The sequence below is a fragment of the Podarcis gaigeae genome (genome assembly GCF_964106915.1).
Source record: "Podarcis gaigeae genome assembly, chromosome: Z".
NCBI lineage: Eukaryota > Metazoa > Chordata > Lepidosauria > Squamata > Lacertidae > Podarcis > Podarcis gaigeae.
This window is the reverse complement of record NC_139691.1, coordinates 26289765-26495247: the sequence shown is the minus strand read 5'-3', so window position 1 is coordinate 26495247 and position 205483 is coordinate 26289765. Positions and strand designations below refer to the sequence as shown.

At 42.1% G+C, this 205483-nt stretch overlaps 4 protein-coding genes and 3 long non-coding RNA genes across 16 annotated transcripts; 4 read left to right on the top strand and 3 right to left on the bottom strand.

Annotated features, from left to right (window-relative positions):
• Positions 1-8785: 8785 nt before the first annotated feature.
• Positions 8786-24240, top strand: RAB39B (RAB39B, member RAS oncogene family). The gene is made up of 2 exons (XM_083722569.1): positions 8786-10379; positions 17467-24240. The coding sequence occupies exons 1-2, from the start codon at positions 10165-10167 to the stop codon at positions 17891-17893; spliced, it is 642 nt and encodes a 213-aa protein (XP_083578695.1). The 5' UTR covers positions 8786-10164; the 3' UTR covers positions 17894-24240.
• Positions 24241-27449: 3209 nt separating this feature from the next.
• VBP1 (VHL binding protein 1) lies at positions 27450-37556 on the bottom strand. Of its 3 annotated transcripts, none has more exons than XM_083722565.1 (6): positions 37375-37556; positions 35421-35545; positions 32364-32430; positions 32103-32201; positions 30421-30559; positions 27450-28368 (listed from the first exon to the last, which is right to left on the bottom strand). In XM_083722565.1, exons 1-6 carry the CDS (start codon positions 37552-37554, stop codon positions 28298-28300), a joined length of 681 nt encoding a protein of 226 aa, XP_083578691.1. In that variant the 5' UTR covers positions 37555-37556; the 3' UTR covers positions 27450-28297. The 3 variants fall into 3 exon arrangements, with proteins under 3 accessions (XP_083578691.1, XP_083578692.1, XP_083578693.1); XM_083722566.1 differs by lacking the exon at positions 37375-37556 and adding an exon at positions 37020-37240; XM_083722567.1 differs by lacking the exon at positions 37375-37556 and adding an exon at positions 35863-36211.
• A 2364-nt stretch (positions 37557-39920) lies between these two features.
• On the top strand, positions 39921-44050 carry LOC310836867. The gene is made up of 2 exons (XR_014560281.1): positions 39921-40831; positions 41750-44050. It is a non-coding gene; the product is annotated as an uncharacterized lncRNA (long non-coding RNA).
• Positions 43283-98888, bottom strand: LOC310836646 (phosphatidylinositol-binding clathrin assembly protein-like). Of its 3 annotated transcripts, XR_014560172.1 has the most exons (21): positions 98231-98888; positions 81730-81872; positions 80226-80301; positions 79283-79385; positions 78724-78817; positions 78490-78601; positions 77021-77127; positions 76485-76526; positions 73510-73595; positions 72395-72518; positions 70457-70596; positions 69286-69389; positions 67642-67788; positions 67080-67190; positions 63462-63578; positions 63331-63361; positions 55423-55543; positions 54163-54219; positions 52906-53013; positions 48397-51678; positions 43283-48356 (listed from the first exon to the last, which is right to left on the bottom strand). XR_014560172.1 is itself a non-coding variant. In XM_083722268.1 (20 exons), the coding sequence occupies exons 1-20, from the start codon at positions 98358-98360 to the stop codon at positions 51664-51666; spliced, it is 1968 nt and encodes a 655-aa protein (XP_083578394.1). In that variant the 5' UTR covers positions 98361-98888; the 3' UTR covers positions 43283-51663. The 3 variants fall into 3 exon arrangements, 2 of the variants coding, with proteins under 2 accessions (XP_083578394.1, XP_083578395.1); XM_083722268.1 differs by having other exon boundaries at positions 43283-51678; XM_083722269.1 differs by lacking the exon at positions 67642-67788 and having other exon boundaries at positions 43283-51678; positions 98231-98858.
• A 586-nt stretch (positions 98889-99474) lies between these two features.
• LOC310836837 lies at positions 99475-111988 on the top strand. Its single transcript, XR_014560252.1, has 2 exons — positions 99475-99963; positions 109741-111988. It is a non-coding gene; the product is annotated as an uncharacterized lncRNA (long non-coding RNA).
• A 3090-nt stretch (positions 111989-115078) lies between these two features.
• On the bottom strand, positions 115079-202174 carry GAB3 (GRB2 associated binding protein 3). 6 transcript variants are annotated; one of them, XM_083722280.1, is made up of 11 exons: positions 201168-202174; positions 146996-147299; positions 138632-138848; positions 134343-134815; positions 130120-130175; positions 128445-128564; positions 127311-127566; positions 125661-125742; positions 119792-119894; positions 117860-117967; positions 115079-117046 (listed from the first exon to the last, which is right to left on the bottom strand). In XM_083722280.1, the coding sequence occupies exons 1-11, from the start codon at positions 201237-201239 to the stop codon at positions 116930-116932; spliced, it is 1908 nt and encodes a 635-aa protein (XP_083578406.1). In that variant the 5' UTR covers positions 201240-202174; the 3' UTR covers positions 115079-116929. The 6 variants fall into 6 exon arrangements, with proteins under 6 accessions (XP_083578406.1, XP_083578407.1, XP_083578408.1 ...); XM_083722281.1 differs by lacking the exon at positions 201168-202174 and adding an exon at positions 176956-177196; XM_083722282.1 differs by lacking the exon at positions 201168-202174 and adding an exon at positions 174132-174221.
• Positions 176121-184220, top strand: LOC310836833. Its single transcript, XR_014560248.1, has 3 exons — positions 176121-176844; positions 182669-182837; positions 184066-184220. It is a non-coding gene; the product is annotated as an uncharacterized lncRNA (long non-coding RNA).
• Positions 202175-205483: the final 3309 nt, after the last annotated feature.

Here is a 205483-nt window from a genome sequence, read left to right as displayed (position 1 = left end):
TCCCAGCTATGGGTGGTATATCCATATCTGCCCAATGGCACTTCCTCCTTCATTCACCAAGGGAATGTGCAGAGAGGGGAAAGCATGGGTAGCCTAATCAAATGCATATCAAGTAACTGCTCCCTCCATTGTGGATGGCAGGGTTTAGAATCAATTTAGACTGAAAGTAGCACATTGAGGAAGAACACAAACAATTTCGGGTTGAGAAAGCTACTTTGTGCTACAAATGAATGAGTGTGTACACACAGCCATAGTACTGAACACCTTCAGCTCATGATTCTTGAATATGATGGTTACAGCCTTTTCCAAGATGTTCTGGGAACAGAGGGGCTGCTGTTGCAAAGTGACATCTGAAAAAGAAAACGCATGTTGCAGTTCAATTGATTTATTGTTTCTGTCTCCCAGGTAATGCAGATGCAAGCACTGTTGCATGCATGGTGTCCTACAGCGCTTGTTGTTGTAGTCTTCTTTTCAGCCAGGAGATTGCTAAAATCTCCAGCTGCTCATTAAAACAATGAATTTTGCATCCTTTTACTCCTCTCAGGTTAAAATGCATCCGCTGCTCTCAGTGTAGGCAAGCACTGCGCTGCAGCAGGCAAAACCCACCTGGAACTGACCCCAGACAGACATCTTATGATTTTTCCTCTTTGGAGTTCATGATATGACTGCAACTTTTAAAATTTTGAGGTCCATTTTATTTTATTCTATACTATATTTATTTTTCTATTTTGCCCTACTTTATTTTTTTAAAAGATATTTATTAAAGTTTTACAAAAAGCAAGAAGTTACCGAATAAAAAGAAGAAAAAATAACAATAATAAAAAGGTACAAAAATACGAAGAAAGAATACAAAATAGAAAACAGTTAAAAACAGATCAATCTTTTCATATCTTATATTTCATTTACTTGTTTCCCTGACCTCCTCACACCTCCCTTTTTTGTATTCCAGTTCACATGGTTAATTCAGCAAATCGTTTCCCTCTTTGTTTTTGTCTTAATTCTATATCTTAACATATTATAGCTTTATATATTCATCTGTTATCAATCCATTTTTACATATTCTTTTTAACCTTGTTGCTAAAGCCGCTTGATTTCAATCCAACATCATTTTAACATTCATTAATTTTACAATGTTTCTGCAAATAGTCTTTAAATTTCTTCCAATCTTCTTCCACCAACTCTTCTCCCTGGTCTTGGATTCTGCCAGTCATTTCCGTCAATTCCATATAGTCTATCACTTTCATCTGCCATTCTTCCAGAGTGGGTAGATCTTGTGTCTTCCAATACTTTGCGATGAGTATTCTTGCTGCTGTTGTGGCGTACATAAAGAAAGTTCTATCCTTCTTTGGCACCAATTGGCCGACTATGCCCAGGAGAAAGGCCTCTGGTTTCTTCAAGAAGGTATATTTAAATACCTTTTTCATTTCATTATAGATCATCTCCCAGAAAGCCTTAATCCTTGGGCACGTCCACCAAAGATGAAAAAATGTACCTTCATTTTCTTTACATTTCCAACACATTATCGGGCAAATGATATATTTTTGCAAGCTTGACTGGTGTCATGTACCACCTGCATATCATTTTCATAATATTCTCTCCTAATATTTTGCCCTACTTTAGACCTCAGGAAAATGTGTTCCACGTGCTTCTTATTTTGCTTCTTTAATGTTGGTCATTGACTGCAACAATAAAGTTTTGGGACAATACGAAAGACATTTCCCTTCTATGGATGCATATAGAAGTAATGGTAAAACAGGAATTGGGAGAGGGTTTTGCACCATCAAATAAAGCTAGCTTCCTTCATCACTCAGAATCATGGCAAGTGAACATATCAACTGTTCAAATATTATTCTAGGCTAAGATGTCAATGATTCAAAGGGGGTTTGAATGCTGTTTCTTCAGCATTCACCTTTATCTTTATGCAGGGTAAGATTAGATATTTCTGGTTGTTTAATGAGTATTCATTCTTATTTGTTTACAAATGATACTGCATCAAAGCAATTGTTACCCACACTTCCCAGTGAATTTTCCCATCACTTTCCTTATCGCAAAAAAGCCTGAACTTTTAGGGAAGCAGTATTGTTACACAAGGTCTCCCAATCAACTACAATTGAATTGATAGCATGTGATTGAATCTTGCCTGAAAGTAGTGATAGACTGGAATTTTCCAAACGCAGGCATTGACAGTCCAAAGGCTGATTCACTGCCCTCCTCCTCTCTCTTCCTGTGCCCCCACCCCAACGCTTATATGTGTTCTCTGCTTTTTAGTTTGTTATTTTAGCAAGTCCATTTATTCATTTCAACATTCATTCATTCCCTAGATTTTTATAATGATTATTCAGGGATAAAGGAGAGAGGGGTTTTTGATGGCACCAATGCTAGCCAATCTGTACTGTACATAGTTTGCTCCTGCTGCAAACTCAAACTTTTTTTTGTTTTGCCTGAGCTCAAGCTTGAGAAGTGAAATTTTGCTTCTGAGCAAAATGCAGCAAATTAACTTTCAAAGCACCCCTGCCACCCAGTTACTGTATGCTTTCCATGTCTCATAAATTGCACAGAAATCACCATAGAGATCACCATCAATCACACTGAAATGGGAAACTTTGTGTACCTCATAACCCAGCATAACTCAAGCTGGTTGTTCTAAGAAACAGCTTTTTCTACTTAAGGTGATTTTGCTTAGCTGTACGGTTACAATTTGTTAACAGAATTAGACCCAAAGTGCCCGGTTCCTTTCCAGCTGGCAGTTCCTCTCTCAAATGATAAATACTTTAATACAACAGGTATGCCTTTGAAACAAGGATTGTTTATAAAGATGTATGACAAAGACTTCCAAGAAACTAGGGTTTCAAGCTGTGTGCACATTACCATTTACTCTGACTCTAATGTGCTTCCACCACAGGTGTGTGGAGACAATTGCACATGACATTAGCAACCATCCACAAGCACCCTTTGGTTTATTGGCAAATACTGCTGTTAGGTGTGTTTTTTCCCCACAGACCAGCTGTCAAGTGATTTGAAAGTGTTGACTGTGGTTCAGCTGAGGTGGTGTGCATTTGAGACATTTGTTGCACATGTGCAAACGACAGCTTCATTAAGGGCTTTTCGCCACAGAGCTTTCCTCGCAGAAACCTGGTCTTAAAAGCTGAAGTGCAACAAATGGCAATTCGGGTTTTCTGCAGATTCAGGGGTAAAGAGCAGGTTTTCACAGAGAAAGCTCCAGAGCAGAGAGAGAGAGAGTGCTCAGACACAGAGCTCTAAAATGTGGACCATGTCTGGAAATCGCAGAGGAAAGATAAATGCAGATAAGCCCTGAATAGGAGTTTAGGGGGTTGCAGGCACAGGGGAATCAAACTGGTGATATGCATTGACTGAAGACATCTTCACCTCCTCTCTGGTGTGTACAGCAAAGTATATATGAGACTTGAATCAGGGTGGGGAAACAACCTCCCTGTGTTTTAAGCCTCTAATGCGTACAGGCATGCCCACTTGAGCTGATCATAGCTTTTATTACACCATGTGGTGGTTTTCATAAAATGCCAAGGATCAGCTTTCACGATTGCTTGCTTGCTTAATTAAATTTCTGGCACTCAGAGAACAAAGGAAGGCTGGGGGGTGGGGTGGGGTGGGAACTGCAGTTTCTAAGTGATCAGAAAACATGGGAGGATGCATAGTGTTTCAATGCGTGAAATAAATGCAAAGTATTATTTAAATCGGAAACAACTTATTTGTAATACAATTAGCAAAGTGTTAGGATGCACACACTGAATTCAGACCCCAAAGTTTTGCCTCTATATAAAGGTAAAGGGACCCCTGACCATTGGGTCCAGTCGTGGCCGACTCTGGGGTTGCGGCGCTCATCTCGCTTTATTGGCCGAGGGAGCTGGCGTACAGCTTCTGGATCACATGGCCAGCATGACTAAGCCACTTCTGGCGAACCAGAGCAGAGCACGGAAACACCGTTTACCTTCCCGCCGGAGTGGTACCTATTTATCTACTTGCACTTTGACATGCTTTCAAACTGCTAGGTTGGCAGGAGTAGGGACCAAGCAACGGGAGCTCACCCTGTCGCGGGGATTCGAACCGCCAACCTTCTGATTGGCAAGTCCTAGGCTCTGTGGGTTACCATAGCGCCACCTGCATCCCTTTGCCTCTATATAAGCCTGTGTAATTTATAAACCTATGTACTCCCATTTTCTTGGGTTCCCCATGAGCGGCTGCTGTTCTGACCAAATAAAGTCACCTCAGACATCACAATTGGTGTATATATTGAAGGAATTCACCACCTGCCCACTCCTGACATCACATGACATCAGGTACAGAGGAGGTGCAAACACAACCACAAAGCTATGATTGGGAGCCTCTGGGCAAGATCCAGTGAAGCAGCTCCAGCAGCATCAGGACTTTTGATTGTGCAATGGAACTTGCCCCCTCTTTCCTCTGCCTGCACAAGCCATGCCTTCCTAAATCTGTTCTAGGTTTCCCCCCACAGCCCTCAAGAGCAGATCTGGGGACAGCATGGGGGCAAAAGGAGGTGAGGGAGAGGAAGTTATACTATGTAAGTACGCACAAAGATTATCATTAGTTGGATACCACAGTTTAAAAAAACCTCTGTATAGTCCTTGGCAAGTGAGGCACATAGCAAGCCCTGCTGGGATCTGCTGCATTATAGAGTTCCTGGTCAAAAGCTAAACCCTGCTAAAAGCCAGGCTGACCAATAGGCAGGGCCGGCCTGGGACATTTTGCCACTGAGAGTTAATGGGTGGCCAAATTTCACCCAATGGACTCTAAGGCTCAGTCCTGGCATGGTACTCTAACCTAGGAATAGCCAATATGGTGCCCTTCAGGTGAATACTAGACCACAAATCCCATCATCCCTGACCATGCTGGCTGATGGGAGTTGGAGTGCAGCAATATACCATGTGGGTTACCACTGTCCTAACCACTACACAACATGGAAGGTCTTCTTACTCAGGCAGCTGAGAATGCAGCTATGGGGATAGTACTCCTGGATCTGCATTCATTTTGAAGTATGTAGAACTTTCCAAGGTCATTGTTGGCCTGTAAACACTCATCTCAAATCCTGATGGCCTGTAATTGTTGGTCTGTAAATATTCAGCTCAAATCATCTCTTACATTGTCTTTTACTGTAGATCTTATCAAGGGGTAGATAATGCATTATTTATTCCTTTATGAGGTGTTGTCCTAGTCGAGCCTTAAAGCCCCTATGAGTATCTTCTTTGAGGGGCTTAAGATATTTGTGACCAACCAGGTGGCAAGATATCTAAATGCTGTAATATCTTTTAGACCTGCTATGACTCCTTAGCTTGTCAACTTTAATATAATGATCAGTTCTATTCAGGCCATGATTTCTGCCTGCTTCATAATTTGTACTTTGCTTAATGGTTAGTTGAATGTAATCCACATTTGACATACTGACCAACTGATTGATTGATTGATTGATTGATTGAAGTATGCAGAAATGCAACATATCCTTGGTTTTCCCCCCATTATGCAAAAATCCTTCTGCCCCAGCCCAGAAGAGGTAACTGCTAAATCTCCCAGTGCCTTAGATAGCAAAATCCATAATGAGATCATGTAATGAGATTTAACTATTGCCACTTAATCTTTGGATCTCTAATTCATGTAAGAGTGAGCTGCTGAACTCTGTCTTATCAATTCTATAATCATGGTTAAATGCTGACACGTAAATTTACAGGACATGGCACTGAATGAACCTTCCTGGATATAGTTCAGAGGGTACTTTTTACCTTTGTGTAAATGTTTTTAAATGTGTAGTGTTTTAAAATGATAATTTCTTACGTATAAGTGTTCTCGGGATCATATGTAGAAACAACAACAAGTGGCGTACGATTTAAATAAAGTCAAATTCCTAATAGTTCTTAAGGACTAGGTTCTTGAATTTAAAATGAAATGCTTGTTTGTGTTCCCAAATGGCCACAGAAGACCTAAGCAGCTTTGGGTTTGGGGCGGGTTGGTGTGTTTACTCTTTCTTCCTTACAGTTTTCATTGGGCCAAACCGCTGTTATAATTACCCTGTAGCATCAGCTGCTGCTTCTTTAAGTGGACAGAAGTATAAATCAACATGTGAACATTATTCCGCCATGGAGATGTGATGATGGGGGAAATTAGCATTTTATTTTATTTTTCATTTCTGCCTGTGACCGTAAAAATGCTGGCAATCCCTAGGGAGTTAAATCCCAGCCTGCATCAGCATGAAGACATGCTCACTTTGGGGCATTTGGCAAAAATATGTTGATATTATGGTGTCACAAAAAAGGGGGGAGGGCAGTGCTTAGAATCAAGAACACCCAGGCTTCTCAAAAGGGGGTTGAAGGGGCTTGCTTTGCACACAGGTGTCATCTTGGGCATCTACTGTCAGCACAGCCTTCCTGGTCTAGATTGGCCAATAGTCTGACTCTGTGTAAGGCAGGTTCCTATGCTTCATTAGATCAAAGGCTGCATTCAGTGCCTACAGATGCACCAGGAGGTAGACAATATATATAATATTGCTTGATTTCAAAAACGAACAAGCAGCAAATCTCCAAGCAGATAAAACATCTCTAAGGAGATAAAAACATCAGAATTAAAATTTAAAAACAGGTATTAAAAAGAGTAAAAATCAATTTAATTTTAAAACCAATTTAATTTAATTTAATTAATTAAACCAACACAAATTTTTCAAGCATGAGTCAAAACATGGCTTATAAGGAGCCTTATAGTCGCGCTGGTTGATGATCTCCGGCGGGCTAGGGACAAAGGTGAGAGATGTTTCCTAGTTCTGCTGGATCTCTCAGCGGCCTTTGACACCATCGACCATAACATCCTTCTGGACCGTCTAGAGGGGCTGGGAGCTGGGGGCACTGTCATACAGTGGTTCCGCTCCTTCCTCCTGGGCCGTGTCCAGAAAGTGGGGGGGGTGAGTGTTCAGACCCCTGGGCTCTCACTTGTGGGGTGCCTCAGGGTTCTGTCCTCTCCCCCATGCTTTTTAATATCTATATGAAGCCGCTGGGAGAGATCATCAGGGGGTTTGGACTGGGTGTTCATCAGTATGCAGATGACACCCAGCTCTACCTCTCCTTTAAATCAGAACCAGTGAAGGCGGTGAAGGTCCTGTGTGAGTGCCTGGAGGCGGTTGGAGGTTGGATGGCGGCTAACAGATTGAGGTTGAATCCTGACAAGACAGAAGTACTGTTTTTGGGGGACAGGAGGCAGGCAGGTGTGGAGGATTCCCTGGTCCTGAATGGGGTAACTGTGCCCCTGAAGGACCAGGTGCGCAGCCTGGGAGTCATTTTGGACTCACAGCTGTCCATGGAGGCGCAGGTTAACTCTGTGTCCAGGGCAGCTGTCTACCAGCTCCACCTGGTACGCAGGCTAAGACCCTACCTCCCCGCGGACTGTCTCGCCAGAGTGGTGCATGCTCTAGTTATCTCACGCTTGGACTACTGCAACGCGCTCTACGTGGGGCTACCTTTGAAGGTGACCCGGAAACTGCAATTAATCCAGAATGCGGCAGCTAGACTGGTGACTGGGAGTGGCCGCCGGGACCACATAACACCGGTTCTGAGAGATCTGCATTGGCTCCCAGTACGTTTCCGAGCACGATTCAAAGTGTTGGTGCTGACCTTTAAAGCCCTAAACGGCCTCGGTCCTGTATACCTGAAGGAGCGTCTCCACCCCCATCGTTCAGCCCGGACACTGAGATCCAGCACCGAGGGCCTTCTGGCGGTTCCCTCATTGCGAGAAGTGAGGCTACAGGGAACCAGACAGAGGGCTTTCTCGGTAGTGGCGCCCGCCCTGTGGAACGCCCTCCCATCAGATGTCAAAGAGATAAAGAATTACCTGACGTTCAGAAGACATCTTAAGGCAGCGCTGTTCAGGGAAGTTTTTAATATGTAATGCTGTACTGTTTTTAACACTGATTGGGAGCCGCCCAGAGTGGCTGGGGAAACTCAGCCAGATGGGCGGGGTATAAATAATAAATTATTATTATTATTATTATTATTATAGGGAATCTGACCACTGATCCATCTATCTCAGCATTGCTTAGTACTGGATAACGGTTTCCAAACAAAATGGTAACACAGTCCTTTGCCTACAGGATTACAATCTATATTTTTATTTACCAGCCATTTTTAATGGCTATGTTTAATCTGCATTAAAGTTCTAGTCTGCAATCCTATGCCCATTTACTTGGGAGTGAATTGAATGGGACCAATTTATTGGGGGTGGGGAAGTACAGAGGCTGTGCTGTTGAGGGCTTATTGCTCGTTTTGCTAATTTGTTGTGGACATTGGTTTTTGTTGTTTTATTTGTATCTGGTATGGATTTTTTTTTAGTATTATTCTTACCTATCTCGCAGTGCAACGTGCAGCACAGCCCTCTCAAGTAAATTCAGCCATAAAAGTGGCCGGCAGAATGGTTTGTGTCTTACAGCCCAGCGCCATTGAACTGCATACTATTCCTATCTTGAGCGGGCAGTGCGTGGTTTAGTCACTCAATTATTATTAATTCTACACCGGGCATAGTTGCCAGTCTCAACCTCTGCTTTGCTCTCCGTGACTCTTGATTCTCCGGAGCTGATCTGCTAGCAAATTGGGGGGGGGGGGTGTTTTGTTTTTATAGAGATCTTATTCTTTGTTGGGAGAGGTTGTCTGAGTTTTATTATTTTAAGGGCGCTTCACTTCTAAGCAATGTGGTAACCAACAATATCCTGCAGGCTCCTCTCTTCTGGGCAGTACAGTAAGCTGCTGATGCCAATGATGAGTCAGACTGTTTGGTGCTGATGCTGCTGCCATTTCATCAGTTCTGTGATCTCGCCTGCATCTCTCCCCTTCGCTGCCCCTCCATCTTTGAAGCGCTGGGTATCTTTTTTTTCCGGGGGGGGGGGGGCATAACGCAAACAGGAAGGTGGATGTTCTCTATTCTCTTGGAGGCAAACGAAACCCACCTGGTGCTAACCAGATGTCCTTGAGAAGCATCCCTCCTTCCTCCTGACATATTTCCGACGGAAAGCTTCAAGGTAACTCCCCTGCCAGGTCCTTCGCTCCCCTCTGCCTCGTAAGAAGGCCCGGACGGGCTTGGAGCATCCGGCCTTCCTTAGGTGGAGAATGGAGCCTTGTTTGAGGACAATATTCCTAAGAGCCTTCCTCCTGCAGCTCTCCAAGGACCGGTTGCCTGGTGGATCCCTGGGGGAGCGCTGAGACAGCAGCCGGGAGGTCGTCTTGCTGACAGCCTTTTGTGGGGGCTTGGGGTAAAAACAAAAAAACCAAGAACTAAACAAGAACAGCAACCCACCACCGCCGAAGCCAGGGGCTTGAAAAAGAGGAGGGGCGCGCGCGCGCGCGTTTTCTGTCCTTGCAAACGGCAAGACCCCTTCCTTGGCAAAAATGAGAGGGGCGGCTCTTCGGCTGAGCGGTGTGACGGGCTGACGGTCAGAAAGGATGCGTTGTTATTGTCTTGCTTTAAAAAGAAATGTGCTGCTTTGGCTCGAGGGAAGGGGAGAGAAGGCGCTTAGGTGAGGAGTCTCAGACCCCCTGACCTTTCCGTCCACTTTCAGCGGGAACATTTGTGAAGTGTGTGTGTGTGTGTGTGTGTGTGTGTGTGTGTAGAACACCGGCAGCACCAGCCTAGGAGTCTACTCCCACGCGGCCACGTTCTGTAGGACCTGCCCCTCTTCCTCCTCCTCCTCCTCCTCCTCCTCCAGAGAAGACCTCCTGCGACAAGGACCGCGTCGCTTCCCCCTTTTTCTCCCCTGCTCGCTCGCTCTCCCAGGAGACGAGAAGAAGCCGCAAAAGGGGACGGAAGAGGAACGCCGCCCAGTGGCCGGTGCGTGCGCGCCGGCGCGCTCCCCAACCAGTCCTCGCTCTCCAACGCGGCGCCCCATCCGCCTTGCGGGCCGCCGGGAGCGCAGCCTCGAGTTGCTAGAGGTGGCGGGGGACCCTCCTGGGTCGGGCATGAAAGGCTTGTATTAGGCTCGCTCCTGCTTCCCTGCGCCAGGCTTGTGCGCCTCGACGGAAGACGCTGCGCCTCCGGCATCCGCGTGGTTGGTCTCTCCGAGGGCGAAGACGCAGCGGCGGCGGCACCGACACCACCACCACCAAGCGCCGGCTCCGGAGCTACCCCGCCTGGGGAAGGTGGAGCATGGAGGCCATTTGGCTCTACCAGTTCCGCCTGATCGTCATCGGGGACTCCACCGTGGGCAAATCCTGCCTCATCCGCCGCTTCACCGAAGGGCGCTTCGCCCAAGTCTCCGACCCCACCGTGGGTGTGGATTTCTTCTCCCGCTTGGTGGAAATCGAACCAGGCAAAAGGATCAAGCTGCAGATCTGGGACACCGCCGGACAGGAGAGATTCAGGTGAGGAGGAGCCACTTTTGAGGATGGGGCTTGGGGGCTGGGGGGGGGGGTGTCGTGTACGGATGGAGGGCGAGTGGCAGGTCGGCTGCAACTGCGTCCCGAGTTCTGCCCCTTTTACTCGGCGCCACCATCATAAACATCTTTGCTCTTCTGCAGAACAGCCTTCATTGTGAAGGATGGTGGAAGACCCGGACGGCTGGGTGGCGGTTTGATTTTGCTTTGTCGTTGAAGATGGAGGAGCCAGAGTAGGAGGGAAGAAGAGACACCTTGCTGCGGGTGGGGGGCCTTGGGGTGGGTGGGGTCCGGGTTCCAAGTGGGATCTCACAGCAGGTCACACAACAACACCCAGCTTCCTCCCCTCCCTCACCCCTATCCTCCTAACAGCTGTTCATTGAATCCTGAAGGGAGCCAGAAGCACAACAAAGGCTGCTGAGGAGCGCCCCTCCTCTCAAAGAATATTGGTCCATTTGGCTCCATGTTCTCCACACTGACTGGCAGTGGTTCTCCAAGGTTTCAGGCAGGGGTCTCCCCAGCCCTACCTGCAGAGCCTGGGGTTTTCTGGTAGCTCTGCTGCTGAGCTTCCCACCCAGCCCTTCCCTTCCCTCTCCATCCTCCATGTCTGGGCTGATACTGCAGAGGTTTTGTACTAGATTTATTCAAGAAAACTTTCCCACAGTGCAGATTTGTAGGCCACAAACAACCATCTTGGACAGGAAGAAAGAGACTCTGGCCTTAACAATTTCTCAGGGTCGGGCTTCCCTGTCCCACCTGCCCAAGTAAGGGTCTCCTAATGTAAAGAGAGAAGAAAACCAGGCCACTGGGGATCTCATATGCAGGCTTTCCACATGCGTCAAGGAGCTTTGATGCAGTGGTGCCTTCAAATAGAAGATTTCCTTCTCCGTATCTTCCCAAGTGGTACAGCCCCCTCCCTTGAGAGTACTGTACCACATGCCTGTAAAAACATCTAGGTCCATTCTTAATAGACACCAGGTGTGAGGAACATTTGGCTTTCCAGCTGTCACTGAACTACAGCTCCCATCAGCCAGTGGAGGGGGGTGATGGGACTTGTCGTTCAGCAAGTTCTGGAGGGCCAAAGGTTTCCTGCACCTGATATGCACATACATGAGCTACTCATTGAACAAGGCCTTGAGGATATAACGACTTCAGAAATTGTGTCACCATGAGGACTTTGTGGATTGTGGTCGCTTTCCTCCCCACAACACCCTTGCTAAACTATTTGGCCAACACATTTCCAAATCTTTCTCCATAACTAACCACAAGAACTATAAAATGTTAAGCTATGTTCCTGGATGCTGAATCTCAGAGCTATGTCAAGAGCAGGCAGCCAAACACCAAACTGGCTTGAGGGAGCAACATGTGATTTGCAGACTAAATGTTGCCCAGTCAGCAGATGCCCCTCCTGTCCTTTATCCTGCCCCATGATTGAAAAATGTGTTTATGAGGGACAAAGCAACCCTCTCTCACTAAAATAGCACTTCTCCACCCATTTCTGACCCTACATAAAGGAAGGAAGGAAACTGTGCACCATCTCATTCTTCCACGCCCCCTCCCCAATAAACCTGGGTGTGGATGTATAATTGCTTCTGTATACTTGGTGTCTCCATTCTCTTAGGTGAAAGCAAGCTACTGTATTTTTCCATGTATAACACGCCCCCGTGTATAAGATGCCCCCTATTTTTGGGGACACAAAATTAAGAAAATGGGGGGAGATTGCCCTTGTGTCTAGGACTACCCCCCTTTTTAACATTAGTTTTTTAGTAAAAAAAAACAAAAAACACCTAGTCTTATATGCGGAAAAGTTCCGTAATTCTTTATTACATTTGTATCCCACATTTCCTCCAAGGAGTTCTAAGCCAGTTCTGTCCGCTCATCCATTTTATTCACCCATCAACCCAACAAGGTAGGCTAGCCTGAGAGAATGATTAGCCCAAAGTTACGCAATGAGTTTCATGGCTGTGTGGGGATTTGAACAGCACATTGGCCTCCAGTGTCGAGTTTTTAGTGCCCACAAAACTAATAAACCTTCAGCTTAATAAATCTTGTGACTTTGTAACGCTGCTGTATTCAGACATTGTGATAAGCTATTTATTATGCTGGGAACAAACCTTTCACAGGCTTGCATGCTTCCCCTCCATTTCTGGCATGGCCTAGAGGAGGAATTTAGGAATTTTGCTTGCCCTCTACACATGAGCTACATTTGGACAAGGATGAAGCCAATCTCCAGTTGCTACATGAGAAAGAATGGTTTTGTTTCACTAGCGATTACGCTGCAGGATGCTTAATTAGACTGTTTCCATTTAGGATCACCAAGGGTTGAATTCTTTTTTTTTTAATGAAAAAACAAGTCCCATTCTTCCAATTCACTTTAGTTATGGAAACAGATGGAAATTCAAGAAAATGAGTTCAGAAACATATTTTTATTTATTTTGTTTGGTTCATTCGTCATTCATTTCTGTTGGGATCATAGGATAGGAGCTAACTCCTAGGGGCCAAGGTCCCTTCACACACCCACCCAATGAAATATTTAAGGGTGCTGGCACTTCACAAAGATGGTGGGCATTGCCATTCAAATGGGAGGTGCCGTGTCATGTGATCAATTATGTGGGTTGGCACTTACCTGCCCCCTATATTTTATTCAAGTTGCCCCCCCCCCCCCCCGGTTGGGATGAAATATAGAAAACAGCCTGGGGGAGAAATAGTACAGGTCAGAGAAAGCTTATAAAGAAGAATGGGGACAGAGAGCGGGGAAACTGACAGATATATATATATATATATATATATATATATATATATATATATATATAAAAATCTATAAAATAGATAACCTGTCCAATCTGTCTGAAGATTAGCAAGTCTGATGCTTAGAGTGGGTGAGGTGAAGAGGTGGCAGAATGCCTGAAAATTGCTTCTCATGCTTTTTGGAACACCCTCCATTGTAGAGTGTCCCCTCAGCCTCCTCTTCTCTCCCATCTCATTGGGAGTCCCCCGGGAAGCTGCTGCTGCCCCTCCCTGTCCCAAAGAGAGGTGCCTCCTCACACTGCCCCACAGGGGCCTGGGACGTACCTGTCCATTCCCAACAGCAAGGGTTGGTGGACTGGCTGCCTGGGCTCCCTCACCCACTCGCTTGCTTACTCCGAGGCCACCTCAGCTCCTGGCAACCAGCATCCCCTGGCCAGCCTCAGAGGCACTGTTCACCTGGGGAGCTTGTAGCCAGGGCTGCTGCGACAAACAGCTGTGCAAGCCTTGGGGAGGCAGAGACACGAGAGGGTATTATTATTATTATTATTTGAATTTATATACTGCCCTATGCCCAGAGGTCTCAGGGTGGTTAACAGAACAAGATCAACATAAAATGCATAATATATATAATCAAAATAAAACCAACACCCCCCCCAAAAAAGAGCCACATTTTAAAAGGGCATAGGATGTCAATCAGATCAACCAAAGGCCTGGTTAAAAAGGAATGTTTTTGCCTGGCACCTAAAGGTGTATAACGAAGGTGAACTTCCCAGGGGAGAGCATTCTACAGATGGGGAGCCACTGCAGAGAAGGCCTCTGCTCATATTGCCACCCTCCGGGCCTCTCGAGGAGGGGGCACACAAAGGAGGGTCTCAGAAGATGATCTCAGGGTCCAGGTAGGTTCATATGGAAAGAGGCAGTCCTTGAGGTATTGCAGTCCTGAGTCATTTAAGGCTTTATAGGTCAAAACCAGCACTTTTAATTGGGCCCATGAAACTAATTGGTAGCCAGTGCAGTTGGACCAGGATCGGCATAATATGTTCAAACCGTCTGAATTCTGTACTAGCTGAAGTTTCCGAACTATCTTCAGAGGCAGCCCTACATATAACACATTGCAATAATCTAACCCTGAGGTTACCAGAGCATAGACAACAGTAGTTAGACTATCCCTGCCCAGATAGGGGTGTAACTGAGCCACCAGATGAAGCTGATGGAAGGCACTCCGGTCTACTGAGGCCACTTGAGCCTTGAGTGACAGCAAAGGATCTAGGAGGACCCCAAAGCTACGAACCTGTTCCTTCAGAGGAAGTGTAACCCCATCAAGAGCAGGCAAATTCCCACCCATCTGGTCTAGGAAACCACTCACTAGCAGTGCCTCAGTCTTATCTGGATTGAGCTTCAGTTTGTTGGATCTCATCCAGTCCATTACCGAGGCAAGCACTTCTGCTGCCTCACCTGAAGATGTAAAGAAGTAATAGAGCTGAGTGTCATCAGCATACTGTTGACAACATACTCCGAACCTCCAGATAACCCCACCCAGCAGTTTCATCCTCAACAATGTTGAGGATAGGACTGAGCCCTGAGGAACCCCACATTGATGGTTCCACTGGGTTGAAAAGCATTCCCCAAGCAACACCCTCTGGGAACGACCATCCAAGTAGGACTGGAACCACCGCAAAGCGGTGCCACCCACCCCTAGTTCAGATAGTCACTCCAGAAGGATACCATTTTCAATGGTATCGAAAGCCACTGAGAGGTCAAGAAGAGACATGTTTCCCTTCTCTCTCTCTCTCTCAACAGAGGTCATCATACAAGGCGACCAAAGCAGTTTCTGTGCCAAAACCAGGCCTAAACACCGATTGAAATGGATCCAGAAAATCATCTTATTCCAAAAGCATCTGGATCTGGTCTGTGATCATTCACTCCAGAACCTTGCCCAGGAAAGGGAGATTAGCAACTGGCTGGTAGTTAGTTAGGCATCAGAGGGAAGGAAAGAGGCCAGTTTTGCCTGGGGCATCCCTGACCATCATTCAAGGCACCCCACGGCACACTGGTTGAAAACCATTGCTTTGCTTAAAGCCATCACCCCGTCATTCGGCAGCAGGTTTCACAAACTATTTGCGTACTAAATGAAAAAATAAGAACATAAGGAGCTTTCTGCTCCATTCCCCCCTCACCCCCCGGTGCCCTTCAAGCACTGTTGAGACTACAGCTCCCATCATCACTCACCATTGGCCATGATGGCTGGGGCTATTGGGAGCTGAAGTGTAGTAACATCCAGAAAGCTCTAGGTTATGGAAGGCTCATGAAAAGCAATGCTTCCCTGACCAGAATACAATTTCTGCATGCAAAAGGGCACCTTTGGACATCTCCTTAGATTCATAGAGATGTGTGGAACCTAGGAGTCTATTGAGTGTTCTATATACACCATTCACTTGCCAATTCCTAAAACCTAGCCAACCTCTGTATACCACCTGCAGTGAGGCGGGTGGAGGGGTATGCATTGTCAAGAGTTTTGCTTTACAAATACCTCCAAATGACTCTAGTCTCTCCATATATTTTGAGGATGACTTGAACGAGCAGACTCTTGGCCCATCAGTTTAGTGGAAGCACAACCTGTTGGGAGAAACACCGAGACTTCATTGTCCTGTTTAGGCCTATGGTGGAATCTAGTGACAAAGGTATCTGCATCTCATGCAGAAGGTCCCCGGTTCAATGTCTAGGTAGGGCTGGAGAAAGACTCTTGCTTGAAACCTTGAAGAGGAACTGCCACTCAGTGTGAACTATACTAAGGCAGGTGGACCGGTGGTCAGCCATGATATAAGGCAGCAGCTTCTTATGTCCCTAAATTTTTGCTGGGCTGCACCATTTCAGATTGCATGTGGGGGTTGGCATGTTTGAACATGGGGCCAACATGAGGTAGTGGGCTTAGGTTTTGGAGCACCAGGCTTCACATCTCCACTCCCTGGGTCACCTTGAGTCTGTCACAGTCTCCTAGCCTAACTTACCTCACAAGGTTGTTAATGAGGATAAAGCAGAGGGCAAGATTCATTTTTATTTTTTTCTGCTCCTTGGAGGGTGGGTGGAATGTAGTTAACAATATTGCACCCCCAACACAAGTAAATAAAAGCCAGAAGTTCCCTCACATGTAGAAATCTAGTATATCAGGGAAAAGGGAAATATAACGGTATATGGAGTGGGCATTGAGTAATTAGACCTTTCGCTAGTTAATGTGGCCTTTTAAACCACAACAGGGGGTTTATTGTTTGTTACTATGGTGTGAATATTTGTGTTTGTCTACTGTAAACCAATCTCTGATCCTTGGATGAAGGGAGGTATAGAAGTTCAATTAATAATAAAATAAAACAACAGCAACAACAGAGCAGCATTAAGATATACAGCTTCATACCTGCAACTTGGAGCGGTATAGCCCAAGACAGAGTTACCGTGTGATTCTTCAAACACATATAAATTGCTTCCATACATCCATTTCTTCTCTTTCCTCCAGCCCAACATACATTGTATGTTACAGCCCACATGGTACCCAAGCAAATGGTCCTATTTCTGTAGTGAGGGTATACCCCCCAATTGTACACCTTATTTGGGGCGTTGCTGGTTTGAAATTGATCAGCGATTACTGGTCCTTTTTCTCATCACCTGTTTAGCTGAGATTTTATAAATGAGGAAACTGCTACTTAGGAAAATCTGGGATATTTTTTACTTTGCAAAATAGTAGATGTGGCCTGTGCAGAGCAGGCTTGGGACAGATGAAAAGTAAAACAAAAAAAGTGTTTATAGAGGGAATGAAACAGTCACATTTTCCAATGTCTTATGGCAACAGTGACATTGGAGTGGAATCCAGCCACTTTCTAGAATCAATTTCTAGACTGTCCATTGAAAGATAGAAGTACTAGCCACCGCAAACCCTGTGTTGCTCTTAAATTATTATTTTTTAAATCAGTACAGTTCTGAAAGGTTCAGTAAGTCTTCTTGATTCTATATTGTATTCAAACATAGAAAACCTGCTCCTTGGTCTTAGCAACCACCATGCAACTTTGGGACATAATATCTTAAGAGGTGTCCAGATTCATAATGCACAGACAAACAACTTTGCAGACTGTGTAAGAGAAAAAGATGGTGGGGTAGAGAATCTTTGTGTTGTCTTGTACAAACCCCCTTATTTTGCTGTGTAGCACAAAAGGGCTGTGTTCTGGGTGGATTTGCACCTAACTGGCTATTTCAGGTGCACGAAACCAGCCTTTGCCACCAGTGTTTTCCTCTTGAAAATGATTCTCATTTCCTTCCTTGGGCTGCTGCTCTCTTCCAGATCAATTACCAAAGCCTACTACAGGAACTCAGTTGGCGGTCTGCTCCTCTTTGACATTACAAACCGCAGGTCCTTCCAGAATGTTCACGAGTGGCTAGAAGAGACCAAAGCGCACGTCCAGCCTTACCAGATCGTGTTCGTTTTGGTGGGCCACAAATGCGACCTAGACACTCAGCGGCAAGTCACCCGGCACGAGGCTGAAAAACTGGCCCTTGCTTATGGCATGAAGTACATTGAAACCTCCGCCCGGGATGCCATTAATGTGGAGAAAGCTTTCACCGACCTGACTCGAGACATATATGAGCTTGTTAAGAGAGGCGAAATTACTATCCAGGAGGGCTGGGAAGGGGTGAAGAGTGGGTTTGTCCCAAACGTAGTCCACTCCTCGGAAGAGGTGGTGAAATCAGACAGGAGATGTCTGTGCTAATTGCTTAATGAAAGCAAGGAGAGATTATTGCTGAACTTTACTAACCAAAACATACCCTGCTATACAAACTTGTCGTGTGACAGAAGAGAATGTGACAGTAGTATGGCAAGTACCAATGCCTGGTGCTTTGAACCTCTGAAGAATAGAATCGTGAAGGGCTGTAACCCCCTGTTATGTAGGAATGAACCCAGATGCATGCTTATATTGTAGGAGATGGGGTAACGTTAAGAGCAGAAAAGATCCGATAGGGGTAGTAAATATCAGGGAATTTTACAAACCCTGTTTTAAATAAATCTGTCATTCAGTGCTTTGTGTTGAAGCCTATTAATATGAAACATATTCAGAGGAGGAGGAGAGATAGAAATCTTGGCTTATTATTATATATTTTTAGGAAGATTAAAACATAACATAGTTGCCATTCTTTTTATGAGAACTTGATGGTTAACACAAAGAGGAAAGCATATTTTGCAGAAGGGGCGAAGGCTTTCATGCCTACAATATTGCTGCAGTATAATCCAACTCTCTTTAAAAGGAAAGGGGGAAGTGTTAGATCACTCTTGTTAAAATGCAGTGCAATGAATAGAACTGTTAAAATGTGGTGCAATGAATAGAACACAGACTGGTGTTTTCCTGATCAAGCCAGACTTGGTGGTTCCAATTCCAGTAATTTGACAGACCAAACGTTTGTGCTACTTCTTCAGTTATTGAACTGGAAATGCTCCCCACTTCTGAATTTGCTGTAAAATCTGTTATCAGCAATGGTGAAATTCTCAGCCATATGCAGTCATACTGTATTTCTTAAATGGGAAATTATTTTATCCTAATTCAGAGAGGGATGCAGCCTTCTCACCAGTAGCAAGCTGCAGTGGGCAATTTTGGGTCATTTAAAATACAAACTTCTTGCAAATAAGGCTGGGGACGGAAGCAGGACTCATCAAAATGGAGAGCACAGACTTTTCCCAAAGAGCGGGAAGTGGGGTGTTCTTTGTTTTGTTTTGTGGGGTGAATTTTTTTTGAAAACAAGTTCAAAAGGACTATCTGAAGGTGAAGCTGAACAGCAGGAGAGAGAGAACTAAGGACGAGGGTGTATGGTTAGGAAACCCACAGGAAAGCGGTCAGAAGCACAAGAAGGAACGCTTTTACTTTGAAAGTAGAACTGGATAAAATGCTGGCCTACAAAGCTTCAAGTGGGCCTTTGTTTCAGGGTAAACTTGTTGAGTTCTGAATTAAGAAAGCAAGCAGTCCAAATGAATTAAGGTAAGCAATAACAGCCACCCTGAATACCTAGGAAGAAACTAATGTGTTGGCAAGATACACAGTGATATACATATGTGCAAAGAAAGGAAGCTTAATGTGTGTAATGGTCTAGATAGATATTAAGATGGAATAAGCCTGGAAGCAGGAAGGGGGAGGGGAGAGAGAGAGAGAGAGAGAGAGAGAGAGAGAGAGAGAGAGAGAGAACATCTGGAGAGCACCAGGTTGGGGAAGAACGTTGTATTATTATTTTGAATGAAATTAATCTATACCTTCACATGCGTTTCCACACTTTATACTTACAGAAGATCCTTTTAAGAGAACCGCCCACATCATTACTTTGTAAAGATGCAGGTGAGTTTGAACTGGAAACAGAATTTTAAGTTTGGCACAACAAAGGTCATATTAGGGGTAATGCTAATACCGATGTCTTTATTTTCAATAATTAATTGGGTAACTAGCTTTGTAATAAACACCACTAATATCCACCTTGAGACAGGGAGAAAAAGTGGACGAGGGGCAGTTTGAAAAAGCCCTCCCCATCAAGTGTGTGTGTGTGCACACACACAGGCACACATTTTTGGAGGGGTGACGTTTTTCAAACTAGCCCTCATCTACTTTTATATACATTAGCCCATATAATATTTTGCTTCTCGTCATGTGATGATAATAATTACACAAATAGTCACATGACATTCACTGCCAGCCAGGCTTTTGCAGACTTGCAACAGCAAAGGGATATGAACAGCATTTAATCTTGAGTCAAAAAATAGCTAAAAACAATCCCCAATTAATCTAGTTCATCCTGACTTCCACTTCCATTGGAGTTAAGGAGAAATGTTTGGCCCAACCCATACAGATATTACAAAGCAAGAATGCAATCAGTGAGGGAAGGGAGCCACAGACAAAATCAAAGGAAAATTATTATATTTTTCTGGGCTTGACATTAGGGTTGAACCCAGATATCAAAAGAGTTTTGAAGTTAATACCCTAGCAAACTCTAGGGTGGAAGAAAACTGGGGTTGTCACCCAAATAAAGTTGTTTTAGTCAATTTTATGAATTTTTATTGCATGGATTTCTAGAGATGCCTTGCTTAAATGCTGTTACTGCAAAAACAGCAGTGTATCTTGTGACACCTTAAAGAATGAATGAAAGAATGTCACTTTTTAAAGTGTCGCAGAACTCTGTGCTGTTTCAATTACAAGTTTCTAAAGTTTTCTAAAGAAAAAAGCATACATTCTTTTTAGTTCGGGGTGGGGTAACCTGTGGCTCTCTACATGCTGTTGGACCCCAAATTTCATTGGATCAGCCAGCATGGCCAATGATCACAGTTGATGATCTAAACTTAGAACTGACCCTGATAGTGAATGGGAGAAACTTAGCTCAGTGAATATGCCATAAATGTTTTAGACTAGAGCAGGGATGAGGGACCTGTGGCCCTCCATATGTTGGTCAGGGATGGTGGAAGTTGTGGTCCAACAACATGTGGAAGCCCAAAGATGTCCATATCCTTGTTTTAGATATAATGTATAGCAGTTTTAGAGAATGGACAGCAGGCATCATGGTTCTTCTGAAATGGCACTTTCCATCTATAGAAGAGCTTGCATTAGAAATTATTGTAAGATTAAATGACTACCCAATTAATTAGGGGCTCCTTTTTAGTTGATCAAAAAGCTTTCATAATCAATTAATCTAAGCAATTGACTTATGTTGCAGCCCTCTAGAAAAAACCAGTATCAGTTAATACTGAAGTTATATCATAAACATTGTAACCAAGTCTAATTTAAAACTTCCCATTTTCTGTCCTACCATAACTGAATTGAATTGAATATATATTTTATTTTAGATTGCTAAATTGCCATGTTCATTTCATTCCAGGCAGGTTCATTTTCAAACTTTTCATCTTAGAACACAAGTTTCCCTTTTTTGTATGATAATATTGTGGTCTTTCATACTATTTATAACCCAAATAAGATGGTGTTGCTGTTTCTTCTTCTTTAACCAAAGTCTTGGTGGTTCCTATTTTCAATTCTAAAAAACCCAGATATGCCTAGCATCTTAAGTGTGCAGCTCCTTGCAACTTTTATCACTTACCTTGACTTTATCTTTGTGATTTATTTATTTTTAGTACAGCAAAATAATTTATCCTTTTTAACTTCATAAATATGCTGCACAGGACTAATTCATATGCTAGCTGTTAAAATCTTGGAAGAATCAGGAAAGGGAAAAGATAGTACATCTTCAACCCGCGCATAGTTAAAACTATGGAATTCGTTCTCACAAGACATTGTAGTGGCCACTCTTTGGATGGCTTCTAAAGGGGAGAAGACTTATCAATGGAGGATAAGGCAATCAATGACTAGATTGGGCCTTTGGCCTGATCCAACAGGGCTCTCCTTACATTCTTATGTAAATTCTACACAACATACTTAATGCAAATGTATTGGCTCAAATCCAAAGAAAGTTAGCCATGATATTCAAGGACCGGCATAAATTAACAAGGCATAAATAAGTCACAACGGCACTTGTCCTGGAAAATTTGAAAAGGCAGGTGCCAGCATAGTTTGAATATTGGTCCTTAGATAGCCTCAGGATCTCGTGGTCTTCTGGGCTAGACGTCTTGGGAAACCCGATTTTGCACCTGTATTTGGTTGCTAAACTGAAGTCATCTGGCCCTAGCCTTGTGTTTAGATCACCCACCGGCAGGACCTTGGCCCTGGATAATCCGAAATCAGCAACTTAACAAAGGTTTCTAATCTTTTCCACTTGCTATCGATGTCATTATTTAAGCTAGTTGGAGGAATATAAACATTTATAAATAACACTTCTTCCCCATGATATAAGTAAGGCCATTGCTAGTTGGTCTAGGGAGGGCAGCTCTTTACAGATGGCATTTAGACACTGAGAAATCAAGATGTGAAGCCCCCCTTTTAGACTTCCTGGGCTTCTGCCCAGGATAGCCCTAATTGCATAAGCATAAAAACCTTCCAGAACTGGAGTTTCTGCCACCCATGTCTCTTGAAGGACGATGATGTTAAAGTTTTGGCAATAGAATGGAATATCTGTAGATTGAGAAGGAAACTCGGAGCGTTGTAATTAGCCTCAAATAGTTTTAGATAACCTCAATGAGTTTTGGATGGCTTCAGCAAGATTTCAAAGGGGCTTTAGAAGAGCCTCAAAGGAAGGGAGGATGTTTAAAATGCTGTCCGGCAACTCCCGGAGTCTTTATCTGGCTGGGATATAAGCTTGTTTTCCGGGAGTGTGTCTTTTCCCCTTATTATTTTTTAAAAGCTCCTACTCACTTTGCTAAGGCTCACAGGAGAGCCTCTTCAGAAACCTATCGTCCTATTGAGTTCAGAGCAGCACATTTAACTTACTCTGGATTTGGGTCATTCCACTGAATCCATTATGTTGACAACATGTTTATTTGGATTGGTACCAGCTTTCTGAAGTCGTAGAAAGGGGGCTCTCCTAAAATCCCTTTAACCAGAGACAGTAAAAGCATAAGGGCTTCTGTATGCCAAGAATGACCTCTCTCCTTCACGTACTGATGGTACAAACCTTAGTGTGGCTACTAAGAAGCAAGGCCAATTGCATTCTTCGCGACTCTCTCCCTGGTGTGTTTAGGACTGCAACCTTAATGTATTAAAATTTAGGTTCCATGAGCAAATCAGCATTGGATACATTTCAGTTCTACCCAACCCTCAAAAAGCACTCAAATACTATTTCCCTTCATGGCTTCAAACCTTTTAAGACATTTTTTATCTCTGTAAGGGTCATGATAAAAAAATCTTACTAATCAATTAATTTTCTAATTAATCTTACTCTTTATTTATCCAAAGTCATTCTAGTGTAGTGAGAAAACATTTTTAACAGCAAATAAATACACCAGGAAAAGTTATAGATTTATTTCTGCATTGTCATTAATTTGCCAAGTATTGATTTTTACCTCAGATTCAGGTATGTTTCAAGTTGGCTTTAAAAATGAATTCAGAATTAAACATTCTGCATAATAAACAATATTACTCACAATGGACCCATGTAAATTAAGGGACCTGCTCTGAGTAGGACCAACATTTGCTACAATTCTCTATTTATAAAACATTTATATGCTGATTTTTGGCTCTAAATTTTTTTGGACTGCCCTCCCTCTTAGCTGCAAAAATACAGTTGAATCCAAAAGAAAGCAACTAGCATGAAGAATTCCAGCATCGTTTTACGTCAGGATCCATAGACTAGCATACTGGCAAATTTCATTTTCCCCCAGTGCATTTGCTGTTTTTTTTTACCATAATAGATATAGTTCAACTGCTGCCTGCCTCAATAAATACATTTTAAATACATAGAGGGAATAAAGTTTGGTCATGTTTGGACTCTTTGATTTATAATGTATACTGCATTAGAGTTACAAAAGAAAGTAAAATGTATAGGAAATTTGATTGAAGACCTTTAAACGTACAATAATTCTGATCGAAATTCATGATGTAATCTCTTTCTAATGCCTTATATTTTTAGGCAACTTATATAAATGATCATCTGGGGAGGGGGACTTCCTCCTGTACAAATAGAAGTAGGGTTTGACTTTGTAAAATGAAAAACCTCATCTTTTTCTTGACTTGTTTTAGCATTTTGACTACTGCAAGATACACTGGAGGCTAATACTTTAAAAAAAGGCATTTTCTTTCATTTTCACTCTCTGGCAAAGACAGACAAAATAAAAGTAAGCCTGTTGGTAAACTCACAATCTCAGTCTGCATGCTGGATTAAAAAATAAATAAAAATCTCTCAGTACCTCCAGATTAAAATTATACTGTACACTTTCCCTAGCTTTCTGTTATATGCACTGTAATGAAATGTGACAAAAAAACCTCCCGCTGTATTTAGCTGTGTGTGAATGAAAACTATGCTTGTATCTAGCAAAATGGTTAATGTGATTATGTGACATTCAAAACTTGTAAAGGAAAATTCGTGTTTTTATTTCCTCTGCTGTTCCCCACCCCACCCCATTAAACATCTGTATACAGCAACCATGGTGGTAAAAAACCCAGTACAGAGTAGATTAATAATAAACATATGCACTGTTTTAACAGAATCCACTGGTGTTTTTAAGGTGCAGATATGAACAAGGTCTGTCTCCCACTATCCTGGGCATTTTCAAACTGGTATTCTTGTACAAATCCACAATGAACAAATTATTCTATAGAGCCAGGATGGGAAACAGTCCATTTGAATCACTGCCAAGGCAATGCATTGTGAACTACAGGAAAGTTGCTAATTCCTGTATTGCACACAGCTGACATTTTAACTGAAATCAAGCAAATTATGACCTAGGAATTGCTGGTAGATTAGACTGCTGCACTTCTGCAATGTCATTTCTGCAAGCTGCAGTTAAACTTTTGAAAATCTAGCCATGGAAAACATTTGCTGACAAATGTACATCCTATCAGAAATGTTGGGAGTCAACATCCTTGCAGTGCATCCTTGTAGTGCCTGTTGCCACACTCTAGCTGCCCCCCTCTCATTAAAAAAAGGCTTCTTGCTTTTAACACCCAACTGACACAGGAACACTAATGGGCCTTGTGGGAAATAAAGCTAGGGTATGCGGTGGCAGGATCTCCCTAGCTTTCCACAATGTCTCAGAGCAATGCTGTATTGGAAGAACCGCAGGACAGACAAATGGTGGTTAGACTCAGTAGGCCTGGTACAGCTCAGAGCAGAAACACAATTGGATAAAAGGAACCAGAAGGCACTTTGTACACAGACCCCTTAATCCTGGCCCTGGTCACAGCTGGTGAAGGTGAGGATTAAAGAGGACGTCCTATAGCATGGTATTCTTAGGAACCAAAAAAGTGTCCATCTGTGCAGCAATGCTACCAAGTGGATGATGGATGGTGGACAGACATTGGACATGTTCCAGTCTTAGCCAGATACATCCCTGCAAGATCATGGGTTTAAAACAGGCAGTCAACTATGGTGCTCTTCAGATGTTGCTTGACTCAAACTTCCAGCAACCCCAGCTAGTAAGGGCATTGGCCAGGGGTGATGAGAGTTGTAGTTTGGTGTTACAGCAACTTGCTGAAGCACAGTCTTAGAAAAGGAATTACTCTAGACTATCGTCGTTCTCTAGACTATCGTCGCCTAAGAGGGTGCTTGCCACACACATATACATACACAAATATACTATATATCCCAACTTTATTTTGTGGAGCTCAAGATAGGGTATGTGAGGAGATTTCCCATCCAGGAAGTGACCAGCTCTCAGACCGTCTTTACTCAGACCCATTCTGAAGCATTTTTACAGTGGGCTTTCAACTGGCTGAGCTGTATAATGAGGTGGGATTATTGCTACCATACAGCAGTTCTGGCTACAAATCATGCCTAGGATAGTAAAGGGCTCTCAGCTCTTTCAAAGGCACCACAGCTCTTCTCAGTCCTTCATGCTGCATCATGGCTAGACACAATCAAGAGTTATTGGGTATACTGAGTAGCAGTGTTAGGCCACTGTGGAATAACCAGAAACATTTGGGAAATAAAGGGAGACATTCACAGGCAGAGATCCATAGAATTACTTTAAGTCATTCCCAAGTTGTGCACATGCTTAGGAAGCACACTTTTAAAACTCTCCTAGAATCATAGAATTGTATTTGGAAGGGGTTTCATTGGTCATCTAGCCCAATCATCTGCAATGCAAAGCCAAAACAATCTGACAGACGGCCACCTGGCCTATTTAAAAGCCTCCAATGAAAGTGTGCCACAAAACAACAGGACAGGGACTGCTCAAGCAAGTCCAAACACCCTTGTAATTCTTTTGATTGCTCCCATTGCAACCAAGAGGCACCAATGCTCTGTCGCAACGTGACGATTCAAGATGCTTGGATAGCCATTTCACCCATCTTTTAGAAGTGTGGGAGGCATGCAAAACATGATTTTAGGGCTGCAAGATTAGCTGCCCTCATTTGTGCAGCAGTAGAACCATTTCAGGATCTACTATCCTTTGTTATTATTTCTGCACTGTGTTCAGAAAGTTCCATAAGAAGTTTTAGTGTTTGCTCATGCCTTTTTCATTTATGTTGCCATGTACACTAGCAGATATGGACACACTGATTAAAGCACAGTGCAACAAGGCACGACTAAATGAAAAGTGTGAATGTGCTAACTCGTGAACTGTAGCAATTCTCTAAGTTAAGATAGGTGAGCAACAAACACAAGAGAAACATGCTCATCCCTAAAGTTTTAAGATGCCAACCTACATCCACCCTAACACTCTCAGGCTAGACGTGCCTTACATATCTAGGAGATCCAGTGTCCATATGGAACTTTTAGCTGAAGCACTATTAGCCTTACTCAGCATCTATAATAAACACTACAGCTTGAACCCAAATAATTTTATTCAACCATCAACTCAAACTCTCACAAGAGCACCATCTTGTCTCTTAGTAAGGCAAAAACTAACTTCTTGGAGGAGTGGGAAATCTATAGCTTGAAGAGATGAAACTATATACAAAAATTCTGTAATCCAAAAGGAAAAATGAGAAAGAAACATTTTGTTTCATAATCAATGTTTTTTGCATTATTTGAATGTTAAGTTCTGTATTCTTATTCACCAGAAATATTGCTGTCTTCTGTTTCTTCTAAATCTAAATAAAATAATGTCCTTTTATTTTACCATAGTATCTTAGATTTGTCTTTTAAACATGCATTTATTTTCTACAGGTTCAAAAATATGCTTTGGGATCTTAAGATATATAGTACATGGGTAGGCAAACTAAGGCCCGGGGGCTGGATCAGGCCCAATTGCCTTCTCAATCTGGCCTGCGAACGGTCTGGGAATCAGCGTGTTTTTACATGAGTAGAATATGTCCTTTTATTTAAAATGCACCTCTGGGTTATTTGTGGGGCATAGGAATTTGTTCATTTTTTCCTTCAAAATATAGTCCGGCACCCCACAAGGTCTGAGGGACAGTGGACCGGCCCCCTGCTGAAAAGGTTTGCTGACCCCTGGTATAGCACTTGGGGATGCCACCTCCAACACTGGGTAAACTTGAAATCTCTATTTACCATTCCACCATCATCGTCAACATTTACATTAACAATTATTTCAAAAGTTTTGGTACCCATCTGCTGAAAGGAACAGGCGCTAGAGGTTTCTGCTATAAGTCTTTCAAGTTTCAGAGAAGAAGAAGAAGAAGAAGAAGCAGAAGAAGAAGAAGAAGCAGAAGAAGTAGTAGTAGTAGTAGTAGTGGTGTTGGGTGGCTTCCCAAAAATATAAAAATACATATAATGAAATAAAAGTACAAAAACTTTAGAAGTGTTGTTTATTAGAAGAAATTAAAACACAGTTAACATTTGCTTTTCATTTTAAAATAAAACCTGCACTGCCACCTATTCGGCAGTGTAAGTACAGCACTTTTTTGACCTTAAAATGTGCATCATGGTTTCAAATAAAAAGGAAGATGCCAAGGCAAGACTTTAGCAAAGCTTCATATGAAATAAAAAGGGAATAACACTAAGTCTGTTAACCAACTGAAGCTGGGCTCAAATACACCATCCATGTTTAAATGCAGGTTCCACCAAGTATCTTTGCAATCATCTGAATTAGAACAGATGGCAAATGCACTGATTGTGTATAGTAGGCCATTTGCTCCTGGATCCCTCCAGTTTTACAGACTTGGGATGAGATATTTATGTGAATACAGTACTGAGTAAGATCACATACAGATTGCATTGTGCATTAAATTATTTGTTTCCTCAAGAGCTAAACATGAGCTCGTGTGTGTGAAGTGTTTAGAGGACAGCTAAAACAGCTAGAGGCAGGATTACAACGGACTGTTCCCCATATTGCTGCCATACCTTCCCCACACCAAATTTTGATATACCTCAATACTCAGATATACAAACAACCCTTTGCAAAAGACAATTCCTATAATGAACTTCAGATTTTCAGTCAAGTCTTGTAGCCAGCATTTTCCTATGACAGATTATGTTGGAAGAACCAAAATCCTTTATGGCTCATGTTCCAAAGCAGCAATAATAGAACATGCACAGAACCAAACTGGGCTTGCAAACCAATTTTTAAAAAGATGTATGCTAACGAAGATTAAAGTTGAGAACACATTTAATATAACAGAACTAATGAATCCTATTAATAACTATGCTTTGCTTTTGGAAGGGTCATCCTTGTTTCTTCGCTTTACGTCCCAATTATAAACCCTAGCCATATCTGAAAACACAGTTAAGGAAATTATTGTGCTGTAAGGTGAAAGCAGATGCTCCTCTCCCTGGATTTTATCTGCTTCCCATAATTAGCACAAGCAGTTTGATTCCTGAATACTAGACAGTGCTGTTCTCATAACCAATTTCTAATCTGTTCATCTGAAATATGTAAGTCTGTGCTCTGAAAACAGATCACAAATAACACTGTGATCAGCAAGAAAAAGCCCTACAGTTTCCTTAGGATGAGCTTGATCATAAAGGTTTTTATTCCCGAATACCTGCAACAATACTAGCTTTCTCAAATTGCCAATAACTTGCCCTGCACACACTCTTGTGACACCTGGCTGGACATGGGAAATGACTGCAGCCAGCACATTAACAGCACATCTTCACTTGGTTAAGCACCTGAGCACATGCTTGTGGAAAGAATAAGATGGCTCTCAATGACTAGACTGTATTTACCTGCAGATAACCAGAACACTTGTAATTTTGGAAAGGCTGGCAAATAACCACTTGCCTATGTTTTTAGAAGTGGTTAAAAAAAATCTTACTCTCTGCTTCTCTGGTTTTTCTGACTGGATGCAGATGTGTGGTTAAAACTCTCTCTGCTGCATGGTAGACAACCAGCTTATCACAATTTGAATGAGAACTATCCTGTCCTCAGTTCGAAGCTAGATAAACCTTTCGTTTTAACAACAGTGCAATAAGATTAAGGGAGAACAAAGGCAGGAAAAGGTGCTAACAAATGTACTGAATAATCCAGTGCATTTTAGACTTCCAGAAATCGTCTATGAAAACCTTTGCATAAAAATCTTAAGAAAGTTTGTTCTTTTTTGAGGTTTTCTTTTCCAAAGAAGAGCCTAAACGAACTTGATTACTCAGGAGTATTATCGCTTCTCGGCCTTTTGGCTAAGATCAAGTGTAGATTACTCAGGAGTATTGCTCACCTCTAGCTCCTTCTCTGCTCTTCCTCTGGAGGAGCCTTGAGTCAAAATTCAGCCCCCAAAGTCACACCCCAAAATTTGATTTATTTTCCCTCCAAAACATTTTTTAGACAGGGCAAATCTTTTTTCTACTACTCTATGTCTCCCACTGTGATGTTTTTGAGCCCTCCAAAGTCTCCTCACAAATGTTTACTGTATTTTTCGCTCTATAAGATGCACTTTTCCCTTCCTAAAAAGTAAGGGGAAATGTGTGTGCATCTTATGGAACAAATGTAGGCTGCGCAGCTTTCGCTGAAGCTAGGACAGCAAGAGGGATCGGTGCGCACCGATCCCTCTTGCTCTCCTGGCTTTGCTTCACTGGATAGGCACTGCGCAGCTTTCCCTCTCTGCGCAGCGCCCCTTCAGCGAAGTGGGAGAAGAAACGGAGCCCCTTCCATTTCTCCTCCCACTTTGCTAGAGAGGCACTGAGCAGAGAGGGAGAGAATTTTTTTTTCTTGTTCTCCTCCTCTAAAACTAGGTGTGTCTTATGGTCGGGTATGTCTTATAGAGAGAAAAATACGGTATATTTTGCTCTAACCGGTTCCTCACTGTGATGCTAAACGATTTTCTTTTGTGACCCTCCAAGATCACCTTCTTTTGAAGAAAGTGATGAAAATTATTTCCACAATTATTTTTATTTATTGACCACTGCCATGGGTGGTTCCTGTGATCCTAAAAGTCTTTTATAACCCTAACTGCCCCGCTTTGTCCTTTTAAAAAGTCCACTTTTTGGACACCAGAGGGGACAATGTGGCCCTCAGCATGAAAATAGTTTTGTACTGGAGGGAAGAACCTTGAACCTCATCAACTGTCCTGGAGTCACTGCTCACAGCGACTGTTGTATATCAGTGATAACTGAGGATATTGTATCTTTTCACAGCAAGTGGTACCTAGACTGAACAAACTGGGGAAATGCAATAAACACCTGCATCTGCTACTTGATTCACTATTCCTTGACCTGAATTGTTTCCACAAGCAGATTCGTTCAAAGAAAGTGGATGAATACTAAGAAATAGAGGACATAACATTGTGAAACATTGTGAAACAGGAATTCAATTCTCTTTTTAAAAGGATACTGACTTCTGTAGTAGTGAACTGATCCCTAAGAAAATCCAGATCTTCCTCGAGAGACTCAAGGTTTCTTGTGGCTGTGAAGAGATTCTTTTCTAGCAATGCCTGGGCTTCATCAATGTCATATTCCAGCATTACGTTGGCCTAAGAACAACATTTATGTTGAGGAACCTTCAATGGCTTTTGAAATTAAGTAGTGTTAAAATGAATGAATGAATGACTACAAATTCACCTTCAAGAGCCTAAGTTGGTTTTACCCTTTCTGATAGAGACCATTATCTTAAAACACATTTAAAACAGCAAATTAAGCAGAACCCTTGACACATTATAGTTAAAAGACTGATCTTGGACACTGAATATGGAAGTTGAATACAGAAGCAATAGCATAAGCATAGCATAGCTAGATGATAGATAGATAGATAGATAGATAGATAGATAGATAGATAGATAGATAGATAGGCAGGCAGACAGGCAGGCAGGCAGGCAGGCAGGCAGGCAGGCATATGTAGCTATAAATATTGCAGGTGGTAATGTTTGCAACTAGTTCAAAAACAGTATGTGAAGCTCATGTGCCATTTTTTACACTTATTTACACTGTAGCTATCTGCTGCATTTGTTGCCCATTTAAGAGGTTTGGAGAGACACTTTTGGATCTCCTGAAAAGCCTGGTGTCATTCAAAAATTTTGCTCGCTCGCTGCTCACCTCCAACTGCAGATAATTTAAAGCAACTTAAATAGTACTGGTCTGGGAAAAGATCGTTGTGGGAACTCAATTTTACAAAAAGCAGATAAAATTAACCAATCAGAAACTGTTGCGATTTAAACATATTTTGTAAATATTCTGCTGCAGGAGTGCCAGACATTCCCTGCCAATTTCATCTGGGATTATGTGCTCCTTTGTTGGATGTTTCAGATTTGGGGTAAAGCAAGGTGTTTAGCAGACTCCATGTTTCTTATTTAATCCAGGCAAGCAATTCATCACTTGTTATTTTACTGTTAAGTACAGTTCAGAAAACCATTTAAATGATTGTTTAGGTCAGAAATGAGGAGCCTCTGGCTCTGCAGATGTTGTTGGTACTCCCATCAGACCCAACCAACATGGTCAATGGTTAGAGATACTGGGAACACTGTAGTCCAATAACAGGTTTTCCAGACCCAGTTTGGGTTATTGAGAATAACTCATGTGGAGCCTTAGGCTCACATGCTAACTTTAAGCACATGCAACTTAAAGCACCACCTGAAACAATGCACAATGACTGAATTCAGAGGAGCCTCCAATTCATGCATGTATAAGCCAAAGCCTATATTTGGACAGCACAGTAAACGATGGCTAATACTGAACAGAAAAGATGAAATGGATCATTAGGGCAAAGGAAGAGGAGAACCCAGTTCATTTCCATAGTCTGAAGGATCAGCTGAACTGTGCCCATTGTTGCACCTTTCAAGATCTGGGCTGAAATGTATTCTTTTGCAATGTTGCTAAGAGGCTTTTGTCCCTGCTGTTCCAAAAAATTCCAGAGATTGGAAATGGGTAATGATTTCCATTGGGGGGGGGAGGTTCATACCAAGCTGCGTGGCCAAATAACATCATGAAATGTTAACGTAATATTCAGAATTCATGTTGCCTTTCAGCCATGTTTGTGGCTGAAAATAGATGCTTAGTAAGTGTGAACATGTTTTTACTTACCCCCAACCAAAGACAAACTTTATCTGTAGGAGGAACAGAAGCTTTACAGTAGAGGTTATCTGCCAATAAAAATCTGGTTTCCATCAGTTTTGTGGATTCCTACCGAAAGCAGAGATGACAAATGAACATGGCTAGAGCACTTGTGTTAAAATTAGTCATAATCAATAATTTTCTACAGCCAAATAAAGATTGATTTGTGATAACTATTGATGTAGCATTGTAGATAAGATAAATACCCACCACATTGTAAAAGGTATTTACCTTTTTCTTCTGCATGTGTTTTAAGATTTCTAATGTCTGCTTAATTTCAGGAATTTGATTTTTTAACCTGTGAATAAAACAGATATAAAATATTATTTCTGCTACACTTACTAACCAATCTAATCTGCTTTATATATAATTGGGGTTTGGAGGTAGGGCAGAAACACTCAGTCCAGCATGTGAGGTTGTTCTACAGATATTTCCATATAAGGGACCCTTGCCTTATTGGGAGTCAGCCTACATTTGAACTTACACCTCAGTTGTGATGCTGGAAATATTGAATTAAAATCAACCAAGGGGTTCTTTAACGATGGATGTTGCAAGATAACACTTCTAACTTTCAGCACCCATAGAATTCCAGCTATAATCATGAAAAAGAAGGCTCATTTAGCCAGGAAAGGAGTCTTCCCTTATCAGCATTTTGAAGACACATCACGTAAGCTATTTTTGTACCTAAAAGGGCGATCAGGAGGAACAAAGTCACCTCAACTAAAGCTGACATTTGTCCTATTGCTGAAGAAGATCACAGTCAATGTGAAGAATTATTATCAGAAACTCCAGAGATTATACAAGGAAAATTCAAGAGGTCTAATCAATCTACAGCAGTTCTGAATAAAAATTACCCTCCAGATTTAGCAGACTGGATAGTCCCAGAAAAAGAGGATTTGCTAAGTAATTTTATTAGCCTACCAGATAAAGAGCAAAGTGGCATTCTCACCAAACTAGCTAAGTTTCAGTCCAGATTGACCCAAATACAACAGCATGGACAACAAAACGTTGGTGAAACAACTGACAATCAAACCTTTTGCCCACAAACTGTTTCTCCAAAATGTATAGTTAAAAAGAGGACTACCAGAGAAACTTTTAAATGTATAGATGCAAACTGCAAACTCAACCCCCCCTTGGAATATGATATGGTTAGGGACAATCCTGATGGTGTGACTACAAATTCCTGGCTGAGCTACTGGAAATTAGTTCCAAATGAAATAGGTAGTCCTCTCCCGAGAATCAAAAAGTATACCAACACCGCTGAATGGGTTCCCACTGATAAGAAGAATGGAAGCATTTTTAAAGATGAAATTGGGTACCTGGACAAAGTAGAACCAAAAGGCCAGAGCCTTAAAAAGTTTGGGCTAAAACTGATGTCATGGAACATAGCAGGCTGTCATTCAAAGCAGAGTAATAGACAACTGATGAACTATTTTGTGCAATTTGATATTATTCTGCTTCAAGAAACATGGCACAATGACTCCATAATGATTAACGGAAACAAATGTCACTCATTGACAACCACTCCCTCAATGAAAGGTGGTAGGGTCAGTGGGGGTCTAGCATGTTTCATCTCCACAAAGTTGAATGCAACTACAACAGCCATGATTCCATGTAACCCATTTGCAACTGCTGACTTGGTTGTAGTTTTGAAAGTATGTTTAATGCTGATTAATGTCTACATACCACCTTGTCAAAAAACAAAACAAACAAAAAAACTACTGTAAATACTATCTGGACAGACGTAGAGAATTATATAGAATCCATGGAATCCCTATATCCTACCGCAGTGTTTATCATTGCAGGGGGTTTTAACATCCATATGGGAGTTAACAATGTAAATTTGTACACCCATTACAATCAGATTCTGAAACCAGGTATTTACTTAGCCAGAGGTACCTCCTGCCTGTCTAATTACATCATAAATGTAATTATTCAGAGCTTTGTTTAGTCCAAGTTGTAAGGCAGAGGGACTTGCTAATATTGAACAGCATGATAGAGGGAGATCAACCCAGAGAATATACCCACTTTACAAAGCATGGAGGCAGTGTGATAGATTATATTGTGATCTTGTGATTTGCATATAAGTTTGTCATGGAGTTAGAACTGGGCAATAATATTGAAAGCGATCATTTACCTCTAACAATGGTACTAGTATCCCCAGTATTTAACAATTCTTTCCCCAAAACTCAATTTATCTCTAATGCAAACTTAGGTGGGACTGAAGGCAATAGAATTAGGTGGACACCAGTACACTTAATACTTAACTCGTTCTGAGGGTCCTTAAAGGTAAAGGTACCCCTGCCCGTACGGGCCAGTCTTGACAGACTCTGGGGTTGTGCGCCCATCTCACTTAAGAGGCCAGGGGCCAGCGCTGTCCGGAGACACTTCCGGGTCACGTGGCCAGCGTGACAAAGCTGCATCTGGCGAGCTAGAGCCGCACACGGAAACGCCGTTTACCTTCCCGCTGGTAAGCGGTCCCTATTTATCTACTTGCACCCGGAGGTGCTTTCGAACTGCTAGGTTGGCAGGCGCTGGGACCGAGCAACGGGAGCGCACCCCACCGCAGGGATTCGAACCGCCGACCTTTCGATCGGCAAGTCCTAGGTGCTGAGGCTTTAACCCACAGCGCCACCTGCGTCCCCTCTGAGGGTCCTTACGTACCCCGAAAAGTCCACAACATGAGGCGCCGTTTCTGTGCATGCGCGGCGAAACCCGGAAGTATACAATGTGATTGTACATGCAATAGCATATGGAAACTTGACCCTATTCTTTTGAATGTACACTTCTCTTGATTAATGCAAACATGTGATTACTTTTTTTCTATTCCAGTAATAATTATTGCCATCAAAATTTGTTCAATGGTATGGCCAGGCTCATTGTCTAATTTTTCACCTGGGTTTACTTTAACTCCTAGTCAAGCAAAATAATGCATGACAAAAAGCAACAGTGGGTGCAGATACCTAATTATTTAATACAGTGGCCCCATCATTACTGTAAAAACCAGCTCATTTACGTCATGATATAAAGCAGAAAAATATTAACTGCAAACATGTCAAATACTCTTATGTGCCTTTCAGACATTCCTCACAAGTTGGACCACAGTCCTAGCATTGCAAGTTGTTTTAGTATCCTACCAGTGCATCAGCTTGTAGCAACAACTGTCTAGCTTCTTAAAGAGTAGTAGCTTATTAAATTTTAGCCAAAGAACAGTCTGCATGATGACATGGGGAGTAGCATTATAACTTTAGAATAATCCTTATAAAGGACACCACAGAAAATACCTACCTTCTTTTCTTCTGGGCAAGGTTAAGCTCCATAAATTTATATTTCTGATACTGTTCATCCAATTTCTTGAGTACGGTGTCTGCCGTCTCGTTTCCTGGCTGTTTCATAAAGGAATCTACATCTTCCTTCGAGTAGAAACATATTATACATAAGTAACTCCCAAAGCTTCAATTCATACAACCATGTGAAGAGTTGGTTGGTCAAAGCCTGGCCTGTTCTGACTTCTTCCAAGGCTGACATTGGGGACAGGAATGGCCAAGCACCAGCCAAAGACCCTCCTCCAGTATGAGACCCACTACTGAGAGTCCCCTGGCCCTCCTCACCATTTCTAACCACTTGCTTGCCTACCCTTTTTTTGCTTTTAAATTTCCTAAGTCACTTAGAGACTTAGTAGTAGTCAGCTGGCTACTAAAATTGAACAAATAACAATAATTCTGCTTACTCTTCTACATTCAAAAGCATAAACAGCATAGTCAAGCGGTAAAATGTTTGGGAAGCGAGTCCAAGGTTAGTTTCTCCTTTTAGTATCAATCCCACATAAACAGGTTGCCTGAAAGGAATGGCAGCTATGCAGCCAGCCCCCTCCTCCCTGGGAATATGCAGAGGTATCTAGCTGGCCACTCAAAGCAAACAAATGCCTGTCTAGAGAAATGTTCAATCTGATCCAGCAGGGCTCTTATTCTTCATAATGAATTAGATTCATAAGATAGGCAAACTTAAAGACTACAAGGGTTTTTTTGGGGGGGAGGAGCCAATAGCAAGGGAAGATTACTGCTTTCCGTGTATAATTGGCTACTCAACTACTGGTAGCAAAATGTTAGCATATGGCCTAATAAACCAGTCTCTGTTGCTTCACACTGGCGCTCATAGAAGCATAAGGAGCAGCCTTACATTGAGCCAGACCATTAGTCCATGGTGCTCAGAACTGACTACACTATTTCATTCCCTCTCCTTGTTTACAGTATAAAAGCCCCCACTTCCTGGTCACTTGGAAGCAATTCTTACTTGATCTGAGCCACCTCGGCTCTTCTTACAGAAGACAAATCCATGGTACACAGACCTATTAAACCATGACATTATAGCAGTTATAGTTCGCAAGACTAGCACAACCGTGAAGCTTGTTGGGACCTGACAGTATCTCTTCAGCTAGCTTCCCTTGCAGTGTTGCTATAAGAATAGGGATGAGGGGGGAAGAGCAACGGGCAGTGTCTTAGGCTGAGAGGAAAGGCGGGATGCAGTAAGTACCTGTATATTACAGACCACGGAACCTTCGCATTAAAAGGCAATCACTCTTGAAATCCGAAGTGGGTGGGGCGCAAAAAGCAGAAGAGGCTGCCCCCCCCACACATTCTTGCCCCCATCTTTCCCTGCTGGATTTATTTCCCCAGAGGCGTGACACCCAACCTGCTCTGAGGAGTCCTCACATTCGTGCCTCGCCTGCTGGCAATCTTTTCCTAAACTAAAAACAGGCTGCTGTCTTCGGCTGACCTGGCAGGGCTTCCTGCGCGTTCCTTATAATAATAATAATAATAATAATAATAATAATAATAATAATAATAATAATAAATAATAATAATAATAACAATAACAATAGGCTACCTTTAAACGCCAGTTACTGCAGGGAAGGCCGCCGCCGCCACGTGAAGGGATCAGGGCCTCCTTACTAACAGGCAGTCTACCCCCTAAATGCCAGGTGCCGCAGAGCCTCCTGCCCTGCGGGGAGGGCGCCGGTCGGAAAAGAGGGTATTTGGGGCTGACGGCCTCCAGGACATCATTCTTGAGCAGGCCCCCACCCCACCCCCCGCTCCCTGTCAAAAGTGAAGCGCATGCGCAACCAGCACACCACGCAGGACACCCCCCCCACACACGTTCACATCAGTACTCGAGGTCCATTCTCGCCCCCTCCGCGTGGCTCCCCATTTCCCACCCACCCCGCGCCCACATTTTTGCTTACTACGAAGATGGCCTCGGGGATGCCCAGGTGCGCCCGTTTCCCGCCCGTTGGTCCGTCGCCGCAAACTGCCTCGCCGACGTTGACCGCCGCCATCTTCATGAAGGGAGCAAAAGAATGGGGAGGGAGGGGGGGGAACAGAGCCCGACGTGCTTTTCCTCCCTCGCGCATGCGGACTGGCATCGAAACTGAGCTAACCGTAGCCCAGACGTCGCGCGCGCGGGATCTGAGGAGGGGGAGTGGTGGGTCTCACTGTTGCCTGATAGGTCTTGATTGACTGGCCGAGGGTAAGGGAGGAGCGTGCCCTGCCATTCTCGTTTTGGGTGTGAAGGTTGTATTGTTGGTGTTAGATGGTGGTGATAATGTGCAGCTACCCCCCCCCCCTAAGAAAGCGAAAGCCCCTTCGTGATTTACCATATAAATAAGATTGGATATCGTTATTATTATTGCATAGAAGCAAGGCTGTTTACACACTGGGTCATTAAAGCACATTGCTTAACCCCCTCAAAGAATCCTGGGAACTGCAGTTACAGGATCGCCATGAAGGATGCTCGAATATTTTATATCAGACGTTTCCTTCCAAGAGCTCAGTATGATGTATGTATCATTATAGAGTCCTAGAATAGTTGGAAGGGATCAAATAACCTCATCCCCTGCGCTGCCACTGCAGGAATCTTTCGCCCAAAGGGGGGTTTAAACCCACGACGCCAAGGGTCTCATCCTCTTCGGTTTTCCCACTCCCCGTTTTATCCGCGCAATAACCCTGTGTGGTAGGTTAGGTTGGCTGTCAGAGGCGCAGTGAGCTGGTGGGGATTTGAATCCTAGTTTCCACTACATCACATTTGTTTGTTGTTTAGTCGTTTAGTCGTGTCCGACTCTTCGTGACCCCATGGACCAGAGCACGCCAGGCACTTCTGTCTTCCACTGCCTCCCGCAGTTTGGTCAAACTCATAATATCACTACATCACATTAGCGGTGGCAAATGCCCCTTGATTATGGTAGGGAGGAAAGGGACGCAGGGCAACAAGAGGTGGAGCCAGAGTCAAAGACAGTAGAGCCGATTGATTCTGGTTTTGCCCCATCCACCTCCCTACTGAATTCTACAAGGGCAGCGCTGAAACTGAAAAAGAGGAAGGTAACAACTATGTAGTTCCACCACCTCCTGGGTTAGTTGTAAGAAGGAAAGGAACTGAGGTTGGCGGAGCAGTGCCGCCTTAGCCCTTATGAACCAACCTCTGATATATCACACTGGTGGCTTTCATAGAAAAGCTTCCTTATACCAAGTCAGACCATTGGTCCGTTTACATAGCTGTCAACTTTCAGATTTGAAAGTAAGGGATCAGCAGCCTCGAAAATAAGGGATCAGCAGCCTCACCTGTCCCAGGGACAGTCTATGGGATATCTAACAATCCAGGATAGCAGCGGGAAACGGTGCTGGAATAAGGGAATTTCCCACCAAAAAAGGGAAGGTTGACAGCTATGCTGTCCACACTGACTGGCAGCAGCTCTCCAAGTTTCTAGCTGGTGACATTGCTAGCCCTGCCTGGAGATGCCATGATTTGAACCTGAGAACCTGGTGCTCTACCACTGAACCATGGCCCTTCCCTTTTAAACATAGATGTAGAATATATTTTTATACAGCTTTTCAGGTGACTCTGAAAATTTATATTAAACTATATTAAAATTTATATTAAACTATAAATGTAAAAATAGCAAATACAAGCTACAAGAGGGGGAGCATTTTGATAAACAGATCTCAACTCTATTTTTAATAGATATGTCTAGTCAGAAGTAAGTTTGATTGAGTTCAATGGGACTTAGGTTCAGGTAAGTGCATATGGAGTTTCAACCTAAGGCTTCTTATTCTTAATCCTCTGCTATGCATTTAACTCAGGCATAGAAGAAGAAGAAGAATTTGGATTTGATGTCCCGCTTTATCACTACCCTAGGGAGTCTCAAAGCGGCTAACATTCTCCTTTCCCTTCCTCCCCCACAACAAACACTCTGTGAGGTGAGTGGGGCTGAGAGACTTCAGAGAAGTGTGACTGGCCCAAGGTCACCCAGCAGCTGCATGTGGAGGAGTGGAGACGTGAACCCAGTTTACCAGATTACAAGACTACCACTCTTAACCATTACACACTACAACTCCCATCATCCCTAGCTAACAGGACAGGTGGTCAGGGATGATGGGAATTGTACTGTAGTCCCAAAACATCTACAGGGCAGAATTTGCCTATGCCTTGTTCAACTCTTTATCATGTGTCCCCTTTTGTTACATTGAAGTTACTTAGTTACTTTTTATCATGTGTTATCATATGACATCCTATGCCCTTTTAAAATATGGGTTGGGGAGGTTATTGGGTTGTTGTTTTTATTTTGATTGTATTTTGTGGTTTATATTTTGATTTTATTCTGTGAACTGCCCTGAGACCGCTGGGTATAGAACTGTACAGTGGTACCTCGGATTACATAAGCTTCAGATTACATAGCTTCAGGTTACAGACTCCGCTAACCCAGAAATAGTACCTATTTCAGGATGATAACAGAAATCGTGCGGTGGCGGTGTGGCAGCAGCGGGAGGCCCCATTAGCTAAAGTGGTGCTTCAGGTTAAGAACAGTTTCAGGTTAAGAACAGACCTCTGGAATGAATTAAGTACTTAACCCGAGGTACCACTGTATATAAATTCAATAAATAATAATATCAGTTGTCTCATTCTACATTATTTACTATATAAATGAAAGGAAAAATAGTATCAAACATTGTGATACACGGTTGTTAGGTGGTTTAGTGACATATTATACAAATTCCAGCAAGCAAACCTTAGCCTGAGATCATAAGCCACTGCCAACTCCAGGCTTAGATGGAGCATTGGTCTGAAGACTCCTCAGAGACTCAGAGAGTGGTCTCTGGCCAACAAAAGCTTATACAGTATGTAAAATAGCCCTGTATCAGTGATTCCCAAACTTGAAAATTGCTGTGTTGGTGGACCACTTAAAATAGTTTTTCTGCCCATTGCAGCAATTGTAACACATTTGTGTTAGATGCCATATGCGTTTTAATTTTAATTTTATTGCTTCTATTTTGATATGTTTCCTTCCTTTCACTTGTTTTCCTGGTTCCTAATCTTCTCCACTCCTTTTAAATCTCTCCCTCCTGCTCTTCTGTATTCTTAATCCTCCCCACTCCTTTTAAATCACTTCCTCTTGCTTAAGATCCTAATCCTCTTCATTTCTTTCAAGTCCCCTTCCCTTGCCAGAGGATTGCTGGGTTCTCAGAATGAGCAGCTGCTGCACCCACTGTTCTTCACAGCCATGCTGTGGACCACCTGAGTGATGCTCATAGAACTCTTGCACTCAACTCTATTGTTTATGATGTCCTCTTGGAATACTCTGGGCCACTGTGAGAATATGTCTCCCAGCCCCAGCTGCCCAGGACTGATAAGGGCCCTGCTACTCTGATGCAAGACTGCCAGAGCTCTCATGAACATGGAATTAGGGCCATGAGATTATTTCATTGAGGGCCTCCCTCAAATCTAGAACCAGCCCTGCTAAGATCAGCCAGAGTTTGCACCAGAGTCCACTTCCTCTTTTTAGCACCTCAATGCCCAGCAGTCTCCTCGCCCGAGCTCAGAGCTGGCATTGAGAACTCCCAGACTGCTGTTTCTGGACAACTTCAGCATCCATGCCAAGGCAATTTGCTCCCCATTTGTGAATGCTCTTTATACAGAGTATCACCTGGCACCTTCATTACATATCTTTAGATGCCAGGAACGTATATCTCAACTACCGTAGGTATTTTCTCTTCAACCATGGCTTTTTAAATGTTTTTTTTGGGGGGGCTATTGGTTTGTTTTTCATGTATTATGTATTTTGAATTCTAATTTTGTATTTTTATGTTGTGAACCGCCCTGTGACCTTTGGATGAAAGGCAGTATACTGACTAAATAAATAAGACAAGGAGGAAGTAGAAGATGGGGATTGTATCATGTTCAAGAACATGTACTATTCATAACCAGTTACAGATAGGTAGCTGTGTTGGTCTGCCATAGTCAAAACAAAACAAAAATTCCTTCCAGTAGCACCTTAAAGACCAACTAAGTCAGTTCTTGGTATGAGCTTTCGTGGTATCTGAAGAAGTGTGCATGCACACGAAAGCTCATACCAAGAACTGACTTAGTTGGTCTTTAAGGTGCTACTGGAAGGATTTTTTTTTTATTCATAACCAGCTACCCACCCACATATGTGGTTTGCAAGCTGGCTACCTCTCCTCTCTCACACATCCATTCTTGTTCCATAGGAATTTCAAGTCTATATACATTTGATGTACACAATTTGCTTACCATATCATTGATGCTAATACATACTACTAACTTCATAGCTTGGGCCCTGCTTTGGGTGTTTCACGAAACCAAGTGAAGTGAGAGATGGCATTTTCAGCAGTGACAGCACCCTAGTTATGAACTAGCCTTTACAGAGAGATTTACTTCGCACCATCACTGTGGTCTTTTCAGATACAGGTGAAGATCTTTCCAATAGCCTAAATTATCTAAAAGCCCTAGGTAATCTGGGCATATTACACACACAGAGAGCTTTTTTTCTGGGGATACGCAGGGGTACACATACCCCTAAACGTTTTGTGAATCTTTGTACTTTTGTCCATTTAATGTATTTATTTTTCCTGATTTGAACTATAAAATGGTGATTTTCTTGAGTCAAAATGAGAGTACTATTTCAATTGTTTTTTGACATTTATTGTTAAGTTGCCCAGAGAACTATGTTGTTGGGCTACACACAAACACAATAAAAATAGTTTCTGTACTGTGAAACCGATTCCAGTAGGAATGCAATTATGAATGGGGCATAATTTGAGGCTTTTAATGGCAAAATAAATGAGTGATGAGATAGTTAAAACCCTAGGTCTTTGTTTATATGCATTTTTCTGCCTAGGTCCTCATTTCATATATGGATATGTGGTATGAGAATGAATGTATTTTGTATATGGGAATAGCTTCCAGTAGACAAAGCTAAACTTAGAAAGCAACTCTAATATAGTACAAATTTCCAGTTGGTTCCAAGGCAAACAATGCAGGTATAAGCTCTAAATTTTACTTTAACATAAAATTAGAATACACGACCAAGGTGTTATAGGCCAAGAAAATAAGAAGTTAGGCAATGTGGTGGGGAAGGTGTGTACACTCACCTGCTTGCATTGAGAGATGATGTACTTTGGTTTTTGATAGCTAGGTTCATTATATGTATGCAAAACTTGAAGACAACTTCCTAGCTTTCATGTCATTCTGTAACAGCCTGTAAATATGCAGATATACCTGAAACAACCATGTAGTGCATCCTTTTTTACTGCCTATGCTATTTCTGCTGTAACAAATTTTGGATTGGGTCAGGGACCTGTCCTATTGTGATCTGTAAGACACTAGTCACTGGTGGAGCTATATAAATAATAATTAAAAGGGTAATACAGTTCTTAAGTTGAAGAAAAATGTAAGTAATTTACCAGAATCGCCAACCATAAACATTGACACAAATACTTAATTCCAAAAGTGACAGTACAATAATAGATTTGATAGGTTCAACTGAAAGGTCACACAGACTTTCAGCCCATTCACTTCTTGGTAGCTTCTTAGCTGGTCCTACTCAAGAGGATTAAATCTACTGATTTTGGGGAACATATTATTCTACTGGTTTGACATGGCTACCTGAACCATTAATGAAAAAGTGTATCCCTTTTGGAAAAGTCCTTTGGTTCATTAGCCATAGCTGATCATCCTTAAACACCCAGTGTCAATGGCATCAAATAAAGCAATAAATGCTTTTAAGTGTTGCTGGTTGACCCGCACCATAGGCTGAAATGAAACACTGCTTTAAAAAAAGATATGAAAACACACACCCAAGACACTTTGTGCCAGTTTATTTTCCAAAACCTGTTTCATTAACAAAATGGAGGACTCTCAACCACCTCCTGTTTTACATACTGTCAAGGATCATTAAAATGTTAACATAGCAAGCCCTGTGCTTCAGCAAAGTAAGTGCTGGGGGTGGGGAGAAGAGGCAGGAATTTATTTACTTTTTTTGATGGCTAGATGCACCATGTTCTCACACTGCAACTTTGTAAAGGGAAAGCATATCAAAATCAATCTAAGTAAGAACAAGCAGAGCTGGGCAAAATACATTTTTGAGTAGTTTAAATAAAAAACACAATACACTCCATTAAGCTATATTTCAAATATGAAATAAACTGAGAAACGTTTGAAATACAAAATATGAGAACATTTGCAGAAACCCTGTTTTCAAAATAAATTGCTAAATGCATTTATTCAGTAATGTCTTACCAATGCTTGCACAACCTGCAATTTTTAATTGTACTTGTGTTTGTAATTCTTTTACAGATAATTAAATATGCTATTTGTTATATCAGTTGAGGGGAAATTATTGAATCTGCTTTGATAAACTGAAGTCTAGAATCATTTTGGTGTTTAGTGGCCTTCACCACAACAGAATCATAATGGTACATTAAAAGAAATTTCCTGCAGGTGCAAATGGCTATAAACTTGTATTTTATTAGCTAAACAAAATTTGGGTTGCTAGATATTCATGCAGCATTCAAACATTTTGTTGTTTGTCATTCAATTAATGTGGCAGGTATTACTATAATCTGTTCTCAAAACAAAACAAAAATTCACAAGACGACTTCCTCTTTTTCTAATATAAGAAGTCAACTCTGCAGCTGCATTCAACATTATTTTTCTGAATATAGTCTGTCTCTATCATAGCCAGGCAACAGGAACCACAGCTTCACATCTAGCCTTTAAGCTGTGGTTCCTGCTGCCTAGCTGTGATAAGAGACGGATGAAGCAAAGAGGTCACTGAATTAAGGATTCGGCTCATAATGCTCACCAATACCATTTCTCAGAGAATAAGGTGTAGTAGACTTTTAAAAACTGACTCACAGGGGAAAATACCACAGTGACAATCAAATGCTTTGTCTCAGAAACTTTTTTCCTGTTGCTTCCACCAATAGCTGGTAAATGACACTAGTGTGTCATGAACTTCCCATGTTTGCTGAGACTCTCCTTGCCTGCACTAGCACTATTGATGTAAGTTGCTTTCCGAACTGCAAAGACCGTAAGACTCACTAAGCAGCTCCTTCCCTTCAACTGACCTCTTGGGACCATGTTAGACAGTGCAAGAAATGAGTAACCCGATTTCATGTGTCTTAATAAGGAAAAGAGAGGAAATAGTGAGAATCAGGTGTCTGGGTTATAATATGCAAGAAGCAGGGTTTAAGCCTTTCCCCTACACTCTAGTAATCTTGACACCCACTCACCCCCAATCTGCTATTTGTTCTGTGAAGGAAATAGTTAATGGAGTTAGTGGCATATGCTCTTGATTGCAAGGAGGATTGTTCAACAAACTCAACACCATAGGTTGATCCCAGACTAAGGCAGTTATATCAGACTAAGGCAGTAATCAAGTTACTACTAACTTGTCCCATTAATTACAATGGGAGCTATGTGCTACTAACTATCTGGAACCAACGCTGCATGTTGTTTAGTGAGCACATGGGACCTAAAACCTGCTTGAAAACCCAACTAAACTTCCAACCTTCTCCAACAACGAGGTTTTCCTTGCTTGTTCTACCTACAGAATAGAAAATGATCAAATACTACAGAAAAAAAACCCCAAATACATTTTCTATATCAGATACAATATGCAATTTAAATCATATTTGAAATACAAATATATGGATTATCAATACTGCCCTGCTGTGACAAAAATTATACAAGAATTTTAAAGAGTCATCCTGCAAACAGGAAGCACCTGTCAAATTAATATATATATATAAAGGCACATACCTATTGCATTGGGGTGGGGCAAGGAAGAGAATATTGGGAACAATGAATTGAAATGATCAATTAGAAAACCAAACCCAGAACAACATACACATTTAACACCTTTCCCCCCTGCTTCCAATATTTCAAGAAAATTCCAGCCAAGTATTTTATAAAGGAATACAATTGCATCAAATTATTTACCAAACTGGTAGGGTAGGGGGAGAAGAAGAATAAAGACTGCATTGGTTATTACAATATTTTAAAATAAATGCTATCAGAAAGCTGGGGGTATGAGGTACACAATACATACTAAAGCAGTACATGGGACAGCCAAGAAGTCAAATTACATATTCAAAAGCAACATTTCTAAGTAATTTCTAGAAACTGTAGAGATAGCACGTACAGTTCCCCATTACTCAAAAATATAATCTTTAAAATGGAAATAAATGACTGGTACACAGCGCATGTCAATATTATTCTCAAAATGCAGGCTACTTAAAAAGAAAAGAAGTTTTCCCTTTTATGTACAAATAAAAGCACTGATCCACAGTGCATTCTACTCTAAAATTGGATTCCACCCTTACCACACATCAATAAACCCCAAACAGATCCAGGTACACCCTGTATTTAATTTTAAAGTCAAAGACAACATTTTACAAAAAAAAAACCCAAAAAGTATACTTGCTTTCTTTTTAAGCTCTACACATTCTTATCAGAGACTGAAAATGTCTTTATTACATTTTTAAAAAATGAATGTATATCTAGGAAAAGGAGCAACAGCTTTAGAAGAGACATTTTCAAGTATGACAATATTACCCATTAATATCACATTTCTATTCTTATGGCCAACCAATGTGACCATAGCAGCCATGTTTATTTATTCCTGGGTCTCATATAAAGTGGGGTAAGGTGGAGGCTGGCTTTAACTGCAACAGGTTTGCAACAATAAAGGGGACTGACTCTTCCCAGTCCATGGCATAACTACATGGGGCTCATTGCCCATTATTTACTCCCAGCTCATTTCATTTCCAGTGTAGAAGCAGAGCTGGAGGGGCACATGTGGGCAATGGACTACGGGAGGGAACGGGCTCTGGTTTCCATGCCTGTCCATGCTTTCTAATATTAAGCTCAGACGCCACCTTCCATTCTATATGAAAACGAGGCAGAGACGTGAACAAAAAAAGTACAGCCACTATCATCATGTCTAATCCGACCCTTAGAGAGAGCACTCTCTGTACAAGGGCACCTATCACCCTTCAGATTCTCACACACTCTCCTAGAAGCCACATGATGAAACTGCCATCACTCTCATCCTGTTTTAAGAATGTACGAAATCATAATATTATAATCGAACTGTCTATGCTTCCCAAAGCTTTTAAGACAGAATTCTTGCCATTTTAATAACCTATATGTATTTTTTAAAGCAAAAATAAATCTCTAATCAGAGTTGAATATGGGAAATGCAGAAAATGGTGTTGACACAGAAATCCATGTGTGGGGGGGGGGGGAGTGTGTATATTTCTTTCTCCTCAGCTTCATGCATTTTTCTCTGAATACCTGCGGGAATTACAACCCTGACCTACCAGTCTAATTATCAAACTATAAAAGTATCAAACACAACTAAAGCCAGGACACACCAATCTTAAGATTTAGGCTGTGACCCTAAATACAATGGAAGCAATGGAACAAAAACAGATGAAATAAATCTGCCTTGGTTTTGTAGCTTTTAAAATGGCAGCCTTGTAAGCACTGCTTTAAGGATAGCACTGCCTTAAGGATAATCTTGTGACAAGACCACCACCACATTGCTTCACCTGCAAATATTTCAGGACCACAAACACATATTTGCAGTCAACCCGTTAATGGCCAAAACACTATGGCAACCTTCCACAGCTTGGCGCCCTCCAGATGTTTTGGACTACAACAACCATCAGCCCCATCAGCATGGGAAGGTTGCCCTAAAATAATGAATAATAGAAATGATACCAATATATTCATAAGGCAGGAGTTATTCTCTAAAGTCAGTATCTTTGAGAAGGCAGTAGGTTGCTCAGTATCTTACTCTCATAATAAATTTACACAACGATGTCATATGCAGTGCAATCCTGTCCTGAGTTTAGTTGAGTTGCTATTTTTATAGTTAGCTTTAGCCTGCTAATATATCTAATAGGGAAGCAGCAAATGTCAAGTATGTATGATGGACATCTTATTGGCTTTTAAAAACCTTTAAATACATATAATCTAACATTATTCAGACAGTTCAATTATAAACACCACTAATACCACTGTAAACAACCTTTCGCCAACTGGAAGTTGAAAATAGTACAGCTACCTGTACTTTTAGCATTTCTGGCAAGACAAATAAAAGTGTAATTCTGGCCACAGCAACCCCAAATGCAGTTTCAATAATGTTAACAGTGACCACCATCTAACTGCTAGGGTCAGCTATAAAAAAAAAGATGCCCTGCAATCTTTCAGCAAGGAAGAGTGATAAACCCACCTCCACAGAGATAGGAGAGTTCTAATTCTCCAGATTTGGCACAGAAAGTGGTGCTAGCTGTTGTGACCAAACTGTTATTTTGGTTTTCCATAAGGACAGACAATTCCCTAAAGACCCAGTGTGGCTGCAGGGATGACTAGCCCAGGTACAAAGGGGAGGGGGAGGGGGCGGGCTGCCCTGGGTGCCACCCTGACATGGGGTGACAAAATGGCGGGTGGCACTCGTCACCGCGGGGCTTGCAGCACGCACAAGCCAGGCATCTCAGCGCCCGCACGCTCTGCGCTGTCCGCCTGCCTCCCCCCCAGCTGTAGGGTGGCTGAGGCCCCGGTGTGCGCCCTGTCCCTATGGGCACCACACACCCTGTTTCATCCCTAAGGGCGCGGTCTTGTCCCTATGGGCACTGCGCGCCCCATGGCGCTTGGTGCCCACAGGAATGGCACAGGGTGCGCGGCAGTGCCCACAGGGACGCAGCGCGTTGCAGTGCCCATGGGGATGGCATGGGACGCTGAGCACCCCGTTCTGTCCCTATGAGCGCCGAGCGTCCCACCCCTATGAGCAGTTTGCCCCACCGCTATGGGCAGTTCACTCCACCCCACATGCCTGAAAGGCTTCCTCCACCACTGAACTAGCCATGGCTGTATTCTGCTCTTCCCCCAATTAATTTTGATCTCACACCTTGCCACTGTTCTCAATTGCGGCAACCTAAATATGAAGCAAAGACAGCACTCTAATCATACTCAAGAACCACCCCACCAATTGCACATTAAAGATCTGATAAGGAGGGAGGTTTTTATATATAAGTTAAAGAACTACAGACTATTACCTACAAAGGTTCAGTACTAATATTGACAGCCAAAATACAGCTACTGACATTTATTTACTTTTTTGGACAAGATGCCATTGGTTTATTGAACAAATAGATAATCACTTATTGTCTAGAAAGCTCATTTATTATAAAAGCACAACCTCCAAGTTTAGGGTTATTGGAGACAGAATGTAAAACTGAATCTCACAAAAATTACACCAGTATAGTGGGCAACAATTCTTAAAAAGAATTCCTCAAATAATCATTACAGGTTAAGAGTAATGCCGTTACTAGGGTTTACAGGTTACCTTCATGTATGAGCATGGGGGAATCCCCACACATTTGTTGTAGGGAAAAGGTTAAATTAGGTTGTGCAAGTATCACACTGCTTACAAAGATTGCAAGCATGAGAAGATGCACATACTCAGTAACATTTTGAGTTCAGGTCACTGAGCTGGCAAGTTAGATACGAAAAGAGAAATTACAAAATCCAGTCTTCCTTAATGAATTAAATTGCATATGAATAGAAGCAAGAATGTGTAAGTATTGGGGGCTTATGCTACCATGGGACTATTGTGACTATTATTATGCTTTGAATCTGATTTTAATGGATACATCAATGATTACTGTATAATGTTGTAGAAAGCACATAAACGACATACATAAACCCATTCATTTGGAGAGTTGAAGCTGCCCTCTCTCTGAGGAGGTGGGTATTGCATGAAGTTCCCTGCTGTAAGACTGCAGCCAGTAAATGCAATAAATTAAGCACAGTTGAACTGAATTATTAGAAAATAATATCTGGGGGATAAAAAAGGTTGCTGCCTATTTTACAACCCCAAACTTTACATGGTCACAGCCTCTGAGATCAAACATTTTAGCTAGTTATTATAAAATCTGTGTAATTTAAATACATGTACTGATCCAAACTGGATTAAAAGACAGAAAATTGGTTAGAAGCATGATTTAAAATCCTAAATGAGGATCATTTGAATTAACTCACTAGAATATCAACTAAAACAAGGCCTTTAAGTAAGCTGCTCCAGCTTGTATAGGGCTACAATAAATATTGGTTTTGGAAAACCAGGAGAGAACATTAAAGCCCAAAGCCCTTGAAAATTCACTTTCCACATTTAATTACTGTACATGCATCCAGTTTATGTCTTTGCCAGTACATGTCCAAGATTTGGTCTGAAACGTTTTTTCCAACTTGCAACATTTAATCCATACAAAGTTAGTGGTTACAAATTGCAAACACATATGTAAAAAAACGATTTGATTTTTTTAAAAAATCATGTTTAGTTTGACAAAACAAGTATATCTTTCTTGAAGCAAGCATATATATATATATTTACATTCTTGGCACAATATTAACAAACACAAAAGACACTTACAGGGAAAAGACTGGTTTTCTAGAATTTGACACAGCCTGAGCCACAAAAGTACTTTTTGTTTCTGCAAATCCCTTCCCACGGATCAAGGGCCAATAACTTGGCAAAAACACTTGGAAGATCAAGCTCAAGTGCTGCAAAAAGTTTTAAATGATAAAAAGGGGCAAGCTTAATGAAAGAAAGCCACATTGACATTTAAGAGAGAGGCTTTTTGCTGTTATTGCTACCGCAATGAGCTCAAGACAAGAAAATCATCACAGCAGTGATAGAAAGGAAAGAACCAGTTTGCACGCTTTCTTCAGTTAAAATGTTCTTTTAAAAAATAAATAATCATCATTTTTTGCTTCCCATCTCCCCTCATAGGTATGTCCTGGACTCCATCTGACAAATTTAAAAATAATGTTTAAGGTAATCCTTTCATTATTTTGGGGCATTGTGTTTGAAAATCACGGACCATCTTACATTCTCCTACACTGCAATAATATCTTAAGTATCTTGAAGGATAATGGTCTGAACTTTTCAATACAAAAGAAATTTGAGCTAAATGTCTTAAAGCAGTACAATATCTGCATTTTGAATGTGTTACAAAGAAGAAGAAAAGATTATGCAGCACTAGATTTTTTTTGTATTTCAGGGTTTACAAATATTTACACTCCCTCCCCCCCAAAAAAAGTTTGTTTTATGTAGTGACTGGCCCTTTTAAAATTTTATTTTGCTCCTTTATCCACAACATGGGTCGCAAGCTATAGAGGGATAGAGGAGCTCAGGAACACAATTTTCCAGTTTTTAAAGTGCAGCACTGTAAATGATGAATGACTAAGAAAATGCTGGTGCCCTACATCTTAAATTAAGGGCAAAAAGCTTCCCAGACTCACTGCTGCTGGCCACCTGCAGACTTTTTTCTGGGACATGAAGGCAACTCTAGCTAAAGTATGAAATGATGCTGCTATCTGTATATAAGAGGCTGCATAAGGAAGTGCAGCTATTGCCATCCATGCCAGGACTTTTACACACTCTACTTTGTAACATACTATTTTCTTCAGAATAGGTCAGGTGCCCCAGTCTCTGCCAAAGCATAGCTCTATCACTTGGCAAGGCAACGCTCTGCTGAAATGCCAATTGACTATAGTTTTCTGTTAATGGCCTACATTTAGTTAAAAGTTGATTCACAGCATTTAAAACTCACAGTACAAAATTTGTGAATTAGAAGAAGCTAGTCTAGCATGAGAAAAAGCAGTCAATATTGGCATTTCTGATAATGCAAGATTCTTCTCAGAGTCTTATTGTATCAGGTACTGCTTAAGAGTATCTGAAAGGTTTATTGCTCAACTTCATTATGTGGTGCCATGGTAACAACGGCCACAGAATTCTGGGAGAAAATAAATAGAATAATTATACCCTCCACTAGCTTACTAGAGGCTAGCTGTTGCATGGAAATGCTGCAAAGAGTTTCCGAGTAAGCTCTTATTTAAAAAGGGAAAGTCAGGATTCTCCTTACATATTTTGCTGACCTTCAGCTTCAGAATACTTCAACTTTCCACTGAAAACAGTCTTATGCTATCCAAAACCAAACATGATTTCATACCATAGTGACTGTTATAACAATAATCTCTAAAGCACAGCAATTCAAAGTAATTGATATTGTATGGGAAGCAGGTATGTGCCCTAGTGAGGACCGCAGTTCAAAAGTTCTGTCTTCTTTCTACCAATATTTGGTTGTCAAAGTGTCTTGCTGCTTTGGCGGGTCTACATAAATTGTATCTGCAACATATATAAAGAAAAACAAGCTGAATAAAAGTCATTAAGGTTACATATTTTTATTCACAAAATACTTGTAAACTGCTTTTTCATATATTTTTTAAAACAAAATTCTGGTGCACAACAATTATTTTGTACATACACACACTAGTAAAGGTAAAGGGACCCCTGACCATTAGGTCCAGTCGTGACCGACTCTGGGTTTGCAGCGCTCATCTCGCTTTATTGGCAGAGGGAGCCGGTGTACAGCTTCCGGGTCATGTGGCCAGCATGACTAAGCCGCTTCTGGCGAACCAGAGCAGCGCACGGAAACGCCATTTACCTTCCCGCCGAAGCGGTACCTATTTATCTACTTGCACTTTGACGTGCTTTCGAACAGCTAGGTTGGCAGGAGCAGGGACCAAGAAAAGGGAGCTCACCCCGTTGTGGGGGTTCAAACCACTGACCTTCTGATTGGCAAGCCCAAGAGGCTCAGTGGTTTAACCCACAGCGTCACCCGCGTCCCACATACACACACTAAAACCATGTAAAAAATTAAAATCACAGATCACCTTCCATCTGCTTAATAATATCCCAGGAATATCTCTAAAATGTTGTGCTGATCAATCAGAGGCTTGGGTGAAGCCCTGCTTCTTAAAGTTGAACTACAAGGTATCAAGTCTTAACTTTTGAACGTTCATCACAATAAAAGTCCAACTACTCTACTAACTACAATAAAATACATCTTAATTGCAAATTAGGCAAACATTTTTTTTGTCTGTTTTCAACAAAAAAACAAAATAAGAAACAAGAACTGGTTTGTTTCCTGCTAGCAACATCCAGGCACAATCAGTTGCTGACAGACCCATTGCTGAAGGGCCCATAACTGCTTTTTTTATAAAAAAAAAACACACATTTTAAATAAATGTATATTTGATTCATTCTGTAACTCTTTTAGTGGAGCTGATCAAGCTCTATCTGAAAGTCTTAGCCTGCCTAACTTTCATTAGGAGGGGGTCTCAGTGCTGTGAGGCAAGTACTTTAGGAACTGAGACGGTAAAAGAACATACCAGTATCCTTTCAAACTCACAGATAGTTGAATATAAATAGTGATGGTGATGATGTTTTGCAGCCTAAGGAGCAGATTTGACCAATCAGGGGCAGTATATAAATATTTTAAAGTAGCTCGTGCTGTTAACAGTCTACAGAAATCATGAAGAGTTTCAACTTTATGCTAAGGAATACACTAACCTGTGTTCCAGAGATAGGTGCAAAAGGATTTGTTGGCCTTAGGCTGGTTTGGGTATATATCATAGGCTGGGGTGCCATAATAGGAGTAGCTCCAATCTGAGCAGGTACCTAAATGTCAGACAGAAACAGGAATGTATAAAGTTTGAACATGGTTGCTCTATCTATATATTTTGAAAGCTAAACAAATTCTAGTTCTCTTTCAGCAACTTAGCGCCAAAGCTCTCGAGGCTAGTTGCAGAAGCCACTTATGCATGAACACAGTACTCCTACTGCTGAAGCGGCCAGTTTCTGCACTCTTCAGACAGGGTTTCATGTGGTCTTCAACAGAGTCAGACCACTAATCCATCTAGCCCAGTGACATCTATTCTTACGGGAAGCAGCTTTCCAATGAGTCTGGCAGAGAAGATAATTTTCCCTGCCTGAAATCTGAGAGAGATGGAGGGCTGAATTTGCTTGCAAGGAACTGAAATGCCTCAGAAGTGTGTTGACCGGTTAATTCCACCCACCTGTAATGGCCAGCTTCTATAATAAATTGTCATAGAGCAACATGAGCATAATTATAAATGCAGAAGTTCAGATACAGCCAAGGTATTTCACCTCTTTGGAATTTGTACATAAATGGTGGGGTGGATTAAGTTACAACTTGAATGCACTTTTAAACACCACCAAATGAATGGGCACCAAATAATAAACACCACCAAACGAATGGAATCAGTTACATAAAATATGACTAAAATTCTGTTTTAGCCTCAGATTTCCATACCTAAGCTATTGTGGTCATCATTAAAAAAACATGGTGGAGACAGAATATTTGTGTCTGTTTCAAGAAAGAGATGAGGAGGCTAAGATAACTTCCTTGGGGAGGGACAAACTAGTGAAAAGGTCTTGGTCTAAGGGGATGCTAAAATTGCATCCATTAAAAGATGTTAAGACCACACTGGCAAATCTTAAAACATGGTGTGGGGATAATATAAAAGACATTTCTTAGGACATCCAAGTAAAGCAGTGGGGAAAAACTTTATACCGCACTTTGATTAAAATGTTGGTAAGTACTGGGAAGCTAGATAAAAAATACTTCAGTAACTTCCCTTGAGCATGCAGAAGCTTTTCAAACTACTTTACAATGCAACAGAATAACAAAAGAATTAGTACTTGAGATTTCAGGCTCATTAGACTGCTGCAAATTACGATGTATGACATTCAAAATAGAACATCTTCTTAATGTATTATATAAATATAAAGAGTGAATATTCTTACCATTCCATACACAGGCACTTGAGGTGTATTCAGTGGGTAGGTTACTGGAGCAGGTACCTTTGACAGTGGGGGGGGGGGAGAGATTGCATATAAAATTTGGCTACAAATTCCACTGCTAACACTGAAGAAATTGTATAAAATGCATCTTATTTTGCAGGATAGGAACTCGCATATCCAAGATAAGGTACTCCATTCTAGCATAGCAAAAAGGAGGAGGGACAGAAAATTATTGGGAGTAGCAGGATACCAAAACTAGAATGACTTTAGCTAGAAACAAGACAAGCTAGTTATGAAGTTAATTATCCTCAGTCTCGCACACCATGTAACTGTACATTCAAAAAGAATTAAAGCAATGGCTGAATGAAATTACGGGGCAGCTATATTATTTGACTGCTCTTTTGTACAGAGAAAGTTCTCTTTCCATATAAGGAAGGAAAAGCTAGGGAGAATATTTTCATTAATTTGATTCATGCTTTTCAGCCCAGATTTGAAGCAACCAGGAAGCATAATAGATATCTAAGAAAGAGCTACCATTTATACACATAAGAGCAATTCACACCGAAACAGTAAAGCTGCAATCTGTGCTACTACAAACAAGTTAGAAGGCATCAAGCACCTGTTACTGGGAGCTGGAATACAAGGCTATGAATTTTTGCCATATCTGCCAGGATCCTATCAAAAATAAAACACCAATCCACAAAGAGCTGGAGACCAAAAGTGTACATGTACCAGGGTTTATAGGGCTGTTTCTCTTCAGCTGCTTCTCCAAAGCCCTTTAATTTCAATTTAGTACACATTAGCTACCTTCAGAATACAGTATTTTCCTTCTGCAGCTTACAACATTAAAATCATTTAAAGTAATAAAATATAAACATCTTGAAGGGGAGTCTCAAAGCCAGTTTATGATGGCTGTAAAGTGCTCAGAGAAAAACAAGGCAACAATTCCACTAGGGTAGCACCAGCCCCTAGTGTGCAATTAAGTAGTTCTTTGGATTCTGGCCAATATTTTTATCACAAAAATACTTTAAAAAATACAGAGAATCACATCTAGAAGGTACTAAAGTATTTACATGTTATACAAGATGCACTGTAACCTCCAATTTATTTTATGTCCAAATCCTCTCCCTTGGGATTCTAAAATTTCATGCCAAAGCCTTATTGGTAAATTCCTCTCAAAATTTTGACAAGAATGCTTTGTGAAATACAGGGGAAAGGCAAATACACAAACAATTTAAAGGCTGAAAATACTGTAAGTATTACCATCTGTGGAGCAGGAGGAATAGGGACAGTATTCCATGTAGTTGAGGTGCTTGTTTTCGCTTGCCAGTTGGTTCCACCAGTAAGTTTCTTCTCTGTAGGCTGATTCCACTGCATATCAGATCTAAAAACGAATTGAAAGCTGAGCAGTTACATATGGAGGACAGCTGAAATGATACTGCAATATATGGAACTGTTCTGTTAATCACTAATTTCTTTTAGCTGCCACTATAATTACACCTCACAGACTTCCGGAGGCGGCGCGAACGGCAATGGCTGCCCTCTGCTAACAGCGGAGAGGGAGCTCCGGTGAGAACGGGTCGTCTGCTACGGCGAAGCGGAGACCCACATCGAAAACCCACATGCAGCGAAAGCCTGTGGCCTCGGGACCCGGCGGGCGCCAGGAGCAACCCCCGAAACGTGGAAGGAACCCCGTAAGGGGCTCCGGAACGGGGAGGGGGTAGCGGCGCTGTGGGTCGTTTCGCAACCATTGGAGCGAAGCCGCGCTGCTGCTGCCGGTGAGCGCTGACCTTTCTTCCTGAGAAAATTTTGGATTCGGAAAGTAACAACCCGTGAGTAATAAATTGACTCTATATAACTTCGGGACTTTAAAGCTTTGAAATTGGCTGAAAGCAGAGTGACGAAAAACAGGAAGTCCGTCTTCCGCTCTCATTGAACATCAAACAAAGAGCTGGAGGAGTGGAGGCAAAGAGAGAATTTTTAACCTAACTGATCTGAGCACCCATTGAATTTTATAGTAAGCGGAATAAGGACTTTAAGTGCTGGACTTTATGCTTATTAGCTGCATGGTGATACCTTTCTTCTATTGGAATTACAACTTAAGCAAGAAACCCAGGTGCTGGAGCTGCCTGAGTAACTGAGCTGTCAGTTTGCAGACTTGGATACTTTGAATTTGAACTTTGAAACAATCTGAGGGAGTTTGAACTTGTTATTTTGAAGCATTTGGATTACCAGTATGCACCATCTGAAACATTGTGGTTGTTAAATACTAAATACTAACTCTGCCAAAACTTTTTACTGAAGGTTCCTGGACTTTGAATTTGACTTTATTAATTTTATGGAATTGATCTCTTCCCTAAAAATATTCTAAACTCCCCCTAGAGGATTTGGGACTTACAGCAGTGACTTTTATTTTACTTTCCTTTTCCCGGCCTCCTGTTTGACTGTTACCATCTGGGCCGTTGCTTTCTCATGGGAACAACTCAGCTTGACCTTGACTTTGAGATAACTTTGGAATGAGTGGCGCAAGAAAGAGGGGAAGAGCAAGACAAACAACTTTAACAACTTTAACCGCAGCCTCACAGACACGTAGATCATCTGTGCCTACCCTGCCTTCTGAGGAAGAAACTGCTTCTCTGCCACGGGCAGGGGAGGGTGAAACTGAGGAATTACAATTGGAAGATATGGCCTCAGGAGCAAGTACTTCTATTTTAGAGAAAATCTTTGAAAAATTGGAATCTTTGGACAAGAGAGTGGAATCTTTGGATAAAAAGGCGGATGAGCAAACATATAAAATTGACCAAAATACAGAATGTTTAAATAGACTAACTGGACAAGTAGCACAGAATGTACAAGCAATTGGAGAATTGAAGGGGGCTACAGGTGAAAATCGGAAATTGGCTGAGGATACCAGCCAAAAACTTGGAAAATTAGAACAAGAGGTAAGGCCACTCTGCAAACAAGTAGGGGAACACCAGAACTATCTCTCTATGTTAGAATTGCGGAATAGGGAGAATAACTTAAGGATAAGGTCAGTACCAGAAGTGGAAGAAGGCAACTTGGCTGAGTTTTTGACTAAGGAATTTTCCAAGTATTGGAAACTAGAGGAAAAGGACTTTAAAATTGTATCAGCTTTTAGGCTTGGAAGACTTATAAAGAAAGAGAAGCCCAGAGACTGCTTGATAATATTGAGGTCAAAGGAGGAAAGGGACAAGATTCTGGGCCTACACTACGGAAAGTCACTGGACATTTCGGACAAAAGAATTGAAATTTACAAGGACATTCCTAAACAACTGTTGGACCTTAGATCTGACTATTTGGAGCTGGCAAGACTGCTAAGGAGCAACTCAATTATCTTCAGGTGGGAATTTCCCCAAGGATTATCTTTCACTTTTAGAGGGAAGAAGGTTAAAATCAGAACATTGGAAGATAGAGATAAATTTCTGATTGCATACGGAGAGGAACTTCAAAAAGGAATTGGACTACCTTCAGGGCCTGAAACACCAGAGGAACCTGCACCCTTGGATCCTGAAGATCCAGCGAATAAGGTACCACCCCCAGATAAATAACCAGATTCATTCAGGATGTCTCTGCAACTTTTGAGTTGGAACATAAATGGCTGTAACATCCCGGAAAAAAGGAGGAAAATTTTTCATATATTAAAAAAAGAACAATTGGACATTATTTGCTTACAAGAAACACACGTGACTAGGCTCCACAGAAAAGTGTTAATAAATAAAAGACTTGGCCAAGAATTTATATCTTCGGACAGAGTAAAGAAGAGAGGGGTGGTGATATATGCAAAAGAGAGCCTGTCACCTAAATTTTTATTTAAAGATGAACATGGAAGAATCTTAGCAATTGAGATTCAACACCAAGGAGAGAAGATTTTGATATTAGGAATTTATGCACCAAACGACGGGAAATCGGAATTTTACAAGAAGTTGCACGAGATCATGCTGGATTATCTGGACTATAACAACATCATCATGATGGGAGATATGAATGGGGTCGTATCAACTAACATGGATAAGTCACAAAGCCAAAATGTTACAAAAGACGGCAGACTACCAAAGACTTTCTTTGAAATGACAGACAATATGGATTGGATTGACATTTGGAGAACCAAGAACCCCCTGGGAAGAGAAGGAACATTCTTCTCTGAAGCCCAGCTGACTTGGACAAGAATCGACCAAATATGGATATCTAGAAGTCTGGCACCCAAGGTCAGAAAGGTGGAAATCTGCCCAAAGACCTGCTCCGACCATAACGCACTGAAGATGGACATGACACTACTACCAACCGGTTCCTTTAGATGGAAGATGAATGACAATTTGTTTAGAGATCAGGAGATTATTAAGAAGGCCCAAAAAGCTTTGAAGGATTATTTTGAGATAAACATGAACACTATGGTGGAAAAAAGAACTATCTGGGACGCAAGCAAAGCTGTGATGAGGGGGTTCTTGATACAACAGAATGCTGTAAAGAAAAGAACACAAAATGAGAGGAAAGATAAGATCTTGGAGAAAATTAAAGAATTAGAGAAGAAATTAAGATCAAATCCGAAGTCACAGCCGATTCTGAGAGAAATCAAACTTCACCAAGCACAATATTCTAAACTGATAAATCAGGAAATAGAGTGGAAGATTAAATTAATGAAAGAAAAAACTTTTGAATCGGCAAACAAATGTGGGAAACTGCTAGCTTGGCAGTTGAAGAGGAGACAAAAATTAAACACAGTTACAAATTTAGAAATTGAAGGAAGAAATATTCAGAACCCCGCGGAGATCAGAAAGTGCTTCCAGAGATATTTTAAAAAACTATATACCCAAGGGCCGCAAGATGAGGTTGAGATTAAACAATTTCTAGAAAAAAATGGACTTACAAAATTGTCACAAGAAAACAGATCAATCCTGAATAACAAAATAACACGACAAGAGATTGAACAAGCCATTCAGAACATGCAACTGGGCAAATCTCCAGGGCCAGACGGCTTGACCGCCAAGTATTATAAGACATTAAAAGACTATTTGATTCAACCAATGATGGAGGTCAGCAATGAAATCATGGAGGGGAAGAAGGCGCCGGAATCGTGGAAGGAAGCTTTCATCACATTGATACCAAAATCGGAAACTGAGAAGACACAACTCAAGAACTATCGTCCCATCTCCCTTTTAAATGTGGATTACAAAATATTTGCAGATGTCTTGGCAAGCAGACTTAAAAGAGTTCTAAATGAAGTAATTCATAAAGACCAGGCAGGCTTTCTCCCAGGTAGACACATGTTTGCTAACACAAGGAACATCATTGACATCTTGGAACTTTTGCAAACAAACATAAATACAAAAGCAGTGATAATTTTTATAGATGCGGAGAAGGCCTTTGATAATATCTCTTGGAAATTCATGAAGGGAAATTTAAAAGAAATGGGAGTGGGACGGGGTTTTGAGAATGGGATTGATGCAATATATTCAGAACAAAAGGCTAAATTGATAGTTAACAATGTGGTTACAGAAGAGTTTAAAATTGAAAAAGGAACACGACAAGGCTGCCCGATTTCCCCTCTGCTATTTATATCGGTTCTGGAGGTGCTCTTGAATATGATTAGAGGGGACCGGTTGGTGGAAGGGATTCAGGTCGGAGCGAAACAATATAAACTTAAAGCTTTTGCAGATGACCTAGCTTTGACTTTGCAGGAGCCAGAATCTAGTGATACAAGACTTTGGTCGGGTAGCGGGATTTAAATTAAATAAACAGAAAACCAAGGTGTTGGGGAAAAATTTGACAGATACAGAGTCAGAACGGTTTCAGAGAGAAACAGAACTAACTGTCGTTAAAAAAGTAAAGTACCTAGGGGTAAACATTACAGTAAAAAATCTGAGTCTATTTAAGGATAACTATGAAAAATGTTGGTCTGAAATTAAGAGAGATTTGGACAGTTGGACAAAATTGAAGCTTTCTTTGCTAGGCCGAATTGCTGCTATTAAGATGAATGTATTGCCAAAAATGTTGTTTTTGTTTCAAACACTACAGATTGTGGACAAAACGGAGTGCTTCCGGAAGTGGCAGAGAGATATCTCTAAATTTGTCTGGCAGGGCAAAAAGCCCAGAATTAAGTTTAAGATATTAACTGATGCGAAAGAAAGAGGGGGCTTTGCCCTGCCAGACTTAAAGTTGTACTATGAAGCCGCAGCTTTCTGCTGGCTAAAAGACTGGCTACTTCTCGAAGACACTGATGTACTGGACTTGGAAGGTTTTAATAATGCTTTTGGTTGGCATGCATACTTACAGTATGATAAGGTTAAGAGCAATAAGGCCTTTAAGAACCATATTGTCAGGAAAGCAGTGTTTAATGTCTGGACAAAATACAAAGACTTATTGGAAAACAAAACTCCAATGTGGCTTTCACCTCTGGAAGCTAAGGCCCGAAAAAGACCCAATATGGAGGCCAAATGGCCAAAATATTGGGAAATATTAGAAAAAGATGGAGACAATTGGAAATTGCAGAGTTTGGAGAAAATGAAGGATAAAGTGCGAGACTGGTTACATTATGCTCAGATTAAAGAAGTCTTTAAAAACGACAAAAAGCTAGGGTTCCAGGTGGAGAAATCGAAGTTGGAAACAGAACTGTTAGAACCAAAGACTAAGGTACTCTCAAGAATGTATAACTTGCTGTTAAAATGGAACACACAAGATGAAATGGTTAAATCAGCTATGATAAAGTGGGCACAGGACATTGGGTATAATATTATGTTTGAGGACTGGGAAAGGTTGTGGACCACTGGGTTGAACTTCACTGCATGTAATGCTTTGAAGGAAAATGTAATGAAAATGATATATAGATGGTACATGACCCCAGTTAAACTTGCCAAGATATACCATTTGTCTGATAATAAATGTTGGAAATGTAAAGAAAACGAAGGAACATTCTTTCACCTCTGGTGGACCTGCCCTAGGGTGAAGGCCTTCTGGGAAATGATATATAATGAGCTGAAAAAGGTATTTAAGTATACCTTCACTAAGAAACCAGAGGCCTTCCTTTTGGGCATTGTCGGCCAGAAGGTGTTAAAGAGGGACCGAACATTTTTCATGTACGCAACAACGGCAGCAAGGATACTTATCGCTAAGAATTGGAAAACTCAAGATCTACCCACGCTGGAAGAATGGCAGATGCAACTGATGGACTATATGGAACTAGCTGAGATGACTGGCAGAATCCGAGACCTGGGAGAGGAGAGGGTCGAAGAAGATTGGAAGAAATTCAAGACTTATTTAAAAAAACATTGTAATTTGGTTGAATGTTAAGAAAGGATGCTAGATCATAAATAATTGTGCACCACTAAATTAGATGGAATTAAGATGATAAGTAAGTTTGAGGAAAAATTATAAATCTATTGGAGAACTAACAGATTATATTTAAATGAATCTGACACAAGAGTGTAAACAAGATGATAAATTGCAGGCAAGAATTGACAACGATGCAAATGGGAGCGGGAGGTGTGAGGGAGTCCAAAGATGTTAAGAAAGTATGTTATGATATATGTTATTCTGTTTCTTTATCTTTGCATTTTTATTCAAAAATCTTAATAAAATATTTATTTAAAAAAATATAATTACACCTCACAGCCGCTGGATCATAGCATTTGGTATATGTGACTTTTTAAATACCACATCTACTTTTTATTAAATTCATAACTGCAAAATAAATTACTTCCTCCATTTGTTTCAAGGTGTGCTTACTTCAGAAAGAGCCTGGCAAGTAAGAGAGCCAAATTTCCATAAAACTTTGTGAGTTACACTGGTAAGGTAGAAGATAACTCAGCTGGCTTTATACATCGGAAACTGCTCTCACAAAGCAGTTCCCAGAGGTTTAGGCAAATTTTAAATCATACCAACCAGCCCACCACCTGGTCAAAGCAATATTTTTATTCACCTGCGCCAGGTGAATAAAGCAGTTCCCAGAGGTTTAGGCAAATTTTAAATCATACCAACCAGCCCACCACCTGGTCAAAGCAATTTTTTTATTCACCTGCGCCAGGAACATCCCACACCCTGTGCCTTATTGATGGCATCCCTACACCCAAGGTGTGAAGCACGACTCAGAGCACATGGTGGCAAGTTTGATGTCACTGCACTTACAGGCAAATTCTATTTGTGATTTGTTTTATAGTCAATTAAATTAGACTTTTAACATCTTTTACTCTGGGACGACTTCTTTACCTGTTTTAGTTATTGATTTTAGCAAGATATATATGTTAATTTTTGAATGTTTAGAATTAAAACATTTGGATTTCCCCCCCTCTAGTCAGAAGAGACTGGCAGGATGGTGAAAGTTTTACAAACCTTTCTTTTCCAATACTTGAACAATAGTGCTATTCATGAAATCAGTTGCGTCACATGTTTTTGGAGTGGGATTTGTGCCCCAATCCTGGCCCGAAAATGACTACCAGAACAGCCAGGTGTTACATGGGGAGATTGAGTTTGTTTTTAATATTTGCTTAATTTTGTATTTTTAGCTGGATGTTAAAACTGGATGTTTTCATAAATTACATGGAAAAAAGAGGTTCCCAAGACTTCGCTTGGCTTAGTGTAGATTAAACTCCCACTAGCAATTAGAATGCTCTCCACAGACTTATCAACTGAATACAGATAATAAGAAATAATGAATTATTAGGAGTCGTTTAAGGGAGGCGGGAAGTTACAAATAAGGGAGATGAGCCAGAAGTTGTAAAAAGATGGCTTGTAAATACAAAGATGTATAACTGAAAATGTTCAGGCTTTTTAAAACTTTCTTTTTCTTATGTTTTTTATTTATTCTTCTTCTCTATTTTTTTAAATTCTTTTTCTATTTTTCTGTATGTATATGTATTTGTAATATGTAACCAAAATAAACAAAAAAAATGCACTACCTTGAACCCCTGGGCTTGTACGAAGGCAGGCTATAAATCTTCTTAATAACTCAAAACAATCTTGAAAAGCTATTGCTGAATGTCTCCTTATGAAGGTTAAGGTCTGTTCCGTTAGGCAATATTTGCTCTCACAGAATGATTGTATTGGCACAACACTGAATATTAGAAAATTCTGTGATAGCTCAGCAATGCAAACACAAGTCAAGGACATTTTTATCAATATATAATTAGAAATTATGAAATTAAGGAATATATGTCTCACTTTTTCGATGGTGTTCCTCCAAAGCCAAGATCTGTAATAAAACACCAAAAAAACATTTAATTAAGATTTAGAATTCCTTTCATAATAAACATAGGGAAACCTTTCTTTAAAAATGAAAGTGTTAAACTTACTTCCAACCAGATTAGCAAGTGAAGAATCAAGGTCATTGGCCAAAATCTTCCCACTGTGCTGACCAATTAAAGCTACTCTCTGATTTTGAGCTTGTACTGTTGGTTGCAATACATCATCTGTAAATTAAAGACTGGGTACAAAGGAAATAACCTTTTTAAAAAAGAGTATTATTGGTTTGCAGCTATCATTTCAACTGGTAACAGAAGGCAAAAAAGGGTACCACCACCCAGAAATCCCCTTCTCCCAATAAAATGCCACAACCCTTTTCTCCTAGTTAAATTCGTTGTATATGCGATAGTCTGCTTACATCCACAGATGTAGGAATAAGAGTTACATCTATACTGTGATACTCACTGAAATGTCAGAATGTATGTTTTGGCGAAGCTGGGATGTGCAAACCCACCTAAGCACACTATTTACCGAGAGTAATGGAAACTGAATTCTAGCCAGCATTAGCTTTTATGTACAGTTTCCATTTCAAAAGAGCTTAAGGATTAGACAAGATATAGGTTAAACCCCACATTATTCCTGGAAAAAATGATTCTAGACAAAATTCTAATAAGCTGCTGGAATGTAAGATTTACACTTCAAAGATTTAAAAAGGAATTCTTAAACCCTGGATTTTCAAGTAGTCTTGAAAGTGTACAAAATATTTTATTGCACACAAAGATAACCGCAGTTTCTCCTATGTATATGTGGTTTGACAATTGTACTTTCTTAGAGATGTAAAATTAGAAAGCACAAACCAAAACCCACACACAACCATCAGTGCAGGAAATGGACTTGCCCAAGCAGCACCAAAAAGAGGAAATTTACAAAACTGGGGTGGGCGTAGATGGGGAGGTCATAATGTTTATTTTATCAGAATAATCAGTTAAAAGAAATTAGACAGCAATGTTTCAATTATAGCCTTCAGGTGTCTTAAGTACTTTAAAGCCAGCATGTGTGGTAGTTTGAATGCTGGAATTAGGTACAGCAACCTAATCGGTACACCCACTATGCTTCCTGGGTGATCTTAAGCCACTCATCATCTCTTAGACTAGCCAAGCCAACCTCAAAGGGTTGGTGTGAAGAAAAGGGGGGAGTGCCATGTACATTGGCCTGAGTTTTCCAGAAAAGGGGAATGATAAAGATCAATAAAAGTTTTTTAATGCAAGGATCATGTTCTTAGTGTTAGGCAAATATAACAGCTAAGAACTGTAGGCATGTTAAAACACCATGATGTAATGGTCCTTAGAGACCCGCTGTTCGCCTTCCCCTGGCAATGTTTGTCTTGGAAGTGGTGGTTCCTATAGAGAAGCATTCAGTGTTGGAGGCAGTTGCTGGGGAGTGAGAATGGGGAGAGTGTTCTTGCACTTTGGTCAGCCACTGTGAGAACAGGATGCTAGACTATTGTTATTACCCATCCTTTACCCTCAAGGCAGATTTCAACAATTAAAGCACAATGTTAAAAACAAGCAACTTAAAATAACAGAAATAAGTTGGGAACTAAATATATATTTAACTTAGGTGTCAAAAGCCAGGTTAAAGAGATGTATGCCTTCAACGTTTTCTGAAAGCTGTATAATGAAGATACCAGACACATTTCTATGGGGAGAGAGTTCCACAATTTAGGGTCTGTCGCAGAGAATGCACTCTCCCAGGCACCCCACCCCAAGCTTCTGGGGGCAATGAAATAATCAACAGGGTCCCCTCTGCCAATCTTAACACCTGACAGGGCTTGTAGGGAAGAATGCAGTCTTTCAATTATTCAGGGCCTGGATGTTTTAGGGCTTTACTCGCTAATTGTAAGCATGTGGGAACAAACTAGCAACCAGTGCAGCTGTTTTAAAACAGGAGTTATATGAGATCTAAACAGAATCTGGCTGCTGCATTTGGGACCAGTTGAAGTTTTAGAGTTGCCTTCAAGGCTAGCCCCACATGGACCACATCACAGTAATTGGATCTGGAAGTTACAAGAGCATAAAGTGTGGTGGCCAAGTCATTTCTATCCAAACGGGGCCATTGCTGGTGGAACACCCAGAGTTGGAAAAAGGGGTTCTGGTCACAGAAGTCACCTGAGCTTCCAGTGACAGTGTTGAATCCAGGAACAGGCCAAAGCTGTGGATGTGCTTCTTCCGAGGAAGTGCAACCCCATCCTGGATGCCTGCCTCAGTTTTCTGATCTGGGTCTCTAAATAGGCCCTGATCAAACAGGGCTCATGTTCCAGTATGTTTTAAGATAATGCATTCCTATGGTCTCAGGAGTTGAGTTTTGTCCTCTGCAATCTAAGATAGTTCCACATTCATTTCAATTGAGGGCTCTGATCTGGGCATGTATTCTTTTACAATCATATTCATTCCCTCCCTTGCAGTTGAACACAATATTGAGTGCCCAGGAAACTCTAGAAGCATGTGCATTTGAGGAGGGTAAGAGAAGCATTTTTGTTCTGTACACCAATCAGACTAATCTCTGCACATACACCTTTACAAGTGCTCATTGAGGTGCAGTTTCCTGCTCACAACCTATAAATGCCCAGGTGGCCTTTCTATGTAAAATCATTGCTATGAGTAAGAAGAATGCTGCCTTTCAGAGGAGAACCCTAAAGCCCTTGATTTTACTTCCTGGGTTACACTTAAGGGCAGAGACCGGGGTAGCACAAACTTATTTATGTTCACAGAGAACAGAATTCTGTGCTATTCAGTGGCGCTCACTCCCAGGTTAAGCATGCATAGGATTGCAGCCTTAAGCTTACAATCACTTTATTAACTTACCCATTGAAATCCATGATCCGGAACGCCACATTGAAATATACCAAAAATAAAGAAAAGGACAATCACAATGGGTATTAGATTAGCAGGAAACTAAGCACTTGTACTTTGGGGCAGGTAACTTTTTTCTAAAAGACAATTCAATCAGAAACATTCTAAGGAGCTTAGAATTTCTAAATTTAAATTATTTAAGTCCATCAGTTTAAAAAGACAGGCACCCTCCAGCGAATAAAACCATTTGATACACCATTTAAGCAAAATTAAAGTATGACTTCACATCCCCATGATTAGGCAGCATGGTGAGTCAGCAAGTGACTAACTAGCAAGTAGAAAAAGAGCAAAGACTATTCTCCCCTCCTCTTGTGGCTGAGCTTTAATGTCTGCTGCCCTCCAATTGTTTTGGGATTCCAATGCCCATCAACCCCAGCCAGAATGGCCAACGGTCAGGGATGATGGAAGATGTAGATCAGCAATATCTTGAGGGCCACAGGTCTCTCCAGCCTAATGGAAATGCCAACAACAACATTTAGCAGCCCAGGACTCTGAGGGAAGGCTACTCATGCATGTTCAAGGAAAGAAAACATACAGAGAAAAGTTATGGCTGAGCAATAAATGGCAAGAAGGAAATTTGCCAGGTTTATTCATTTGTTTCCCACTCCTTAGCCACTAGCTGTCCATACATGTGAAGTATTGGTGCTCTGTCTTCCATGCATTCTGGAAAGCAGTGTTTTACAGATTGACATTATATAAAATAATTATCTGATAAAAAGGCAAATACTGAATCCAATGACCTATATAACTAGACAAATAAAAGTAGCTGCTGGCTTTATAAAATGCAGAAATTTGAAACACATTCAATAGCTTTACCTGTCGCTGTTCTAAATTCTTGTACTGCTGATTTGCCACCAAATACAGCATCAAAATCCACATTGACTGTTGAAGAGGCAGTATTCTGTGGTACCGAATTAAGGGGATATCCTATAAATGATAATAAAAATTATTGGTACTGTTGTCATTAAATAGGTCTGCAATTCTAAGAGGCTGATGTTATGTAAACATTTATAAGAAAAGTACAGGGTAGTGTAGAGAAAGAAAGGAACAAAGCAGATGCCAGATTTAAGAAGGGGCATCTAGTGAATTATAGAACTTTGGAAACCCAATCATTCATACACACACACACACTTTTTTTTAAAAAAAGTTATGGTCATGAACATGTCAAAAGTAACACATGCAATTTTGCATATTTAAAGTGCACAATTTTGATTCTTAATTAAAATTGTCACAGTTATCTGACCAACAATTAGCAGTTGTAATGTGGTTTTGAGTTGAAACTGAGAAAATTAATGCAGAAACTGAGAATTAATACAATTAGAAATATTAGAATCACTATAATAATGTATATTTAGAAAGAAATTAGAGGATGTTTTACCACTAAACAGTTCCACTGTTTGTTTGGAGGTAAAGGTGGATGTCACAAAAGGGGTGGTACTTTTTACAGCTTCTTCAACTGGCTTCATATCAAAGAGGTCCAGGTGGGGTGGAGACCCAACACAACCATTTGTGGATGAGAAAGTTCCTTTCAGATACAGCATTAGGTTGAAAGAAAGGGAAAGAAGTAAAACTAGAACACAAGTAGTACTCAAGAGAGAAGACACACTGAACAACATGGGGAGTTCACAGAAGCAGGATGGTAAGGACTTAATACAGTTTTGTGTAAGGCTGTTTCTCATTGGTCTGCTCACCCAAACATTACTGAATGAAATTCATACCAGTTTTGTCTTTCATACAAAAATGCACAACCCTTTAGGAGCGGGAAACATATATTACACCAGAACACACTTCCAGGTCTTTAGACCAAGCAGTTGCTATTTCTACTTGAGCCTCACTGACTTGCTCACAAAATACACCTTGCATTCAACCAACAGATTCATCCTTGGCTGTCAATCTAAGTCTGCTTTAGGTATAAAGTAGAGATGGAATTCTCACAACCTGTCTCTGCATTACATCTGAACCTTTGCTTGCTCTGCACTGGAATGCTAGCCACTGTTTCCTGGTAGACATATTTCTAACTTCTGGGGGCAGGTGGTTAAGCTGTCCACTTGTTAACTTTTCTCATAAGTAGAGTGACCTGTAGGGTTTTCTGGCACTACATTTTCCTTCCCCAAACCTCTGACTCAGAGGTGTATGATGCACAAGAGAGGATATCTGTAAGTACGAGTTTGTGACATGATCTTACTGTGCCTATAGTTGAAGCTGGGAAGCCGCATCTCAACATCCAGTTTGGACTGTATCTGTACTATAACCGAATTTTCTATGTGTTGAGGACATAACTATTTTTACTCCTGTACATATCTGTTCTATATAGCAGGCTTATTTAATTCCATCACTAACTAGAATCCTAATGAGAGGAAGACATTCAAGTTATAATTATGGGCAGAGGCAACTCCGTGTAGACCAAACTTCCTACCTCAAGTTGTTCTGATAGCAGCTAAGCATTTGGATGTAGAACTCAGAAATGCAAAATGGGACAGTTACAAATATCCACAAACCACAAACATTCTGTTATGTTCTCCGCTCCTGTTACATGTTTCATTTACTATGGAAAACTGGTTCACAATGACCTAACAGTTCAGAACACACACCAGGAGATGAATAGAAGATGTTACACCAGGGCCATGTGGCAGCAGGGGGGGGGGGGAGCAGCCGGGTGCACCTGCCCTAGGCCTCGGGGGGCTTTGCCAGGGACTAGCTGCTTTTTTTTTGTTTGACTTTAAAACTTTATTCTAACAAGGCCTGTGTTACACCCTATGTAATGTACCCTCAGCAGACAAAATTTGCAGATGTCTATGTATCTAATAAAACTAGGAAGAAAAACAGCAATAATTTTGGGGTACAATAATAGCTGCTGTTATCAATTACATGTTTCTCTGCCACAGCTATTAATAAAGGCAACTGGATTACATGACAACATAAGATTAGCTGTGCATTCAGGAATGTATGACAATCTGAAAGGGTAAAGACAATTAATTCCTAGGACTGTAAATGTTTTGTTTAACCACAGCAGTAAACTTACCTCCCCAGGCACTGCCTGCTGATGTTGCTATGGCTGGAGTACTCTGTACCGTTGGAACAAATGCAGGTTGGAGATCAAAGAGATCAGTAGAAAGGTTGGGCATGCTGAAAGTTCCAAGAAGGTTGTCAGCTATAAATGGCATACTTAAGCAAGAGGAAGTTTATTATGCTGTTTGAACATCTGAACATTAGACAACTTCAAGAAATGCCTGCATATACATCCACCGACATGAGAGAAATAACTTGAAATTTCACTTTACAACACAAATTTGATTTGATGAGATCCTCCAAGAATCCTCCTCTCCAAGGTAGATTTTGTTCACAACAATAAAGCAAGTATTAAACCCACTGTCACCCCAACAATACTGTCAATGCCAGGCTTGTGCTGCAGAAGATTCTGTAGCCTTGTTTGGACTCCTCTTTATAGGCCTTCCAATAAATGGTGAAGGAAGGCTTTCAGCATCTGACCTTTTTAGTAACTGGTTTTATTTGACCGTTTTAATCTTCAATTGGTTTTAATATTTGTTCTGCTGCTGGTGGTTTGTAACATTTTAAGGTGGAATTTTTATGCGGCTTTTATATTGGTTTTATTTATTGTTCTTGTGGCTGTTGATTTTCAACTGCAGGATAAGCAGGATATAACTGCTAAATTGGAAAAAGTCTACAATCCAGTTGTTGACTGGGTGAGGTCATTATTAATGCATGGAGGAATGCCATATTAATTTAAGGCTGGAAGTTTGGACAGCACTATGTACAACCTTTGGTGCCTGATCTCATACATTCATTTCTCATTGCAAAGTCAGATTTGAGCAACTTCTTTTACATTTTTTTCTTGCTGGTATCACTTCTATGTTATATACGTTATGTAAAAATGACTGTATATGTCTTGACGTTCAGTATTCAATCCTAATTTTTCAATTAATTGATTACAAAGATTATTGTAAAAGGGAAGGAGAAAGGTTACAATTGCTTTTTTAACCAAGGAACTTAGTCAAGTTTCTCTTCAGTAAAACAATGAATGAGAGTCTAAAACCTTTATGCAAATGAAGTGCCTGTTCTCTTCAATTCCCACAAAGCATTCTGAGTTTCCACTTGGGAATGCTTTCCAATACCATAATATGAAGAAGTTCTGACTCTAGATTATTTGTACCCGATATTGAAATATTCCTCACCTATTGGTGGTTGGAGCAGGTGTTGCAAATAGGTCAACAGCTGCAGCATTGGTGTTTACACTCTTCCCTGATAAAGTGCTTGGAGAGGCAGATGTAGAAGTTGAATTTGACACCACAGAAATCTCTCTCAATCGCTGTTCCTAAAAGAGTTGTGCAAGATAATTCAAATTTTACATTATGTGAGTTTTTCAGAATGCAAGTACAGTGGTGCCCCGCAAGACGAATGCCTTGCTAAACGAAAAACCCGCAAGACGAAAGGTTTTTCCGATTTTTAGCGGCTTCGCAAGACGAATTTCCCTATGGGCTTGGCTTCACAAGACGAAAGCCCATAGGGAAATCTCCGGGGACAGCAGGGAAGCGCAGCGCGCCTTCTCCTCTGTTCCCGGACCTGTCCTGAAGGCTTGCGGTGGGAGGTCCGGGAACAGAGGAGAAGGCACGCAGCGCTTCTCCTCTGTTCCCGGGGTTTGCGGTGGGAAGAGGGTTTTTCCTCCCCACCGCCAACATTCAGAACAGCATTCTGAATGTTGGCGGTGGGGAGGAAAGCCCTCCTCCCACCGCAAGCCTTCAGGACAGGTCTGGGAACAGAGGGGAAGGCGCGCAGCGCTTCTCCTCTGTTCCCGGACATGTCTTGAAGACTTGCGGTGGGAGGAATGTTTTCCTCCCCACCGCCAACATTCAGAAGGCTGTTCTGAAGGCTGGCGGTGGGAAGAAAAGCCCTTCTCCCCCGCCAGCCTTCAGAAGAGTTCCCCGCAGGGCTCTCCAAGCTGCGGATAGCAGCCTTCTGCCCCTATCCGCAGCTTGGAGAGCCCTGCGGGGAAGTCCTGCAGGGCTCCCCAAGCTGCGAATGTCTGCCCCGTGCAAGGGGCGCTCTTCTTCAGAGTGCCCCTCTTGCGGGGCAGCAGGCTGCTATCCGCAGCTTGGAGAGCCCTGCGGGGAAGTCCTGCAGGGCTCCCCAAGCTGCAGATGTCTGCCCTGCGCGAGGGGCGCTCTGAAGAAGAGCGCCCCTCTTGCGGGGCAGCAGGCTGCTATCCGCAGCTTGGAGAGCCCTGCGGGGAAGTCCTGCAGGGCTCCCCAAGCTGCGAATGTCTGCCCCGCGCGAGGGGCAGCAGGCTGCTATCCGCAGCCTAGGCAGCCCTGCGGGAACTCTTCTGAAGGCTGGTGGCGGGAGAAGGGCTTTTCTTCCCACCGCCAGCCTTCAGAAGGCTGTTCTGAAGGCTGGCGGTGGGGAGAAAAGTCCTTCTCCCCCTGTCAGCCTTCCCCGGACCTGGTCTGAAGGCGGTCTCCCTAGGAACGCATTAATTGATTTTCAATGCATTCCTATGGGAAACCGTGCTTCGCAAGACGAAAAACTCGCAAGAAGAAAGAACTTGCGGAACGAATTAATTTCATCTTGCGAGGCACCACTGTACACCAACAATGAAACTTAACTATCTTGCGAAGTTAACCCACATCTCCATTCTACAGAGTGTCATGATGTAATCCAGCCATATTCCACTGTCATGAAAATCAGTGAGACTGTCCTGTTCATGAGTTAAGGCCATGATCCAGCCAAAGCTAATCACTTTCAAATCACATTGATTTCATGAAGAATTTGGTTGGCTCTTTCCACACCAAGCTCAGTGAGATGTGGAAATGCTCAGCTTTGGCTTGATCTGTGAATCCAAGATTTTTAAAATCGATCAGAGACTTGAAGCTGTGATCAAAATGAAAACTAAGGCTGCAGCATATGGTCAGTTCCCAAACACTCAAAGCACTCTTTCTCTCTCTCTCTCTCTCTCTCTCTCTCTCTCTCTCTCTCACACACACACACACACACACCCTCTCACTTTAACAAGACACAGAGCCAAGTTACTTTTTACAAGGGTATATGAAGTGCAACTGCCAAACTAGCTTACACATTTTCTGACTCTGCATGTCCAACAAAACCAGAAGCAGTACCTTCAGTGCTTGAAGTCTAGCTTGCTCCTCCTCCAATGCCTGCTGTTTCTCTCTTTCGTCCATTTTAGTGAAGGACATTCCTGTGTTGGCAAGTGTAGAAACTGCACTGGATAGGGTGCTTGCTCTGAAATTTTAAAGGAAAAGGACCACATATTTAAGATCTTTGAACTCGAAGGAAGCTTCAAGCATCACCTAGATAGTTCACGAGTAAGGGGGAAACAGGACAGAATTCAGAACACTACAATGTTAGTCTTCTCCAAATTAACCTGGCAAAGAATGATAGAAGGGCATAGCATCTGGGATCCTATGTACACTTACCTGGGAAGAAAGCTCACTTAACTGAGAGGGACTTAAATCCAAGTAAATGAGTGGGAAACATGATATCTCAAAGTATCCATGTTTACCATGCTTTTTATGCACTTAAACTGGATTACAAAATACAAATTACAATAAAATAAGCACAACATATTACAGTTGTTACAACAGGCAGAAAAAATATTAGATAATCCACTGAGACCATCAGCATTCTCAAGTGGTCCATGGTCGTTTGGGAACCACTGGTTTAGAGTATACTTCGCAATGAAAAATGATCTGGTTTGTCTGCAAATCCAAAGTAAATCCAAATAAAGATTTTTAGAGTGCTTACAAGAGATAAGACAGATCTCAAAGGGAGGGTAATTCCACACGTATGAGGCAGCTACCAAGATGGCCATATGCATGTAGACAGTACTAAGTCATTTAGGTGGAGAACTGAGGAATTCACCGGGTTCTTTTTGTGTTTTTTTCAGGGAGTGTGGGGGAAAAAGAATTATTTTTCCCATTTCAGCCCATAATTCCACCCACCCACTCTTCAAGGCAGATGATAGCAGCAGATGCTTTGGGCTAATTATACAATTCAATAAATCTTCTGTGCAACTGTAACAGCCTGCTTTGCATTATTGCTTTGGTGTTATCACACACTTATGCCCTTACTATTTGAGAAGAAACAATTCTGCTACATTACATTGAAGTCATAAAAAATAAGACTATAAAAGAGATGGGAACATCCTATACTTCAACACTCCAATATGCCAATAATCAATACTCTGGTTGCAGTCTACCTGCCTATTTATTACCTGCTAGCAGCTGAAACTTCCTTTGTCTTCTTCCCTTCCAGTGAAGCCAGATGCTGCTCCAAAGCTTCAAGCAGACTGCTGGGAGCCTAAAGTGAAAATTCTTATCAAATGTATGCAGGACTGCAAACTACTACTACTACTTCTTTACATTTTTCCACTCCAAATACAAAAGAAATCACTTTTATGTAAGGTACATTCATAGAGAGGAAAGACAATGGCCTCAAAGCCTCCACATCTACTTTCCACCATAATCTCATAACTGAGTGAAATGAACAGTGGCTGCCTTACATCAGGTCAGACAATTTGCCAATAGGACCCAGCATTGCTGATTCTGACGGGCAACAGCTTGCCAGGACCAAAGGCAGAAATCTTTTCCATTATCTCCTACACGGTCCTTTTTATTTTGAGCTTCCAGTGACTAAATCTGGGTCCTTCTGCAGGCAAAACATTGCTCTCTCTGTGAGCAAGGAACCCTCTCCTGGTTTTGTTTTGTTTTGTTTTTACATTTAGGCAGGAGGCTTGTTACAACATTTCTGTCACCATCTTCCAGATGAGTTGTTTTCAGGAACTATCCCAGAGAACCGTAGGAGCACCTCAGCAATACCAGTTCTTGAAGTGAAATTGGTTAGCCCTGACAATTCCACAGTGAATTTTTCAGTTTATTATGTTGGTATGCTGGAGTCTACACTGGAGTGAAACGTTCCTTACATTTACTTATAAAAAAGATTCATCAGCACACAGCTCATTAACTTCTACAGTAGACAAAATGATCAGAAACAAGAGCACATGATGTGCACAACTGAAGAATGCTTAATTCATTTTAAAATGGCTCAGCTCCATAAGCTACCTGAGTGTCATTTTGTTTTACTAGATGCTCACACACAGGTAAATGGAGCGGATTGCATTTCTCCAAAACATGGCACATATAGTATTTACAGAAAAAATTGGCTGTTCTGCAAGGGCTCAAACTAAGCCTCCCAAAGTAAAAGAAAACAACTATTATGCCACAGTAATAGTTCTAAAGAGCTAACTTGCAAAAGTTGTTCCAAAGGCATTAGACAATGTATTAACGAAGATTCCTGTATTGTGCACCACTGTAGCTTTGATTCACAGGGGGTGGCATGTTAACTGCTTGAAAGAGAGTAGGTAAATCAATTCAACATCTCCTGGATGCATACTAAGGCTGGATGCACACCAAGGTGGTTGCACTTCATTCCCACTGAAATAAATCACTAAAGCTTACCCAAAGACTGGGGTGATCTGCATTGATTTCACGGTGTCTGCTCTTAACATTGGATATCACCTATTGTTTTTCTTTGCCCATGTTTGCATTAAAAACAAAAAACCTCCCCACGCTTCTATAGCCTGCATTATTCAGCAGGGCTCCACACAAACACAATAGTCCTAGTTTTGCTCCCAGTTTGTCAGATTAAGATTCAACATGTACAGAAGTCTGAAGCCATTCAGTGGGGTATTAATGGTGTGACCCCCAAAAATGTGGGGACACACACACAACATTTTAAAGAAGGGACCCACTTCAGGGGCATGCAGTCAAAAGGAGTACCTTGCCTTTACTAGGCACCCGAGTCATTAGAACAGTCAAGAAGCCAGAAGGGCTGACAAAGCAATTGACACATTGTGGGGGCTGTCTCATTGGACTGGTAAGACAGAAACAGACAGGAGTTAAGCAACTGTAGAGGCAACAATAAAAATAAGGGGACAGAGGGATGACATACGCAAGTAGGTACAAAAGGCAATGCCTATCTGGGACAAGAAAAGAAACAGAAGAGCATGGCATGGTGCCAGCAAATGGAAAGATCCACGAAGATTAAGAGGGAGCTACGGAACCATTTGATGCAATGTTGTAACATCGGCAGCATGTGAACTACTGTATCAGATTCTGAGCTGGCTAGCAAGAATTTTTCACTCTGTAGAGCTGTCCTACAGGAATTAATTCTGTACACCCCCCATTATGTGAACACGTGGGGCTATTTTACATTGAATCAGACTGTTGTTGGTTTAGCCCAGTGTTTAGCTCTCTAACCTCTTTAAGTTAAATTCTTGCCTAACTTTGCTAACTGTATCCTATAACTAGATATCCTGGAGATTGAATCTTGAGCCATTTTCAGATAAAGTTTGCTCTGGCACTGAGCTATAGGCCTCATCAAGTCTTTGTAGCTGTGGCTGCAACTTCTGAATAATATGCCTGGTGTATGAGCACCAGCAAACCTCATAGAAGAAACTGTATAGTTTCCATAACCAGGAGTTTATACCTATGTCAGCACCCAAAGGACAACTTTAGAGGCCTCCATTTTCTACTTTTTATTTGAGCAGCCAACTCCCTCCCTGGCTTTCAATTACATTTTTAAAAAAATCTCTGAAACACACAGGAACATTAGAAGCTGCTTTATACCAAGTCAGACTATTTGACTATGTTGCCCAATAATGTCTACTCTGATGAGCACAGGCTCTCCAGGTTCCCAGACAGAGAGATTTTACTGATTTTTTTAAAGGATATTGAGCCAAGCATATGCTCTTCCATTGTGCTATGGTCCCCCCTCCTGAGCAAGGTTCCCCTCCTGAGCGAGGGGAGGGGAATGCTGTTCAGCAAGTGAAGTAGTTGTACTGCCCCGTTTGCTCTATTTGTGGAAATTGCTGATTAAAACAAAGCACCAGGTTTAGGTATCCTACCCCATGTGTTTTAAGGGTGGTGGTGTTGTTTTTAAATAAACCCCAAAAATTTCTAGTAATAATATTCTCCAAAACAGCACAGGAAAAACAAAAGCATTACTTGTTACTGAGCACATTACCTATATGAAGCAAAAACAGGTTACAGGAAAAATGGCATGTATTTCCATATATAGCATATATGGAAGAAAATGATTTCTCAGAATGTATAGAATGGAACACTAACTATTAAAATCACAAAAGGACACAGGACTTGGGGGTTAAATTAATATGAAATGTACACTGACCTGAGTAAGATCTGGAATGTCACCCTGATCAATTCCAACTTGCTGGGTTCACAAAAAAGGGAAAAAAATGTACATTACTACATGCAGTGGCAATGAAAAGAAAGAACTGTGGATCTGAATGTCTACATAAAAGCTAAGGGAACAGGGAGGACATGGAGAGCTTTCTGAACTGGTACAACTCTAAATGCAACTTCTAAGCTAAATTTTATATGAAGATCCTGAAAGGTATTTCTTAAGACTTTATGTATTTCAGTTACCAGAAATAGTAATAAATAGCTTGTCAGAACTTTGGAGAAAAAATATATTCAATAGATAGTTTTTAAAAAACCACAACCTTTGTTCAACAGGCATTTCTTAGTTGATAAAAATGAATAGAAACAGAGCTTTCAAAATATACCCTTAAATGTACATAGTTTAAGTGATGTTTACATTCAGCAACATACATAACTTGCATGAAATTGTGATCATAAGCACTTATTACTGTACCAGTCCAGAGAGCTAAATGAAATACTACTAATGCTACTGGATTTATTTACCTCTGCCACTTTGAGGAATTCTGACAATTTGGTCATTCTGGCTAAGAATTTTTTGTAAATATCCAGACCTTCTTTGCACTGGTTCTTCTTCATATCAAAATACTTTTCTGAAGCATGAAATTCAAAGAAAAAATTGTGTGTAAATAAAAGAACAGTAACATAATATTATTATTAATGAAGTGGTATGTCAGACTTTAAAAGGCTAGGTTTGATACTTTACTATGTGAAGATGTCACTAACTGATTTTAACTTTATTTAACAGCAGTTTTAGCCAAGACCATAAAATGAATCCAGCAATAACAGTTAACTTTATTCAACAAGTGCCCTTCACAGGAACTTCACTGACAGAAGCAGGGATTGCAAAGCCTGAAGAAGAACTGAAGGTCAGCTGAAAAGATATATCTGCAGCTGAGGATGAATACACTGATCAAAATCTATTGCTATTGCGCGTCTCAGAAGAGGCCTACAATCTTCTGGTTTACTGCACACACATTAAATTTGTTTGAGTTTAGAATACTGTAGGAACCTAATTAGTAAGCCAATCATATGCAAACACTGACAAACAAGCTTCCATATCTACCCCACAATCAGAACATCAATCAAAGCCTTAACTACACTGAAAATAATAAAAAAAAATATATAAAGCACTTTCTGAGCATAAGCATGCACTCTTGCTGTCATCACACCCAAGAACTTTTACATATTACCATGGCCATCACTGGAGCATAAAATGAGAGCACACACACACACACAAGCTTTAAGTGTTTTTGCCAAGTTACTCCAGCCACCACTACCCTTTAAAATCAGATAAACACAACAAAAGAAAAGACAATAGAGACCAGCTATTGAATTCTGCAGGGTGAAATGAGTCTTCCCTAGACATTGGCTTAGCACTGAAGTGTTAAGCTATATCTATGAACACTTCAGCTGCCTAGTAGTTTAAAAATAAAATAAGTTTCTGGCACACTAAAATTATGTGTACTGTTATGAGAAGGAGTGCAACAGAAGAGATAATAGGCAGGACTATTAAGGTGTTGGTCATCCGTTAGCTATGTGCACAAGTTTAAGAGAAACTATTTGAACATGGTGTAAGTATAAAAGTAGTGAATGGGCTGGCTTGCATGTCTTGGTAAGCCAAAGCAAGAAATTAACCGTGGACTGCTGCAAATGAGCAACATTGCTCAATTGCTCTCACTTCACTCTGCCCTGCCTTGAGCCAGGAGAAACAAACGAGGAGACTTGGCTTACTATGATGTGTGAATCAGCAAAATTTAGGATTATTATGTGCAAGTTCAATGAGGGGGGAAGGAAAGAGGGAGAGAAGGGAGAGAGAAACACATGGGAAAGAACACAAGGGAGTGAAGGGAGAAATGAACATGGAAGATATTACAAACAAAACCACATCTGCATATTTATACAGGTCTCCACTGGTAAATGTTTAAACAATTGTTGTGTGTTGTTTCACATACCTAACAAGTTAATGATCCCCTCATTATAGGCTGCAAAAAGTCTAATGGAATCTTTAAAGAGGAGCATGAAAGCAGCATTTATTACACCATTCGTTAGTTCATTTGGGTTTGCCTGCGTAAAAAGCAAAGAGATTTTTTAAGTCAAATCACCAGAAAGTGGAATCACAGCACATTTTTCACCCTCCATAAAGCTTATCACGGATTGCAGTAATAAATAACAGCTACATTGCTTACATCAAAATCGAGAAGTGCATCTAGTTGATTCTGAATAATTGGGAGTGTTTTCAAAAGTTTTTCAGTATTCATTGTTCTCATCACACCATCAATCCTTCAAAATAAAATAGAAAATAAACCAAACAGATACAATCATTAAACACACTATTATGGTATCTGATGTCAGCACTACAGATTACATCAAACAAAGAGGACTCTACTGCTGCCCATTGAAATCAGTGGGACTTTTGAATAACATACATAGAATAGTATTTTCCAAAGTTCTGCATCAAATTATTCCATATAAAATACTTTAAAGAATATTCTGATCTCCCAAAAGGTTCAAACTTATACCCAAAAGTTTATGCAGGCTGTTGCAACAGTGCCACTGAATATTTTATGTACTGTCAAATTCAATGCTCCAAAAGTTGCATTTTTCTATCACTGCATACTTCAAATTTCACATCAGAACATGTTTTTTGCCCAAATTTCCAAACTCTGTTTTGACAATTTTGTTTTCTCAAACACTTTGATGCCCATCCACTCACTAGAAGAGCATAAAAATAAATGGAATTCTTACCCTCTTTTCATTTTGGTGAAATCAACTGCTACAAGTCTGTAAGAAAGTGCTTTTTCATTCAAGTATCTGCTGTATCGTCTGATGAAGGTAGACATATCATAGCCTGGAAATGAAATGCTATTCAATTAGACTTTTCATTCTTCTAGTACTCTTATCACTATAAGTGAGGCTTATAAGTGAGTGATATAGTGAGGCTGTAACACTTTATAGCACCATGTGGGATATCAAGCTGCATTGGCTGCAATACAAATCCTGGCTAATGCAACAAACCATGGTTTAGTGGTACATGCAAACAAGGCCAATATTTTACCCAGTAAGTATCAACCCATGCTTTCTGGAAAATCCTGGATACTTACAAAACTGATCCTATCCATGTTTACTTGGAAGTAAGTCCAACTTTCCTCCAACAAGACTTAGATAAATAAATATACTTGGATAATAGTCTCAGCCTTCAGATAAGTTATCTTACTTAGTAACCATGAAGATATACAGAGAGCCAGTCAGAAATATGCATCTTATCCCTAAGCAAATATAATTCTGAGGTGAATGTCAGGTTCATGATGAAATCTTATGCAATTATAGCTAGTATAAATGCTCATATTAATTTGATTTATTTGTTTCCCAATACAAAATATATCACAAATATTCTAAGGCTACACTCCTAGATACTTACTTTGTTGTGAAGTTTACTACTGTAAAGTCAGTGGGACTTCCATACTTACAAATCCTGGACTGCCTACTGGTCTACTAGAGCCAATGAATGAAAATGAGGAATACACCTGGATGCAAACTTCAATAAATAAAAGAGCATGCCTCTCCAATACGATTTGGATACATTAACGGGTTTATTTAAGATGACTGAATTTCTAACATTCCTTTAGCCCATAGAAGTTATTGTGCAAATTGCAATCTGCCTCAGAATATAAAAGTAAAAAAATCTTACCCTGCATGGCACTTTTATCCAGATAGTTGTTGAGATTAAACAGGGTATTTCGAGATGCCAAGTATTGGATAAAACGCTGTTTGAGAAAGAATTAGATTCCAGATTACTTCATTTATTTTTTCCCCATAGACATAACCATGTTAGAGAAACTAGCTTCTACGCAGCTGAATAAGGCATATCTAAAAGCAGGAGGGGAATCTAATACTAAGACAAGCAAATTAGATCTACCATCAAGCCTGATTTTTTCAATCACTGCTCAGGAGAGCCAGAATTGGAACTGAGTTATGCAACAAGGGCCAATGTGTAACACAATTGACAGCCACCATGTTGTGCAAACTCTGATGTGAAGAAAGGATAACGGCAGCAGAACTTGTTACACATTACACCTTTGCATAAAATTCATTTATGTGTGGCCCACATCACAGCAGGGTTATGAAAAGATACAAACATGGTTCTGAGGCTATTCTTTAGCGACACACATGCAAACTCTCCACCTACATGGAATAAGGAAATGAAGCTAGTATAAACTACAGACAAATACATTCTCCTCCTCCCCCATTGCCAACACCTTCAACGTTCATCACATTTACAGCAAGATGACATGACTAAGGAACTATTCACTCATTCACTCATTGTCCCTTGGGATTGTTCCAGCCGTGAGATAGAGAATGCACCCTGCTCCCTCTTACCACTGACAGGAGTTATCAACCATACTTGGGAGGTCTGTGCTTATTTGATTGCTGCATCTCCCCAATCCCATGAGACTGAATCCACTAGAAAGCAAGTTATACCCTGTAATTTCAAGGAAATTCAGTTTTTCAAATTGAAGTGGGATCTACTCAAGCACTTCTTATTTTATTGCGAGAAGAAATTTAGGGGAGTTGATTGGAGCAAATGAGACCAAGGCCTGCTCCTGATTCCACCATGAATAGAATTTCAAGGGCTAAGTAATGAATGAAAAAATTCTCCCAAAACAGTTCCTATACAATTCTGTGAAGAGTGAGATTCGTTGTAGAAAAGCTTATTGTTCAAATTCACCCCAATGTGTGTAGGTATATATGTGTTATAATGAGATGTGTATTAAATTCATTTCCGATTCAGACTTCTGTAGGAATATTTCTAATCTAGCCAAATGCAACCTGACACATAGTTTCCACAACTGCTAGATACAGAACAGAGTTCCTGCACCTTTGAGTATATGTATAAATTTTTCCTACAGCAATGAAAAGCTATACCAGCAGTGCAATGCTGACAATTCATTCATTTAATACAGTCACTAATTTAGTCATTTGAGTATTTTAAAGGCGGCGGCAGGGGGGGTATTGCTAAGCTCAGGCTTTCATTACTTGCTTACTAATAGGTGAGGCAACAGGATAGACAATTCAGATTGGTATTTTTTAATTGTTCTCTCTCACCATCATTTCAGAGATCACCAGCACTTCACATCTGAATGTTTTCCTACCATTAAACACAATGTTCTATGGCAAATTGACTACTGTCTTACCTCATTTCCATACATCATGAGGTGGTGTGTTGTAATTAGAGCTTTGAACACTACTACCCAGCTACTGTTTGCTGTCCTCTCAAAAAGTGTGTCTGCCAGCTGTGGAATATTCACATTCATCTCATTTGTGCACTGAATAAGATCTAAAATATAAGAAAACAAGATAATTTACTTAAAACAAATATGGGGAAATGTGACAAAAACAGCAGGGCAAATGTTTTTATTTAGTGCCTTAAGTATTTTGCAGGTGTTATACGTAAATGGGAAATACACTTATGAAGCCTCTCATTAGGAATCTGGCCTGCAAGCAATCTGGTTGCCAGTCCGTTCTTTCCTCATTCCCTAACCTCACCTTCTCCAGGTTTCTGCCATTTCTTCTTTAACAATAACTATGCACTCCAGGGGTACGGGGTGGGGGGGTGGGGAGAGAAACAGCCTTAAACAAATCCCAAATGCTGCTTTCCTTTTGCATATCTTTCAGTATCAAGTTGCTCTCTTTTCTCTTTTTCATTAATTCCTTGCACTGGTAAAGACAATACAGTACTTCAAGCTTTCCAAAACCAGTCTCTAAATTAAGCTCTGTGCCTTTCTGACACCCAACCTTTGGTTAAAAATAGTCTCACAGAGCCACAGCATGCAAGCAGGTGCTGAAAAGAGTGTGCTACCAACTCAATAAAGAAAAATAAAGTGTATTATCTTGAAATAAATAAGTGTTCTCTCTTCCCAAGAGGAGGAATAAGAGATGTGAGCATTGACTATAAGCAATTATTATTATTATTATTAAATTTCTATACTATCATTCATCAGAAGATCACAGGGTATTTTAGGAAAATGGTAAATGACCCCTGGATGGTTAAGTCCAGTCAAAGGTAACTATGGGGTACGGTGCTCATTTTGCTTCAGGCGGAGGGATCAGCTGTTTGTCCACGGCCAGCTTTCTGGGTCATGTGCCCAGCGTGACTAAACTGCTTCTGGTGTAACAAAGCACCGTGACAGAAACCAGAGTGCACAGAAGCGCTGTTTACCTTCCCTCCACAGCGGTACCTACTTATCTACAGTGGTACCTTGGGTTACAAACATCTCAGGTTACAAACACTTCGGGTTACAGACTCTGCTAACCCGGAAGTAGTACCTCGGGTTCAGAACTTTGCCCCAGGATGAGAACAGAAATCGTGTGCTGGTGGCACAGTGGCAGTGGTAGGCCGCATTAACTAAAGTGGTACCTCAGGTTAGGAACGGACCTCCGGAACGAATTAAGATCGTAACCAGAAGTACCAATGTACTTGCACTGGTGTGCTTTCGAACTGCTAGGTTGGCAGAAGCTGGGACAGAGGAATGGGCGCACACCCCATTGCATGGATTTGAACCACCGACCTTACGATCAGCGAGCCCAAGAGCCTCGGTGATTTAGACCACAGCGCCACCCACTCCCATTCTACAGGGTAGTTTACAATATAAAAATACAAAAATACACAAGATTGCAACAAACAAAAATAGTAACTCCCCACATTACAGTGGTACCTTGGTTTTTGAACGTCTCCATTGATGAACATTTCGGTTTTCAAACACTGTAAACCCAGAAGTAAATGGTTTGGTTTTCGGACAAGCCTTGGAAATTGAACATGCCACGTGGCTCCCGTATTGAGTTTTCCATACTGAGGCTTCCGTTTTGAGTTTTCGGTTTTTGAACATTCCAGAACTCGAACAGTCTTCTGGAACGGATTACATTTGAAAACCCAGGTACCACTGTATTATTATTATTTATTACATTTCTATTAGAAGAAGCCATCTAAACCAAAGCAGGAATCTAAGACCAATACATCTGGCAAAGAGCCAGTTCAAAAGAGGTTTGCCCCTTCCAACATTTCAAAGCAAGGATAAAAGCTTTATAGTTTCTCTGGAGACCTTACAACACACAGCGGGCAAGGGGAGGGTCAGATGTGGGAAGCATTTGCACAGGCTGGAAAGAATTGTACAGTGAAATCGCACTACCCCAATGCTTTGGCAATAAGCAAAGCTAAACTGTCTATATTCACTGAGATTATTTTCACTTTACAATGGAACATTTATGCTTAGAAATGTGAAGGCCTGGGAAAAACTGGAGCCCCCCATTTGGGGGGGGGGGCTTCACATCTCCATTTATGATGCAATTAATCATTTACTCTGGAGTAATCCAAGCTTCCTTCAGTAGAGTACCTTACAGCAAAACAGGAGATGGCTAGTTTAAGTCCTCCAACAGAGAACGAGTAGGGGAAAGAGTTTCTGCAAGCACCAGGTGGCCAACTGAGAAAAACCATAGAAAATGAGTTAAGGGCAATTCCCAGGGCCAGGCTACACTTGTGCTGCACTACAGGGATCCCCACCCTGCAAATATCAACCAATGAAGCAAGGAAGGGAACTTATAGCAGGGTGGCAATAATGGAAAAGAACTATTACTGTGTATCTAGCCTGTTTTCTACTTAGTCTCGGAGCAGCTAGCAGCACAAGTAAAACTGTAATCATGAAATACAAATAAGCAAAACAAGCTATTTACTAAAAGCAATGAGAGATAGCAATTTGCCTATCACAATGAAAGAACATGCATTTTTTATAGAAACAGGAGGGCATGCAATACTTGGTTCTCTGTAAAATTTACACACACACACACACACACACACGGCCCCAAACTGGACAAAGTTCTTTTTTTAAAAAAACCTTTAAAAATGCCACACCTTAAATTCATAGGAAGCTGCCTGATTTCCCCAATGCCTACCTGCTCATTCAGATTATCCAGGTTTTTATTATTATTTCCAAATACATGGTATTAATTGCCTAGTTACATATTAGCCTTCAAATGATCTCCTGCCTAAGCTTAAGAGTTATGAAATGTGAGTAAACCTCCATGGGTAGGTGGAAGAAAACTTCTTACAACTACAGTATTCTTGCTCTTTTAGAGTAGTTTTTCAAAAGGGCTAAGTCCCCAAAGATGACCGTCATCCCAGCCACAGCTCACACAAAGTACTGAACTATCTTCAGAACTTGCAAGGCAACTATGGACTTAGAAGGGCAAAGGGCAATTCCCCAAGGACTGCTACAGCTTGCCATAGTATCAGGCTCTCCTTTTGCTTGCCTTCTTTTAACTCATGCATTCCAAACAGCAGGGATCAATTTATAAATGTGAACATGTGCCAAAAAATCCTGCAATGCTCCACCGCCCAGTGTTCTTCGCATTTTTTTGAACTCAGGCCCCTTTTAAAAACCTATTTTACCCTTCTGGGGCCTCTAACCCAGCACAAATAGTCTGTGAATCTGCAGTGATCTTCACATGCAGTGGTATGCAGTTACTACCACTACTAAAGGTAAAGGATAAAGGTTAGTAGCTACAGACAGAAGAACTTATCCCAATGCCAGCACTAAAACAGAAAATGAGCGGGACATCTCTGATCTCCTTTCCCAAAAGCAGCAATTCTATCCGAACCCCGTTCTCAAATCTCAAGAAGATGGGAGAGTGAGGGTGCAGCTGCTATCACCCTCAGGAACACAGTGCGGATGAACAAGGGTCCTCTGCCAGGTCAGCATGCAAGTTTCCATTCAGCATATTTGCAAAATATTGTGGAAAATTGGAGTGCATACATTATTGCAGTGCACTCTGTGTGTGGCTACCCTTGAGATTGATCCAGAGGCTTCTGCTAGTACAGAATTCAGAGGCTAGGTTGCTTGTGGGAGCAAAGTATCACCAACACATTCTGCAAATTGTCTGCAGGATTTACACTGACTGGCAATCTGCTGCTGGGCCAAGTTCAAGGTTTTAGTATGAATATATAAGACCCTATACAGCTCTGGACCACTTTACTTGAGAGACCATCTCATCCCTTATATACCTGGTAGGCCACTGCGTTCTGAAGGAGAGTTTTTCCTCTAAGCCCCTAAAATATCAGACGCCTGTTCACAGCAACTGGGCTTTCAGAGTGGATGCTCCTGTTTCATGGAACAACATTCCTACTGAGATATGACTATTTCCATAAATAACTGAAGATGCTGTGCATTAGCTTTCCACCACTGTGTGGCAGGTGCTGCTGTCTAGAAGAGCTGAGCCTTTAATGAGGGGATACACAAGATCAATTAACTGCTGCTCGTCTTGACAATCAGAAGAAAAGCATTAGACCTGGAAGACTAAGAACCAACCTCAGGGAATAATATCTAATTTACTCCACCAATACCTTGTTTCTCACAACTACTGGATCTCTGTTGTCAGGGAAATGCTTTCTGCCACACCCATTATTCCAATTGTGCACACATAATGATCCACATCTGAGGTCTGTTTGTACTGCTACAATTGCATTTTGTACCTGGTGTAAACCCAATTGCTATATTATACATATTCTTTTCAAAAAATGTAGTAGGATTATTATTGTTCGTAGCCTTGAACAATATTGGAGGGAAAGGAGAGAAATGAATGTAAATAATATAAGGAGAGAGAGAGAGAGAAAGAAAGAAAGAAAGAAAGAACCAGCTCCTGGCGAGGGGAATGAAAAAGGCATCTATTGCTTGTCATTTCCTAGAATTCTGAGCCCTCTACCAGGTGCCCCCCCCCCAAGGCAGAAGAGCTGCCCCATAGCTTGAGAACTAAGGATTTATTTAAAATGGACACCCCAAATTGGAGGACAAAGCTATACAACCTTAACTGCAAATACTTTTTCAATTTATGAAAACCAAAGATAGTAATGCTGGCTTGTAAGAAAAATACTTCCAAATCCAGAGTTGAGCAAATAACTGGAACCAACCCAAAATGTAACAAAATTGTGGCAAAGTTTTTCAGAACTCTTAATCAGGAAACTTGTTACATTAAGCAGTAGGGGGGGACGGGGGGGACAAGGAAAAATAGGTTAAATGTTATTAAGACTTACAGTCCTATTTTTCTTCAAATTTTCCCGTGAATTATGGAACCAACCATCCACTATATGAATATGTGAAAGATCCAGTTATTTAAAGGTATCTATGGATTTCCTATCAGGGATGCGGGTGGCGCTGTGGGTTAAACCACAGAGCCTAGGACTTGCCGATCAGTAGGTTGGCGGTTCGAATCCCCGTGAAGGAGTGAACTCCTGTTGCTCGGTCCCTGCTCCTGCTAACCTAGCAGTTCGAAAGCACATCAAAGTGCAAGTAGATAAATAGGCGGGAAGGTAAACGGTGTTTCTGTGTGCTGCTCTGGATTGCCAGAAGCGGCTTAGTCATGCTGGCCACATGACCCGGAAGCTGTACGCCGGCTCCCTCGGCCAATAAAGCGAGATGAGCGCCGCAACCCCAGAGTCGGTCACGACTGGACCTAATGGTCAGGGGTCCCTTTACCTATTTATGGATTTCCTAGTAAATCACATTGATTTGTACATAAGCTTCTTGAATTTATCAAGAGATATAAACAGCGCAAGTTGCAGTTCAGAAGAAAATATAGTGTTTCTATTGTAATAATGACCAGAACAATTCAGTGTGTTTGCCTCAGATTTTAATCATCATAGTTTTTTCCTAGGATCACAATGATCATATCCAGCCTCATGCAAGTTGCATCAAAACATTATTCTCCAAGAAATGTCTATTGCTAACAGTTTTAAACACACTGAAAAGGAACCCCAAGTTTTCTTAGAAAGCAGACTACTGCTGCTTGTGAGGAGTATGCCTTAATTTCTAGTTTGGTTTCCCTGCATGCTTCCCACACACAAAACTCCTGCAACCACATAATCTCTAGTCTTGGGAAGGCTCACAATAAAAAGAATCCACATTTTGGACTAAAATGAAAGCAACCTTATTTACTACTAGCTAAGGCAAGATGCAACAGTGCATGTTTAGTGAAGAATGAAATCTATGTATTGTGATCTGTGAATGTGCTTGCTGGATGACTCTCAATAAAAATGAACAAATATATTTTCACATTTCATTACTCTGACAAGCTGCTCTGAGGAATGTAAATGTACTGGAAGGGTAGGTTCTAAATCTCTTGAACAAACAAATGCATACATAGACCTATTGCTGGGCGGTGACATTAATATAATTGCAATATGGTGTATATATAAATCTGTATCAGAAGTTAATGTCAGCATCCCTTCCACTAATAGATCACATAAGCCACCTCTTGGGCTAGTTCAGATAAAGATTTTCTCTTCCTGGCCATTTCCAAACACCCCTGGGTATAAAATGCAATATGAGATGTGCATCAATCCCTTCAGCAAGCAATTTAAATGATTGTGGCAGTACCTTATGGCGCCCCCACCACTGCTTGCTTATTCAGATGTTGCGTTTCTCCATATGATCATATGCACAAGAGAATAGCCAAGAGCAATTATGTGGAGAAAAGCACCAAGGAAGGTGCATGCATGAAGCAAGTGAAGACCCATTATCCAGCTGGGGAAAATCTGTCAGATCAAAAGTATATTAAATTGTTTCCAAAAAGTGCAGGTAGTGGGCACCTGTCACATCTCAACAGGAATGCTTTTCCACAGAGTGGGCTTCTGAGATCTTTGTAACTTGCATCAGAAACTCTCCCACAGACTGCAACAATCTACTGGGTGTATAAAAGGTAAGGCAGTCTCTTATAACTTGGTCCTAAGCTTCATAGAGATTTATATGTCAGTAATAACATTTTGGGGATGCGGGTAGCACTGTGGTCTAAACCACTGAGCCTCTTGGGCTCGGCAGTTCGAATCCCCGCAACAGAGTGAGGTCCCGTTGCTTGGTCCCAGCTGCCAGCCTAGCAGTTCAAAAGCACACCAGAAAGTGCAAGTAGATAATTAGTCACTGCTTCGGTGGGAAGGTAAACGGTGTTTCCATGCGCTGCTCTGGTTTCGCCATGCTGGCCACATGACCCGGAAAAACTGTCTGTGGACAAACACCGGCTCTCTCGGCCTGTAAAGCGAGATGAGCGCTGCAACTGGACTTAACTGTCAGGGGTCCTTTACCTTTAACTTTTTAATAACACTTTGAATTTTGCCCAGTAGCAAACTGGCAGTCAGTGCAAATCCTGAAAGCAAGGTGTTATAAGCCAACAGAAATAAAGATTATGAAGTACTAAAACCACAATGGGCACCTGTAACATTCGCAATTTCAAATGCATCATTTCCCCATCAGTGCTGCTTAACTACATATTGTTGTTGAAATCCATCTGCCTCAAGAGACAATGGAGGAGTGCACACTTGGGGGTGAAGCCAAACTGCTGGAAGTTTGACCAATATTAGAGAGATGTTTTGTTACAGCTGGGTCAGATTAAGGCATCCAGTTGTGCTACTACAGATGTACCAAGGCGTTTCTTCTTTCTGTGCTCTTCCCGGTGGTTATTCCTCCTCTGGTAACTGCTGTGGATACACAACCTGACTGTCCGTCTCTAGGCACTGTGTTTGTCTGCAAGGGTTTTCCACATGGCAGGGTTAATGTTGCCAGCCTTCATGTTCGCAGACATCTTTGCAAACCAGAATTAGTCTGCCAACAGGCCTAGTGCCTGAAGCCAGGCTCCCCATAGAGCATGTCCTTGGGGGTCCTGTTATCTTCCATTGTGTGGGCATGACCAAGCTCCTGGCAGGTGCAAGTTGCCCATGTCTCACTATCACAAAGCAGTGTGCTCATCTTGGTATTGGACGTTAGCATCACATTCTCCCATATCCTTTTGGAGAGGCAAGCCATTGCCGTAGATATTTTGCCAATACACTTATCCAGCTCAGCATCAATGGAAAGGTTGTTGGTTATGGTGGAACCCGGGTAAACAAAAATGTCTACCACCTCTACTACATAGAAATTATTGCTATAAACTGTGTAGATGGATGATTTGATTAAACCTTCAGATCTACATGAGACCACATAGACTGAAGCTAGTGCACATTAACACAACACAGAGTTTTAGTGAATGAAGTGAAGGAAAAATTGTGTTTCAATATCACACATTATGATGAAATCTCATTAAAATTCAATAGTAACAAAATCCAAGATAACAATTCACTACACATATGAACATCTGGCTTAATGAAGGTTAATTTACCGATTCTGAGAATTCTGAAACAATGACCAAGATAGAGTTGTGTACTGGTCTTTTATAACAAAACTTCAGAATTTCAGTGGCACACACCTTCCACGGGGAGAAAGCATTATGATACTGAATACTGCCTTTTCTTCTCCTGACATGTTCCTACTCTTCTCTTTGCATATATGAAGACCATGTGCACAGAAAGCAGCACAGGAATTGTTTACCAACATTTATACCCAATGGCAACTATGGAGGCAACGTTCAACTCTTCCTTGATGCCTCCCTCTTTCACTTGCAGCTGTTTAAAAAGCTCTGCTGTTGCTGCTTCACAGAAATGACCAGGAGAAAAAGGATGGAAATAGCAGCCCTGTTCCATTTCTGTGGATCAAGGAAGACTGAAGCTCATTGAAGATTGAAGATCACTGAAGCTAAATGGCCTCGATCCTCAGAAATGGGGCAGGGCTGCTCTGAAGAGGAATAAGCCTTTACATTACACTAGAAAGAAATGGAGACTATAGGTGATGGCTCACAGGATGAGGTACAAAAAACCAGATCCATCCCCACTAATGCCAGCAAATGATTATCTGAAAAGCTGCTAGTTCATATGCTTGTTTTGGAAATTTTATTCATCTGAGTTCTATTATAATTATTACTACTACTACTACAACAACAACACCATCATCACTGTGCATGGGGTTTTAAGAGTAACTTAACCAAAGTACAGATCCCTGCCTTGAAGATCTTATGGTCTATAAATTTCCACAGTTGGGAGACCAACACAGAGGAGAAAAGGGAAAGGTGCAGGTAACAAGAAGCAAACATGAGGACTCGTGGTTATAGAGGCCCCCAGTCTTTTTAACATTTACATGAAACCACTGGAAGCTAACCCAATTTGGTTTCTATTGTATTGCACTCATGAGCTCTGCATAATTATTCTCCAGCTTTATTACTACAAGGAGTACTGTACTTCTTCCAGCCTACATCTTCCTTACAAAAGAACTTTGTATAACAGTATCTGCTAGAGATCATCATAAACTTACAACTGTTTTCTGTATTTCCAAAAAAAAAAAGGAGCTCCTTAGGGTGTTTCTTGTCACAGCATGCCTCTGAGACTAACAAGTTCTGATTTCCTCCATTACCATACAAGGATCCAATTCAGAACTCTGTTGTGCCATGTAGTGCTGTAGGCTACTGTATTCTAAATCCCTGGCATTCTTTACCCTGGCAAACCCCAGGCATATCTTGTGTTCAGACTGCATGGTTCAGCTGCTGTGCAGCAGCCAAAGAGGTGTTATTGTAACTAATCCTCAGAACAGTACCTACTAAGAGCTACAACTCCCCTGAGCCCGATCCACAATGGCTGGGAAGTGCTGCAGCTGTGCCAACTAGCTGCAGAAGTCTGATGGGTGTTCTACAGCTGACTGCCTATGTCATCTCCAACCCCTGGTTTGCCTAGGATTTGATAGTCCGCCCGCCCCGCCCGCCCCCCGTTTTCTCTCAGAAACCCCTAAATTGGAGCAAACATCAACCTCTATCAGTTTTTCTGTGGATTGACATTTGTTCTGATTCAGTGGTAAACAGTGGGTTTTCCTGGGGAAATGGGTGGGATAAATGAAATACCGCTTGGACCTGTGTCTAGAAAACATGGGGCAAGTGGAAAACCTCTCAGGCCCGTGTTTTCTGAAGTTCATGGTTATGGGCAGCTGAGCAATGAAATATTGAATGTGTTAACTTAAGAAAGTAAGAGACAGGAAGTGACCTGTTGAGCCCTTAACAGTTTATAGTAATCTGGAAATAAGCATTAGGAGGAGGGGAGAGAAAGAATATTTATGCCATAAAGTTGAAGAAAACCACAAACCGTTATCCCTAAGCAACCCTCCACCTCATCCCCACCTCCCTGCAGTAATAAAACTGGTTCAGGCTGACAGCTAGTTCCAGTTCTGAACCAGTGGTTTCCATAGCTAAGTAATATGGAACCCCTGTTTTTCAAAAGCCAGGCCCCCTACTTCTGAAAATTCTGACCATCAGTTGGGAATCACTGGTATACAAAATAATGGGAAAGAAAAGAGGTGTTTTCTGTGAGCCCCAAGCAGCAATCCAAGGCTCCAGTTCCATGCTGGGTGGAGCCTAGAACTTAGGTTGGTTTTATTTTTATTTATAAATTTTCACAAATAAAATACAATTGATCAAACATTTTCCAGTATACATTCACTTAAAAAGTTGACTTCCCTCCCACTCTTCCATGGTTTTCTCACGATTATCTTTTGCTGCTGCATACTTAACTAATCTATACCTCTTTTCCTCAGCTTTATTCTCAAAGTAACTTTTAGTGTAGATTTACTCCAAACCTGATAGTGTGCTAACATATTTACAATAATTTTCTAGAATTTAGGTTCTGAGGCAACATTGCAATATTTTGTTATTGGTTGCCATTTATAGCTTCCTTTAGCCAAGTCAGTAGAAAAACTGGAGCTCTCCTAGTAGAATTATTATGAAAGGATACACTAAAATGGCAGTACAAGTCAATGCATAGAAACCTCCCTCCTCAAAAGATAACAAAAAAGAAGTGGAATAGAAAGGGGGCTCTCAAGTTTCTCCAATATCAGTACAGTGGCCATCTCTGGACAATGAAGATGAAAACACATAAACAGGCTAAAGATTCAGGTGTAAAATGTATAAATCTGAATGTATACAAACTGCCTTACCTTTAATATCTGTGCAGCGCTTAGGACATGTTATGCACTTTATAAGTGTTAAATACACTATTATATCTTTGCAGGATATAATTTCTTGCAGACATATGGCTTGTAGGGCCCCTCAGATCACCCAGTTTTAAGTTAATTCTCCTTATCTTCACATTGAAATGCCTATTATATGGGCACACGTTTTTAAACTACATCTGCATCCCTCGACTGGTTCCTCCAAAACACTCAAGGCAGCATGCATGCTATTATTTAATTCTTATAACAACCTTAGGCTGAGACAAAGTGGCCTCATTTGCCTGCCACTTTAAGCCACAATTAAGGTTAACTATGATTTGTGCTGGTAAACAGGGCTAAATCGCGGCTGCTTTGCTTCTTCTCTGCCATGCCAGCAAGATCTAAGCCATGATTTGTTTTAGAGTCACAACTAAACCTGGCTCCAAACAAACAATAACCAAGGTTTGTTGGTCCCATGCATCAGCACAATGCACTTTCACCTTTAAACCATAGTTAAGATTAAGTGTGCAAACCAGCTCAGTGACTGGGCCCAAACTTCCAAAATTGCCTTTAATTCAGGTTCAATGTTCTGTCCATTGCATAGGCAAACAATACCTTGGTGTCCTTACTATCTCTCTACTACATCTGCAAAGTACCACCACTGCCAGTGCTCTTTGCTCAGCAAGATACAAATACAAGATTGTATCAGAATGAATTATTCTCTCAAGTGTGTCCAGCAGTGGGAAAAATAAATAAATCACAGTGCCAGGATAACCCACTCACAATCAGAAACCAGACTGCTATCAGATACCATGTTTGGACAGAGAGGGCAGACTGAGAGAACGATTACTATAGTTATCCTAAAGCAGGGATAGGGATGCTGTTGGCCTACATTATCCCTGACTACTGGCCATGCTAGCTAGGGCTGATGAAGGATGGATTCCAACAATATCTGGAGGGCCATAGGCTTCCCATCCATGTTTCAAAGTTTTCAAAACCAAAACAAATATCCATTCAACTATGAAGGGATAAACAGTTGGGAAACAAAGTATACCAAGCTGCCACAAAAAGGGGGTTCATGAATAAACAAACAAAAGCATCTTTTATATTATTTGATACGCAGGTGATCTGTTCTGATGTACAAATTTTGTAACCAGAGGCTATGAATGTCAATGGATCATCTCTCCTTCTGTGTAGAGTAACTTACAAAAACAATCCTTTAAAAACATGAAGTGCAGGAATCTTGGCATGTTTGAAGTATCAATTATGATGCATGGTGTGAAAGTTTTATGATATGCCAAATGGCAGTCTAAGCTGGAGAGCATTCACAGTTTGTGAAAGACCACATCAGTTTTGCTGGGCTTCTGATCAACCCTCTCTCTGGACCCAAATTTTCACTTATTGCCTAAGATACCGTTCTAGTTTCATTTTTACTGCAACTGGTATACTTCTTCTTTGAAAGTGTTAAAGAGATGATCATACATTCTTGTAAGTGCTATGTGAAGAAGGAAGACAAGAGGAAAGCTTTGAGTAAGGGCATACCATTTATCTACCTTACATATCTTTTCTTACCCACATCCACCCTGTATTAACAATCCTAAAAAACAGATTATTCCGCTTCTATAAAGAAAACCAGCACAGCAGTGCTTGATAACCTCTTCAATACAAACACCCCAATGGCTCCCAGCTTCAGATAATTCCAAACCATCAACCTTTCCTTACACAGTCAGCATTAAATAAAAACCGTTTTTCAAACAAAGGAAACTAGTGGATTAAGCAGAACCATTTTTTCCACAACCTAAAAAAACAATGCTTCATGTACAAGAAATCGCATAAGCACTTCACAGCTCTTCTTGAACTTCATGATAATGGCATGTTGTATAAAGAATTATTAGCACTTAATTATTCCAGTGGAGTGAGATTCGCATTATAGACTCATTTTAACAAATGGGCAAAAAGTACAGATAGATAAATAGATAGATGATAGATGATAGATAGATAGATAGATGATAGATAGATATTGCTTTTAAAACTCTTCAATAACATAATGTGAACACCTCTTAATTTCCTGATGCAAAATAGTACAAAAATACATAGTTACATATAAAAATAAAATATTACATTAATACAATGTTACTAATATATATAAATCAATATCAATTATTCCTCAATTATTGATTTCAACTTTGCATCTGAACTTCAACCTTTCACAGGAAACAGAAACCACAAGAAAGTATTCTTCTGATTTTATAGACAGTATATTGGAGCTATGGTTACTAAGATTTGATGCTTAAATACACAAGCATCAATAAGTAAGTTTAAACTGCCAAAACACTCTTTGTAAACTACTCTTAAATACACAAGCATCAATAAATAAGTTTAGTCCTTAAAGTGCCAAAGCACTCTTTGTTGTTTGCTGCAACAGCTGCATATACTAACCTTCTGGGATCAAGAACTTCGGATGTTACAATTAATTTATACTTCCTTTCATTCTGAAGACTATCATTCTTCAAAAGCACATATGAAGGTTACATTATGACCTAGGCCTTGGGTGACTTCACAACCGCAGAAGATAGAGAAATGATCAAGACAACAAAATGTTGTGTTATACTTAAAAGACTCTAAGATGCTAGCATACCAATGATGACAACAGGGACTACATAATTATTCAGACTTCAGAATATTATTGCTTTCGAAAGATCCAGCTTTTGAGCACAAGAAGTCCCAATAATCTTTTGGAATCGAATGGGATTAAACACACAATGGGCTTGTAGGCAGAAATACTGCTGCAGGAGGTGGAGGACACCAAGGATACCTGATGGGGGCTATCACAAGTCAAGTTAAACATTAAAATAAACGCTTAAATTCTTATCAGTCACCACAGTGCCTTTGCAATCACTGGTCAGAACACTGTAAGCAACTAATGCTTCTTATTGAACTAAGTAAAATAGTGCCTGCCTCTTATGTATTGCTTTGTAAAGAGTGTCTAGATACTGGCTTTTTTTAAAAAAATGAAAATACAAGAAGGGCTCAAAAGGGGGTGGCTTTTGCCATGCAAAACAGTTTATATATTTGCAGAAACAGGATCGAAGAGTACATCATAAACAAATCAGTATTCACAAAGAAATATTTAATCACAGAGTAAGACGTGGGAAATGCACATTGTTACTGCACCACATAGTAGCTGGAGCCCCTGGTAAGTCAGAGGGAGTTGTCCCTGAAAGTAATAGGAAACACACTCACACCAAGCAACAATCAGATTCAATATATGTTTTGCAATATGCAGCAGAGTAACTACATTTCATGTCAACACAGTTTCTCCACATCAAAGGGTAGCAAGTAGATTTCTAGGTAGACAGTGTTTTATGCACTGTTGAATACATTATGAAACATACAGCACTAATGAAACAGCATTACTGAACATGTATAAAACACTTTAGAGTGTTCAAAGTACTTCAGATACATTATCTCAGAAATCCTTGCAACATCCACATAAGATAGCCTAGTATTAGTCCCATACTGCAGATAAAGATTGAGGCCAAGAGATAGTGACTTTTCCCAGCAAACTTATGACTGAGGTGAGACAAACTGGCCAATTTCTCAACTAGCTTGCTACTCTAATTTCAGGATGAAAACTTTCATCTTCCAGGACTGCAGTTTTTAACCATACATGTAAAACAAGACTGCTAAACTCTAAGTAAACAGACTACAATATCTTATCTGGTCAAAGTGTTAACAGAAGACTTCAGACCTTTGAGGCATCAGGTTAAGAATGTTCTTTATTTGGAGGCAGATTCCATTATGATGAGAGTCACTTGACAATATTCATTCACTGACTTCTTAGGGAACAGATATTTTAATTTCAGTTATTTGGAAGTTGCAATGTAAATTCACAAGATGGGGGGGGGAATCTAAAAGCTACTGACCTTACTAATGAAAGCAACAGCATTCCTTTGCTTTTGGGGGGAGGGGGGGCACAGCAACAGGTAAATACTATTCAAGGATAGCCAAGTATACTGATATTGTTTCATAAAAGCATTTTATCCACCACACCTTTCCTTTTAGCCCATTTTAAAACATCTGCCTTAAACTTCCCACTTTGCCAGGACTCACAAGTGGGTGAAAACCTGACGTGGTTTGATCAGTAGGAGACAAAACGTGCAGAAAAGGACAGGGCTCCCAGTTTTACACCAAAGGTGGTTTCTGCAGGCCCAGCTTCAATTACCCCACATCACCTGAAATTCTCTTTTCTACACAAACTGTAAGAAGCCCTGCTGTCCTCCTCTGCACCTGCTCTTCCTAGAAAGAAAAAAATCAAAGCACTAGAAGCTGACTTATACCACAGAATTTCTACTCTGACTAGCAATGATCTTCTAGGGTCAAAGACAGGGGTCTTTCTCATCTCTTGATAACTGATTCCACCCAGCACCACCTTTCTATTTTAACAAGAAATGCTGGTAATTGAAACTAGGACTTTCTATGAGCAAATAAGCACTACTACTGAACTTTGGATCTCTCCCCAAGCCCAAGTCACGAACACATATACAAGACCTGGGTATAGGTTGTAATAAAAAAGTGGGTCCTCAGTCTAGTAAGAGGCTCTGAAAAAGCAAGTCTTCAGTCTGCAAAAGAAAGGGGCTGTCAACATTTCACTCCAAGTCCCCAGCCCCACTAATTTTTGACAACTGTTGCAATACTGGCAGGATCTCATTCCTACTGCAAATGTCGCATACACGACCAACTACCAAAGTAATCACAACCAGAAAGTCTGGTACTGTAATATCAATTGATGGAGTGATGGAGAAAGCCAGATACCCCCAAGAGTACAATTGGTAATTAAGCTCAACAATCAAGGAGTCAATGTGCCACTGGAAATGAACTGCCATCATTATCAAGTCCTGGAATTAAGAGGGGGAAATAAAACTAAGAAAAAACAAAACTTTCCTGCTTTAATATCCTTCCCCTGCACCCTGCCAAGAATCTATCTTGTCCAATTTCAACCACAAAACAACCCTATTCTGCCCAGCTGGTAATGTCTCTTTCAAGCCTCCTAAATGAATTTCTCCTGTCTGTCTTGACAACCCTGAACTCGTACTAGTAGTTTAACACACCCACCACTGCCAATTTGAGAGTTATGTTTTAACACCGAAAGTTAAACATACATTGCACTCAGCAAGCCATTTGTGTTTGAACAGCCCAATCCTAAAACCCTACCTCCTCAAAAATAAAGTTAAACGGGGCTTCCTTCCAGGTATGCAAGCACAAAACTGCAACCTTAACCTCCAGAAACAAACCCTATCAATCCTAGTTTGTTAGTCGTGCTGCATCCTCCCCCCCCACCCGCCCCACAGCTTTGCTTGCTTTCCTTCCAGTAGTGGCATTGCGCTCAGCCCTTTCAAAACTAAACCTATACCCACCAAGTCTGACGGTTTCGCTCTGACCCGCAAACGGGGCGAGGTTGGAAAGTCAGCCAGCCCCACTCCTCGTGTGATTTTTTGCATTGAAATCCTAAAACACACGCACACACATATACACACACCCCAACTAGCAGAGAGCGTTTCCCCTTTGAACGCGTAGCGGGGCTTGACATCTGAACAGCCATGCTCAGGGCTGCGCTGTCAATCCCCGCGGCGGCGGCGACCCTTACCTCCTCGGCAGGTCATTCCCCCGGGGGGCTGGAAAGGCCGGCAGGGAGAGCCCTATCCGAGGAGTTCCCCAGCTGGGGCTAGCCGCCACCATCACCATCACCACCAGCCCACCCACCCAGGCTCCTTCAAGCCCTTCGCCTGGCGGGCCCGGCTACGGCTGCGCTACTCACAGTCGAGGTGCTTCTTCTTGGGGCCCATGACTTCGTGAGTCGTGGCCTTGCAGACGGCTTTGGCGACGGCCGAGCCGGTGACACTGTGCTGCGCCGCCGTGATCCGGTCCGTGATCGACTGGCCCGACATGTCGACGACAAGGAGGAGGAGGAGGAAGGTGGTGGTGGTCGCGCGGCCTTGAGGCTCTTTTCTTCCTTTGGACCCCAAAATGAAGCGGCGGCAAGGCGAGGAATTCCCCGGCGCCCAAATCCCCTCAGCAGCAGCGGCGGCAGCCCAGAGAGTAGAAGGAGGAGGGCCGAGAGGGCAACGGGGCGGCAGGGAGGAGGAGGAGGAGGGCCGGCCACCGCCCCACCAAGGAGAAGCCCAGCCCAGTGCACCGGCCTTGTTGGAGCCTCCTCCTCCTGCTGCCGCTGAGGGGTTCAACCGAGGCCAGGCGGACAGAGGCTCCCTCCTTCCCTCAGAGGACTCCGGCTCGCTCTGGCGGGCGCCTCTGCCTCAGACAGATCCTCTCCTTCTCGCCCTTCCGCCTGCCTTCTTGCTTGTCCGCCCTCTCAGCTGGGACCCCGTCCCCTTTCTACCTCCTCCTCCTACACCACGCCTCCCTCCTCCTCCTCCTCCTCCTCCTCGCCGATCTCTTTTCCCCTTTCGCGTTCCCACTCCCAGACAAAATGGCGGCGGAGCTGCGGCGGCGTCAGGTGACGGCCACCATGGTTCGCCCGCCTGTCGCGCTTCCCTCCACGCCTCAGCCCTCTCGCTGGCCCTGGGGGGATTCCGCCCGCCAGAATGTGTGCCGGCGGGCGGGCGAGCTGGTGGTGCACACACACACACGCTCCTTGTCTTACAAGCACAAGCACGTACACTCGCAAGTGCACACACGCGCCAGGCTCGCTTCACCATCCATGCCTTACCCTGTCATACACACTCACTCGTCCCATCCCTCACTGTCGCTCCATCTCTCTCACACACACCTGCACACATTCGGTCCATTTCTCCCTCCTAACAGAAGCTCACTCCAGCCCTCTTTTTCTGTCTCTCTCATACACATTAGCTCCATCACTCTCTATCTCTCTCTCACACACACACATTCACTCCAACTCTCACCCAAGCTCATTTCTCTCACACACATAACACATATAGCACACATTCCCTAGACTGGATGGATGGGAGGTTGCCTGCTCTTGATTGGGTTACATTCCCTCTGAAGGAACAGGTATGTCACTTGGAGTTTCTTCTAGATCCTTTCTTGAGGCTCAGGTGGCCTCAGCAGCCCTGAGTGCCTCCCATCCACTTTGGCTGGTGGCCCAGTTGTACACCTATTTGGACTTCTGTCATCTTATGCTCTGGTAACCTCCAGGTCAATTACTGCAATGTGTTGTAGGTGGGGCTGCCTGTGAAGATAGTTCAGAAACTTCAGCTGGTGCAGGATTTGGCTACCTGGTTGTACACTGGGGCAAGAGTTTGAGCATATTACACCGATCCTGGCCCAATTACACTGGCTGCCAATTAGTTTCCGGACCCAATTTGAAGTGCTGGCTTCAACCTATAAAGCCTTAAACAGCTCAGGACTGCAATACCTCAAGGATCACCTCATCCCATATGAACCAACCTGGATCCTGCCATCGTCATGTGAGACCCATCATTGTGTGCTTCCTTCATGAGAGGTCTGGAGGGTGGCAACATGAAAACGGGCCTTCTCAGCAGTGGCATCCTGTTTGTGGAATGCTCTCCACAGGTAGGCTGTCTTGGTGCCTTTGTTATACACTTCTTTTTTACCAGACGAAAAGGTTTCTCTTCAACCAGGTGTTTGGCTGATTAACATTCTATGGCCTTTTCAATGTGTTGGGGGTGGAGTTATTGGTCTCTTTGTTTTATTATGCATTTTGTGTTCTCATTTTGCATTTTATGCTGTGAACTTCCCTGTGATAGTTGGATGAAGGGCAGTCTACAAATTTAATAAATCATCATCATCATTCTATTAATACACACACCCCATCACTATCTCCCACACACACACTTGCATTCCTCTCTCACACAGGCTCCCTGCTCACTCTATCTCACACATGAAAACATTTTCTATCCATCTCTCACTGTCCGCCCACCTCTCTCTCGCACACAAACACAAACACTCCCATCTCTCTCACATGCATGCCCTCCATATCTCACTCATGCTTGCATACATACTGTTTCTCTCACACACATGTCTCTCTCACGTAGACATGTGCACATACCGTCTCTCTAACAGACATACAGTCATTACATCTCTCTGTCTCACACACTCGTTTTATCCATCTCTTTCACACTCCAACTCTCCATCTCACACACATACACGTATCCCTGATGGGTCAGACCAAAGATCCTGTGCCTAGCATACTTCAGCATCCTGTTTCCCACAGTGGCAAGCCAGATGTCTCTGAGAAGCTCACAAGCACATCATCATAATTACAGATATATTGCTTCCCCTCTCATTGGGACTCATGAGGGCAATAGCAACACTTTCCTGCTATTTTTTTCCCTCTCCCCAACCAAGCAACTGCTATTCATAATACCTCTAAACATGGAGGATTTGACTGAACAAACATTAAGCTAACCAGCCTGTAGTTTCCTGGATCTCTTCAGAAAGTGTTAAAAAAAAATGTCATTACACGGGCCACTTTCCAGTTCTTGGGTGCAGAAGCCATTCTTGGGGATGTTACATAATTTTGTTAGAAGATCAACAATTTCCTATTTGAGTTCTTTAAAAATTCTTATCTGGATATTTTCTGGATCCAGTGGCTTGATTTCATTTAATTTGCCCATATGCCCTAGAGGTATTACCATTATTTGTCTTCATTCCTCTGACTCCTTTCTTTAGAAAGTTTAGGCACAAAGATCTAACCTACGTCTTCTGTAGTAAATATAGATGCAAATAAATCATTCAGCGTCTCTGAAATCTCCTTTTCCTCCCTTATGCAGCCTCCCTTTCCTCCAAAGGTCCAACCACTACCATAGCCTGTTTCCTGCTTATAATCTATTTTAATAAGTCGTTGATTATGATGATTTTAAATTGTTTTTTTTGGGGGGGCAATATGCCTTTTTGCCTCCAATAGATTAACCATGTGTGTTAACCATGCTGGCAGCTTCTTGGCCTTGGTGGTACCTTTGCTGAACTGGGGTATATTCCAACTCAGCTTCTGGCAAGAGTGTCCCTTCAGATGGCAGTAATGTAGCAGCACTGGAGAAGCATTGCAGAACAACTAATAAAGCAGAGTGATGTTTGGATGGTCCAGTACAAATCCACTATTAATATGCTATTATTGCGTTAATGGCATGTTGCAGAATACACCTGCAAAAATCTCCCACTGTTCTGGAGGGCTCCTTGATCATTTTCCATGTACAAAGCGACACCACCTTCAGTATGCCCTTCTCCAAAGCAGTGCCCTCAGAAGCTGAAAATGTGTTGTTGTTTTAAAAAAGACTAAATCCAACACGGGTTGAAAAGTCACTGGGAAAGGGGGAGGATATGTTCAATCATGAAATCGGGTTGTGAATCTGCAGGTGGCGTCAGTCGCTGTAAAATTCTGTACCCTGTTTGAGGTCTCATAGGTAACTGGGCAGGAGGTTTAATTCAGTCCCTAACTGTGTTCCTAGCAGATAAAATATTGGAGGAGGAGGATTGAGACGCACAAAAGAAGCATTAAAGTGCCAAATTATGCAATGCTCCTATAGGAGTTCATCTGCATGACATTCATTCAGAGCAACCATTTGCACACTTCAGTTCCCTTTTTGACAGGAAATTTTGTAATTTTCACAAAACATAGCCTTGAAATTGAGACTGTTGCCAAAGACAGGGTTTGCTCCCATTTAACCATGTTTGTTGTAATTACTAGCTAATGTAAATGCAAGCATGCTGATTTCAGAATTCTTCTCAACTAGAGGAGTGGCATAAATTTAGCAACTGCACTCCTCTGAGAGTGTTAAAATCATAGCGCATTTCACATATCCTATAACCACAGTACACTATGAAAATGAAAATTTGTATGTTAAAACATGAAAAATTGAAAACCCTGGTGGTTTCCATTGTTACTACTCTAATGAATGAAATGTTGTAAATAAATAAAGTAAATGGACCTTCAACAAAATATTGTATTGTTCCGGTTCAGAGACTGTACACACTAACCCATTTGCAGAACAAAAGCAGTTTTTCTCAATCCAGAATTATCCATGCTCATCCTCGACATGCTGCCTTCAATCTAGATTGAGTCTGCAAAGGTGGGCGTGGTTACTTGATAATGTATTTTAAAACCCTCTCCTTGGTTAGCTTATCAATGTCTTTTCCTCCCTGCACATGTCCCAGGTGAATGAAGGAAGTGGTGTTTCATTCTTGGTGTATATATATATATATTTATTTCATAAAATTTACACACTGCTTGAATGTAACAAAAACAATCTTAAAGCTGTTTACAAAAAGATAAAACAAGAAAATCAAGAAAAAAATTTAAGTAATAGTTTTAGAACATATAAAAAGTTAAACCACTAAAACAAGCTAAAATTCACATCAACTTTCTAAGCACTTATATAGGCTTGTCTAAAAAGAGTGTAGCATTGCCAAAAAGAATTCAGTGAATATACATCCTTGATATCGATATGCAGGGAGTTCCAAAGTGTAAGTGCTTGCACACTAAACAATCACCCAGAATGCTGTTGGGCAAGTGTGGATACACACACCCCATATCTGGTTTTGTCTACATCTGCTTTCAAATGAACAAATTGGGGTAATGCAGAATCAATCTGCAATAAACTATTTTCTGAATGAAACTGGTGTTAGACTGTGTGCTGACTGTGTAGAAAAAACAAGTAGACAGTCTCCATTGATTCTGGGATATATCATGTACAGAGCCACAGTTGTAGCCAGACTGTCAAGCACTTTTCCAGGATACTCCATCTCTCCTCCCCCCAAGTAAGTCAGCATTATATAACCACTGAGCATATTCAGGGTGTCTCCAAACTGCATACCCAAACTTTAGGTTTATGCAATTAAAATGGATTAAAGCACCAGAAATCCACTTTAAAAAAAGAACTGGACTTTTTGCGGTCCAGAAAGTGGCAGAAAAATGCAATGGAAAATGTGGAATTAACAAATGATTAACAGGAAAACATATAAGTGCCCCACAGACAAATTGGAATGAGTGTAGAACAAATGCTCAACGTCTTATAGATACCCCTTTAACAAACCAGTACCGATGCTCAATAAATAATGGATATCATCCACATTCCATGTAAGCTTTATGCAAGCTAATCAGGATGAATGCTCAATAAATAGGTCATCTGGAGGATCCATCAGTCCTTATTGGGTAGTTTTGGAAATGATTTCTGCAGGGGGGTTCCTTTGAACTTCCATGAACATGTCTGGTGCCATTTGAGCTATATAAGGTTCTGTTCTTGGTTAATGAGTTTGGTTTTAGTATAATAAATAAATAAATAAATAAATAAATAAATAGCAGGGGGGGCTGCTGAAATCAGATGGATAGCCTCTTCCAAGGCCAACAGGGAGTGAGGAAGAGGCTGTGGCAAGTCATGTGGTGACAGCTTTGTGCTGACTCATCTGCTGTGGCCTTGTGACCTATGGGTCCTGAACTATTATCTAATGCACTCTGGACATGGCCAAAAGTGGCCACATGGGTGGCAATCTTAAAGTTGAGAAGAAAGTGATTGCCAGAGGCAGGTGAAGAAGAGTCCTGCTGAACCAAGGGGCATGGCCACAATAATTTAGTTTGCTAATGTGATATCACACCTTTAGGTCTTCTAGCACTGCTCTGCCATTCTTCACTATGAGTATAGCTTTGATATAAAGATAACCAGTTCTGTAATTCACTATGGAAAGAAAGCAGTTGAATGCACGTAATACATTCAGTAGCTAAATAAATAAATGCTGAGTTGCCCTGAGAGAAGGAACAGCTGCAATCAAGCGTGATGGTGGTCTTGTGATAGGGACATCTGTCCATTAGCACCTGGACTGTGACAAACAACAGGCCATCAAACAATTACAAATCAGATGGAAACGATATTTGGCGGCAACAAAACTGGATCTTAGCAGTCTGTCTAGAAATGATAAGCTCTCCAGTGCATGATTGGTCTAGAAATAAGCTGCTGTCACACATTATCAGTTTCTATTGTAGACATAATAGCCTGCATAGCAACATATAAAATTATATCCTTCCTACTGCAATTCATTGGGAATGTGAAGAATGCAACTTGCAAATGGCATCTTTTTCATCCCCCTTCCCCCCCCTTTTCTCATCCTTCTCTTAGCCCACCTTTCCTTAAGTCAGAGATAGCCAATACAGTGCTCTGCAGATCTGGTTGGACCACTGGCCATATTGCCTGGGGTAAATGGAGCTGGATTCCAATGACATCTGGAGAGCACCAGGTTGACTTTGTTTGCCCTAAGTATAGAACCATTACATCCAAGTTCCCTTTACAACAGAAGCAATACCGTTTTGGGGTATTAATGCTATTAGCCCCTCCATTCAGTTCAGCGATGTTAAGGTCCTGAATGAATCCTTTAAAGTTTATCTCATTGCTTAATATCTTACAATTCAGCATACGAATATGGAGGAATCTGATGTTGTTCACAACTCAAGATTCACTTTGCACAAAATCCATCACTGCGTCTCAAAGTCAAACCTGATGCTGTTCAGTAATGAAAAAGATAACATTTTGTGCAGCGTGAGCCTATGCGTATTTAGCCAGAAGTGCGTAGCATGCTATTTGATGGAGCTTATTCCTAGGTGCTATGCTTTCAGCTCCACCATTGTGCATCATTGTGAGGCTGCTCTTGTGGGACACTAAGACTTTATCATAGAATCAAAGAATCGTAGAATTGTAGAGCTGGAATGCCAGTACAACTAAGAGGCATTCTTCTAAACGAGAAGCCACTCCCAACTGTTATCTCCTTTAAACACTCAAACTCTACCATGGGTGTTCTAGCAAGTTTTAACCTCCACCCTTTACTGACACTGAGTTCCTCAACCAGAGGCATCCCATTTTGTTTACTTCAGGCTTTGGGAACCTAGAAAGATGTACAGAAAGTTGCTTCATATTGACTCAAACCTTTGGTCCATCTAGCTGAGTATTTTCTACTTTTTCAGGCAATAGCTCTCCAGGTTTTCACACTGGAGCCTCTCACAGCTCTGCCTGGAGATGCCAGGAACTTCTGCATGCTAAGCAGATGCTCTACCAATCTACTGCCCTCCAGATGTTTTCAACTACAACTCCCATCAGCTCCAGCTTCCACTTCCTGCTTGTAGCACATCTGATTCTGCTGACTTCGCCACTGTCTGCTGTGCCACTCTGTTGGACTCCTGGGTTCTGCCCCTTCGCCTCTCTCACATATGCTCAGGAGCAGAGAAGGCTGGTGCCCTTTGGAACTGGAAGGGCAAAAGGCAGGGAGACCAACAATATATAGAGCCAGAACAAATGGCTGGTGGAGCAGAGACAGCTTATCCTAGTTTTGTTCCCATCCTTCTGCAGTTCAACAAAGGCAACACTGCAACTAAGGAGGAAGACCTTGACAGCCAGTGCCACCCCCTGAGATGCATGTAAATAAGGAGGTAGGCAGGTGTAGGGCTGGCTAAGGTTGGTGGGGTATTCTCAATTATCCTGATGGACCAGCCTCCACATCTCAGGAGTATCCTCATTTGTGACATGGATAAGAGCACCTGGCAAGACTAGCTGGTTCAGACTCATCTAGTCCTTAATCCTGTTCTTAGAGTGGCCAACCAGATGCCCATGGGAAGCCCACAAGCAGGACCTGAGCGCAACAGCTCACTCCAGTGGCATGTCGTCATAAGGGGAATAGGCTAGTCCCCTAAATTTTCTGCTGGTGCCTCCTTCCCAAAGCCCAGGAATCTTCTGCCCAGCTTAGGGAGGTAGGTATGAGGCTTTGATGGGTCCAAGATCTGTCCTGCCATTTTCCCAAAGACCACCCGGCTTTTGGAAGGAAGCAGGAGTACTTCAGCATCCTGTCAGAGCCCTGGCACTTCCTTTGCAAAGCCCAGGAAGCTTCTGGCTGGCTGAGGGAGGTATGATGCTCACGTGCGCGATGTCAGGACATCATAATGTCACATGCATGACATCCCCCCATCCTTCTTGCAAGTGGGCGCCTCTGGCCCTAACTGTTCCCCTGTTAGAAATTTCGCTGCACGCCACTGGCTCACTCATGATTTCCAGCAACTAGTCTTCAAGAGCATGTTGCCTGTCGTACCAGAGGCAATTTACACAGTAGGTCCTGACTAGTAGCAACTGATAACCCTATCCACAAATTTATCTAAACCCTTTTAAAGTTGTCCAAGTTGGGGGCCATCACTATATCTTGTAGTAGTAATTGCAGGGAAACCAGTGCAATTCACTACCCAGTTGCTTTGACTCTGTTTCCCAAAGATGTGCAATTGGTGACAGCTGTAAAGACACACACACACACACACACACACACACACACACACACACTTGTATTGAGATGACAATGGAGGCTTTGAAAAGGTTTCCAAAGTCACATTGCATCTGGAATGGGTTGCTTGGCAGAGCATCATTACAGTGAAAACAGGATCTTTCTCCTTGTTGGGCTCATTAGGCTCCTTAGCATTAAAACAAACAAATAAAGAACACAGCCCCAAATGCTGGAGATAATCCAACGGCCATGTTACACAAAATAAATAAATAAAAATGCACTGCTTGAAATACAGATCTTTACAGCAGGGAGCATGTAATTAAACCATAGATTTAGAAGCAAAAGCATCATTGCAAATCTAAATGTACTGCTCATATGATGGATGGATGCCAGCCTATTTCCATTTAGAGATCTACACAGAAGCTAGGAGAGTCTGGCTCCCATTTATTTTCTTCTTTAAAAATCTCATTGGTAGTGACAGCTCTGAAGAAAAAACTCTGCACTTATTTCATCTGTTACAGACTCAAAATTATTATGGAATGCTGGGAAGCAGCCTCATTTGAGTTGAAAATAAACAAAATATTTATTTATTCAATGCATTTATATCCCACTTTTTTCTCATAGCAGCTCAAAGTGCTGTACATGCTGCTCTCAGCTGGAGATAATTCATTCAAACTGGTCCAGCCACCCCAGATTCTTCTGATTATGCTCTATGGTATCCCTCAGGAAGGGACATTTGTTATTCCTTTCCTTCTGAGTCCAAAGCATTACAGGCCCAATAATAAAAAGCAGTTCAAAGTGACTCTTGTTGAAGGTTACAGTACAGCATGGGCAGAAGGTAGATTGGCAAGGGTTTCTGTCTCCCAGTTCTTTTAGGAATGGCAGCAACAAAACCACTCTCCTTGCCCTCTTCTTGTGAATGATGATGCTAAAATACAGAAAGCTCTCTCTCTCACACGCCATAGCTGTCAACTTACAGATTTGAAAATAAGGGACCAGCAGCCTTGAAAATAAGGGATCAGCAGCCAAAATAAGGGACCTGCAGCCTCACTTGTTCCAGGCACTCCAGTCTTCCTGTCCTCCTGCAGTCTGGTCAAACACATGCTGGTAGCTTCAAGAACACTGTCCAACCAACTTTGTAACCAGAGGTTCAACTGAATAGAATCTGAATCACATGCACCACAAGGCCTATGCAGCCTCAACTTAAGATGGCTCCCTGGCCTGGCTTTGCACTGCAAAGTTTGCAGCAGCACGTGCAACAAAATGGTGTCCAGCATTCAAAAAGCCCCTCAGCTTGCATTAACTAGCCACACACACACACACAGCCTCCCCCCCTCCCACAAGATCTCCTTTCCTTTTTCCCCACCATGTGCCCCCGCTCCAGACAGACCTTTTCGCCGGCAAGGGTGAGTGGGCTGTCAATGACGTATCCATCCAATTCCGATCCGAGCACTCAGCACAGGTATGTTCAACTTCTGAGCCCCTCTGAGCCAAAGGCAGAAAGCCCAGCCAGCAACCAAACGAAGCCTCAAGGAAAACCACCGTAACCTCTCCACTGGGAAGCGCTGAGCAAAGGCGAGTCCCCAGGCAACGTGGCCGATTTGATCGGCGCAAGGCATGCAAGCTCCACCCCCAAGTCATTCTTAGACTCCTTATTGGGTGAGCAACACAGCCAAGCAACACAGTTGGAGCCTCCCTCCTCCCTGGCTGGCAGGGAGGGAGGGAGGGAGAGGAGCTGCTTCCTTTGAAATTTAAGGAACATCATTTAAGGGACATTTAAGGGACATCCATCAATAAGGGACAGCAGCGGGACATGGTGCTGGAATAAGGGACTGTCCCTCCAAATAAGGGACGCTTGACAGCTATGTCTCACGAACATAGAGACACACAATATTTAGCTTCAGGATGTCTCCTGATGCCAATTGCATAATATTGAATGACACACATATCTAGTTGAAGAATATTTGCATTCTACATGAATGTCTTTTGCACCTGGTTCTGGATGGTGGATCTTGGAGTTCTAGTAAAAACATACACACAGAAAAAACACCACCACTACAAAGCAGACCCTGACGTTTGCTGCCACAGCAACACATTAAAAGGCGATAGTACAAAAGTTCTGCAAACCCCTTAAGCAATGTGTTGCTTAGCATATAACAGGTTTAAAAGCAATTGTCTTAAGGCACATGATGCAGCAGCTGCTAAAGCAAAGCAGGTCTGGAGGTGTCCAGTTCCTTGTCTTATATACCAAGTCAGAACACACTGGTCTCTCCAGCTCACTGATGTCTACACTGATTGGCAGTGGTGCTCAATGGTTGTAAGGTAAAGGTAAAGGTAAAGGTACCCCTGCCCATACGGGCCAGTCTTGACAGACTCTGGGGTTGTGCGCCCATCTCACTTAAGAGGCCAGGGGCCAGCGCTGTCCGGAGACACTTCCGGGTCACGTGGCCAGCGTGACATCGCTGCTCTGGCGAGCCAGAGCCGCACACGGAAACGCCGTTTACCTTCCCGCTGGTAAGCGGGCTCAATGGTTGTAGGCAGGGGATATTCCCAGCCCTAGGTAGAAGTGCTGCAGATTGAACCTGGGATGTTTTGTGTGCAAAGCACTAAGCTACAGCCCAACACATCTGAAAGAAAGCTGACTTATACTGAGTCAGACCATTGGTACATCTAGCTTAGTACTGTCAACATTGACTGACAGCGACTCTTCAGGGATCTAGGAAGGAGTGTCTCCCAGAGGCACTTGAAAATGCCAGGGATTGAACCTGGGATCCTCTGCATGCAGAGCAGATGCTCTGCCATTGAGCTATATGTACCGTATTGAGCTCTTTGGAGGTTGCTGAAGATCTTTTTGCCTAAACGTCAGCTACCAAAAATGGCTGCAATTCAGAGTAGTTCTTTTTGTCCCCTGTGAGCAGTTCACTTCATTTGCCGGTGGGATTCCTCATCCTTTTGCTGTACCTAATTAGCACCCACAAAGCAAAATGCATTTCTTTTCTCAAAAGCAGGTGTGAAATATCCTCATCTCCACTCTACATTTTACATTGAAATGCTACACTTAAAACGCTTTCTCTCTCTCTCCAGCTTCTGCAGACGCAGCATATGGAAAAAGAAAACAGGAAATAAATCAGCAGATTATATGGACAGGCAGCAGCACTAAGAAAGAAAAAAATGAAAATCACATTGCTGCAAGGCAGCCTTTGACAACCTGGTGCCTTTCAGATGTTTCAGACTAGTACTCCCATCAGCCCCAGTCAGAAGTTAGTGAAGTCTGTTGTAAAGCTTTCTTTTAAAATCAATGCATATTCCTACAGTATGAAGAATGGTGCTGGGAATTGTAGCTCTGTGAGGGATAGACTACAGTTCCCAGGATTCTCTGGGGGATGACAGGTGCTTCAAATGTATGATGTAAATGTGACGAGCTTTTGAATGCAGAATAGAGTGTTTTGGAACTCATTAATATCTGCATTTGCTGCTATCAAAGCTCAGAGAGGCAGGTGAGCAGCAAAATATGGGACAAAAAAGCAAAGCAAAATCGGTTCATGCAAACAGTGTTTAAGGACAGGAGCCAATACATCAGCCAAACCAAGATGTTTTCAGCTGACTTCTGCTCCAGTTACACATTTAGTAATACAATTGCTCCACCACTTCCTGATCTGATATTCACTTCCTTTTTCCTGCTACATAAAAAAACAACCAAAAAACAAAGCAGCTTAACTATTTGGCATGTCCGTGAGAGTTAAACTTGGAGAGCATAGCAAAACGCTTCTGAAAGGGCAAGCACATAAATTCCTTAGCCTAGATTTATATGACTTATGGCATAAGCACATACATTTCTAGCCCAAAGAAAGTTCCACTGAGCTCAATAAGGCTCCACATAGACTCATAGAATTGTATAGTTGAAAGAGGTCATCTAGTCCAAGCTCCTGCAATGCAGGAATCCTGCCCTCAGCCAATCCCTTGGTGGGCACAAACCACCAGCCTTCTGGTTAACAGTCACATGCACAGACTTGTTATAGCACAGGAGGTATAGGACTGAAGCCCTGAGCTTCCACAGCCATCACCCAACATGAACCACCATTGGCAGGAGCAGCAGCAGGTATCTTCTATGCTTATGATAATACTCAATTCTCTTGTTAATTATGTTGTTTTAAATGTGCATTTTATATTTGACTCCTTTTATTAAATGTTTTCTTTTGAAATGTGTTATTTTTGTTAACTTTACTGTGCTAAATGTGCATTCTGTAACTGACCTCCTTCATAATGTTTTATTTTGAAATCTTTTAGCTTCCTACTAATTATGTTGCTTTGAATGCATAGTTTATATTGGACTTTCTTCAGTAATGTTTTATTCTGGATTATTTGGTTTTTTAATGTGTTGTAAACCGCTTTGAGGGGTTTTTCTTAAAAATACAAAGTGGAATAGAAACAAAATGAATACTACTAATAACAATCTTCTTGTCCGTGGATGGTCCCATGGTAATGTAAATGAAGGCGCTCACAACCTGAGCACTGTAAATAGGAAAAAAAATGATGCTATTATGTTCAGTTTACCTGTTCTGGGATCTGATTTGTTAATCAGGCATTGTGAGCAGAAAGACCAGAGGAGCTGTAAAGTCATTTGTAATTATCTCCTGGCTTAGACCAGCCTGATTTTGTTAGAAACAGCTCCACTGTATATTTGCTCGCAGCAGAAGCACCTTTAGGAATGAAGTCAAACAGGCTTTGTTTTGTAATGTACAGGGAAATTAAGTTCTTAAAATGTCCTATTCTCCCTGCCCACGCAACAAAACAGAGCACAAAGCCAGTTGACCTGAAGATTAGAGATAGGCGAATCTGTCAATTTCAGTTTCTCTGTTTTTAATTTTTCCAGTCTGAAATTCTCCACATTTCCACACCAGCCCCCGTAGTATTTCCTCACTTCCCTTTATCAGCACTTTCTCTTATCTTCAGAGAGATCATTGACTTTCTGCACCTTGTGACAACTTCATTAGAGCTATTTCCTCAACTTTGCTGGAAGACGAGCTCCATCAGGAGCCTCCTTCACCTGAACTGTTTCTATGCCAGCTAGAAAGCTATAAGAGAACAGGTGTCTGAGTTTGCTTCCAACCCACATTTCCCTCCCTGTCCCTTTGTGTGTCTTTTTTTTTTAAGGGACTGTCTTGTTTAAATTGATTGTATGTCAGTCACTAAGTCACTATGAGAGCCTTCATAGCTGAAGAGCAGGGTAGGTATCATTCATGCCAATCTTCCTTGCATCCTTCTGACTGTAGCATATGTAACACTAAAGCCTTTAGAATATATACTAATAATGATGAATATTTATAACTGAGTTAGCACTTCATTTTGTGGATGTGTGTATTACTGAATATGCACAGACATCATGGCTACATCTCAGGAATCCTGAGAAACAAAAGAGGAATTGGCATGCTAGCAGGAACTACAAGGTTTGCAGAAATAGAAACAATTACTTGGGGGTGGGGATTTAAGGGGGCATGGAAATCTCCCAAGCAGTCCAATGAGGACTGTGCATGCTTTAGCACCTACAAAATGCTAAATGTCTGCTTGGAATTGGAAACTAGTGGAGGGGAAATGTAATGGAGTGTCCTGGGAAGTGGATATGACTAGGTGGCTGGCACACTGTACTGGAGCTTTCCACACTGCACCATTCCATCACAAGTCCCACTTATAAGGCGAAATATCTATATAAGGCTTTCAGTTAGAAAATGTTACAGTGAATACTTATTGAAATGTTTTGTCTGGGCTCATTGATCAAAATGTATGGTTTTGGTCCCAAAAAGTTGTCTCTCGCTCTTTTGGGTGCATGTGCATCAACCCACAGGGAGGATAGTGTAATGGAGTCCACTGAAAGAAGACACGGTTGGTTGGTTGGTTGGTTGGTTGGTTGGTTGGTTGGTTGGTTGGTTGGCTGGAACTCTGGACAGGAGCACCCCACACTGCAATATTTGTTCATATGCCCCACTTGTAAGAACACAAGAGCAAACCTGCTGGACCAGACCAAGGCTCCACCTTGTCCAGCACTGGTTTGACAGATGCCTCTTGGAAGTCCACAGACGAGACATGAAGGCAGCAGCCTTCTCCCACCATTTTTTCTCCATCAGTCCCTACCTGCCTCCCCTCAAACTTAGCACCAGTCCAGGTGGTGACCCTGGTGATCAGCTGCCTCCACCTCATTAGTTTCTGTTCTGCCTTTGTAGAACTTGGCAGGATGCAAGAACATTAAAAATAGCTTACTGGATCAGGCCAGTGGCCTATCTACTCCAGCATCCTGTTCTCATACTAGGTGACCAGATGCCTGTGGGGAGCCTGCAAACAGGACACAAGCACAACAGCACTCTGCTCACCTGCGTTTCCCAGCAATTGGTATGAAGAGGCATGCTGCCTCTGAAATTGGAGGTAATACATAACCATTGTAGTCAGAAGCATGGAGGACGAAGGAGAAACTGGAATTAGTTGGCTCTGTTTGTCATTGGCTCTGGCTCCATCTACAGTTGGACTCACTGCTTTCCGCCTTGCCAGTCCCAATGAGCACCAGCCACCACTAAGTGACATGCTGCATCTGAACTAGGTGGTCTATGTAGAAAGAAACGGAACATACAACTCTTGCTGGAATAAATGATTCATCTAGTCCAGGTATGGGAAAGCTTTTGCACTCAGGTATTTTTGAGACTTCAGTTCCCGTCAGCCCCAGAGACTATGGGCAACTGTCAGGTCCAGTGGGAGTTGAATCCAACAAAATATGGAGGGACACAGTTTTCCTTCCCTGATCTAGTCGGTCAATGCATTAGAAGGGCCAGAGCTCAGTAGGAGAGCAGTTGCTTGGCATGTGAAAGGTCCCAGGTTCAACCCCCAGAATTTCCATGTAGGTTTGGGCATATGTCCTGTCTGAAATCCTGGAGAGCTGCTGCCATATCTGTGTCAATAATACTGAACTAAATAGACTCAGTATAAGAGAGCTTCCTATGTCTCTACAACTGCAGCTCTGCAACATACTCTACCTAATGGTACAGAAATATCCTGTTGATCAACTGGATGTTATGTTGATCAACATTCCAACACTCACGTATATAATAATTTCATGGCTTGAAATGACAAAACTTGTCAACCACCTATGTCATGTAAGGCTGTGTGACTGCTCTGGACAGATCCCAAACTGAAGCAGGCCTGAAACATGTCAAGGCATCTCTCAAGCCAGTCACAGCAAAACACTCCCCAAAACAAGACAGCTTATCTTCAAAGTGTTGCAAATCAATGCCATGTAAGGGGACTACCAGGGTGGGGAAAGGGGAATTTGAATTTTGCTCATTAATAGCCAATCACAGTGCTGGAGGGTGGTGAACTGTTACAGGCCTCCGTCTCTCTCTCTCTCTCTCTCTCTCTCTCTCTCTCTCTCTCTCGGAGACATTTACTGTTTTGCAAGTTCTCTTGAATGTCAGCACAAATTTGGTGGGTTTTGTTCAGCTTGTCTTTTGTTAGCCTTTACAGTGGTGCCTCGCAAGACGAAAAGAATCCGTTCCGTGATTCTCTTCGTCTAGCGGTTTTTTCGTCTTGCGAAGCAAGCCCATTGACAGCTTAGCGGATTAGCGCTACAGCGGTCTAGTGGCTTCTAGCGATCAGTTGTTAAGCGGCTTATCAGTGGAACAGCTGTTAAGCGGCTTAGGAAAAGGGGGGGGGGAGCGGAAAAAACCCGTGGGAACTCGCAAGATTTTTTCGTCTTGCGAAGCAACCCCATAGGGAAATTCGTTTTGCGAAGCGCCTCCAAAACGGAAAACCCTTTCGTCTAGCGGGTTTTCCATCTTGCGAGGCGTTCGTCTTGCAGGGCACCACTGTAGTTGATACCAGCATTCTTTCTTACATACCTGTTTGCTTTACAATGCTTTCCCAATCCTAATCTTATTCTAAAAAAAATGAAAACCCCATTTATTGTCTGTATCTTTAGTGTTTGTTACTTAGGCAGTGACACTTCCCTTATGCCCTCCCCCAAAATGGCCCTAGTTTTTAGTTAGGTTTGCATAGGTGTTTTTCGTAGCAGGTGCAAGCCTGGTCCCATAGCCATACAATCCTTTGTGTCTGAGGTTCTCAGGTGGATTGAGGAGGAGTTCTTCCGTTGGGAATGCTGAGGGTGGGGAGCAGCAACAGATATGCTCTCCAGTGCCATCAGGAAATGCTTCCTCTGATGCCCTCACTGTTCCTGTGGTGGTGTTGACACCGTCAGACTGAAGGCAATCTGTGATACTATTCTGACGTGGGGCTGGATCCCACCACTGCTCTCTGCCATTGCTGCAGATGGGCAATGAACAAGGAGAAAGTAACGTTCAAATCCAATTATTAACAAGGCAACCTCATACCAGGTGTCTTCAAGCTGCAGGCAGTTATATGCAAAAAAACGAAGCTACGGCCATTTTACTTTTGAAACACTTTATTTGTGTGGGGAGGGGACAAGCTTTAAAGGTGGCTAGCACATAAAACCCTGGATCTACCTATCTGAAACCCTCTCTGGAGGAGCTACCATGTATTCAAATGTCATGCATTTAGGGGGAGGATTGTGGTCATTTTGGCTTCCGAATGCATGCCTCTCTGAGGACTGAAGATTCGGATCTCCAAATTTTGATTTGGATGTTGGGTGTGAATTGATCCAAACTGAATTGTGTCTTGAATTGAAAGAGGGACAGGGAGCTTGCACAGTGCTAACATCAGAGATGGGGAATCTGGGACCATCCAGATGTTGCTGGACCCCCAGCTCCCATCCACCTCAACCAGCATGGCCAATGGTCAAGAATGCTGGGAGTTCTGGTCCATGACTATCTAGAGGGTGACATGTTGCCCACCCCTACCAAGCAACTCATTGAAATGAATCTGTTTGCAAGACCTAATTATTGGCAGTTACCCTTTTCTTTATTGGCAGTGTCTGTACAGGCAGCAGTGTTGTAGCCGGCCCCAAGAGATATCCAACCAGCAGTGTATGTAGGAGCAGTGATTAGTGAAAGCTTCATTGGTTCAATTTCAGCCTGCTAATAAGCTGTTATAAACAAAGGAGCCCTGTCAGCAGGGATGAGGAGGGAGAGGTGGCAACTGGGGGAGTGAAAGCCCTTTGAAACATTAAAGCAGTCCCAATTTAGCAAACCACTGCCCCCAACAGTTGCTATATCCTCATTTATTTTTATTAAAAGAAGGCTAAATGTGAAGTGAAATATATTACTGCTAAAAGGCTTTAGCAAGTCTGTTCTAGTCATTTCCTAGCATCAACGGTGGGAGCAAAATCCTTGCTCTGCCATCTGGGACAAATGCCCTGGTTGAGATCCATAAGCCAGATGACTATCCCTGTGTATTTCAATGCCATTTTCTTCCTTTACTGTGTAGATAATGCTTTCTGGTGCTTGACTGACTGTGTCAAGGCTTTGTTTTCATGAAAGAAGAAGTAGCTTTGCTGCTTCCATTGATTTCTTTCGGAAAGGTTCAGTTAAGTGAGAGGATGCACAGTAGGGCTTGTGCTACGTTGGAAGCAACTCCTTGCAGCACAGGTCATAACAGAAGGAAAAGGAAAACCCCAAATGCATTGTGAGCTCATCAGATGGAAAGGTGGCCACGAAAGTAGGGCAAGATTAACTGTGGTGGATGTGAGTTTTCCATGATGCATGATGAGCACAAGAGGGGAACAATTATTTCCATTGTCAACAGTGCAAAGTTCTATTTACATTCTTCAATAAATGAATGACAGTTAAACATATTATACTAAGGGAAATCCTCAACTCCCACTCCCCCCACCCCTGCAAAAAAAGAAGTTTGTTTTTAAATTGTTTCCAATGTTTAGCCCTTATTCTCAAACACCTGTCAGTACCAGACACTACAGTAAATGCAGCATCTGTTAAATAGGCAGGAATATATACATTTATATACATATATCTAAAACAGAAATAAGTAACTGCAGTGTTTCATGTGACATTGCAAGACTTTTGTTCCCATTAAGTGTTTAGAGAGGACCAAATTCAGGTGTTAAAATGGTACCACAGGTCCTTACTGGAAGGAGGGATTGAGAAGATGACAGTGACTATGTGATCTGGACATAGTACAACTCAACCCTCTCTCACTGATGTGCTCCTTCCACCCCCAAAAGATGTGGCTTCTAAAGAAAGCAGCTGACCACCACTCTATTTCACAATGCCAGAGACTTCTGCTTTGCACTGCCCCTGCTGAATCATCCAAACTTCCTGGATTTTAATGTGCAAATTCAAGCTAGTCAACGCTTCTCTCTTCAAACTTTGGATTGCCTTTCATCTGTCCATTCCTGCTTAGTGTTCTGGAGAGCTTGAGTTCTTTGCTCATCTACTTGGACATAATCCACTCTTTGTTCTTCTGAGAGGAAAGGTTTCTGCCAAGGTGAAGGAAATGAAACAAACAAACAAACATACATACGTGAGGATGTGCAAAACATGAACACAGCTACAGCTGGGCTTCTGTCAATTCTTCCCCTCCTCTCCAACCTTAGCTGGCATTTCTTTTTTCACCTTGAAGCCAGGGGTGACATCAGCAAGCAAGCATGCCTGTTGTCTTGCTACTGGTTTCAGACATAATTCCCCATCTGCTACCTTGTCACACAGCCCAGAACAGGCCAGGCAGACACAGGAAAGTGCAATACAGTGATATGTTCACCTTGAGATGAAGGGGAAATGGTTTTCCTCTGAGTTAAAGCTCTTGATCAGGCAAGACTGGAGTGGGTTTTGATCCCAGAGAATTGCCTCTAATGCAAGAGTGGGGAATGTTTTTCAGCTCAAGAGGAGCATACCCTTTTGGTGACTTTCTGGGGACCACATGCCAGTGGCAAGCAGGGTCAGAGGCAAAAGTTGGTAGAGCAAGGGATGTGAATTTAATCTTCATATTCGCACCCCTCTTCAACTTCCATGGAGGCAAGCAAGAGGCAGCCAGGCAAAAACATTTAGGGTGTGAAGCAGAGCCAGTGAGGAGTATGTTCTGGGGAGAGTTCCAAAGGCTAGATACAAAGGCCTGGAGGGCCACACTCAGCTCCTGGGCCCAAGATTCCCCACCCTTGATTTAAAGAAGCACTAACAATACTCTGCTCACTTGTGAAAAAAAGGAAGCAGGTATTGGATATTACATGCCACCATTTAATTTTTATTACTGATGTCAGGGAGCGGCAGCAGAAGTTGTTGTGAGCAAGGCCTACCTTTTGTACAGGAGACGGAGAAGCGGAATTAAAATCCAGTGCTAAATAATCAAGGCTGAAGTTCTTTGGCCATTGGAATGCTCCATTGCATGGAGATGTTGCTTGCTCCTATTGAGAATGAACCATGACCATAAGAAAATGAAGAAACAGGCATTGGCAAAACAAATTTAAAAGTTTTGTGTGTGTGTGTGTTACCTATAGACAACAAATTTAAAAGTTTTATGTTTGTGTGTTGCCTTTCCCTCATGTTCTACAGCAGGGGCAGGAAGCCTTCAGCCCACAAATCATATTGGTTCACCACGTTTTCCAATTTGGTTTACTAGGGCTGATGGGCAGGCTTGATTGCTGCAGAAAGTAGATTACCCACTAACTGATAGGTGAGGAGGGGATTCAAGCTTGCTCAGTTTGGCTGTCCATGCCAAATTCCTTAAAGGGTTGATTGCTGAAGAAAGGACTGAACCCTCAGCCCATCAGCTGATGCACAAGTTGTTCATTCCTGCTTAGCCTCTACCTCCCGCCACCCCCAGTAGCCAACTTTGACAGGTGGGTGGTTCCATCCACTTGTCACAGGTATATTGTGCAGATGGGAATTAAAGAACTGGCCCATTGGGCGAGAAAGGTTCTCCACCCCTGCACTACAACCATGATCATGCTTTAGCAAGAGAGGCAGCTTCCATATTATTTCAACATCTCTACGGCTCCCAATCCTTCTCGTCCCGGCTCTCACCAGGCCATTTAAGGCACCTCTGTTGTTCAAGGGAAACATTTGCATAGACTGCAGTCTTGGCCAACCTGGTGCTCCCCAGAAGTTTTGAACTATGGGGTTCTGCTAGGAGGTATGCCCCTTGCAAATGATCTGGAGGGTGCCAGGCCGGGGAAGGCTAACCTTGTACAATGCAAAAAGATAACAAAATGTTAGGAACATAGGAAGCTGCCTTATACCAAGTCAGATCACTGGCCCTTGTACCTCAGTGTTTCCTACATTGAGGGTAGCCAGTGCGCTGTCCTCCAGATACTGTCAGAATGCAACTCCAATCAACCACAGCCAGCATGGTCAATTGCCAGGGATAATGGGAGTTGTAGTCCAGCAACACCTGGAGGGCATTACATTGGCTACCCCTGTTTTGCCCTCACTGGCAGTGGCTATCCAGGGTTTCTGGTAGTCTTTCCCAACACTGCTTGGAGATAGTAAGGACAGAATGTAGCCCCACAGCATGTAAAGCAGTTACTTTTATTACTGTGCTACAATCCTTCCTTGTAGTGTTTGGGCTCAGAACATACCATATACAGAGACAGACCACTGGTCTATCTAGTTTAGTACGTCTGCACCACTATTCCCCAACCTGGTCCGCTTGTTATACTACAGCTCCCAGCATACTTTATGACTGACCGTGCAGGAGCCATAGTCCAAATCATCTGGGTGGCACCAGGTTGGGGAAAGGTTATCTACACTTACTGGCAATGACTTTCCAGGGTTTCAGGCAGCATCTCTTTTCCAGCCCTAGCTGGAAATACAGGAATAAGACATGGGATCTCTTGTACATAAAACACTAGCTCAACCATCAAGCTACAATCTTTCCCCAACATATCTCCCTGGAGTTTTGTACGCTCTTAAGGGGTTCCATAAATGCTCTTGTCTAAAAATGGTAGGGAAAATTTTGAGGTTCTCTCTTTGCCTCCAGCAAATCACCATGTATATGTTTGAGATTGCTTGGAGATGTGCCACCAACACTTGTGGGAACAACGGAGATCTGTAGGAATGGGAAAAAGGCTTCCCTTATCACTGTGTCAATTGGCCCTTGTGTGCCTGCACTAAATTTCTTCAGTAGGGCAAAGGGGAGCCCCTGCCACATGTTTGGCTGAAAAATTTGACTTCTCTGAGCCTTTCCGCTCACATGATTTGTCAAAGGAGAGTTGCATGAAAATGATTACCATTTGAATGTAACTTTCTTCTTCCTCTCCGGAAACTGAACTGGCAAATACTCTCGCTGAATTAATGCAGTCTCTTTCTGGAGAGATAAAGCTTGTTCGATTGCTAGTGCAGGAGGAGGAGGAGGGTGGGGGAAACCCAAAACACAAACAAAAGAGAAGTCAAAGAAGAGTTTTCACAGATGCTCTGAAACCAAGCCAAAACCTGACGTTGCCCAGTGTGGGGAATAAGCCCGCCCAAAGCCCAGCAACACTACAGAGGTTACGTTAGCTAACAAAGGAGGTTACAATCTCATCAGTGTCCTCTTGGGAAATTAGTCATTTCTGCAATCGAATTTGACAGTAAAAATGGCCGCCATGGCATTATGGGAAAGCTGCAGACATCAAAGAATGGTCAAGGAAGGAGCATAAACAGAGGCAAAGGTCGATCACATCAGGGGCCTAAGCACTTGTCTTGCTGTATGGCTAGCAACAGTTTTGGAGGCAGAAACAAATTAATTAGCTACTGCAACTATATGCAGAGGAACTGCAACCACCGTGAATCATCTGCAAAAAGATTTGTTATTTGCACATGGGAAATGTCTGCTACTCAGTCCTCTTACAAAGTAAAAAAAGCTGCCAAATCCATTGCCAGATATGTCTGTGTAATGTTTTTCAAACCAACCACAAGTTCTCAAGACATGATCTCAAGAGGAAAGCTGGCAAGCTAGATATTTCCAGTGTTCATCAATGAACTTTATCCTTTTATTCACTGTCCCATCTTTTTACCAACTTCAGGGGCAAGCACCCCCTGGTTTTATCAGGTAAATGCAAATGGAAGCATCTTACAAAGCTGGTTCAGGGCTCTAGAACAGATCTTCAAGTGTGCAAAAGTAGTGCTTTGTTACGTATCTTTAGGCATCCAACAAAAACATTCATCTTCTCCCATGCCTTTCATTAAACAAACTATGGCCTTTTAAACTGGGTTGGTGGGTGGGGTATTATTATTGTTTATTACTATGGTATGTATTTTTGTGTTTTTATATTGCAAACTGCCCTTTCATCCTCAGATAGAAATAACAGTACAGTGGTACCTCAGGTTACATGCGCTTCAGGTTACAGACTCCGCTAACCCAGAAATATTACCTTGGATTACAAAATTTGCTTCAGGATGAGAACAGAAATTGTGCAGCGGCGGCGCAACGGCAGCAGCAGCAGGCCCCATTAACTAAAGTGGTGCTTCAGGTTAAAGACAGTTTCAGGTTAAGAACAGACCTCCAGAACGAATTAAGTTCTTAACCCGAGGTACCACTGTATAGAAACAACAACAACAATAACGCTTTCCTAGTTTGAACTACAACTCCCATCATCCCTAACAATTGACCACGGTGGCTGGAGGTGATGGACTTTGCACTACATCAACATCTGAAGGGCACCACACTGGTTACCCCTCCTCTGGTAGACCAGTAGTAGGTACTGAGGAACAGATCAACGCAGTGGGTATGATGTTACAATATCAGTATGATGTGCCACCATCCACAGCTAAATGGCTACTAAATGGTCAAGAAAGAAGGCGTGAAGAGAGAGATTGCATACTCACAAGCAGAACTGGAGCAGAAGCCATCTCAGGGTAAACTAGACCAGCCCTCCAGACATTCTGGACTACAATTCCCATCAGCACTTGCACAAACAGCCAATGGTCAGAGATTATGAGAACTGTAGCCCAAAATTTCTGGAGGGTAACAAGTTGGGGAAGGCTGAACATCCCAAAAGCAGATGGTGAAAAGTCTATGGAGGACTTGATTTTTTAATTGAAAAGCAGGTGCCATGAAGAATCAGCTGGAGCACAGGTATGGAGGAGGGGAAGGGATTCTTAACCCTTTCTCCTCTCACCTTCTGTCCATCTAGAATTATGTTCCTGATATTACTTCTCTCCCCAGTGTTTTGCCCCATGGTATGAAAGCAGAACATTTCTCAGAAAGTAATGTCTGAGATATTTAGGCTCAGTTAATACTGATAGAAATATATATTCCTGTGTTTTACACATAAACACACTATTTATTTATTTATTTATTTATTTATTTATTTATTTATGTGTATGTATGTATGTATGTATGTGCGAGAATGAAGAAAATAGGCTGGGGAGAAGAAGTGGAAGGAACAGGTAACAAACTTACTGCTTCTTACAACAATACTGAAATATACTGAATTAACTCTGTAGCTGCAACCAAAATTCTCAAATGGCTGCTGAAACAAGCAAGGCCTTTTTAACTAAATAGGCTTCTCCCATTGTGGGCAGAGCTAACCACCCTGGCTGAGATAAACCTCCACTTAAATACTCAGTTATGAGTTATCTGTTGCTGAAGCAACATTCACAACGGATGCCAGTTACTGCTGTTGCATTCAGGTCCTGCTTATGGGCTTCCCATAACATCCTGTAAGAACACGATGTTGAACTCTGGCCTGACCTCTTTGTATGCGCTAATACAATTTGCTCTAGCTGGAGTTTCACATGGAGCCATCCATTCCAATCCTGCATTGCCTCAACTAACGCTGCTTGCAGGAACCTGACCTCTTTTTCCATGAACCCCCTACTTTAGCCAGAATGCTCTTTCCATTGGAGTCATCCGCTGGAGCAGAACAGTTGTGAAGATAGAATAACTACATATCCACCTAATCTGGTTTACTAAGGAAACTCCCTGGGGTGCCAGGAGAAAGGCAGGAACCCCTCAAGGTAGGGATAGCCAATGTAGTGATCACCAGATATTAGGAATATAGGAAACTACCTTATACCAAATTTGAATGTTGGTCCATCTAGTTCAATACTGCCTACAATGACTGACAGGATTCTGCCCTAGTCCTACCTGGAGCTTCCAGGTTTTGGAACTTAGACCTTCTGCATGCAAAGCAGATGCTCTAAAACTGAGCTATGGCCCTTCCCCGATTTTGTTGTATTCAAACTCCCTTTAGTCCAAGTCAGCATGGCCAAAGGTCCAGGGTGATGGCAGCTGCAGTGCAACAATATCTGGAGGGCACTGCGTTGGTTATTCCTGCTCCAAAGATCACCACTGAACTTGCAAAGACATGTGCTGTCTTAAAGCAAGAATGATGCAAATCTCTCTGTTTAATTGAAGCCAATTTAATTTTCGGAAGAAAGAAAAACATTTTCTTGTCTTCTTAAAAAGCAGGGATGAGATCCACAGAATTTGTATTGAAAGTTTGTTTAGAAACTTTGCTTACAGTCTCCCTGTGGAATGAGACAATATATAAATAATTTTCCTGTAAGGAATGCTAATGTTTAAAAGAAACGTCATTAAAACTAAACAAGGTTGGGTCAACACTACATGTGAAGCACAATTTATTTGCCCATAACTCACAAAAACAGTGCAACCGAATCAGTGTATCAAATGATGTTTGCTTTGGGCTGATGTTTGTTCAACATTCACAGCTACACTACACTTGATCTTAGAAATGTCATCTTCAAGCAATAGTCAAGTCAGCTTCCTATTTATTTTTTATATTGCTAACCTTAGCATAAAATGCAAAAAGTGCAAATTTTCAGAGCAAGGATTGATTTTTCTAAAAAACTGAAATTATAAAATAGATTTTAAGAATCTATATAGGATTTTAAATATCAAGTTCCACTAAGACTTAAACAAACCTGGTTTAAAATGTTATCTGAACATCATACAAACATATTATAATTTACACACATAATAATGGCCCTTCATCAAACATAGTCTGCTTTTCTATGCAAAAAATGCTCTATTCAAAATTCTATGAACAAGAGCAAAAATATGTAATAATAATAATAATTTATTATTTGTACCCCGCCCATCTGGCTGGGTTTCCCCAGCCACTCTGGGCGGCTTCCATAGAAACCAGAAAACACTAAAATATCATACATTAAAAACTTCCCTGAACAGGGCTGCCTTAAGATGTCTTCTGAATGTCAAGTAGTTGTTTATCGTTTTGACATCTGATAGGAGGGCGTTCCACAGGGCGGGCGCCACTACCGAAAAGGCCCTCTGCCTGGTTCCCTACAGCTTTGCTTCTCGCAATGAGGGAACCGCCAGAAGGCCCTCGGCACTGGACCTCAGCGTCCGGGCAGAACGATGGGGGTGGAGACGCTTCTTCAGGTATACTGGGCCGAGGCCGTTTAGGGCTTTAAAGGTCAACACCAACACTTTGAATTGTGCTCGGAAACGTACTGGGAGCCAATGTAGGTCTTTCAAGACCGGTGTTATGTGGTCTCGGCGGCCGCCCCCAGTCACCAGTCTAGCTGCCACATTCTGGATTAGCTGTAGTTTCCGAGTCACCTTCAAAGGTAGCCCCACGTAGAGCGCATTGCACTAGTCCAAGCAGGAGATAACTAGAGCCTGCACCACTCTGGCGAGACAGTCCGCGGGCAGGTAGGGTCTCAGCCTGCGTACCAGGTGGAGTTGGTAGACAGCTGCCCTGGATACAGAATTGACCTGTGCCTCCATGGACAGCTGTGAGTCCAAAATGACTCCCAGGCTACGCACCTGGTCCTTCAGGGGCACAGTTACCCTATTCAGGACCAGGGAGTCCTCCACACCAGCCCGCCCCCTGTCCCCCAAAAACGGTACTTCTGTCTTGTCAGGATTCAGCTTCAATCCATTAGCCGCCATCCATCCTCCAACCGCCTCCAGGCACTCACACAGGACTTGTAGTTTTTGACTTGAGGTTGAGCATTATAATGACACAATAGGCCATATATTGCATATGTTGCTGTGTACATCATGAATATTTGGAGTTTGTCCACTAAACAGCATGCAAATTACTTTCCATGTCACAGGGAAACACCTTTCTTCCCAACTCTACCACTACCCTTTCCTTCTAGAAAGTTTATCTTCAAGTGAATTATCTTACACCTATGCCTTACATGGGTTTAGCAACAGAAATGATTGTTTCAGTTGCTTCCCTAAGCAGATGTGTGCATCAGGCACACAGACTAGGAACTTTGCTACATTGGCAAAGAAGAAGTGCTTTAGATGCGGTTTATGCATTCTAATACTGTGACACCAGATGGCGCTGTGGAGTTCCATTTTTACCAACCCAATTTCTCTTACAAAATTTGCAACTCGTTTAACTGAAAACACTTCTTTGATGTGTCTAGATCCAGCCTAGGTGGAATTTATGCTCCAGGATTGTATACTGGCTCTATTTAGTTGCAAATAATACATGCTGTGTTTGTTACTAGTACGGAAGCTTGTGGAGGCAGTATGTTAGAAATATAAAAGGCAGATAAACATTGGCCGTTTAAACTTGCTCTCCTTCTCTGCAAGTAAAACCACAGCTTAAGTGAATTATAGTAACATTGTTTGGGTATAAATCAGGTGTGGTGATGTCCTTTCTGGCCTCAAGACCAAAACTTAATGTGAGATTTGATGTGGCAGAAGAAGAAGAAGAAAATTTTCTTTTCTTTTTCAGTACATTATTCTGAAATAGTAGCTGAATAATAACAATGTCACATGGCAGTATGCAATGCAACAAAACAAAACAAAACAGAAAACCAAAGGGAGCAACTATGCCACCAGAAAAAGTTAAGTGTGAAAAACCCTATATGCCCTTTGACTTGGTATGCCTCTTCAAACATATTATGACATTATAGTTAAAAAATGTATTCTGTGTGTACTTATTTTGACTTACCTCTGCTTTGTGATGTGTGTATTAGGCATGAGTGTATGTGCGAGACCTGTTTGGTGAAAGAGCAGTAAGCTGTTCATTCATGAACCATACAGCACAGCAAGATACTAGGTAAATGCCCCCCATACTGAGATCCAGGGATACTATTTTAATAGTTCCTCCAACCATCTGCCAAGACCAATCTCCTAAAAAAATTGTTGGGGCAGGTTTCACACCCACTTACTAAGGCACAGTCCACGTCCTGGTTAAGGCAGCATGTTCTCGGATGGTGGAAAGGTTTCGCAGGTCCAGCGGAGGTGGTCGGACTGAAGATTTAAAGAGAGAAGACTTCTTACTGCCACAGAGCTGGCCAAGGACAGGGGCAGATCCGGTTGTAAACTTGCTGTGTGGGTAGCCGGTTACTTAACAGGATGGAAGCAGTTCCAAGAAAGGAAGTTTATGACATCAGGGGGCTCATACTGTGGACCCAGGTAGCAGAGCTTCCTTAATTTCTTTAGAGAGCCACAGTGGTGTAGTGGTTAGAGTGTTGGACCAGGACCTTGGAGGCCAGGGTTCAAATCCCCACTTGCCATGAAGCTCACTGGGTGATCAATCACTGCCACTAAGACTAACCTACCCGACATGGTTGTTGTAGGGATTGAGGAGGGTGAGAACTATGTTCTCCTTTAAAGAAAAGGTGGGATATAAGGTGGGATATAAATGCAATAAAATAAATATTCTTGCTACTCCAAAGTAGCTCACAGGCCGCAGGAGTTACTGGTCTGATCTTTCCAGGGTAACAGCACCACCCTTTTAATGATCAGGGAAGGTACTGCAATCTCATCAACACAAGCCAGGTCTGGTGATTTGAGGCGACCAGTGGGGACCTGGCTGGCTCTAAATAACTGTTGCTCCAGGCTTGGTCTAAGCATCTTGTTCACCAAGTAGCAATGAAGCCCCTCCATCTCTTCCCATCTGCAACCTGACCAACAGCCCATCCACAACCACATCTCCTGCCTCTAGTCCTTTTCCTCAACCATCTCATCTACCTCTGCATATTTATATTAACATAGTTCTGGCCTGCACTCCTGCAGGCCAGATTTTGCACAGTTCAGATACCAGTTTAGTTCCTCTGGAAAGCCAGGCCAACCTCCTGGCTTTCCAACTCCACTACTAGGACTGCAGTCCCAAAGACACCTACTTCTTGAGTGACTTCTTGAGTGACTTCTGAGAAGCCTGTAGATAACAAGTGACCCACCCAATGAACGTTGTATTTGCTCAAACGTCAGCTGTTTGTTCTGTCCTTTGCAAGGCCACCTCCAAGTTTGAGCAAATCAAATTAATCATAGGGGCCTCTGGTGGGGGTCCCTCATATACTAGTGGGTCCTCAGCCCTGGGCTTACCTCAGGGTTGTGAAACTGGATCTGGGCAGCAGATCACGTCCCCACTCCTCTGTGGGCCAGTCATCTGCCAATCTCCTGTCATCACCATGACAGCAGGTGGCCCATTTTCACATGGATCGTTTGAAATCAAACCAAGAGGGCACAGCCACAACCTGGAAAGCTTCATCAATCCCCACAAGGGTTTGCAGGTGTCATCAAATCTGATTGGCAGCACAAGCAAACCCCCATTCAGCCCAGTCCAACTTTTACTTGCTTCACACCACTCACACCAGAATTGGAAGCAGAATGCCAGTGAAGGCACTGTGGAAAACTAAAATGGGAGCTTGCAGACCTAGCCACTGTATTCTGGACATGCCCCTAGGCTGAATTTGTCCTGGACTTGTTCACTGTCCCCGATATCCACTTGCTGGACTCATCAAATCAACTCCCGAAACTCCCAAGATAAACACATAGAGGTGCTCGAAAAACAGCTTGCGGAAAGACAAGCTCACATTTCCGACGAGGCTTGAGATCCCGGTTGACCGGAGGTGGTTCCAGGTCTGTGGGGAGCTCGGGCAGAGGGCTGGAGATTTTTTCTATGCTGGCTGCAGAGCGGATAAATGTAGCTGAGCCTGGACTCATGGGAATGTAGCCGTCAGGTGTGCAGTCAGATCCCGGGATCGGTGGGGAGATGCTGGGGTGCATTGGCACGTAACTGTCCTCGGAACTATTTGATGTGCTGGAGTAGAGAGGGCTAAAACGACTTGGCTTCAGAAATAAGCACAGGGAAAGGGAAAGGGAAAGTTGGTTAACAGAAGGGTTCCAAATCAGAAATCAGGTGCCAAACCTTGGACCTATCCATCCACTCTCCCCTTTGCCCAGGATTCTCTCAGGTTCAGCCTCCTGACTAGCCTGGAGTCCTGCATCAGGAGTGAGGAGCCTGGGAGCTAAATGCAACCTTCCAGGCCTCTCTTGTATGGCCCTCATGAACAGACCCCATTTCCTGTGTGCATACCCCATTTAGCTCTGGGTTAAATTCCACCCTAATATTTTTTCAAGTCTGAAAAACGGCATACTGGAAGTTTGGATTTCTTGGGCTAACTAGGAGGAAGATGACTCACTAATAACTGTATTAGTATTATTATTGTGATGTCTTTTGTTGTTTTGTATATAATTTAAAAAATTAAAAAAAATGTCCAGTAGCAGCACCTTAGAGACCAACTAAGTTTGTTCTGGGTATAAGCTTTCATATGCATGCACACTTCTTATACCCAGAACAAACTTAGTTGGTCTCTAAGGTGCTGCTACTGGACAATTTTTTTAAATTTTATTTTGACTGTGTCAGACCAACACAGCTACCTACCTGAATCATGTATATAATCCTGAATCATGTATATAATTTGCTTTTGTGGTTTTTAGCTGCCTTACTAATGTACCATATTTAGGCAAATGCCATCGCATCTAATGCGCACCTCAGTTTTCAAAACCTTGAAACCAGAAAAGTATTTGCTGGCACCATCAAATCTAATGCGCACCCTAATTTTCAGAAAGTAATTTGGACAGAAAACGGTGCATATTACATTCGAGTAAATATGGTACATTGTTTAAATATATTTAATTTATTACGTTACTTTAGAACAACATACAGAGGAAGCTGCCTTATTGGTCCATCTTGCTTGGTATCCTCTACACTGACTGGCAGAAGCTCTCCAAGGTTTCAGACGAGGATCTCTCTCAACTCCACCTGCAGATGCCGGGGATTGAACCTGCATGCAAAGCAGATGCTTAACCACCGAGCTACATCCCTTCCATTCATACTTAAAGTGTGGAATTATTGTGATCATTATTACAATAAACTTGGTATTAATACTGTTTCATTCTGAATGTGGAATTGGCATTGTATATCTTACATCGATTCCTTTTTGTTGGTATTTGTAAACTGCCCAGAGACCTCTTTTGAAATGTGGAATGGAAAACGAATTAACACATAAATATTATGGACAGTTGGGGCTTCCAACAAAATGTTGCAACATGGAGGGCTCTTGTTTTGTATTCTACGCCTAGTCCTTCTTTCTGGACACTCCATTCCTGTCCTCTCATTGTGTGAGTCCAATTCAGATTGGGGTTATATCTATCAATCAATCAATCAATCAATCAATCAATCACCATATGTTTTTGTTGAACTACAACTCCCATAATCCTGACAGTTTAGCTAATGGCCAGGCATGATGGGACTTGTAGTCCAACCACATCTGGGGTCCGAAGGCTGAAGAACCTTGGTTTAGCTTTTACCATGTCAGTATGTATGTATGTATGTATGTATGTATGTATGTATGTAATGGAGCAATTCCTTCTCTCTCTCTCTCTCTCTCTCTCTCTCTCTCTCTCTCTCATTATCTTTGATTTGAATTTGCAACATTTTGACTGCACCATCCTTGGCAGAAACAGACAGTGGAAGGAGGACAGAGCCCTTGATATATCCTCAGCCTTATTTCATATTTTTCAATTGTAAACCACCCTCTGATCCTTGCATGAAGGGATAATTAATTGATTAATTAATTAATTAAATTATCAGCGGAAGAGCACTTGCTTTGCATGCAAAAGGCAGCAGGTTCGGTCTCCAGACATCACTGAGAAAGTATGAAACCCTGGAGAGCCACTGCCACCATACTGAGAAATAAGGCCCATTTGGTCCAATGGGGCTTACTCCCAGGTAAGTGGGCACAGAGTTGCAACCTAAACCTGTGTTTCCCAAACTTGGTTCTCCAGCTTTTGGACTACAACTCCCATCATCCATAGCTAGCCAGACCAGTGGTCAAGGATGATGGGAATTGTATAGGGCTGCCATAGGTTTGGAATTTCCTGGACATAGCCGAGATTTGTCCATCGAAAATAGTGTTCGGGTGAAATTTATGAAAAGCAACTGAAATGTCTGGGAAATCCCAGGCATTATGGCAGCCTATATAGGAAGTTTTGATTTTTTGGCGATTTTCCTAAAAAATAGGGAGGAAGAACTTAATTCTTTTTTTGGAGCTCAACTTTTGTGTCCGGATGTTCACTTTTTGAAATATGGCAACCATAGAATTGTAGTCCAAAAACAGTTGGGAGATCCAAGTTTGGGAAACCTTGGCCTAAACATATGAAAAAATGATAACTGTTATTTTGTTACATTGGATTGGGTAACCATTTATTATATATTGATCAGACAGCATAGGCTGGTTAATTTCTTGTTAATGTTCACTTCTAAAACCATGCTAAATAAGGGGGTGTGTGTGTGTGTGTGTGTGTGTGTGTGTGTGTGTAAGACAGTACTGCACTTACCAAATTCAAGCTAAGCCTCTTATCCCTGCGTCTTAGGGAATTTCCTTCCAAGTCAGCTGCAAATCAAAAAAAGAAAAAAGAAAACCCATAGCAATTTAATTAGCTGTTCAACAAAAGGTAGGTCTTAGAGGATACAATCCTAGCCTGTTGTGTGCAGTTTGAAGGTTCTGCTTTTACCTGCTCGCTATGTGAAAATGTACTTAGCCAAACATAAATAATTATGCCCAAACCTCACTATACACACCAGATTCAGATATCCAAACATCCAAAGTTTGTCCATTTCATTACCTGTTTGTGCTAAGCTGGTTGGTGACAGCCTTTTCCAGGCAGAAATCATGCAGGGAAGAAGAGAGCGAGATCAGACAAATCAAAGAGGAGGAGAGATTGAACAAATCCACTGACTTCCACTCTCTCCTGTTGTTCCGTCTTTTGCAAAGTCAGATCGAAAGCATCTCTGGGCAGAGATCCCTTTTTTGCTTGGTTTACTCTGGAGGGGAGTGTGTCACACAGCCCCCTGTGTGTGCTGAAAGGTGATATGGAAGGGCCTGTGAGGCTGTATGGGCAGGCCCTGTTCCATGCCACAGTCTCTAGCACTCAAACTACATCAGAAGGAGTTCCACTTGCATACAGTGGTGCCTCGCAAGACGAAAAGAATCCGTTCCGCGAGTCTCTTCGTCTTGCGGTTTTTTTGTCTTGCAAAGCAGGATCAGCTTTAAGCGGCTTAGCGGCTTAGCTGATAAGCGGCTTAGCAGCTTGGGAAAAAGGGGGGGAAAGGGAAAAAACCCTGCAGGAACTCGCAAGACATTTTCGTCTTGCGAAGCAAGCCCATAGGAAATTTGTTTTGCGAAGCACCTCCAAAACGGAAAACCCTTTCGTCTAGCGGATTTTCCGTCTTGCGAGGCATTCGTCTTGCGGGGCACCACTGTACTAGTGAGAGCATGGAGGGTTCTCCATTGTGAGGTGGGACATTGATGCCACACACAATATGTGCCCTGGACATTGTTGGATGTAGAAATTAACAGCAGTAACTGGGGCCAGAGGGGAGCAAGGTTGGGCATTTGCCAGGGCCTCCTAGAGCAAAATGGGGCCCCACTGCCCACACAGTGTTACCCATTCTACTTTGCACAAAGGATCCAAGAAGATCAGCCAAAGAGAATTTTCGAATTGCATGTCCAGTTCTTCTAGTTTAAGGGAAAGGGACCCCTGACCATTAGGTCCAGTCGTGGCCAACTCTGGGGTTGTGGCGCTCATCTCGCTTTATTGGCCGAGGGAGCTGGCGTACATCTTCCGGGTCATGTGGTCAGCATTACTAAGCAGCTTCTGGCGAACCAGAGCAGCGCAAGGAAACGCCGTTTACCTTTCCGCTGGAGCACTTTGATGTGCTTTCGAACTGCTAGGTTGGCAGGAGCTGGGACCAAGCAACGGGAGCTCACCCCGTCACAGTGATTCGAACCGCCGACCTTCTGATCAGCAAGCCCTAGGCTCTGTGGTTTAACCCACAGTGCCACCCGTGTCCCCTCTTCCAGGTTAGGGTGGTCAAAATCCTGGAGCCAACACAGATCAGAGCTGCAATGTAGTCAGCTAATGAGTTAAACTGCAAGTCAATTAATAAGTAAACTAATAGACAAAAGAATAAAATTGTGGGTTACCCGTCTGGAAAAGCTCTTTAAGAATATGCTGTGTGTGTGTGCACATGTCTGTGTGTTTACGTGTAAAGTAGCACACATGCTTTTAGAAAGTCTGCTTCCCCGGCAACTCAAGGCTGTTAGTGAGAATAACACTTCCAGTGATGGGTGTTTCTCTCAAAAGCTTCCAAGAACTGCACAGGACACTGATAAAATGAGCTGGTAAAAACATTCTTCAGAATTATCTGAAGGTGTGCAGAGGGCCTCTCTTCAAGGCAGAAAGACGAGATACACAGTTGTTAATAAATTAAAACAAAATAGGTTCCATACAATGCAATGTGCATATTAAAAAGCAACAGGAGTAGTAGCAGCAGTTTGTGGCTGCCAGTTTGTTTCTGGGCCCAATTCAATATCCTCACGCTAGTATTTAAAGCCCTAAACAACTTAGGCCCCAAACATCTGAGAGACCCCCTCCTTCTACTACAGGCCATTGTAGGATGTTGAGATCAGCTCAGGGGGCCCTCTGGGTAGTTCTGCCATTCTCAGAAGTTCAGGGTGGTAGCAGCTTGGGAGAGCAAATTGTCTGTGACTGCCCCTAATTTGTGGCATTCCCTCCTTAAATAGGTGTTTCTGGCACCTTCACTATATAGCTGTTGGCGAATACAGAAGCCGCACATCTTTATTCTGGCCTTTGACACCAGAGAAGAATGTTTTCAAGAGCCACCCTATTCCTGTGACTGTCATTTGTTTTAACAGCTTTTAACACTGACAGCAGCCACAAAATTAAAAGACGCCTGCTTATTGGGAGAAAAGCAATGACAAACCTTTGTTGGCAGAGACATCACCTTGCCAACAAAGGTCCGTATAGTAAAAGCTATGGTTTTCCCAGTAGTGATGTATGGAAGTGAGAGCTGGACCATAAAGAAGGCTGATCGCCGAAGAATTGATGCTTTTGAATTATGGTGCTGGAGGAGACTCTTGAAGAGTCCCATGGACTGCAAGAAGATGAAACCTATCCATTCTTAAGGAAATCAGCCCTGAGTGCTCACTGGAAGGACAGATCCTGAAGCTGAGGCTCCAATACTTTGGCCACCTCATGAGAAGAGAAGACTCCCTGGAAAAAACCCTGGTGCTGGGAAAGATGGAGGGCACAAGGAGAAGGGGACGACAGAGGATGAGATGGTTGGACAGTGTTCTCGAAGCTACCAGCATGAGTTTGACCAAACTGCGGGAGGCAGTGGAAGACAGGAGTTCCTGGCGTGCTCTGGTCCATGGGGTCACGAAGAGTAGGACACGACTAAACAACAAACAACACTGATTTTTAATTTATTATAACCCTCACTTGGATCTGCTGGTGAAGGGCAGGGTAAGGAGGAGGAGGACGAGGAGGACTTCACTTACTCTTCCTTTCAAAATGTGAATGGCCATACTAATTAAAATGTTCCTATGGTCAATTGTCTTGTCCAGCTTTTGCCTCCCTCATATTTTCCAGATGTTTCAGATTACAGCTCATAGGAACCAGTACAGCCTCCTTATTCTGCCGTTTCAACTTGGTTATCAGTCTTCTTTACTTAAGCACAGGGAGTGTGTTCATTCAACAGAATGTTCATTTCCTCACTTATTTAAGATAAAACACTCACACAATCTCAGTTTTTCCAAAGTTAAAAAACTGTTCTGGAGTGGCCCTGTGACAGACATCACAGGGAGCAAACCAATCAATATGGCTTACGGTCAGTTACAGCTGCAAGCTTATTTCATTTATCTGAGACATTTGTACCCCCAACCATTTCAATAAAATTCCAAGGTTAGCTTACAAAATGTAAATGCAGTTTGAAAAGGTACAAACAATGTAAAACAACAACAACCAGAATAAGGATAGTAACATCACCAAGAGCAGCATAAAATACAAACACACAACCCTCCCTTCAAAACCAGCAAAAATGAAAGACATCAAAACAATAATCAGCACCAGAAAAATTAATCAGTCTTCCTTTACTAAGCACTATAGCAGCAGTAGGTCCTAACTCACTAGTTGAAGACCAGTGCTACGGATAGGGATTGGGGTGGGGAGGATTTAGTTCAATCTGCATTTAAAGCCGAATTTATCAAATTCAGAGTTTCCAGAGCAATAGGAGAACCAAAACTAAGCCACCCTTCAAAATCTGAACTTCTCCCATGTTTGCAATGTGATGCAGTTCTCCAACCAAACAACGTTAAGGGCAACTGTATGTAAAAATGATAGTATTCATCAAAATAACATACAAAAATGCATTAGGATAAGAGAAATTGCTTCCAAAAATGTGCACATCAGTCAAAAATGCAGGCAAAAATGCGTTTTTTAGGATAAATATGTACCTAAACGCTGAAGAATTTTCAGGAGGATTTTTTTGACAGCAACAACAACAAAAATTCATGAGTTGCTACAGAAACATGGAGAACTGAATTTAAGATGGGAAAAACAAGAAACCTAGAGAACTCAAACTGATAATTCCTTCCATTCCCAGCTATGGAGTAAGGGTGGAAATTATACAAACCAGGGACGGTCAAATGAGCTCAGGAAGGCCAACTCTTAACAGACAAGACCATTCACATCCTTACCTCTCCAACTTCTCATGCTGTCCAATCCAGACAAGGAGATTCTCCTTGGCACCAATGCCCCTTGAGCACACGAGATCCCAACGTGTCCATTCTGAAGGACCCCACTGGATGGCTCTTCAGCCCGTTTGTCTGTGAAGTGGGTTGGCTTAGGAGGCCTTGGTGGTGGTGTATTGCCCAGAACATCAAGTTCAGTAATGCCATAGGAAAGAGCACTCGGGCTTTTATCAACCATTAAGGTTGGTGTCAAGGGAGGTCCTGAAAGTGGGGAGGAAGAGGAGAAATCACTAGAAGGGGGACCGCTTGAATCTGCATTCTTGAGAAGAGCACCATGACCCATTGCCTGGGGCATCTCTTGCAGCAGGATGCCAGAAGGCTGTAGATAAAGTGAGGGCTGAGATGCCACAAAGTCAACAAAGACATCGTCTGATGAAGTCTGCTCCAGGGATCGGTCAGAATTGGACCAGCTGTGGCACCTGAAAGGAAAAGAAAAGAAAAATAGTATAGGTGTTACTTATGTTGCAGAACATAGGAACAGTGGTGGCCAGTACCCATTGGTCACTGGTAAGGTGGAAGGAAGGAAGAGCAGCAACAATCAACGAAAAGCAAAGCCACTCCGTGACTGGTTGAAAGTAAGAATGCAGTCAGCTGGGTGTAGGTTGGGTGACGGTAAACTGAGATTGGTGAGGCAGTGCCCTATTTTCCCTACCATGGGATAGGAAGTTGCCTTACCTAGCTCAGTACTGCCTCATTATATAGTTTCCATCGTTGGCTGCAGACATACCTTTATATTTGTGTGATGTTTGTGAGACTGCTTTTATTGTTGGATGTACATTTATCTGGTTTGGTTTCAATGTTTTACTGGATTTTATAGGATACAAATATGAATACTAATACCATTTTTATTATTTATATGCCACCCATCTGCATGGGTTGCCCAGCCACTCTGAGCAGCTTCCAGAAAAAGATAAAAACACAATAAAATATCAAACATTTAAAACTTCTCTATATAGGGCTGCCTTTATAAGGCTTCTAAAAGTCATACACTTATTTATCTCCTTGACATCCGATGAAAAGGCATTCCACAGGGCAGGTGCCACTACTGAGAAGGCCCTCTGCCTGGTTCCCTGTAACTTGGCTTCTCGCAGTGAGGGAACCGCCAGAAGGCCCTCGGCGCTGGACCTCAGTGTCCGGGTGAAACAATGGGGGTGGAGATGCTCCTTCAGGTTGTAACCCACCCAGGGACCTTGTGGTGAAGCGCAGGTAAGAAATCTCTTAACTAAGCAAACCAGTGAATATGAGAAAGGGGGAAAATGTGCTTTTGCTTTCCTTCTTCCTGAATTGTTCAGGGAGGATGAGGGTTTTTTAAATACAAAAAATGTAAAGAGGACACATGCCCTAATTCTTCCCAGGATATTTAGTGTAAAATGGGGCTTGAGCAGCCCAATTTAATCTTCTTGTGCTCATCTTCATTCCACTCTTCCCTCTTTTTTCCAACCAATACTTCAAATCATGATTAAATTATTTTGGTTAGTGTGCATGTTTTTTGTGTTTTTTTAAAAAAATATTCTATTTTAGTCCACATTCACAGCATACATTGAAAGTGCTGTGATACCACTTTAACAATTCTGGATTCCCTCAAAGATTCATGGAAACTGACATATGTTATGGGTGCTGAGAGTTCTTAGGAGACCCCTATTCACCTCACAGAGCAAAAATTCTCAAGAGTTCCATGGGAAGAGGGATTTGATTGTTAAACCACATATTGCGGTTTTGCTCCAAAGAGAATAGCATCTCTTGGGAATGAATGGGAAAAACTGCTTTGGAACTTCATCAAGCAATCTGAAATTTATGGTTCTGACATGCCTTTGGATATATATGCTAATTGTGGTTCTTGTCTGATGAATGATTATGGAATTCACTGTTGATGTTGATAACAAAAAATTAAGTTGCATAGTTGACTTGTTGGTTCTGCCCCACCCCCACCCCAAATGTCATTGCAATCTAGATGGACATGAGGGATGCACATTCTTATCTTGTCAAAATCTCCAAATACTGCTTTAAACATCCCGTTCCCACTGCTGGATAGCTCTGCATTCTGCTTAGTTTGAGGTGGTTGGTGGAATATGAGGTCAATTCTGAGAATAACAACCCTATTTCATTTCCAGAATTTGCTGAAAAACATGGTATGAACATTTTTAATATAGTGATTTCATACTTGCCTGGTGGGGAGTGGAAGGATTTGTTTTTCATCCCACAAGTTTTTGTTTAATTTTTACTTTCCTCTAAACAGTATCAGAGTTAAAGGACAACAAAGTACTTAGTTTTGTTTTAGCCTTTGTGCTAAAACTGAGGCATCGACTCTCATTGATTTACTTAACTCTCACTACCATTGAAATAATTGTGATTCCAGAGTGCTTAATTTTGTTTTGTGTCCTAAATTATCCCCCACCCCTTTATTCTATTCATTTCTACCTTGCCTTTCCAGGAAAGCTTTTAGGACAAGCCATTGAGGAGAACATTTTGTTGACTACAATATAGAGGAGTAATTTTATTTGTAGGGGCAATTATGTTGTTCTCTTGTGGATGCATTTGTGGTACTCATGTTATTGTTACAGCCATCGTTGAAAACAAAGTAGATATTGACTTGAAGAGGCACTCTGGAGGGCTTTTTCGGTTTCAAAATATTCAGCATCTGATTGCCGTTTTAAGCACAAAGAAGAAATTTGGGGATTATAGGTCAGGTTGACTTTTATGGCTTCCTGCATTTTTCTTTCAGTGGAAACACGGGTAGCTGTCTCCCCACCAAAGCAAGAACAGAATGTGATGAGGGAGCCGGAAGGGTAGGACTGTTCTTTCTTTTGGGAAAATTTACAACTGGAATAAGGAACTAATGCCTTCAGGTGTAGAGGGCTCTGTCTCATTGCCATTGTGGAATTTTACTTCAACCACCAACCTAGGTGACAAGCAGGAGAAGAAATGGGGAATTACAGGCACTTTTAGCTGGTTCCTAGGATTCTCATACCCCTCTACACACTTCTTGAGCACTTTTACTGATTGGAATATGTCCTCTAACTGAGATGCCTTTCCCATGCCTGGATGGAGAGATGTGTATGTTGTGCGTGTGTGTGTTGTACAAAGTCACATCTATTGCTTGCTTCAGTGTTGGCCACTCCCACTTTTGCCTCTGGCCATGCCCACCACTGGCATACCCAAGTAGGGATTGGGCAAGACTGACTGCAAACCTTAAGAGCCGTTGCCAGCCATGTTGAGAGTACTGAGTTATATGGTCCAATGGTCCAATGGTAAGACCATTTCCTAGAATTATAAAAACAGAAGAGGCTATCTAGGCTGTGTATACCCATGCATTTAAATCACATTACTCCCCCCACCACAAAATCCTGGTACCTGTAGTTTGTTAAAGGTGCTGGCAATTGTAGCCCTGGGAGGAGTAAACTACGCTTCCTATGAATCTTTTCTAGGGAAGCAGAATGAGCTTGAAGTGCATGGTGTGTATGCAGCCCTGGATTTCCCGCACCCTTACTAAAATGTAGAAAGAGCTGCACGTACAATGGGTCTGGCCCATTGGCCAATGAAAAACATTCTGAAAAATACTTAGCAATGCAACCATGTGGAGAAATATTAACATCAACTTGACAGAGTTGGCCCTACGATGCAAAGGGAGGCAGCTACCTAAGGCCTCAGATGCTAAGAGGCAGAGAGCAGGCAGAGCTATGTGCCACATAGCTTGCCCTGTGCCTCCTAAGCTAGCTTTATGCCCTCAGGTGTGGAGGGCTCTGTGTCATTGCCATGGCTGAATCTTACTTCAGCCACCAACCTAGGTGGCATTCCCATCATACAATCAAAGCACTATGATAACACAATCATGGCTTCCCTCAAAGAATTTTGGGAGCTGTAACTCTGTGAGGGGAATAGGGATCTCAGCACTCTTAATGAACTACAGCTCCCAGAATTCTTTGGGGGAGGTTGTGACTGTTTAAAGTGGCACCATAGAGCTTTAAATATAAGGTTTACATATGACCACAATTTATGGGCTTATGTACTTCTATGTGCTAAGTCCCCTTAGACCCAAACTTCCTTTGGGAATAACCCTGTTTTGCTCCCCAAAACTGAAAGGCACTCAACCTTCCCCACTGGCCTCCAGATGTTCTGGACCACAACTCACAGCAGCCCCAGCCAGGACACGGTTGCTAATGGGAGTTGTACTTGAGCAACATCTGGAAGGCCACAAGGTTGGAGGAAGGTTGTATCAGAGAGAGTTATGGTGATACCTGACATGACTGAGTTTTCCGGTCTCACAGTTCGATAAGAACAGATAGTCAGGAAGGAAGACAGACTCTGACTCGCTTGCTGTCTCCTCTGCAGCAGAAGCATCCGCAGCAGCTTGGTCGGCCAAAAGGGAAGGGTCTGCAACCCTCAAGGCGTGGGCAGAGGCGGCTGGTGAAGGTTGCGGGGAAGTGGTGGTGTGGGAGAGGCTGTCTCCGGAATCTGTGACAAAGGAAAGAAAAGGTTATAAGTTGACGGTGCTTGTCAGGAAGTCAGTTTGGCCTTGATCCTGTAAGGGGCTTGATTCTTTCCAAGGAGTGCAGTGAAGGATTTGTGGCCTATACTAATTTCTTCATTGTTTACCTTCTGTCCGTCCAGGGTTGTTGGAACAAAGAGTAAATCTACAGTACTGAGGAAGATGAGGTCAGCACTGGAAGAAAGCCTATGTGCTGTGGCCAAATTGGACTGAAACAATCAGTACTGGTGTATACCTGGGTTTCTGTTGTTTTCTTCAGGGCCAACATTTAAAAGGAGGTTATAAATAATCTCGACTTAAAAGAAAACTTAATTTAAGGGACGTGTTCACAACATGGATAAAATGGAATGTTTTCAATAGCTTTTTAAAACAGTTTTTTTACTGATAATGTTATTATTTTCTTCTTTACATAAATCATTTTGAGTTTTTAAAGGATTTTTCTTTTACAGTGTGTGTGTGTGTGTGTGTGTGCGCGCGCCACACAGCTGTATTTATAATCAACCAATGGACTCATACAGTTGCAGCATTTGGAAACCCATGCAGAATTTCAACACATTTTGGTGGAGTGGGGTGGGAGAGAGAGATGGGCCTTGGAGAATACTAGCTTTGGGGTGTTTGTTATTATCACAAATGAACTTTGAGTTGATGAGATTTTATTAATGCCAAAAAGATACTACAGCAAAAAAAGGAAGATAAGCCAGCTATAATATTTTAGGCTGGTGTTAAAAGATAACATGGCTATCCACTTGGGTAGCATTCTGCAGGACTCCTTAAAGTCCCTCAAATATCAGAAGCCTACTTAAGGAAAGGCTTTCAATGTGGTTGCCTCTATTCTGCGGAACAGCATCCCTTTTGAGATACAACAGACAGCCATTATCTGCATTTTCCTAAAACAACTGGAGACATTTTGGTTTCGACAGGCTTTTCCAGATGGATGAAAATGCTGGGTGTCTTTTTGTATGGTATTTAAACTTAGCTTCAGAGGGGTTTTGAGGGGGGTTAAGCACTGCTTCAAAAACTATTTCTGCTTTCTTATTATTCTGATTGACTGATTATTTAATTTCTAAATAATTTCAAGATGCATGTAAATTGCCTGAAGACATATATGTAAAAGGCAATTCACAAATAAAATAATATTTCACACTGTGTATTTTTTGCTCTATGTATTATTCTAACAATTAAAAAAAAGTTATAAAAAGGCTGCTTCCCCAACCTGTGCGGAGGGTGGTAAGAATATACTCAGACAGCCCCCTCCAAGCCCCTAATATGGCCATACCACCGCCACTGCTTAAACAGCAGTATGCAACCCAGTCTTGACAACAACAACAACAATTATTGATATTTAAAGTCACATTTTTCCACTATGGATAGCCACCAAGTGTTTACATTAAAGAGAAGCTCAGCTTCTCTAACCCATAAACAGTTATCTGGGAAACGAGGCCAAGATATTATCTAACGCAACATTTCCAAGAAGCAAAGTGTTTATACTGCGGGAAGACAAACTGTAGTCTACAAAATGTACAGCCAAACACTTCCCACAGACAGGTGTTCTGCATGGTCCTTTTCAAACCACCTGAGAAACACAGAGGCGGTAAGACAAGCCAGCCCCTCCCAGCCTCTGTGTGGATAAGTGGAATTTGCAATTTAAAAGAGGGATGGGGTAGAATGGAGGGGTACCGAAAACAAAAAATGGGGAGTCAGATTGGACTGGTATCAACTCATGGGGTGGGACCACTATTCAGTGACAGAACACCTGTGTTGCATGCAGATGATTCCAGCTTCAACCGCCAGCATCACCAGGAAGGGCTGGGAAAGACTGCCAGACTGAAACCCTGGAGAGCTGCTGCCAGTCAGTGTAGACAATACTAAGCTAGATGGATCAATGGTCTGACTCACTATAAGGCAGCTTCCTATCTTCCAAAAAAGGGGCAAGGGAACAAAATATTTGTTCAAGTTGCAAAATCAGGTTGCCTTTCCCCATAAGACCAGCAGATGGCAGCATTTTTGTTCTACATCCAAGCAGTTCCATCAAGATTGATCTGTTCTTAGGATACCACTTTTGTGTATTTACTACCCGGCAAGGTGTCATTCTAAAGCTTTTGCAAGATCTACATCTATTTCTATAAACAGCCACACACTCAAGTGCATGCTTATTGATTAAAGCAAAGGAAAACTCATGCATGCATTTACATTATGTCTACAATGAAAGCCTACACATTTTAGAAAAGCCACTTAAATCTTACTGTTAAATGAGTCATGGACCAATTTGGAACACAAACAGCTTTTCAGATACAGAGTTCATCTGATGCATAGAAATGGGCAGTGCTGCTGCCAGCAATGCTGCTTCCAAAAAGGTTGCAAGATCAATATTCGAAACTATCGGGGTTACTGCTAAAGGGAGATGGGTGTTGTGTCCTCTGGAAGTGCCTTCTTGTCTGGCAATGCCACTGCCATTCTTGCAGAATCAGCTTAACTAGAAAGTGTTGGAAGTCCTCGCTGCACCTTAAAGTGGCATTTTTGAACAAGTATGTAATAGAATTTGCAGACGATACTACGGTGTAATTAATGACCCACTGGATAAAATGGCCTCTATTTTGCAAAATCAATCTTCCTGCACATGTCCCAGGCCAAATCTGGCATGAAAGGTCACATATTCTGGGACAAGAACTCATACCACCAGAAACTGGTGCAGTTAGAGCCAGACTAGAAGGCCTAGGTACCCACCTTACTCAAGCAGCCTGGGTGCCCTCCTCCCCAAGCAGCCAGAGGCTAGGGAACTGGCAGCACCAAATGGTCCTGTACCAGGAAGCATGGGCGTAGCCAGGACTTTTGTTTGGGAGGGGCAGGGCTGATGTCATTGGTCAGTTAGTTAAGTATTTCTATTGTTTTACTTGGTCGGGGGGGGGACAGCTGCCCCTACTGCCCCCCTTTGGCTATGCCCATGCCAGGAAGTGAAGTGCTGCTCACTGTCCCCAAGGCTGCAACTGTTCACCATTTTAAACTGAATCATTTCCAACCCCAGGGTGAGAGTGACGGTAGGCTCAGCCAATCGGACACCATATTTTGGGGGCGGGGGGATGGACCCAATAAGCATACCAGAGCAGCAAGGGGACAGCCATTCTCTAATTTGGTAATGGGGAGGGGGGCCATTTATTTATTTTATTTCATGGAATTGATGCACTGCTTGATTGCAAAATGTATATATATGTTTATATATAAATAAATAGGCTCATTGTGCTTCCCAACCAGCTGATAGAATAGCATCTTCAAAGGGATCAAGGTTGTTATCTGATTACTGGGGGCGGAGAGGGTAAAGTGAAGGGAAAAAGGGGTTTAAGCTACCATTCTGTGTGTGAGGGGGGAGGTCTGGTGTGGGGGGAGTTGATCTGCTGCTTTTCAGAGTGCAATGCTGCCTGTCACTGCCCTTTCATGCTCCAACATGGGAACTAGTAAGTAAACCAAAATAGTAACAACAAAACAAAACAAAAATCATTAGATCTCCAATGATCTTTCATTGAAAGGAAACCCAAAGCACCACCCTTGGAAAATCACACTGCTCAGGGAAGCAGGGAGCACAATGCAATATGTCTTCTGAATGACATATCATTGCTGGACGTTTTGTGCATTGTGAGCTCTTTTTGCAATTACTGGAGGGAGGGGGCAGCACATCAATTAAAAATCTCTCCAACCTGTGCTCTCTCTTCAGGCGCTGGCCCATTTGGGGAGTGCCGGAGTTAAGATGGATTTCATCCATCTGCTCCAACTGTCCTGGAGCCCTTGTTAATAGTGATAGGGTTTCTAATGGGCTGTGTGATCCTTGAAGATAAACCTCAGTGACATTCAGATAAAACTGGCAAGGCTAGAATCCAAATCTCTGGAGAGAACTCAGACTCAGGCAAATGAAGCTGCCCACTGAAGGGAAGAAACAAGAATCCCTCGATTTGCATAATTTATTGTAAGCCATTTTGCATCTCCCAGGGAAGCAGGTAGAAAACATCCTTTCCCAACCTGGCACCCTTTGGGTGTTTTGGACCACGACTCCCATCAGTTGTGATGGCAGGTGATGATGGGAGTTGTAGTCCAAAACACCTGGACAGTATTGTGCTGAGTAGAGTGTGTGAGAGAGTTATTTTATAATACTTGTATTCAGACCATTGAATTTTCTGCAAATGGTCTGAGCACATTTGCAGAAGCTGACACTGAAAATGACTATGCTTATCTGAGGACCAATGTATACAAAATCACAGCAAACTGGAGTCTGGGATTAATGCAATGAGAAGTAGTTATCTTCCCAAGCCATTCCGAGCCAGCAAATCCTCTCTACCCACCTCCCCTCTTTCACCTCCCTTCAACAAACCCCTTGCCTTAACATTCCATAGCCAAAGCCCGCCTTCCCCAATGTGGCATCCCCTCATTCAGGATGTTCTCCCTATCCCTAACCACTTGCACAGTCTGCTGTTGTTCTTGGAATAAACAAATAAATGAAAATTAAAACTGGTGATATATGATTCTTCAAGTATATAATCAACAGGGGCTGCCCCCCAGCTTACATTGCTCACCAACCCCACTCCTCAACCCTCTTGCCAATTCCCCACCCTGCCCCTTTACACCTCACCCAAAACCCTCACAGCTCTTTCAAACTCCCCATCCCATCGCAACTCCTCTGTGTGTCTCCATCCTTCCTTCATCCAAACTGCTGTTGTTTAAAATTGCCATTTTAAAATCTGGCTCTCTCCCACCCCCCACATCCCCTACCCTGTGATCTGGCACTCCAAATCCTCTAATGGTGGCTGCGTAATGACAGCATTAACTTTTTATGTATATAGGAAGATAAAAACAGCACCCATGCGATTGTGAACATAGATATTTAAAAAGGCAAAAAAAAAACCACAAAAAAAACCACCAGAAGCAGGGAAGGAAAATCAGTGTTGGCTGTAAAGGGAGGGAGGCCATATGAAGAATAGAGCAAGCTCATATAGCAGGGATCAGCTAATGGGCTGTAAGTCTGGTCTCAGATTTATGTACATCTGGGGCAAGTGTTTTGAATGTATTCTGGAAGGGGTATTATATGCAAATGAGCACTCAAATTATGATAGAGTTGGGTTCGTTTGTTTGCTTGCTTTTTAAAAGCTTCTACTAACAAATGCTCCCAGTCTCTAAGGTCAACATTTTGGGGAAGGGGAAAGAAACTGGCAGATGCTCTACCATTGATCATCCATCCCTGAGGTGAGTTTACAGTGATTTCATTAGGAATCTCAAAGATTCTTACACCCGTCAGTAAATAAATTTTGACATGAACAGTTTAAGGCAACACACAGCCCTCCAGATGCTGTTGGACTTCCAACTTACATCAGCCCCAGCCAGCATTGCTAATGGTCAGAAATAACGGGAGTTGTAGTCCCACAAAGTATTGAGGCATCACGTTGGGTATCCAAGGCTTAAGGGGCTGAACTGCTTAATGACGTGAAAGCAAACCCACTTTTCAAATGAGTGGCAAAGGACTTCCTCTTTGAGAGCCTATGACTTGCTGGTGGAGTAAGTGTTAGATACTTTGGAGACAGAGGTGAGGCCAAGTCTTGCAGGAAGCTGAACTGTCAACATGGACATACCCAAGGAAGAAGTACCTTGTTCAGAAATCACAACCTTGAAACCATGGTCTGAGCAATGTGGGCTCACAAACACTTTCCGTCCTCTGTCTCCTTCACTTCCTTGCTTTTGATAACAAACTAGTTCTCTGGTGCCACACAAGATTACTAAATATTAAGACAACACCTTTTCCAATTATTTTACACATTTCTCCTCCGAATACTTTAATGACCTTGTTTGCTTTTTGTATTCTGGTTGCTGGGTTTGTTCATGGATATTTGATGTTTTCCAGTTTCCAGTTTTGTATTTTGTTGACTATAAGCTGCTTTGAGGGCCGCTAAGGCGCAGGAAAGCAGCACATAGAGTAATTAGAGTCTGAAAGTTCCCCCTCCCAACAAATATTATACCCGAGGGAAAAGGATCAGGATCTTGTCAGCAGGTTGGATTCTGATCTCCCCGACCCAATACAGGCCATTTTTAGGGGCTCCTGTTCATTCCTTGGCAGCTATGGGCTACAGCCAATGTTAGTCCTATTCAAGAGTAGTCCCACTGAAATTAATGAACATGGCTAGCTTACATGCAGCTAATCCACAGCAAATGCACAATGTCTCTGAGAAACAGACAGCAAAAGTCACACAGAGTAAAGGGGCAGAAAGTTGATCTCCAAGGCTCAGAACTGGCAAGCACTAATTCCTCTGAGTACTCTCTCCAGCCCATTAGCAAATGCTCTTTGCAGGGAGAGCAAGTGAGAATACGAAAGTGTCCCTTTGGGCTGTGCCGACATCTGAAGCCAGGCTCCAAGGACAGAAGCCGGTGGCCTTCTGCACATTTTCCTAAGAGCCTAGTAATAAAATTGAGGTCCATTAAAGGCACATGGCAGCATCTGCAGACCATAAATTATGTATGTCCGTTTTCTATGGAGGGAGCAAAGAGATTCTATGTTTGTTCTCATTCTCCCCCCTCCCCCTTCTCTTCCTCCTGCTCCCTGCTCAGCAATCAAGGCAGCAGTCTGCTTTCACCATCAGAATAAAGCTTTATTTGATAAGCTGAAGCACTAATTGGGAAAAGAAAAATCACTGAAGCTTGCACATATGACTACAGAGCAAGATAGGAGAGTACATGATGTATATACTGGAGACCCTTGAAGTACCTCAATTTTTATGATGCATAGGAAGCTACCAGACTCATAAACCTCTGGTCCATCCTGCCTGGACTACTGTAATGAACTGTATGTGAAGCTGCCCTTTAATACCATCCAGAGACTGCAGCTAGTGTAAAATGTGGCTGCCAGGTTGGTAAGTGGGACAGCCCAATGGAACCATGTGTCACTCAGAGCACTGCACTGGCTGCCAATGAACTAATTCAAGGTATTAGCACTAGCACACAAGGTCCTGCATGGCTTGGGGCTAAAGTACTTAAGGGAGCCCCTTCCCCAATATCAGCCAGTTATACCTGCAACCACAGTGGGAATGGCTGTAACTCTGCTTTGCATGTATAAAGTCCCTGGTTCAATTCTCAGCATCTCCAGGTAGGGCTGGGAGAGTCCCCGTCGGAAATCCTGAACCACTGATTATCAATGTAGACAATACTGAGCCACATGGACCATTGGTCCGACATATTTTGAGGCAGTTTCATATGTTCCAGAGCTTCTTAAGGCACAGATGGGGATACTGTGATCCGCCAAAAAGGTTGTTAGACTTCAGCTCCCATCAGCTTAGCCAGCACTGCCAATGGTCAAGCCTGATGGGAATTGTAGTCCTGCAAATATTCAGAGGGTTCCCCATCTCTTCCCTGTGGCATGCCTGCTACTCAGCAATTCTTTTGCCATGCAAATATACTGAGCTACAGCTATGTTGGCTGATAATATAAGCTGAGGATTCTAGCAACCCATCCCCTCAATCAATAAATACATTGGGCTAAATGCATCTGACGTTAAGCTGCGTCCTCAAAGTCTAAAAGCAAATTAAAGTGGTATATAGATTTGGTATGTTCCAGTGATAACATCAGAAAACTGGCTTTTAGTTTCCCCTTTTTTTCTTTTAAGGAACACTGAAACATTTATCGTAATCAACAAGCCATCTGCAAGATGATTCATTCCCAGGCATGCGGCATAAAAATGAAAGTGCACACTGCAAATCTCTTGGAGAATTGTGACTGGAAAACCTGCCTCTTTAAAGGGAGTTCTCTCCCAAAACTGGTGCCTTCCAGAGGTTTTGAACTGGGGCTGATGGGGTTTGTAGTTCAAACTATTTGGAGGACCCCAGGTTGTGAAAGCCTCTTTCAAGATTTTGGTGCTTGCTTCTCTAAATTTCAGACAAAAGCAGATATATTTAAAAGTGGTTTTGGTCAGGGAAACTTTTACAAACATGTTCCAAAATACAAGATTCAAAAAACTTGAGAGGTGGGGAGGAATGCTCCCTTCATAGGTATGCAAAATGCTTCAACATGGTCAGAGACTTTCTCCAACCAAGCTGTGATCCATTTAAGATATTAGCAGTGAATGAACCATCCGTCTTTCCATTCCTACCTGTTCCATCTTCCAAATGTCCGAAGTTGCAGATTTGGGTGATGTGGTGGACCCAAGCCTGCATTTCCTCCTCCGATTTGGCCACCAGGTAGAAGGTGCGGTAAGTCGTTTTCACAATAAAAACAAAGTTGTTCTGGAATTCTTTCTTGATGAAGCTCGAGCCCGAGTGCTTCACCACCTCACATTCATTCAGGTCGATCACCCGGATGGGTTTTTTGGAATGGCTGTTTCGGTAATACTCCAGGACATCAGGGTTTCCACTCATTCGCCCCTGGCGCAACACGAACCAGCGCTTTCGCCAAGCCTGAGAAAAAAATAGCGAGAAGGAAGGTAATGTGTGTCTGCCAAAATAATTTAAATAGGAAAATATTCTGGAATTTCCCCCCTATACAGATGAGCATAATTTGCATCATTTACATCAGAAAAGATTCAAGGCTGCATCAGAAATTTCTTTTTAGTTATAAATAAAAACAAAGAAGGATTGAAAGAAAAAAGGAACATGTGAATAATAATGATAATACTCCTATCAACTCACATTAATGATACATAACCACCAGTATTGTCCATCTTAAGTTAACATAAGACCTCCAGATGTCAAAATAGGTATCCACACAGAACTGATTTTTCCTCTCCCGCACAAGACACATCATATGGGGACTTCTGCACAGGAAAAATGGCGGGCGTCACGGCAGCGAGCAGCTCCTGAAGCCAGCCAGAGCCAACTGCGCTACCAGGCTAGCTCCGGGCTGCTAAGGCTGCCACTGCCACGTTTCTGAGGGACAGATTTGCAAATCTGGGGACATTCCGGGGAAGGAATTTGTCCAGGGACAGTCCCCAGGAACCGGGGACATCTGGTAACCCTACCTCAGAAATGTGTGCAAACTGTAAATATGCAGGTTCCTATCACATATAGCATATGCTAACAATTGAAAAGGCCTGTTTTGTTTTATTTTATTTTTGGATTTCCAGGTTTACAAACAACAGCAAAGAAAACAATTAAGATATAATCAATAAATCCCCTTTGACTTCCCTCCTCCTCTTTTGTGGATCCTTATGCCAATATTTTCTCCTGCATCTCGTCTGTTACTCCAATTTTATCAAATCTTTAACTAATCCATAATTCAACTTTTAGCTACAAGTGTCATATTAGTCCTACTAATGATTTTATGTGTTTACAGTAGTTTTTTAAATACACTGTGTACTTTCCCCATTCCTTATTAAAATTTAAATCTTCCTGATTCCTAATTCTTCCAGTCAGTTTTGCCATTTCAGCACCGTACATCAGTTTTATCTGCCATTCTTCCTTGGTAGGGACTATGTTTTCTTTCAATCTCTGAGCTAACAAAATCTGGGCAGCTGAATAGTCTCTTCAGGTCACAGGATTTCAGGAAATGGCTGTTATGTGCCATGATCCAGAGGTTAGTATGGGATCATCAAGCAAAGAGAACCATGATTTTCAGAGAGAGGGGAGAGATATGTCTTTTGTGGGCTGTGCCCAGCCCAAATGAGCATCATCTCTCTCATCAACCCAAAGTTCTCTGTGATGGGCCAAACATTTGGAAAGGGTGCATCAACTTTACCACAGGGGAGGGTGGACTATGGACAACCCAGAACAGAGCCAACTCCAGGTTTGATGAAGCTCTCAGCAAAAGCTCCCTCAAATTTGCCCCCCCCCCCCAAAAAAAATCAGTGGCCTTGGTCCTATATTGGCAACCTTGCAGCAGGCAGCATTGCCGCAGCAAGTCACTTCTGGAACTACAGTAGAATATACTGCAAGCTTTGTGATGACAATGACAACGACAACAACTTATATGCAGCCAATCTGACTGGGGTGCCTCAGCTACTCTGGGAGACTTCTGGTAAATTATAAAACCACAGTAAAACATCGCACATTAAAAACTTCCCTATACTGTACAGGAATTACTGGGTTATCTGCATCCAGGAAAAAAAATTGTTTGCAAGAAAATACGGAAATGAATGCAAAACCTGTGCAAAATGCCCGGAAGTGGCTTTTACATCATTTGAAGGCTAAAATATAATGTGGAATTTAACAGTTTGGGAAAAGTAATCAAAACAGAATAAACTGTGATGTGAATGCAGCCATTGTGCACACTGCCCCATTTCATCCTTGGGTGGGTTGAAGAACCTGCCAAAATCTAGGTGCTTGCCTTCAGATCACTTTTCAGGGGTCTGGTGAAGAAAAGGGTGAAAGTGAAAAAGGGCACTTCCGGGTTCCCGTGACATGGCAGACCGACCGCGGATATGACAGCTCTGTCAGATTCGGCCTCACGGAGCCTCTGAGAAGAGCACCTCCCCAAAAAACTCCAAGAGGAGTACTAGGGTGTCTCGGGGTCCTGCTGTTCACAGAGGGCAGCTTGGCATTGCCGGTCTCTGCTCTCTGTCCCAAGAGGTGCGGAGAGTGGGGGGGGGGGAGCCGAGTGAAAGCGACGGTGAACTAGGCACCATCGCAGCTCCGTGAGGCAAAAATCTTTCGGCTAACATTTCTTTTAAAAGCCAGAGGCATTTTGGGCATTCTAGGCAATGACATTCCGAAAAAAATTAAGGTAAATTTTCCTATATGCCACAGCCACAGCTCGAACACTGGTAGCAATGAATTGGAAAGGGGAAAATGTTCCAACATTATTGGATTGGCAATGTAACTTACAGGAATTGCAGAAATGACGCTATTGCCCAACAGTTTGAGTGGTAATAAAATACAAGTGTTTGTTCAAAAATGGAATAAATATAAGAGGTATCTACAAAATTATAACAGTGGTATAATGTCTATGGAAGCATTTGATTGACCCTCGTCTAAAGTAACCTATAAGAAATAAGACAAATTGTTGTAAGAATGTATTAGAGAATATAGAATGAGTAAGCTAATAATGATAGGTACATTCATCATCAGAAAGATGACGCACCAGGAAATGACAGGAAGTCTAGTCTCATTTATTTTATGTTAGTAAAAAGATAAGAAAAAAAGGGGGGGGGAGAGAAACAGCAGAAATCTAAGTTAAGTTTAATTTCTGTAAACATGTAGTAGATTATTTATATATGGTTTTTGTTTATACGGTTCTGTTTATATTTTTGTTCATTCAAGCATGTGTACATTATCTATGTTATATACGAATTTCAATAAAGTATTTGAAAAAAAGGAAAAGGAAAAAGGAAAGGAAAAGGGGAAAAAAGAAAGTGCTGGTGAACTAGGCACGACCACAGCTCTGTGAGGCAAAGCCTCTGATCCAGCCACAAGCGGTTACCATTCCAGCATATTGAAGCCGACTGCAAAGGTGAGGACTGTTTAATTTGATCGATTCGACAAAAAAACGGGAGTGTTAAAAGAAAGTCCACTCCTGTTCCTGGTGCTACGTGCACGAAATATATACAAGTGAAGTGTTGATGAAGTTTACTTTGGGAGATAAGTTAACTAATGAACAATAAGGATTAAAAGATTCCACACAGCTTTCGTTTATACTAATCTCAAGAATTTTTAAAACATCAAAATTGACTTGAATTCAATTTGAACCTGAATCTATCCTATGTTGTGATTGAACTTGTCTGAAAATGGAGGTCAAACAGGAGGATTGCAATGTTATTTAATGGAAGAATACTACAAATTTCCTCTCTAGAAGAAAGATTGGACTGATTCTCTGAATCTACGCTACTTTTAGGAAAGAAATTTTTGATCTTTCAGAGTGTTGAAGACATCTAACCTAATGGAATTATAATTGTGGACTTATTTTATTAAAAGGTATCAGCTGGTTAAAAATCAAGATTAAAAAAGAGGACTATAATATTTATTGCTAATATTGAACTAAATTAGACTTTAAAATAACATTAATACTATAGTTTTATTCATACTGGTAATTAAAAGTCATTTTGATGGGACTATATAACCATTAAAATCTGGTTTCGTAAGTAAAGTGGAAGGGGGGTAGAAAAGAGGCTGGAAGTAATGGTTTTCTCTACTGAGTCTAGTGAAATGGCCTAATAAAGTACTGATAAAGCCAAAATAACACCTTCCTTGGTGGGAAAGGACGTTTTGTTTTCGAATTTAATCTTAGAGAGGAAGTTGGGAAACGGGGAGAGAATTGGCCCCCTTCATCCCAAATTAGAAATGGCAGAAGAAAAAATCTCAGTGTTGAAACAAACCAGCAGGGCCGACAAGAGAACATAAAATATGAATGATACGATTTGCTTTTAGAATTTAAAAGAGCACTGTTTGATCAGATAAAGGAAAATGATGATAAGGCAGCTTCTCAAATTCAGAAAAATAGTAATTTACTTTCAGAGGCTGTGGGACAATTTAAAGAGGTGAATGTACAAACCACTGAGGTGGGAGGTTCAAGGAAAATGCAAGGGAAAGTAAGGGTGGTCCACGACAAAAATGGCACCTCGTGTGAATTGATTTGGGAGGCTTTGACTGTGATGGAGACAAAACAGGAAAGGAGGGCAAAAGGTATGAGAGGCTACTACATGTGGTGGCAATGTAAAGTTATTAAGAAGGCCTGGGAAGTGACATATAAAGATTTGAAGAGAATGTTGAAAATGATTTTTGTTAAAAAACAACAGATGCTATGATTTTGAAAGGTTCAGGACTTGATGGATTTATTGAGTGAAAGACTCTGTCCCTGCATCCGAGAGTGGACGCCAGACCAAGACCAGCCCATCTCTACAGAAGGAAGAAGCCACCGCCAAAGAAGATAAAGAAGATTGGCAAAACAAATTAGTAAACTATGCAGGACATATTAGATAATTTGAAACCCAAGAAAGAAAAAGGGCATTGATTTTTTTAAAAGGGGAAATGCATACTCTGCAAGCTTTGTTTATAGGCTTCTACATTAGTTGAACTTCTAAAAGGTACTTGTAACAAGATGAATAAGATTTTAAAACTGGACTGTTAAGAATATACTATTTTATGGACGTGCATGAATAAAATAATGGAACCAGGAGGGGGAGTCAATTAAGATTTATGGTTTAAATTTTTGATTGTGATGTGTATGTTTTTGGTTTTTTGTTATCATAAAATAAATTGTATCTAGAAAGGGGGGTGGGGAGAGAAAGAAAGTGAAAAGGGGTAGGTGTGAAACTAAGCAAAGTAATGATCAGGCTTCAAGTTCCTGCTACTCCCCACCCTGTCAGTCAAAGAGATTACTAAATTCATAATGTGCTCTAATGGTGCTTTTGCAGTAAATGACGGGAGCAGAAGCCTGCTATTACCACCTCAAAATGGATTTTCTTCTGTAATCGTTTTGTCTTAGTAAGAAGTCCCATAGATCCAGCTGGTGAATAAATGTAATTTATGAGGTACACACGCAAGCAGATACAGTTATATTATTCCTACCATCAAATCTTTCAAGGCACATATTGAAGTGGGAAGGTCAAGTGAAATTTAGTTCACCTTCCTTCTCCCTTTTCAAAGTTTCTACTTCCAGAATGAGGCATCAAAATGGGCTGTGAAACATCAGGCTCTAGGTGAGGGGGCAGCTCTCCCACTGCCACACCATGAAGGGGTATTGAATTTAGTGGGATGAAGATCACCTTCTCTCCCCCCCCCCCAAACAATGGCGTTTCAGGGCCTAATGCCAGCTACTGCCATTAAAAGCACCAACAGCAGACCTGTGTCTGTTATGTTTATATGTTTCATCTTATATGTTTCGTCATCTTGGACTAGGCCTACACATGCACAGCAGAAATAATGTGCTTGGTTGAGGAGGTGGTTGCACAGACTATACCACTTCACACTGAGGGGAAGCCTATGTCACTTTTGATATTCTTCCACATTAGGGGGGAAAAAACCCTCCATGAAATTAAAAAAAAAAAGGAGAAAAGATCTACTCCAGTACAACTGTTTGCCTTCTGTGATTGCCAACTATCTGCTACAACAGCTGATTCTAATTTAGTGGTAAAGGGCAGGTAAAAATATGAATAAATCTAAGTTATTGCAAAATTATTTTTTTATTTTTAAATAATGTTCAGTTTAATAAGAACATTAAGGATAGCCCTGATGGTCCCTCAAATTCATAGTCGTGTTCAGTGCCAACCAGATGTCTATGGGAAGCCTGCAAGCAAAACCTGAATACAACTGCAGTCTTGCAATTTGTGCTACCCAACAACTGGTCTTTAGAGGTATACTGCCTCTGACAGTGGAGACAGAACATAGCCATTGTGGCTAGTAGCCATGCATTAGCCTATCCTCCATGAATTTGACTACTTCTCTTTTTAAAGCCAAACAAGTTGGTGGCAATCACTAGTGAATTCCAGTTTAACTATATGTTATGTGAAGAAGCTCTATTGTCTGTTCTGAATCTTCCAACATTCAGCTTCACTGGATGGCCCAAAGTTCTCACATTATGAGAAAGGGAGAAAAACCATTAACTGATAGCCTTACCCTTCATGAAAACATGGTTAGCAACTGACCAGTGTTTTGAACAACAGAATGAAGCCACTATAAGTAACCCTTCAGGAGTCCTTGACAAGTAAGAGATGTGAATAACAAAGAGGAATTGGGAGAGATTTGATTAATCTGATTGGCATCAGCACAATGGAATCCACTGGGCAAATGGAAAATTTCAAATTTTATCTTCAGTGCAAGTAGGGGGAGAGACCTAGACTGTTTTGCCCTAAATGTCTTCTTTCTTTCCAAAAAATAAGGGTGAATTATTGTCAAAGCAGCCCAAATAGGCATATCAATCTAAGCTTTCTTTAGCTGTCTGGGAGGAGAAGCATCGCATTTATTTTTGGATTCCTGGAAACAAGCTCCTAATTGCTTAGAGGCTCTGATACACACTTTATGTTTATATGCTTTCTGACGCTTGCTTTTATTAGCTTGAGAGAGTAGCCTTCCACAAAATGATTGCACCCTGGCTGAAGAGTCTCCATAAATCTATATTAATTTGCATCCATCCTTCATAAATGAAGAAATCCATTGCAAAAGCACCAGTGATTTTATTCCTGGTCCAATGCTCAGGGTGTAACCAGATATCTTTTTTATGCTTATCACCCACACATTTTTCATTTATGGGGCCATCTACCATTAGCCAAACAACAGAGTCCTGACTAAAACCACCAAATGCTCCCACAAACAGCTTGCAGTCTCTGCATGCACTGAATAAGGATCAGTTGTGAGGATGGGGCTGCCAACCTTTTGGGGCCATTGGGCACATTTCAAATCTGGAAAAGGTGCAATGGGAGTACACCAGTCACAAAATGACTGCCATTGGAGGGCAAGGTATAACACACAATGGCTATTAAAGCTAAAGGAGCAGAAAGGGAGATAGGTTCACAAAATGGTCAGGCACCCTGGCCGCAAATCAATGGAACCTACACTAGCCAGGAACCTACATTAGCCACTGCCACACTTGTTCATAAAGAGAAGCTCCTTGCCCCTCTCCTCTGTTTATAGTGGAAGGAAGCATGGGTATCAAATCCTGGTATCCAATGAAAAGTGAGCATGTTTATTCTGCTCTTTGTGCTGTGGAGAAGCAATGAGACAACACAGCAAACCAGGATAAACAGCAACCCTGGGTTATTATATTATCATAGAATTGTAGAGTTGGAAGGAACCCCAATGGGCATCTAGTCCAACCTCCTGCAATGCAGGAATCTCAAGATGAACAAACACAGTGACTGACTTTCACAAGGAATCTTGTACATGTTGCATTTTGAATGGTCTTTTAACACATTCATGGCTGTACTTGGAAACACAGTCTAACCTCTGACAGCTTCAGCATCCAAGGATGCCTATTTTAAAATGCCTAGAAAAGGCATGAGTAGTTTTTTTCATTTTGTTTTTCTGAAAGGCTTATTGTTGACAGGATGTGGGGTACTTGGGGTAGAGTTGGGGCTTCTTAACATTTCAGACAAATGATTGAAAAAGAACGAGGCTGGGGACTTCCGGAGGCGGCGCGAAACAGCAATGGCGGTCCTCTTTGCGCTGTGAAGAGGGGCTCCGCGAAAAAGGGTCGTCCGCTGCGGCAAAGCGGAGACCCATCAAGAAAAACCGCAGGCAGAGTGAGCCTGCGGCCGTGGGACTCGGCGGGCGCCTGGAGCCCCCCCAGAAGCTGTGAAGGAGCCTCGTAAGAGGCTCCGGAACGTGAAAGGGGGAGCGGCGCTGTGAGTTCATCGCTCTTTTCGTGGAAGCAAAGCCGCGCTGCTGCTGCTGATGAGCGCTGACCTTTCTTCTTGAAATTATCGGAATTGGAGCAACATACCCGTGAGTAAGGGTCCTAAACTTTCTAACTAAATTGAAGAAATTCGGCCGAAAGCGGGAGGCGAGTAACAGGAAGTCCGCCTTCCGACTCTGCTAATCAGATCAAAGCAAGGGCTCGGAAACGAGCTGAAGTATTTAAAAAGGGATTGTTAAAGTGGAAGAAAGGGTGCATTGAGAGACTCTGTATTTTGAAGCTAAAAAGGAAAAGAACTGTGGTTGTATAGACTTTTATTCTTTAGAACTATCCTCCAATCTTTGGGCTAAACGGGGCTGAAAGAGATAACCCCGTCACCGGGCTGCCAGTGCATAGAAAAAGAACTGTCAAACTGCTGTCAAACTGACGATATTGTTGCAGAGATCGAAATTGTTGCATAGACTGAGATACTAATATTAAACATTGTTACATGGACTTGTATTGATACTTTATGGCTGGATTTTAAAAAACTAGAAGTCCTGGAAGCCTTCCTTTTGCGTTTGGGAATTATTAAACTCAATATGGGGAATTGAGGAACTTCAATGGCGGAAAATAGTTCCTTTCTTTTTCGAAGCTTTGGAATACTCCCCCTATAGGACTGTGGAAACATAGTTGCATGGGAACTGAGTTTTATTGAAACTTTTCGTGGTTTTTTTATTTATATTTGGGACTTGTTTTTCTCATGGGACAAAAGACCATTTGACCTTGAACAGAGGCAGGTGTGGAATGAGCGGCACAGGGAGAACAAGAGCAGCTAAAGCTAAAGATAAAGAAAAAGAGAAAAAATCTGGGCAACTTTTGCAAACAACTTTAACTCATCATCGCAGATCATCTGTCCCAACTGTGCTGACAGCACAGGAGGTGGAACTAGTGCAGCCGGCTGCAGAAGACATGGCAACTGGAGGATCTGAAACAGTTTTAAAACAAATTTTGGAACAATTGGCAGTCTTAAACCAAAAAGTGGACAATCAAACATCAAAGATTGACCAAGCTACATCCTCTATTGGCAAACTAACTGAACAGGTTTCACAGCACACTCAGGCAATTGAGAAATTGCAAGGAGCTACGGCAGAAAACTTTAAACTAGCTGTGGAAGCTAACCAAAAAGCAGAACAGGCGAACTTAAAGGTGGAAGAAATTAAAGGAGAGGTGAGACCTTTGAGAAGGCAAGTAGGGGAACAACAAGCCTATCTGGCATTGGTTGAATTGAAGAGTAAAGATAGTAATCTCAGGATAAGGGCTATCCCGGAATTGGAACAAAATAATTTAGAGGGATTTTTGACACTTTTGTTCACCAAATTCTGGGGAATTGAGGAAGGAAAGGACTTTAAAATTGTGACAGCCTTTAGACTGGGAAAATCAGTAAAGAAAGATAAGCCCAGAGACTGTTTGGTTGCTCTGAGATCAAGAGAAGAAAGGGATAAGATACTAGGCCTACATTTTAAGAAATCTTTGGAGGTAGAAGGTAAAAGGGCCGAAATTTACAGAGATATACCCAAATATCTCTTGGAACTTAGGACTACCTATATAGATTTGACCAAATTGTTGAGACACAACGGAATTCCCTACAGGTGGGAGTTTCCACAAGGACTTTCATTTACTTACAAAGGAAGGAAAATAAAGATTAAATCACCTGAAGACCAGCAGAAGTTCCTACACGACCACGAGGAGGACTTGCAAAAAGGAGCCGCAGCTTCTTGGCCACCACCACTACCGGGACCATCTCCAAGAGATATACCACCAGGACCAGGACCAGCATTACCTCCCCCGGGATCGGGAGGAAGCTTAGATACCCCATTGTAGAACCCGTCAACTGATTCAGGATGTCTCTGCAGCTTCTTAGTTGGAATATAAATGGCGGAAATTCCCCGGAAAAAAGAAGGAAAGTTTTTCACATTTTGAAAAAGGAACAATTGGACGTTATCTGCCTACAGGAAACACATGTGACAAGGCTCCATAGAAAAGTGTTAATTAACAAAAGACTAGGCCAAGAATTTACTTCTTCGGACAAAGTTAAGAAGAGAGGAGTGGTGATTTATGCAAAGGAGAGCCTGTCACCGAAATTTTTATTTAAAGATGAACACGGCCGAATTTTGGCGATTGAAATACAGACACAAGGAGAAAAAATTTTGATATTAGGAATATATGCTCCAAATGAGGGAAAGTCGGAATTTTTCAGGAAGCTGCATGAGACCATGCTGGATTATTTGGATTATAGCAACATCATTATGCTGGGTGATATGAATGGGGTTGTCTCTGTACATATGGATAAGTCACAAAGTGCTAACATATCGAAAGACGGCAGACTACCCAAAACTTTTTTTGAAATGACAGACAATATGGACTTAGTGGACATATGGAGGGTTAAGAACCCTCTAGGGAAAGAAGGGACTTTCTTTTCTGAGGCTCATCTGACATGGACACGAATCGACCAAATCTGGACAACTAGAGGACTGGCACCTAAGACTAGAAAAGTGGAAATCTGCCCAAAAACCTGCTCCGACCATAGTGCTTTGAAAGTGGAATTGAGACTTAACACAACCGGTACCTTTAGATGGAAAATGAATGACACCTTATTAAGAGATCAGGAGATTGTGAAGAAGGCCCAAAAAACCTTAAAAGACTATTTTGAGATAAATTTGAATACCACCGTGGAAAAAAGAACAATCTGGGACGCAAGTAAGGCAGTTATGAGAGGGTTTCTAATACAACAAAACACAATTAAGAAAAGGCTCTGGAATGAAAAGAAGGAGAAGATATTGGAGAAAATAAGAGAAGGAGAGAAAAAATTAAGATCTAGGCCTAAGTCGAAGGACGTGTTAAGAGAAGTGAAATTCTTCCAGGCGCAATATTCAAAACTGATAAACCAAGAGGTGGAATGGAAAATTAAACAAATGAAACAAAGATCCTTCGAATCGGCGAATAAGTGTGGGAAACTGCTAGCTTGGCAGTTGAAAAAGAGACAAAAGCTTAATACGGTTACAAATCTAGAGATCGAAGGGAGAATGGTTCAGAAACCCGAGGAAATCAGAAAGTGCTTCCAGAGGTATTTCAAAGAACTTTATACACAAGGGCCGCAAAAAGCCTCAGAGGTGGATCAATTTCTAAAAACTAATGGATTACAAAAAATACCCCTGGAAATGAGAACAAACCTGAACTGTAATATTACACAGCAAGAAATTGAAAGTGCCATTCAAAATCTTCAATTTGGCAAGTCCCCAGGCCCGGACGGCTTAACCTCCAAATATTATAAAGTTTTAAAGGACTATTTGATACAACCTTTGATGGAGGTTTGCAACCAGATAATGGAGGGAGGGAGGGCACCGGAAACGTGGAAAGAGGCTTTCATCACATTGGTACCTAAATCAGAGACTGAAAAGACCCAACTTAAGAACTACCGCCCCATCTCACTCCTAAATGTGGATTATAAAATTTTTGCAGATATTTTGGCAAATAGACTTAAAAAAGTATTAAATGAAGTGATTCACAAGGACCAGGCTGGCTTTCTCCCTGGTAGGCATTTGTTTGACAACACAAGAAACATTATTGACATTTTGGAACTTCTACAAACAAATCTGAATACCAGAGCGGTTTTGATTTTTGTGGATGCAGAGAAGGCCTTTGATAATATTTCTTGGATGTTTATGAAGAAAAATTTGGAAGGGATGGGAGTGGGGCCGGGGTTCGAAAATGGTATAGAAGCAATCTACACAGAACAAAAAGCTAAATTGATAGTAAACAATGTGGTGACAGAGGAGTTTAAAATTGAAAAAGGGACACGCCAGGGGTGCCCCCTATCCCCCCTATTGTTTATTTCAGTCCTGGAGGTGTTGCTAAATATGATTAGAAAGGACCGGTTGGTCCAGGGGATTGAGGTCGGAGTGAAACAATATAAATTGAAAGCATTCGCAGATGACGTGGTATTAACACTTCAGGAACCAGTCTCCAGCACTAAAAGAGTGTTAGAATTAATTTCTGATTTTGGTCGGGTGGCGGGGTTTAAGTTAAATAAGCAAAAAACCAAGGTTTTAGCAAAAAATTTGACAGTTACAGAAACAGATGAGTTCTCTAAAGAAACGGAGCTGAATGTGGTTAAAAAAGTAAAATACCTAGGGGTGTACTTGACCTCCAAAAACTTGAATTTGTTTAAAGATAACTATGAGAAATGCTGGTTAGAAATCAAAAGAGACTTGGATATATGGTCAAGACTGAAACTTTCCTTGTTAGGCCGAATAGCTGCTGTAAAGATGAATGTATTGCCGAAAATGTTATTTTTGTTTCAGGCCCTACAGATCGTGGACAAGGTGGAATGTTTTGGAAAGTGGCAGAGGGATATTTCTAAGTTTGTTTGGCAGGGCAAAAAGCCCCGAATAAAGTTTAAAATACTAACTGATGTGAAAGAAAGAGGGGGATTTGCCCTGCCAGACTTGAGGCTATATTATGAATCTGCAGCCTTCTGCTGGTTGAAAGATTGGATTTTATTGGAGAACACTGATGTCCTGGATCTGGAAGGGTTTGACAATGCGTTTGGGTGGCATGCATACTTGTGGTATGACAAGGTCAAAGTGCACAAACTGTTTAAAAACCATATTGTCAGAAGAGCAATTTGGAGGGTCTGGATAAAATACAAAGACTTATTGGAGAGTAAAACTCCGAGGTGGCTCTCACCGGTGGAGGCTAAGGCACGTAAGAGACCCAACATGGAGGCCCATTGGCCTAAATATTGGGAAATAATTGAAAAAACTGGAGACAATTGGAGGTTGCTAAGTTTGGAGAAATTGAAAACTAAGGTACGAGATTGGTTGCACTATGCGCAAATTCAAGAGGTATTTAAAATAGATAAAAAAGTTGGATTCCAGGTGGAAAAATCGAAACTAGAGACTGAATTGTTAGAGCCAAAAAGTAAACTACTTTCGAGAATGTATAACTTGCTGCTTAAGTGGAATACACAGGATGAGACAGTCAAATCCGCTATGATAAAATGGGCTCAGGATGTGGGGCATAACATTATGTTTGCAGACTGGGAAAGGTTATGGAACACCGGTTTGAAATTCACGGCATGTACTGCCTTGAAGGAAAATATTATGAAAATGGTATACCGGTGGTACATGACCCCAGTCAAGTTAGCCAAGATATATCATCTGTCTGATAACAAATGTTGGAAATGTGGAGAGGCGGAAGGGACATTCTTCCATCTCTGGTGGACCTGCCCGAAAGTGAAGGCCTTCTGGGAAATGATCCATAATGAACTAAAAAAGGTATTGAGATTTACCTTACCTAAAAAACCAGAGGCCTTCCTTCTGGGCATGGTGGACCAGAGAGTGCTTAAGAAGGACAGAACCTTTTTTATGTATGCTACCACAGCAGCAAGGATCCTGATTGCAAAATATTGGAAGATACAAGATTTACCCACGCTGGAGGAATGGCAATCGCAGTTGATGGACTATATGGAACTGGCTGAAATGACTGGCAGAATCCGAGACGCGGGAGAAGAAACAACTGAGGAGGATTGGGAAAAGTTTAAGGACTATTTGAAAAAACACTATAAGTTGTATGAATGTTAAAAAAAAAAAAAAAATGCACCTTTCAGGAAATTCTAGCTTCAGCAAATGTAAGTTATTGGAATGAAAATTAAGACACAAGAATTCAGAGGTAAAATAATGAAATAACTTTATTGTGTTTAATATAAGACATATAAGAATCGAGCGACAGTAAAATTGAAAATAGGGAACATGATAAAATGGAAGTTACAATAAGTTTTGAAATAAGTTAACAAATTGCTGATGCTTTATAAGACAGAGAACGCAGGGTTCGGAGGATGTGGGGAAGTCCTATAGAATAGAAGGAAAAAGATTATGGAAACTTGTTATCTATACCCTATCTTCTTATAACCACTCTTTATTCTTTTTTCTGTATTTCTAAAAAGCAATAAAAAAAATATTTAAAAAAAAAAAAAAAAAAAAGAACGAGGCTGAAAATTACATCATATTTAAAAGTAACAGATGTGTTGGCCTATTAAAATAATAATAATTAGAAGTCGCTCACCTTACCCCAAGTTCTAGAGCACAAAACTTTTGGGATGAAGATGCCCACAAGGAACAGGATTTTGCTAAAGGGCACAGAAAACCCCACAGTTCAAGTTCTATAGCTGGGGTGGGAAACCTTGCCCACTAGGCCTCTCTACCTGGCCCTTGGGACTCTCCTTGGGTCATACCCTCCTAGAATATTTTTGCCTGGCTGAAAAGTGTCGTTGCACTCTGGTAATGACTCTTGCATGCCTAAATGGAGGATTGAGAGAGATGTATGTAGAAACCACTCTACTGTATATGAAAGCAAAACATTCACTGTTCTGACCACTTGGCATACATGTGTTTCCCAGGTGGTCATCCATCCAAGTATTGACCAGATCACGGCCTGCTGACCTTCATCAAGGTGGTAGCCTCATGTGCCTCCAGACCACATCCTGGGATCATGAAGTTAGTCATGTTTTGATGGGTCTACTGTAAGCATGGCTGGATCCAACCTTCATCAATTTATTTTCCATGAGGTATAAAAATCTTCTCTTTCTCTGGCATTAAAAAATATCACTGGGGAAAACACCTCCCTATTTCCCACTCAACTGACACCCATCCATTACTAGCAAATAGCATTGGCTTGAAACTGTCTTATTCTAGTTGTATGATGAATGTTTTATAGAAAAGCATACAGAAGCCGAAATTTTCAAAAACAGCAGGGAAGCTCCCATTTCTCCTTGCGCACACACAAAAGGAAAAGATAGCATTCATCTGTGGGTGGGGAGAAGAAGTGAAAATGCCACATGCTCAGACTAAAATCAGAGCCGAAAGAAATCTGTTTCCCCAAAACCACGCTCCCATCCCAAATTGCACACCCTAATCTATAGTGTCTATGTATATTTACGCTCCCAGGAACAGCTGCAAGTGGATGAGTCATTGCTGCTATTTAATAAACTTGCAAATTTGCTGTCAGGCGAATGGATTCCTTTGAGCATATCTAAGTCAAATAGGTTTGAAAGCTGTGGAGTTTTTGTTTTTTGAAAGGACTATTTGCAAGAGGGAGAAAAACAACACTTCAGGCTGCAACAGTTAAGGAAACGCGTGTGTGTGTGTGTGTGTGTGTGTACATATGCATAACCAACACATATTCAAAACACTGATGGATTTGCTTAATGAACTGATTATGATTTTAAAATACTAGTGGGACTGGCAACAAAACGTTGAAGTCACCTACTCCTCTTTGCTGTTCCAAGTCAGTCAGCTTTGCTTCCCAGCTTTGCTTCCTTCATTCCATTCTCTTCCCATTCCCCACTTTGCCAGTCATTCTGCACCCAGTGAGCATATGTAGTCCTCACTGGGGCAGGGATGGGATTGTGACTGCTGCCTGCCACCCGCCACCCCCTGCAGAACCTGAAAATGTGTCCCTTAAAAAGAAAAAAGGACCGCATCCACTTTTACTCCACAACCATTTTGACATGTGGCTGCCAGAGGGTTTACCAGGGATTAGTGTGGGACGCAGGTGGCGCTGTGGGCTAAAGCCTCAGCGCCCAGGACTTGCCGATCAAAAGGTCGGTGGTTCGAATCCCTGCGGCGGGGTGCGCTCCCGCTGCTCGGTCCCAGCGCCTGCCAACCTAGCAGTTCGAAAGCACCTCCGGATGCAAGTAGATAAATAGGGACCGCTTACCAGCGGGAAGGTAAACGGCGTTTCCATGTGCGGCTCTGGCTTGCCAGATGCAGCTTTGTCACGCTGGCCACGTGACCCGGAAGTGTCTCTGGACAGCGCTGGCCCCTGGCCTCTTAAGTGAGATGGGCGCACAACCCCAGAGTCTGTCAAGACTGGCCCGTACGGGCAGGGGTACCTTATTCCGGGCACTCAGCCCGGAAAGGGTTAGCCACTGCTGCAATAGGTCAATTCACAAGTAGCACCAATGCCTTGGAGCTAGGACAATGTGTGAGGAAAGGCCTTCCTTTCACTCTTCCTGATTGGCAGGGGATTCAGGGCAAACAACAGGAATGACTTTCACATATATCATGCAGTTCATTTAAGGAATTTGCTGCTATTCAGACAGATTCTTAGATAAGTTTATCAACAGCTTCTAGTCACCATGGTTGAATGCAACCTCCAGGCTGGGGACTAATGATAAGCTTTCTGAGCAAATCATCTCTACACAGGTACGAGTGTTTCTGTGAAAGAGTGGCCCTTTCTTGATTTGTACAGCTCAACAATTTGTGTGCACAGATACACAGACTTAACACCCATTGAATGTAACATGTGAATACCGCTAATGGGAAAAGGCTATTGCCTTCATGCCCTACATGAGAGCTTTCCAAAAGCACTGCATCTCCTGCCTATGAGCTACTGAGCCATATTCAAGGTTCCATTATTAACGTGTAAAGCCCTGAACAACCAAGATACCGGATAGACCACCTTCATCTGTACAGACCCAGTCTACTTTTACAATAATTGGAGGGTGCCCTGTATGGCTTAGTGATTTATGGCTTTTTTGTTCAAAGGTCCCCATAGTAGTGAACAGTGCTATGTGCCAAATGGCTCCTTTAACCAGAGTAACAGTCGCCAAAACACAATGTCTAGTTGCCATTTAGGGGCCAGACAGCTTGAAAGTTGTATTTTTCAATAAGAACTTTTGGTTCCTGAAATTCATTCTGATTGTGCAGATAAAATATTACGGGTAGAATTCTACAGGATGTGTTGCTAATGTGTGAAAATAGTCAAGATCGAAGGAGCCCCATGCATGCACCTCCAGATGGCGGAGATGCCATCTTGGAACCCAGGCTTCTTCATTTGGTTGCAAGTGGCTGGTAGCCAGAAGCAAAATGCACCTGGCAAATTTCTAACACTGAAGGAGAACAGCATATTCATACAGATAAAAGATGCAAGGAAAGTATGATAGCTTGATCAAAATTATATTAAATGGGAAAATCAGTGACACTGGATACACATTGTTGCACAAAGGGTTTCAGCATAGATATAGATCCTCAGCACTCCACCTCTCACGTGGAAGACAAGTTAACTCACATCTCCCACCTCCTGATTCCCAGCTTCTCCATTCTCTGACCTAAGAGCAAGCCCATCCACAGACAATTGCCTAAGGTGAGTGCCCCTGCCCTCAAGATATTGCCCCATCTCCACACTAGAGCTGGCAGAAAACAACAGTCAACAGCAGCCTCCAAATAAATAGGCTTCTCCTTGGAAAACAGCTACAGCAATAGCAGAGTTCTTGCTCTTCATGGGTGGGGCTAGCTGGCCAAATCTTCTGGTTCCAGCAGGCTGCTGTTCTCCAGCTGCAGCAGAAAACAGCTAGGAAGTCTAAGAGTGGTACCCACCACCCATCTAGGTACAATGCGGATGTAGGCCTTTTGCGCAATGGCACCAACCCTCTGGTACACCCTCCCCCTGCACTGTCTGAGAAGCATCAGCTTATTTTAGGTGCCTTTTTGCTTGTTTATTCAGGCATTTCCTGGCTGTTAATTTTTAGACTGCGCTGCTTAGTATTCTGTTTCAGTATTTTGATTCCGCTGTCTACTGTGATAGTGACAGTTATGTATTTCATCTTATTTGTATTTTAGTTTTGTGGATTTCATGGATTTTACCGTGTAAACCACTCAGAGGTTTATCTTTATATGAAGCAGTTAATCTATTGGTTAGATAAATAGATATGGTTTATTACTGGGGAATATAGGATGCTGGAATGATCAAATAACAAAAGGCGTATTTTTTGAGCCTGTAAATATGACATATACAGAAAATAGCATGAGAACAAGGTATTTCTTAAATCAGGAAGCCTTGCACCTGAGACTTTAATGTGGCCCATCAGGTCTCTCTGACTGGCCCTCAGCAACTTCCACAGGTCGTACCCCTTATTGCTCCTGCTTTATAACCGCCTTGAGTATTTTGGTCTAGCTGGAATGTCTGTGAACTGTGACAATAACTCTGGGTGGATGTGTGCAGAAACTAGACTACTGTACAAAGGTAACATTTACACCTGTTGCTCTGCCCACTTTTGCTTTGGCCACATGCACCACTGGAAGGTTTGCTTGATCCTGGAAACCCATGTATGATCTTAAAAGAGTTCCCTACCCTTTTTAAACCATTGTCTTTATCCAGATCACAATTCCCACCCATGTTTTATCTCCCGGGGTTTGTAACAAATCTTTGTGTTCCCCTAAATATATATGGTCTCCCATATTGATCAAGAACTGATAAATTTATTTCAGTTATACAACCTAGAAAAATGTGGTCTCACTTGCTGTTGTACATGAGAAAAGAAATATTGAAGCACAATTGTGAAGCAGGATAGTTTAGCTTCCGTGGAAAGGGGATTAACAATGTCAGGATCCAAATAACTGCATCCATAGTCTTCTGTGCATCTTGTGGGATCATGGATCCATCTTACCTCAGGCATGCAGTAGCTAAAGGACACACTGTTATGAGCCCACTGGGAGTCCTGGCTCATGAGGCTTCCTATCCCCGTTTGCAATATGGAGGCAATAATAACTAAATTACATAAGAACACACACATGAAGGGTCACTCCATTGTTTCATCTTAATCACTACTGCCAATACCAATAGGTCCCAGGTTCAATCATTAGTATCTCCATGTAGGCCTGGCAATGTCCTCTTCCTGAAACCCTGGAAGGCTGCTGCAACTTTAGAGTTGGAAGGGACCACAAGGATCACCTAGTCCAGCCCCCTGCAATGCAGGAAACTTTTGCCCAATGTAGGTCCCCTGAAAGAGGCATATGGAGCACAATGCAACCCTTTTTGGAATCAAGTTAAAGTCTTCCTGCTTGCCCATTGTATTTTAGATGATACTTGGGTTGGTATTTTGCTCCTCTGTTGTTGTTTCCCCCCGTTTTAGTCTGGATGTTGTGAAGCTTACCTGTTGTTTTCTATATCATGTTTATATGTTGTGTGAATAGTATTATTCGCACCTTCGCACACCACCTCTTTGGAATAGTTTTTGTTGAAGAGCAGCCAAGGAACACTTTTGAATGAGTGAGTGAGTGAGTGAGTGAGTGAGTGAATAAATAAGTAAATAAAAGATTACAACAAAATAATCTGATTTGAAGTCTTTTGAACAGTGAGAATAACTAAATAAACCTCCATCATCAGGAATGGCTTTGAAACTTTATCAGCATTGTTCACTTCTTATTCCCAGGGTGCTAACTGACATAGCTCCTTCCTCCTTTTCAAATTCCTGCTATCAGGTGTTTTGAGCCACAGCCCCTGACCTCATTGGCTTCAACAATGTCTGGGAGCAGCTAGCCAAGCATATAAATTTAGAACAACCTAGCAAAGGGAGCCCCTTCCACAAGCTATAAAGGTAAAGGGTAATGGGACCCCTGGCCGTTAGGTCCAGTTGTGAACGACTCTGGGGTTGCGGCACTCATCTCGCTTTACTGGCCAAGGGAGCCCGACATACAGTTTCCAGGTCATGTGGTAAGCATGACTAAGTCGCTTCTGGCGAACCAGAGCAGCGCACAGAAACACCGTTTACCTTCCTGCCGGAGCGGTACCTGTTTATCTGCTTGCACTTTGAAGTGCTTTCGAACTGCTAGGTTGGCAGGAGCAGGGATTGAGCAACGGGAGCTCAGCCCATCGCGGGGATTCGAACCTCCGACCTTCTTATCAGCAAGCCCTAGGCTCTGTGGTTTAGACCACAGCGCCATCTGCATCCACAAGCTATAGGAAGCCCCAATGGACAAAGCCTCGAGTTAAACATGCAAATGAGTTCAGCAGCAGGTCGAGACCAGGGCACATAATTCTGCCCCTCCTTGCTGCAGTACTTAGCTAATTGGGAGCCGCTGCTCTAAGAAAGAAGAAGAGATCCTGTGGCCCTCCAGTTGTTGCTGGACTACAGCTCTGATCATTCTTGACCACTGGCCATGTTATCTGGAGATCATGGGAATAGGAGACTAATAACATAAGGAGGGCACAGGCTCAACACCTCTGCTCTAAGAGCTATGTTGGTTCTAGGCTGTTGGCTTTAAGGATTAGAATGAGCACTTTTAATTTATTGGGCCCAGAAGTTTACCAACAACCAACAGAATTAAGTATTGAATTAGTTGTGAATGTCTGCCCATACATGCTGAAGGACAGGTTGCTGCCCACTTCTGCAGCAGGCTTCTGCTTCTACAAACTCTCTTTGCCCTGGTAACCACCAATGTTCCCTCCAAATCTGCTCCAGAGGGTTGGGAGTAATATTCAAAATACCGGAGCTTAATTGTTCCACAGAAATGTTTTTGTTTTGCAAGTTCTCTAGAAACAATAAATGGATTGCAATTGCAAATACAGTATTAGGCAAAGATGCTGGTTTCACAGTTTTTACCCTATGAAAAGTTCCCACTTCAAAATCTTCCACATTACTGGGCTTAATTACTATATCAGACTGGCTAAACATGTATCTCATCCCAGGTGTGCTAAGTACAAATGCACATAGCCAACACCAAATAAATGCAGCTTCAGTTAATTTTTTGAAAAGTATTGAGAAGGTTTATTAAACTAATAGCTTTTATGGAAAGATTCCAAACGGAACCCCCACACATACTTTTGCAAAAACAAAACAGTTTATGTCAACTAATCCCTTTTCTTGCAGTTTATGTGTGATCATAAACACAGATGTTGGTTGCATTGATACTAAGAGGTTGAGAAGCAATGCAGGTGGCATATTCCTTTGGCTAACTGGTTTTACTTCATTCTGGCTATCTCTTGCAACATTCTAAGCAAACAGGGTACTTTTTCTATTATTATTTATTAAATTTGTATGCCGTTCTTTACCTGCAAGTCTCTCTTTCTTTGCTGTTTTGTCTTCTTAACTGAGCATACTGTCAGGGGAAAACAGCCAACAGTTATACAGCCCATCTTTAACTGTCTAATCTCACATGAGGGTAAAGCACGGATCTAAAAGGAACATAAACAGGAAATTGGGCAAAGAGGCTGTCTGCAAGAGTCCCCCCCAAAATACTGTTCTTAAAAAAGAATAACGGTAGAACTGTTATCTTAATGAAGCTCAAGGAACTCCTCCTCAAACACCAAATGGGTTTTCCATGCCATCTCCTTCCTCCCAGGATCCTCTAAATTCTGCACTATGGGTGCTAATTAGAGAATGTGTGATTCCCACAAGTTAAAACTTGTGTATCTGAAGAAGTGTGCATGCACACGAAAGCTCATACCAAGAACTAACTTAGTTGGTCTTTAAGGTGCTACTGGAAGGATTTTTTTTTGTTTTGACTATGGCAGACCAACACGGCTACCTATCTGTAACTCCCACATGTTACAGTTACAGATAGGTAGCCGTGTTGGTCTGCCATAGTCAAAACAAAAAAAATTCCTTCCAGTAGCACCTTAAAGACCAACTAAGTCAGTTCTTGGTATGAGCTTTCGTGTGCATGCACACGAAGTGGTATCTGAAGAAGTGTGCATGCACACGAAAGCTCATACCAAGAACTGACTTAGTTGGTCTTTAAGGTGCTACTGGAAGGAATTTTTTTTGTTCCCACATGTTAAGTCACCTTTTCGCCTCCTATGGAGTGGCTGCCTGTAAACAAATGCATCTGAACATTTCTGTGTTGACAGGGATAGGGAACTTATGGCCCTTCAAGTCTGACAGACTCCAACTCCCATCAGCCCCATCAGAAAATCCAATTGGTCAGGGAAACTGCAAGTTGGAAGTCCAATACTACCAAGCAAGACTCAAGGTTCTTGTATGAATTTACAAAGCCCTGAACAACTCAGGTTCACAGTACCATTTCAGCTCAATCACCAAGATCATCTGCAGGGGCTTCCACTGGTCGTTTCCTGAGTTGGTGAGGCTCATTTGACAACAATGAGAAACTTTAGTGCCATTGGCCCAGTCCTGTGGAATACTCTGCCAACAGTGATTCAGCAAACACCTTCTGTGCAAACTTTTGAATGCCTGTTGAAAGCTTTTCTATTCCACCAGGCCTATGCAGGCAATCAAGAATACATCCTTCCTCAATAGTTAATTGTTGTCTGTTTTTAACTTTTTAATATGGTATTATTGTACAGTTGTATGTTTTATTGCTGTAAACTGCTTTGATAATAGTCTACTTTTCAGAGGCCAATCCTCTAATTTTAAGGGTTGTTGTAAGAGGATATTTAAAGCAGTTTTGTATTTGATGGACCAAGCAGTTTAAAGACCAAGAACCACAAGGGCGGACAGCAGGTGGGGCCTTAAATTTACCCATCAACAGTTTGCACCGGGACAGCGGACTGAATGAGCACAAAGGTCAGTTTCCCCACTATAGTGAGATATATTACATTTCTTCTTAAATTATAGCAACAATGTATATGTAAAAATGCAAACAAACACAGAAACAAATACACACATTTTATGCAACCAAGTATCCTCTTTTTTGGGGGGGGGTATATTCATGCATTTCTACTTTTTTGAACAATGCAAAAGAGTAAAAAAGGTAAAGGTAAAGGTACCCCTGCCCGTACGGGCCAGTCTTGACAGACTCTGGGGTTGTGCGCCCATCTCACTCAAGAGGCCAGGGGCCAGCGCTGTCCAGAGACACTTCCGGGTCACGTGGCCAGTGTGACATCGCTGCTCTGACGAGCCAGAGCCGCACACGGAAACGCCGTTTACCTTCCCGCTGGTAAGCGGTCCCTATTTATCTACTTGCACCCGGAGGTGCTTTCAAACTGCTAGGTTGGCAGGCGCTGGGACCGAGCAGCGGGAGCGCACCCCGCCGCAGGGATTCGAACCGCCGACCTTTCAATCGGCAAGTCCTAGGCGCTGAGGCTTTAACCCACAGCGCCACCTGCGTCCCTATGCAAAAGAGACCACCCCCTTTATTGCTGTTTTTGAGTTGGAAATAACTGGATGGTCTTTTTTATAACGCCTGAAGGATTCTGTCACTTTGATTTGTTTTGCCATCAATTAGCGATGCTGGATCTCTTTCTCTCTCTGCCTCACTCTCACTTTCAATAAACTATGAAGTACATTCTGACTTGTCTCTAAAGGGATCACCCTTCTATTGTTTCATCTGCATTTATACCTCCTGCACTGGTGGGTGTGCCTCTGAGATACAGGTGTATTATTATTACCTGGACACTAATAACTGTTATTTCAGGGCAAAGCAGCCCTTGTAGATCCATACATGTAATGCCAACAAATGCTTTAAATCAAGTACAGTGGTACCTCGGGTTACATATGCTTCACGTTACAGACTTCACTAACCCAGAAATAGTGCTTCAGATTAAGAACTTTGCTTTAGGATGAGAACAGAAATCGTGCTCCAGCAGCACGGCAGCAGCAGGAGGCCCCATTAGCTAAAGTGGTGCTTCAGGTTAAGAACAGTTTCAGGTTAAGAACGGACCTCCGGAACGAATTAAGTACTTAACCCGAGGTACCACTGTAATGCTAAAACAAATAGGTCTATAACAGAGCAGCCAGAACACATTAAAAAAACAAAAACATATCTGGGCCACATTGTGTAAATGGTTTATTGTGCTGTATATTCATTTTTAAAAAAATGATTCTGTGCTCATTATGAATTACAATCTAAATTACTTAGGGTGATATGATATCCACCACTGGCCATACGCAGGATATACCCCTGATATCAAGGAACTTAACTTGCTTACATCCGCTGATTTCAATGAGTCTACTCTGAGTTGGATGCAACCCTAAATCGATAAAAACAGAATTCAACGGATATACAGTGGTACCTTGGGTTATGAATTTAATTTGTTCTGGAGGTTCGTTCTTAACCCGAAACCATTCTTAGCCTGAGGCACACTCTTGCTAATGGGGCCTCCTGCTGCCACCGTGCAATTTCCGTTCTCATCCTGGGTCAAAGTCCTCAACCCGAGGTACTACTTCCGGGTTAGCGAAGTTTGTAACCCAAAGCATTTGTAACCCAAGGTACCACTGTACATACACTGTCCAACTCCCTACATACAATGTGATTGTCCATCTGTGACAGGCATTTTAATTTTTTCCCCAGTATGGGAATCTCTCTCCCCACCCCTGTTGCACTCTCCAACACACGTGTGTGTGTGTGTGTGTGTGTGTGTGCGCGCGCGCGTGCTAAGGCAAAATGTCTGTGTGAAATATCTTACTCTTTTGTGAAAAATATATGCCATGTGTGGAATTCCATAGATGTGAGTGTTCTTTGTTTCATTGGGGTGCCCCGCAAAGTCTTGCTGTTTTGCATGAGAAGCAGCACATCAGCTTTCAGTTTCTTTGGGCTGCTTCATTAAGTGGTACCTATTGTTGGGCACTACTGAAGAACCTCTGCCACTGAGGCTCCAGCACCAGCAAAATATAAACTGATACGCAAGTGAGAATTTCATTACTGAGCTGCAGAGTAAGAGAGATGAAATAGCATGCAGTTGGACTGGATAGTTATTTGAATGAACCCTCAAAATCTGTTAATGGATAATGTACAAAGAGCTGACTTACTTCAGCAGTTTATCTTCACCACACAATAATGAACTGAGATGCAGTAAATAATGGAAGAACTTTGGTGGGAGCTGATGGAAGTAACTATTTCCAACTGCCCTTTCCCACACTGAATCATCCACCAAATAAATAACCACAGCTGCCCTTGTGAACGCATCTGGTTGCTGGACTGGCCCAGGTGCAAGACAATATGGTGCCAGCTTCCCCTACTCCATGGAGAAAACTTAAGCTGACTTGGGCCACATTAATACTGTACCATACACTTAAAGCACTTTGATTCCACTTTAAACAGCTACAGCTTCCCCAAAAAGAATTATGTGAGCTGTATTTCATTAAGAGTACAAAGGGTTGTTGGAAGACCCCTATACACCTCACTGAGCTAGAGCTCCCAGAATTCTTTGAGGGAAGCCAGACCATGATTATCTGAAGTGGTATCACAGAGCTTTGAATGTATGGTGGGCACAAGCAACATTCCACAATGGTAGTGAGACAAAGCCCTCTACACCTGAGGGCATTAAGCTAGCTTAGGAGGCACAGGTTCCTCCTGTCCTACCATCCCAGACTTGTCTTGGTGTGGGGCTCCCCCATCACATCCTGTTCTTGTTTTGGGGAGAGAGCTGCCCATATTTCCACTGAAATAGAAATGCTGGATGCCTTAAAAGTCAACCTGACCTATAATTCTCAAATTTCTTCTTAGTGTTTAAAATGGCAATCAGATTCTGAACATTACGAAACCAAAAAACTCTCCAAAGTGCCTCTTCAAGTCAAGATCTACTTTGTTTTCAATGGTAGCTGCAACAATAGCATGAATACCACAAATGCATCCACAAGAGAACAACATAATTGCCCCTACAAATAAAATAACTCCTCTATATAGCAGTCAACAAAATGTTCTCCTCGATGGCTTGTCCTAAAAGCTATCCTAGAAAGGAAAGGTAGAAATAAAATAAATAAATAAATAAATAATGTATGGGACAAAGTAAAATTAAGCACTCTGGAATCCCATTTAGTTTCAGCGGTAGTGAGAGTTAAGTAAATCAGTGGGAGTTGATGCCTCAGTTTTAGCACAAAGGCGAATATTTTGTTGTCTTGTTATGGCTATCTCTGATATTGTTTAGAGGAAAGTACAAATTAAACAAAAACTTACAGGAAGAAAAACAAATCCTTCCACTCCCTACCACCAGGCAAGTATAAAATCACCATATTAAAAATGATCATACCATACCTTTCAGCAAAGTCTGGACATGAAAAAGGGTTGTTATTCTCACCACTGACCTCTAAATTTTTCCTCTAACCTAAGCAGAACGCAGAGCTATCCAGCAGGGGGAAGATGTTTAAAGCATTTTGGCAAGACAATAATGTGCATCCCACATGCCCATCTGGATTTCAATGACATTGGGGGTGACGACGCAGTCAACTTTTATCATCATCAACAGTGAATTCCATAATTAATCATTAAACAATAACCTCAATGAGCATAAGCCTAGCTATGTCTCCAAAGGCATGTCAACCTATTTTTCTATTTGCTTGATAATGTCCCAAAACAGTTCTCTCATTCATTCTAGAGAGGTCATGATAGTCTCTTTAGATATACTAGTCTCTTTGGGCCAAAACCATCAGATAATCTTGTGGCAACTTGAATGATTAACAGATTTACAGAACAATTGTGTACATGACCACTCAGAAGTAAGTCACACTGAACTGCTGGTTGGAGCTGGCTGCAGGTGCAGTCGAAAACATCTGGTGCATATCAGATTGGCAAAGACTGGTATCAAAGATAAACTGAGCAACTGGTGGTGTGATCACCTTCCTAGTTTTGTCATGCTGATTGACTGATGTCTCCTACAAGGCAAAAATATCTTCAGATGCAGAGCTGGCCCAAACCACTCAGATGTGTACCGTTTGTTGAGCAGACACTTATGTTGTAATTTTTCCTGGAAATAATGACAGTGAATGTCAACGCAACATGGGTCATGCTGGTCAGTGGTGCCAGCATTATAAGAGAAAATCAATTGTTTGTATATTTACTTTAGCTGATTAGTAGATAGCCTAAGGCAGACACTCTAAATTCACTGAGGATAAGACTATCAACAGCTATAAGCAACAATGATTATGCGGAAGCCCAGAGCACAAGAGTCTGCAGGAATTTTTCTGGGTGGGCAGGCACAGTAAACCACCGAGAGGAGGGGACATGGGTAGCTTCTCACACACAAAAATTGAAATAAATAGTGCCTGTGAATTTTGCCTCATATCTCAGGTTCTACAAATGCTTGTTGTTGTTGTTTAGTCGTGTCCGACTCTTCGTGTCCCCATGGACCAGAGCACGCCAGGCACTCCTGTATTCCACTGCCTCCCGCAGTTTGGTCAGACTCATGTTTGTAGCTACAAATGCTAGAAATATTTAAAATACTCTTTAAAAAAGGAAAGGAAAGGAAAGCTGGTGAATCTGAGTTTTATGGCTCACTGAGTGAGGATTCCCTACCTATGCTCATCATGGATGGTGATTTCTTAGAGGCAATATGTCACTGAATGCCATTTTCTGAGAAGCAAAGATGGAAGAGGTCATGATTGCATGCGGTCTTTCCAGAGATACCTGAATGGAAAACAGGACTATTAAGTGAGTGGTCCTTTTTATGTTCTGAAATCTTCTCCCAGCTCAGTACTCTGGGCAACTGCCCGGGCCACCCACCCCTAACTTTGAAACCCCTTGAAATAATCCAATTCTGAAACCTAGTGTGAATTGCGTTTTTGTTGCACACGGAAGCTGGAACTCAAGGCATGTTGATGCAAGAGAAAGTTGATGGGAGGGGGCACAGGGAGAGGGAGGGCAGAGAGTCGCTTACCACATACTCTCCCTGTTGAGTTCTGTGTAACTGCCCATGTTGCTATTGCTGGCAAAGCAACTGCCTGCTGTTTTCTGACCTTTTGCTCTTCTAGAGATAGAAATGGGAATTGTCTGAGACGTGGAATAACTTCCTGCAATTGTGTTAGCGAGGGCTGGTCTGACTTGATAGATAGCTGTGTCTGTTAGGCCTGCTTTTGAGAGGAGAAACTACTTGTTGGGTGACTAATTGGAAAGAAACATTAGGTGGCCCGCAGGAGGGCAAAATGTATAAAAGAGAAGCCTGCTGATAAAAGCTGTGCAAGGAAGGGGTGGTCTCCACTACAGCCCACTTTTGTAATTCACCCAAGATATGGGAGGGGGGAAACCTTGGCTGTGTGTACACAGTCTGACACTGAAGTTCTGAATTTAGAGGCTGTAAATCATTTTTCTTGGATTCTTTTTTGGCTGTTTCCTAGCAGACCTAAAAGAGATTGTTCTTTTAAAAACATAGGGTAAAAGAGAATACAAGAGAACAAATCATGAGAATGATTTCTTCCCAAGAGCACCATCACTGTCATTTTAAAAACAACTCTACTGGACAGTGGATACAGACACCACTTTTAGTACATGATGGGTGTTTTGTAAATGCTATAGTTTGAGTACCCACGCTACATTCTCTGAGGAGATAGGCCCTATGTGCCTTGGGGGGGGGGCGTGTCTGTGTGTGATCCAGACAAAGAGTTTAGGAGAGGGTGTTTCTGAAAGAGAGAGTTTGGGGTTGATCCTTGCAGAAAGAGGGGGAAATTGTTTTGGAGGTGATCCTGAGAAATATTTTGATTCTGAGAAAGAGGACAAGGCAGCAATTTTATGAAAGGCTGCTCCCGACGGCAGCCATTTTGTGGCGGTGCCCACATCACTTTTTCGGAATTCCAAATGTACCCACAGACCCCAGAAGGTTGAGAGCCCCTGTTGGGAGCCCCTGTATGGCTATGTGGTAGGGCATATTTTATCCCAACCATGCTAACGCCACAATTTCCATTTCCTTGTGAGACACGGTAAAAGTCACCGTTCTATGCAGCTGAATGCCCATGATAACATCTCTTCCAGTGATTCCAGTGGTACACTGTGGTGAGTGTGAAAGTGGCTTCCTCGTGGTAGATGGTCCTCTAAGTTGCATCACTATCTTCAATACTTCAGAAGAACAATCACATATGCACACTAATTTTTGACAGGAAGAATTTTAGTAAGAAACAAAATTACAAAAAGGTGAACATGAGGAATGATGTGCAGGACACAAAAAGAAGCAGAGATGCTTCCTTTACATCCTATTGCTTACATGTATTAATTTTTCACCACTTTTAAGTATTTTGCATATCCAATCTAGCTGAGCAGGCTATTTTCAAAAGAGTTTGTTATTATGACATATTAGAATTCTATGAATGAACCAAAAGGACTGTTCTGTATTATCCTTTCTTACCTCTCCCCAAAGTCACTTTTACTTACGCACAGTCACACACTGTTGCTTGAGGTATTCCAAGTTTATCTGCCATAGGGCACTTCTGCACCCTTTCAGAGTGTGCACCTCTATAAATGAAATGAAACCACGTTTTGCCATTGGTTTGCAGTGCAAAGCAGGGCCAGTGGGCCTCATGTTCCCCACAGCATTCTGTAAATGTCAGAACCACCAGCGGGGCTTCCCCACAGAGCTCAAGGCCCTGGGTGCTAAATAACGGGTGACTGTACATGATGATTGATCCCATGAAGGTTAAATAATGACTCACAACCCTTGTGTAGTCTCAGCTCACAGCTCAAAAAGATTTTCCAGGAGGTTTTTAACCCTGAACTTGACATTTGTCAGAAACAGGCAGAAGTCCTCACAAGACGGAACACCACACCCAAACAGCCAACTCATGGTGATTTCACCACAACACCACCATATCAATGCAGTAGTCCCATTTTCAGTGCCACCCATAAAACAGAGGATTCCTTCACTGACTAATACAGGGTGCTACACTAGTGTTCTTTGTAACATCAGAGGTAAACAGCAACACCAACGCAACCAGCACAGCAGCCGCCCTCAGAGAGGAACAGACTTTATAAACAAGTAATAGCAAATCAAGTGCTCGTTTTGTATAACTAAATCAACAGAAAAAAGGAAGTAAACTAAGAGGTATTCTGAGTAAAGAGCACAACTCAAGAGAGTATTTGGATCATTAACCTTTAAAGCAGTTAGTGGCATTTACCAGAGCCTGCTAGCGCAGGTTTCAGTTCTTTAAAAAGAACATTACAAATTATGCAGCTAAATGCTCACCTACAACTCTAGATTGAAGCTGCTCCATTTCGACAAAAGAAATTCTCCTTCAGGATCAAGGTGACTTTTTAACTAAAGTGTTTGGGCAGGCTTTTTTTTAATTATTATTTGAGCCGTACTACAAATTCCCAACATCCTGATTCAGATTAACTCATATTGATGACAACTCACAGTCACTGAAGAGGCCATATATCTTAAGCCCATCTAAGGTCAGTATGGTTTATATCTGTCTTCTCCAACCTGGGGTCCCCCAATTTTGTTAGAGTACAACTCCCAGCATCCTTGACAATTGGCTATACTGATGGAAACTGTAGTCCAAAATATTTGAAGGGCACCAGTTTGGCCTAGAGAAAGAAATGGGCAGTAATGAAGGGGGCATAGAGAAGTGGGCCCAGTCAGATGCAAGCATCTTACTTTTTATGTTTGCCAACAATTAATTCTCTATGTGCTAGCTGCTCAAGGACAGAATGATGTATCTTGTTATTCTGTGGATTTTAAAAAGTCATTTTTTTTGCCATTTTTGAAAACTGACTTATAAGATACCAGAGATCCGGGCAATGCAGACCCCTCCGACTTTGCTTGAGTTTGGGGGTTGTTTGTGATTTATATGACCAAACCAATCACATGGTTGGCACATTCCTACTAAATATGATTTTATTTGGCAACATTTGTGATTACTTGATATGTTTTGTACACCATGGAATATATTTTACGCTATTCATTCTTTTTAAACCCTTAAAAAATAATATGGTTATTTTATTATCTTGTTTTTTTCCTCCTCTTGTCTGTTTGAGTATTTTAAGTTGGATATTTTGTTTGTAGCATTTGCAAACCTTTTTTTTTTTTTTTTAGTTATGTTTTAGCAGTGTGCACTGCCCTGGTACTTTCGGATATGGTGGTAAAGTACTTCTATAACAACTAAAATAAATAAATAAACACCAATATTTTATTCCCCCCCCCAAAAAAAAATTGTTTAGAAATACTAACAACTCAGCAACAAAATATCTGAAGAAACAGCTCAGCAACAAAATATCATCATATTTCTCTTTACTTTTCTCTCTCTCTTGTTTCAGTCAACAGGCCTTTTTTCAGTGCCCTTTTGTGAACCAAGATTTGCAAATTACAATGCTGCTGCCCACAAGACCATACATTAACCCTGATCTTCATAATTTCTATTTGCGACCTTACCTGCTATTAATATTTTTTTCCAAATTGAAATGTACTTTGGGAGGGGTTTCATTGTATTATTCACCATTATGTAAGAAACCAAGTTACTCCAAACAGTGGTGAACGATTCTGATTTAGTTGGCCTTTGATGACACCAATGTGATGATGACTAAGCTTCTCTGCAATTGCTATCTACCAGCAATCTATGGACAACACGACCTTTTGCAATTATGTGTCGCAAGTCTAGCTGCAACCAGCGAGAAACACACAGTGTCTTTTGGTCTCACACATGTGCTATCCTCTTCAAAACAGAAAGCAATCATCGTTTTGGAGTTCTCACAATTATTTGTCCTATCATAGACAATTCTCACAGCATTCTAATCTAGACCCTCTCTACCTGCAGACATTCCACAACAAAAGATGCATACAAGTCCCCTGGATTAAAACCTCAGATTTCTGAGCAACAATTTGCTTCTTAAAAGAAAAGCTTCAAAGCCTAATCCTCACAAAAAAATTTCCCCTGCCCAAGGCCAGCATGCTTTCCAAATAGGCAGCTGAGGCAGACTGAAATCTGTCATCCACTTTCAGACGGCGGCTTGCTGAGGAGGGTGTACTTATTTCACAGAACAATTGGCAAAAAAAGGATCTTTGAGGTAAAGTCAAATTGTATACATGTTAATCACAGGTCCACAGTGACCTCCTAGCTCCTTCATAAGCTGTTGCCATTTTGAAATTGGTCCAGAAGGCCACTTATAGTTGAGGGAAAGTCCACAGAGCTGTTGTTTATCCACAGTCATTTTATTGCGGTTCAAATCTGAGCCCCATATGCATTATATACCTAAAGCAGCATTATTCCACTTTAAATGGCCATGGTGTTAATCTAAGATTTAAGAGTCCTGAGCTGTAGTTTGTTAAGGGGTTGAAAGACCCCTATTCCCCTCACAGAGCTACAATTCCCACAGCTCTCTGGGAAGACAAGACTCACTGCTAAACCATTCTGGAAATTGTAGCTCTGTGAGGGTGGTCTCTTAACAACTCTAATCGCCCTCAACAAACTATGGTTCCTAAAACTCTCTGGGCAAGTCACAACTGTTTCAAGTCACATAATTGTGCTTAAAATGTATAGTGCATATGGCTCCCTGGCTTTTCTGCAAAACCAGCCATACATTTAGCAATTGTAGACACATTCAAGCGTAAAGTGACTTAAGAGGTAAAAATCTGGAGAAAGCAGGCTAGCATATTTTCAGAGCAGGTCAGAGGCTTATCTTCATACCTCCACCTCTGGTATAGATTCTGCTTTCTCCCACCCACCTCAGCTTACCTGATCCTCCTACTGGTGTCATGTGAGTCCTTGTCTCACCATACCTGTGCCTCTGTCTCCTCCAAAACACAGATATATCCCAGTACCTAACAAGGAGTTTAGGTAACTGACATCTAAAGATTAAAGATACACTCTGGAGCCTTATCAATGCCATCTTTCCACTGCTATCACAGCCACCTTGGTTATGACTCATGTCTAGAGTCGCCAGCTATTAACACTTTGCTCTATCTAGCTATTTCTGGAATTGAGGGGCCCAAATGAGAAAGGCAGCATATTTCTGCCAGTGTAACTATAGAAATCACATCAACAAACAACAGCAAGCTGGTCTTGAGGGTCAAGGAAATAACAAGCTTGAAATAGCTAGTTGTTTAAAAAAAGAAAAGAAAATACCCCTCATTGCATTAATGATACGAGGAAAAGAAAAATCCCACAATAATATCAGGTACAAGGAACATGGCTGTACTATGTAAAACATGCAATATAGTGTGGTCAGTGTATCTGGTCAATAATCAACACCCCCTGCCCCCCCAAGCCTCAGATTCCATAACCAGGAATATTTTTCCTTTCATCCTGCTCCTCTTGGACCAAACTGGAGCTAATAATATGCAAGAGGCACCAATGTTTGTAACCTGCTTTAAAAAACAAAAGAAGACTAATATGCTCTGCGTGTGCTATTATTCTAACCCAAGGCTAAATCCTTGCATTAACAAGAAACATGGAGCTACTTCAGATATAAGCCCTTACTTATATAGTATTAATTGTTAGGATTATTCTATGTACTTAGGGATTATTTGAGTAAGTGGTTTATAACATTTCTTAATGGAACAATTAAAACAAAACACTGTGGTAAGAGGCAAAAATGTCCCATTTTCAAAATTTGTATTAATCACATCATTTTCAAATATGGAAAATGATGTGATTTCAATGTTCTATCTGTTGTGGAAATGCTGTAACAATTTTCATAGCCTGGACACTGAGCGAAACCTAAGCATTACTTTACATGTTTTACCCGTATAGTCAATTATTTTGACTACAGATGGGAAATCTTTTGCCCTCCAGATCTTTCTGGAATACAACTCCCATCGTCTTTGGCCAATGACCATGCTGGCCGGGGCTGATAGATATTGGGATTTAACAACATCTGGCAGACCAAAGGTTCCTCACCCCATGTTTAGAGCCTTTCAGTATCATATGTGATATAGAAATAAAAAAAGAAATATTTATTTCTGCTTACTCACACAAGGACTTGCCAAGAGAACATTTATCCACACATTCATACACAGAAACAACATTCAGCTACTTTGAAAAATCCCTCCTGTTGCTTTCTGTAAATTTGCTATCCGGCAAAAATAAATAAAATATAGAATAGAACAGAACAGAACAGAATGCTAAGAGTTAAAACAAACCCTCTCATTAATTACAGAGCATAAGTATCTGGAATAAAGCCCCAATAAGCTGTTTCTTTTTTAAAGCAAAAAAAGATACATAGGTCTGTGGAGAGTTTTGGTATGTAATAGCTTTCTGCTAAGAAACTTGCTATTCTGAAGCTTACTGCAGAATATTTTAAAGTATATTTATCTAGGTTTTGTGGGTGTTCTTTTTAGTTTTTCACAGGGTTGTGTAATACAATATATATCAGTTCTCAGCTCCTCCCTAAATTTGCCACTGTTATATCTGATAGGCTTTATTTGAGGGAGGCAGAAATTCAATAGGAAAAGCTTTCTTTCACACTTCCACATCTGAGAAAGACCTTTGCTTCTTGAATTTGTCTTACACGCAAAGGACTGAAGGGAAAGAATTTGAAATTCTTTGAACTCTGTTCAAAGTGACTCCAGCTGAGATGTGATAGGCCCGTTGCCTTGGACCCTCCCAACAGCCCTTGCCTCAGGATGCAGGCACGTCAACAAGCACTTCTTGGAACCGTTAGTACAGACTTCCATGGAAGTGCTTTTGCTGTAACAATTGATAAAATGATGCTGAAAGGGGGGGGGGTGTTGTTGCTTCCTCGGAACTCCTCCTTCAGAAGCCAATACTTCCAAATAATTTACTCTTAAAATTGCTGTCTCACTCAGATTCATTTCTGATAAGCTAACTCTCCACTTTTCTTCTTTCTCTACATCTGCATATGCTGCATTACGTTGCTACAGAAACTCTGAAAAGAGTTCCCTTCTGGACACAATGATGACTGCAGAATAAATATATTCCATTTATATATGAATAAATATAAATATATAAATATATTCCAAATATATATGAATGACATCATAGCCTATTTGTTTAAACAAACCAAGCACAAAGCATTACTGGATTTTGTACTTATCAGAACTGAACACTGGAGAAGGTCGTAGGAAGATCTCTCCAGCCACAGCTGGGAAAGATTCCTGTCTCAAACTCTGGACAGCCACTGCCAGGAAGTGCTGACAATACTGGGCTAGATGGGCCAATCCTTAATGTTCCTAGAAATAAAGAATAAAGAACAAGCAGCAAAAGAGAGGGCAACCACACACTCTCAAAATGGATGTCTGAAGCTAATTTTACTGTGGACATCACTTTGGCCGTGAACAGTTACTTCTGTTATTGAACTTTCCATCCAAGAATCTTTGTTTCTGGATACTATCAAAGGGGGTGGAGGGAGAGAAACAATGGATGATATCCAACATTAGTCATGCTCAGAATATACCCAATGGGTCTGTTCTACCTATGACTCAGCTGGATATCACCCAATGCTCCAGTAATTATTTTGTTGGGTTTCTCTCTCTCACATACACACACACACACACACACACACAGCATCCTAAACAGGATATGAATTCAGATAAGAACAATGAAGTCCTCTTAATTTTTTTTATACACACACACACACGGCTTTCTTGTTCTACAATTTTATTTTTGTTTTTGTAAAGTGAATGGCAATACAGCAGGTCTTTGTTTTAAAAAAATACACCAAACCCACAATAAGATACTTGTTGTGTGCAACTAACCACAACCATGAAAAGGAAATGGGCTGCAGTTTTCAACACCTGTGGTTGGAAAACAAAATGACCAGCTGGCAATAGGAGAAAAGGGTTTTAAAAGTGAACAGATTTGGGAAGACCAACCTGTAGTTGTTTTAATGGTGCTTATAGGTTTCGCTTAAAGCAGAGATTCCCCCGCAAAATTGAAAATTGCTGGGGGTCTTGACAGACCACTTAATGATTTTTGTGCCTGTTGTAGCAATTGTAATGTGCTGTGCTTGGTGCTGCATGATTTTTAAATGTATTTTGTTGTTTCTTTAATTTCTTATGGAATTCAAATTGCAATACAACACAAACAACACAAGAAATAAATGAATCAACACAAATACAGTTAAAATCAATATGAATATTTAATAATGGATGTGCCATTTCCTGTCTTCAGCCACAGATCCAAAGACACACCAAGGGCCATGAATGAAGCTTGTAGCCTAACTTGGATGGTTTTGAAGATTAACTTGGGGGAAAGACAGCAGACTCAGCTATACAGCTGCAAAAAAAATGTTTTATGTGTGTCTTAAGTACAATATACAATGTGACACTAGATAGTGATGGTGAGCCTTATGGAAAATTCAAAGCATTTTTAAAAACATTTTTTAAAAAAGCATTTTCAAAGCAGTTTTAATATGTGGCTAGATTTCGCCTGTTATAAGAAAGTGAGACAACTCATTTAGTTATATTTTTAGTAAATTTGAATGTAAGTATCTTAAATGACTCTAGCTCCTCCATCTGAGAGAAGATTAAGCAAAGGTTGAGATGCTTTTGGAGCCTCCCATAGTGTAAAGTAATTGTTGCCTACTATTATTTGGCCCTGGTCCAGGAACAGGGATCCATGCACAGAAACAAGGATTTGCACAATGATTTTTCAAAGCAGCCTGCAATCGAGGGAAGGCCCTTTGTATCTTGAATCACCGAGGGATGGATCTCAGCTGTAGTGCACCTGCAATATGCACAGATCACTGATCAATAACAGCAGCTCTCTGATGGTGCTGATCATGTCAGGCTGAGGGAGGACTGGAGGAGGGAAGCTGAAGTACTCCCTTTCTGAGTGGATGATCAATATTGTCAGAGATGACAGAGCTGATCTGTACAGTGGCACGGAACAGAATGAGAGACTTTTATGACCCGGATATGGTAAAAATCTATTTTAAATATATTGATTGAGAGCATTCCCAGGGCTGGCGTCAGGGCAGGCATTGCTGGGCAGCTGTTGAGGCCCCCATGGGGGAGCACTGCAACCCCCAGAGTCCCCTGGTCCTGCTCTTCTCCTTTGCACCATTACTACAGTACTAGCTTACCAGTCTTCTCTGAGCATTCAAGAGCTAATACAGATTAGACAAGTGAACAGACTGCAGTGACAGGAGGTGAGCCCATGCAGAGAAATGCCTAAGCATCCCCCAAGCCTGAGGGGCCCTCAAAACTGCATCAGCCCCTGAGATCCTCCCCCACCCCCACACTTTGTAACCAGCTTGCTCTTTAAATTGACAATCACAGCTGAACAGGGCAGAAACAAACTCTTGTTAGGGACATCGGAGGAGCCTTGTGGAATCAGGCCAGAGGCTCATTTGGTCCAGAATCTTGATTTCCACAAGGGTGACCCAGATGCCTCTGGGAATCCTGCAAGCAGGCCTGAGTACAACAGCAATTGTCCCCACTTCTGACTCCTCCCAGCAACTGATATTCAGAGGCACATTACCTTCAACAGTGGAGGAAGAGCAAATTTATAGTGGATAGGAGCCGTCAAAAGTCTGATCCTCAATGGATTGTAATTGTCTTTTGCAGCTGATGGCCATCCAGCAACAGCTAAATCCACACATCTAGCTATGTACTACATAAAGAAATACTTGGTTTTGTCTGGACTGAACCTTTCAGTATTCAGCTTCGTTAAAGGTCCAGAAGTGCTAGTGTTATGAGAAAAAGGGAGAGAGAGAGAAAATATCTCTAACCTCTTTCTCCACACGATGCACTACGTTCCTGCATTCCTCGTGATTTTACTTTGAGAACGTTTTACAGTATAAAGCTTCACGCTGGTATAATCACTACCGCAGTCTTCTGCTTTGAATTTTACCACATAAAAGGTTTTCACTTTGATCATCATCCAGTTTTGGTGACAATATACGTCAGGGTATATTAAAAGACTGTGGTTGTGTGTGTGGCTGTGTTGTTTCTTTCAAAAATAGGAAGTTAAGCAGGGAAAGCTTCTTGTGAGTCGTTAATTTCAAAGTCTGAGGCACTCACATCTTTCAAAATGGGGATTTGACCGTTTTTTGTCCCTCACTTTTTAGCCAGCTAATAGACTGACATGATAGACAACTCAGGAACACAAAATACTTGGAAATGTTTCCACCCGTTCTATCTGATTTACTAGAAAATAAAAAGCCACAAGATAGTTTAGAGATTATTATTCACTTGACTGCTTTCAGAGTGTCTGGCCTTACTGATACTTTGATCCAAGTGCTTCCCGCCCCGGGGGGTGGGGGTTGCATGAGATTATATGTACATATGTACACATATAAATTTATACAGCGGAAGGTAAAGTATTTACACCCTCACATAGGCCACATATGCACTATACACATAAATAACTACTTAAACTACGGTTTAAGAGCCAGGTCAGCCCCCAAGAATGCTGGGAACTGTTAAAAGTGCTGCGAGTTATTAGAAGACCCCTATTCCCCTCACAGAACTGCAATGCCTGGGGTTCTCTGGGAAGAAGAATTGATTGTTAACCATTTGGGTGACTGTGGCTCTGTGTATTGGGGAGGGGGTCTCCTAACAACTCTGAGCACCCTTAACTACGGTAACTACACTCTTCTTTTGAGAAAGCCATGACTTTTTAAAGTGGCATAATGATTTAAATGTATAGTGTGGATGTATGCCAGGGAGATTTTCTCTCTCTCCAAATATGCTTTGTTAGACCTTCTTTCCTTCACTTACAACAAGGAGGAGAGATGGGAAGCAGTGCCCAGTCCATAACTCATCCTACCCTGAAAACATTACCATAAAAGCAGGGAAATGACCTTTTAACTTCAAGGTTCTCCACAGCTACTCAACAAATACAAGCAGTAGTTCTCCAGGGTTTCAGACAAGAGATTTTACTAGCACACACCCACATACACACCCATGGTAGATGGAGTGGATTGAACCTGGGGACCTTCTGCTTGCAAAGAGGGTGCCCTGCCTCTGAGCTACAGTCTTTTTCCTTCTCAAATCCTGGGGAACTAATGCAGAGAACAAATCCAACAGAGAAATAATCAGGCAACCTGTACGTATTAACAGCATTATTTCTTTTCTGCCGCCATCTAAACAAAGAAACCATATTGATTTATTTCCCAGTAATATCCATGCCTTAATAGCCAAAACAAAGAAATGAACTAGTAAATATTAAAAGTGGGTGTATAATGCACATGTCAATATACCTGCATTATACATGAAGTGCTTTCTATTTTCAAAATATTTTACTTTCAGATAAGAGATTTAAATCCTTGTAACAATAACAATAAGCATACTGCAGGGCCAAAGGATAGCTCCAGCAATATTATTCAACATTTGTTTATTATCCATGAATGAAATAGTAACTTTATAAGAAAGCATCTTTAAAACTACAGTTGCTTAATATGCTGCTCCTAAAATCTATGGTTTCATGATCAGACCTGAGGAAAAAGAGGACAGGAATGTCTTAATTTCATCCAAGATTTTTCTAGTTCAGTTTTCGGGTTTCTATATTCTGTATGTCAGGCATGAGGAACATCCTAAAGCCCAGGGGCAAGATTTGGACATGGTCAACCTTCCAGAGGAAAGGAGTCGGGGCCGATAAAACCCCCAAAGACTGCATAAGTAGGGGGGAAACGAGGGAAACCTGGAGGGGGCAAAACAGCTCAACAATGATTCAGCATTCTGGCTGACTGTTGCAGGACAAAAACAATGAGAGGAATACTGGAATGATAACTTGTAATACGGCATAGATGGCTGGCATCCTAAACAACAGCACTCCAGTTGTCATGACAAAGGTCCAAATGCCCAAACGAGAATTTAATGTTTTAATCCAAGCATCTACACTTAAACTTAAGGCTATGTTTTGAGGGAAGGATAAACAGCATGAATAGAAACCAAAACTACTTACTTTGGAGACTTCTGTTTTGATCTTTGAACAAGCATCTCTAAAAAAATAAATGTGTAATGTGCTTTACAATCCTCACCTCACCTTTCCTCCCTAAGTAGGTACCTCTTGCAAATGCTGTTTTGATTGGCACCATTCTATAGAAAGGCATCAAGAGTATGGGTTGAGGTAAGATCTGAACTCACAGCCGAAGACCCAGTTTACATGCATAGCTACTGCATAAAGGAAACAGATGGGAATAAACAGCCCCATCACAATGTGGGGTTCAGAAAGTCTCTGTGAGTTAGATAGGGTGGCCATGGGCCCTGCTTTACAGAGGACAGTTCTCTATGTGAAGAGGTCCTCTTGTGTGAAGATCTGTGTAGTCTAAAGTTAAAAGAACTGTAACAAGGGAGAGCAGGAGTCTTGAAACTAGCAATGCACAGTATCTGGATAGCAGATGGAGTAAGCAAACAGATCCCCTTGTCATAATCTTTCCTACTCTGGTATTGTATTTCAGTTCAAACTGCAGTAACTATTTCTAAATTTGCATATGTACATACAAATTTTATGCAAAATTGTACTCTTTGTTTGAGGTGGTGGGGGCACATTTTCTCTTATTTTGGAAATACACAATTGGCCATCCTGGAGCTGGATCCAGACTAAACCGGTTTCAGGTGGTTCCCGCTGAAATCATTGAAACAAGCTCTTCATGACTTAAGTCATGAAATCAATGGGACTTAAATCATGACTAACTTGTCCCATGGTACCCAAATTCAACTAACTTAGATCAAGCCCAGTATTTAGTCATTATTCCCATTTGTGTGACAAGAGTTTCCAGAAAACCCAGCAAGGATGCTGAAAGGTGCCATCAAACTGTATGCACGGTTGTTTGTTGTTTTAATTCACCTATTGCTCTATCCTCAAGTTTTGATTCCTGAAAAGGAAAGGGGGGGAGGAAAGAATGGAACCAGAGCATAGCGATGACACAACAGTTCTCCTCTGAAAAGTTAAGCAACTGGGCTTGAATAACTCCATCATTAACCGGCAGGTCAGTGAACATACTTTGGAAGAAATTCCCTAAATTTCATCTCTGGTATTTGCTGACTAATTAGTGGAGGGCTCAATAATATGTTCTCAGAAGCTGAAAGTACAATGCCTCAATCAGCATTCTTACCCTCTGGGCCAAAAAAACAAAACAAAACCCAACAACCACCCCTTTCCCGTTCAAGATACACCAGTTCACTTGCTGCTTTTCAAAGCAGCATTTTTATTTTAAAATAATCATGTATTATTTTCCACTATTATACTAATGCAGCTGAAGCTGCATCACCCATGCACAACAGGAAGGTATCAGTAGGCCTGAGGAAACCCTGGATTTGTACAAATCCCCTCCAAGTAGAACTGACAGTATCTTCTCAGCTTTCAGGGTCAATGGATAGTTTTGGGCAGGATTTGACACCCCACCTCCAAAAATACCCATTTTAGGAAAAACCTCACTGAGATCTTATGATGAAGGGCAGTAAGTAAGTAAGTAAGTAAGTAAGTAAGTAAAGAAATAGCTACAATGCTTGTGTTTCTGTTCCCAGTTTCTGACGTTCTTTTTACACTGCATTACCTGATTGCTTTACTGTCATGTTGCACTAAATTGCAATCATGCCAGTGGCTGTGGTGTGTTACAACAGCAGACATAATTGGACATGCACCATACCCTCCCACACTCTATGAGAATGTGTGTGTCTGTTCCCCCATGATTCACCAATGAAAACTGCAGGGGGGAAAGTATATGCAAGGACACTGCCCCAAATTTTGCCCCACAATATTCCGGGATAATAGGTTTGCAAACAGATTTATTTTCTGGAAACAATTAACACAGAAATCAGTTTCCTTTAGATTCTGCAAGTTTTTTTCATAAGCGGCTTTTTATGTCATGTGAAAGGTTACATAAAATAAAATAAAAATATCAGGAGAGTAAACGTCAGGAAAGCAGAAGAGACTGCTTTCTGAATGCAGTCCTGGCCTAGGTACGTTGCATGATACACAGCCATGCAACTCAGGATGCTGTCTTGGTGCAGTCCTACTAACTTTGGTGCTCAGAGATGAGTAAACAAAAAGCAGGATGTCATTAGTTCATATTCCTTATATCTGGCAAAGACCTTATCTGGTTGTCTCATTCATCTTGGAGATTTAGGATGCAACTGAATGCAAAAAAGGGGGTATTCATAACCAGAAGCAAAGAAAACCACAACTCCCTCCTGGTTCACTTTTATCTATTTACAGCTTGGAATTCATAATAAATGAATTTCAAAGAAGTTGGATGTGGAAGTGGCCAATTATTTGGAGGGAGGTGTTGTGCAGAACGTGTGGTGTGATAACCTAGTTCTCTCAAAGAAGAAAGAGAAATAGCAGCTGTTCCCTTAAGTGCCTTTGTAAGTCAAGGGTAAAATTAATCCCCTTTAAAGCAAGACAAATTTGTCCTGGATCCTCTTTCAGTTCAAAATGGTGAAGAGTGTGTGCTGGTTTTGCTAAACTCAAATAAAAACTGTTCTGAGTCATGCCATTTAAAGGAAATACAAAATATTTATACATCGCTTGGTTGTTCCAATGTAAAGCGGTTTATAAATTCTTAAATAGATAAATAAAAGCTATCCCTTACAACCTTGCTGCAGGGTTTAAACCATTAATTTCCATGGAAACAATGCACAGTCCACTACACCAGGGAAGTGGAACCTGTGGCCCTCCAGGTGTTGTTGGACTCCTGGCCAATGCTCAAGGACAATGGGAGTTGCTGACCAACATCTAGAGGGCCACATGTTCTCCATCTCCATGCCTCACTATAGCTTTAAACTGATTTAATCATCATCACCTGTCTTCTAGAGATCCTTGGGAATAGTCACCTCCACCACCACTTGGATGAGAGGCAGCTCTAAGTCCTAGAAGGAACTATCAAAGGACCCTGGAGATGTCCCAAGCTCTTAGGAGCTTTTCTGATGATGAAGTAGGGTTATTTATCAGATTTGTCAGCAGATTTTGTGACTGTGGGAAAAAGAGGTTGCAACCCCATGAACTGTCGATTAGCATTTACCATTGCTGTCATCCTGGTAACAGATCTTCAGAATTGTAAACTCCTCCATCTGTAAACTCTAGAATTTGCAACAGTTTCTTTCAAATGCCCAAACAGCTGCCTTATGAGCAGCGTAGAGTCCACAGTTTACACTAATTGTGATTCTAGACTGGGTTTGTTTATAACCTCATCTAATCCAGAGGAGTTTATGTAAGACATGAGCAATGAAATATGGGTCATTCACACAATTTATATTGTTTGCCACATATAGAGTTTACTTTAGGAATCACAAGATATGAAAGGCAATTTCCTTACAGCAGAGATTCTCAAGGCGCTTTTTATAAGCAAAGGACTGTATAGTTTTCCTCATTAACAATCTTGTGTGGTCAGTTATTTCCACCCTATTTCTACAGATGGGAAGCTGGAGTTTCAGCATGTCAGGATTTGAACCCCGTTTCATCAGAAAAACTAAACAACAGAGCATTTCCAGGGCTTTCTGAGAGGGGATGAGGCTAGAGGTGATTCCTCACTCCAAACTTAATCCTAACCTTAGCTGTGTAATCATATAACAAGTGCTAGTCTGCTTTTTACAAATCACTTTACAAGATCTGAAGTTCCCAAGCAGAAGGTGCCTAATAGTAGGTGGACCACAAAAACTATTTAAAGTGGCATTACACTCTTCCATCAGTTTCATTTTGGCAGCCCATCAACAGTTTTCCTTTTAATATTTGATAGCATTATTAGACTGATTATTAATATGCCAACATGCCCTCCCTTTGTTTCAGCTTCTATGTATAGTGGCTGTAACAACTATAGTCCTTCTTAAGGTGTCAGATATACAAAGCCAGTAGCCATTCCCCTCCCCCTCCCCTTGAACAGGGACCACTAATCTGGTATTCCTGAAAGCAGAAAACATATTGTGAAAGATTAAACAGGGGCTTCAGGTCTGTTGCAGCACCACCCAAATTAATTGTCCAAGGGAAATGACTTTGCTGAACATTTTTGCACTCAAGAAGCCAAGAACAGCAATGTTCTTTACACAAATATTTTTCCCATTAAAAAAAGAAAGAAATGTCATCTCAGATGAATAAACACTACAGAACCGTCTTGAGATGTAAAATAACTAAAGGTAGCATCTGGGTCACTCAGCCCAACTAACTCTCCAACTAGACTGGGCCAGCACGTAGCCAAAAGGAGAGCCTAATCCACAGTTCCTCTCATCCGATGGGCTGAACGAGACATTATGTTGGAAAATGCATGGTTCCAACCCTGCAGATACAGAGATGATGGGGAATGTGCAGTGCAGGTATGTTTTCCCTTCTTGGTGCTAATTTCCCCCTGTAAGTGACCCAACACCCATTTTCCCTCAAGAGGCTCATTTTCAATTATGTGTATTTGTTTAAAAACTCCTGATTTTATTATATATATATATATATATATATATATATATATATATATATATTATATGACTGCTTGTTTTAAAGTTTGATCTCATCAGTATTTTCCTGCATATAAATATGCACAAAGTGCGAAAAGTTTTTTCTGGGTAAACAATATTTAAAATAATTTTGATTTAAACCAGTTTCTTTTGGTTTTAACTGCCTGGGTTTCATTTGAAAGGAAGAAATTGTGGAAAGGAGAAGGGTTAAGCACATTTACACACACTCCTTCTGCCCCAGCATTACAAAGAAAGTGTGGTTCTCCCATAACATCTAAGCTTCAACATTAGGATGAAGGATATTTCACCAACCCTGTAAAACTTGATCCTGCCACCCCTTACCTCTGCTGCCCGCCACTGCTGCTCAGCTGATGGTCCTTTGTTTTTGTTGTTCCTCATTCAAAAGGAGGCTTGTATGCACACTTAGCCCCTGTGCAAACAGTAATGCAGCCTTGTGAATAAGTACATAAGAGTTACCAGGCTGGAAATAAATATTACTAGCAGAGGAAGGAGAGCACCATCCTTCTTCCAGCATCCCAACGTATTACTATGCTGGATCTCGAGGAGGAGGGGGCTTCCCTCCGTCAGCCAGTAGAGACTGCTCTGTTAGGGCACTTAGGGCACTGCCCTGCCCCACCAACCGCAGTCTGCCCTGAGCCTTCCTACCTGGCCTGCCTTCTTACTTACAACCAGTCCAGGCAAGTAACATTGCTTATCAGTTTCTTCCTTGGTCTCAGTGGTGCCCCTTGCATAACTCAGCAGAGAAGAGAATTGAGACAAACCAGAATTAGTTTGCTCTGCATCTCACTAGAAACAGAACCACCTACTGTTTGGGCTCCCTGTCAGTCCCAAAAGGCTTCATCAACCCTCCTAATTTCTAAGATGGGTGTAGAGGAGGGGCAGAGCCCCCCCCCATCCCTCTTTCACCAGACCATCCACTCTCCTGCATAGAATTCCTTATTGCCAATGCCTACCAAGTAAGAGCTTAAATACGGGGAGGTGCTGTAATACTTTTAACTAAGCAAGAAAACTGATAAGGGAATCAATAAAACTGACAAAGCTTTTCCCCAACAGCTTATCAGTTTCATTGGAGAACAGAGGCAAACTAGTGAGGGAAACGGTTGCGTAGAGACAGTCAACCTGGTGCCTGAATGTTGCTGTACTATAGCTCCCATTGGCTGGGGCTGAGGGAAGTTTTAAGCTGTTAATGGAAAGAAGGTCCCAGGTTCAATCACTGGCATTTCCAGGCAGGGATAGGAGAGACTCCGACTGAAATCCAATCAGTGTAGACAATGCTGAGTGAGATGGACCAATGGCCGGCCCACATGTGAAGCAGCTTCTATAGTCCCTTTGTATGTTCCTAATTAGGAGGAGAAAACGTCTTCTCCTATTCTAGCTGAAAGGGGAGACATGACATTTAAAGCAAATAAAAGAGTTAAGTTGTGAATGTGGTGATACACATGAACTGAGACAGCAGAAGATTCCTCAAGGTGATTTCAGGCCTGATTTCCCTAAATGCTCATGGTGCTCCAGCCTCCTCATGAAGAGCACAAGCTGGTGCAGGTTTTGAGGGTGTTTTCCTGACCTCCTTGTTTACTTTTAGGACTAGATGTTCTCTAGCGGCCAGTTAGAAATGAGAACCGATTAGCACATTACAGCAGAAGCACAGAAAGCAGAAGAGGATCAAGTGACCTGAACTTCTGCTTTTGGAACTGCTGCTGTAACCTATAAAGCGGACTCCAGTGGATTCAAATATGCATGTTGGCATATAGAACAGTCCTCCTATACTACTCTCAGTACCACCTCAGAATCATGTGGGGACAGCTTGTTGAAAGGTTCCCTGATCTCATTTACCCCCCATGCATATAAAAGTGTGACCTGCTAGTTTTCTATGAGCATGGGGATTTTAACATGTTCGGTTATAATCAGGGAGATTTTAATGGGAGTGCTTTCAAACTGGCAACCTCCCATTTGCATTCTGGGATGAGAGAGTTGCATGGACGACAGCAGCACTTCAGATCGCAGGTCTTCCTGTACGGAGAAGCAGATTCATTCAACCATCTTTTACAAAGAAAAGTCTGCCCCGCCACCAATTCATTATTGTTGTCTCCCAGTGAATGCTGTTATATCTGAAGCTGTGACAGGAGCCTGTCATCAAGACAGTACAGGGAGCCGCCAGCTACTCTGTTGTATGTTTACAAGCACAAGCCCCCAGAATTAGAGAAACTCCCTGAGAGATACACAATGGACAAGTAAGAATATGTTGCTTGTGCGGAGAACAAACAAGAAACATTGACTGTTTAAAAGTTTCATTTATTTTCTTTCGTTAGGGAATCCCTGTTCAATGAAACTGACAAGGTAGTAGACAAATCTTGTCCAGTTCCATGAGTGCCATGGCAATTTGTTTTACAACTGAAGTATTGTTGCGTCGCCGTGTGCTTAATGTGTATACATGCCTTTTTGAAGGGGTGGGGGAAGCCTTGTAACTGTAAGACTGGAAAGTCCTGAATGGAGTAGATAAGACTTCACTCACCCCAGCACTGAAAAACTAGTATGGGCCAATTCCTTCAGTCAAGCAAAAGATAAATTCATGCCTGGAACATCCTTTTAAGCATAAACAATTTTGCATGACTTAAAAAGTATTTTACAAGTTTTCACAAACTCTCAAAAGAGCTCCATGAATGAAGTGAAAAGATCACAACTTTCACAATAAAACCTCTTTGTAGACTTCCATTTTGTACTTGGGAATTGCTATAAAACTGTATGATTTATGAATGGCATATATTGCTGGGAGGGGAAAATATTTTCGGGTGAGGGCCTAATACTTACCCTTCATATAGCTGTGATTTGGTACATGAGTGTCCAGTTAATAAATTATGCTACTCTTGTGTACCAAGTACCAAAGAAATGTGTCCTACACATAAATTATATGTATGTTAACTTCCCTGGGAGGAATGGCGGGTTACAAATCCATTGAAAGAAATAAACAACAACATACATGTAAAGAATCTGATAGTATTATTGCAGCGAGGAATTGATCCTTAGATACGAATCAGTAATACCCCACATTGAAACCAAAATTCATACATTTATCTCAGGTGTTTTTTATTTTTCTAATGGCTAGAGTTCAGCTCCCTTAAGTTCAGTTCTAAGAAAAGCAGGGGAAAGAACTGTTTCATCATCAACGTAAATAACATTAACAGGTTTATTTATATACCATAGTTTTCCGTCTATAAGACGCCCCCATGTATAAGATGCCACCTATTTTGGGGGATTCAGATTTAAGAAAATGGGGGGAGATGTATCAGTGTATAAGACGCCCCCTAATTTTTGACATTATTTTTTAGGAAAAAACCTAGTCTTATATACGGAAAAATATGGTAAGTGGGATCTCCAACATATTACAATGTAGTCTCACCTCTTAACAGGGATGTGCGCTCCTGTTCATGCCACCATGCCTTCCTCTGGGTCTCTATACAGCTGTAGAGAAGCAGTGTGAAACTTGAAGCCCTCCAGATGTTGTTGGACTACAATAACCATCAGCCCTGCCAGGCTGAAAGGAATTAGAGTCAAACAACATTTAGAAGGGCACAGGTCCACACTCCTGTTGGTAGTGGCTCAATTCATTCTGCCCCGCATAGGAAAAGGTAAAGGTACCCCTGCCCGTACGGGCCAGTCTTGACAGACTCTAGGGTTGTGCGCTCATCTCACTCTAGAGGCCGGGGGCCAGCGCTGTTCGCAGACACTTCCGGGTCACGTGGCCAGCGTGACAAGCTGCATCTGGCAAGCCAGCGCAGCACACGGAACGCCGTTTACCTTCCCGCTAGTAAGCGGTCCCTATTTATCTACTTGCACCCGGGGGTGCTTTCAAACTGCTAGGTTGGCAGGCGCTGGGACTGAGCGACGGGAGCGCACCCCGCCGCGGGGATTCGAACCACCGACTTTTCGATCCTCAAGTCCTAGGTGCTGAGGCTTTTACCCACAGCGCCACCCGTGTCCCTTCTCCCCCGCATACACCTCTCCAATTTCCTGGTTTTCTTTTTCAACCAGCACTCAACATCTCATAGCTTTTGAAAACTATATACCATATATACTCGTGTATAAGCCGACTTTTTCAGCACATTTTTAATGCTGAAAAAGCCCCCCTCAGCTTATGCTCAAGTGAAGGTCCCACCCAAGTGCATTTCCAGAGGCAGAGGCTTTTGTTGGTGGAGGAGGAAGAACGAGCAGCCCGAAAGCAGCCTTGTTGGGTTGCTCCTTCTTCCTCCTCCGCCTCTGCCACTGTCGGCGGTGGAGGAACGAGCAGCCCGAAAGCAGCCCTTTCGGGCTGTTTGTTCTTCCTCCACCACTGCCGCCATCAGTCCCTGCCTCTCGGCAGCACCCTAGGTAGGCAGGGGGATGGGAGGGCCTGAGGGGGAGAGAGAAGCCCCCTCTGCTGTGTGCGCATGCACACACGCACTCTGGCCCACCAGGAGGTTTGTGGTGTGGTGAACCGGCTTATACTTGAGTCAATAAGTTTTCCCAGTTTTTTGTGGTCAAATTAGGTGCCTCGGCTTATATTCAGGTCGGCTTATACTCAAGTATATACGGTACATATTGCTTGTTTGGGGGCTTTGTTTGGCCTCCTTTTAATTATTTTCTTTTATATTGTATCCATGCATACCTTGAGATTCACTGACATACTGTTTCTCAACAGCCCCGTTTTGGCTCTAATCCTGTCTGCACATTAACACTGAGCAAGTTCACTATTAGGAGGAGTGACATTACTTTACCTAAGTGTTCAAAGCCCTTCACATTCATTATCAGCAAAACCTGCAATACCATTAACATATTAATAGCACAGAAGTGAACCAGCTTGTACCGAGCTCAACTGTCTTACTAGTAATTTTGCATCCAAAAGATATGCATGAATCATCATTTCAGTCATCACAATTCACATCAACACTGGGACACGCCAGCTACACTGGCCTGCTGGACTAGGATCTGTTTTCTCAAGAGTTACACATGAGCAATCCTATGTGTGCATCCTTCATTTTCCAAGCTAACTGTCTTTGTGCAAAGATTCTTAGAAACGAATTGCTACAACCATCAGCCTGTTTGGATGTGCAGCGACTGAAAATAAGAACCTAAGTAGAGGCCTGATGGCCAAACAGATACCTGTGGGAAACACACAAGCAGGACCTGGGCACAAGATCACTCTCCCCTCCTCTGGTTTGCAGCAACTAGTATTCAGAAACACTGGTGCCTCCAGTCTTGGAGGCAGTGCATAGCCACCATGGCTGGTAGTTGTTGACAACCTTAACCTCAGTGAAATAATAAATGTTCTAGCACCACAACTCTTGTTTACACAGATGTTGTATCCAGCTTAGTCTGAGAAGGCCCACTTGAAATTAACAGGCATGACTAACCTAGCCCCATTAATTTCAGTACAATTAATTACAATACTCCAAGTTGTACTTAGTTGGATATAACCGTGGATGTGAACCTAAATTCTGCTTCTGTTTGTAACTTGCAGGCTAGAAGTACTGTCCGAGGCAGTGACTTCACTTTCGCTACAGAGTAATAATTTAGTAATCCTCTTATCTCAGAAACATTTCTGCTTTCACGGAAGCCACTGAGAATGTCCACCAATGACTGTTGCTAGAAGGTAGCCACAAGTGCATATACATCAGCACATAAAACATATGCCCCTTTTTGCATTCTAAAGTGAGCTGGGAGAAATGCTGTTCGAGTCAAATATATTCCACAAGTATAAGCTCAAAGTCATAGGAATGAGATGAAATATATGCAGAAATAGGTATCAAAATAGCCAACCAATCACTTATTGAGGATAAGCATGGTGTAGTGGTTTGTGTGCTGGACTAGGACCTGAAAGGCCAAATCCCTACTTGGCTATGAAGCTCACTGGGTGACCTTTGACCAGTCACCCCTCTCCACCTAACCTACCTTACAGGGCTGTTGCAGGGATTAAACGAGGAGGGGGAGAACCATGTGTGCCACCTTGAGGTCCTTGGTGAGATACAAATGCAATGAAAAATGCATAAGAAATAAATACAAAATTCCTAGACTAGCTTCTGTTTGCCCTAGAGAAATATAACTAAAGACCATTGGAAAATAATACCACCAAAGAGCCTTGAATTTAGGTAGCTTGCCTGCTCACCATAAGTGACAAGGAATTTCACACAGGTGAACAAGGAGGATGTCAGAAGAGGGATTGTACCATCCTTCCCCTACTATCCTGTGGCTCCTGTGTTGGCTGTAGAGTAAGATGCTCCCCCACTTCCATGACCGAAGGAGAAATGCAGAACACTGGCAGATGAAGGATGGATTGTTCTGTCACTCCAGTAGCCTGCATGATACAAGGTATTTTAAAAAAATAAAAACTGGTCTGCCAAGAGGCTAGTACTGTGTGTTTCCACACTGGCTGAGGATGAATCAGATCCCGCTCTTTAAAGACCACTAGCCTCTTAACCAGTAGGGGCTGGTGCCCATAAGGAATGGTAGGGGAGAAGGCAAAGAGGTCAATAGTAGGTGGTGCCAGAACCAATAACAGGCAGAGTCAATTAAGTGTTGCTGAGCTTTAAAGCCTCAGGCCTGAAGTCTCCACCCCCATCGTTCTGCCCTGACACTGAGGTCCAGCTCTGAGGGCTTCCTGGCAGTTCTCTCAATGCAAGAAGTGAGAATACAGGGAACCAGGCAGAGGGCTTTCTCAGTAGTGGTGCTTGCCCTGTGGAATGCCTTCCTGTCAGATGCCAAGGAAATAAACAACTTTGACTTTTAGAAGACACATGAAGGCAGACCTGTATAGGGAATTTTTTAATGTTTTATGGTGTTCTTAATATTTTGTTGGGAGCTACCCAGAGTGGTTGGGGTAACCCAGTCAGATGGGCAGCATATAAGTAAATAAAAATGTTGTTGTTAGTTTTGTCCCCATCCTCCTCCCTGAATTGGTGACAACACTGAGACAAATGCAACCTTGTGGATTGATTATAAGTAGGAAGGAAGGTGAATGGGAGTAACTGAGGGTGGCTTGAGGCTGCAAGGGTAGCACCCCAATTCTCTCTAATAGCCCAACTTTCACTGCTCCCAACAGGCTAGCAACATTAGTGGTGCATAAATGCAATGGAATTCACTGCTGTTTCTCAAGGCAATTCTGGATATTGGTGCTACTACAGTTCCTGTCTTGCCTTCTGAGCACCTGAAATGTTCCCAAAGTGCAGCCAAACTTTCAAAGCTTAGACCCACCTGCAAAAACAGTTCTTTATAAAGTGTTTGTCTGAAGAGAAGGCAAGATCCCCCTTCACCGCTGCCCTAAGTTTGTAAGATAATTGCAACCCACCGACCTCAACAAATCCTTAGAAATTCCCTTCCCTTTTTTGGAGGCATCTTCACTTTCCCTCGCCCCCACCTCAAAAAAAAAAAAAAATGGTTGTGGGGAAATGGCAAGCAATATTTTGGCAGAGCACTACAGTATTCAGGTGAACTATCCCCCTGAACCACACAAAAGGAACAGATTAATTATAACTTCCCTGATGTAGTATAAACACTGACAACTGGGAAACGCTGGCCTGCGAGTGCTCCAGTTGGATAACAGCCTTTATCAAAGGTGTCATGGGCTTTGAAGACACTCAAACTCAGGATGCAAGGGAGAAACGTGCTAAGAGGAAGGCACGTGTGGCAAATCCATACCGTGATCAACTACCACCCAGAATCCAATGTCCCCACTGTGGAAGGACATGTGGATCCAGAATTGTCCTCCACAGTCACTTACGGACTCATTGTTAAAACCGTGTTTATGGAAGGCAATCTTACTCGGCTACGAGTGATCGCCAAAGAAGAAGAAGCAACTCTGCAGATGTTTCAGGCAACTCCCATCAGCTTGATGAATCAGTTCAACATGCTTCTACAGTCTGTTTAGGTACACATGAATTGAATACACAAAGGGTAAGATTGTGTGATAAGGCACAACAAACCTGCTGTGCTTTTGATGCAGCTTGTGTGGTGTGGTGAAGAAGATAGATCTGGATGTACAGGCAGTAAGGCCCATATTCATACCATACATTTTAAGTACATTTAAAAACGCATTTCAAGCACATGGCTTCCTTCAAAGAACCATGGGAACTGTGGTTCCTAAGGGTGCCTGGAACTGTTGCTCTGTGAAGAGTAAACTGCAGTTCCTTAGGATTCTCTGAGGGAAATCCTAAGGGTGCTTTAAATGTATGGTGTACAGTAGTTGCAACCAGTGGAACCTAACTGCAAACTTACATGGGCGTGCAAGTGACCCAGACTGTTCCACTCTCAAGAGCTACTAACAATGGCAGCTAGGAGATTTATATGTATTATAGGTATGCTTATCTCTATCTATATGGATCTGTATGCTGCTGTATAAGAGCTGTCTGTGCTTTTCATATCCCAAAAGAGGCCCACAGATGTCAATGTCAGCAATGAAATAAAATCCAAAGATACTACAAATTTGCTATTTATATGCAGCACCCTGGAGACTGGCTGCAATGGTTATTTAAAGTTATGGGAGGGGGGAAGGGAATTTAGCAGAGTAAAAGCAAGAAAAAGAATAGAGCCCAATGGGTGTGGGGGGAAAGGATGCTTAGAAAGAAAGAAACCTTTTAAGAGTCCACCCATGCAATGATTTTTGCTTTCATTTTCCAGGTTTGGGCAGAGGGAGGGGAGAGCTGATGCCTTTGAAGGGCGAGGAAGACCAGCAGTTTAGGAAAACGTATGGAAATAGAGAAGAAGTGATGCCAGCCTGCCAGAACTGCATTAAGAGGTGGCATCTCTCCCTCCTCGGGAGGCATGGGGCGCTTAAGTGCATTCATTCCCGATCAGTCAACAAACCGGACAGCAACAAAGGGGACGCACAGGATCAGGAAATGTGTTTTGCTGGTTGCATTCCGGAGTCACTGTGCCTCCAGTCCCAAGTCTGCTAAGTACTCTCGCCGGGCACTTGCAGGGCACTGTATAAACTAAGAAGGAAAAGAAGCCGCGCGGGTGTGAGGGATCTCTCCGCCCAGCAGATTTATAGCGTCAATGAAGACAGACCGGACTAACCGGGAGGAGGAGGAGGGAGGCGGCAAGGCTGAGACGAAGGGAAAGCGAGACCGGCTGGGCTGGGTAGTTAAGGGAGAGGATTCTAAGCGGCCGAGGCTGCGAGGTGAGTCCACGGACCACCAGAACGGTTGCAGCTGTTTTAGGCAGGCCAACACACAAACATTTGAAAAATGATGATGTTATTTAACTGTTACGGCGTTCTTGCAAATCCTGAACTGAAAGCTTGCAATGGGCTTTTAAAAACAACGCACACTTTTAGAGGGGGCCCCCGCGAGAGCAAGTTTCTGGGTGGGTTGCAAAATAACGGTTGCTTGCAACACACGGAGTTGGTCGTGAGCCCCGGAACCTTCTGAACTTTCTAGCCGAAGCAGGCAACTCCTTCATCCTTCTCTCCGCCGCCTCCACCCTGCCCTCATAACACCAACTACGAAAGACACTAAGGGTTCATGCAAATGAAATCGGTCCAGCTGCGATCAGGATCTGATCACACACACACACACACGAAGCAGCTGCAAGACTGCCGCATCTTTACGCCACTTCTTGGGATGCAACTATGTGTGCGTGTCCCCCAATAGGAAGAGCAAGAAGTTATTTGCAAGTCACCCAAAGTCAAACAAGATGCATCTGAATGTCGGTTGCAAAACAGGCACACACATTAACTGAAACAGAAAATGTGGTTTGTTAGGTTTTTGGGGTTTGAAAACAAACTACAGGTTGCATAACAACCTCCATCACCCAAGCACTGAAGGGGGTGGGGGCCGACAGTTGTATTTTTATCATACACACAGAAACACACACACACGTCTACGAATAGCACCATCAGCCCATGCAACGCAATGCCGATGGGAGCCTAAACGAGAACCGGGCTTCGCCGATGCGCATTTCGGCGTTGTCGCTTGAAGGCTGCAATCCTAACCCTAACTCACCTTGGCAGCAAGCCCCGCTCAATTCAAGCAGGGCTTGCTTCCTAGCAGACACAGCTTTAGGATCGCGCTGCCCCCCCCCCCGCAGTCGTAGGAGCTTACACCCCGCACCAGCTCGCCGCAGTTGGAAAGCTAGCAGGCAGGAGTTGCACGGCAAAGGAACGATGAGCCCACCCTAGCTTTCCGCTGTTAAAGCAAAAGAGAAAACCTTGCAAGGAAAGGAGCAGCGGGGGACGCGCGGGCGGGCGTGCAGAAACAGGGCTTATTTTCATTATTATTGTTATTGTTACTCACGTATCTCTTGAGCTTCTTCTCAGGGGGCGATTTGATGAGCCAGCCCGTGCACACGACGTGCCCTGCGCTCATCTTCTTCGCCCCCCGCCGTCCCGCCGGGGGGAGCCCAGGAGGCTTGGTGCGATGCGCGGAGCAACGAGGGTGGTGGCGGCGGCGGCGACGGGAGGCTGCAGAGGAATGCCGAGGAAGCTGGTGCAGCCGGGCAAGTTGTGTGTGTGTATGAGAGAGAGGGAGTGAGAGAGCGTGTATATGTGGAGGTGGAGGAGTTGGGGGCGACGAGATCAACGCAGTCGGCTTCCTTCCACCGGGTCCTCCCCGACGCAGCCGCTTGCTCAGCCCAAGGAGGAAGTCATGACATTGATCAGTGACACACACACACACACACACAGGCGGATCCCGACACAATGAGGGCCGTCGAGGAGGCACGTGATGCCGGGGCCGGGCTGAGCCCCATCAACAAAAACAAGCACGTGCAAAAAAAGGGGGGGGGCAAGAGGCCGCTACAACCCCCCACCCCGCCTTCGCTCCCTCTCTCTGGCTCTCCGCCGCAATGCACTGCCTGGCTTTTCCGTGCAAACTGACAAGTCCAGCCAGTGGAGCCGCTTTGCGGGCTCTTAATTTTCTTTCTTTATCGCTCCCTCTCTGTCACTCCAGAGAAAGGTCTGCCTGCCCGATTCCCCCAAGCCTCTGCTTTGCTCGGATAAATTTGGGGCGCACCTGCGGGCAGGCAGTTGCAGCAGCGTGGAAAGGGTCTACTTTGTGCCCCTCCTCCCCACCACCCACTTCTGTTTCTAGGACCCCGGGGTCCGCCAACCGCGTCCGGCTGCGAAAGAAGATAGTGCTTCGCATAAGAAAGAATCCGGAGCCAGGGGATTTGCCTTTTGAACACCAGAGCAGAAGGGGGCTTACTGTCCTTCCACTACACAGGAAAGTAAAATAAATGTGTTTTCAAAAGCTATATCAATTTATCCCCAAAGATACCAAATTATCCCAACCACAGCTTTTCTTCATTGTAATATTATAATTTAGGGTTAGGTGGGTGGGCTAGAATTTTGTTAAACAGCTGAGAGTGAGAAATCCTTGCCGGCTCACTGCAAATCATTTCATAAAATCATAAAATTCTAGAGTTCGATGGACCCTTAAGAGTCATCTAGTCCACTGCAGGAATCTCAGCTAAAGCCTCTATAGCAGATGGCCATCCAACCTGTGCATAAAAACCTCCAAGCAAGGAGAGTGTACTGGTTGTTTAACAAAATTTCTGTGCCACTTTATCTGTCCCCACTGCCAACTTAAAGAATAAACTCTAAGCCTTTTACATAAAATACGCATCAAATGCTAATTTATTTTTTCACAAATTTAATAAAATAAATACATAAAATACCAATAAAATCAATAGAATTAAAAATGTGGAGGCATAATGGGTTGCATCCAATGCTAGTCCTACTCAGAGTAAACCCATTGAAATTAACAAATAGCTGCAAACAGACTATGTCTTTAATGCACATCGGAAGCACTTCCATCCCTCCCTAAAAATTCTAGGCACTGTAATTTGTTAATAGTTGCTGGAATCAGTACCACTTATGATGGGTAATCTACAGCATGCAGCGTTCTTTTGAGGGCAGAAGACAGCTGTAGGCCCATTAATTTCAGCAGGTCTGTGGTGAGTAGGACGAGCATTAGATAAAATTATCAAAATATAGATAAAATCCCCCTTTGTAAACCTATGTAAATATGCAGCCTGAAATCTTTACTCTTTGGCTTTTTAAATACTGTAGTAATAAAAATATAATAGGAATTTACAGTATACCCATGCCTTCCCCAGTCTGGTGTCCTCCAGATGTTTAAGACTACAACTCCCACCAGCCTCTGCATCATACAGATGTGCTGGCTGGGGCTGATGATGATGAAGAGGAGGAGTTTGGATTTGTTATGCCGCTTTATCACTACCCGAAGGAGTCTCAAAGCAGCTAACATTCTCCTTTCCCTTCCTCCCCCACAACAAACACTCTGTGAGGTGAGTGGGGCTGAGAGACTTCAAAGAAGTGTGACCATCTCAAGGTCACCCAGCAGCTGCATGTGGAGGAGCGGAGACTACACCACACTGGCTCCCACTGATGGGAGTTGTAATCAAAAATATATTGCCAGCACCTGTGAGTTTGTCCCATTGCATTAGAGGCAACTTACTTCTAAGGAAAGACGTCTAGAATTCCACACTATTTCAAAATGAACAGGTATATTCTGGCGTGACCTTTCATGGACTAGAATCCAACACTTTCTCAGATGCATTAAGTGTTGTTTTAGGTTGGCATGTGCATATTACCTGGTTGTACTGTACTCTGAGGGATGTGGGGGTTTCCCAAACTGTTGTTTCTTCATTCCTAACTAGCAGGACCAGGGGTCAGTGATGATGGGAGCTGTAGTCCAAAAACAGCTGAAGACCCAAGTTTGGGAAACACTGGTATCACTGTTTTCAAGCTTAAAATGCATGGAAAATAGTCACAATGACCATCGTTCACAACACAGGGTTCGCAAACAGCCAGACATTACTCCTAAGGAAGCAGAGGTGAACTGTCCCTCTGGAACATGTTTTCATGGGAGTAAGCCCCTTTGAAATCTTATTGAGTTGTGATGGCTAACTTTGGGGGCTGATTCATCAGGGCCAATGGGGCACTGCCCCACCCACTTTGGTCTTCCCTCAGCTAACCCCCAGCTGCCCACTTTCCTACCTAAAACCAGTCCAAATGTGGCACTGGCTATCAGCTTCCTTCTCCTTGGTGCCAGTGTTGCCCTTGTAGAACTCAACAGAGATAAGAGGGAACAAAGCTAAAATAGTTGGCTCTTCCATTGTTGGCTCCTGCTGCACCTCCTGTTGGGCTCCCTGCCTTCCACCATACCAGTCGCAATGAGGACCAGTCACCAATGTGGGTTAGCATTGGACTGCGGGGGTCTCTTTATCTGTTGGGGTAAAACAAATTGTGCAGTTGCATGCACACACAGAAAGAGGCTGATGGAACCCTAAAGCAGGGATCAGCAACCTTTTTCAGCTGTGGGCCGGTCCACCGTCCCTCAGACCATGTGGTGGGCCAGACTATATTTTGAAAAAAAGAAATGAACGAATTCCTATGCCCCACAAATAATCCAGAGATGCATTTTGAATAAAAGGACACATTCTACTTATGTAAAAACACGCTGATTCCTGGACCGTATGCGGGCTGGATTGGGAAGGCGATTGGGCCGCATCTGGCCCCCAAGCCTTAGGTTGCCTACCCCTGCCCTAAAAGCTAGCCAATTTATTACAGAATCAGCTTGTGTGAATTAAAACCCACTCCTTTATATGCATGACTGCCACCCTCAATTGCCAAGTGCATATTTAGAAAACTTTACAAAGGTCCCAACTTGAAATGTGACAGGTATCGTCTGTAAAATATCTATGCAAATCTGCCTAAAGAAATCCTTTTGCTGAAGATTATAAAATGCAGCACACTGGTAAGACCGAGATTCACTTAGTCCCATTATCTCTGCAAGCAGGAAAAACATGAGCCACCAAAACTTGACCCCCAAAATGCCATCTGTCTCCTGCCTGCTTCTGGCACAGGGTACTGGAAATGGCCAACATTGTGTTGTACTCCACCCCAATCTCCAAGCAGAATGATTTTCCAAGGGTTCCAGGAGTTTACCCAGGGTTTGGTTTCCTTGGAATGAGGTTTTGGATTCCTGACACAGATCGGCCACAGGTCACATGTGAGCGAGATTATAAATCACTAAGGCAATATCCCATAACCTCTGTTTCACGGTTTTGAGGGCAGTATCATACAGAAGGTGGGTAAGAAAATATGGTGAAAGACCTATTGAAGAGGCCTTATACTCCATAGTTTTTGACCAGGAGCTGATTTACTCCTCATTTATCAAATGATAGATGTTTTATTTACAAATATGTATACAACCTAAGCCAAAGGTGGCGAGACTCACAGCATTAACACCCCAGAAGGTATTGCTTCTCCCACAGTCACAGCCTTGGATTCAAGCATACATCAAGCATGGCTGTCACTCTCAGGCTTCTGCCAACTGCCTGCTTCTAGCCCAGCTTACACACACAAACTCTCTGCACTTGCCCTGGCTGTTGTCCTTCTCACTACTAGCCAGGTATGGTGGAAGCCCACCCATTTGCCCTCTGGCACAGAACAACTTCCTTTCTTATAATAACAACTCATACCTAGGGCCATAGTGGCTCTTGCCTGGCTAATTCAACAATGGGATCTTCCATTAGACTCCAGCAACACATATACACACACCCTGAAAAAACCCTCACAAGAATA

Excerpts from the sequence above, each read along its gene's own strand:
- LOC310836646 (XM_083722268.1), bottom strand. The coding sequence starts at position 98,360 with ATGTCGGGCCAGTCGATCACGGACCGGATCACGGCGGCGCAGCACAGT. Across the intron at positions 76,527-77,020 it reads AATTCCTCAAAGTGGCAGAG|CAAGTTGGAATTGATCAGGG; the intron begins GTAAATAAATCC and ends TTGTGAACCCAG. Across the intron at positions 69,390-70,456 it reads CCTGCTCCAACCACCAATAG|CATGCCCAACCTTTCTACTG; the intron begins GTGAGGAATATT and ends TGGAACTTTCAG.
- RAB39B (XM_083722569.1), top strand. The coding sequence starts at position 10,165 with ATGGAGGCCATTTGGCTCTACCAGTTCCGCCTGATCGTCATCGGGGAC. Across the intron at positions 10,380-17,466 it reads GCCGGACAGGAGAGATTCAG|ATCAATTACCAAAGCCTACT; the intron begins GTGAGGAGGAGC and ends GCTCTCTTCCAG.
- VBP1 (XM_083722565.1), bottom strand. The coding sequence starts at position 37,554 with ATGCCAGTCCGCATGCGCGAGGGAGGAAAAGCACGTCGGGCTCTGTTC. Across the intron at positions 35,546-37,374 it reads TCCCCGAGGCCATCTTCGTA|GAAGATGTAGATTCCTTTAT; the intron begins GTAAGCAAAAAT and ends TTCTACTCGAAG. Across the intron at positions 32,431-35,420 it reads CTTGCCCAGAAGAAAAGAAG|GTTAAAAAATCAAATTCCTG; the intron begins GTAGGTATTTTC and ends TTTTATTCACAG.
- GAB3 (XM_083722280.1), bottom strand. The coding sequence starts at position 201,239 with ATGAGCGCAGGGCACGTCGTGTGCACGGGCTGGCTCATCAAATCGCCC. Across the intron at positions 134,816-138,631 it reads GGAAAACTCAGTCATGTCAG|GTGCCACAGCTGGTCCAATT; the intron begins GTATCACCATAA and ends TTTTCCTTTCAG. Across the intron at positions 130,176-134,342 it reads CAGCATGAGAAGTTGGAGAG|CTGACTTGGAAGGAAATTCC; the intron begins GTAAGGATGTGA and ends TTTGATTTGCAG.